Genomic DNA, 288,358 nt, shown 5'->3' with positions numbered 1-288,358 from the left:
TTATTTATGAATGTATGAAACTTTTAATTTTTTTTATGTTACACTGATTGTACATTTTTTCAAACATTTTAATGAAAATATAAATTAACAGTGACAGACCAGTGTTAAACTCCATCTAAATTTCACCATCTCACATCAATGATGACACTCAGTCATTATGAATCATCTTGCTGGAGGATGAATTTAACAGAAAATCCAAGGAAACAGTAGGTATGGAATAGAAGATAAAAGACCATGGGGAACTATGTAGTTGGGAAACAAGCATAGGTAAAAGTAAAGCATCTGGAACTATTAAATCACAGATTTACTTTAAAATATAGTAAATACACTTTGAATATGAATCCCTCTTTTTACTTTGAGCAATGTCATAATTATCTGTAGAGCTTTAAAAGAGAAAAAATGCAAGTTCTCAAAAGAAGGTATACTGGCATAGATACAAGTCAGAACTGATTCCAAGTCTTGCCTCATTTTTTGTCCTATTTTCTCTTTAATAGTCATTTTCCCACTTTATTCACATCACAAATCCTTTTTTTAGGGTCCCAACCACTTAGATCTGTTATCATTAATCGAGGAGTCATATGTAGGGAACACACAGTCATGACTATAGTGGATTCTCTTGTCCCAAACTACGCTCCCAGGGACAGGGAGGACTCCCCAGGGACAGGGTACACCTGTATTGAGTAACATGTGCAGAAATATCTCAAATGTTTCTTTCTTCCCCTACATTTCCAGAACTACTGATGGCCACAGCAAATATATGATCCAATATGAAATTATTTTAAAAGACTATTTTCAAGATCCAAAATGTCCAGTTGATTGCAAATACAATCTTTTACGACCTGCAGACATATGGGTTCATAGCTGTGAAATGTATTTCCCTATTCTGAAAGTTCTAGTTTACTGTTCCTACCAGAATGAAGGACCTGGTCATGCAGCAATGGCTCATCTAACAGGTCTTGACGAGTGACACACAACTGAAATCATTTGTAGCTTGCAATCCCACGAGGAGGAGGCTGGAAAGGCTTGTGACTGACTCACAAACATTACAGATGGCAATCCATTATGCATAGCTCATATATTACCTCTTCACTGTAATACTTTTTTGTTAAAACAGAAGCAGTGATGGAATTGGTACCATCAGGGTGTGTTCCCTGGGGAACATGTTAGTTGGTGCATTCCAGAAATGGCTAGCCTGGAGCAACATGGGCACATGTCAGAAACTAGGACTGGTGCCTCTAAAACGTGCACTTAATAAGATAAACCCAATAAAGGCCAGAAAACTGGTTACAACTGTGTCCAAAATGAGCTGATATTGCTTTGTTTGCAGTATGTCTAAAGATAAGAACCTCAACTGCCTAAGGAAGATTTAAGAGAATACAAACAAGGAGATAAAGATCTCAGTCAAGCAATATTTCTAGTTTATATTAGAATTAGAAAGAGTGAAATGGAACTGCCCTGAAGGCAGTAAAAAATGAGATCTTTAGATATCAACAGATGTTAGAACATGTAATGTTTTTTTTATGATGCATTCTTTAGCACACATTAAACACTTCTATATACCATTCAATTAAAAGAGTGGAAAGAAGAATATGCCAAAGCATGGGGTAATTACCCTGATGTATCTAAATGTCATTATTCTGCCTGTAATAACTTTGAAATCAGCACCGATTTAGGAAAAAGTTAGTCAAAATGTAGTTGAGGCCCTTTTTCCTTTAATAAAACCAAACAGTTTCAAACTCTATCTTTATTTCTCAACAGCTGACAACAAGAATTTGCAGCCTACCAATCTATGTCTAAAGCAAAAGTGATAGAGCCTAATAATAACCTGGGATGAAACAGTAATAGATAACAAGGGGATGTGTGATATGTAAATTACAAGGATGACTGGAATTAAGATGTGTTCTGCAACCAGCACTCAGATTTTGTTTGGAGAGATAGTGTAACAACATCTTTATGCATAACCAGAACAGAAATAGAAGCTATTTGGAAGTGATAAAGTAAATTCCTACAAATGAAAAAATAATATAGTAGTACAGGCAGTCTTTGGCCTAGATAAGACATAGGATGATACCTGTTTTAGGATTATAAAAGTGAGAAATAGAGATACTCCCAAAATATATTTCAGGTGGCAAGAAGAACACTGTATACATCATTAATACAACATCAGAAAAGATAGCTTGAACTAGAAGGCAACATCCACTTCTCTGCACACTTGTAATTAATCCTTTGTCAATCAGAGAGCAAAACCCACTAAAATGCTGCCAATCTGGGAGATGGCAAATATCTCCTCATTTTCTATTTTCTCCCTAACTCAGGTAACAAAGAATTCAGTAGCAGACATGAAATTAAAACCTGGGTGATCAAACAAAAACTAGTTTTGAGACACCAGTGCTATGTCATGAGCTATCTAGGAAAACGGATTTGCAATATGCCCTTAAAGAAAAAAAAGAAAAGGAACAAAAAGGGTTAAGGTAAGACATAATTCCTGAGGTTTTTATGGGTTTACTATTTTTTAGAGCTGTTATATATTCTCTGCTGGAAGAAGAGTTGACCAAAAACGCAAATGAAGAAAAGGACTAAAAGTTTGGTAGCAGCAAGAGGATGGGGAAAGGTTGAATGTTGCAAGCTGCTGACACAGGGTAGAAAAAAAGAGAAGCTTCGTAGACCTGAAGCGACTCACAAGATTCAAAAAATTATCTGTCACTGAAAAGGGCTTTCAGGGTTGAAATCCCCAGGATCATATCCATACAGTGCTCATCAGAACGTGTTCGTTATACAGCATTTTAACAGAGTTTTGTCTTTACGAGACTAAGTTACAAATGGCCCTTCAGTTCCACTACTTTTTGAGGAAAATCTGCATTGTTCCTGGAAAAGGAAGAATGTGAAGCTCTTAAAACTGAGATCCTCACAGTACAAAGATTTTTGCATCCACTAAATGACGTTGACTTGGTACTCTAAGGCATTTAAATGAGATATAAATATATTAAAAGGTTGGAGGGAATGTGATTGTTTCATGTAGATCTTGCACCAAAAAAAAGTCCTCATGGCTAAATATGTAGTGTTCTGAGCAGACAACAATTCCTTTCTGCTGCCCTGTATTCTGCAAAAAAATAGTAGCAATATTTACGTTTTCTATTAATATTTCTATTGCAATACAAATAACAGCATCTATTAAGTATGTTACATTGCATATTCCGCTATAGAAATAGACCCTGAACCCAGAAACTAAAGGAAATTTCAAAACTTCATGCCAGGATGCTATAATGTTAGTTTTTGCAGTATAGTCCTATTTAAAGGAAAATTCTTTTTTTTCCTGTAAAAATATTACAGGTGAATTATCTCTATATCTTTCCTGAAAAATCAGTCACAGAAGCCCTATTGGTCTATGAGATTTTTTTTTTGTTTTCTCTATTGCTAAGAGACTATGTCATCCTGATGTTAATTAATGATTGCTTTGTCATGACAGGAGTAACTCCTAATTTCTCAAATCGAAATAGGAACACTCAGCCAATATTTCAACTCTGAAATACCAGCTGGCCACAACTGGGTACCACTACTTCAGTTCTTTTTAGAGAAGCATCAAGTAAACCTGATAAACATTAAGTCAACACAACCTACTTCCCCTCTGGTCAGAAGTGAATGGGATAAGGTACTTTCTGTATAAGAATGGTTTAATACCAAAATCTTCATGCATCCATTGCATTTAATTTCCAGATGCATAATTTAATGTTTCTTGTTGATGATGATGTGAGTTCTATGTTTAAGAAGTGAACAGCCTCTTTTAGCTATCTGTACATGTCAATTGATTTTACTGTGCAACAGGTAAACCACAAGAGAAAGAAAAAGGACCTGATGATTACTTTAGAAAATGACAGAAACACTGAGCTGGGTGTGTTGTCATAGGAACAGCAAGAGACCTAAATCTCAGTCTGTGGTTCTGAATGGGTGAAATACAAATCTGTATTTTACACTAAGAGTAATAGCTAAAAAAAGCTTAACAAAATGTAGAGCTCAAAATTACCTTAGTTGAGAATTGTCAGAACTGATATTGACGGATTTCTTCAATTCATGTTTTTAAAACATTTCCAACTGTAGCCTGAAATCCTATTTTGCACACTTCCTATTTTTCTTCTGTCGTTCAGTGCTAGGAGCAGCAAAGTGTAGATATAATCAGTTGTGCATTCAGTTCTGGGTTTTGAAGGTAAATTTTCTGCAGCAATCAACAATGCTTCAACCTACCCCACAGTCTCCCACATGGCCCTTTGTCCTTGCTTTGTCCCTAGCATTTGCCCTCACACAGCATGTTTGCTTACCTCCTCCTAAAACCCCACCCTGAGTCTTCTCAGCTTTAGGTCTGGTCAGCTCTCAGCCTTGTACTGTTTTATACCACACTTCACCATTAATGCTCACTTATGTCCTCTTTTCCTTGCAATTTTTTTCTCCCTTTTACTCACAAATCCATCCATTAGTCCTTTATCACCTTTCCTACCACATCCGTCTTATTCTTCATGCTTGCTGGCTACCAATAGCAGTGGTAATGGTTAACAAAGCTCTTACCAAGCCTTTTCAGATCTTTTCCTCTCCAACTTAGATGTTAATAAGTTAGAGGAAGAACTAGAAGGAAAAAGCAGGATCAAAAAGGCCTGGAAATATCACAGTCCTATCAACACTTACAAAATCATATTTTCTTGTAATTTAGGTAAGTTATAGAAAGATCTCTGTATGGGTAACAAAAATATAATGTAATTTTTATAATGTGACTAAAAGCTGGGTAAATCACACTATTGCTAATAAAACCCTATTTATTTTTGAGTTGAAAAAAACTTTTAAAATGGAAATCTAAATTTAAAAGTGAACTATTTTTTTTTGAACTTGGATATAAGAACACTTTTCTCCTAACCTGCTCCTCAGAAATGTAATTTATTTTAATCTGAACTATTCCTTGAAATGTTCGCATATTTTAGAAATGTCTTCTTGAAAATGACTGCTTGAATTGATTAAACTGCAACAAAGTTGTAAGGCAATGAAAACAGATATCCATAGAGAGTATCAGAAAAATTCAGACATAGACTTATAAAAATTCATATACACCTTGATATATTAGAAATGGTCATATAACCAACAAATATCAACTTGGGAGTTATTTTCCTGTTATATTAGTTAGAAATATTATCAACAGCAAATAATAAAATTTGTCCAAAATTTTTGCATGTAAAGAATTTACTAAAACTGAGAGATTTTATCAGTCAAGACGAGAAAGAAAACAACTCTGTGGTACTTAAATGTTTTCTATATAAACTTTTAATGAAGGCAAAGCAACACTTGAGAATTTATTAAAAATGAAAAAGGTAGACTGCAATGGTATATTTCAAATCTGAGAAAAGTTCATCAATGAACTAAACTGACTGGCTCTTACACTGACAACAGAAAACTAGAAAATGCTCACATTGACTTAGATTGAGGCGGTAAAGTCTTACTGGATCTTAGTGTTTGGAGTTACATAGATGCTCTCTTATCTTTGCTATTCAAGACTGATAATTTTCCAATTGATTCTTTCTCTGGGTTTACTGCTGCATGTCTGTGTCTGCTCATCATTTTATTGGGTTCCTGTCCCCAGCTCCCACTCAGCCCTAGACTTTCATGTATTTGGGAAGAATAAAATAGGCTATGCTTAAATGGTTTGGAAGGGCAGATAATCCCCTGCTTTGACTGAGGGCCAGAGAACTTAATTTCTATGCCCACATATTTAGAGCTACCTGCTTCTGAGTGCAGCCTCCAGGGTAGGAAATTCAATCCTCTAAGCAGAGTTACCAGAGAATCCCATGCTCATTCCACCCCTCCCCACTAGAAGTGGAGCACTACTTGATGTCCCACATGCTGGAAGTAACCAGGCTATTACCACAAGCGTTGAAATTTTTCAGCAGTTTTGGAAAGATTAGAAGTGATAAGGAAAAGTCACGTAACAATGTAGCAATTTGGAAGGTAACACGTCTCACTTCAAACGACATAAATGATTACCAACACATGCACGTCATCTACTCTCTATTACGGTTCATTTAGCTAATGAAATGCTTTGGCAGCTAGTCACAGATTTGCAAGACAGAACATACTAACAGAATATATATTATGAAATAATGGGACATTTTAGCACATAACAGATCAGCTGCACGTTGCATTTAATCCACAGGGGTTTCTTTTTACAATAATCTTATCTTATTGAGTCACAGAGGGTTCTATAAATATCTAAATGTCATCACTGCTAATTCTTTTATTGACAGCCATTTCACTAAGAAACACCACAGGTATTTCTAAACTAATTTACAAAATAGCAAATGCCAGAGACACAATGTGGTATTCATAATGTACTGTTATGAAAGCAGAACAAATTTGATTTCTTTAGTAGATGAAAAGCTGGCAGTGATAAGCAACTTTTGAAAACAAGAACCCAAAAAATGCTAGTTTACGTCATGAAAGATTTAAGGAAATACAGCTCTATAAAATCTAGCCTTTCTGGTGAAGAAAACCATTAAACTATAAACAGATGCAATCACATGGAAAACAGAACTCCCTGTTCCATTCTCTATTGTTCTAAACCCTCACTGTACCTGTGAAAAGGAGCAAAGGAAGAGAGAGGGTTCTTCAGGAATCCAAAGTAGGATTAAATGAGAGGTATTCCACAAGAGTCTGGTAGCTGGCCTTCATATAAGGAATGAGTTACAGTCTGCTCCTGAACCTCTGCAGCAGTTCAACTCCCCTTTTAAAGTTTTACAGCCTTTTAGGTGGTGTTTACCAGATCTGAGAGTCCTGGAGTGAGGAGCTGTGTTGACAAGCTAATATAAAGCCTTCAGTCAGTCAGTGGAGGCAGCGGCTCTTGGGGGTAGGGTTATGGATCAAAAACTTAATATAGATGTTGTGAATCTCCCTATGGGTGAAACTACAGTTGCTCTAACCTGGGCCATTATCCTATATTTATATTTGCATCTGTCACCAGCAAGCCTCTACACCTTTTAAATGAAGATCTATGCTGATTTCTGAAGAGGTACATCATGAATTTAAATTTAAGACACTCTTAGCCCAGAAACTGAAGGTGTAGACGCATGTAGCCAAAGAAAGTATAATAAATACAATCCGCCTGTAAATATGCAATTAATTTCTTTATTATATACAAAATCACTGAAATACCTTCTCAATAAGGTATTTTGCCATCTAAGTAGAAATCAGCTATCTTGAAACTGTTTCTGTGTTGAATCTGTGCTACCTTGTAATGAGATCACAATCTCATATGGCCTGTAAAGAACATCCAAACTCCTCACATGGGAACTCAAAAAGATCTTGGAGGAAGTCCAGGTAAAGGCTAGTGAAATCTGCAGAGCATATTTTTGTTAAAGTTCAACTTTTCCAAGTGAAGTCCACACTTATTTTTTCCTTGTTTGGAGTCTAAATCCTTGTGGGAATAGAGGAGCTCTTATGACTCTAGGACAGATTAGAAAGTCTAATATTTCTATAAATTGAAAAAAAAAATCTATGGTAAAAAAAATATAAACCAAAGGCAGATGTATTTTGTTCACAGAGTGAACAAAAGTTCGTTTCACTTTTTTTCACAGAGTGAGCAAAAGTTTCACAGAGTGATACAATTCAGTGTAACTGTTCAAATGAATGAAGATACAATACTTAAATACAAATAATCAGAAAATCATGGGCCAATCTATGACCTAAGAACACACCATTGCCACTGTTGCCCATTAAAGTAGTTGTTACTGGGGAAATGTTACCACATTTTTGTTACAGTACATACAGTGGTATAAAGCCAACTTCTGGGGAAAAAGCTAACTAAAATCTATTGTTCTCATAGTCAATGTATGACTTTTAAAAAGAAATATCTTTTGCCACCTTTATTTAGGAATACCATGTTTATTTCACATATCAAAATCTGTTACATGCTAGTATTGTCATCTAAAATAAAAGCATTTCTATGATGTCTTCTTCTGCTACTTCATGTTTCATTTCACTTGAAAGGTAATTATTTATTATTTCAACTAAAATTTTTAGTTGAGTTTGTTTTGCTCCAGAGAAAGCAAAACTGGGTACTATTCATGCAATAATCTAGCTTTGAAACCTTGAAAGATCCCTGCATTCTCAAGTGAAATAAATTGATAGTTCTCTCTAAAGGTTGATGAGAAGAGAAAATTAAATCTAAGACCACATTTAGATTTCAAAATACTTTGACATTTAAAGAACTGGCTACCAATTTAAAATATTTTTTCCCATGCAATTCCAAGGAGTGAATAGAGCTGTATCCCTGCTCCCTGCTAAAATCATGGAAAAAATCATGAAAAGTGGGAGTGGTCCAGCCTTTCAAATAAATTCTGCAGTATTTGCAAGGCAACTCTATCATGCTACTGATTCTTACACCAAGTAGTAATAATATGATTTTGACATAGCATTTAAAATTTCAAAGGTTAAGAAAGATCAGAGAAACTTTGTTTTTCCTCCAGAAATGGATACATATCTGATTAAGCATAGGTTCCAGGAAGTGGGAGAAAACATCTAAGGAGCCCTATTAATATAGTAGCAGGAGTGTTTGAAGGACAGTGTGCCAATATGGAAATGGAGGATTTTTGGATGCCAGACACAAAGCTTGAAAATCTGTTCTGTGCTAGAAGCTGATCAAGAGATTGCATGTGAGGCAAAAATACATTAAAGGTAATTCTGCACATAAAGAGCTGTGTGAAAATCACTTCAGAGAAATAAAAGTCATCTGTTGGTAGAGAGGAAGACTTTGTACCTATATTCCTCACAGTGTCTTCTCTATCTCTTTCTTTAGCTAAAGAGTGTTCTACTATTTTAGGTCCCTACTGACATAGCTGTCTTCCAGTTCTAAGAAATTTTAAATTATTTGTTTTATACTGAAAGAAACAAGATACATTCCTGTTGTACTTTTGACTAAGTTAACAAGAGTTAACCAAATTTTGGCTGCCTTGGTGAACTATACTTCTTATGGACTTTGTTACGTGCTTGACCATTTGCTTAAGAAAGTTGATGTCAAAAGATTGGGGGTTTTTTTGGTTGGGTTGTTGTTTTTTTGGGGTTTTTTTGTCATAACAATATGATTCTGTCTTCATACATCAATAAATATTTTGTTTATTTTTTGGGATCTTGAAATCAGTTAGAGGGAAAATAAGATCTTAGGAAGCCAACACACCTTCTTCATACCTTAAAAATATCAAACAGGTTTTTCAAAATTCTTACTAAATTTGAGTTCTATTTTGTACATAGAAACATCAAAGAAATATAACAGTAGAATCTCTTATTATGTGGCTATGGCCTTGAGCATCCCAGCTTAGCTTTGAAGTTAGACGAGTTTGGACTAGATGATCCATACCATCTCTTTTCCCTCTTTGAACTCTTCCTGTGAATAGGAGCAGCAAAGAATATAACCACAGATGGAATAAAACTTTCAAATTTACAATATCTGAAGCAATTTTAATCTCAAAGTGTCATTTTTATTGCATGGGTGACTTAATAGAGTAAGGTTACTTTTCTCAGATGGTGCAAAATATTTGGTATTATTATTTTACAAATAAATGGAGATAGGTTTAGGGGTGATTAGGATGGTGTTAGGTATACAGCTGAGTTAGATAACTGTAGAGGTATCTTCTAACCTTGATAATTCGGTGATATATTAAAAGAAATTTAGAATTTTTTAAGTGGGTAACCCTGATCCTAACTGTCATAGGCTCTAAAGCTTTCAGTCATTTCCCTACAGGAAATAATGTTTGATTGTAAGGAATTTCTGTAAGCTTGCAGGGAGAACATACCCCAAAACCCAAGCAAAATTATGTATTTCACTGAGATACATATTGTCCTTGCATCTCATCTTAAAGCTAAAGACAAGCCCAAAGTAAATTCATTATGATATATTTAATTGAAATGAGAATTTAATGAAAAAATTCTAGGCTTCTGAGATTCTGAGTTATTTGAGAGTTTGCAGGGGGCAAAAATGTTTGCTTTCTTTTATATACCTAAGAAATGTCTTCATCTATCTCATGATTCCACACATACAAACATATTAACAGCTGCAGAAAACTCACTGGCAAGTGAAGTTTGTTCAATAGTACAGAATAGACAACTGGGGATAAAAACATCATATAGTCAGCCCAGGACAACATGCAATCTACGCTATTCCAAACATGCAAAATGTATTTCCCTCTTAACACAGTGTGTCATGACCTACATTCTCCCAAGACATTCCTCTTTCTGATGCTGAGCACTTCAGAATAGCTACAAGCCTTAAGCAGAGCAGTGACACTTCATTTTTGTGCACAAGCTTGTGAGTTTCTCATCTCCTTCAGACTTTTTATAGTTTAAACCATTAGACTTTGTACATTTTAAATCACTTCTAGCTTTTCTTGATTAGCATTGATCAGAAAGGAGCAATATGTCCAGTGTGATTAACCATTAATTTAAAAACCTAAAATTAGTTAGGCATGCTTGCCCTCTGGAAGTTTTCAAAGGCATTCAAGTCTATTAACTACTTGGGAAATTTCAGCATTATTTTGGATATAATATCAAATTTCACTGGATCCTTAAAGTTCATTATGACATATTTTTACTTGAGCTATGTAGACTAGAGTTCCATTATAAATGCCTGAATAATATTTTTTAAAAACTCTTCTTTATCCATTTGCTCTACAGGTGATAAAGAGGGATTAGCTCTGTAACCCTGTTTCCTTTAGGTTTGGCAGTGGGATTGTTCCATCATTATTTTCAGAGTGTTTGTAATCACGATCTCAGATCAATTGAGAAATAACCAGTGCCACCTCATAGATTGTCAATGGTAGGAGCAGAGTGTGGGATCCTTACTATTGTAAAAATGCAAGGCCTCAAAAATCAGTGGGAAAAATTTCAGCTATACTTTCTGAGACAGAGACTTGCTCAAGACAGTACTCAATGTCTGTGCAAGTACTCAAAAACATGTGCAGCTCCAAACAACTGCAAGCAAACCTCCCCCGAGGAATTACACTTCTTGAGATTCAAAACTGTGGGATTTAGTATGTTTTGTGAGCACTGCCTGCTGAACTTCACATTCTGATACTATGTCCTTCACATTTAACTCAAAGCAGTAAAAGCTTCCCATCTAAATACAATCATTTTATTCAGTGAATAAAAATTGAACAGGTGGCAAAATCCTTTGTGCAATATCAGCACAGATGAATAACACATCAGAATGCTTGGTTGTTAATGGCCACCAGATGTCCAGCCAAAGAAAAAAGACAAAAATTTTCAGCTCTGTGTTACTGAAGTTCTGTAAAAAAACCCTTACTGTTATATATAAAATAACATCAACCTTAAACAAAAACAAAAAAAAGAAGAAAAAAAAGTAGAAATCTAATATCTAACAAGATCATAACAGTTGTTCAGTCTCATCAATTTTTGAATTAGGGGTAAACAGAATTTTCCAATGCTGTAGGAAACAATCATGTATATGTTTCACTCATAATGACAAACAAGTAATTTGAAGTCAGTCAGATGGGTAAGGAACCATTGAAAGGTAGAGAATTCATCTTTATTTACTGTTCTTTCTAAACATCTGAGTGACATGTGTAACAATCAACAAAAATTGAGATTTAAAAAAGTTTAAAATGAGATTTTTAAAAGTACACCAGACAGAAATACTCTAAATCAACTGGTGATATTTATATTGAGCATCCACATTTCATGATAACATTCCAACAGGTTGTGTGTATAGGACACACTGAAATGATGTGACACAGAACATCATCCAGATGAAAGCTTTTCGTTTTCCCCACACAGATATACCAAAAAAAAAAAAAATAATGTCTAATATATTCATGGTTTTTTTCAGATGTCTAATTATCTAGCTCTTAATAACTAAAATGATCTCCAGAAACTGATACTCTGAAACTTAGAAATGGGTTTTATCTACAGAATTCCAAATTAAATAGATAGGAGGTTATAACAGGGATGTCATAATAGGCTGAAAACACTGATTTTTATTTACTGTTTTCTACTCACTTTTTCCTCAAGTAAAGATCTGAGAGCCTCTAGAGAATATCAAAACCCTGTGTGCTACTCTACTTGCTATAAAACATTAATACCTACACTTACATATAAATCAGATGGAGGCAGCACTTCAGTAGTCTCCTCTGAGGAGCTCCTCTACTTAACTATACTGTTGGCAACCACTGATGTGAAGCTGAGTAGGTTCAGCTGTGTGGACTTTCTGTATTTTCCCAAAAAAGACAGAGCTAGAGAATAGCGTCATTTGGCTCTCTGTAACAGAGTCTGTAAAACAGAGTTAGCTCTTTCTAGAAAACAATACAATATCATCTTAATTTCACTGGACACTTCCCCTGAACCAATATTTTAGTGGAACATCTTTACCAACAGATACCTCATATTCCTTCCTTTTTTTTTTTTTAATTTAATTTTAATATTTTGTGTTTGCTCAGGAATTCAGAATCAAAAAGCCAGTAGGTTTACAATTCTCCTTACTCTTCTCTCCTTCTGCAAGAAAACAGAAATTGAATGGAAATCTCATTTTGTTTCAGTAGCTCTCAGAGTTAAACTACAGGAGTGCATGAACTTTACATGAGAGGGATAACTCAAAAGATCCAAAATTTTAAATACAGTTTTTTCCTTTAATTAATAAATGTTTTTATATTCTGAAAGATTACAACAACTGCAAGCAATAGGAGAAAAATCCACTGTTAAAAATTACTTTGTAACAAGAAGCAATAAGTTTTCTTCCAGAGTTTTCTTCTTGATGCAGTTCAGTTCTCAATCATCAAAAAAAGTACTTTTATATCAATAAATAAATCCTTCGTATCCATAAAGTTAAATTACAAGTCTCCCATGAATTCAATAGCATTTATTCCACACTCAGTTTCAGTATATTTATACCATAATAGTAATCTAATATATACAAGTAATGCAAAAATGAAGTGTATTTTTAGGCTTTCTAACAAACATCTTCTTCTGATTTAGAATTACATGTATGGAAATTATTTTCAAAAAAGGTATTGCTGGATATGTGATTGGTGAGAGGTCACAATTTTAACTATAAAAGGTTGTTTTTGTTTTTTTAAATATACATCCAAGTAATATGGAAAGACTAGACTATGAGAAGGAAAAAAAAAATGCAGACCTTGCCTTCGTAGCAATGTTGCTGTGGTAATAAAGATATTTTAAACTCTTTGTTATGCTCAGATTTCTCTGCTGTCTGCAAGTTTAAATGATTATTTAAGCAAACTCTGCTTTTGAAAGTAAATGGTGTATCCTCTGTAGTGGATAAGTGCTGAAGCACCACAAGGCTGCTGTGGCTAAAGATTATGTCCTTAAGAACATAATTAAATTACATGTGAATAGAGCAGTTAAATAGCTAGATAAGCAATGAAGATAAATCAGGTAAAAATTAACAGATAAAACTCTGCCTTTCCTGAGACACTTAGCTGAAACCAAGGACCTGAGCATTCTGTGTTTTGAATTGTTCTTTACTGTCTTTTCTGCCTGACATTAGTGAAAAGAAAGACCTTCCTTTAAAGACATAATTTTAAAAATACCCAGTGGGAGTAAACAGACTGTCTAGAATAGAAAAATCACAATTACTGCAATGATATCTCATCTTTACAGAAGCCAAGTAAAGTGTCAACAACAGTGAGAAGGAGGAAAAAGGTGACACACAAAGACACCAGGATTTTTGTCTTCCCTGATCCAAGTCCAATCAAGCAAGTGTGGAGGGGAAAACTGAAAACGGAGAAAATAGACAGTCTAGAATTAAAGAAAAAAAAATCTATAGCAGTCAAAATATATCCAGCTTTATCCAAACCAGCACGGATTATACACAATAATGCCATTTTTCCTCTTGCCTTTGGAGGTTCACTTCAAAGAGAATCTGGACACAGCTAAAAGTACCAACTGGCTAAATTCAAGCAAGTTTGAAAAGAATTGACTTGTCTGTCTTCCTTCTCTGTCCTTTCATATCTAATTAAAAATCTTTCACGTAAGTACCTTTTCTTTGTGAACAGGTTGACTCTGACACTACAAGGATTTAATTTTTTGACTTCAAAGGACTTCACATGCTGACTTGTAATGTAAAGGCTAGTTTTATCCATAAAATACTAATATATCTTAGCCACTGAACTCTGAGGATTTATACTGCTCTGTCTTTTGTTATGCAAACGGCTGTTTTTGAAATGGAGCATGACCTGCTTTAGATTAATCTAATTGGGTACATTTTCAATTCTTGTAGACTAATTTAAAGGGATTTCAAGGGTCCAGTTTCTCAGGTGCTTAATATCAGAGAGTTTTCAATGGAAATATGCAAATTTTAAAGATCTGTGTCTTTATATATATATGTATAATAGAATTTGTTTTTCACAGCAGTAAGATTTTAAAGTAATCATTAATTATACAAATGTTTTTAAAATACACCACAGTCAAAATGAGTAAGATTTAAGTTGCAAAATATGTTATAAATTAGAAAGCATTTATCTCAACATTCATGTAGGTTTTTATATTTCAAACTTGAATAGCATTAGCTTGTTCTTCACTGTGTTTAAGGTTTAATTATTAGAACAAGCTTCACTGCAAATAAGGCTTATGTGAAAGTGCTATAAGTAGTATTACACACAGAAGTATTTCTTGTATGCAAACATAAAGTTGAAAAAATATATTTTCTATTGCTTTATTCTCATTTTCCTTATTATAGGTTTTTATGTATATGTTTACTTACCATTTTCCAAAATTCTGTAAAGAAGGAGGAATACAGCAATTAGTATGAATATCTATTTTTACTATATAATTAAGCAAAAGTGTAAAAAAAAAATACACAGAAGAGCTGTGCATTTTTTCTGATGGGTTTAAAGGGTAGGTTTATCTTTTTACCAGGATCACAGAACTACAGAACATCCTGAGCTGGAAGAGACCCACAAGGATAAGCATGTCTAACTTCTAACTTCAAAAAGGGTAACACAAAAGTTAAAACATATGTCTAAGAGCATTTCCCAATTGCTTCTTGAATGCTGACAGGCCTGGGGCCGTAACCACTCTCCAGGGGAATTTGTTCCAGTGTTTGGCCATCCTCTCAGTAAAGAATTTTCATGTAGTATCTAATCTAAACTTCCAACTGCAAATTTAAGTCATTCCACCAGACAGCAGAGATCGGCAGCAGGACCACCTCTGTCCCCATCATGAGGAACCTGTCAACAACATGGTCACCCCTCCATCCCCTCCAAACTGAGCAAACCCAGCACCTTCTCCTACCCATACCAAGTCATGCCCTCCACTCCTTTCACCATTGCTGCCTACCTGGGGTCATCACATTATATTTTTATATCCCACTCATCTTGTGGAGCCCAAAACTGTACAGAATACTCCAGCTGAGGCCACAGCAATGCTCTGGTTTAGCAGGACAACTGCTTCATTCAGCCCATTCTCTGTAATGTGGCTAAAGCACCCCAAGATACAGCTGGCCCTTTTTGGCTACCAGGGAACACTCACACTCATTGTGAACTTCCCATCCAGCAAAATCTCCAGATCACTTTCTGCAGGGCTGCATGTGCACCTCTTGTCCCTCAGTCTCTACTTATATACATATAAATATACTTACATCCATATAAGTATACTTACATACTTATATATTACTAGTATTACACTGTCCCAAGTGCAGAATCCAGCATTTGTCCTTGTTTCACGTGGTTATACCGTGAGGAAAAAAGCTAATGCTGCTTTTAATTAAGGAGAAACCCGAGAGAAAAGTATTTTCAATTACAGGTCATTCAAAGCTATTATTACAAAGCAATTGAAAGCAAATTCTTTGAGTTATTTCATGCACATGTCAATGTAAAATATTTCTCCACTGAAATCAAAGCTGAGGATTACATTATTTTGTCAGCCAGACAATTTCCTCTCCCAGATGAAAAATAAGTAGCAGATAAAAAATAGGTAGTAACACAGGATAGTTGGCTGCTTAGAGTGGGAAGCCTTCAGAAAATTTTAATCATTCCCCTTTTAATGCAATGAATAATTTGCTGTGCAACAAACCCTTGTTACTCCTGTGGATATGTTCCTAAACTTGGGGCATTCTCTAGCTGCAGTTAACCCATCCTACTTCCAGGCAACAAAATGGCAGCCAAAAGATATTTGCAGTACTCTTGAGAGATATTTTTTAAAGGAGCTAGTTAATGAACCGTGTTATGAAAAACAGTCTGAAAAGTGCTGTGAGTTAAAAATAAAATAAATAAAACCCTGACCAAACCAAACCAACCAAACAAGCAAAAAACCCCAAACATAAGAAGCTGAAAATTTCCTTGTGCTCTTGGCTAAAGCTGTTGCTTTCACAGTCCTTGTCAGGAAATTACTACAATTTAGACAGCACGTATGTCCGGAAACGTGATAGGGGTTACTGTTCAGAGGTATTAGTTAAGCATCTAAAGGAAATAAGGTCTATAGGGGCTTAACCCAAAATGAATCTTTAGACTACAGCATAAGCACTACAAAAACAATAACAGAAGAAGAGGAATTACTTTTTCACTGGGGTGAAACGGGGTTTTAGGTTTTACACCTTGCTACAAAACCCAGGTCCCTGAAGAAAGTAGCAAATGGTAACATTCTGGCTGCTGAAAACTGAAATGGCCCTTGGTCCCACACATGCACTTTCTGCCAGCATTGAAATCCAGATGAAGTAGGCCAGATATAAGTGAAGATAAACAAGTTACTGCTTGCATGTTCTTTAGGAATATCTCTTTCTAAAAATTCATTGTTTGATAAACTGAAAGAGTAATTTGAAGCAAAATGTAAGAGTTTGGAAGACCTCAAGATGTCAAATATGACAGAAAGCCCTCGACAGAATGTTATTTTCATTCCTTGTTCTATTTTGCTTTTTGTTAAAGACAGAAGAAGGCTCTTTTTTTACAAACGTAAGGCGAAATTCACAATTTGGGTTCTTATGCTGTGTGTAACTATTGAGTTCATCTGTAATTTTAGAAAAACTTATGCACCTCTGAGAAGATCAACCGGGCAGTAAATTTTTAAAAACAATGAAGAAACTGAAGTGACTTACATTTCTTCACTCTTTTAGGATGAACATTAGAGGGCTTCAGATACCACTTTAAAATTCATAAACACCTAGTAATTTTTTGCCTAAAATGTATTTTTTGGCAGACAACATGGGATTGTACCTTCATTTGTGAAGCAGTTGAGAGTTTGATGGAAATAGTGCAATACTTCACAAGGATTCTGCTGAGCAGAATCTCAGCTCAAAGGCACGCAGACCCATATTATCATCCTCTCCTGACTGTCCTAGACGATTCTGCTCAACTCTTCCATTCAAATTTCCCTGTACTAAAAAAAAAAAATAAAAATTGTATAAGGATAATTATTGTATCAGAGAAAAAGAACACAAGGGTACCAGTCTTTATATCTAGCCTGATTACACACAGGGCCAAGAACTAGATTCCCATAGAATACACAAATATTAGCATGTAGCGCTGCATCAGGATTATGGCTGTGAAGCAAAACCCTCCACTGACTCCCTTAGTGCGTGGCTTATCTCTGGAGTCATCCCTGGCACATGAGCTGGGTTCCTCTTGACTCACTTTAAAGATCTGCTCCTATTCCACTGTGCTGCTTGCTAATGAAGACATAGCCAAATGCAGCTCAAAAACCTGATTAAATATTTATTTGGAGAATAGCTTTAATTCCAGCCTTTTAGGGAGGAAATCCCCTTAGAGATGGAAGGTGTGTGTTTGAACTTCTCAAGATGAGGCAGTGCTTAACCTGAATTCCTTTACAGCCTTACTCACTCTTACAGTTCCCTTGTAAAAGGAAAGCAGCACTTCTTCAAAGGAAAGCAGTAGGGAATATTGTGTTTCAGTGAAATTTAACTCTGCTGGCTTGCCCTAGTATCATACTCCTCCCTCCACAACAGACACAGCAGAGCCAAAGACTGCCATACCAGGCCACATCAAAGGTCCTCACAGCCCAGCATCCTATTCCCAACAGAGGCCCATAGGAAATGCCTTGGGAAGGGTATAATTATAGGACAGAAAGTAGTTCTTTACTCACTTGAACCTATTTCATTCCTTTGATCATTATTACTGCCCTTTCCTGAACACTTTGAAGGTGTAATACTTTTCAGGAGATAAAAATACAAGAACAACACAGAGTTTAATAGATTTTAGTGATTTGAAATGAAGACATAGGGGTGTTTTTATCATTGATCTTTTCCTAATAATTTTCAATATCCTCTCTGCTTCCAGCTGCTACTGGACATGGAGTTTTTCAAAAACTATTACAGCTCTAAGATCAGATTCCCAAATGACTGGTTAAACTGCATCCCTGCACAGGTGAAGTCAGGTTTTGGGTTGGGAGTTCTCTTTACATCATTTCACACACATCTACATCGATTTTCTTTTGCCATTTTGTCCCCAGTTAACTCAGGCAGACCTTTCACTGGTTCTCACAGTCTTACTCTCACTTTGAATACTTTAGGTTGTTAGGACACCTTTTCACCTTACTTCCCATATTATTTCCCAAATAATAGCTGAATATTCTCAAAAGCATAGGCTCAGTGCAAATCTCTCTTGGAAAACATGAACATTTATTCCTATGCTTATGACTTTACAGGTTTGTTTGCTATTACTCACACAGATAAGAACCTTCACTTTCAATCCAAGAATCTCATGTTTGTAGCTGTTAGTAGCTCCCACCAAGACAACATTTCATTGCTTTACCTTCTTTCTTAAGAATAATCCATTCTTAAGCTTTGTGCATAGAAGCCAAATTTTGGGCATTTAATATACTCTCAGGACTGGCTGTAAACACAGCTGAAGTAACAAACTATGCTTGTCACCAGACCTAACTGACTTTTACTGAGGGAAAAAAACCTGGAAGCACAGCAGGTGCTGGCTGCCATCACAGGCTGCTGAGGGAGCAAGAGAACAGAACAGAAACTGTGTTGGGCTAGGAGCAGGTAGAATTGTCTCTCAGCAGCAGTAAAATTCATGCCAGGGACACAGTGCTCTGAGATTTCTTCTGATTCATCTCTTAGAGGTCCCACTAGCACCTGGACTAGATGATCCTTGTAGGTTTCTTCCAACTGAAACTATTCTATTCTATTCTATTCTATTCTATTCTATTCTATTCTATTCTATTCTATTCTATTCTATTCTATTCTATTTCAGTCTAGTCTACTCTATTCCATTCTTCCTTAGTGATTGCACCACACATTTTTGTGTCAATGCAGCAAAGCACCGAGGCCAAATTCTTTAGCAGTAAAATTTAATTTTACTCAATCTGCCTATGACTTTCAAGCCACTTCCACTTTTGACATTTGTACAAACCTGTCTGTCTAGACATCTGCCTTTGCAAAAGACTAACAGTGTCTCTCAGTTTATCTAGACAGCTCCGTATTATCAGCACAAACCCCATTTCCTACCTGTGCTTCTGAAATTTAATTTCCCTTGACTAGAAATCCTTTTTTGCAAGAATACACATCTGAAAATGAAAGGCATAGGAAAAGCCAGAATCTCTGGAGAATTCAGTTTGATTCAAACATCAAATAATACTTTGGATCTCAAGATGGTCTTAAACTAAAAACAATTTCTCATTTCTCCATGCAGAAAGAATTTTCTTTTTTATTTCAGAGAGAAATAGAGTTTTTTGTCACGTAATCTTCCAGAGCATCCAGACTCATCAGTAGTACAGTTTGTTAGTATCTAACTTGCCTGTCAGTCTGTATCATACTCATCGAGAGCATCTGCTACCACACTGCACAGAGAGAGCTCAAGATTTCATGAACAGGTGTTTATTCAATACTGAATTTATTTAAAAGGTGTTCTGTTATCAATTGATATGCTTCCAGCAACACCAAGATGTTTCAGGAATAAAAATATCAAGCCCTTGATGAGAATTCTGTCTACAACAGGTGAGAAGACTATGAAACAGGTCAAATTCACTCCTTGACAACACTGGCAAAAAAGTTTTCCTAGCAAATACCCAAACCCAAGGCAGAAAAAGTTGTATCTGCTAATAACAATAGCACTTCGTTGCACAGTATCTCAACGTATCTCATGCACTAAGAATGCCAGAGGAAAATCTGAAGCCTTTCAAGGGTGCAAGAGGACTACAGGAAGCCCAAACTATTATCATTAGCCTTTATGCAACACTCCTTATGACTGACAGTAGTGAATATGCAAGAGGCATATAATTGGATAAAATTTGCAGATTAAATGACTCAAAATAAAAAGAGAAAAAAAAATGGTACACATGAAATTTTGAGGCAGGTATCTTCAGAATCCCACATGCTTATGGCCCCCATTTTTAAGACAAGGTTTACTTTATATATCCCTCGACCTGATGAAATTATATCATGCATCTCACATAATACAATTACAAGAAAATGTGTATTTGTTGCCAAGATGATTAGAAGAGTGGGGTTTTTTTAGCACAGCAGGTCATATTTATATGAATGACATGCAAAATAAGTAGAATATTATTCCTTTTTTTACATATAGTGCAGAGCCCAAACCTAAACTATGAAATCTCCACCTTACATGGATCTCTGCAAAAATCTGCAATCAGAAGTGACAGCAGGTTCAGTAATCATGATGATTCACAAAGATCCTGAATTAAAGACAAGAGTAATAATCTTCAAATATTTAAATTTCCTTTGATGTAAAACAACAGCCTTTTTTTTCTGACAAAAGACTGATACCTGCGGCAATAAAAAAATACGAGGTTACTACAATTGAAAGAATCTCATGGAATTCTTGAGCAATTTTTTAATGAAAATATGGACACAAAGGTCTGTGTGTTAATTATAACTGTAATGAATATCCATTTAAAAAAATTTCCGTTGTGTCCTAATGTCCTCGTTTAAGGCAAATTTGGTACAAAACCTCCAAAGGGGGCCTCTCCAGAAAGCAAACCCACACAGTCCCTCCCCCCAACTGGTTTGGGAAGGATTCCTTGGAGAGAGGTGGAAAGAACCTGTTTATTTAACAGGTACAGCACCCCCCAGCACACACAATGAACAATACCGGATGACATCGCTCTTTCACTGCTCTGAAAAAGATGACAAATTCAGAAAGTCTCTCCTGGGGGTGGTCGCTCTGTTATCAGTCCCTCCGGTGCTGGGGCAGCTGCTGCAGCCTCAAGGTGCAAACTCTCTCTCGGGGTTTCCCAGGTCTCAGTCCGGAGCAGGCTCAACTGGTTCCAAGAAAGGGAAAGATAAAACAGTCCAGGAAAGAATCAAACTGCTTAGCTAAACTAACTAATGAGCAGAAGCAAAAAGCAAGAGCAAAGCAGGAGCAAAGCAGAGGCAAGAGCAAAGCGAAAGGCCAAGCAAAAAGCAAAAGCTTCACTATGTACTGCCCCGTCTCTCTGTCCCACCAGCCATGGGGGAGTGGCTGATAAGAAAACAAAACTTTGCTCTTCAGAGCCAGTCTTGAAGGCATAGAACATAATATCTAGCATAAACAGAATAGACGACTGGGGATACAAGCATCATAATGCCACCCTGGGACACCTAACAACATATTTGTTACAGAGAATAGGTAAGGAGGACAGCAAAGGCAAAAATCATTTTAATATGCCCACTTTTTACATCTTCCTCTTTTCCTAACAGTATTTCTTCTTCACTTTTTCTTTCCATCACATTCATTTCCTTATATAAGTTTTCTCCCTGCCAGCCCAGAAGATATGCAGTAGCTAGCTTCCTTGAAGCAGGAATATTGTTCATAATTTATAACCCATTGGCACTGAAAGGTACAGGGAGAAAGAGAAGAGGAATAGAAGAGAGAAGGAGAGAAAGAGAGAGAGCAGAAACACAGAAAAGTGAATGGTAGCCGGCAATAAAACCAGTCATTCTTCTCAAGCTAAGGGAGAAAACACAAGCCATGAAATAGTGATGGGTCTTGCAGCCCATTTGTTGACTTTATGAAATAGGATGTAGTAAGCACTAGCAGGATAATTTAAAATATTAACTGTAAATTGGGGCTTGAAGCAGAGGAGAGGATAGAGGATATAGAGGGGCTCAGGTGTGACTGGTGCTACTGACAACTGACATGGGGACTGAGAACTACCCAAGCCACATCAGTGCAGCCAACTCCGAAATGAAACTCCTGTCAACTTCATTTCAGCTCCACCAGTGTCAACACTGCACTCCCTCCATTATTGCAGCAGCCTTCTATCTCTTTTCTGATTGCTATTGCAGTTTATACCTCAGGGAATAATGCCACATTATTTTTCACTTTGTGGATAATCACCTGTCTCTTTAAATCAACATCAGGTGTCAGCTCAGGACCTTCACAAGTAAAAAAACCTCTTACTGAGTTGGTGGGAAAACTCATATCCTAGTGCCTAATCAGTTTTTTTAGCAGCTGCTTTATGAAAGCAGAAGAATCACATTTTCACCTGTTTTCATTGTCTTGACACCATTGTTTTGCTTGTGGAAGCATGCTCCTCTGGCTCAATTTGCTTTACTAGGACACACTGCACTGGGGATTTCACAGCTGCTCTTGATTTGCAAAACAAATACTTAAAATGACAGCAGTGCCATATTTCTGTGGGGTTTTCTTTCACCAAATGATGTATGGACAATTCTGGCTGGGATAATCCCAACATTTTATGGCTGAACTTGTCTAATCAGAAACCCAAAAAACCCAACAAAACCCAAAACCAGGTGAAAATCACATCACTCCATTTTAAAAAAGAATTTACACGGTTATGATTCCTTCTAAGAAGGAAAGTCTAGGAAGATGAAATATGACCATTGAGGAAATACAGAATGAAGCTCTGTAGATGCAGCTAGGGAATCAGAGGGCATACAAGACCCAAGTGCTGCTGGTTGGAAAGTGTAATGGTTTAAGCCAAAACCAGCATAGTTAGTCTTCGGGCATCGCCCCTGCCTGAGGCAACTCAGTGAGATCCAGGAACTGGCCACAGCTACAGAAGTTCATCAAGAAGACACATATTAATGTAAAATGACTAACCAAGGTCAAAATGTTAATTTTCTCCAGGAAGGCAGACAGTGGAACCTCCTCTAGAACTGTATTTTGCATCCTTTTTCCATCTGATGTTACTGGTTGACAAGTACTTTACATATTAAAATCCTTCTAGTCAACCTGGATAGGTAAGAAAGGTGTAAGTGTGTAATTTTTGCCTTTATTTCTTTAGAAATCCCAGAGATTCATTGGTACAAAGAGAAGGAGAAAGAAGAGGGAATGAGGAGCAAGACAAATTATTAAAAGCCGGTTCAGCAACCATTGTATCCTTTTTGAATGGCTCATGATGAGCTGCACCTGTCCCATTTTCAGCTAAGAAGTATTTGAGATGTCTGAGAAGATGAAAAGACTGATAATGAAGGTATTAAAAAAAAAAGAAAAAAAAAAAAGAGGGGCATCATTTCTGCAGATATAAGAAAGAGGAATTGGTGTCCGAGCCACAAAAGGAAGGAACAGAAAGATTGCATGTTGTAGAAAGATCAAGGGGTAGAAATCTACAGATAGAGAAGAGAATTGAGGATAAAAAACACATGAAGAAATGACAGAGGAAATAAACTAAGGGGCAAGAAATGAGAAAGGAGTAGCAAAATTGGAAGATTATGTCTCAACATGCCTTTGCTGGAGAGAAAAACATCTGTTGAGGTAACTGGAGCAGTTGTTGGCCACAGACACCCTCTTCTGTCAGGTGCTAGGATGGCTCCAAGGGGCCTGTGGTGACACAGAAGAGACTCATGAGGGTCAAAGTACAACTCTTAGAGAAAGCACACTAGATCATCTTCCACACAGGGACAGATAAAACTAAATAGAGAAATCAACTCAGCTTTTTGAATGGAGAAATTATTGGCATCTTTTGTGGCTTTTTTTTTCTTTGGGTCCTATCTTTTCTATAGTCTTTAGAAACAATAAAGGAAATTTACTTAATTTAATATACTTGCAGTTAGAACAAATTTTCGATGATTGATTTAGGTATTAAGAAAAAAACAGTGCAACTTAAACAATTAAAAAAATGCTTAGAGAAAAATCCTTTGTCTGCCTTCCCCATGCTATCTTCATTCCAATACCTCTTGTGGTATACAAAAACCCTCTGCTTTTCACAGTCAAATTTGAAATCAAGAAGCCTTTTATATTCCTACATAGACTGCTGTTAATTACAGGACTAAAATTGTTATCGATGAAAAGACTCATTAATTCCAACAACACAGACTAAATAGAATGTTTTGCTGTATATAAGCAATAAATATCTATTGTTGCAGACCATAACATACTTCTGTCCTATATTTAACCTGCCAATTAACTACAGTAATTGTGATTGATTTCAACACCCACCTTTCCTCTACAATTAAAATTAATCCTTCTACTTTATGCTCATTAGTGAATAACTTAGTGTGCTTGGAAATCATTTCCTTTTGCTTACCTGTGTCCATCTTGACAGACAAGAAGAGAATTCCTTGTAGCATTTTTTAAATATAAAACTATGCTTTTTGCCATATAGGTCGGTTTTGAAAGCGTTGATTTGGGAGATTAAGACATCATCATTAAATTCCTTTCGGCACAAACATCCTCAAAAACATTTTAGACCTTTTACCACTGCCTTTATTTCTCAGAGTTTTAGGACTGAGATAATGAGAAAATAGATGTTTTGGTAAGATAGATATAAGAAAAAGATGTCCAAACTACTGACTTTTCTTTATATGCTTACTAAATAATTGAAGAGAAAAAGGTAATACTAGACCTGCAAAAGCATATACTCTGAGAAGAAATTAGATAATTTTGGATGCTTAACAAGAGCATGAGAGCCATTAAAGGAAGAAAATGTTACCCAAGCAGGTGCCTTTATGTCAGTAGAAGTCCAGCTGCTGTGCTTTACAAATTTCATGTGAAATATTGAATTTCATTGAATTAGTTCAATTTCTTTCCCTTTACTTTTTGGTTTCCATAGGTGTTAACGTACAGCAAGAGAGGGCAAGGGTAAAAGGGAAGAGTGTGCAATTTTTAAATGCTGTGCAGTGCAGTTCAGTGCAATGTACGAGCTTGTTTGCTTATCCAGGAAAATAAGACATCTGAATAGTAGCTGAAAGGTAGAAAAGCAAACAAACAGACAAACAAGTAACAAAGCCACTCCCTGCTATTGTGGGGCCCTGCTAGCATTTGGAAAAAATAGATTTCTCTGTAAAAAATGTTGATGAGCTTCCTCAGAAACAGACACCTGAGCTGAGACGAAAGGGATTATACATAAACCAGAGCAAAGGAGGTGAAGAAGAAGGATTAGCAGAACGAAGCGTAACCGAAGCAATTTACCCCTTACTGAATTTACTTTGAGCTACTTAGGAGAGAAACGCTGTTGGGCTAACATTTGAGCCTTACAAGGACAAGGTGCTCTTTAAAGCTAAAGTACTGTACAGATGCACTTAAAGGCTGTTTGCCAGTCAACTGCTGTTCAATCAGTTTGTTCCCTACATCACACACCATGTAAAAGAACTGACATATTGCCACGAAAAGGGCAGCCAGGTATTCTCTGGATATAACCAACATAAAACATAACCTTGGCTATAGAAACATAATAGTATTGTCTATTGGTACATAGCTTCCACTATTAGTTGTTTTTTGGTATCAGAATCACTCCTTGATGCACTGTTTTGTAAAGGTGTATTTACCCACACACAGAACATATAGTTAAAAAAAATTCTTTAAAGTTTTATGATGTCCTGCTGACTAACAGTGCAAGTCATCCTTATTTGCTAAATGACCAGGTTAGCTGCTAAATAACCAGCTGATGGATTTAGTTATAATTTTGTTTTAAAAGCTGACATGCCACTGTTGCCCTGTAATTGTCTTACACAAATTGCAGATGTTTTAATTACAAATTTCATAACAGCTGTCCTTCACCTTAGCTGCCCTACACTTGCTTGAATACTTCAGCCACCAAGTAGTAAAATTCCTCATAGCCTCCTTTGAGTCCCTTACCATTTCCTCCAGTCCTCCAATTCTCTATTGACAGTCACTTTGACTACATTAAAATGAGTCCAGGTTCTGCATTTTCATATGTAACAACTTATTTATAATAACATGCCACCTTCTGCATGAGTTAAAGCCTTTCATTTCTACTTAGAGCATGATTAACAGAGCTAAACACATACTTTTCAGTGTTGATAAGCACGACCAAAAAGAAGACAAATTAGAAAGAGGGGAGGGTTTTTAAAGTGGTTTTTTATTTGTTTTTTTGGTAGGGAAGCACATTCTGTGCCACATGTTTATAACCAAGGCCTGATAAATAACAAAACTAAAAAAAGATAAAAACATCTCACACACATGTACACAGACAGACTCACGCCCAATTTTAATAACAGGTGCCTCTGCCCCCATACATTGCTCCTGGCTTTTTTTGAATGCCCAACATTGACTGTCATTCTTCATGAAGAAGAAATTACACAACTTCTTCTTATTTGTCATAGGCTTTCAGAGTCAGCAGTGCTATTTTCAGAGAGTATTTGTAAGTGTTTTCAGCTACAATCTAGGCTTTGATTCCTCATCCTTTTGGAAGTAGGGAAATTTCCAACTCTCTTCTCAGGCTTCATGAGCACGTGCATGCCTGGCTTTCACAGAGTATGATGTATTTTGGAAATTTCAACTGTTTAAAAAAAAGGTAACACTACACAAAAGAATATTGTTCTACATCTTTCCACTGAGATGGCTTTGGTCCACTATGGCCAATTCTGGAAAATTTTAAAATTACAGTATTACTTTCAATAGAACTTTTCTATTATTTGTTTTTCAGCTCAGATTTTCAGCTGAAGCACATTTCTTAGTAAGAAGAATTGGTGCAAGCACATTTATGATAAACACTGAAATCTAGATTTTCAAGTAGCTAATGCCTGTAGTTTAATATTATTCACTTGACAACAAAGAAACAGGTTTTCACAATTCTCCCTTAAAAATTTTCCCTCAAAGTTGCTCCAAGGCATATAGCCAACTATTTGGAACTCCACATGAGCTTGCAGAAATTTAAGCTCAAAAAATTTGTATGATATTACAACATACTATATCTCAGCACTATTTCTTCCTTCTATATCTTTACATACAAATATATGTATATATATATATATATATATATATATATATATATATATATATAAAAAATGGTGTAACATTGTCTTTAATCATGGTATGAATATCTTCTAAGAACATGTATTCACAAAAATACTTGTGTCCTGCAAAGAAGTCGTGGAACATAGACTTTTCACTCTTTATTATTTTTTCTTATGATTTGTCCAATAAATCATACAAATAGAATAACAAACATTCTTTACTTCTGTTCTCCACCTGCCTGTATTTTATTTAACAAGTTCTGTAAAGAACAGTTTACATATAACTTTCATAGGCACTTATTACCAAGAGACAAAAATTGCAAAAATCTCTTCTCTAGTGAATTATAATTAGCACATACTTTTATTTTGTATTGTTTTTTGGTTTTTCTTTTTTTTTTTTGAAGGCTACCTACATTGAGTGAGATGGCTTCTGCTGAAGCCTAATGTCTGAAAATATCATCATTGTTAAACCAAGCATACATATATCCCCAAAATTCAGTAACTGTCAAAGTTTTGCCTCATTACAAAGGACCATCCAGATGCCAAAGCACCGGAACAGTCTACTAGAGGCAGCATCTGGCACTTTGGCAAACTAGGCTGGCAGATGGCTTTACATTTGCTGTTGCTACTATTTTTTTTTTTTTTTTACTGGCATATCCTCTTTTATTTCTTGACAGAACTTCATTTTAGAAAACTAGCCACTGTTTGAGTAACCATTATATTCTATATAAATATTTCATTGCTTTCAAATAAGTACTAAAAACAAAAGAAAAACAGAATAAAATTAAAAATACTGTGGTTCTGCATCTGTATTGTAATTACAGTGAACTCACCCGTGTAGTATGAAGCATTTACTTGTGTGTAGCCATTGAATTCTGAATTGAGACATCATGTTAATTTTATAAACAGATGAGATATGTGTGTCTTTTTACAAACTACCTCACAATAAATTTGTATCTGAGAAACATTAATAAGGTTCAAAAATGGGGACATTTTATAAACTTCTGTTTCCATGACAATTATCCAAAATACCCAATACTATGTTGATTTTAAAAAATAAGCTCATTTATAGCTATGATGAACAACTCCACACCACTGAGTTTAAATATGTCCACTGTTTTAGAGTGAAAATACTACATACTTTTCTTATTCATTTTCCTGAACAAAAAGCTCAGGCCTTGCTACTGACTACAAAAAAAAAAAAAAAGGTCTGGATTTGAAATCCAAAGCTTCACAATTAATTTCTGCCTTTTCCAAGGAAGAAACAGCTAAGAAAGACTCTAGGGAGGTAGAAAGTCTGTTTAAGAGATTCCAGGTCTATGTCAATATCTGAGATTTGTAAGAATCTTTAATACCTACCAGTTACTAACAGTGTTTGGCATCTGCAGTGTGGTGTGACATTGTGACATTTGCTGGTGGACACTGGTTCATCAAAAGTCATTTCACGATGCCTAAATACACAACTTTACCACTCAAACAGTAGTTATGTGCTCTACCAGCTATGTCATTGAATGTGTGTGTCTCTACTGCCACCTACCAGTGCCAGGACATTTTAAAAAAGCTATAGAAACAATGAACGCAGCAATATAAGAAATGCCAGAGATCACCCAAAACTGCACAAAAAGACAATATTTTTTTTCTTTTTCCTGCCAGGAAAAAAGGATCTGAATCTAGTCATATTTTTGCCCAAAGGTAAAATTTTCTGCATTGGCATGCCCTAAGGCTTCAGTGGTTTCCATCTCAAGTCTTCATCTCATTTACTTCTCAGTCTTTCAGCAAAATCACAGAAGTATACAGTATATTAAAAAGATGAGTTACTTATACATAGAATCGATGCACTTATGAGTAAAAGGTGATCTTAAAAAACAATGTAAAACAAAAAATAAAAATCCTAAGTGCAATTAATGATGAATCAAGTTAAAGGTGTAGGCAATTCTTGTCCTTTTTTGAAAACAGAAAGCTTGAAAGAACATAGTGAACTATTACAGTAAGGGCAACATGGAGAAGGAAGCAACATGAGAAGGTAAAGTAAAATTCAAGACACAATGTGGCACATAAGTTGAGAAAACAAGTGAGGAAGCCCTCAAACTTAAGAGGAGTTAGTGCCCTGATAATGATAGGACTTGCATTCACTACAGGACTGATTCACTTTGACTCATAAAGTCATTGCCAAGAGACTGAGCACTGGAGCAGCGCAGTCTGAATTATGTGCTAAGGTCTACAAACACACGGTGGTCATTTGCCAAGGCCAACGTCAGTACATTATGTTTGCTCACTCTTTGCAGAATAGACATTTTGTTGCCTTCAGAATTTTAACTTTTTTTGTACTTTGATGAACTCTGGGTCCTGAAAAGCTGAATATGTGTGAGTTCTGCCACCACAGTCCAAACATGATGACTAATACACTGAGGCTTCTCTTGATATTTTTCTTGTAAATAGCAGACAGAAAATGTACAATTTCAAACTACAACAAGAACAACAGCTATAGTAGCTATTTTTTTTCTTTTACAAAGTGTCTTTTCATTTCAGTGGGGAACTAATTCAAGCACTGTACTAAAGAAGAAAGAAAATATGAATGAGAAACCATAAAAGGTCCTGAGAACATCGCAAGTGTCTGCACTTTTCTATGTATGTATGAGGCCCTACAGTCTTTACGCCATCAGATAGGTGCCACATTTGAAACAATATTCCAGTATTACTTAACATATTATAATTATGTAATTTACTTCCTAATGTACTTGCAACTGAGGTGTGAAAGACTCCTGGCAAATGCATGTATTTGTTTGTGAGAGCTAAAGTTACAATGCAGATTTTGTCTGAGAAGATCAATATGAGGAAGAGGAAGGAAACCTCTTGGTCTCACGCCTGGAACATGTTGACAGTGAATGCCAATAACACAGACAGAACTGTGAGTTTTTACTATCACAAATTATTGACTGGGACAAAAATGACCTCCACTAGCTGTGAGAGTGTCACTGCTTGGCAAGGACCACCAGACAGGCACTGTAAGGGGCATCAGAGAGCACTCCAGCCAACATGGACCTGAGACAGAGCCCTGCTGCTCACGGCAGAAACTTGCTGTCAGAAAGAGGGTGGATAATGCCTGTGTGGAACTGGGTGTCTGCCAGACATTATCTCCATGGACTATAGACAGCCAGCAGTTCAGCTGAGCTGGATGAAGAGAAATAAAAGCCGCCTTTCCAGGAGACATTCCCAGAGCAAAGCCAGAGCTACCCATCTCCATGGATGTACCGGGTTTTTGTGGCAAAGTTTCAGTAGTGGGGGTCGGGAGGGCTAAACAGGTGGCTTCTGTGGGAAACTGACAGAAGCTTCCCCCATGCCCAGTGGAAGCAATGCCAGCTGGCTCCAAGATGAGCCCACCATTTGGCAAGGCCAGTCAACATCAGCAGTAGTGTCCCTGGGATAACATAGATAAGGGGAAAAAAGATGTAGTGCAGCAATAGCTGGGGCCAGAGAAGAAAAGAACCAGGTTATGTGAGAGGAACAGCCCTGCAAACATTATAGTCAGTGAAGAAGAAGGGGTAGGAGCTGCTCCAGGCATCAGAGCAGAGATTCCCCTCCAGCCCACGGAGACCATGGTGAGGAAGCTGTGTCCCTACAGCCCATGGAGGACAACGGAGATGCAGAGATCCACCTGTAGCCCATGGATGATCCCACACCAGAGCAGGTAGATGTCAGGAGGCTGTAGCCCCATGGGAAGCCTGGACTGGAGAAGACTTCTGGTAAGACCTTGGCCTCTTGGAGAGAGGGAGCTATGCTGAAGCAGGTTTTGTGGCAGGGCTTGTGATCCCATGGAGAATCCATGCTGTTCCTGAAGGACTGCATGCCATGAAAGGGACCCACATCAGAGCAGCTCATGGAGGTAACTGTCTCATCGGAATGACCCCATGTTGGAGCAGAAGAGGAGTGTGAGGAGTCCTCCCTTAGGAGGGAGGAAGAGCAAAAGCAATGTGTGATGAACTGACCAGAACCCCCACTCCCTTTTCTTCTGAACCATTCAGATTTTCCAAGGTTACAGCTGTAGTGGCTTCAAACTCCCTAAGAGGTTTTGGAAGAGGTTGCAGAGGCAGGAACTGCAAAAGAAGGACATTACAGACCATTCAGGGCAATTAGAACCTCCACTGCCTCCAAAAGTCTGACAATGTGGATATTACCTCATATATTTAGAGATAAGTGTGGGACAGAGGTGGAAGCCACAAGATGTGCAGTTCAGTCAAGGTGGGGTGAACTGATTGCTGTGAGATCTTTGGGGACACAAGTGGATTTCTGTACAGTCAGGTGTCAGGTGGCCCCTTCTCTAGGCTGGACATGGTTAGGGTATTTAGGATGCTGCAGTTTGAACAAAAAAACAGTTTTCAGGATAAGCTTCTACTGAAAACGTTTGGAAAACACATGGTATAATAGGTGAGTAAGAGCAGCTAATTGTACAGAGGCATAGGGTAAACGAGTTATCTTATTGTCTTCTTCTTGGGGAAAAAAACCCTGAAAACATAAAAAGAAAACAACTATGCCTCCACTGGGTTTAAAAACTCTCATTTGAGATATGAAATACAGCATACAAATTCATAAAGGTTCATTTAGGATATGTATATTCCTCAAGGTATTTCTGTAGTGTTATTTTCTATACTCCTGGTTAGCCAAGTGTAAAAGTCAGACATGATATTTGTGATTCTTATTTGTGGGCTACACTGTGTGGAAATCCCAGCCTCCAAAAGCCTCATCCAAGACTTCCTGAGGGAAAGGTTTTTCTCTGTTCTCAGTCCCTCACCTCAGGAGGTACACCCTGGCACCAGCGGGATGCTGAAAACATGGCCACCTGGTGTGACTGAATGTTAGAATTCATCCCTAAGGGAAAAAGTCAAGTAACCCACAGTATCCTATGAGTTACATGCAATATGATATATATCTCTTAAAATCCATAATCTAAATGGTATACAAAAAGAATGTAAGATTTTTAGACAAGTGTAAAAGGCCTCACCTTTAATACCCTACTATTAAAGCAACATACTTTAGAATGTTGTGTGTCTCTAAAATAAAAAAATCACTTGAGTGTTCTGCAAGGTTTGAAAGTCCAGTTAGCTCTGACTTACAATTATTCTGTTAGGTGTGACTTAGCTTCCTCACCCCACTGAAGTATCTAGAAAAGACAGAATATGAAAGGATCTAACATTACTATTTCTGGATTCTATATGAAATACCATATCAGCTTAAACAATAGTTTTATTCAGTACAAATAAAAAGCTCTTGCTTACCACTACATTATATAGTCAATTGTCAGAAATTCCAAGCTGCAGAATCGATTAAGACTCCCACAAACCACAGTATCATAAAAACACCATCATTGTTAAAAACACCTAGGTTACATCAGCCATTTCAATTCCATTCTTAGCTATATCCCACCAAGGCATTCCCTTCACACCAAATGTGCGTAAATCCCAACACAGTGAGCACTGGGACCATTGTACTTTGAAAAACTCAACTAAACCTTGAATAACCATATGAGCAGATGTTCTTGTTTATCTCACAGTATTTTGCTGGTTTAAAGCTGCACAGGGTTAGAAATCTGTTGATTAAGGCCACTTTGAGTGCCCTCAGCACGGTGGGGGGGGGGGGGGAGAGATTCTTAACAGATGCAGCATAACTCATCTGACCTCCTAATTACAAGTGATCCATGGGCAATACTATGGGTATATTGGAGGATGGAAGCATGGACTTCAGGCTTTCTCTAGCTGATGAGCAGTGCCTTGCAGAAGCTGCCAGCTGGCATGAGCTATAGTAATTGGAACCTGAAATGTCCTAAACAACACTGCAGATCTTCCATCAGAACTGGAGAACCACAACAGACTCTAAAGACCTTCTTGTGGAATTTCTTTTAGACCTAATTCAATGTTTTAGGAATACAAATCCAAAACTTCTAGTACTTCTCTGAATCACTTCTTATTTTCCCCATCTGCAACAATTTGTTTGTACATTTGTCCTACATTTGGCCAATCATGCAATTTTTGGCTGAGAATGGCATGGCAGCTGTGGCTAAAAAGACAAACTCCACTACTAGCCTGTAGTATATAAAGTACACAGACATTATGGAGGAAAGAGTGATGTATTCTCACCTAACCCACTTTAATATAAGCCAATATGCAGCAAAAAGTTCCTACCTAGTGTCAAGAGGAATGTACTCCCACCTTGTTGAACAGCTAGATATATAAAGTTGTTACAGATGGTAGGCAAACATCTGTCATGATGCCTTACATGCCCATTGTCCCAGCTCAACCATTCTTTTCCTTTCTGTTCACATAGTAGCATTTGTCAGCAGGAGAAGATAAAGTGCACAGAAGAAAAGGATTGCAGAAGCAAATTTAATCTGCTCCTTCATCAGAGGAAAAGGAAATTTTAGGAGCAGAATTATAGCAGGGAAGTTTCCATAGTTAAAGCTTCCATAATTAAAAGTTTCCACAGTAAAAGCTGGATATTTATAAGCTGACCTTTAGAGGGTTCTGTCGGTTACAGAACACAGGAAGCCTTTTTGATCTTGACCAACAGCCTGGCTTATGTAAAAATAAGATCTACATTTTCTCATTATTGGGTAAGCTGAAAGATCAAGTCCCATGTGTTTACTAGGTGGCGTTGCTTTTCAAAATTTGCATATATTCTTGAAATGAAACCAGTTTATAGCACCACAAAATGAACACGTACAGATTGCAGTTGTGCACTGTGTGGTGTGTAAACCCCATTTCTCACAAACCACAAGAGAGAAGCCAATTCCAGAGCTCGCAGCTGGGTCCCCACTCCCTCAGGCAACCTTGTTAGCAGCCTCCCTGACAACTCAGTCCCACACTGCACACTCCCCAGTCCCTCTCCCTCTGTTAAATACCAGGTATCCTAATGAAACACGGATTGCCCGTCAGCAGGGAATGTGAAGCATTGCTTGTCTTCATTTTATGCTTTAAACACATCATTTGTTTCGTTGCTTTCCTTCCCCTTCCCAGTCATTACCTGCTGTCATGTCATCCTGTCTCAATTCTTCCCTGATGCTTTATGTTTCATTGCTTTTCTTTCACCTTCTCTCCATGCTCTGCTAAGCACCTTGGCTGCAGCCAGCTAGAGGAGATGCTCTCCCCTGTTTTGTAGCTTAACAATCACTGTGCCAAACCCTGTTCAGTTTCACTGGGTGCATTGGAATTAATAACCATTTGTTGTCTCCAGGCCTTTTTTTACTCTGTCACTGATTTAATGGAGGAAAAAAAAAAAATGCTTTTACTGGAAGAAAAAAATCTACAGCAAATTACATAATTTTGAGGTTTATCAAATCCACTTTACTCCATTAATTGAAAAATATAATTTCACTTTATTTCACATCTGTGCAAGGTGCTCAGTGTAAATGTGCCTTAAATTCTACATTGGTCTTAGGCTGAAATACCTAGAAAATCAGGGATGAAAATAATAAATTTTGGAAGCGTTTTGAGAGGATAGGAAATAGATTTTGCCTATATACATGGAGAGACAAAAAATGAGGAAACAACTTGTTTATCACCGTTTTTCCTTCCACCCTCACCTTCCCTTGGCATGACATTATACTCAAAGCAGGACATGCATAGGCTCAGTTTCTCTGCAATTGTAGATGATCTCCTGTTTGATGATTCAACACAGTTGCCAGTCTCAGTGGTATTTACATTCCAAAACATAGGACTCTTAATGTATGTCATGTCCATAAAATGGAAATATTCAGCGTGATGCTACACCCTATAATTCCTAATGCTTATAAGCTTGCCTGGGAAAGCTATATTAACTCCAGCTGTGCCTTTCTGGTGAAGCATGAAGGGCATTTTTGGCATGGATTGTTTGTGTGTTGAGAGTTCCCAGTGACTTAGATACCTGATCTTGACCTTAATAGTTTTTTGACCTAATTATATAGGTTTAAGTGGTAAAAAAATGTAAGCTACATGGGTTTTTTTTTCAGGTTTGCAGTAAAATGGTGTATATATTAAATACTTAGGTTATTTCAGGTTCTTTCTCCTAAAATTCAATTTAGAGTAAGGGATTAATCTTGAAAAAAATCATACAGGTTTGTGTGACTCATGAATTATTGTGATTGATAGGCCCTTAACTTGACTGAAATTATCTTTTCTCACTGGAGTGTGGGTTCAATGCATGGCATATGCAGTGTTTCCAGTTTGTGAATGAATAAGTTCGTATCATTTTTCCACAGCACGCTGAGAGGACGCAGCATGACATAGTCTGCTATATGAGGAATTGATAAGGAAAAATCATGCCTATTCAAGCAATCACAAACAATTGCTTCTGCAGTTGCAGTCAGGGGAAGAACCTAGAAAGCATTCATGGAAAGATATATACTTCATTCACCTCAGATTTTACCACGATGTGAAAGGGATAGCGAAAGCACAGAAAAAGAACAGCCCAGCTGACTGGGCAGGGGCCTTCAGAAATGAACTCAGCATTGTGCTCAGGAGTGAGCACAATGCTCACTAGTCCAAGATCACTGCATGATACATACAATACATACACATATGTTTATAGTGCGTGCATTTGCACTAAAATTACGGGACAGAGATGAGCTTTTAAAGCTTAACCTCTCAAATCTCCATTATGTGCTTTGCTTTATATTTCAAAGTCATCTCAAAACACATGGAGAGCATTTCTTTTGTGCAAGATGACCTGGAAAACCAGCTCCACCCATTCACACGTACTACTGAAGCACATATTCTTGGGATATTGGATTCTCAGCATCAACTGCTCAACTTTACCACTTCACTTGCATTTCCATGTGAGCATACTTTTAAGAACCAAGGGGAAAGTCAGTGGGCACAAAAAATGGTCTATATATACTGTACTCACTGAAGCTTTTACAAAAGTAGAGAGGCTAGCCTAGCTCATAGAAGGCAGCTCCGATTTCCTGATACTCAAGTACAGGTCTACCTGGAAAAGGAAGAATGTAAAGCATCAGTCATTTTATTCCTTGGGGTGTTTTTAAATTCAAAATTGCATAAACATGTTTCATGTAATTTTTTATCTTACTGTTATGTGTCTTCATTTGTCTCAATTAAATAGCATTTTTCCTGTACTGGACGACTGCAATTTTTATTAGCAAAGACATTGGAAAGATTCGAAGATGGACACACAGACATCTGGACTAAGTCTTAATGACAGGACATTCACAAACAAGTCCTTCTTAAAAACAGAGGGAATTAAAATTTGCCTGCACTGTCTTTTTTTTTCCTTCTTTCTGTATTTGTTTAAGGAAAATGGTTGCAAATGTTATTCAAGTGACTCAGACTCACTCATTCAAATAAACATTTGCAAATACTTCCTGCTCTCACTTGTTCTACGCATTTTATTAGCAAAAGCATTCAGATTATTCTGACTACTTGCCTGAACACAGAAAAAGTAAACATTTCTGAGGTAGTTTTTGATGGTTTTGTACATTCTATGCAGTGAAAGAGGTATATAAGTTTGCATATTCATATTTGAAATGAAACCTCTTATTTGTAACTCCTCGAGGGGGAGTATGGTTTTGTATTTATTATTTTTGTAAAGAAATCTCCTGTGCTCCTGTTTGGGTAAAAATAAGCAGACTCAGAAGAATGTTCAAATACATGCCATGGTGCTAAACACGTCCTGTAGACTCTCCAAAGCACAGAGCAGGCGCTACCAACAAAATGATCTTTATGAAGAGAGACTGTAACTATCTCCATAAGAATCCTGCCAGTAAAAAATTAAAGCTCTAAGTTTGAAAGAGAAGCTCTGCCGAAATCACAGAAATCCAGAGTACAATTATTTGCCCTCCTGAGTTTCATTTTGTTGCATCTCTTCATGTATATATGTTTATTTACCAAAATCCATTCAGAAATAAGTAATAGTGGGAACATTTTAGTAACAGCTATATACATCTAAATGCTTTCTCCTACTTTTTCTGGTTTTACTCATTACTACTATGTAAATTACAGAACTTACAGAGAATTTCTATAAATTATAAAGACCCTATCGTGTTTAAATGGAGTAAAGCTTTACACTGCAGTTTCATAACCAGGTTAATACAACATAAGCCAGCTCAATCATCAAAGATTCACCTCACCACCCCCTCATTCCTGGGTGATTATTTCTCCACCCATAACTGCAGGCACATGAAGTCATATGGCCTTGCAATGAACTACCTTGGGGAAGTCATCTGAGATAATTAACCTGGGGAAAAAAAGCCAACAGAAAAAAAACACCAACAACTATATTTAAACCTCCTTCTTCCAGCTGGGTGTTTTTTCAAAGAACCTTCTTTAGCTGCCTGGTGGTGTTGGGTTTTTTTTTATTTTTTTACAGTGCAAGGGACCATGCTTGGGCCAAGAAAACACTGCCAAGAATTTCAGGTAGTAGTGCCACCTTATGCAGACCTAAACTAACATGAAATGATGCCAACTTCATGCAGTCAATTCTATGCACTTCAAAGAGCTATTAGCTAAAACAAATACAATGCTACTTAAAATAAAATGAAAATAACTTGCTTAAAGAAAACCAATGAAATATGAAGTAAAAAGCATATCACATAGACTGCATGTCATGAAGAAACATGCAATGCCAGCATATATATCTATGGCTTAAAAAAATAAGCAGGAAATCTGTGAATTTTTCATATATTACAAAAAATCAAGTTTACCCAGCTTCAGTTTCCTGCATAAGTAAGAAAATGGACAGGTTTCTTGCATCATCAGAATTCACCTTAGCATATGTTATTTTTTCATGAAATGAAGGTGAATTTCAGAGTAGGTTAAAGTTCATAAAGTGAGATGCTGACAAATGCAGGCACCTACATGCAGAGTTCTGAGGACTTCTGCTTAGAGCCACTGTAATTCTGTATGTGCCCAGTTTGTTTCTTCAAACTTCGCAGTTTGCACATCCCACTCGTACTCTCTGAGCAGTGTGAGCAGCTGATTTGTACCAAAACCAGGTCAAGATCCACAAGTCTAACATTCCTTATCACACTTGGCACTGATAAAATTGATATTCCTATTAAATGCAGCTACTGTTTTCTTTCATGGGGGAGGAGATGATGTTATCTTTTGTATTCCACAGACTGTTGAATAGCTCATCCTCACAGGAGAGAGAAATAGCCTTAACTAGAAGAATGATGTATCACTTCATCCTAGGCTATTCTGTGCAACATATCCAACATATCTTTCACTTTTCAGTTTGAATCTCTGCTGCTGAACTGAGAGAAATGTACAGATCAGGAAATTTCTGAGATATAGAGAAGCGACAAGAATATCTGAGTAGCCGAATGTTTAAGGAACTAGCCTAGGAAGAGAGAATCTCTATTTTCCTGTCTGCACTACAAAATTATCTCCTGTTTTTGCTTCTCTTAGACACTTTATCAGTTAGTGGGTAAAATACAGATGTGGTGCTGAGAATGATATGCTCCCTCCACCTTAACATCAATACTGTAAAATCATACTGTAACTCAGCCTGAGTCACCTACAGCCCTCCATGGTTTGTTCTTCTGATCCATACTCCCTGCTGGATAGTTCCAGAGTGCTTTGGCATGGTGAGTTGCATGGGTTAATTTTGAGACAGGCAACTTCCTTTGTTCACTGGGTGGGAATTTATGATATTTATTGGTGTGTTTGGTTACATTTGGGGGATCTGATCACTAAAAATTCAGCAGTGAGGCAATTTGTCTATCTGGAAAGGGTCTGACATTTTCATGCTGGTTTCTGTAAATTATTTATACTGTAAATTGGGGGCCTAAAATGCAGGACCACAGTAATTAATATAAATGTTTACTAAATAATGAATAATATTATTCACTATTGACACAGCCATAACAATAGAAGTAGCAAATAATTCACAACTTAAAAGCCAAATTTATATTATTATAGAATAAAGCTATAAGGGAAGAGGAAACATGATTTATTTAAGAACTTCTGCCTTTCAAATAGATGACTTCTTCAACAGAAAATGGTTTTTAGCACAAGTATAAAATCAACTTCTTATTTTACCTCAAGTTCATTCTTTCAAAAGTTCTATTATATATTTTTGTTGCTTGAGACACATCTGCTCTCTCAGTATTTATTATGAGTAACACTGTGATATTTACTCTTCACAGGCACACCTTAAGGTTGAAAATTTATTTGAGGCAGAGATGCTAATATCTCGGTGCTAAAGCTCTACGTTATCCCAATTTTCCAGGGATTTTGTCAGTAATTAGTATTCTTCTGTGTCAATAAATCATTTATATTTTCATTCTCAAACATAATTTCAGCCCATAGAGAAACTGTAATAAATACTTATTATGCACATGATATATTACTAATGAAGAAGATGATAAATTGTTAATGGAAAAAAAAAAGTATTGTGAAAGCCTTGCTGAAATACAGGTAATAAATTACTACTAGAATACTTAGAATACAATTTTCAGGTGATCAAACATTCTTATTAGATTTCATATGCCCTTCATACACACAGTGCTCATCCAGAAAAATTCTACAGGTTTCTTCCTGCTCCACTGAATCCATCAGGACTTTGGACACTGATATCTGTAGGAGCCATGTCAAGCTGGGAATTAGTGAAGGAAGAAAGACATCTAACGTGATTTGATGCATCAGCAGGTCGTCCCATTGTCCCACATGATGTCAGGTCTGACATAAAAGAAAACTGTCCAAGGAATATTTAGCAAAATAAATCCTAGAAGAAAATGGGAAGATTCAAAATTCTGACTGGAGATCATCATGCTTTTCAAAAAGCTGCTCGATGGAGGAAGCTGAGAGCCAAGTGTGACAGTGTTGCCATCAGGGCAGGGACCTCACCACCATGGGAACTGCTCCCAAGGCTCCTGAGCAGGAAGGGCAGAGCAGGGCCTGAGCAGGTACACGGGGATGGGGAGGACCTGAAGCTAGGCTGGGGTGGTCGTCAGGGTCAGGAATGAAGAAGTGGGAGGCTCAGGGACACCTGCCACCCAGCTCAGGCAAGATCAAGGGCAAGAGCTGCAGCTTTAAACCAGGTCAGGGTGAAGACAGGGAGGACCTCGCCTCTCTCAGCAACTTGCACACAGCTCTGCTGCATGGCTGCATGGCTGCACCAGGCTGCACCCCAGCCCACAAGTAGCCCTACTAGTGGGTGGGTGGGTGAGGGAAGATTTGCATACAGGATGGCTTTGAAATGTTACGCTGTTCCTTCTTGGGGTTTTAATCACATAGTCATCAGCTACAGGATAACATTTCCAGGGTGAAAGACCAGATACCAAAGCAATTACAAGAGGTCAGACAAGTAGAATCATCTCTCTTATATATAAAATACAAATTCAAATTTCTTATAATCTCAGAAAGGAGAAATATTCCCCCTGAACATCTGTCAAGGAAAGAGTTTGATATTCAGTTCAATAATCTTGGATATAAATAACACAAAATGGAGAAAGACTCACATTTTAATGTAAAATCCTTAATCCAGTAAATTTAAAATCAAGGATTTGAACATTGAGAGATGTTAGGCAAAGTAAAAATTTGGAGTACAAGCTCCGCATTCCCAGAAAGCTCAAGCAGATTTCCTTAATACTAAATCAAATATATTCAATGCAAATCTTTACTCTTTTGAGAATATGTATATTCTACCAGACATTACAAAGTAGATGTCAAATTTTCTTGATTAAAAGAGGATATTTTAGCATCATTATATACTGATTTTAGACACTAGGAATGTCTACAACAGCACACCAATTATTTCCTTCCAAATACCTTACTTCAATGCTTTGATGAGGTTTAATTTTAAGGTTCTTCACATTCAAGCTCTAAATACTTCAATATTTTAGTTATCCCTCAAAATGTTTTTTTTGACAAAACCACACATTTTGTTCCTGCCCCCCAAGTAACTTAAACTATTGAATCAACACACAGGATGTTTTCTATTTGGAGAAAAATAACATTACTTACATTAGTAAGTACGTTACATTACCTCTTTTTCTGTTAGTATTACTTAAAGCAGACTTTCTGTCATAAAAAATGTCACTTGTGTATTATTCTATATTGTTTTTAAATGGAACCAAGTAGTTACTTTCTTCCAATCCAATATCACAAACTACATAGTAGTTTTCCTTCTTTTAATACCTGAGACATATGGTTTAGAATTAAAATGCTCATATTTCACTCTATTATCTTTCGGATATAGCGTTCACAGCTTATTAACTAGGGATTCATTAAGCCATATGGTGAGTAGTAGTTTCACATCAGGTACCACTCAGTCAAATAATTAAACAGTTGCTCTGTTCTAAATGCTCTTTCCAGTCCCAATGAGACAGGGGAAGATAATGCTTACCTAAACATTATTCTACTTAAGTGCACTTAAAATAGATTCATATCCTGATTTGTAGTAGCAACTCAAATCCAAATAGATGGGTGCCCAATGTCATTATCTTTTAATCAAACACAACATTGTGCCAAATAATGAAGCGGGGCTCAGACCTCTCATTAAGAGCTCCTTTTGTCTTTCCAAATAATAATAGGGGTTTATCAGCTGCAATTTACACTTTAATAGTTTCTGAAAAAACTGTTCTGCTCATATAAAAGCTTAGCAAAAGCATCTTAAAATTTGTAATCCAAATTGAGTTTGCCTCTTCAAGTTTATTTATTGATGCAAAATAGTCTAGCTGTGTTAAGTATAGTTGTCAAATTTTGTCTTTTACTCCTACCTGAGTCCTAAGATGATAAACAATTTGCACTGTATCCAACATGTATTGCTGAAAATTCCCATGTTCTTACCTCTGAAGTGCTTTAGAATTAAATGATAACAAAAAGTACACCCTCCTTTCCATTACCTGCTTTTATATTACAACAAAAAGATTTGATGTTTTTATTCCTATTTTCAGATGTTTGCTGATTCACACAAAGAAAACCCCAGATAATGTCACAATTTAAAATACTCTTTGCAATTTTAAATGGAGTTTAACTGGGAAATTATTCACTGTAGAGATGTCAAAGAATTAATTATGTTACAACTGAAAGTATAATCTTTTCCCTTTTTAAGATTTATATGCAAGAGATTTTAGATCCAGTATAATAATGCATGTTTGTTGGTACTTGAGAAAGGAAGATTAGTACCTTAGCCCTATTGTTGCTTATTTTTAAACACAAGACCAAATTGAGTAGAACTAAACTTTTTTAAGAAAACATAGTCAATAAATAATGAGCTTTAAAAGTTGCAGAAAAGTATCATCCACACATTCAGCTGTTTTACCTTACTCTTATTAGTACTATTAGCATTCATTTACTAGTACTCTTAGTATTTGTAGGTTTTTTACTGAAATTTAGGGAAAAAAAAAGGAAAAAAAAAGTTAAAGCTATTTAGCTGTTCTACATAACCAAAATAATACAAACGTAAGCTATTTAATACTTCCACCATTTGGCCTTGAAGAGAGATTCCCAAATAATTTCAAATTTGCTTGTTCTCCAGATATGGATCCTGTCTATTCAGAATACTTGTGTGTGCTAATTCTTCAGTCACGGCAGCAGCAGGCCCTGTGGAGCTTGGGGCATCTGTACATGACTGAGATTCTACTGCACTGACTGAAAGACTGAAGACTGCTGCTGTGAGGAAATTTTATCCACAATTAACATTTTTCTACCTAATTTTACTTATGCAGATGGAAATATATACATTTCAATAGGTATATTTTTAACTATAAAAACTATTTCATCTTTGAAGGTGGTACTTGGCACAAGTTTTTTGCAAATGCTTTCCTCTGTAAGCTTTCTAGAGCTCTGTTGGCAAAGATACAGAAGATAAAGATGACATTTACAAGCAACTCAAGTAATTTACATCTTTAGAAATTAAATTTTCTTGTAGGTAGCCACTTGCTAAAAAAGCAGCACACAGGACAAGCTTTGAAAGAAAGCAAATGAGATGAATGCATTTGGGACAGAAAGAGTTGAACCAGAAACTTCTGCTGAGTAAACAATGCCTTTTCTACACAATCTTTGTAAAGATTAATGTTTAGGAGCCTTCTCCCTCATTAATACATTCATTTCCCTCTAAAAATAAATAAGGAATATGATGCTATCTGGATGGCAATGTGTTAGTGGTCCAGACAAGGAGCCAGGAAATGTCAGGTAGTTTGCCTTCAGCTTTCTAGAGACACCCAAGAAAAACATTTAACAAAGGAGTAGGTGGAAAAAAATTATGTTATGGGGATTATGGACACCACTCAAAGCAATAGTTATATCCATCCCTCTGGGAATCAGCAGAACAAAGCTAAATCTTTCTTTTTGAGTACAACCAGCATCAAGTGCCTAGGAAATTTATATCAAGATGTAGTTTCCTATCTGATTCTTTGCTTACTGGAACTGAATAAGTCCTTTGCATCCAGAAATGCCCTTCCCAGACAGACAGAGAAAATTACTGTCTCCTCTGTAATGGGGAACAGAAAGCCAGCACCCTTCTGTCACAGATGGGAAAAAAGATTATACCATGGGAGAAACATAAGGAAAGTAAATGCTTTGGGATACTGATAACAAACTTAACTGTGTCCTAGATTTTGGGTCTGGCTTGGAACTGTACTTAAATTTGGTGTTAAAGATGAACATTAAAGTGTAGCTTAAATACAAATGATGAGAGCTATTTATAAATTTTGCAGATATATGTGTGTTATATTCATTCTCAGCACATCAAGGATTAGACCATTTAAAGGAATTTGGCCTGGAAATACCTAGCTTCTGGACCTTGACTTGGCTTAAGAGTAATGAGAAGTACACCGAGTTCAATGCAGACCTCACTGGCTCAAAAGTTGATACATATTGGGACATAAATCTCGGGCACCTCAAACTTTAAAAGAAGCAGCAAGGCTCCTGCAGCAAAATTAAGCAGTATCTATCACAAAAACTTCAGAATTGCAGTTTTGAGCATTCAGTCTCTAAATTTTGCCTTGCACGAAATAACCCTTCTATATCTTATTTTTGTCTGATCCAGGGTCTTCAAGTAAACTTCATACCTAGTTTTGCATGAGCATATGAATTTTCACTGCAAACTTTTTATAAACCAGGTCTCAATGAATCCTGTTTATCATTCCTTCTGCATTGATACTGTCCTTGGCAAACGGCCTCAGTCAGTGATGCAGAGAAGTGCACTTTAGTATTCAGCTAATGTACAGTTGGGACCCCTAATGACTCATGCTATTATAAAATTGACTGAGATCACCTAGAGGAAAGAAACAAGATCATTACAAAAACCTCAGTATTCTCCAAGTCTTGTAATGCTTGTGCTCTGAAGACAGAATTCCCTATTAGGTACTCTGAAATGTCTAATGAAGGCTGTTGCAGCAATTTTGATGATATTTGCAATTGAGGAGTCTCTAGCTATTCTAATTGTTCCACTTGTTTGGAAGAGGGATGAAGGGCAAAAAAAGGTCAAAATGAAATTAACAGATAAGCAAAAATTAGAGATAAAGATGCTACATTTAGCTCAGTCAGAATTATGGAGTATTTCTAGGTCAGGGTTAATAGCAAGTGTCTCAGCTCTCCACCCAGAAACTGCTGTAGATGATGGATTAGGTTTGCTGGAGTATTTAAAAAGATTGGAAAAGCAAGGATTCCTGGTAATATTTATCTCAAAGACCAGCATTTTCTTATTTCTACTTAATTTAAAGCTAAATTGACATATTGTCATAATTTTAATTAAATTTGAGGTTTGATATTCATAAAGTGGAATCAGAGGAACATGAATCACAGAACAGATTTTCTAAAAGGAAATGGTATAAAGTGGTGACATTTATTTACACTGTGAAGATTTTCCCTCCTTTACACATAACTCCTACTTTTCTAGATATTTGATTTTGCTGTTTTTTCCCACCAAATCATATGCAGCAGTGAATGCTCTTTATCCAAACCCTGCAGCAATGATCGAAAGCCTGCACTAAACATGTCTTATGGAGAAAACACCCATGCAATTTCAATATATGATGGGTAATGTACACACAAAAAGGTACCGGTTGCTCAAATAAATGAAGCCATCTACTGAACACCATCAACAGCAACTTTTCTCAAGAAAGAAGAAGAAAAAGTTCTGATTAGTTGAAAAGTTAGACAGGTGTGACCAGTTAGTTACAAAACATAATTTAAAATCCAAATTAATATGGTAGCAGACTTAATAATTTCTAGAAACAAGTAACAGAATAGTAATGAGGGCTCAGCTGTTCACATACACTGAATTTGATCCTTGGGTTGGGAACAGTTTCTGCTTTCAGCCCTGCATTAGTATCTTGTACTAAACTTCTATTCCAATGTTACTCAGAGTCAGAAAGTTACTACACACAAATAAGCGCAAAAGCACAGTATGTACCATACCTTGCAGTCCAAAGACAAAGAAAAATGAAGACCATATAAAGGTGAGGAAGAAATTCCTCTCATCTAAGGCATTGAAGGAAAGAAAGAGCAGGGATATCTATAAAGTGTTTGAATAGGATTTCCATCTACAAATAAAGACCTTTTCTTAGGTCTGCAAAAACACCTCTGGAAATGCAGCACGAAGGAATCAACTTTTGAAAAGTCAGATATAATGGAAGTATACAACAGGTGACATAAAACTGCTGTTTAAAAAATAAATAAAAACCTTGTTATCTTTTGCATTTTGAATATTTTCACATTTTCCTGGTCAGCATATTTAATTGCTTTATTTTTGTACAATTCATAGTATATATTCCAAAATATTTTTGCTTATTTTAACACTAAATAAAATTACTACAGTGTACTACCCTTAATTTAACCTTCTTGTCCAATACAATATATAAAATTTAATTTACCTCTATAACTAATGCTTGGTAGGAAATTTTGTCCATTGAGTTATACCTTTCAACATTTTTCTTGCAGGTAATGGAATATATAAAAATAAATCACATTTCACTCCAGTGTTTTATGGTATGCTGTCAGCAAATGTCCAAAGAAATACAAACCTAAAGCATTAAAAGTGAAACCATTAACTTGCCGATAAATCACAGAAACTTCTCATTTAAAAAATTATTTGTAAAGGTCTAATGAACTGTTAGGCATAAGAACTGAAAATTACCACATATTAGAATGGTAATTTTCCTCATCTCTAAAATAAATACAACCTAATTTCAGCTGGACACAAAAGTAAATTCCGCTAGTCCCATTTATACTTTTTTAGACCACAGAAAGGGTAACTATAACAATGCATGAGCAAACCCCTTCTTTCACGTTCATCGCCGAGGGAAAAATGTGAATATATTGCCCTCACTTAAATAAAATTCATGCCTGAACTGAGATTAAAATTAGAAATTTATTCCTGAACACATAAATATGACAGTACTGTATTTAATTTCTAACGACTATAACTGTCATGCTTGAGTTGGCTTTTCATTCTCTAAAATAGACTTCTTTATGTATCACACCACATTACTGAATACTATTAATCTTCAATATATTTAATACATTAGGCAAAAAAAATTAATTTCTTGTAGGTTTTGCTGCAAGAAAGTATATTTGAGACAGTCATTTTGGTCTGACTTTGCCAGTTGTGGGAAAAAAAAAACCCCACAAACAAACCAAGCCGCCACAAAACAAAACAGAAATTTTGTGGAAATTTAAACCATGTCTCCTGACAAAGGAACTACCTTATGAAACATAGGTTAGAGCCTTCCATTCATAAATTCTTAAGAAGAAGATAATTTAAATTCTGCTGGGTTTTGGGTTTCTTGTTGTTATTGGTTTGGGGGCTCTTTTTCTTTAGTCATCCGCATCTTGCCCACCCTCTCTGCCCCGCCAGTGAGTAAGAGACTGTACAATGGACTTTGATAAGATACTACGAGCGACCCTTTTTTAATATCATGCTGTATGAAACAATATCAATATAATTTATTCAGTATTAGAATAATTTTGAACCTAAAGGATTTCTGCCTTCCCCTATGGCTCTAGTTAGAATGAACTTACTCCATTTTTCAAAAGCAATGCGTATTCAGATTTATGGCAGGAAGACTGCAAGTTGAGGTTGCACATGCTTTCAACAACTCCAATTACCAAATCTTTGGAGCTTCTGAAATATGCAGTCAGGTTCCTTTTCAAAAATTAGGAACATCAGAGAAGTCATGCCACTACAGGGAAAAGGAATCTGAAATGTCATTTGAGAATTAGGTAGCTGTCATGTACTATTAACACTTAAAAAAAAATCACATTTTTTCTTAAGTAAATACTCTCAGTATCTTTTCTATCTCTTCCTCTGCCACCCAAAGGTTTGTTCATTTTGGCATTTCTATGGATTGAAAGTTTTACAGAGCAAAGGAAAAACTCATGCAACAAGTGGAAAAGTTTATTGAGAGAAAAGAGGATGCCTTCATTTTTCCTCTAACATCAAACTGAGTATTTCAGGTAAAGCAAGAAACTTATAGATTTCCCCTAACTTCAGATCTTATTCTGAAGCGTTGTTTTCAGACCCTGAGGAAAAGAACAGGAAATTTAACAGAAATTAAGTGGAGGGAAGATATAACAAACCAGTTTACTTGCAGAGATTTAGTCTTCCCGTTTGAAGCAGTATTACTGAAAATAAAAAAAAAAAAAAAAGAAAAGAAAACAATGGAATTTCAAGTGGTTTTAAAATTTTTATTTTTATTGTCAGTCAGGCAAAGAAATTCTCAGCACCTATCTAATGCAGACTATTGAAACTGTGTAAAAAAATCCAAGTCGCTGAGTTATGATCACTCTACTACAATATCCAGGCAAATCTTTCTTCTACCCTACTCAGAATTACTATGCAATTGATAGTGTTGGCATGTTCATAGCTACCATCTGACACCACACTTTATCAAAATCCTTATAGGGTTACTCAATCTCACCACATAGGGGTGTAAACTACAATGATACTACTGAAATACTACTGCTACATGGCTGAAGATTCTGCAGCACCAGCAAAATTACCTTACCACAAAACCCCACTAAGACTTGCTACTTAAAGTAATGGACTACTTTGCTAAAGACAAACAATGGAGGGATGGAAGGTATTGTCAGTAAATCCAAAATTCTTATGAGTAAATCTAAAATTCAGGGATAGTTTCATTACGGCAATGTATAATTTCAACTCCTAAAACACCTGGAGAGGGTTAGCACTGGAACAGTACCATCATCTGAAGAAGATGCAGTACATTCCATTCATCTTCTTAAAAAATTTCACCTGAGAGGACTGGATGTTGGAAGGAAGGATAACATCATACTTCCTTCTCTAAGTTCAGGTCTAGTGGCAGACTTCTCCTAGCTATACTCAATCAAAAAGGCACAGCTGTGGATTTAGAGCTTTTCCTAGTAACCTAAATGCATACAAGGTATGTGAGAAAATTTTTGAAATATGCTATATGAAAAACAGTCAGTTGTGATGGCCAATATATTGTATTGCTTATTCATTGAGTTTTTCTGACTTTCTAACATAACCTCTGTATTCTTGATACTAGGTCTGTAATACATCAAGAGTAGTAACACTAAAATTATTATTTAAAAAAGGAAAAAGGATAAAAAAAAGATGAAGTTAAACTCTTCAGCTGATTTGTAACGATTTAGTTGCTCTGCAATCTCCACAGCACTCAGTGTTACACTAGAGAGACAGAGTGCATGCAGAACTGACCTGAGCCACAGGAACGCTGGGGTTCAGGGGCCCAATGTCTGTTAGGTGAGACATAAGACACGTCTGCTGTCACCTCTGCGGCATCCCAAGGACAGCACATTTCATGCAGGGAGATAGATTTGCTATGAGTGCTGAAGCCTAGGGAGATCTGAGAAATGTGCATTGCAAAAAATCAAGAGAAGAGAGAGTGAAAGCACGTCATTTATAAAACAGCTTGACTGAGCAAGTAAGTCTGATTACCTGCCCCGCGCCACTATTGTCACTACGGCTCCACAGGGAGCACATTCATTTGTCATTTCCACCGTACTGTATCTCAAGACATACAAGTATTACATCGAATGCATCCCTCAGCAGTTGGCCCGCAGCCTGCTTTCTGGCACATCTCAAATCCATAGATAAATGCTCAGGAGCAGCATGCTGCTCTTCATCACCCTATTTCTAACCTCTTGTAAAGCATCTGCACACAGGCTTTATTTCACCGGCTTCAGGTTTTCTCAGGTTACTCTCCATTACAGATATCTGCGTTTGAAATAGGTGAGAGTGCTCCTTGTGGGACTCCAGGGCCTGCGGGACCCTGCCAGAGCCAGGGTACTGCCGGAGGGGCAGGAGCCGGAGCGAGACAGGGTGGCATAGGCAGAGGGGGAGGTGGAGCGGGGTAGGGTAGCGTAGCCAGAGCGGGACAAGCTGTAGGAGGAGCGGTTCAAGGAGCTGTAGGGGGGGCGTGTAAGTGTGCCGTAGGTGGCACGGGTCGAGGAGTAGCCCAAGCGCCCCTCGGGGCTCCACAATGACCGGGAGGTGGGAGCCCACGTGGAGCCAAAGCGAGTGGTGGTCTCATAGGAAGGGCCCCACTGAGAACCACACAATGAGCGAGAGCCAGAGGTGCCCACAAGCTGAGAGATAGAGCGAGAGGTGGGGGCACAGAGGGAGCGGGCTGTGGGACCTGCCGTGGGGCGCGGCGATGGGGAGCACGGCAGGCAGGCAGAAGCCGAGGAGTCCAAGACCTGAGCGGCAGGAGAGCTGGCAGGGCGGGCCCCCACGGCCACCAGCGAGGCGGAGGTGGGCGAGCACAGGGAGTGGGCCGCGGGGGGCCCGACGGGGCGGGGGGCTGGGGAGCACAGCGAGTGCGATGCCGGCGGTCCCACGGGACGCTGGGGCGCTGGGGAGCACAGCGAGTGGGATGCAGAGGCACTGCCCACCTGCAGCACTGAGGGGGTGCTGCTACGGTCGGCAGCACGGGGCGCTGGGGAGGCCACGGGGGAGCACATGCCGTGGGCTACGGCGGCATTCAGGGGCTGGGAGGACACGGTGGGCACTGGGCCGCACTGAGGCTGGGTGCTGGGAGAGGGTGTGGAGCTGCAAACGACGTGTGAGATGGAGGCACCCGGCACTGAAAGGGGAGTTGCAGGTTGCATGGGATTGCCAATGGTGTGGATTACGGGAGAGCACATGGAGTAGGATGGCGGAGCAGACATAGGGACTGCCTGGGTTGCCCCATTGGGACTGGGGCCACCCATGAAGTGGGTCAGCAGCGCACTCACCGCATTATTCGCGGGGACAGAGACAGAATAGGACATCGGCCCGCCTCCACTTCCAGAGGGGTGTGTGGGAGCAGGACCTGTCTCAAAAACCACGTGAGGCATGGGGGTGCAAACAGGGTTGGATGCCGGGGCTGGCATGGAGCTGTACATGGATGGAGCCATGGGAGCACACGTAGCCGGAGGTACAGTCTCACATATGACACGGAAGCCAGGATCGCCTCCCATCTCAAAACCAGGATTGATGCTTGGATTGAAGCCTTGGTTGCAGATGGAGTTGCATAAGGGATGGCCTGCAGGGAGGTACACAAAATCGTACACAGGCTGTCCCCCTGCGCTGCAGTTTGGGTTGCACACTGGGATACATATATATTCACACATGGAGTTGAAGGCAGGGTCTGCCACAGGGACAGCAGTTCCGGCTCCACCAGAGCAGTTCATGGGGACAGAGCCATTCTCACACACTGGGAGTGACCCATTCTGGCTGATGGGCAGGACACCATTCTGGCCTGCCGAGCAGCACACTTCAGCTTTGGCACATCCCTTGCAGTAGGCAAACTTGTGGCACCCAAGGTTGGCCAGGAGCCGGTGGCAGCCAAGCCTGTAAGGTGTAAACTCCACGATGGTCCGTGCCTGTTGATTGGATGCCAGTGTTCCCAAACTGGAGCAAGACAAAGAAAATAATTAGGACCCTAATCATTAGCACTAAGAGACCTAAGTGCTACAAGATGAGCGTACAAATTAAGTTTGATTTGCTATGACATATTTTAGAAACAAACTGTTATGACAATTTTGTTATTCTTGTCTTTTTCCAAAAAAACCATATTCTCTGTTGTAAAAAGCATGGTGAAAGCTTTTGTCCCAAGAGAAGATTTGGAAGACTCCCATGGCACTTCTGTAATTAGAATTGGAAAAATCATTTGTGGTACTGACTTGAATTCTTAAAAAATGCCGCACCCTTCTGCCTCAAAGGTGTATTTATTGCTTACCATTTCCAGCAGTTCAACAGGGCAGCTTTGTGGAATCCGGTTCATTACTATTCAGTGGGAACAATTCTTAATTTCTTGCCCTCAATACTAGTCATACTTTGTAAGTTCTCCTTGTCATGAAGAGAAGCAATGCATATTAATGAACAGCTACTTTTCCTAGAATGTTACAGCATCTTGGAAGCTTCCAGTTTCCTGTGATTAACCTGTTATGAGCTTAGAATGCATATTGCTATTTCTCACTGTTGTTCTCTAATTGCTCCTATATGTGGTTAGTGCCAGTTCATGAATATTTAGAGGAATTTTATTATAAACTCAATACGATTGTAAGGGATGGGGGACCCAGTTAGTACTTCTTGTAAAGAGAAGTGTGCAGGCAGATATTTGATGCACCCACTTAAATCTTGAGAAGAATGAAGCAGCAGCATTCCTTGCCAGCTTTAAATGATCAGTTTCAAGAGGAGTGAGGCTTTTAATGGAGTCTCAAACTATTAAGAGGCAAAATGTCCTGTTCATGTGCTAAACGCCAAAAATACCAGAACTATTTTCTCTCTCAAAACCTGTTCTTAACTTGCACACCTTAGTCAACCCCAATATTATCCCCATTTCAAGAACTGATTAACTTACTCAATGGTCATTGGCTCTTTGAATAAACCACAGCCTTCTAATGTCATTACACAATTCTTCATATCCTCCTGGAGAGGATTACAGAAGGAGATCTCTGCAGTACATGGTACTTTCAGTCTGGGCTGGCTCAGTAGCTAGTTAAAAAAGAAACAAACACATTTTATGTTTTTTAATTCTTACAAAATTGACAGTGAGGTAAATAAATGGAAGGGAAAAAATTTTAAAGGATTATTAATACTAATTTCTTTCTGATTTGTTTCTATAATCTGTATACATTACTAAGTCAACTGTTTTACTTTAAAAATCACACCAATCTCACTAAATTTTAAAACAAAAGCAATAAAATAAAAGAAAAATGTAAAATATTTCAAGTTTATTGGCATTGTACATAGGAAGTGGCCAATAAGAGTTCCCAGGTCTGTTCCTTAGATCCCAAAGTCCATAATTAAAGTTACTTACCTTTACAATAACAGGTGGTCTGTTGACCACGATATCCCTGCTCACCATCAGAATTTCTCCACACTCTGGGTCTGAGACAGCAACCACTTTCATAATGTTGTGATCACAGAGATAAGGTCCATATTGATTATATGATATACACACCGGAATTTTTTTCACTGTAAAACAAATTTTTTTCTTTTATTTTTCTGAATTTTTAATTAATATTCCTTTTTTCCTTCCTCCAAAAGTTTAACTCACACTTACAACAGCTTACTAAATACTAAGTTGTCATAGCATCTTTGAAAATAGACAAAATTTTTCCTGACTTAGGGTGATACATTGCTGTCTTCCACAATCAGTTTCACAGTTTTCAATTCATCTTTCAGTGAATTTGCAAGATTAATTGTTGATGATGATGATAATAATTATTAAGCAAAATTTGGAATCTTTCCTCCCAGTGTAATTCCTAAAACAATAATTCAAATATAGGCGAATTAAAGCCTCATAAAACAGAATTTTAATATCAGCCTGAAATTTTGTCTTATAATGGTCTGGTATATGAAAGAGATCTTGTTTCTTCCAGAAAAAGACATTAACTATGGAAACAGGCATTTATGTTCTTCTACACATTTCCACTTCCCAGCATATGGTATGCCTAGGTGCTCTGAGCAAGTGTTTTACACTGGCTGATATCTTCTGGCCAAAGAAAACATTGCTTTTCTGATAGACAACTGTGGCTTTATCTTTGTATTGAGTATAGAGTACAGAATTGAAATTTCAGTAAAACAATTTTTTAAACTATCATAAGAATCTCTAAATTGAGAAATTAAGGAAAGACTACAGTTTACCTGTCACCATACATGTAGTATTGACATGGTGCTGATTTTTGAGTGATCACCTTAAAGGGAATTTGGCTGTCGATATTTAACACTGTGCACATCTCACTTCCCACCACTATTAGGAAGTCTCCACAAATCCTAAAAACCAAGTAGCTCCTAAAAAGAGCAGAGTATTAGACACCCTCTTACCTTCCCTTGGACCCAATGTGACATTCACACTGTCTTTCCAAAACTGATCCATTGGGCAACCACTGTAGGTTATAATTTGTGCGCACAAATTAAACTTCAGGGTTTTGTTCTCATTACGCAAATTTTCAAGCAGCCAGTTCAGCTGGACATCTTCACCATACATTGGGCAGTTGGCCATCTTTAACCTCATGTTAATTCCAGAGTCACTCAGAAATGGGTTTTTCAGAGACGATAACTCTCTGTCAATATGACAGTTGGAAGCGTTGCAATACCCTGGGTGAATCCTTCTGTAAGCCCGGTAATAGGCTTCTTTGTTTTTCACAGAACCTGTTGAAGAAGATATATGATAATGAATCTGCTGGAGGCGCAAGAACCCTATTATTATTCTACCCAAATAATAAAGATAATTAAATTTTTTGCTTCTTCTTCCCGAAACCCAAAGTAGCAGGTTGTTGTAGAACAAATGCACCAGATAATGAAATATGAAATACAGCAGACTGAATGCACTGAAGAAAATGAACACCTCAGGGGAAAAAAAAAATAATAAACCTTATTTTACTTTAAGTAGTTAAATATAAAAAATGGTCATGTAAATCTCAAAATGTATGGTTAGTACAAAACTGAAAATTTAACTCTCTAAAAGGACAAGGGTGAATATGAGATGCTACCATTCTCTCAAAAGACAAAATATGCCGTTAAAATAAAGAAACTGTCAATTGTTTTCCAACCAATCAAAAATAAACAAAAATCCCCACAGAGCTTGCAAATGTGCAATCGGCTGTGATCTGCTGTTCATTCCTTTATGCAGTCTTGCTGGTTGAACTCCTGCCTACTGGAATATGAAAATCAGTAATCCATGGCCCAAAGTAATAACAGCAGCATATACTAATAATACATGAATTTAGTAAGTAGGGATATTTTCTTACAGACCTAGTACAAGAAGCAACAAGTAAGATGTTAACCCTAGGTTTAGAAGAATTTGTGGGGTTTTTTAGATTATCTTGAGTCTGCTAATCTTTTAAACTACTTTCAGGGTGAGACCAAAACTTATACATATAAACGGTGTTATTTAAAGGGCTGGAATGCACATCCTGTGAAGAGCAGGTAAAAACTTTGGCTTTGTCTTGTTTGGAGAAAAGGAGGCTGAGCAGTGACCTCATTATTCTTCTTTGCTTCCTGAGAAAAGGAAGTGAAAGGGGAGGTGCTGAGCTCTTTTTCCTGGTGTCCAGTGACAGGAAGCATGGGAATGGTTCAAAGCTGTGCCATGGAAGGTTTAGTCTAGACATTAGGAGCAATGTCTTTATTGTGAGGCTGGTCAAACAGTAGAACTGGCTTTCTAGAGAGGTGGTTGATGGGCCATGTTTGTCAGTGCCTTAAAAAGAGGTATTTAATAGTATGTTTCAACTTTCACTCAGTCCTGACACATAAGGCAGTTGGATGAGATGGTCATTGTAGGTTCTTCCAGCTGAAATTATCCTATCCTGTCCTATCCTGTCCTGTCCTGTCCTATCCTGTCCATTAGTATGTGCTTTGTTTGAATCATCTGAATATATTTAGAAGTTTTAAAATCAAGATCTCTGAAGAGAAAAGCATCTACCTCTTTCTCAAAAATGAAGAGACAATTTCAGATTGCACATTTAAACACAGAAGAGATTACTTTGATACTTTTATATGATTAGCCTGTAAAATTTCCTATAACCCATTTAATATGTTTCATCATACCTAGTTCATACTTGTAAGCTCCAGTGATATCTTCAAATTGCTCACTGCCAACACTTTTGGTGATTAGACGTTGTCCACATGGCCATGTGTCACAGAAAACTTTTGTTCTTTTGGCATTGTTTTGGGAAAGCCAGCCAACATAGTTTGAATTTACTCGAGAAAACATATGATGACCATCATAATCCAAGTCCAGTTCCCCTTCTCTGATGCTTCGAACCCATGTAGGACCACTGCAAGCTGAACCTAAACCAGAGAACAAAAATGTTATAATGCATTGTAAGCCGAATAGTAGGGAAACTCAGCAACATAATCTGAGGAAAATCATTCCAACTATAGTAAAATTACCTCTGCCTGTTTCCAGAGGTGTTGGATCCAGACACTGCCAGTCACCACAGCACTGATTTATATCTCTGCGAGCCATCCAAGATTCATTCCAGCAGTGGTATCGCCTGTAGAATGAAGGAATATACAATTAAAGATGTCTCTTGGATTACCAAATTTAACACCTATGACAGAGGAAAACCATGTCAGCGATACTTTTTTGATCAGCTGAAGATTTTGTATGTCTAAACACTGTTAATGGCGTTTTCGACAGGAGTGGTTTTGTTTGCTTTATATCTCTCAGGCTGGTTCCAGAACCCCAAAGACCTGATTGCAAAGCATGTTTCTTTTAGTAGATAACATGAGAACACAATTCTTTTGTCTTAGTTTAACAGGAATTGAAAGGTTTATATGAATTAAGCAATCCATTACGAGGAACATCAGGAGGCCAACATAGGTATCAACCAAGTGATTATGACTGAAGATAAAAGTCCAAATTAGAGATAAATTTTCCCTATCATTTAATGATTACTTTACACTTTTACAGCTTCTAAGCTTGATGGCCTTATTTTTTTCAGCTGAGAGGGATAAGCAGGCAGCATGGATTCTCACAAGAGGTTTTCCTTTTTTTCTTTTTTGAAACTTTACAATTAGTGGGCTGCCTCTTTAGTAATGTCATGGTTTTGAAATGCATTATTAGGAAACTGAAGAGCATTACCCAGATAAAGAAAGAGATACACCAAAGAGAGACACTGATCTGCTAAAATTATACTGGTTTTCCTATCATGTAATTTTTAAAAGGACAAAAGAGCTTTATATTTTTTTCTTATTTACCATAGTTTGTCTTTGCCACACAGGTTTTTACCAGTAGAGTCAAAAATCTCATTGATACCAAGGGGATTCTCAATTGAGCAAGGAAAACAGAAGCTTGTGACAACACGGCTTGGAATTCCCAAACACCTCATCACTGTAAGAAAAAAAATATGAATGAATAATTACAAATCACAATTAGTTAAGCAAATCCTTCATTATTTTATAAATAATTATCTTATATTCTAATTTGCAGTTCTAGGAATACAATGGATAGGAAGCAATATTTGGGATGCAGCATCTTCAAAATTCTTTTTACTTCTTGAAAAGCAGTTTGAAAAAATGCCTAGCAGAAAGGAATGTTTTTTACTTTTCCATCTTAAAATAAAAACCAAAAACATTCACAAAACCAATGGTTTAAGTTCAGAAATCATTAACCTGATTCTGCACTAATAAAACTATTTTTTTTTTTTTTTAGTAAATAATGTGGTTCATCTAGATTCACCTAGAGGACTTCAATTTAACTTTCTTCATTCAATGTAGAAGCAGGTTCAGTAGATAAATAGTATAAAGCTGGAACTCAGATCTTCTGTTCTGTAGAGCTTAGTGCACTATTGCCTAATCTTTTGCATTAAAAGGAGAATATAGCCTAATGCACTTGTGTTTTGGGGGAGACATTACTATAGATCTTCCTGTTCATAACTTAATGCTTTTTCTTATCATTCAAACATCAACCAAAGCATAAATTTTGGCTCCACAATGGGGTTGTGGTGGTTGTGTTGGTTCTTTCCAGCCCCAAATACTCTATTATTCAGTGATGCTGAACTTGCTCTGTGTTTTAATAAAAGTTTCAGTATTGATAACTGCATAACATAAAGGTCACAGAGAAGATGGAACTACTTTTCTTGGTCTTCAACCTGTATAGGAAAGCAAAAGGTTGATAATAAACACTATATCTGCAGCATGAGAAAAATATTCGATTTCTTTTCTAGTAAAATGCTTGCGAGTGAAATTATTCAAGTAGTTTTTATGGTCAGAAGGTTTTGATTCTTGTTTCCTTTCTTCTTTTCTCTATAAACTAGGTAAGGGACAACTGAAATATCTTACCTGTGCACATTACTGAAGCAAGAGATCCACAGTACCCATATCTGACTGGCCTGCATCTACCACTGTACCACTGCTGTAGAATAGGGACACTACCATTCCAGGAAAATGGCTTTGTTCCTTTCAGGTAATCATTGTTTTCTGGAATCTTCATGATACTGTTAGTGGTATGGCTGCTTATCTAGAAAGAGAGAAGAAAAACAACCTTTTCAAATGGCCAACCATGTCTTCACATTCTAAGCATGTCTCAAAATCATCAGAGATTAGCATTTAAAGTTTAATTTTCCTGTGAATCTGAGCACAGGAAGGATTTCCTCTGCTCGCCTGCTGTGTTAGATTACCGTGCAGTTTGTCCTTCTACAATATAATGAAGTGTGACCCGATCTATTCAGAGGTCTCACACCCCCGCAGATCTTACCATGTGATTCACCACCATGCTGACATGCACGGGGTCATTGCGCCAGCAGTGGTCACGATCAGAGCCGTGATGGTAACTCGCACCCATATCTAAGATCTTCAAGCAGATATCCAGAATCCCATCTTCAAACTAAGGAAAAAGACAATAACATAGGCATCATGGTATGCTGATATTGCTAAAGTACCTTTCTTATCAATATTCCAGTCCTTTTCAATTATATGAGTTGCCCTTTCACCTCTCCTGCCCTTTTTTTTCCTTTTGTTAAATCAAGCACAGCTCCTAATGGTTTGCATGGTATTGCTTATCTTCCTGAAGGAAAACCAAAGGCAAAATCATGTCATTTTTACTTATGTTTGACCAATGGAATAATTTTCCTTCTGAAGCACAGAGTTTGTTTCACCTGTTCCCAGAACATTGTGCAGTTTCCCTCATTTTACTAGATAAAACTTTGTTCCAGTTATTTGGGCTACAGTGAAATTCTCAGGCATTTTGGTTCATGTATGCATAGTCTGAACTGATCTTAAAAACCTTTGCACTACAAATAGAGCATATATTCCTGAAAAAATACAGACCCTTCATTTATCAGTATATGGATGTCATCTATTTCTGAACAAGTGTTAAAAAAATACCTGTCCAAAGTGCCATGGTCGAGAGGTTATGTGCTTGTGGACTCCTTCATACAGTATTCCATGTTCATTCAGAACATATTCTTCTCTATGGGCCTGACTGTCCAAATATACAGGGTCATCTGGAAAAGATGAAAGGCTTTCAATCAGACAAAATGTACCTTTCTAGTACTTCTGTATTTCTGCATCACTGAATCCCTCTTTCCTTTCCTACCTGTTTTTGATGTATACTTTTATGTTAAAGGTTGTGGGCTCTTTAAGCACTCACAGACAATTCATTCCTACTTACAGCTAGATAATATCTTTATTAAGTCTCTCCCTGCTGTAGAACACATTAATGGAAGAGTTTGCAATTTATCTTCACACTAAGCTGTTCTACAAGTCAAACACTCAGCAACATGGAGTTGTGTATCTGATTTAGATCATATCAGCACAGACAATGTGAATATTTGTCATGTAACGATTTTGGCGAGGTCCTACAGACTCCAGAATTGCTTGCTACCTGAGCCAGATCTACAGAATTTAATTTGTATTTTTAACTGTATTATTTTATGATGACAAAACAGTATCCACAGAATTACAAAATGGTTGAAGTTGGAAGGGGCCTCTGGAGGTGATCTGGTCCAGCCTCCAGCCAGTTTCCCAGGCCACATCCAAATGGCTTTTGAGAGTCTCCAAGGATGCAGACTCCACAACCCATCTGGGCAAACTGTGCTAGTGCTCAGTCACTCTCACAGCAAAAATGTGTTTCCTGATGAACAGAGGAAGATTCCCAATACTTTCTATCCTGTCAAGACACTGTAATAGTTGTGGGGAAAAATTTATACCTCCCCCCTACTACCGCTAAAAAAACAAACTGAAACAGTGGCTTGAGACAGTCTTGAACTTGTAGGAAAAAGATTAAAAAGAACAGAATTAAATCTCTCCTTGATTCTAATTGTTTCTGTTACTACATCCTTTATACGCCAGTTAAATAATAATCTTCAACAGTTTTACTCATCACTAGCTATTTTTCTTAAAACAATCTGATTGTCATTAGAGTTCTTACCTGCACACCAAGGGTTAAAAAGGACATAAAAATCTCCAAGACATCGCTGATATGTGTGACCACAAGATGTGATTTGCATATTGAGAATATAACGGCCAATGCAGACATTGGAAGGAGGAAACACGCTGATACTGATGCATTTTGGCTGATGAACTTTGTAGGAAGCACTCCAGCAGGTTTGATCCAGACATCTGCCCATTGGGAAGGTGCATTTTGTCTCATTTGATTCACAGGGTCTGAGGCCTTTTCAGGAAAATAAAAACCACTTCCATCAGACTACTAAACAAAGCACATGTAAAAGGCTAGTAATTTGCTTAGGCATCATTTGCAAGGCGAAGCTCCCAAGGGTGGATTTCTTTTTCACTTGTCACTTCTCTAGCAGAGTGAGAAAACTTTACATATTAGAAGAACTGTCTGATTTAGGGGAAGGTAGTCTCTTCACATGAAATATGAGTAGCTTATGGGAATATGAAGACTATGAAAGAAGTCTTCTGAAGTCTATGGGAAATATTATTAATCAGCAAAGGACTAGGAAAGTCTACAGAGTGTTTGGGAGTGACTACCTGTCTCCACGGTGAAAGCAGCCTGGTCCACGGAGTCATCCCATTCTCGATTTTGGAAGCGAGCATATAAGCTAAAGGCTTGCCCTCTCCTTATTATCTGTCTGTCAGTTCCGAAGAAATGGGTATTATGTATTTGACAGTTGGAAGGACAGTTCAAGTCGACTTCTCCCAGCTCAATAACTGCAGGACAGAGAAAGGAGCACAAAGAAAAAGCCTCATATAATTAAGTTCCCAGTTTTGACTGTGGTTAAGATTAGGTGAAAGAGGAGACAATGATGAAAGACAGAGATAATTCTTTCAAAATTCACTCAAGACTTTATTCAAAATTCAGCAAGACTGAAATTGAGGCATACATCCGTAAAAGATCCTTTGCAAGTTCACCACTTTCCTAGCTTGCAGATGGAAATTTGTCTAACTCTTTGATTTTTGTAGCTGTGCTACCAGTTTCACTTTTTTCATATAGTGCCTCATTGTAAATACCTGATGCTGAAGGCTAATGTTAGTATCTCTACTTAAAAATAGAGATACTAATCAGTATCTCTACTGACTTTGTCAGCATCTCTACTGACTTTGCATTGTAATATTCTCTCCACACATTACAACATGCTGTCTACAGACAGTTACAGTTTTGCACATGCTATCATTTGAGATGTTTGGGTTTGTTTTATAAAAGAAATAAAAAATTAAATAGAATAAGTAAAAAGCTTGATAATGTGTATGTATTTGAAAGCTTAAGTGGCACTCCAAATTATTTATGAAAAAAATAGATATGTATAAATATCTATCCAAGACTTAAAATAATGTTAAACATGCATGCAAATGTCTCGGTCTGCACTCACAAAGTCATAAAAAGGTTTTCAGATATCGTTGAGGAACTTAATGGAGAAGGAAATATTCACAAATTGTGACATTTTAAAATGCTGACAGTCTATCCCAAGTGCTGTGATTAGCTTGACAAAAATCTTGGCTGATTCCCCCTTAGGCGTCCTGCCTGCATATCAGTCATTTCATAGGAGTAATTATGACACTGGTGCCAGAAGGATGGGTGGCAACATTCATCTTTACTTATTTGCATACAACTTTTTATTTTCCAAAGTTCTGCATTCTAATTGAAGATGATGGGAGCCACAGATTCTCAGCAGTTTTGGAAATTGAGTTTACTGATGTACAAAGTCTTGTATATTATTATAATTTTAAAGGTTTAAGTTTGGTCCTGCTAAGCCTACAGAAAAATCTAACTATGCATCTTCTCTAACTACATGGGTACCTACAGAATTAGTATTTAAGGGAAAATAATTTTTCCCATCCAAACCAAGGGTGTATCCATTCAAGGGGAGACTCATAGCTAAGCCCTTAGGATCAGGAAATTTTTAACACAGACCAGTGGAGTTTCCCAGGATCACATCTTGAATTAAATAATAATTTAAATTAATTGAGGAGGGGGTGGGGGCAGGTGGAATAGGTAGGAAGAAGCAAAAAATAAAAAGGTATTTTTTCTGATTTGTTTTCCTTGAATAAAAATAATCTTGTTTCTCATCTAACTATTTAAACTTGGTCATGCATTGGTCATTCAGATTTTCAACAGAGATCAGCAACAAATGCAGAGCTGGGTGTTACCCATGATAAAAATATGCACACAATCAACAATAACCAAAAAAATACAGGAGTGCATTACATCATTATTGCTCATGAGCACAACATACCTGCTGACAAGAACGAGCAACAGAACTCAACTGAAAATCTTATATCTTAATGAGAGTTGTCAACCATAACACAAAGTATTCTGGTCAAACTGAAAGTACTTATAGCACACATGGCAAATTCCTGCGGTCAAGAGCACTGAAAGAACCTGATCCCTGCCTGGTCTCTGGAGGTGTTTATAAACCAAGACAACTACTCTTCATCTACTCAGTAATCCAGCTGAACTGGAACATCAGGGAGCTGAGGTATTACATTTCCCAGGGAAGCTCTCTAAAGTCAGCCCACAGCTTGCTTATCAGATTTAAGTATTGCAACTGGATCACAAACGAGCTAATGATTAATTTCTTAAGCAAAGACAGCTCAGAAAAAATACAAAAGGCAATTCAGTTTCACATTTCTTACTGGATTTCTGCCTCTGGTAGAAACCTGACCATCAATACCAGTCACAGGGTTTTCTCTATCAATTCATATTTTTCCTTCATTCAAGACAGAATACTTCAGGTATTCCTTGGATTATAATTGCTTCTAGCATGAGAATACTGAAAGCTGGAACTCTGTACTAATGCTAGCAATAAAGTTTATTCTTTTCCATGCTATTTCCTATTTTCAGAATTGGCTGTTGTTTCACTAAATCTTTTCCATAGCTTTTTCCTTAACAGTAGTTTTTTTCAAAAGTTGTTTTTTTCCAGTCTCACTAGCTCCACAAAGAACATCCAAACATACAAGTAATCCCTACACAAAAATATGTGCAATTATTTAGGTCTGTACACATGATCATTTAATTATTTCTATTTTCAGTCCTGGTTTAAGGGACATTAAAGTTTCAAGACACTTACCTTCCATTTTTTCTTCTACATGTACTGGAATCTGAAGCACAGTACTGGTGGATATTCCAGCTCCTCAGCAAGACGCCCTGCAAGGTCTGGCTGATCTCCTCTGCCAACCAACCTAATTTCCTCTCAGTAACACTTATATTCAGAACTAAGAGGCCGTCACACGTGTTGCATCAACAAAATACCAGTTTTAAAAGAGGCCCCACCCATGTGTCTACTGATGCTCATAAATGATTCATTTTAACTTCCAGCATTATTAGGGAGAGTCCTGCAGCTGAAGGGAGGGAAGAGATCTTGGTAACCTCACCTATAGCACAGTGCTCTCAGTGTCCCACAGCTTGCCCTGTCTCAAAAATACTTTAAAGCCCGGATGAATCTAAACACATTTCAGGGTAAGCCATTATTTGTAGCCATCCAAAGTTGCCATAAATACCAGCACCTACTGTTCCCTTCTGGCTAGACATCTTCAGACAGCTATGGAAAACAATAAGGAGCACTAGACTAAAGCTGAATTTACACTCTCAGAACATGACAAGCAGTGGACATTTTTAGCATAATGTAAGCAGAAAGCCCAGCTTTCAGACAGTTCTGACCTCCTCCCTCCAAGAGGAGGTCAGAAAAAAACAGTCAGTAACAAACTTTTCCAAATAAATTGTAAAATATGTCGAGAGCATTGAAGTTGACAATAAAATTTAACCTGAAAATTACATAAGTTGTTTATACTATGTATGTATTTATTCCCTAGCACACAGTTTTACAGTTTCTTAGCTTATTCCACCTCCCTTCCCCTGAAATTTTGAAAACCATTTCCAACACTGTCTGTGAACAAAAACCATGTTAATGCTTTAACACAAAATTGGTGCTATTTTATTTAGGTTTCAGGCATATTTAATAAAATAAAAGAAAACAACCACAACCCTGTTCTCTTTGTACTCTCAGTGATGAGTAGTTTAGCCTTCAAATAGGAGACATGGATTGAAATTTCTTCTGGCAAAACCAGAACGAACATGTGCTACTAGTTTCCTCCTATCCTTCTTATGCCTCTATGCCAAGCTTTACTCCATAAGCTATCTTTTGAATCCCTTAAAGTTATTCTTTGGACTGAAAAAACCTAACCCTAAAATAAAACAAAAAAGTACGACAAAGCAAGAAAAACTAAACACAAAAATCATTCATTGACATAGAAAGATTCAGACACAATGACTGAAGTTCAGTGATTTGCATAATTTCCTGGATTCTAGTCAGTGCTTTAAGAAATCATGAAATGAAAAAGCTTAACAAACAGTGAAATAACTTAGTAAGCACAACCTAACAGCTCAGGTATTGTGAAATAACTTTAGAGAAATTAAGGCAAAGAAAAAAAATCAGCACATCAACAGTGTGTTTGGAAGAGAGCAGTTCAAAAGTTTGTATGACTGATGCATATAAAAGTTAATGTAATTTTCAATGTGTTCATATTTTGAAAATTATCAGTTTGGCTTGTCAGTAGACAAACATAAAAAGTCTCAATCCTAAGTAGTTCATTCACCTCTCATGTATCGTAAAGATTTCTTTTTCTTAGTATTTGCCATTTGACTATTAAAATTCAACTCACTGAAAAAAGAAAAATTAAAACCACCACTTTTTCATAAGAACTAATTTAACAGCCATACACACATAACCAACTTCCAATCAGCCTGCAAAATGGAAATGGTTGTGGTCAAGCCAGCCACCAGAGACCTGCCTACAAGCAGATGCATGTACTTGCATCCAGATCATAGAACAGAAAAGTACCAAAGTTGTTAACAGTTTCCAAGAATATATTAAAATCCCCTCAAATACATCTAGTTCAGTCTTCTGACTGAAATATCTTGGTAAATGAAAGCCTGTGACAAATAAAAGAAAACAAATAGCAAGCATCAGTAAGTGGCTGCACCTGTGGGTTCAAAGAGACTTAATTAAGCATTTAAAATAATAAAGACCTGAATCAGGAGAAGAACACTTTCTGTATGGATATGAGTCACTGGCTTTAGTAAGTATGCTTGCTTAGATCCTTGAAGCTGCTTTGGTGCCTATCTGTCTCTGCAGGATCATTATATAGATGCCCAGCCCCAAAGCAAAACCTCCCAGATACCCGAGTTCCTGCCTATCGGTGTCTGCAGAGCTATCCAATTGCTGCTGCCAGCTCACAGCTATCAGACTGGTTGGTCCTCTCACTCAAGGCCAAGCCTCATGCACCTAAAGTAAGAATCTTTAACAAGGCAGAAAATCATAGCATTCTGGCTCTCTTGATGCACTCACTCTGTTCTTACTCCTTTTGCCTACTAAGCCCTCATATTCCTTGCATTTGGGTCATCCATGCAACCGGGCCACCACACAATAAAAGAGCCATGGGAAACTGAGAACAAACAGGAAACACAGATATGGTTCAAAGAAAGGTTTTGCCTCTTAGTTTATGGCCTCTCTGATGTATCTGGACTGCTGACTTCCAAGGCAGGTTGCTGACATCTATCCAAAGTGTCTCCTGGATAGAAACAGTTGCCCTCCCTGCCTGGCAGTGAGGTTGCCAAGCTGAGGCTGATGAGCCCTTGGTCCCAGCTGAGGGTGCTTTCCCCTCTGCCTCCATCTTTTTCACTCACACTTTACTCATCATTCACACAAGTTGTCCTCGAGGTTACTGCCGTATCTTACACATCCAAAATTCTCTGACATATACAAAGCAGATTATATGCCTGATGGAAGCCTGAAAATTCTGCAAGACAGCATAATTATGAAGATTTAGACACTTCCAGAATTTAAGCCATTTAGGTTGTTAAGTTTCTTTAGTGACCTTATAGCTGTTGGCTCTACAACAGTAAGACTACACTTAGATTTTAGAGCATCTTGGTCTTCTTTTTAAATATTAATTATGTTACAATAGACTGACACGTGATGAGCATTTACAAAGTCAAGTGGTGGGACTGCTAAGGGTCCAAAACCCCCATAGCTTTCAATTATCCTTTAAGCCACCAGGAGAGGGTGAGGATTGAACAACAGGGCATTGCAATCACAGGAAAAACACCTGTGAATGGCACTGATGCAGTGGAACTGCATCACTAATATATTTGTGAACAGTAGAGAGGCTGCAGTAATCAAGCATCCAAGAAAGGAATCCTTTCAAGAAAAAGGTACACAAAATGACCACTCAACAGGGGGAAAAGGAAGGAATCAGAAATTATGTGTATTGAGATTAAAGTGTTTTGGTGAAAGTGTCATCTACTGGAAAGCTGGGGTGATTGCAGTTGTTAAAAAACATTTTTCAACTTATGCATGTTTCAACAACCAGCCCTAAAGTTCATTTTTTGTACTTGGTCATATAGCTGTATTCCTTTGATCGCTGGACCTGGAGTTGATCTTATAGCAATGACTGACAGTGTAAGAAGATACCTGTCAAGATAGTGTATTTGAAATCATTAAGTGGCATCACCCTTTGCTCCTGAGAGTTCAGGAATATTCATGTCCAACAAGGAAAGGGGATGGAGAAGAAAAATCAGATGCCACAGGTTAACTTTAAAATAAGCACATGTGTTAGGAATCCACATCTGACATTTAGAACTTTCATATTACAAGGACTACAGGCTGGCAAACTAATATGAACTCTGTCACAAAACACACCCAGTTTCTTAAAATTCATAAATTAATTTGCAATGAAGTTGCCTTTCATTAAAGAGCCTGAAAGCACTGGCAGGTACTATGTTAAGTGTAAGCAAGCATTACAACATCATATTTACAGATGAATTAGGACAAAGAAATGCTTCAAGTGAAATCTTAAACAAGTCTGTGTGTTTTAAGAAGTACATGGCAGCTTTGTCTTTCTAGAAGCTGGAGGAAATTAGTAGCATTAAATAATTATAGGTGGTTTCTGACACAACAAAACCACCAGTCCTCATACAAAGAAACCAAAAACTCCTTCAAGGGAGATTCCATCCCATCCAAGCTGGACCATCACTTGGAGTTCTGGTGGAGCTACTCGCTCTCTTGTCTCAGCTTTCATACTGGGTTTCCATGAACTGTGTAAGCCATTATTTTGGTCCATGCAGTAGGATGTTTTTTCAGTATCTCTGGTGCAGATGAGGAACAGACACACACCTGTAATGTTGCAGTATATGCAGAATTCAGAAAGGTCAATTACAGGACGTGCACCTCATGACAACAGGCAACATTTGTGCTTAAGGCATATTGTCAACATATTTAGAATAAAACCCAGGTAAAGTGCTAATCCATGTACCTTAGTAACAACAGAAACCAGGTTAACTGAATAGAATATAACCATAAACATTACATAAGTTTCAATTAGTAGGTTATAATAAAAAGAAAAATTTTGTTTACAAAAAAAAAAAAAACAAAAACCACCAAAAACCAAACAAACCCAAAAAACCAAGGCCCCCGCCCTTTTTCACAAACTCATTTATAGCTGAGTAATTTGCCAGGTAACCTACTCTAAGTACTGTAAGTTCACTTTCAAATGAGCTTGTCCCCAACTGTATTTAAAAACGGAACTGGAATAAGCTAGCACTACTGTAAATTCAAACCTCAGCTCACTGAGCAGTAACTTTCTCACCCCAAGAAACCTATAAATCACCCAACCGGTGATTATAACCCACCAGTCTAACTGCCCCAACAAACCAGTAGATTCCATGGATCTGCTACCTGTTCAGACAATGCTAATTGGAAGAGATTCAGTCTGAGCAGTGGGAGTTGAAAGAATAAAATGAGGTGAGACATTTACAAGGTTGGATCATAGGAGATTTGAGGCTCTCTGGAAGAATGCAAATTGGCTCCTGCTCTGTTAATTTAAAGCTTTAATTTTTAATGAAGCTTGTTTGTTGTTTAAAAATACTCATTTTCTCCTCCAATGCTTTTTTAGTAGATGTTTGTTTAAAACTTAGTTATCCAGGAGTAGATATCAACATCTTGGGGCACAGGTTCAAAATACAGATCTACATCCCAGTAAAAAAGTGAGTCCCAAGTACTGTTACTTGTAATATAAAGAGCTCTTGATTTCAGCAGGGAACTACTTAATGTTAAAAACAGAGATGAGGAAATACTTTTATTCTAACAAACTGAGTTCAACACCTGACTGATGTAACTTTCTCAAGATTTCTAAAATTTTCCATTCACTGCTTATTTTGAACTTAAAAATATTTAGTTATCATCTGGTTTTATTTTAAGCAGTCAGGAGTAGAAGATAAAATAGAGTTAAAATTGAAAGGGACAGACTCTTAAAATTATTGTCCCTTCCAGATCTCTGCAGTAGATATCTTACACATATGCACAACATGGTTTATAAAGGAGACAGTAATGTGTATGAAGAGTAAGGAAGATGCCTTGTATCAGAAATGCAAACTCCAATTTTTATTGGTTTTTTGAACATGTACAGGCACACTTTCTACAATGAGAAACAGCATATTAACTCACTTGTAGGCTCTGGTGCCACTTTGGTGTTGCTTGCTTGGCTTGTTCAGGACTAATTAGACAGCAGGATGGGGCAGACAAGCCAACATTTGTTGGAATACCAATCAATGGCGTTGCTCTAATGGTATTAGCCTCAGTTTTCAGAGTCTTCCCAATAGTAGGGGATTAGCAATTGATCTTGGTGAAATGTGGAGCTCTGTTTTCAGCAGTATAAACACAGCACAAGACACAGAATAAAAAGTGTCAGAGGGTAAGGAGCTGGAAGTGCTGGTTTAGATGGAGATGGGCAGTAGCACAAACCAAAGCAATAGCTATTGTTCCCCCTTGATGCAAGCATTTTTATGTATTTTTTAACTGTGTTATAGGTTCCACTTCACTTCTGATTGCTCATCCAACTCAAACTCTACTCCTGCAACCGATTTTTACTTCTAGTTCATCACTTTGTCATAAGGGACAGACAGGTCATGTCAACCACTAATAGCAACGTATGAAAGGAGGTCAAAACATAAGTCAGGAGTGGCATGAACACAGCTGATGTCTCTCAATATAAAGCAACAAATACTTCCAGCTCCTGTAGAAGCTCCTGTACAAACATAGTCTTAGAATGATGCAGTAAATACTTCCAACTCTCTTACAAATCCAGCCACACAGACACAGATACAAAGACCAACGCCTTTCTTTGAAGGCCCTTTTCTCCCTTTACTAGAAGTTCCTGAGTCAGTAGGCTTTCTTTTACTGCAATAAATATTCTTGGCCTGCTTTGAGGTGTCTGCCTTTCGGCAAGAGGATCCCTGATGTCATATGTGGTGACACATGAGGTGTCATAAAGCACCTTAACATAGAGTGGCTACGATCAGATTTTTAACACAACCATTTCATAGTATTTTATCTTTTCTACACTAGTTTCTGATGCTCACCTAATTTTATATTAAATACATTTTACTAAGCAAAATTCTCATTAATATGTTCTATTAGACTACATGGGTGCTACCGTCTTCAAAATTGAAAGATACAAGAAGTCTAACAAGATTAAGAAAGGTTTAAGATTAAGAAACTACTTTAGCTTAATTTTAAGAAAGGTTTAAGATAAGAAACTACTTTAGCTTAATTTAGACTCAATATACAGATGTTATTCAGTAAGCTGTCATACTCACAGGGCAGGTGTTGTGGCAAAACTTAGTGTAGTTCTTCTGGATTCAGCATTAATTTATACCATCAAAAGACATTACAGAATTCACAAGAAGACAGCTATTTTGGTTTTTTGGTTAGAGATTTTTTAGCAAGATGCAGTATATAATGTCATTATGCTCACTGAACTGAATTTTAATTAAGTTAATAAACCGGGTTTAGACGAGTGTAAGGTGTTACTTACATCTTGCCATGCTTTGTTTTGTCCTGAAAATTGGCATGGACAAATTGTTTTCACAACTTTTAATGAAATTCCTTCACAATTTGAAAAACATAGCATAGGACTGAATATGCATTCTTTTATACCAAGATGATCAGTAACTCAGAAATTATTGGCTATGTGCTCTTTCCTCTGTACACAGGCAACTTCTCCTAATGCAGCTGAGCAAAATTTCATGATGATGAAAGTAGAGGAATGACAACTTAATTGCATCATAAAAATAAGCAAGGAGACACCTACACACCCAGATATCACATACTTCAAGCAGCACCTTCCAGTTTTTCTAGTCAGCTTTTAAATATGACTGCATTTTAAGGACGTACTAAAATGCTTTGGGCAAGTTTGCTACCTACAAGCATGGATTCTCTGCTTGCTGAAGTTACAGTAGCCATAACCTTGGTTTGCTGCATTTTGAACTAATACAGTTGCCTTCAATAATGCCTTGGTCTAATCATGAGCTTAATTATGTTTCAAAGCTTTTTTTTAACATCAAGTTTCTCAGTTTCTGTGCAAAGAAACTAAATACTTACAAGTTCTATGTCAAATAATTTTGCTACACTAAGAAATCAATAAGAATATCAGGTCTATTTTTTTGCTGGTTTCAAACACCACACATTAGAGAGTGCCATCCTACCAGCCCATACAATAATCTGAAATGAGTTCTTTTTCATAAGCACACATCCAGCTGAGCAGTAATTACAGTGAAATGTCCTGTCCTCTTTCCAAAGAATAGTAATTAGGGATATTAGCCTGGATGTCTTGTATGGTTATAGAAACATTTTTTCTTCCCAGCTAATGATCAGCCAAATAGTAAATCATTAAAAGGAAAATGACAAAGGGTGTGGGTAGTGACTGTCATCAACCTGGTTCACCAGCCTCAAACTTTGTCATCACTCTTCGGAAGAGAAAGCCTGATGATGCCAAAGTTTCAATTCTTTATGCTTCTTTGGAGAAGAAAACAAGTATAGCTAATTAATCTTGTTATTTTTTATTGGTAACAAGTCTATTCCTCTTTACTGATCTGGGAAGACATCTTTGTATTAGACAAACTATCCCTCTTATGAGGGGTGAAAGGAGTGAAAACCATCTCACAGAAAATGTAGCAGTGTATCTATTACTACTACTACAAAAATTTAAAACACCACCTAAGAGCTCAGGCATATACCTCTCTGAAACTAACTTAGAATAACCATCAACTTCCACTTTCTAGTCAGACCAATTTTTACTGCTCATGTATTGATTGCCAGAAGGAATGGAAAAGACCTCCTAGGCTGCCTCACTCCTTTTTTCTGAGAACAAGAATTGTTCCTGTTACATGCACAGATATCAAAGTACCTAATGGACATGAAATCTGGACCTGGTTTTGGTTTAATGTCATGGTGTCAAATAAATATTTAACAAAGCAACTATTACCAACTCTTAGAATTATGATTATTTTTATTATTATTATTTTTCAATTAACACTACCAATTGCAACTGGTACCTTTGCAGTTTTTTTAGTGATACACTCCAGTGTTATATGACCAACACACCAGTAACCGTAACATTATCTTGGGACTTAGGAGAACCAGACTCCAGATATACAGGAAAAGCTGCTTCACACAGTGTAGGTGTGACTTTAGCTCTTATCTTTCAAATTATGTATGACCTAATCCTAAAGCCCTTACAGCAAAGTTTTATCCTTTTCACAATTTCAGTGAAAAATCATATTGTTAATCAAATAAGCATCTTTTTTTTTTTTCTTTTTCTTTCTTATCTCATGTGTGGCAAATTTAGGTGAATTTCCCTTCAATGGGTGAACACATTCCAAATTTTTTTTAATTTACAGATAGTTTTGAACTTGTTCAGAATTGTGGGACCTTCAGGCCAGCTGTTGGCCACCACAATAATGATGTCGCTTTGATTTTGGAAGCAGGAATACGACAGTTCAGAAAAAGAATTTTTAGAACATAAGACACATCAGCACAGAAAGAAAACAAAAATTGTGAAGATGATGACAGCAAAGAAGGATTGAGAGATTGTTTAATAAAGAATGCTTCCCTCTTTTCTAAATACTCTGATCAATCTTCTATGGTTTTTTTCTCAAAAACGTAAATGTCATCAAACCGACTCAAAACTATTCCCCTTGCAAGTATTTGTTTTTCTTCTGCCGAGCAATAATGCATTTCAGGTTTTGCATTTCTTAAGCCAATATACTGCATACAAACCACAGGCATGTTAAGACACAAAGACACACATTGCATTTCACAACCTCACCGTGATGAAACCGGTTTGTACATATTCCTGGAGCATTTTATTGCTCACATTGAAGAAATTCCCAAAGTGCGATGGCTGCTATTCATACTCGTGATATAAAAAAATTTATAACTGATAACAGTCCACAACAATATAATTTAAACACTACCCCAGTAAAGTATGATAATAGATAGGACACAGGACAAGAACAATAATGGTTTAGGATATTATGCAAGATTTACAAACAATGTAGTTACAATCTGCATTAAGCACAACAAGCAAGCTAATAACACACAGCCCACAGTTTAATCCCAGCACAATAACCAGAGATATATATTTGTTCAGATGTTTGATGACACACAAAACTGTAATTATAGGGATATTCCCATTTAGCTGTGTGTAAGGACTGGCAAACAAGTTATAAAAGCCTCGTGCACAGAAGGAACAGGCCAGCAGCACCTCAAGAGCACGTCTATCTAACATTTTTCATTTACCACCGTCAACAAATCACTCTTGCAGAACAGGTTACACATTTGTACTGAAATTCCACTGCTTTCATTATGACATCAAAGAGCTTCCAATCTAGGAAAACATCAGGGCTGATCTGGATCTCCGAGCTTTGCCATTATGGCAGTATTTTTCTTTAACCATTTTTTTGTAATGGACATATATGTATTATAAATTGCATATTATATTAGGACACATATACAATTTACCAGTCTTTTCTAATCCATGTTGTTGATCAGTTTTCTCCCTTTTGTGTTAAAAATTCCAGTAGATTTTCCACACTGAGAAACAGATTTATTAGACCTTTTAAATAAGTAAATCCAATACATCCTTCAAAGTCTGCCTATACCTCAGACCAAAATATATTTTTCACATGGTTCTTCCCATACATATTCAATTAGTATTTATGACTTGATGGAAATCATGACAAAGTTATGAACCATTCTCATTTGTTTATAAGTCAGCGATACTTTATTTATAAAATCATTTATAATCTGCTGAAAATTAGATAATTCTTTCCTGCATTTCAGTGTTTATTGATATGAATTTATCTTGTTCATATATCAATCCTTGTTTATATAATGAAAAATCTGTATTAAAATCTCTGTCCTGCTACTGAACTGACCTTTCAAAAGTATCTGTTCTGACAATCCATCAGTATGATATGAAATTTACACAAGTTTGGCTATATCTGGCAAGTTAACTTTCTGAAACACTCAGCTTAGTCTTTCAGGTTCATTTAAAGATATATACAGAAATTCTTGGAGCAAAAAGAGCAGGTAAAAATGGCAGAAAAAATAGCATTATTCCTTACTAGACATTTTATTAACCTGAATGACTTTTCCTTGAGAAAAATTTAAATAGATTAAGAAGTTTATTTAAAAAAAAACATAAAAGCTCTTCCATAAAACAGAAAAGAATGCCTTTGTATTTTAAAAAATGAATGCTTGCTATACTCTAAGTTGGAATATAACTTCTCATATTTTATTAAGAATCACCATCAAACATAGCTTAAAAAGGAATCTAAACACAACTGGAATAAAAGGCCTTTTTAAAAAAATGTCATGATAAAATACAAACTATTTGTTATATCAGAAGTGCAAATATGTAGCCAAGTAAGGCATATATGGCACATTTTTGAATCATTTGATGACTTATTTGCCCACCATTAATTAGTTACTTAATTATTACGAAAGAAATAGGCAAAGTGTAATCATAGCTCAGTTAGTGCACTGCTCAGTTCCCTGGGGATTTCTTCTTTTTTTTTTCCTATTAGTGAAACAGGCTCAGAAAATAAGGATTAAAGTAGAAAATATTGGGGGTCACACGGAGAATAAATATTTTTATTGTCTTTCCAGGAGTTCCTACATAAAAATCATACAGAGGTTATGGTCAGATTGCCAAAGTAGCTAACATTTATGTATTATCAGCATGATGCAGACCTAAGACATGTTTATGAAGAACATGCAGGCACCTATGTGGATGAGGCTCTTGGCTTCCTTTAAAGTGGCATTCCATTCTTTTGGTGAAGAACTGCCTAAATATCTTACATATTGAGCTATTGGGTACTCAGAAAAAGAGCTCACACTCTATAGTGTTTTGAAGTATATTAAAAAAAAAAAAAAAAAAGTTGGTAGATGGCTCTAAAAGCTGTATTTTAGAAGAAAATATAGTGTAAGAGTTCCAGAAATTCAGCCCTGTGACAATTCCATAGTGCACCACATAGGAAATGTTTCTAGAATAGGACAGAGTATCTTCATATAAGAAATGCCTACATTCACATACTAAAGTTGAGTAGAATTTGTATGAGGAGAGAGATACTAAAATTAACAAACATCTAAATATAATCCATTTTATTTTGCTGCCTCTATCCCAAATACAGACTACTGAAGCGTATCCCAGCATGGAGAAAAATAGCATATTCATGGATGAGTCACAACAGTAAAACCAAATGCATGCTTTACAGTAGTCATGCTTCAGAAAAAAAAAAAATAGGGTTGAATTCAGTTTTTTCTTTTCTTTGGTTTGCAAATAGCATCATCATTGACATTTTGTAAGCCCACTTGGAACACCACAGCAAAATAATTTTCAAATTTTCACCATTTCAGGTGCATAACTTTTCTACAGAAAGGTATTATTTTGGATTACTCAAAAGGCAGTTGAAGTGGGTAATCAAAACATTTCTGAAAACTTGTTTATAAAAATCATGCAAACGATTTGCAGCAGATAATTTAGCTCTACAACTAATATTGCAACTGTGACTCAGTCATAACTTATACACATGGAACTATTTTAGAGCTGAATCAAACCTGTGATTCCTTGTAGCAATGTAGTCCCTTTTGAGAAGTAGGATTTTTAACTGACAATCATCCTTCTCTTAAATATATATGTTAGAATTTTAAACCAGTTGACCAGTTGACCAATTATATAAATTATTTAAACTGCTGACCAATTACTTTCAAACCATATAGCATTAAAAGCCACTTCTGGGTTTTATTGGTTGACTTTAACTAAAGAGTCACAAAGTGACTCTTCTGAGAGGTGGGGATCAGAATAAATGTCAGAACATTGAAAAGAGAAAACATTAAAGGAAATGACTTTAAAACATTATAATTTGAATTTTCTTTTTTTTCCCTTTGCTATGATTTTTTCCCCAGTTGAATTACTTCTAAATATTCAATTATATTGCAGTTGCCTTGAACTAGGAGGACTGGTTTAGACTCTTGATTATTAAGATCCCACATTAAGAACACACAGATTCAGAGACTTGGTATTTACTTATATTACCATGTTAACAGAGGGAAACAGCTAGAAGATTAGGGCTTGAAATCCCAATTAAATTCCATGGTCTGTTCTCACAAGCAATTGTCCTGTACTGTCTAAATTTTTGCTAAAAAATGTGCAGTGTTCACTACAGAGATGTTCCCATGGCATTCTAAAAGTATTTTTTTTGGAGAGGAGGGGTGGGGGATCTATATTTTCTCTATTAATCTCCCTAGTAACTGAATCATGTGCTGTTAGAAAATTGAATTATACAAATGACTGATGGTTATAATCTTTTGTGCTTTTTATTCATTAGTGTGATTTTTTTCCTGAATCTCAGAAGACTTAAAGGATAGATAATTAAACAATGCTTTAATATTGCCCTCATATATTAAACTGGAAAGACATAGATATTAATTTAAATAGGTATATTATAATTTTTACCTGTGTAACAGTAACACCTCTGATGTAGGTATAAAATTTTATTTTATTAATGATGAATTTACTTTGAAGATTTATATTTTGTCTCTCATTGGGATTTTCAGTTTTAAAGGCATTTCAATTGTTTCCATGTTTCCACTCTTCACATATAAAGACATTTCATAGCAGCAGTGAACATGGAGTCTATATAATTATAAATTTAGATTATTTACCATTATGCAGCAACTTACTCCAGAAAAGCATTAAGGTCCTGATTGTTAAATGGAATGCAAAAGCAATGAGAGTGAAGTATATTAGTTTAGAATTCTGTTTCAACCAGTAGTCTTTTAGAAAGTTGAAAAGGAGAGGTTATTTTGCTTTGAAGAATCTGTAGATAAACTTCTGTTTAGGTTACATATTACCTTAGTCTTTTATCTCCCAGGATCATGGTTCAAATATTTCAAGGATCCACAGTTTACCAGACCTCAATTACAGTGCTGCAGAACCAAGTTAATACCATTTTTTTCTGAGAGACTTGCGGCATGGCATGGCCTAAACAGCACCATAAAAAAATTGAACATTTCAGCTCATTGCAGTAGATACTTGAAATTACATTAACTAGCAGTCTGAATCCTAAGAGTTAATGAATACAGGCAAATTAATTTTTGTGATGTTTGGGGGTTGCATTCTACAAGACGGCGTTTGCTGAATCATTATTTTTCCTGTTGCATTTCTGAAGTTGCACAGAAATTTAGGGCTCGCACAACTAGAAGTTTGCTAACACAATACCACTGTCAAACAAGAAATTCACAAAAAAAAAAAAAAAGAAGAAAATTACCTTGCAAAAAGGTAATAATCTACAGTGGTAGAAGCATTTGAAAAACCCAGAGATCTTTTAGTTCTGTTCAAGCATAAACTATTTGGACTAATTGGGAATTATTCTTGTAAATACTACACAAGCACTGGTCATATTTCAAACAAGGGAAATGAGATCTTTTAATTCTGAGAACTATGCTTGTGTCTTATCAATTACATGGGACACAGTACTTTGTTTCTAAGGCAGTCTGCTTCTATCTATGCTAACAAAGAAGGGGAAGGAGTAAAAGGTCTCCATGAACACACCTTGGCTATTTGAGAATAAGAGCACCATTACAACAGCCTGGAAAAACAAAGAACATTAGTTCTACTCAGTTAAAATAGTTCCACCAAGAGAACATCAACTCTTCAACAGTAACCATTTTGTTTTCCACAGACACTGTGCCAGTGCATTAAAATTATTCCCTTCTAGATCACAACATCTTATTTCTTTAGATTTCACTCAAAACTATAAAAACAGGAGAAAAAGAGGAAAGAAAAGGCTCTGAAGAAAAAACTGAAAGCCCACATTGCTTTTTAAATCTGAAAAACATATGCTCTGCATACATATTCTAGTTAACAGGACATCAATTGCTGATAATAAGATTAACTGTATGAACATCAAGAGTAGCAGATAAGTTTGTACAATAATTGTGGAAATTAATAAATGCCTAGAGAGAAAGTAGCTTGTAAGACCATGTTTATCATCTGAGTTCAAGATAAAACTAATCAGCAAATGCTTGTATGTTTGAAGGGGAGCCTTAAATCCTACATTAAGTGCAGCAAAAATTCAAAAGGGGCAAATATAGAATTCTAGTTTTCTAAATATAGGAGTGAAATCTGGTAATTCCTAAGCAAAAAGTTCAAAGACAACATGTTTTCTGTACTGCATGCAAATCTGTTCAATCTCAAATCTGCAAGTTACCTGGAAAAAGTTTTAACCATATTTTAATAATAAAATAGCCCATTATTTTCAACTGAGCTGGTCAAAATTAATGAGCAATGCTAGAATATTGAGCATGTTGGACCACTAAGGAAACAAAATCCTTATGAAACAATGTGAGAGGTCACACATTGAGAGGCCTGAATGAAGATTTCTAATTATTTATTGTTACAGTGTTATCTGCTTTTTATGTATATTTATCCCTGCTATTATATAGGGAGGGAAATAATGAGGGATTAAAAAAAAAAAGAAAAAAAAGCTTGGGAAAAGGCAGGGGAAACAAGATGGTAAAAGAATAAGAATGTAAAATACAAAAGGAGACAAAGGAAATTAGAGCAATGGGAAAAAGAAGTTAAAGAAATCAGAATAATTTGCTAGATATAACAGGCAAGTGATCATCTGGTGGAAGAAAGTGGTCTTTTCAGTCATAAGGAAGGGTCAGCACACATCTCTGGCCACTGCTAGTTAAAGGTGCTTTTTGCTTTTCTGTCAAGTTACTAGGAGTATAAAAGAAATAACTTTTGGTACTGCCTCCTCTGCCTCTTCAAGGTTACAACCACATTGTTCTCATCTAACTTGGAAAGTGTTTCCAAAATAAAGCATTTCACACGTTTGAGATTTTCATTTGACCTTCTCTTGCAACAGTTCTTAAATCTATCCAGCTCATAAAGCTCTTAGATTCTCAGAAAATTATTACCAAAAAATTTTGCAATTGCTACATGCCAGATGGATCAGTCTGGAATTCTTTTAGTTGTTTTCTCTATACATTAAAAAAATTTTTCTTTTAAAATGCACGTCTGAAAATCCTGTTCCTTCTTATAATGTAGCTCCTGCTTCTCTTGGTTATTTTCCTAAGTAGTCATGCACAAATGAAACGTATTGCTGAGTCTGGACTCAGACTTCAGGCCTTTAAAGGTTTGAAATGCACATGGAGAGCTTTAAAGCAGAATTTGTCTACAAATGTATAACCTAGTGATTCATCTTATCCTTGTGACAGTGACTCCCCACAGTTATACTCTGTACATCCCACTCTTACCCAGTTACAAGGAGTGCAATGCATCCTTGCAAGATGCATTTTGTCTAACGTGACAAGGCTTCGGATTTCTCCTGTTCTATTTAAATTCTCTCCTAGAAAGGAGATGTTAAGAGACATTACAAATATTACTTCACCACTGGAAAGGGATCTTGGCATAGCAACTCATGGTTCCTTCATTGTAAGGGCATGACCAAATCACCTTTGATTTCTGGAGGGAGCAAGTAGAGGGCAAAATAAAAATCTAAGTCCCCATAGCCAGCTTGTCATGAAATACCATTAAAATGTTTCCTACTCTGCTGCTTCCTCCAAATTCTTGCTCTCTCATACACTGCCACAATATTCTGTCCAAGGAGTTGTATTCACCTGGATCCCTTCATTGCTCCACTTGCAGCACTGCTTTTCCAGTAGCTTGCCTGGCCATAATTTGAAGGACAGTCTACAATGGTATGAGGATAGAAACTCCTTAAGCCAGCACTGTCATTAAAGTTGCAGTATAATGAAACTATGGCCTAAGTAACTCACTTAAAACTGTACTTCATGTCAAAGGAAGGTGTCCAGAAACTGAACTTAATGCTCCATGGCATGTCTACACTCTAATTGAAACATGACAGGACAAATTCACTGCCCAAGGACCAACAGGCACAGACCAACCTCTGTCTGTGATCATGAACTTGCTGTCCCCAAAACAGAGTGGCCTTGTCCCAGCTTCAAACAAGCATGCATGGGCCTGAGCAGAGGAAATACCCCACAGGCTTTTGTGTCTGCTCACCTCTGCACCTCATGTATTCTTCCTTGCCTTATGATGCATCATCACAGCAATGCAATGATGACTTTTTGAAGTGTGTAAAGCGTCCTTTCCCCTGTGCCTTCAGAGGGCCATTAAAACATACAACTTGGGTGTCAAAGCTGGGGCTCCTTAAGTCTCTGCTACCACCACTTTTCTGGCTCCTGTTCAGTGTGGCCAACTCCTAATTCTTTCTAAAAACCATCATGAGACGACCCACATGTGTGTGGCACAGGCTACCAAAGCTGCAGCTCACCAGAGACTTGCTTTGTGCAGTCAAGATCCTGCTCCTGGGAAATGGTGTGAGAAAAGCAACTGGCTTGGAGATCAGCAGTGCTAATTCACACCCAGGGTCAGCACCGAGGTATTCCTTCTTCCAAAGGGAAGAAGTGAAAAGAACAGCCAGTGCTGTGGAAACTTCCCTTTTTCTTACCAACAAGGTGCATCCTATCCCGACACAACCGCAGGCTTATTAACACTCTTTGAAGATGACTGGCATGGTAGAGTAGCATTTCATTTGAACATGGATATTACAAGCTTCATTCTTTTATTAAGTGTTTACTTTACAACTCTTTCCTAGCCTCCACTGCAGCTAAACATGAGGAACAGTCTTTCTTCGAGATCACCATACCTTCAGCTCTTGTTGCAAATTTCATTCCCTAACGAGCCTTGCTGCACATTTCTAGCCAAGATCACACCTTTTAGATGTAGTGTGAAATCATGTCAGTATGAAAAATTCCTCCCACCTCATAAGCACCATTTGCAAAACCAAAAGAAGGCTTGCAACTTCTCGAGATTAAGTCACAGATAACCACTCTCCATTAGCTAACACACAATGCCTGAGTTGGATTAATTTTCCTCACATGGCTTGAGACTTTGCAACTCAAAGTATTATTTTTAGTGTATCTTAGCATTTAGATTTCTGACATCTGAAGCTGAGGCAGCTACAGCCCACAGAAAGAACCCTGTGCTTCTGAATTTTGCTTGAATTCCAGGTGCTCTCTTGAAACCAAAACCCAGCACAGATTCACATTAATGCACTGACAGCTTTCCTAAGACAGACCACTTAAATTATAACAACACAAATGCAATGTGTAAAAACAGAAATACACTATGTTCCAGATTCATATCTTCATTTAAACCCTGTTCTAGAAATCAAGAATTACTTACGCTTTCTATGCTAGAAATCCTTCTATTTTAAATCATGACAGTGTGATACAAGAAGCTCCCAGCTCCTAAAGATCCAAAAATATCTTGTCAGATTCTGGTATTTTAGTCTGTCAAAGGAACTGAGACAATTCTTCTGTTTACCTTTTAAAAATACTACCTCTTCTTCAACCTACTCCAAAACACTTTTGATTTTCTTACCTCACAGTAGTATCAGATAAATCTTAAGAAGTTAACACCACAATATATTGAACCACCTCTTGTAACCCACAGCATTTTTGGATGGAATGGAAGCATTTGGGGATTTCATAAATGAGCCATGAAGACTAAAAATATGTAATCTTTCTGCATTTGTTTTTAAAAAAGGCATTTTTAAAGGATGGGAATGGAAAGGGGTAGATATTTAGCATGACAATGCCATCTCAAGGTTTAGCTCAATTTTCAAGTGTTTATTTGCATAAAGCACAATTTTGCATGAAGGCACAGCATAATTTATAATTATTTTATCCACCAGGAGCCAGACACAGCTTTTACATGTTAAATCTGCTGACGGCAATTTATCTCTTCCTCCATCTTAGAAGCAACTAATGCATTGTCAAGGGCTTGTCTGGGCCAACAAGTATTTCTCCCATCTTCTGCAGGAAATACCCTTAAATTTAATTTTCCTAGTGACTGAAAAGAAGGAAGCCTTACCTTTCTTCCACTTTATGTAAAGAAGATCTCTTCTTTTCATAGTAGAATTTTATTCCTAGAAACTTTGTATTTCTATACAGACCATCTACACCCTTTGAGAGGCAGTCTACCATAGGAGCACCGTTTTGCTGAAGTATCTCCTGTTCTACCAGATGTTCTGTTCAGAAAGTTATTCTGATATTTGAAGATTCAACAGTTTGTTGACAAAATAATCTCCAAAAATGTCTTACAAAAACACTCTGATATTAGTGGTATCTGTACAGGGGTTTTATTTTATTTCAGCTTTAGTCTGCTTTCAGAAAATTTTACTGAGTAGATTATAATATTAACCTGAGGACAACAGGCTATGTTTAGTCAGTTGTCTGATCCTGCACTAAGAAGCACTAAGAAGAAGCAGCTCAACTGGCCCAACATGCTAAGTTAAGATCAAAACAGATGCATTTTACAAAAGCAAAGAGGAAATGAACAAAATTACCCAGTGGTCACCCAAATCACCAGTCTGCATTTCAATTTTTCAAGTACAGAATGCTGTCACAATACTCAAACAAATGCTTTCATAAAAGCATGCTAAGAAAAAAAAAGATTAACAGAAAAGTTAGTCAGTTCCAAGTGAAAATGACTCAATGATAAAAGAAAAAAAGAATTACTTTGGGAGGGGATTAAAAACTTAGGTACTGAAGTCATAAAGTCCTTTTGTTTTCTCTTAGGGTTGTGAGAAAGTTTTAACAGTCTATGAACAGCATATTGTCTATTTTAGATTGAGTCAACATTTGCTATTCAAGTAAAGAGAATAAAATTGCAGCCACTATTGCAATACATGTATTTTTTTTTTAATTAAGAAAAACCCAAGCCACTTCTTTAAGATGAAAATACACATCCTACATTATTGATTAGATCTTTAACTCCTGAAAGCATTAAGACTACTAGTTTCCACCTTAGCACAAATTTAAGTATGCTACAAAGTGTCATTCCTTTAAAGTAGAGGTGTAGCAACCCAAGACAAAAGAGTGCTGGGGTTTTGAACAAAGGATGACCATTAAAGTATCTTATTTTGAGTAACCTGTTGTTACATTTCTGTGGAGGAACGGCAAAAACTTCCACAAATAACCTTGATTAGTAGTAATGTTACTTATGGTATGGCAGGGAAGTTTAACAGCCAAAGACTCTCTGCACAGTAAGTAGAGAATAGAAGATTTCTTTTGGAAGGACTTACATGCATACCTTGTAGCTCATAGCACAAGACACTGGTATGAAAACCTATGGCCCTTCTCCATTCCTTCCTCCCATTCCTTCTCACTACACATTCTCATCCACTTCATGTGTAAGCTGTAGAGCTTAGCAAAGCTTCCATCTCCTAAGACAGCCTAAAACCACCCACTATTTTGGCCAGGACAGTCATCAAGCCAGATGAAATCTACGCCAATCTTGCAACTGAACTACAAAGCAATTCTATTCCTCTTACTAGTAATTCCCTTAGAGGTTTCCTTGCTTCTCTTCAAAGGTTTTATTGCTGAATATTATTATTGCCACAATTCTTCATTCAAAAATGCTTTATGTAAAATACTTTTAGTCTATGTATACTTGCTATTCCTGCATTTTTCTCTACTCAGTGTATAAGCAGAAGGAAGTTTGCTAGCAACAGGAGAGTTCACATCAGCTGCTAAATGGTGCTTTATGTCAGTAAACTGTATACAGGATAGTTGCAGTAATCCTTTAAAATGGTTAAAATTTCAGAAACCAGAGAATTGTTTCAGGAACATGTACACTGCCTAGGCAGCTTAGGAAAACCTCCCAGGAGCCCAACAAAGCATTCAGCATAATACTGTCAAAATTGTCTCTGTTGGTTCCAGCAATGCTAGGTGCCAGAGCTCAGTGTGATTCGATCTGTTAGAGATGTGCTCAGTGATGAGAACAAAACTGCAGAAAGTGGCTTTGCTCCCCGAGAAGATATGAGAGCCAGTACCAGTCTGTCACAGGATAATACAGCCTGAAACATCTGTAGTCTCAGGAGATTTCAACAGCTTAAGAGAAATACAGTCTGGTTTTGCACCCTTTTCACTGACTTGAGCTTTTGGCTGTCAACAGAACAATTCTCCACCCTCCCACTCCTCCAAATACAATTGCTTCTCCAAACATGCTGACAAAAGAGGAATAGAGTAAATTAGTTCTGGATCAAAACAGAGCAAGCTGAACCTTTTATTTAAATAGTTCATGAGAATTAAGCACTTTTGAGCCATCTTCATCACATCGGATGTCTGAGAGTACCATCCTCCCGTCCTTTAAGCAGTGAGCACCACAGTGTGGACAAGAGCTGTTAAAACAGCCCAGGCAAACAATGAAGCAGCATGAGACTGTGCACGTCCAAGTGCCAGGACTACTCAAGTGCTTCCAGAAGGAAATGGAAGCTAGGACAGGCTGACTCAGGTTCCCTTTGCTACAGAAACTCCTGTAGGTCTGGTCTTTTAACACCGCTTTTTCGGAAATTCATTTGTGTTATACTGCAAGAGTGCTCACTAAATCACAGACAAGCAAATATCAACTCCTACCTCTAGAGACTACTTTCAAAATCCTGCAGAATAACAGCTGCATTTCTGCACTGCAGGACTGGGGGCCTAAGGTACACTTATAACAAACATCCCAGGAAACAGCCTCCTACACAACATGCAACACCTAAGCTTCACACTGTAAATTAATCCAAAGGAAACAAGCTCTTTTAAATCATTTTTATTACAGAAAAACAAAAGGCTTACACTTGACCTAAAAAAGCAGCTTTGTTTTATGAATCCAAAGTTATTACAGTGAAGTTGCTTTAAGAAACCTCTAGAGACTGAAGAAAAGAAATAAAATGCCCGTCCTCAAACAGCATTCTAGATTACTTGAGTGACCACAGCAAACACCTGAATTTCACATCACTTCTGACACCCAGTACATGACTTGTTCCCCTTTTTTCTCCCCATGACTTGTACAATGTAGCTGGGGGAAGGATTTGATGAAAACAGCAGTACATTTCAAGTCTAATTTTCAGCATTCAGTACACATCTGATAGATATTAGCGTTCAGAAGTGACAGACATACAGGCTTTCCTCCTAACTCCACTATTAAGTGCTACAGTTTGAACAGATCCCAGCGTGATCCGTTTCTTCCACAGTATTTATCATTTTTCAGGTCCACATCTCAGAATACTTCCCAGCTAGTCAACTGGCTTCTACTGACTATAAACACAAACAAAAATAACCACAAAAAAAGAAGGCTTCACGTTGAAACAGTTCTTAGCAGTGCAGCAGAACTCAGGCAGTTTTTTTTCTTTTCATTACACTCCAGAGAAGGAACAGCATGGTTCCAGTGACCACTTCAGGTTTTTTTATTAAGTCAAACGCTGCAGGTTTCCAGCCTGAGCCAACATTAAATATGCACCTGATCTGTACTGAAATCTTAAGAAAACAGACAAAGAAAACATACTACTGCCGTAATAGCCCTACATTTTGACTATCAGCACTGAGTTGTGCAGAAGTTCAAAGAAATGTACAAGTTTTTCATTAAGTGATTTTAAAATTTTTTTTCAATAAACAGCTAAAGAGCTCAATACCATTAAAAAAAATACCCCTTTCTAAACACATTTTTAAGCACCTCTTCCTCATGTATATGCTAAACCTACCCCTCTTAAAGGTTCTACCAAAAAAATAAAACCTCAACAAAAAGCAAGAAAACTCAAGTCACTATGTATAACTGGCTATAATGAGAAAAACGAAAAAAGGCAATTCATAGAAAGAAAACAGAGAAAACATAAAAAGGGGGAAAAAACCGTATCAGATACCTGCTACTTACCGTTCTATGACCTCACTTATAATTTTTCCTTCAAAAAGGAAAAGGTTTGTATTCATAATCAGGCATGGAATTTTTTAAAAAAAATTTCCTAATCTCTTTATATGTTTATCACAGTTTATACTGTTTGATAACCAAAATCTTTCAAGTCAGAGATCTACTTAAAGTACTCTGCATGGCAACCTGAAGCCAGTTGTTACCAAGCTACTTCAACAGAAGAAACAAGTTTCTTTCCCACAGGGAAAAAGAATGCAATACATTTTCCCTGCTTATGATTCTACAGCATCATCAAATTTACTCAAACATAGAACTTGTCTATTTCAGCTTATTCATGGTTACTATTTAAAATTCCTTAATTTAGTGCTGTAGCACTAAATAGCAATTTCTTATGTGATCAAGCTGCCTTATAAGGAGGACATAATATTTTGTATTATACAGTAACATACCCTTAAAAAAAAAAGAGAAATAAAACTAAAAAACCCAGCATGAATAGTTTGAGGCAGAGTAATATAAGTTTTGTTTTTGTGGTACTTTTCAGGACATTGATGCCAAAGGCTGCTTTATAGCTTATCGTTGGAGAGTTTTAGCCCTGGACTCAAATAAGTCCTTTTTGCAGTCACAAGTTCATATTAAAAGTGGCTTTTATGATGAAACAGGTAACAAACATAATTTATACTGATCAATCTTTATCAATGTTAATATTAAGCTTCATTAACTCCCTCCTTCAGAGTAGGTAACAGTCTCAAACAAAAGTACCTATCTCAAAGAATATAACAACCTCAAGTAAACACTGTAAAATAAATATACACCAGTCAAAAAGCTTGTCATTAGAGAGTTACACAAATAGTCAGAAGGTGTTCATACTGACGTCTTCCTTTATAGAGCTGTGCTGTGGATTCAGAAATCTTACAGATCTTTTGCACTCTAAGTGTGCAAGCACTCACAGAAAGTAATTAACAGGCAATCATGTTCTAAAAGGTTTTTAACATAATTTTCCAATATTTTTAGCTGCTAAAGCACTAATAAACACTTAGCATATAATTCCCATATTCTGTATCTAGTAAACATTCTTGATTGCTAATAATTATATTATTACAGGGTAGAACGGTCCTCCAATCCCCAAAAATTTACATTTAATTTGAGGAAACAGAAAAGTTTGTTGTTTTGGTTTTGTTTTTCTTTTCCCATAATAATGCGTGACAGGTAGAACATGTGACTTCTTAGGAACTTTTAAGTTGTCCTCAGCTTTCAGGCTCTAAAACACTTTACAGCTCTCTTAACCTTTTCTTGTTTTCAGCTTTAATTTCACATGAATCAGTGCATAGCTGGCCTATATTAGTAGCAGTTCATGACATATAGTAAGGTTGAGTAACATTATCTGTGTTCTGGAAATGAACAATTCAAAACTCTTACAAAAATGGTATAGAACTGTACCTGAAAATTTCTTCAGTTTAAATTGCTCTTTGTTAATCTACTAAGGACAATTAAGAGAACATCCATTTTTTTTCTGTCCATTTCTGAGAAAATGTGAATACATGCAAGTCAAAACTACCATTATGCAGATAAAACAATCCTCTTTCATGAAGATAACCAATAAATGACAACCGCCAATAAATAAGTCTATTTGGAAATTTTAGAGAATTCTCTTGCTGATCAAGTTAGTCTTTTTTCTTTTCCATAATGTCTTTCTGTTTAAGCTCTCCATCTGAAAGTTCTGTGTATTTTCCATTCTTTTCCTCCTCTTGTTCTTCCTCACTGCCTTCATCTGTGAGCTCTCGATCACCACTTTCTCTTTTGGCTCCCTCATGCTCAAATACCTCTCCCTCTGTATCAGCTGTGCAGATTCCATAACACATGATGCTGATGACCCCCAAGGGTAACCCAAAGAGAAAGCATCCCAGCAGTGGTGAACTCTTGAACACAGACTGTTGAAATAGAAAGTAAAAACCACTTTCAGTGAACATAGAAAGTTACTGCACTACTTCTCTTACCACTCTCTGTATTTATTCAGAAAACATCCAAATTGAAAATCAGTGATTTTTAGAGGGATCACGGAATCAACTAGGTTGGAAAAGACCTTTCAGATCATTAAGTCCAACCTATGACATAACACCACCACCAAGAGCACAGCACTAAGTGCCACATCCAGTCTTTTATTCAAGACCTCCAGGGATGGTGAACCCCATCACATCCCTAGGCAGCCCATTCCAATGCCTAATCACCCTTTCTGTCAACAACCTCTTCCTTATGTCCAACCTAAACCTTCCCTGGCACAACTCAAAGACTGTGTCCTCTCGTCCTAATGGATGTGTTATTTTGATTTTTCTGCTTGTTTGGTTTGGGTTTTATTATCGCTGTTGCTTTGTGGGTTTTTTTAATAAGGTTCATCTGTTTGCTTTCTTCTGCAAAAATGGCAAGGAGTCCTCAACTTCAACAATTTCTACTGTAAGTTCATAAAAAATGACACAAGTTCAGTATTACAGTATTTCATTGGGATAGTTAATGTTTACATGCCAACTGCATATCCTGTGCACTCTTTGAAGTTTTAGAAACAATTGTTCTAAGAGCAAAAAAATCCACTTTGAAGAAAAAAGTTTCACCTCTTAATTGTGTCTTGTCAAAAATTAGTCTGCAGAAAAATTCTAGAGAGCTTCCTGTTGAGAAGTAGCTTAATGGCACAGGAAGAAGGATCAATGGTTTCAGAAACTGGTGGCTAAACACTTTACTTTCACAGAAGTTTGGAAGACACTCATTTAGAAGCAAGTGAATTTCAGCTTAAATTCACAGCATAGGTTTATTTGCTTGTGTAGGACAAGAGAAGAAATAGATTTGTGTACATCTTCTCAACAAAATTTTGTTAAGCATAATTAACTTATGAGAAAGATAGTAAAAATGTTTGTTTCAAAACTACACAGAGTGGTATTTAATCCCCTTATGCTCTAAGTAATTAAACAAAAATGCAACATTCATCAGAACAGTGAAATGGTACCAGTTTCAGGTAAGGATGTCAAAAGGGTCAAGGAAATGACCTTGAATTCTCTGTTCTATCCCTTAAAATACATGTCAGGCATACAGAAAAGCAGTGAAAAATGAAGAAACTAAGATATGTTGAATATTTATCACACATATTATTAAAAATTTAATCAAGAATTTCATTTGGCTTAAACCTATACATATAGCTATAATAGATACACAATATATACAGTATAAAACTACTAATATAAAAAATATTTTTTAAACCCTCTTAAAGTATTTGTATCCAGACTAAAAAGGGCACCATCTAATTCAATGAAAAATAAAACTTACCACTATAGTAGACTTGGCATCATAGATTATTCTCTTGATTCGTTGCAGAAGTCCATCACCACCCTGTGCCTGAAATTTCAAATGGAACCATGTCAAAACTGCTGACACTTTTCAGTTATGATTCCAAAAGTTCATTCTTCAGACCTTGCAATCTTAAGTCCCTTTAGAAGGAAATGAAAAGTAATTATTCTTACATCTCATGATGCCCAGACACTCCCACTTGCCAGGCTTGGATAAAGATTATTCAGTAGTCTCATGAAAAGGTCTCTCACAATTGTTTTAAACAATCAGTGCCAACTTAGACAATGGGTTGACACTCTTGTATGATAAAGAAACACTAACAAAACCTAGCAACTCTCCTGATGTAACAACGTTAAAACTGCAGAGTTCTTCTGAACTTTCCTGCAGTTGTTGAACATCCACTTGTGGATTACAACAGCAAAGTTAGAAACATCTAAGAACTAAGCAAAGAGAAGATATGAATGTGTAATAAATAAAACCTGTGTCAAGCAATGACAGGCTATACCTACGCTGCCCCCTAATTCAGCAGTGTTCAAAATAACTACATGAACCAGAAGGCAGTCTGTCTGCTGAAGAGGACCAGTTTTCACCTTCCTTGAGTAGCCAGAGAAACAAACTCATATTTGGAAGTCAACTCATCAGCATATGATCTGACCAAAAGCCCCTCAAACAGAAAAAGAAGTCGGCAAGGATGAGAGAGATTCACAAATGAGTCTTACAGAATAACAGTATCATCCAGGTGAATAATCCAACACTTCCCAAGGAAGAGAAGAGGGAAAGCCGACTTCTAAGAAACTTCTCTGTGGTTCAGAAAGTCTGCATCCTATTAGTTGTCTACCAGCATACTTTGAAGACTCTCATTCCTCAAGAGCTGCACAATTTCTTGGGCAGAGAATGCAGCCAAAGTAGTGCAATTTTATGTCTACAGACACCTTAAATATAGACAACTTAAATGAAGTCATATAGTATATTTTTGTATTGTACAGAGATGTGAATTTAGACTGACTTTTAATCACTCTAGCTGAGATATTGCAAACAAAAGACAGAAAGACCTAATTGACAGTATGGCAACAAACGTGAGGCATCACAAATGATTCTCCTCCAAATAAAAAAAAGCAGAGAGAAACCAATTACATTTGCTGTTTCAACCAGAAAGAGACATACAATTAGAGTCTAACTGATGTTGATAACTCAATGCACTGAAAAACCATTAAAAAAGCTAGAACTCAAGAACAAAGAACCACCAAATTACAGCAATACCCCTCACAATGCAATGGAAAGCATGGTCAGTAAAGTCCTGAACAGCACATAAATCCACCTCTATCATGTTCTACATCAATCAGGCAGATTAAATAAACCCCATATGACAAATATCTTCTGTATTATTTGCCATTACCAGCCAATGACCTAAAACTGCAGGCATAAAGTGGGATTCAGCTAACAGAGGAAGCCCTCAATGTACAGTCAGCTGGGGCTTGAACAAAAAAGAGGCTTCTCCCAGGAGGCAGCCAAATTATTAGCTATCAGCTCCCCTTCGTGGCAAAGCCTTCTTTCCCCAGAAGCACAAACGAAAGTTCTGCTCCATGATCTCTTTCCTCATCCACATAACATAGCTTTCTGTTCAACTTACAGTACACTGAGGGAATCATTACTCAAAAAACATCCAAGTCATCAATTCCAATTAACTTTGCCGTTTTAACAAAAGATAGCTCTTTTTTAGTTTTAGAGCAGAGAGGAGTAAGCTTGTGTCCATTTCTAACATTCAAAGTAAGTATAATACTGTTTTTTTTTCACTCTGAAGTTGTAATTCCTCCAGCTATTTGATTTATTAATTTTCCACCCAAAAGAAAGGGTGCAGTTCAATTATGCACTATCATTCATAATTTTAAAAAAATGCATTTAATGCAAACCAGGAGATGAATAAAAATCTCTCCCATTTACAACTGCACCAGCAAAAGGAATATCAAAAGAAGCTGCCTACTATTATGCTATAAACAAAAGAAAGCTTGCTTTGTACAACATGTAAGAGCATGACTCCAGAATTTACAATCACATATTCAGTGACAGCACCCAAGACAGTAAGACAGAATAGGAATATTAAACACACACATAACTATCAGGGTAACAAATTTTTTCCTTACTTTAGCATCTAAGGAAATAAACACTAACCAATATATTCCAAGCCACAATGAAGACTTACTTCAGCTGTACCATCCAGGATATTGTTAATAAATTGAACCATGTCTTCTGTGCTCTCAATGTGCCTATCTGGTAGAAAATATTGCTGATTGGAGGTATTCAATACAACAATAGTAGGGATTGTCAAGTCACTGGAAAAATAAAACAGACAGTTTATCTATTTAAAGAACTACTACATAAAATATTCCAATTCAAGTAATCCCTACATCATTTCAAAAGGGAATCTATTAATCACTTCATATGTGCTCTTCATAGTAATTCTTTAAAAACAAGAAAGCAAGAGAAAAGGTATGGCATGATATGGTATGAACATTAGTGGTATGGGCACATTTCTCAGTAATATATTAATATTGTTTTCCTTCACATCTCAGTGATGCTCCTGAAACTTACAGCATTTTACATACCCAAAGCAACTGCAAATCAGGTACCTTATGGCTTTCCAAATAGTAAGAGATCACAAATAACAGCCTTGTATACTTAAAATGCATTAAGTATTTAAGTTCACAAAGGCAGAAGTGTAAATCAAAAATTTAATCCCACACAACCATTGTCTAACTGATCACCTTTATCTGCTGGTCAAGTCAAAAGAACAAACCATGCCAAGCATAGCTTTTCTACAGCTCTTTTAGATATGGTTTAAGAGGAACAGAGTTTTTAAAGAATTATTACTCAGCAGTAAATCCTCATGTCCATGTGCACATACATTATAATTAGAAAGAAAAAAATGTTAGAAATTATCTCTGGACACAAACCAGTTAATTCTTCTGTTTGCTATAGCACTAAATTCATAATAAGATCAGGTTAAGAAATTTTAATACTGCAAAAGTACACTGTTTGAAAAGAAAGATTTAAATATATTAAACAAGTTTAAAATCTCCTGTAGTCTTTATCAATTTTCTACAATTCTGTCAGTAATGAATTCAAGTACTTCCTTCACACCAGAAGGAATGCAAACCTTGTTTTTCTACGTTTTCACCCTTGTCTAATGTGTCTCATCTGTGTACATCAGTAATACATGTAAAATTGATGATGAATTCAATTTTATCTGTGGCTATCAATTCATAGTAAATTACTTAATGAAAATACTGGTTATTTACTCAAGATGCCCATTTTTCTTTGGAGTCACTGAAATTATCCTAAATTTTCTCTCACATTTTAGGTGGGGCTTTTTGGTTTTGATTTAAATTCAAATGCAAACCTAAAGGTGAATAAGTTTAATAATATATGACAATTTTCTGAACTTCTAGAAAGCTGAATACTTAAAGATTTAAGGTGCAGACTCTCTTCCCAGTATTGAAGCTGAAAGCATGGTGACACCTCAAAAACTGTAAGGGCAATTACAGGGATAGCAAAATAATGCCATCCTTTAAACGGAACTTTAGAAAAAAAACTCAAATAACACAACTTTGTACAGCAAGGCAACCTGTAACATAAGACTCAATAAATACAATATTTCCCCTTGAAATTTTTATTCTGTTCTTACTAGGGACAAAGAAGAGATCTGAGTGGAAGGCAGTCAAACCAAGCATCTGGTAACAAGTTCCCAATTCCTGCCAAAATATGTCCTCCCAGCAAAACAGAACAAGTTTTACTAATTATATGCAGTGTTTCTGTTGCATTTAACAGTCTGATAACTGTTGTTCTTGGAGCTGGTTGTAGAGCAGCTGAAAGGTAACCTCCATGTATAGATTCTTTATGCTACACAAAAGTTCACAAAAGCACATTTGTGTTACTTTTGAGAGCAGAGGAGAGTTCTACATACACCTATAGCTGACATTGATATTATACACCTTAGCTTATAAAAAGCTGTATTTTTGCTTCCAGTAAAATACTGAAAAGCTTTATTAAGTAAAATTTTAGTTAAAATTATGTATTTTAATTAAAATACATAATATTCTGATTTCTTCTTTCATGCATGGTTTTAAATGTACCATTTCTAATCAAACAAAAGCATGTTCATATACTGCTGAAAAGACAGAAGAATTATAGTGTCTGCTAATGGAGTTACAGTCAAGTTCATAAATGTACTTTTGTCAAGGTTTTATTCTATCCCTAGAAATCATACAGCATTTTGTCCTTTGTAAAGAAAACAGAATTTGTTCCTATGTGCATCTAGCACAGTAAAAAGTGTTTTGTGATATATTTCTCATTATTCAGATTTTTTCTACTTCTACTTGCTGCCACCTGGTGACAAATTGAAGCAGTTGAATTACTTTTTTTTTTTAACTCAAATTATTCACATAGCCACATGAAGAGCCACTACTTTGAACATAATTTGTTGCAAATTGCAAACTTGCACATTCCTACTCATGCTTGAAAAGTATACACTGGGTTTAGAAAATAATTAAAAGCCAGTGAGTACTTGAACCAAAACTTTCCATATACTACAAATAACAAAATCAGGCATTTTGCAGATTCAGTTAAACAAACCAGCTGAACAGACCTTGCCACTACATCACTACCACTCCAAGTAGCAGTTCTATCTTCTTTCCCTTCATTTCATTCCTCCCAGGAATCTCATCTCCCTTCCCTACTTCTGTGTACATCTGTGCTGGTACTCAGCAAAGCAGAAGGGAATAACATTGTTGAATCAGCAAAATAACTTCCCTGCTTGCTCAGACAAAAAACCAGACACTTTTCTGACAGATAAACAGGATGAAAGAGCTCAGCAGACAGACATAAGAGCCTGCACAGGGGAAGCAATTAAGCAAGAGAGGAAAGTCTCACTTTTCAGCAATTATAAAGCACCAGCTCAATCAAATCACATAATTTTAATGGAGAGACAATTGTTTTTAAATCAGATGTAAATCCACAGACATTCTACAAAAATACAGACCTTGTGCTTTTGGGTCCATGTGAAGCTCCTAGAATCTTTACGAGGCATGAACACATACTTAATTAATGTTTTGATCCCTGAGAAATGGATTTGGAAAACTTACAGAACTATAATACTGACTCCTGGTTTTCCTTTCTTTCAGACCTCCAAAGGCCAGAGGAGAAGTAGGTAACTACAAATGCCAAACAACTCAACTCTCTAATTATGTATTTTGTAGAAAAGGATCACAGAAAGGGCAACTGTCAAGCATCTTGTTAAACCACTTCTGTATTTCAAAATATACCACGTACATATCAAGTGCAGACAGCATCTTCCATGCATTCTATGCTTCTCTGCTGAAGTGCATTTTTCTGCATGTTGTAAAAATACATCAAGAATGAAAGCCTCACAACTCTAAGAGTAATTTAACAAAGAAGACCTAAAAGATAAGCTTTGTCAATCAGCATTATCAGTAAGCCAAACATCTAACATTAAATTATTTATTTATACAGTTCCATTTAACGAGTAATTGATACTATGGTACAGGCTGAATTCTGATGACAGTGTTTTTTTCTTAAGTCACGAAAGCCAAGAACTTTTTGTGAGATTATTTTCAATTACATACATTTGGTAACAAATACAACCAAAGAAAGAATATTCAAATAAGAATTTACTTACTCCATTAGTAAACTATTAATGTAATCATTTCCATCCATATGGCCAAACTGGAAATCCCTGAAAGAGAAGTAGTTAAAAATAAAATGATGAAAAAGAAAACACAATAGTGGATTTCAGCAAAAGTTCTTCATTAAATATTTTTCCTATAACTGAAAATGAGAGCACACACTTAGAAATGTAATTCAAAAACGTGATGATCTAGAACACAGCATTATGAAACACAGTCAGTTAATGAAATGGTCCTATTAAATATCAGTATAAAAATATAAAAGCATGCACTGTAACATTTTTCACTTAGGGGAAAAAAGTGACTGCTGTCTTAGAAAGATTAATGCAGAAGTATTTAAAGATCAGAGTCCCACCTGTGAAAGTGGTCCCGATAATCCCTGGCAACTTCCTGAATAATAGACTTTAATCTGAAAGGAAAAAAAATTGGTATGGATCCAGGATAAACTCCTTCTAAATCCAAACAATAAACATTAAGATTTCCCTAGTACGCAGCTATTCGTACCTCATCAGCAACAAGGACTATCAAAAAACACCTTGTTCATCTTGCTTAGTTCCTAAAGGTTGAAAATAGCATACACAGTACTTGAACAGCATTTTTTTAGTCTGTATATGCAACCAGAAAGGGACAAGGGAAGGTCTTGTTCCTCGCAGCCTCCTTGGCAAACTCCAACCCCAGCAAAAACATCCCTTATTTAAAGTTACACAGACAACTAATATATAAAGCATCACTAGCTTAATTTTCAATGTGAGTGAACTTTAGTACAGTCATTTGTTTAAACTCACTGAGTTCATCTCAAAGTCATCTGAACTCAAGCACTTTTGTCTTTGTTTAAAAGGTGACACAACAGCTTTTAAAAGCTATGAGATCACCATTTGCTCCTGTGATCCCATTAAGGAATAACAAAAAAGTGATACAGGAACTCCCACCATCTCAGTGAACTCACACATGCTTCAAGCAAGCCATAAATTAAGTAAAGTTAGTACACTAAGTCAGAACATTTAGAAGTTAAACCCACTCATTTAGCCTATATTTCTCAATATTTAAGCAACTTCCAAACTTCCCTATGTCATACCAGCACATCTCTCCCATAGTGTCACCAATACTCAATTCTGTACCTGGTATGTTCCACTGAAGAGTTTTTATCATCAATGACTGCAATAGCCACAAGTTTTCCTAAAATAAGGAATAAAATTCTTGAAACCATTTAAAAAGAAACACACATTCTCCAATATGTCAACCTAGAAGATCAGGTACGCTCCAGGGAGACAGGAATTAGTTTTTAAGTATAAAGAAGCATCACAGCCAAAGAGCCTCTTTAAGCTAACCAAGCTGTGGTCTTAAAGCTACTGAAAATAAATTAAGATGGAGCTCAATGCCACACCACTAGTACTGCATGAAAAACCTATCTATAGAAAGAAGTTAAAAGGGAGAAAATGCAGATAAAAATAAATTTCCTACTTAAGCTGCATATTTACATATACCTAAATATGAGGCTATGGAGACCTGCATTATATAGCAGCAATTACAAACTGATTGTAAAATACTAAATCGCTATTGTATGGATTTAATAACACCTATTTTTCATACTGTTGTGAGCATTATGAAAAAAAAATTGGAAAATTTACTGGCAGAGCCCAGAATTCATGACATCAAAACCACAATTTCGTTCACAGACCTCTGTCAGAGAAGCTTAAAGGTCAACACCAGAATATACTGATCTCTTCAAGTTTTACTTAATCAGAAGTTTTTCTGAATAAAAGAAAAAAAACTCCAAACCCAAAGAATGCTATGGTCAATCAGATAAAAAGTATTTTTAAAAAGCTGGCCAAAGTTTCTCCAGATCAAGCCCTTGCAGTTAGGAAAGCAGATCTGTTAACAGTGCAGACAGTCATCAACCAGATTAACCCAAGGCTCCAGAGGGCTGATTTTTCAGTTCTCTCCAGATGCCACAATTCACTCAAAACCCTCCCCATCAAGACAATCAATTGCTCAGCTCCTATCTATCACCATGACACAGACAGCATTCCCTCAAAAATAAGAAGTCACTTTTGTTCAGGTAAGACTGAAGGGTTTTAAGGGCAAGGCTTAGGATTCATTCCCATACTTCCTTGTGAAATAGCAGTAGCTTCTCCCCATTCCACTTCTTCCATACATCAATTCTCAGTTTTTCCCCATTTCTTTCCACCCTAAGATGCTATCAAATAAATACACCAGTAAACAACCTTTTAGACTATACAAGATCATGTAAATAAATTGCAGGTACTACAATTAATACATAAAGCTCTTTAAAGTAAATTATGGCTTCTCCAGTGTATTAATAAAGTTTTGGGGTTTTTTTTTTTTTTTTTTTTGTTTTTTTTTTGTTTTTTTTTTGTGGAATTGTTAGTCAAAAATGTAGCAGGAAGCAATACACTATATTTAAACAACTCAAAACAGCATTTCTGTAAATAACCATTCAAAATGTAGGTGTAACAATATTATCTTCATAAACATGTAAGAACAGAGATGCTTCATATTCTTTAAAACCTGAAAAAACTCAGTGTGATTGAATGTAAGTATTTTGAAATGGAATATAGATGATAAGACGTCCTGGCCTAGAAAAGTCAACACTTACAGTATTTCTATTGGTACCTCAGCATGTGTATATACCTAAGAGCAGTACATGTGTCTTTTCCAGAAGTCACTTGGCTGCAAAATTTTCATTTGGACTGCAAACTTTTGCTAAAGAAAAGCTGCAGTTTTCTGGGACAAGTCCACTTCAATACATGCTCCTCTCCCTTTCTTGCCACATCTATTTCAAAGATATCTATATCCACTAGATATAAGATACCTGGACAATTCATATTTGATACTTCTAAATCTAGTTTTAAAATTCCCAGCATGTATTCCAAAAGGTAATATGCAACTTATGAAAATGTAAGGTGCTCTTAAATTAAAAGTCCTACTAATTTTTGTGATTAACACAGGATTAGACACACTAACTTTTATGTTGTGAGGAATGGACTAGTGTAGACTGTGCATGAAACCTCTAGTCACAGGTCAGTCCAACATCAACAAAATACTGCCACTATCAGCTCTAACCTGATACTGGTTAATTTCTAAAGTTTAAAAACATGTTCTTAGTACTCTTTTGACTTTTCTTACTGTTTAGTGCATAGTGTCAAATGGTTTAGCAGCAGCAGCATCTCACCTGTATCTCCAAGTTCATACAGAGTAAAGCCATCTACATGAAGGTAACCTTGAAATCTTTCTCTATTTATCCAGGATGACAAATCACCATCTTCATATTCTGACATTAAAAAAAAAAAAAAGAAAAGGATTACATACATTTTTTAAGAGGTGGGCCATCAGATTTACTATTTCAGTACTATTGAGGCAACCACTAATTTTTCTTCCTTTTTCCTTCTATCTTGTTACATCAATTATCACACTTTTATGGGCATTTTAAGTTTTAAAACTTCTAAAGCTATTTTCAATTGTTGAACAAAAAAGTATATTATAGAAAAGCATGAAAAGTTGATTTGATGATTTAATTTTCCAAATCAAGAATAAACTATACTATATTAGAAGCTAACTGTGACCCAGTGCAGAAAGAAACAGGTGCAAACCTTGATTTTAAAGGGGTGTGTGTACATTACTTGTCAAGTTTCAAACAAAGTAGAGATACAAAAATACAGAAAGCAGTATTTGTGAGAGTACTTAAATGAAACAGAAAGATCAAGAAAAAGCAGATGCATTAAACAGCATTGTGAATGTAAATGAAAAAATAATCATGTATGATTGACAACCTACTGAAGGCTAGTTTAAGATCCTAGATGTTTTAACCTTATAAGAATTAAATTCTAATACATACCATCAATTAGACCTAAACCACAAGTAAAAAGTAAAACTTATATACATACATGCTGCATTTTATGCAAACAAATGCACAATAAATTTTGTGTCTTAAATCTATTGTATAGACTGAGGTATCAATAATTTCAGCCTTACAACTGTCTGCTGTAAGGTAGTAGCAAGCACTTCCAAGCATAGATGCAGATCCAGGGGATGCATTTATTTCCCCTACTACAGAGAAGGAAAAAAACCCAAACCAAAACAAGACAAAGGGCAGAGCACTTAAGTGCATTTTGCTGTAACTTTTTCCCTATAGCAAGCTCTTCATATTTCTGCCAGTCATAACACTTGCACTTAAAACTTCATTCAGTCTCTTAAACTGTGTCTTCAGGATTTGTTTGACTTCCAATAATGTTTCTGGTACATTATGGAAAAGTAGAACTTTTACGAAGTAAATTAAAAGCCTGAATTATTACAGTTTTTGCATTTGTTTTAGAAGGTGTGGAAAAAGCAATCAGGCCACACAGTAAAAGAAGTGTTTCTCTGACAAGCTTTCCTTCTCTGGAATTGCTAAAAGAGATCAAAAAAAAATTAAATGAAAATCACAGAGGCTGTGGAGTGAATTTTTATCTGAAGGCAACAAACTGAAGAGGAAGACAAGTACATCCAATCTACGAGGTTACACAGCATACCCTTGGCGACCAACCTGAAATAATTTGCTGTAGTATTACTTATCCTAAGAAATTAAACCTGCAGAATAATCTTCTGAGTGATATGTTTCCAACTTAAAGTGAAAACTTGCATTTGAATCTAAATCAAAAGTAGATGCTCTTGCAAATGATTGGTGTGCTTACAAGCCCAGGCTATGCAATGTAACTATGAGTACGTGCTTCTAACATGCCTTATGGTACAGTCTGAGCACAATATAAAACTTCTATATGGATGTGCACACATTTATACAGATATACACTTTTACAGCAGTGGCAGGTGTACTGGCCTTATGTACTGCACTGCAGAAAGAGCAGTGCTATAAAACACTACTAGCTTCAGGTGGCCTTTCTACAGCTTACACACTGAACAAACCAGGTAAAGTAGTCTATCTATATGATGAATTTGTACAGTAGGGGAAGCAGTAACTTTTCTAAGTATGTTAATGCAGGCAAAACTGTAATATTGGAAGCAACATCTTACTAAAATATAAAGCAAACATCATCACTTCAACTTCAGTATTGCTTGCATTGCAAAATGCAAAATTCCTTGTGATGCAAAATTACTTGCATTTTGTTATGGAAGAACTAGTAATTTTTTTTCTCTTTTCCTTCATGAAAGAGCTGCTATTTATCCTAAAACAGGGGAATTTCCAAGCATCCCTATATATGCTTCAAAAAAATCCCAACTCCTCCAGTTTCTCCATATACGCTTTAAATATCTTGTCTTGAGGCAATGTCCACTTTTACTTACCATCATAAACAAAGTAAGTTCCATCTTTGAAGACCATAACAGCAGGTAATTCAGGCAATGTCACATACTGAAAGAGTTAGGTTTTAATCAATCCATGGAAGATTAAAAGATTTTTAAACCAAAAAAAAAAAAAATCTGAAAACATGTAAATGTAGTTCATGGGAAAAATCTCTAAGTATACCTAAATATTTTCTGTCTATATGTACTAAGATAAATTTATCAGCTTCTGTATATTAAATATATTGCAACATAAATATATTTTTGAGAGGTGGATCTCACAAAGCATAAAAGAAACGTGATTTTTATTGGTATCTGCAATAGCATGAAGAACAGTTTATGGATTGGACATGGACTCTAGATAGGAAACTGTAAATTGAGGGTTTTATCAATCATGCTCTCAGTTCCCAATTTGTGCTGTTGTCAGCATACCTGTCATACTGCTGCTTCTACTAAATGGACACTCAATTTTGTGGAGTAAAATAGTACCACCAGTAACATGTACCACTAAATCTGGGCTATTTCCTGTGCTTCAGACTGATGGGAATATAAAGAAAAAAAAGCCTCAGCACACAGGGCTGCAAACAGACTAATTTAGAAAAATAACAAAAGCCCAAATTGCCATGTTAAACATGATATTTAAGATGGCCAGCAACATATTAAAACACAAGCCATAGAACCTCTCTTCTTAGAACTCAAAATAATTTTACTCAGCTCATGATTTTAGTGAACTGCCATAGAAAAAACACTGCATCTACTTCTTACAGCTTGCTAGCATTCTAAGCTGAAATTTTAACAGCATTTGTGGCTAAGAACTGCATCATAAGGTTACTTTCGATCGTGTAATCTGAATTGTTTGATTTACTGATGTTTTGGAAAGGTAAAGGACAGCATCACTTCCAAACGACATGATTTCTCTCATTCTGCATTAACTTTCTTGTAAAAGCAGTAATTTATAACACAATAGCTGATATGAACAATCAAGAAGGTAGTCCCAGATGATGCTTTGTTCTCTCACTTGCCCAAAACCTAATTTAACATCGCTGAAGGACAAATCAATCTGTGTATAGCTTAAAGCTTGCAAAAGATGCTTAAAGCTTGGAATAATATGATATGTTTTCAACTAAGGTGATGAAACAAAGTCTAACAGTGAACACTATAATGCAAAGGCTCATTACATCTCACAACCACAAATTCCTGAAGAGTTTTGTTTCTCTCCATAGAATGCTGACCACCATCACTACTTCAGCTTAAACGACACTGGTGGGAAATTACTTTCTGCGGGGAAAAAATAAAGCTCACTGCTTACGTCAGTGTGATCACAGAACCTCAAAGAATTCCAGCCTTTTTTACTCTTTCCACTGCACAACTGAACAGTACTTTTCTTGCTCAGCTGGAGATGAAGTGCAAATACCAACATTTAAATTAAGGTAGCTTTTGATACAAGGCTTCTGGAGAACTAACAATACACTATTTGTAATGAGGCCAGTTCTATTTATGGTGCTGTAAAATGCAGCTGCCTAAAAAAACCCCCACAAAATAACGAACCAAATTATGCTAGTTCTCACCCTATTAATCACCAACTAACTTCAAAGGCACAGGTTAGTGGGTATAGGGCAGACTTAGGTCTCACTTGGAGATAAATGAAAAAGTCTTTTAATTTTGCTACAATAAGTAAGCAACAATGGTTAGATTCATTACAGTAACATCAATTTTTTCCACCCTTGTGGTGAACTGTAAGCAATTTCCTTATCACAGAAGCCTTAAAAAAAACACAACAGAATTCTGCAGCCAGTGGACTAGATTGGCTGATCCCTGGGGCAGATTAATGTGTTGATCAGCTGTACTATACAAGATGAAAATAACTTACACCTCTTCACTTCTGATTACTAAGGTACCAGCAGTAATTCACGCTCCAAACCTCCTAATTAGCTGTAAATGAGTTTGGTGAAAAGACTGCTGGGAGCAACAAGAGTTTTGCACTGGCTATAAAGCCAAGTATCTACTTTCCTGAGCAAGTTCTGCAGCCCACATTGAGTTCTGCTCATCCTCTGATTAATTTTATTAATATGACTGAACTAGTATTTTGGCCAAAACAAAGCAATGACAGACTGGAATTTGGGTGTTATTCTTTCTCCATATATAGTCAAGAATTACATATTTCAGTGTAATTACTTAGATATCTACCAAAGCCAAACATACTGTAAGAAGCCACCTCTGCGCCATCAAAACAGCAGAATTGCATAGATGAGGAGAAAAATGCCATTTCTGGGGAAGCAGTAGGAATGGAAACAGCTTACCTCAGGCAGCACATCTTCTGAGGCAGAAAAAAAGTATGTATAAACTATTAGTTCTGAAGCAACCTCAATGTATTTTTCCTGAAAAAATACAAACAATGTTTTTTTAATTTCTGAACTTTTAGTATGTGTCAAACAAAAGCTTTGTCACATACCTTATCTTCATAGAGCAATTTGAAAATATGTTTATGGCAAAAGATTGTAAAAGCACTTCAATAAACATAAAAAACCCCAAGTTTGTTACAAGCATGCACTACAGTCTTTTGAAAGGTTTTTAAAATTGCTCCCTAAATAGCCAAAAGAAATAACTTTATTTAATCGAGCTTCAAACCTTTAAAGGAGATTCACCACCAACATACACAAAAAGTACACGATGTCTCTTTTGCACATGCTCAAACATATGTTGGCTAGGAAGTGGCCTGATGAGAGGTCTGGAAAGGGAAACAAAGACATAGAAAAATCTCAGTTTGTGCAACCTGCAAAACCCAAACAAATAAAAATTCACAAGAAAATGTCATACAGTTTTTTTTCAAAAAATTAATTTCAAAATGCAAATTAATGTAGTTTTTCCACTTATTATTCTATTTTATACTAAAAGAAAAAGAGAACAGTCCCACCCCCTAAAAAATAACATGCCATGTTCATCAAATAGCACACTTAAGTATGAAATTCAGATCTTACTATAAAATGCTGCTACGATGTAAACATGCATGCCTTTTACTGGTCACAGAATCACAGACTGGAAGGGACCTTAAAGATATCTGGTTCAACCCTGCCATCATGAGGAGGGACAGTTTTCAGCAGACCAGGTTCCTCAGAGCCCCACCCAAACTGGCCTTGAACACTTGCAGAGGTGGGCCATCAAAAACTTCTTCTGGGCAATCGGTTCCAGTGTCTTGCCACCCCCACAGTAGAGAATTTCTTCCTAATATTTTTTCTAAATCTATCCTCTTTCTGTTGAAAACCATTTCCCCTTATCCTGTCAGTATAGACCTTGATAAAAAACTCTCTGTCTTTCTTAGGAGATGCCTTTATACAGTGGAAGGCCACAGTAAGGTCTCCACCATTTGAGAGAGAAAATTCAGAATGTAAGCACAACACCCAGGAAATGTGGCCTTAGAAATAAATAACCTTAAATTAGCACCAGTCTCCCGTGCAGCCACACACATAGTACATATAGTTTTTTACTTCAGTATCTTGCTCTTTTCAAATAAGTCTTGGCCCATCTCAAAGTCCCACATAAGTTTGAAGTCACCAAAACCAGTCTCTGAGAAGAGAATACTTACCCTGCCACTCTATTAGCAAATTCAATTATATCATCTTTGGTTCTAGGTCCTCTGTAGTTGTATGCCAAGTCACCTTTCAAGCTAGACAAATAGACAAAAAAAAGAATAGAAAACCAATCATCTAAACTACATTCGTACATATAAGATTTTTTTTCTCAACCTTCATGTTTACAGTCACCCTTTAGCAAGTGATAAGCCAAAGAAGTGGTCAATAAAATATAAAACTCAATAATGCAATACAATGGAATTATGGAATAAAAGCTTATTTACACAGTATCTGATTTACTGACTTGTTGAAATACTTAAAATCCTTTTACAATTCTTTCTTCTAGTGCACAGTGGTAATTTACTTTGTAAGCATACAGATAATTTAGAACACTTGTTTATGACCATATTAAAAAGCTAAAATGACGAAACACGCCACACACAAACCAAACCCAACACATTCAACATTTATACTACTCAGGGATTAGTCCTTGTAAAAGGAAAGCATATAAACTTCTTTAATGTTTTTTTATAATTGAAATGTCTCAAATAATCTGCAAAACCTTTCAAATTTATGCATTATGCTTCAGTGAAGTGTTGGTCAGCTTACAGTATTCTGCTGAGAAGGGATGTAGCACACTTGCATTAGCAAAGTATTCAAGTAAGTTTTACTAATTCTGACAGGCTTTCTTTAAATCCATAGTGGTATAAGAAATTCAGGGGAATTTTCAATACCTCTATATAGCATGAAAATTTTCATCTTTAAAGATTACCAAGCTGAACATCTCTGCTTCCTTTTTTGAGAAAACTAACTTGACCAGATTTATTATCATTGTTAGGGATTTTGCTTAAACAATAACCTGCTAAAATCCCCAGTATGTTCACAGTAAAAAGCACTCAGAACCACTGAGTCTTTATTTAATGTGACATTGTACTGGACTATACATTACACGGGTTTGAGACTTCTAAATGGAGAGGGTTATTTTTAATTTTTTGTCATGAAATCATTGATAGAACGATCAACTTACAGTTTAATTGTTGGATAGCCTCGCACTCCAAATTCAGATGCAATACCTGAAAGAAATGAGTTCATGCCAAAGTGAACCAAGACTTTTTTTTTCTGTCCTACCTTAATCTTTAAACATGTTTTACTATTCAAGCCACATGAAAAAATGAAAAAAATACCACTTAGCTCAATATGGATTACTTTACTTGCTTACAAGGAAAATCTTGCGGTTATTAAGCTACATCATTAAATTTTGGACTTCTTTCAGAGGTGTTGCAGGGTGCCAGGATAGCCTCCCAGTTCATGTGCCACAGCTCAAATGTCATGAGAATCCTCTGGACAGACATGCTTTGTCAGCTTTCAATAAAAATAGCATGCATTGAATATGCACATACAATTGACAGAAAATATAAGAGGCAAAAATTAAGCACTGAGGATGAAGAACTGTAAATACTAATGCTTGAAAGAAACAGTAGACAATTAACTACTCAAGTGCTAGAGCAGTGGCTAACGAGAAGCGCAGTATCATACTGCAGTTATTACAAAAAAGTTTTTAAATCATATTCCACACAAGTAAATGTCTACTATCATGAACCTTACCAGAAGCAGGCACTTTCTAAGCAGACACTCACCTGCTGCTTACTGAAGTGATTAAAAGTAAGACAACTGCAGAACTTTTTCCCTTACCTCAGATCGTTTTAAAAACTTCTATCTTGCTTCCACCAATTGGAGGAGTATATTTTGAAACCACCCTTCCACTTGTGAACATAGCAACAGTCACCTTAAACTAAACTTTCCAGCAAATTCAGTTTTTTCTAAAAATTTAACTACACAGTCTCAAAAAAAGATTAAGTCTTAAATAATTATAGACTTATAGTGTGGCAATACTTGTACAATTCCCTGTTGAGTAACAACCTCTGCACTCAGAAAGCACCTAGAGTCAATGCCTGTTACAAAACCATTCTGAAGCTACCAACAACGTGCCACAGCAAGCAGATGTTGGATGTCTTGTGTGCAAAGAGTTTAGAAATTGACCCTAAAGTTGTTCACCTGGATCAGGTGAAAGTACTTTACTGCACAGCACTACAAATAAAACTGTCAGCTCACCTACAGGCATCTAATCAAAGACAACTGTTCAAAGAAATGCACATATGAGGATCAATTTGATTCTGATCCTTTTCTCTTACAGCTCGACTACACAGAACTACAACGCATTAAAATGTGTATTAGAACATTCAATCACAAGATCTGTCAACAGTTTATTTCTCCTTGTACAGCTCTTGTGCATGCTTAGGAGAGTGAGAAGAGACAATTCTTAATACTTTTTCTAAACATTCCAGCCATGGGGATTACAAAAATTCTCTCATCTTCATGGAAATTACTTACTTACACCATCACCTCTATTTCTTGATATGAAGAACACAGTACAGGCAAACAGCAATTGTGCCAGCCTTAGATGTGATGTATTTCTACTCTGCTCACACACTGTGGACTCCTGAGGCTAAACGCCTTGAAAATTAAACTGATACCACAGCAGGTGACTGCCCTGTTGATGCAAGAGCTCATTCCACAGAGCTACCAGAGGTAACACATACTGGATGATTTATATGTTCACCTGTGATATCAGCTCTCTAACAACAAGCTTCCCCAAGTTCATCTCTTTCACACTACCTTCATATTCCTATTATAAACAAAAACCATGCAGAGCAAACCACTCATGTTCCTTCCTAGTGACACGTACACATTACAGCTGCATCTCCTTGTGATATTTTCAAGACTGAACAACTTTAATTTCAGAGAATCTTTAGATTGCAATAGTATTAAGCAGAGTTGACTCGAGTTTTCATATTCAGATGTAAAATTTCCCCTTTCAAAAAGAGAGTATAAAACTATTTTAAAAGATTTATCAGACACTATGAAACCGGTAGCAAATCTGAGAAGAAAATATTTTCCAGGGCACAAAGGAACCCTTGCAGCTTTTAGTGATTTTTATAGAAGTAAAAATTAATTATATAACAAAACCATAACACCAATTCTGTTCTAGGTAAAAAGCACAAGATTTCAGTAACAGGATGACAAATATTTCAGGATAAAACTTTATACAGTTTATATGATTTAGAATTTTATATACATGACTGGAAAGTTAGAGAACCATGAAATGTATTCCCAGTTTTGAAGCTACCTGGTTGCATGAACTTGAAACTCCTAATTCTCCACACTTACTTTTCTATAGAAAATAAGTATCTTTAAGATGAAACATGAACTCATATTTATTTGGTTCTATAGAAAAAGATATATACAATAAATTGATCTTTGAGAAAAAATAATTTTAATCTCAAAAGACCAAACTCTCCTATATCTAAGCACAGGAAAAACTGGAATACCACTGAGAAAAGTATTCTGTATAACATTTTAGGCAAATACAACAATAACCAGAATAATCAGATTTAATGGATATTGACTAAAAAAACTACATGTATTTACAAAAGTTTATCACATGTGGATCTCACTTGGGCCCCACTCCTCCCTACACCTCATCTTTTAAATATCCTCCTGGTTCAACAGAGATTTAAGCGAATTGACAATAAAGAAGCACACAAACACAAAGGAAGTAGTGTTGAGCATTCAACAATCCTCTCACGTCTACCCAAACCACTTCTCTGAGTGACGAAGGTTTGGGGTTTTCTCTGAAAAAGTCGATACTTATGAAAAGCATCAGCAAACAAAAAAGCACTGAAACCACTGAATTTGGGTTTTTGAGAAGACATTTACAGAGAAACATGGGAAGAAATTGACTGAGCAGTGATCACTGATGCAATGAATTCGGTTATTTCAGCAGGCTTTGTGTAACAATTTCAGGCCCGATTACCTGACAAGAGCAAGAACACGGGAACTCCTCCAGCAGTAATAGAAGGAACCTAAAACTGGATGCTCTCCAGAGACACACCACATAAAAATGCTTATATAACAGTTTTCTAAGAGGCATATCAAAAGCAGATCTTTGAGATGCTTTTACCTTCCACTTGTCAGGAAGAATTCTCTACTCAAGCAGAAACAAATGTGATAAAAAGTACATAGTACAGAAAGTTGTCACTTTTAGAAAGAATGATAATCAGGAATTTTTTTTTACAATTACTGTTTGCATATTTGTGCCATGACACAGAAGAACAACTACAAGAAAAAAAAAAAGTTTAAAAACAGAGGCTGTGATGAAATTACCCCTAAACAAACCATACTTACTAGAAAAGGAAGTTGCATCCATCTTCCCAACTTTTACTGGAGAACCCATGTTTCTCATTTCTATGCCCACTTCATTCCACACAGGCTCCAGTTTCTTACAGTGGCCACACCAAGGTGCATAAAACTGAGAAGTAAATACATTTCACAAAAAAAAAAAAAAAAAAAATTAGCAGGAATTGATCTACAATTAACCATCAAATTATTAGCAAGATTTATTTACCAGTCATGGTACTCCTTACATCTTAATAAAATTGCAAGTTAGTTACAAGGTTAGCATGACATGGAGCATTTATGATTTAGTCCTACTTTTAATATGAAAGCACAAGTTGGAAAAGAATACATTAAATTGCTGCACTATTATATGATTTCTTATTTAGGAGAACACTGCATGGTAACATCTTTTTTTGAAAGTAAAAAGATCATATAAACAATCTATCCAGAAATATGAATTTGTCAACAGGCAGAAGATATCAATGTTTTGGTATAACAAGATAAGGTCACAATTTAAAAAAAGTTGGATTTTGTTTTTCTATACACTCCTGATAACTCCAAAGTAGCACATATAGTTTTCCCCACTCAAAAATCAGTAATCTGAGTAATACAATTTTGAGAATTACAGTACATATTTGGGTGAGAAAAGGATTGTTACCTCATTCACAAGCAAACTCAATCTTTTTAAAAACTCTGTCCCTGAAATAAGGGACACTGTATCTTTCCAAATAATTTAGAAAAGTAACAGGGGTCTCATATATTTGGTCTTTTAGTGCTAACAGAAGTCTAGAACACAAATCAGCTGATAAAATTAATGAAAGGAACTATAAAAATTCTCAACAGAGGTTATAACCTCCTGATGTGTTAGGTAATCTGCTTTCCTTTTTAAAGGACTGCAAAACATAGACTGAAGCCTATTCAGCAGGCTATTCAGCAGTCTATTCAGTCTATTCCTGGCTCACCCTGAACAGCAGATTGCTTATCTCTCCTGTCAGAATTACTGTCAGGAAGGTTTTCTGCATCATGTACAAACAATTTTCCAAGCAATGAAGCAGCCTGACTACACAGTGTAGCACTGTGCATTCTGTCTTTTGATTTCCACCAGCGGATCTTCCCGGTTTTCTTATATACTCACATCTACAAGCCAAATATCATCTTTACGGTTTTCTTTAAACCTGGAAAGGGAAAAAATGAAAGCAATAAGTTATGTATCTGAAAATAAAATAGTGAAATGCATGTGTGAAAAGAAAAAGTCTACAATAAGGTTAATATAAAGCTATAGATACAAGATTTCTGGCTTGTTTCCTTCTTTGAGGGTAGAGAAACAGGAGATGCTTATTTTTTAGCATAATATTGCCCCTGTACATGACAGCTACACACACAGCCAATTAGGTTTCTCTAACTATTTCCTATGACAAAAATAAAACTCCAACAAAACAGAAAAACAGCAAGAAATAAGAATACACACCAAAACACACAGAAGATATTTGACTAACATGCGGAATTAAGGGGGAAGAAGCATTTTTCAGTTGTCTTAGTTATATTAAATATACTTGTTGTTGTATTTTTACACCAACAAATATATTTAACATAACTTATTATATAATATATTATATATTAATATAACTTTATTATACCAACTAATACAGACTCATTGAGCCTTGGTTTAAACTGTTAATCTTAGCTTTACTAAATGCAAACGAACTAAATTATCTTTAATATTAACATGCAAAGCAATTTTAGTTCAAACTCCTTTAACATTCCACTACAGGTGTGTCAGTTTAAAGTTCTATTAAAGTTGCATACAACCAAGAAACCAACTTAATGGAATAAAAATGATCAAGTTATTGATAAAACCCAGAGATAAACAGGCACTACTGAATTTTCTTAATGCTAGACAAATGACCTTTAAATTAACTGACTGGTTTTATTAACTGGAAATCTGTCGCTGAATTCTAAAATCTCCAATACAAAACGAAGCTTGATAAATCAAAGTTCTTTGGTATCTCCCAAAATGCTGCTTACACGTTTCACTGTTGTCATACAAGATCATATAAATTACTGCCTTAGTAAACTAGCTCTGTGTGGAGAATTAAATTAGCTAGAACTTTAACCTAAGGTGTATTTTTGTACAAGACAGACTTTGTAAGTCACTAGGACTGGGACTGAAGTCATACACAATAGCATACATGATACAACATTTCTACTGCACCAATCTTCTTGCAAAATGAGATATTTACATATAATTATGCAGTAAGTGTGGATCTACACTCTAAGATCCAATTAATACAAGTTATAGCCTAACTTGTCAGTTCCAATATGCAGCATGCCTATAAATGGCCCATAAGCAGTAGGCAGAATTTATTGCACTTCATTTAAAGATGAATCTGTAATAGTCCATAATGGTCTTGAAGAAATACTAATGCTGATATTGGCTTACTGTTTGACAGAAATAATTCAGAGATCATGAATACAATCTAATTAAGTGTTGAGTGTTTGAAGCTCAGAATTGCAACATTTCACAGGTAAATTCAGCCTATTTTACTGATGGCATACCAAGGCTGCAACGCCTGTACAGCAACAGGAAAGGTATTTGCAGAGACTATGCTATGGAATTGCTATAGGAAAGCAGACTTTTTAAGTCACAAAATTGCTTAGTTGACAACCACACTAAAAATTTACTTCACCACCCTAAGCACTATAGAGCTAATGAAAGAACCAGCCAGAGGCCAGCATCTCCTGAGAACTTTTAACAGAGCCACGGCTAACTTCCAATTACAATGCCAAATAATTGGCTATGATGCAAGAGGCAGAAAGCAGTTACTGAATCATGAGATCATAGGCTGTGCTTCAATTGAGCATATCACTTTTTCTTTGTATAAGAAGAATTTACAATTAGATGTTCTTCCTCTGCCACAGTACAACTGTTATGGCAAATTGTAAAGAGCATCAAAGTACTGAGAAAAGTAGACTGCAACCTTGCCAGCACACAGAAAGAAAGAGAGAAAGAATTAAACACCTGGAGACTGAGCTTCCAACAGAACTTAATACTTTTGACTTAAGATTGTATAAAAAAATACTGTAGTTTTTATAGTAATAAATTTCAATGTACCTCCTATCTACAAGCACCTGTTTCATCAACTTCCACAGAAACTAAAATCTGAAGTGTAACAAAACCCTGACTATCAAAACTCACTCTAGTTTTGCTAACGTCAATGATAAATCCACTAGAAAATATTAAGGAAGTTCACTTTCACACTGCTGAAGAAAAACAGAAATCTCTCTTCAAATGAGCAGTCAAGCATTTTCTGAAGATGATGTTTCTTGGCCCTATAAATATGTTTTCCAGGCACAAAATTTCACTGCCTCTTCTGAATTGTTCTGTGCAAGCCTCTGTCAGCTGACAGAAACACACTCACACTGATGGGAAAATGGCATAAGTGTTACACATCCTTGAATCAAAATTATTTGTCTCAAACCCATACATCTTCCCAGCTACATGATCGAATGTTCTCTCAGCCCCCACTTAAACCAAGCACCACACTTAATCATGAGCAGTTAAAGGAAACCAGCATGAAGCAAAACTGAACACCAAGGTCACAATTCCAAGGGCCTTAAAACAACCCAGTTACTGGTATCCCTTCCTTGCTTCCCCCTTGCTCCATTTCTGATACTTCTGATCCTGGTTTGAGCCACCCCACCCACAGAAAAAACTTCTGAAAAAGAAAAAACTTTTGAAGTCAGGTTACTTATCTGTTTCATTATCACACTAGAACAAGTCCACACCCATCACAGTATGAGTACTGACCTGAGGCAGCAGATCTGCTATCAGAGCAGCACAAGCCAAGAGGAACCACAGCTCATTTTATGACCCCTCCCGCAGCCCAGCTGGGCACTTCTGTCAGCTCTGCTCTGCTACTTGTTTTCCTACATCCTGAAAGCTTAGGAAAGGGACCTGCACTGCATCTTGTACCAGTCCACATTGTTTACAGCTACTCAAATTCCAAGAGAACACAAAGCTTTCGGCAACAGCAGAAAATCCATCATGTTTAGGCATCTATAAAATGGAAAACTTGAAACCTCAGCAGTCACTGCTCTCTGGTTTGGAGCAAAATTAAACTAAACTGTTTATAATAAATTTTAATTTCAATTAAATTTAAATTGCTTTCCTGACCTCTCTCACCACTTGCCAACTAGCTACAAAAAATTTTAAAAATCCCCCACAAAACCTGCCTGAACAATTCTTCAACTCTTATTCTCAGTTGCAAATACATGCATCTGTATAGCTCTGTAATAGAAAAATTCAAGTGTTTTTAAATAAGATTTCCCTTTATCAGTTACTTTAAAAAGTTATGTAAAACAGAATCATGATTTTTCATTCCAAAACAGCAAATATATTTAAATACACATTTGTGGAAACATGATACAGGACCATGATGTAGGAGCACAGATAGGCTGTGAATGCATCTTCAGTCTGTGAATATATGAGCATGCTTTAAAAATAAGCTTTGAAAATCAAGTCCAAACAGTTCCCATGGTTCAGTTGTTTTCTCACACCACCAGAGACACTGCTTTGTCTCTCCTGAGAACTACTTCCATATGTTCCCATCCCCTCACCCATAAAATCACTATGCCTCATCTGATCTTACGATTCACGAGCAATATTGCAAAAATGTGAGTGGTTTCCTGACAGTTTAGCTCTTTGATGCACTTTATTGTGGAGTGAGCCCTCATGAAAACATCACCTTTAACTGGCTGAATTTATCCCAAAGCAGTCATCTAATGCCAGCTTCCTCTCCTCTACAGTCAAACCTTCTCTTTCAATTCCAATAATCATGCTGCTTTGTAGCACTTGATCGCAACCTGCTAATCTGACCAAAAAAAAAAAAAACCCAAAAAACATTTGGGTAATTTTCATGGAAACAGCAACTATGTAGCTACCAAACTGCTACAGTAAACTAGTACACCGACACTAGACAACCAAGCTCATGGCTGAACTAGCCACTTCAACTCCGGCACAGTCTTGCGACTAATTCTGTCATAAAGGCACATTTTTACACAAATATTACTGGCACTTCAAGCAGCCATGAACTAGTCCTGCAGCCTCTTTCTCTCTTCCGTTTCTGGCCATGCATGAATGCACTTAGACTCATTTTCCCAACCCCTCATGGCAGCCACGCTGCAAACTCCAATGAAGAACTTGGTTATATGCAATCAGCTTTTACTTAGGGCAAGCACCAACACACCAATGTATTTACCCTACCAAAAAGGAAGAACGAGCAAGGAAGCCTAACAACATTTCTGGCAACACCACCACAGTAACAGCTATAAGGAAGCTGAAAAATTAAAATGCTCCTCAACTTCATTAATTGAACCTCCTCAGCTTCATTAACTGAACCTCCTCAATAGGTGAGACTGAGGACAGACCTCATGGGAGTCTACAACTTCCTCAAGAGAGGAAGCAGAGTTACAGTAACTGATCTCTCTGGTGGCCAGTGGCATGACCCAAGGGAACAGCAAGAAGCTGTGCTGGTGAGGTTTAGGATGGATATCAGGGAAATATTTTACACCCAGACGGTGCTTAGGCTCTGGTATAGGCTCCCCAGGGAAATGGTCACAGCACCAAGCCCGACAGAGCTCAAGAAGGGTTTGGACAACACTCTCAAGCAATGATGTGATTTTCTAGGAGTCCTATGCAGGAAAAGGAATTGTACTCCAGTGATTCCTTTGGGTCCCTTCCAACAGAGAATATTCTATGATATTTCAGGCCACAACCTTTCTGTTCTTCCTGCTACAAAAATCACAATCTTTTCCAGTGTAGCTTTCTCGACAAGCACACTACGCACAAAGTCGGGGGTCATGTTCCCCACAAGAACACAAACCATATCTTGGCAATTAGGCAAGACACCCCAATACTTACGACTCATCTAGATCCTCCACAAAACCCGCACCTGACGCCACCACATGTGCAACCACTGCGAGGGAAAGGAAAAGCGTTCCGTGAGCGATGCCCGAAGCAACCCGGGGTGCTCACCCACGCCAGCTGCCAGCCTCCCTTCTCTCCTGGCCCCTCGCGCCCCCAGCACTTCCCGACACTCCTGCTTGCCCCAGCGCTGCCCGCCTCCCAACCCCACCGCTTTTCCCCCTGTGCCCCGCAGCCCAGCCCGGCGGAGCCGGCACCGCCCGCCCGTCACCTGCCGCCCAGAGGAGGCAGCGCGGCCGCCCGCCCGGCGCCGCTGCCATGTTGACAGAGCCGCGGCAGGGCCGGAAGGGGAAGCGCGGAGCTCTGGGCACGGCGCAGGCGCGGAGCCGCAGGCGGCGGGGCGGGCTCCGGGCGCAGCGGAGGCCGCGGCGGCGGCAGGTGCGGGGTGCTCGGCCTGCCGAAGGGCGCCCAGGGAGGCGAGCGTGGCACCGCGGCACGGTGACGAAACGCGGGGTGCATAGACTCTGCCAACTCCCCAGCGGGGAGACTCTCGTTCAGTTGAATCAGTGTTCTGCTTCTTTGGAAGAACACGCCTCGTCCTCCCTCCAGCAGGAACTCGTGTGCCGCCTGTCATGTTGCCGGCTCTGCCCTAGGTAGAGCTCATCCCTTGCCTTGCTGCTGTGTCAGCAGCCTTTCTTCAGCACGGGCGTGGAACTTGCTCGCTTTAATGTCGGTGTCCTTCCCTCGTTCGTTCAAACCTGTTTCAGTCTTTCCTGTCTTCAGCTATGGTGGTTTTTTCTGTCGATGCAGATCTGAAGGTTTAAAAACTTCAATTAAAGCAGGTCTGGGATTGTTCAGCCTGGAAAAGACAAGGCTTAGGGGAGCCTTGTTAATGTGTGTAAATACCTGAAAGGGGCTGCAAATAGATCAAGGTTGGGCTCTTGCCTGTGGTGCCCAGTGACAGGACAAAAGGGAAAGGCCATGAAGTGAAACTCTGGAGATTCTCTCAGAATTTGAGAAAACACTTCTCCACTGTGAGGCTGACTTGAGTGCTGGCCACCAGTCTCCCACCTCAGACATAAGCCACCTGGACATGGTCCTGAACAACCATCTCTAAATGGTCCTGCCTGAGCAGAGAGTTTGACCAAAGGACTTCCCAACCTCAACTACTCTGTGGTTCTGTGATCTATACCATTTCAGTTTTGATTCCTGTACTGTAAACTCTTATCCTTTTTCCCTATACTAGAATTACTTTTTTCTGCTGTACATGCAGATGTTGAGATCCAGGGACCATCCAGTTCCTCTGATATAAGTGTTTAAGTCTTTTTGTCTAATTATAGGATCTGTTATCTCTTTGAATAATGTCTACAAGCTGCAGACACTGAAGTTGCTTCATTTTTGGGCTGCTCTGTGTGTGTGCACATGTGCTTGTACTTACATGGATGTAGATACACGTTCTCTTGGCTACTCATTGCCTTCCACACCGGGCCATACCTGGTGTGGTGAAGATGTATTGTTCACTTAATGCTTTGTGGGTATACCCTGTTGGATTCATCAAATAACCCCCAGAGTTGTCTAGCCCTTTTCCAAAAACCATCATCTACATCATAGGCTGAGAAACAAGCTAAGGCATATACTCTCAAGGCCTGGGAGTATATGCCTTAGCTCACATTAGAATTCTAAAATATCTGACTCTGGGCTATGGTAGATGCTTTTTTTTCCTTCTCACATTCTAGTGAAGGATTTTGCAATATTGAGACTATTTAATTTTTTTCCCCCCTCACCCCTCAAGCTCCAATGACGGGAGAACTAACAAGTTCCAGACATCTGTATTGAATAAACAGTGACAATTATTCACCGAATGCAGAAAATTTCTTTTCCACAGCATTTCATCCTCTGTACACCCCAGTTAGCTAAGTGGTGTCTGTATGCCTGACAGACATATGACCAAATGAGAAATGGCATCTTTTTGATCCTAATCTTACTACTGTCTAGACTGAGACAATGAAAACAATTTACTCCATCAATCCATTAGTAGAAAATCCATATGGGAGGAAATGGGCATAGCCAAGTAACTGTTAAATTAGTATAATCCTGTTCTCTTACTCAGACGGTTCATGACTGGCTTTAAAAAACTTCTAAGGGGAAATAAACATTTTATATAGCTTTGTAGAGATTTGAATGAAGCTTTTTGTACACCTCTAGGTCCCATTTTCCAGCTTTTATTCTTTTTGCAGGTAATGGAATATGATTGTTCTAACTTTTGTATTTAGTGAGCCAAACTTGTCTCCTGAAAAAAACAGCCTGTACACTATTCTTGAGCTATTTTATCTTGAAATTGAAGGAGTTGCTGTATATTTACTTCTTAAACTAAATGTATAACTAAATTTATGCTCACACAGACAACTCTGCTATATTTATTTATACAGTTTTTGGTGAAGCTTTGCTGCATGATATCAGTGTAAAAGATGGTTCTTGCATTGCAGCCAAGTAAAAGTTTCATGAGAAAAACATGTAACATGTGAACCAAATGAGCTGAAAAATGATAGATGGCATCCAGGGAAATGTCAAGGGGGTTTTGTGGTCTCATTATTTCTACTGTGGACATTTTGTTTGAAAAAAAAATGCAGGATTATTGTGTTATTGTCTATTAATAGATTATTACATTCAGTGGAGAATTTAGTGTAGAAAGGGGATGATTTGGTATATGAACTGTACAGGAGATATGAAAAGAAAAAAAGCACAGTGAAGGGTAAGAAGCAAAAAGCTCAGAGAATAGTGTTGAAATCCTGGGAGATACTGCAGGGAAAAGTGGGAATTATGGGGAAATTAGCAAACAATGAAATATTGGAAATTGAACATGCAGTGGTTCAAAGACTCCTTCCAATCCGTATTGGGTAGGATGATTTAATGGTCCTGCTGTCCCATTTTTTTTGAATCTCATAGCGGGGAGTTACAACAAAGACAAGAGCCAGGCTTTGCCTTGTGGCCTTGCCTTGAAGGGGGATTTGCAGAGGAATCTTACTGATTTTCAATCTGTTCATGCAGGTTGTGCACTCTTCTTGCTCTGTATGAAGTGCATGGAAAAGGATTTATATGTAACTCTGTCTAAATTATACAATGTGGACTTCGTTTTACTGGAATGCATTAACTTTCATTTTAAGAGAATTAATATTTTTCAAATAATTTCCCATCTAACTTTCATTAACATTTGTAAACAGAATATCCAGGTTGATTTCAATACACATTTGCATAAATAAAATACTTAGAAATTTTAAATTCTTTATGCACATATTTATTATTTTACAGGGGATAACATATCCATGAAACCATATTCAAGGAGACTTTCCTGTGGGAAGGGGCCAGGAAAACCAAAGGCAGTGCAATAAAAAGGGTAACTTAAAATTAAGCATGAAGGAAGCCTATCTTGACACTACCACTGTCCTTGTACTAACAGTGCTAAACTTATGGCCTGTGAGCTTGGTATGACTCACCAGCACAGTTATAGAATCACAGAATGGTTTGGGTTGGAAGGGACCTTCAACATTATCTAGTTCCAACCCCCCTGCTCTGGGCAGGGACAGCTTTCATCAGACTCGGTTCCTCACAAGCCCCATCCAACCTGGCCTTGAGCACTGCTGGGGATGGAGCATGCACAACTTCTCTGGGCAACCTGTTCCGTTGTCTCACTGCTGCCACAGTAATGAATTTCTTCCCAATATCTAATCTAAACCTGCCCTCTTTCAGTTTAAAGCCACCCCACCTTGTCCTGTCACTACCTGCCCCTGTAAAAAGTCCCTCTCCAGCTCTCTCGTAGGTCCCCTTCAGGTACTGGGAGGTGCTATAAGGTCCCACTGGAGCCTTCTCTATGCTGAACAACCCCAGCTCCCTCAGCCTGTCTCCATAGGAGAAGTGCTCCAGGCCATTAATCATCTTTGCAGCCCAAAGGTTATTTTATAACTTGCTTCTGATGCCTTCCTTCATTCCTGAGAACCATGAAAGCAGCTAGTGGCTAAATCTAGTAAATTATTTGTTAGTGTCACTATGCTCCCAGCCACCTTCTTGCTATGGCAAGTCAGGAGCAACTTCAGGCAACTTCAGGACATGTGTGTACTTTTTGCTGTGTATTAAGCCTGTTAGTCCTAGGAGTCTGATCCAAGTTTGTGAGCATCATCCATTTTTTTGTCATCTCAGGCATATTCATTTCCTCCTTTGCCTTGGGAAAATGTGCTGTTTCTATTTGGTCAGAAAATTTGTGCATCTATTTTATATGCTGTCCCTCAGAATTAAAAGAGCAAAAGCTGAGGTGCTTGACTGTAGAGAACCTAAAATAAGATAACTCTAACAATCCCACACATGACTGAGGACTGTCTTAGTGTAAGTATTATATAAATGAATAATATCTTCTGTCCTACCTGTGTCATGCACACCAGCCAGTAGACTGAGCTTATTTACTAGCACCGAAAGAACCAATGAGTCTTAATTTTAGCATTTTTTGATGGTAAATAGCAGCAAGTCACACTGATGATAAAGAGATGAAGACAGCAAAGAAAGTTAAGAGAACTCACAAAAATTACTAAACTTCACATTACAGATTTCCTTATTTTTGATCTTCTAGTAACTCAACTAGTTTTTTTCATCAGTTCACTGAAGGAGTCAGACTAGATGATCCTTCTGCATCCCTTCCAACTGAGATGATTCTGTGACCTGTACCGTGGCACCAACCCTCATGTCCCACCATCAATCCCCTGCATGGCTGCTGTGTTCCGGGACCCAGGGGCCAGAGATGGCAGCTCTGCCTGTGACTCACCAGGCTCACACCCTGCTGTCCCATGGCAGCCCTGGAGGCTCTAACTGAGCCCTCCCCACTGCACAGCTTGGCCACAGCTGCCCCAAGGCCGGGGCACCTCGCTGCCCCTTCCGATGTCCCCATTCTCGAGCCAGGGCCTCAGTGGTTCTGGAAGGGAAGGCAGTAGCATGCCCAAGCCTCCCTCCTGGTGGCCCAGTGCTGTTTCCCTTGCATTGGCAGGCAGTGTTCAGGAGTTGTTACAGTGCTCAGGAGTGAGGGCAAAAACAAGCCCTTTGGCAGAGGTGAGTAATGAAGCCTCCACCCTGGGCACACCTGTGCTGGCTCTGCCCATCCTATTGTCTCCTGTGGCTGCCCTAGCTCAGGCCTCCAGGAGCCTGGGAAGGAGCAGCCACAGCTCATCCTCTCCAATCTGCTGGCAAGACAAGTCAAGGCAAGGCAAGGCAAGGTGTTTTTTCCCCATGTTCCTGCTGACTGACAGAGTTTTGTTGAAATGATATCCTGTTGTGATACAGGCAGAGGGGAGGCAAGAGCATAAGGCCCATACAGGCTATAGAACATAGAATTACTTTATTGTGGGTAACCCCAGGAGTGACCCTGACCTTCAGCACTGTGTCTGAGTGTCACAGGACATTCACCATTAACTACTCAAGAGTCTATCAACAGAGAGGAGGTGAGAAACACAAGATAGGAAGGAAGGCAAGGGCATAATGACAAGGTGAAGAACAAAGCGAATCACTGACAATTTTGCTCTTCTCATTTTTTTTGCCACCAGATTTTTTGTGTAAGCTGAGAGATCATGAAAGTAAGGAAGGAGAAACAGTCTGGCTGTGATTTCCCAGCCTACAGTATTTTAGGGAGGATGAGAGATGTATTGAAGCCGAGTGCAGGAGAAGAGGATGCACAGATGTTAATCCTAGCAAGTGACATCTAACTGAGGACCGACAGGGCTGTGGGAGTTCAGATTATGTACAAGTGTGTGTGTATGTGGGAAGGGGGAATGTAATGTGGGGAAGAATTATCCGCACACAATGTCTTCTCAAAGAAACAGTAGCTTGTCCCTTCGCTGTATCAGAACTTCTGTTACCTCTCAGCTCCTGCGTATCCTTTAATTTACATAGGAACCTAATCCACCTCTAGCATTGCTGCTTCTTACATCCTGAAAGACTGAATTTTGTCTTTTGGTGCAACTCAAAGTTCAGTCCAATCTGTCACATATCAGAAAGGGAGACATGTCAGAGACTTACATGGGACTTGTATGAGGATTTTTGAAAATCATATTCTTATAACCCTTGGAGACTTGATGCAGTGGACCTTCTTTCCTCGCCTGCAGCACTTGGTACCTGTTCCTTTGTTTTCACTCATGACCCTTTTGCCAAAAATTTTCTTTAAGAAGAAGGGAGAGAAAAGAAATGTCAGGGTTTTCTCTAGTGAATTCCTGTGACTCTGTCCTTCAGGTAAGGAGACTGCAGAGTAGAAGGTTGTGTTCCTTACCTGCTAACATTTTGTAGAGCAGGGAGGAGGTTTTAATATCTTTTTTCACATTGATTTGGGAAGTTGCTAATGAGTAAGGAAACAGTTCAGTCACACAGCATGTCACACACACTGAGTCAGCATTTGACTTCTTCTTGGTGGGGTTTTTTTTTGGTTTGGTTTGGTTTGGTTTGGTTTGGTTTGGTTTGGTTTGGTTTGGTTTGCCTGCACAACTGTTTTCTTTCAATGCCTAGGGAAAAAATTCAGTTTCAGTAGGTTCTGGACCCAGTCCTATCATTTCAAGCACTTGCTAATAATACACTGTTTATTTATCTGTTTCAGATGCTGACACTATATACTACACAGATTTTGAAAAGAGATAGCCTCCTTCAGCTTGTGATAAATCCTGTTTGGAAACAATGCATAGATAGCTACAAAGGGAAGCTTGAAGAATGGGAAAAGGCAGGCACCCCTCTAGAGCCTGTACAGCTCAAGAGAGGAAGCTGTGACCACTTGCAGCACCAGAACAAAGAACACCATGCAGACATGATTGTGGGCCTGCAAGGGCTCAGCTGAAGTATGCACAGGTCTCAGAAAAATATGCTTGAGGAGTTACACCCTGCCAGCGTGCTGCAGAGCACAATACAGACACTGGAATGCATCAGCTGTGTCAGATGTGAGCTCTGTGGATGCGAGGTGCCCTGCACAGCTCATCAGTGTGTCAGCACATCATCCTATGCCTCTGCTGTCAGGATTTTTCCACAACCCTGAGCACCTGAACTCCATATTTCAACTACAACATGACAGCATCCCTGTTCTTGTAATTTGCATCTCTTGCCAGCGTGTGGCACAAGAGACTGAAATGGATTGCCTTCCTAAAAAGTCTGTGCAGCTTCTGCCAAGTCCATGCCTCAACACCATCAGGATTGTATTCTATAAAAGAGGGAAGGTTCTCCAGATTTCTTATGGCACAGTAGTGATGTTTCTTTACACACACACACACAGAATGATTGCATATGGATTTGACTGTGTCTGGGTAATAGGTGCAAGGAAAAGTGTACTGAAATGCCACTTTTGCAAGCAACAGAGTGATAGAGGAACTCGTGCTCGTGTCAAAAAGAGTAATTGTCAAAAATCAGAACCTCATGCACAGAAATAGCAGCTTTCCTGTGGTTAAACAGGAACAGTTGGTGCCCTATTTAATAAGGACTCATAAATGCATAAATACATCGATACAGTTGGGCATGCAACTGTGAGAGAATGAAGGAGATTGCTGGCTGGAAATATTTTGCATGCATGTGTGTGAAGGGAAGGGGCAAGATGGGCCTTGCTCTGGTGAGGCAATGCCCTGCCCCACATACCCCATGACCTTGGGCCTTATCCCAGCCTGGCAGTGGCCACCAATCCCTGGCACGCTGAAGGCTCCCCACCTGCCTCTGGAGTCCCTGTCCAGGCCTAGAGTGGCCAAGTCAAGGGAAAAGGAGGAAAGAAAGCAAAATGAGAGCTTGAGCAGGAAAAAGAGGCATAGAGGAAGATGTAAGAGTGTTCTGATATGGACAAAGTTTTGGAGGTAGATTTGCTGGTTAGTTGGTAACGCAGCCCACGCCACGAACTTGCGAGGAGGAAGAGAAGTCATGCAAAGCCAAGAAGTTGAGATGCTGTCTAATGAAGAAGGCAAACCAAGGAAATTGCACACTTTCTAATATTGCATCCAGTAGTATCCCTCCATGATGCTACTATTTTTTGGTTGTATTTTAATATTTGTTTTATATACATTTTGTTGTATATTTTCACTTAATTGTTTATTTGCTAAATATATTAGCTATTATATGAAATGTGTAAATATCAAAATGAAGTTTACAAAATGCTATTTCTGAACATTTACACAAAGCTTTTATACAAAAATTTTCCAGCTATTCATGGGTTTTTTGCTGTTATATGAAATCTTTCATATGTTATATAAAAGTATATAAAATATGTTTCAATTTTAGTAATAATCTAATAAATAATTTAGTAATTTCTAAATTAAAATATATTCTGAAATTATAGAAAAATATATTTTTTTCCCTTTAATTAGGTAGAGGTATTCTGTACTTTTAGAATATTCACCTCCTTAGTATTTACCTGGTATCAAAGGGTTAAGATTACAATGCTCACAATTAAGAACTGTTGAGAAAGACATGTTAAACAGAACAATAATCTAAATAAATATTACTGAAAAAGGCTTTCACATGTATCAGACTGCAGCAACAAAGGGGAAAGGAAGATATGTACTTTAATTTGAAAGTGGTAAGTGCACATTTGTGAACAAATATTTCATGTTGTTATATTTTTATGCAGTTTTATAACTACGTGCCACCTACAGAAGTGTTTGCCTTCATGTTTAATGCCAATACTGTCACAAACAAGGTTATCAGTAATCGCATCATTCGGTATTGAATATTTTGATAGAAATATGCAAATTTGTGCTGCTATAAGTGTTTATATCAGTAATTTTTTTTCACTACAAGAATAATCTATACTGATATGTAGTATCTTCTCCTAATGACTTTACCTTTGATAATGGGTTTGTACAATTTTATCAGTACCTAAGTCTGTGCCATAAAATGAACTAACCAGTGACACATTTGTCATAAATCATAATTAAATTCAAAACAATGATAAACTTGTAGTGAGATAAATTCCTGTCTAATTAGAAGAACAGATAATTACACGCTATCTGGTACACTTTGGGGATTTTTTTTATGTGCTGTGCATAAGATTCCTTTCAGTTTTTGCAAGGCACATCATAAAGTACAATCTGAATTAAAAGCATAATTTTGAAGACATTAATACTGATGACACTGGCAGTAGGGTTTGCCTGGTTTTGCATTAATACTTCACATTTCCATATAGCCCCAGTTTTTAAAACAGTTTGGACTGATCACTAAAGGTTTTTCTTTTTTTTGTGATGTTTTTTTGGGGGTTGTTTTGTTTTTTTCTGGTTTTTGTTTTTGTTTTTTGCTTTGGTTTGTGGGTGCGTAAATGTTGAAGATTGAATTCCTTTTAAAACTTGTTTTTTAAGCATTCTTTTTTCATGTATTTCTTCATGCATTCCTTTTATTACAGAGACACCTGGTGGTCTTTGGGTGGTATTTACAAAAATAGTGTTTTCCTTTTTTATTGCTGGATTTGTTTTTAAGTTTGCTTTATCATTTATTATATATCACTTGTTTAGATTCCCCTACATTATGTTATGGGACTATATAAATTGAAAATTAGACTGAGAGCACTTACACATTATCCAGCATGCAATAGGTGTTGATTCTCATGGCTAATCATGGGTTTCTCTCTTGAATCTTTCCTATCAGGGCTATAAGGGAAATTTGAGCATATTGTTTGCCAATATTTCTTCCAAAATTTATTTTTAGAATAATGGGTGTTTGGGTTTCATGCTTTGAGCATTCAGTTTGTGTTTTGTTTCTGATTTGTCTGTTCTGAGAGATTGAAACGATGACCAAAACTATATGTCAGAATAAGTCTAATGTCCCAATCAGCGTGTTAGTACATTAAGGAAAAGCTTTCTACACTAGAAACACTGGCAAGAACAGGATTATTCTGCTGTAGAAAAATTGTAATAATACTTCTTGCATACAGCATTTTCTAAGTAATAGGCAATTACAGGTAATTACACAGTATAATAGGTAATTACACGGGATGCTGATGTTAGATCTCTTCTCACCCCACTCCCAGACTGTCAGGCAGACAGTGTTGATCGGGTCCTGGGGCAACGCCTCTGGTGTAAGAGCTGCTTTTCCCACTTTCCATGACTGTAGCTGCCCTGTCACAGCAGTCCTGACACCCACCCCAGCAGGGCCCTGCTTGCACAGCTCCAGCAGATTCATGACCTCCTTGTAATGCAGCTGGGCACGGCCACAAGCAGCTGCACTGAGGTGGACATGTGCTGTGGTCCAGCCATGGCATTCCTAACAAGCAGCTAGGTTTAGATTTTAGGTAAAAATAACCCCTTCCATTCCCTCTTTCCTCATAGGCATGTTCTGCAAAGTTTCAAATGCTAGGTATCTCTAGTCATTGTGGTGTTCATGGGAGTCAAACTGATTTTCAGCTGCTAAAACAAATAACTATTAATATCAAGGAATACAAATAATATAGGAACATTCTTATCCAAGTGTAGAATGTGCTTTTACAGCTTTTACATTAGTGAAACAAAATTGCTGTTGTAGTTTTGTTGGTAATTATCCTTGTGGGGTATTTTGTTTGGCTTTCAACAGTTATCAGGCCTGTGCCCATGATGTCATTTAATTAATGCAGTTTTTCTTTTTTTTTTTTTTAAGAAAAGTTTACAGACACTTTGAAGTCATTTTTTGCAATGCTTACATTTACACTTCAATTGAGAAGTGGTTTTCACATCTGAATTTCTGTTATGCTTACTGCAGTGTTTTTCAGTATGTTGCCACACTGTTTTGTTATAATTTGAAACTCTGAGAGAATAATTAATGCAAAAGAAATGTATGAAACTCTAGGGAGCTGTCCTCTGCAAGATTTGTATTTAGCAGTACTGTACTTTAATTTTCACCCTTCTGCTGCCTGCCAGAATGCTTTCCTATCACTGTGAGAACCAGAACATATTCATTGTAATTTTGGGAGATACAGAGGAAATATAAAGATTTATTCAACAGTGTTTTCTTCCTAACTTGGCCACATATTTTTATAGCAAAAAATATTCAGCGTATAGGAGGCAAGAACAAGAAAGCAAAAGAAAATATGCTTTATGTTAGTTAACATAGCTGCTGGTGTAATTTAAGTCAAAGCACATTAGTAATAGTGTGATCAGATAAAATTAGAAGTATCCTTGGTGTGCAGAAGATGTTACCCGGCAAACAAAACCTTGCAGCTTGAGTCAGTAGACAAAACTTTAAATTGCACATGGGACAAAGTAATTAGTGAGTTCCTGAGGACCTGAGTGATTTAAACAAAGATTACTTGTACATCTTGATGATTTTTAGGCCTGGCCTAGAAAACTGAATGCATGTATTTGGAAGTATTGTTTTTTTTGACAGATAAAGATGATTGCAGATAAAGAAATATTCCTTTTGGAATTCATGTCAAATTGAATGTCAAGTTCTTCTTTCTTAATGTAACTGCACAGAATCCAGGGCCTGAGCAAGCTTCTGTTATTGTCACTCACTTAATAAGGGAATGTCTCCCCATGCTAAGAAATTAATGACTTACATGCCTCATACACTCTGAACCCACACTGAATGTAAAGTTAAACTTTCTCATTAGGTTTTTTCAGTTTTAAAAAACTGTTTAATTGTTTCTTAGCACTGGAAGAGTTATCTTTCCCCTTTCAGGCTTTCCCGTTATATCTGTCTTTGACTTTATAGTGTTCCTAGAGCAAAGGTTCCCTGCTGATAACAATGTCACACAGTTTTTCTCTGATATCCTGATGAATGTCTGGTTGGGTGATGTCAGGTAAATGATGGCACTTGTGTGTCAGAAAGTTGGAAATCTATAAGTGGAGCAGGAGCCACCCTCTGAGTGCTGGAAGTAACCAGATTCCAGCCTCTGTCTTCATGGGAGGCTCCATTTTCACGCCTGATAAGCACACAGTCTACCTGCATCCCCTTTGCTACTGTTAGGTAGCTGGAGGTGGAGATGATCCAGGTGTTATGGGATGTTATAAATGACCATCATGTCTATCAGCTCCTGGCACAAGGGCTTCTTCTGCCTGGCTGCCAAGGAGCATCCCAGTGTGCCAAGACAGACAAGATTCTCTGTCCCAAGTTGGTTGCCTCCATTGACCCTTTCAGTGGCCAGATTTGTGTCTCTGTGGGCTCTTGTTTATGGTTTCCCCTTTTACTCATTATTGAGTAAAGAATTACCAATGTATTGAAAAGGTTTTTGATCAGATTATTATCTTAGTGAAAAGACACTCTCTCTTTTCACATGGCCTTACACCAAACTATTTCTCATTATCTCTGATGCTGCACAGTCTGGTGACCTCCTCCTGCAGACACTTTGCTTGGTCACAAGAGCAGGCAGGCAAGGAGCCCAACTCACCCTGGCCCAGTCTCAGCCAGAAGCCCCAGGCATCTCTGGAGCCAAATTCCTGCAGAGCTGGAGCTCACTCTGGGTCAAGGCCTCTGCTGTACAGGATCAGTTCCTCCAGTAGAGTTTGGGAACTATGCCCTGTGGGATGTCACCACCACTGCTGAACACAGGAAGGCTCTTCTCAGCAGAGCATCTGTCCCCTCCTTTCAGTGCACCCTTCTGTGCCAACTAGTGCCTCCCCAGGCAGTGTCCTGTGTCTGATGGTGCTGCTCACCAGTCACACCAGAGCAGATGTGTCACAGCTGAGGCCAAGAAGCAAATACACTGCTTAGGGCACACTGCAGGATACATAAGAACTCCAGTCATGGCCTAGGGACAAATGAGTTTGGAGGAGAGGGACTAGTGCCTCTCAAGGGACTGAGATGGCCATCAAAGGCTTCTGGGAGAAATCATGTTCTAGTCAGCTGACGTATGGTAATGCAGTCAGAAAGAGGAACTTTTGAGGTATAGCCTGTACAGAACAGGAATTCTCTCTGTACAAATGGTCTGAACATGCTGAAGACCGTATTTCTTTGTTTTAAGACTTCCATATAAGATTTTCTTTAATAAAAACAGAGCTGCTCTCTGATAATGAAGTTTATGTGTTTACCCAATTCTGTAATTGCAGGGAATATTTCAGATTTTCAAGTCTCTTGCTTTCATCCCTGTTCCCATAAAGGTAGCATATGGTATGTAGATCCCATAAAGAAAAACTCATAGAAAATCTTAAAACATTTTTCTGATTTGGAGATGGGAAGTCTGAGGCACGTAAGAAAAACAATTGGTTGTCTATGCACTATAGCTTTGAGATAACCCAGAGCCCTGGAAGAAAACCATGTCAAAAGCCAGAACTAGCACCTGGGGTACAAAATCACTAAGTGTAAGAAGCAACCATTTGCCTCTGTCTTTGGAAAATACACTGCATTGGTAGTAGGAGCCCGGGGTATCTTATAGGGAAGACACAATCTTTCTACAAAATCTACAAAAAATAAACCAAATCTACAAAAATTATACCAAAGGCTTTTTCTTCTGTGATGACTACACTGCCTTCAAAATAGTCACAGCATATGTTTAGAGCTTATCTATATTCTACCTCAAAATTAGTGACAAACATGTTCCAAGTATGAAAACTATATTTTCTAGTTTGAAATGCTGTATTTTGCTATATATGACTTCATTCTTATTGCACTGATGCTGGGACATGGACATTTTGCTTGTGGAGAGTCCAGCTAATAATAATAATATTGTTATTTTATATAATTTTGAGTTGAAAAATATATTTGCTTATGCCTGCTGAATCAAGCAGACAGCTTTAGTTCCTATAAAGCTAGTAGATGCTTGTTATTAATTTAATAAATATTGCATTAATTAAGGGTGAATAATGAGATATCTTAATAGATTTCCATGTTAATCAATTTGCTTAAAATATACCTTTCAAAATTTTGAAGTATTTTATGTGCTCAGTTTAATTTCATAATTAGTCTCCAGTAAGCAAATCTACATAAATGTCTGAGCTATTGACATAAAATGTAATATACAAGCACTTGTATTAGAACCTGGGTTTTAATTTTATTTGATCCTACCAGCCAAAGGAGTCAGTTACTATTCAAAATTAACTGCATGCTCAGAATGTAAACTAGAGAGTGCATGGATACAATTTTCCAGTTATGTAAAGGATAAATGGACTGAAGGAAACAACTGTAAGTAAAAGCAAAGGAAAAAAGGGCCAATTTTCTTTTATTTAAATAATTTGCTATTTGCTGTTATCCTGATATTGTGAAAAATGTTATTTTTTCCCTCACATATGCAGAAAATATTGTCGATGAGACACTATGCAACACCTGCAGGAAGAATTAGGACAAAATCTAATTACAGTTGTTCTGTAGCTTCCTTAGTCTTTTTTTGGCAACTCCACAGTTAAAATTTTCTATGATTAAAATGGAAAATAATTTTGCAGTTTCAGGGTAAGGTGCCTCATCAGATTAAATGTGAGTAAAAATAACTTCATAATACTGACCACTGTAATTTTAGTTCCTATAGATCTCATCAACCACACAAGAATAAAGCCACTTAGTTCATGCAAGTTTATGTGTTACTATGCATATGATGACTACCACCCTTCTTGAATTGAATAGGTTAATTTGTGACTCTAGGTCTGCACCAAATACCTGTGTGGTTTCTTTCTCCTTTTGATGGAGAGGGTTAATATGCATACTGTAGCATGGGCAGTAATATGCTTGCGTGGCAAAGAACAGAAAGAAAAGAAAAATAATTTTTTGTTTTAATAAAAACAATATTGTATTGTTTTAGATGGACATCCAAGCACATTTTTATTTCTTTGCAACGGTTCTGACATTTTTGCTTCTTCAAGGGCCCTTCGACAAAGAGGGTGATTAATTCCCAGGGTTCTTTTTGTCTTTTGTGAAATAGTTTCTAAATTGTGGATAATGGCAAACATCTGCAGAGCTCTATTTGTAGAGCCAACAGGATGCAAGTAGATTGTGGGGTGCTAATGTAATAACTGTGATAAAAAACAGACACTGTATTAAAGAAAACCAGCCTCTTGGGCTGGTAACTATTATGATTTTCTGTATTATATCTCTCTGTATACTTTCCTCTTGAGAAGGGCTGTCCTCTTTTAAAAGAGAGTCACTGCATTATGTTATACAGAGCTTAAACCGTGTCCTATTCACCATCTTACCTGCAGGACATCCTTCCCTGGTTGCAGATGGGCTGGAGAGCTGAACAATGTGCTGCCAGGACATCCAGCAACAGCCTGAGCCTCTGAGACTGTGAAACACCAAGGGAGAGACCCTCATGCCACTGTGAGGGCTGGTGGCCCTGGGGGCTGGTAGAGCAGGGGGAGCTCCTTGAAGGGGTCTGTCAGGGCAGGGCATGTCAGCCAGTGCCTGTCCCACTGCCCCAGCACTGGGCACCTCCTTGGAGCCACGGGTGGGCTGAGCAGGGCAGTGGGAGGTGAGGAGCAACCCTGCTGCTGCAAGTGGGATTGTTCTGTGTGAATAGAAGAATGTAACAGAACCAACAGAATCCCTTCTCTGTATTTGAAACATCCAACAAAACATGGATTTTCTGTCATTAAACATCTAGCACTGTGATGGCCTTTGCTCTGTCCTAGCTTTGTCATCTTCTGTTGGCCTGAGATTGGAGGCTTAGAATTAGGGTTTATGTTTTCCCATGGTTCAAAAAGTAAGATTTGTTTTTCTTGATGTAACCTGAAGGTATTAACATGTAATCTATCCCTTTGGGGGTTTGAGACACAATTAAACATGCAAAAATTCAGCATTTGCTAGACAAGAGTTTCAACAGCAAGCTAGAGAGATTTTTAGGCTTCCAACCTCATGATTTGACAAAAAACAATGACAGAAGAATTTTCTAAATGCTGTCTCAAATTACCAACATTTCAAAAGTAACATACTCATCAGAAAAACACCTGCACAAGATACAGAATTAGATCATAGAAATGAATATTACTGGTTTACATATCTGGTAGTGCACAAAAATGACACGGAGCTGGACACTAGGCGGAGGCCCCTAAGAAAAATCTTTCTCAGCCTTTTTTTTATAGCCTGTGTAGAAAACAGCCCTGTTGCCAGATGTTTTGTTGAGGTTAGATCTGTGATATCCCCTCCAGAATGATGGCCAGCATCTTTGTAATGAACAGCGTAGCTTATGCCTTAACTTTCCAGCATCCCACTGATTTTCACAGAACTCCATGTCCTCCTTCCAAGCTTTGAAGCTGCAAAAGAAAGTAATGTTTTGTTGGCTGGTGAACGAGTCTGTCAACATCTTGGGACTGTAAATTACAGCATGCTTTCTATGGTTTGCTTGGATTGGCAGAAACTAGTTGTACACATGTCAGCATCCTGTGATTATTAGCAGCAGCAGAAACTGGAAGAGCTAATATAACATGGGAGTAAAGGAGATAGCTGCTAAAAATATTTTTGAGGGTTGCTGTTATCCTGTTCTGATTCTTCTGTTCATGTGAGAAATTATTCTGCTTATATTGACCTAAAAACATTATGTTCTGGCAGGCAATCATACAGTCTTGATTGAATTTAACGAATAAAAAGACCCTCCCAACATTTTTACTGTAGTCTTTCAAATTTATTTGCTTGTTTTGGCACTCTCTTTTCTTCTATATCTGAGATTTGGGTTTCTCCACATTTTTAAAAGATTCTAATCTGACAGCGTCCAGGAGTCTGAATTCCATATCATCTGTCATTTACTTCATGTGTGACATAGATTATATGCATTTACTTCATCTGCAAAGCTACAAAAAATATTATTTAAAAAATATTATCATAAGGTTGTTATGGGGTCTAATATTTATGAAGGCTGCTCTAATCCCTTCCACTGAGAAATCTCACAAGAGAAAACTTATGCTATTCAGAACATTAGTTCTGAAGAATATGATCATATGTGGCAAACATCTAATTAAAAATGGCACTATGAGAAGATTTAAATTGGCTTTGAGTTAAATAAAGCAGTAGTATATATGATCTATAGATACTTTGTGCATTAGACCAATATCAATCTGGAAAACAGTATTAAGGAGTTTAAGTATTTACATAGTTAAAGGGGAATCTGGAAAATTTGATGCATTACATGAAAAAAAAAATTTTGTCATTTCCGTCATTCTTTTATCCCAGATATTATATTTTCCTCAATACCACTATTTATAAAGTACAGTTTGACTTTGGGTTTTTTTTGTATTTTTAATAACATCTATCTTTATAAGTATAGTTTTATCATTAAACCTCATAATATGGATGAATTTGAAATATTCATGAACATCAATGAAAATGTGAGAGATGGGTGCCCCACAGAAAATCTGGAGTAGGATTTAAAGGACAGACTTTAATAACCTGCTATGCCAGAAACTTTCCATGTGAGAAGTCACATTTGTCTTATGGTCTTAGTTTCAAGGGAGGGAAACAGTGCACTAACATTAATTTGCAAGAATTTAGATACTCTGAGAATCTTATGTTTCTACCTACCTGCTGGAATTTCTTAACAGGATTGATTCAGAATGGTATGAATCACTTCATGGTGATTTAGATATACTTTTATGCTTACATGGACAACATAGGTGCCAGTAACTGAAAATTAGTTTCTGTGTGGATTCTTCCATAGTGTTGTTAGGTGGCTTTTAAAAACTTCATTGTTCTATGGATAGCATGCCTTAGTTGTCTTTATTTTGTAGAATACCCACACCAAATCCAAGTAAATCAAAATGTGTTTCCGCAAAATTTTTTTTCACTGAGAATGCATGCCAGCAACAGAACTATTGATGCAAAATTTTGTCTTCAATTAATATGTCATGGGTGCAGAGAAAAGGGGGCTTAAATTCTAAAAATTATATTACCTTGAATACTTATAAAATATCTTAACTTTTTCAGTCACCAACTTAGAATTTTGAGATGGCTACAAAAAGACATTAAGTGCTCTCATATTATCCTTTCTAAATTACTGCTCAATATTTTTACATTTGATTGTTACGAATTTCCAGAATTGTTAGATTGTTAGAAATTTCCAGAATTTCTAATATTTCTAATGTTCAATTAGAAATTGCTCTTTAGTTTAATTTCTCACAGGACAGGAAAAAATTTTGCTAGCTGAACAAGAGGCACAGCATTCTTTCTTTCTTAGATACTGTAAAACTCTCTTTCATCACGTCAGTTGGGCAGCTTTCCCTCTGAGACTCCAGCAAGATACAGCTGAGGGGTATGAAGGGTTTTTTTGTTGGAGAATACATGTGACAGCAGGCTAGGAGTAGTAAGCTATTAGGTTAGGTGTTTGCAACTTCTCTGCTAACAGCTGAGTCCTCTTGGACCAGATAAACTGTTTTTTGGGGAAGGGCCAAGCTCCTTCAAATGGGCTGACCTGTCCTGCTGCTGCTTCTGTTGCTGCTGCTGGGTTATTGTCTTCCAATTCCCTGGAGCTGGCAGGAAGGGAAGGCTTTACTTCCCTTTTTTTAACTTCTCTTACTTTACTTTACAGTTTTACTCAGTCCTTTAGAGTCCTGGAGCTGTTAGCTGTTGCTGGTCCAAGAGTTGCACTTCCATCTGTTTTTACTTTCCATATCTTGCTTGTTTTAGCTCGCCTGCTTTCTCACACCTCAACAAGAATTTTCTCAGTGAACCAGAGCCAAGGTCAGGCAGAAGGGCTGTACAAACCAGGGACAGCTGAACTCTGCAGCAGAGAGTCACACAGCTACTAATAAGAAAAGTTACTGTGAGAAAAATACTGGTATAGAAGGCAAGAAGGCAGTGAAACAAAAAAATCAAAGTCAGAAAGGGGGGTAAAAAAAGGGCAAAATAACACAGTATAAATTTTTAAGACACTGCATTCATCATAAGAGTATAATCTATTCAAAGTCTAGCTTGGAATTTCATGTCCCTGAATGCAGATATGAAGTCATGACCAAGAATCAAGGTGTGATAAATGAAAGGTAATTGTCAAAAGGTAATAAAGACCAAGAATATATTTTCAAATTCCTGTATACAAGTAAGTTGACTTTGTAATACAATTTTGGTTTATATTAATTTGCTTTAAAATATCTAATATTAACTGAATTGGAAAAAAATAAAATATTGTCCCAGTCTCATGGCAGGTTCAGGCTGGGTGTAATTCTGCAAACAACTTGGTTAATCTTCACACTTCAATGTCTGCTCATAGTGTTTATTTCTGGAAATGAACTAGGCAATATTTGTGGCTTGTTATATTATATTTGATTTTTAAGCTTATTTTGACAGCACAAATGTTTTATATGATGATACAGTAACAGTGAGTTTCAATACCTTTGTCTGACTCACAGTGTACAACATGTACCACCGAAAAGAAAAACATTGTTTGTGACTAATTTTTAAGTCTGGTAAATGTAATTATGGATAAATAATTTATCAAGTTACTTAACTCTTTATCAAAATTTCCTTGATATCCTCCATTTAAAACAGGTTATTCTTAAGCTAAAGTTCCTGTACCATTGTCTCAGCTTCACTGGTCAGCTCCAATCAGGACTCTCTAAACTTAACCATAAAAATTGTTGATATAACCGATATAAGAGCTGATTGAATCTTTTCCCATGCAGGAGCCACATACAGTCAATTTGAAACACAATTTGTTTCTAACTACATGGAAACACCCATGAACATCTCTCCCAGAATGTAGCTATATAATTGAGCAACAAACATCTGAAAACACAAGTATGTTCAAGTCCAGCCTTCAAAAGGCGACAGATGTTTTTCACATGCCTAGAAACGTAGGCGCATTCCTGATTTGTCACAGAACATTTTTTTCTGCTGAGTCAGCTTACTGAGAAATAAAAATATTTCCATTTACAGCATTTTCTCTTTGTATTTTGCCATGGTGACAAAAGCTATCATTTTAGTGTAACTACAAGCAAGACTTCTTCGTCAGAATCAGAAACTGTGGTTTGATATCTTATGGGAATAAAAGAAAAATATTTCAGCAGCACAGTTATTGTTTCAGAAGCAAGTATTTAATAGAGAATGTTTGATCACATCAGAATAAAATAAAAAGATAAATGGATAGGAAAATACTTATTTAAAATATTCAATAAATAATATAAAAATATTGTCAAAAATTCAAGTTTTTTCTATAAACGCAGTTCAGTTTCACAAGCTTGTGAATATTGGTGTCATAGTATATATGGAAGATTTTATTGAAGCAAAGATTGTCTTGATTTCGGCAAAATTTTATATAGATAACATAAGTACCTGTTAAATCACTTTATTAGCTATGCCTATTAAAATTCTCCATTACTTCTTTTTTTAGAATATTAATAATATTAGCAGAAACAAATTTGAGCTAACTGTGATTATGTGCTCACAGGAGAAAAAAAAGAAATACCAGAAAATATTTTAACCTTGGTTGTAGTCCACTTCAGGAAACAAAGAAAGCCTGCTTGCAATCTTACCCTGCTTGATATTAAGATAACTGATTCTCCTTCTTCCCTGTATTCTGTTTACTTTTATGACTCTGAATTAGTTTGCTATGTTAGAATGGCAACTGACACATCATATATATAGTAAGAGATTTATAAAATCCATAAATGCATAAATTTTGAGTAAGAAAATATTTGTACAGGTAGTTAATATTTTGTAATAGACATTTTTATATTATTGGAAAAAATAGTAATCTTACTGGGCAAGTTTTTGAAGATATGTTGCCTCTCCTAAAGATCTTCTTTTATGTATTTAAATGATAATACATTTAACAAGGCTTTGATGAGCACTTGAGCAGGACTTCTAACCAGAATATGTATTAGAAATGCAAAATTGTTCAGTGTCTTCAAACATTATAGAAACTATACTTAGGTAAAGTAGGAGCAGGCTACTATAACTTTTTTTCTAGTTGCTGTTCCTGGCACTGGTTGACAGAAATTCCTTTGTAGCATAAAACATTAGCATGATCATAATACTTTATGCCTTTTAGCCTCAGCTAGGAGTTAAAAGGTTTCTCTCTGATTTAGTTTAATCTAGTCTTCCTCTGGCACAAAAAATATTTTATTTTAGTCAAACAGAACTGATTAAATGGTACATGCTAGTGAAACACACTAGTACAAATTAACTGTATGCTCAGCTCTTTATGAAAAAAACATGGAACAAACTCTAAGAGTGGAATTTTTTTTATTTATCTCCTTGGTTTCATCTAAACATTGCACAAGTCAGAGAGAAAAAAGGGGATGTTTCAAGTGACTGGAAGAGTATTGGAATAAAGTAAATTTCCATCCTTGTAGAGAATTCTAGAGCTCTAGTGCAAGGCACTCGTGCCAGGCACCTTTGGCATTTTTTCTCTGACAGAAAGGACCTTCAATTGGCTTAGTGTCCTCACAGCTGCCCAGAGAGACCCGCAGCATGAAATGAAGTAAAAGCTAATGCTAACACAGGTGTTCTCACTCAACATGACAATCAGACCTCCACAGCACTGTAATCTGCTGAAAGCAGTTTTTCCCAGTTTCTCTATCCTACTTGCGAATTAAACTTGTATTTTCACATATTGCTTAGAATTTCAAGCTGTGGAAGATAATAATCTTTTAGATCAGATAAAATTAGAATTTATAAAGTTGGAAAACACCCCTAAGATCATTGAATCCAACCAATAACCTGACACCACTGTGTTCACCTCTAAACCATATCTCCAGGTGCAGCATAGAGTGACAGAATATCCTGAGTTGGAAGGAACCCACAAGGGTTATTGATACATCGACATATCTGTACACCCTTGGAACATCCAGGGGTGGTGATTGCACCACTTTCTTGGCAGCCTGTCCCAGTGCCTGACCACCCTTTCAGGGAAGAAATTTTTTCTTAATACCCAATCTAAACCTCCCCTGGTGCAACCTGAGGTCATTTCCTCAGGTTCTGTCTCTTTTTTTATTGTGAGAAGCAACAAACCCCCACCTCCTTTAAGGCAATTGCAGAGAGGAATAAGGTCTCCCGAGTCTCCTTTTCTACAACAAACAACATCAGCTCCCTCAGCCACACCTCATAGGACTTATTTACCCTTCACAAACTTCATTGCCCTTCTTGCTCTAATTATATATGATGTTGAAACTGGAAAAATCAATAACTAAAAGACAATATTAATTAGTAACAATTTCATTTAGAATTTATTTTTTAGCCAGATCTCAGTTTACATAAAAAACAGTTTAAAGCCAAAAGCATTTAAGGGATTTTAAATGACCTAAGGTCATGTGTCTCCTCTTGGGATCTAGCACTTGCTAAAGCCAATAAGGAAGAAAAAAAATCACATCAAAAATGAGGTGATTTTGTTATTTCCTGAGTGCTTTCTTGACTATGAAAGCCTATTAGTTTCAGGTTTATGAATATTTTTTATTCATTTTTGTTATCTCTGCCTTAAAATCCTATAAGTACTCCTTTTATTTATACACACAACTTTCAGGAATGGTAATCAGCAGGCAGTAGGTTTCATCTCATTTTTCAGTGAATATCACCTTGCTGTCTAATTTATATTTTCATATAAATTGAAATACTTTGTAGCTGGACTATAACAACAATTTCAACAAAAATATGCCCAAAGTCATAAACATGAGTGTGGAGGTTTTTTTCCTACAGTGAAGAGATAATTTTTTTCTCAAAATACATAATAGAACACTGCATTTAATTGTGAATAAAGACCAAATCAAAACCACACATAAGTTAACAAGTTTAACTTCTTCATGCTGACCTCAGTGGTTCGAATCAACCACAGATTCAAAAATGAAAAAAAGTAAACCTAGAAAACATGTGCACATAAAAAAATGGGAAAAGAAATGCTTTATTTCTTAAATCTGGTCTTTTAGTCATGGGACTGTTGACAACTGCATCACTCACAATCAGAGTTGCCAACAGATATACTTAGCCAAAGGAAAAATTTTAGCACTTACATTCTTTATTGACAGAGGAATAACAGCAAATACTGACAAATTTAACAGAAAGCAGCATTGAGTTTTTCCATACAAAAAATGTTATTATATCTGGTCTTCTGAAAGCAGAATTATAATTGCTTTTCTAAACACTATAAACATTAGAAAAAATGATCACTTACTTAGAAAGTTTGTTTTGCTTATTTGAAAAGTCAAAAGATGATTCCCATCTCATTTAGTCTTGCTGTTCCTTCACAATGCTGTCTACATTTCCATTTTTCTGCTTTTGCAAAAAAGAGATAAATAAGATCAATTGTCACTGAATCTTTTAATTGTAGTAAACTAAATTGTTACAATATGCCATTATCTTTTCTCAAAAGTTCCATACTTTGGTGATTTCTCATGGGCAGCTCCTCACAGCACTGACTACTACTTCTTCTTCAAAGAACAGCCAACAAACTCCAATTTAACCAGCTAACCCACTCTTTTGTAGCACTCTTCTTACTGGACACAGCTGTGTCCTGTTTAGGGCAGGCCTGTTCCTAATCTTTGGGGATTAGTAGAGCTGCAACTCCTCAGGTGTGAGACTACCTTCTGTACTGTCTTTATTTTCTTACATTCTCTCCCTCCACAACAATACAATAATATATCAAAATACCAGAAAAACATCATGTTGGGAGTTTTTGGTTTAAAAATTGCTTGTGTTTTCATTTTTTGCCACCTTTCTGTGGCAAAAGCTGTCCTGGAGGGTGAGCAGATAGAAGAAAAACAAACACTTGAGCAGGAAAGTGCAATATGGAAGCTGTATATTGAATATTTTTTAGTCTCTAAAGATATATCACAAGCAACCATTTTATACAGATCCTTTTATCTTTCTAGATAAAAATCTCTAGCTTTACAGATATGATTACAAATCTCCTTAAACATTTCTGTAAGACTTTTTGTAATTAATTTTAATTACTAACATTTTTCAAGACTACATTACCTGGAAAACTTTACCTGTAACTTAAACTTCTAACGCAAGACAAAGTGCTACTTGGTTAAGACCATCACTCACAATGATGTTGGCCTTAGCTTTCAGTCCCTGTTTGTAGAACAGTAGAACTCAAGACTCTAGGAGATTCAAGGCTTATTACTGTGATAGGCTGATAGTAGGCACCACCCATATATAAAACTAAATTTATCAGTAATCTAAGTACACTCGAGTTAATATTATATTAGTTTATAGACAGTTTCTGTTTCTAATTTGATATCTAAATTGGCCTGCATATTTCTTCTTGCAAATCCATATTTTCAAGCATGTTTTTCATTAACAACAACACAGTTTTTAGTGATTATTAAAACTGAGTCCTCACAGCTAAATTAAAAGGGTAGAGAACAGAACTCCTTTCCTTTTAGGAAATGTTGTCTCTCAAATCTAGGCAATGGATGGAGAGGAGGTTTAACAGAACAAGGAATGGAAAAACCTCACCTAAGAACAGCTTCTGACTGGATGTTTGCACTGTAAGACAAAACTATTTTCTTAGATTAATGTAAAGATGCTGCTGTAAGAGTGAAGGGATCCTTACTCAGAGATATTTTCATACATAAATGTGGTTGATTTGCTTTAGTTTTCCCTCCCACACACAAAATTTCCGTATATTATTCCCATCTTCATTAAACTGTCACTGATATTTGAGTGAGGAATTAAGTTACTAATAATTTATATTTTTAAAATGAGCCTTGTAGCTGCTCACATTGTCTGTCTGAATTGCATTAATGAATGAAGTTTCTGCAGAATGGTTTTATTCTGTGTCTATTTTTCTCTGCCCTTTTATTCTGATTCAAAAGAAATGCTAGCCATCAACTTAGGTCAAGTTAAACAGTACAGAATGTATTTCTTTGGCTTATCTGTGACAGGATCTTGGATACTGGGAAAGTTCATCCTTTCGTTTCTGCTGGGCATTCCTGTTCTTAACTATGATGGAAAGTCACTAAGAATGGAAAAAGAGAATTAGATTAAGCAGAATACATTAGAGAGAGGATAATCTGAAGCAGTACAAAATTGTGCTGAGCGGTTTCCTAAATTGTTGAAAAATGTGAAGAAGTTAAACTTTAAAAGAAAGTATTAAGAGAGCGAGTAAATATATTTTAATGTGTAGACATCAGCCTTAGTATTTCTCTAGAAATGATGCAGACACTTAAGTCCCTGAGCACAGGTAATAAGCAGTGTCCTATTCTATTTCTGTAAAAAATGTTGTACAACAACATGGCCATAGCTTTAGTCACAATATGAAAAGCAAAGTTTAAACTGGACTAAGGTTTGTCATTGATTTGTTCCCATTGAACATAGCCATTCAAAATAAAATTCAGTCAATTCAGTAGTAATCTTTCCTGTGAGATGGATATGCTTTTCAGGCTAACCCAGGGCAGTTCCTTGCATATGTTAACTTTAGGGCTGTCAAGGGTAGAGTTAGAATAGCTTCATTGACCAATGGGCTCCTCATTACTGAGGAATTATGTGGAAAAGTTTTTTAGAATAGTTGTATTACAAGAAGTGTGGGTTATCTTAGGGGTGTGACATTTGTGACAGTCTTGATTCTCAGATGTGTCCTTTATCTTCATGGGCCCTCATCTGTTTAGATCATTGCTGACAGGTAAACTTTGAAATATTAATATATTTAAGTATGGCTTAAAGACTGTACAGAAAAATTGTGCATTGTACTTTTAATAAGAAGGTATTTTAAATCATAAAAATAAAATGGGGTCTTTAGATGAATAACAGCTCTCTTTTACAACCTCTCCTAGTTCATTCAGCCTATTTGTGACATGCGAGTACATCCACAAATACTGTTCCTGCTGTCATAACTGGAAGTGATTTGCACCACAACTTTAATTCAAGACATCTGCCTGACACTCTGCCCAGACCAATGGTTTTTTTTTTTCTCCCCCCAATGCTCTTCAGTAATACTGTTGGAAGTAGATAGGTATCTCTTTTTTGTACTCTCTTAAGTTGTATATTATAGTCTTAGGCAATTAATAGTGTTTGTTTTGAAGCTGTGATTAATTTTTCTTACAATAAAGTGTAGGATAACAAAAAATAGAGTAAAAGTTTGCAAGAAGATTCTTGCAAACCAAACCAACCAAAATTACACTGATCCTATCCAAAACGAATAAAACAGGCAGATGCTTGACTTTCTACACATAAATGTTTTCTGGGTTCCAATTTACATTTAATCCTGGGTAAGGACAACTGTCCTAATCAAGATACTCACAGGAATGTATAGAAAAATCTTAAATATGTTCTTGCTTTTTATGGCCTCTTTAACTGCTGTTGACCTATAAGTAGCACTAAGACACTAATTTTCAGCATCTGTATGCTGCTGATGTTCATCTTCATTTTGGACTACAGGAAAAAATCAGAAACACATCTTTCTTCAGATGTTATTTATAATCTGATGATTCTAAGACCTAATTATTATAGCTTCCTTCTGAAATAGATACAGATGAAGTCCAGATATTTAAACTTAATTAAAAACATTCTTTTTATTAATAACTTAGATGCTTCCATCTTGCCAAATTTTGGCACTTAAGTGCTGAAGATACAATATGTTTTCGTTATTGAGAATGGCAGCCCTAAAGACAGAGAAATAGTGTTTAATATAAAAGTAAGTAAACCACTACTTTTGAACTCAGTAACTGTTTTTAGAGTGATTAAGGTTTTTGTGGCAGTCTGTTTGAATATTGAGTGCCAGCAGTAATGGTATCCTAGAAAAAGGAATAACTACTTTTAGATCAGAAAGGAAAATTATAAATGCTCATTTACTGTGAATAACTGGTTTTGGGTTTTTTGGGGTTTTGTTGTTGTTGTTGTTTGTTTGGGGGTTTTTTGGTGGTTTTGTTTTTTTTCCCCCAGAGTGGAATAGGCAGTGTTTGTAGTACTAATCTTTCTTGCTTCAGGTATGGTCAGATGACACAATAGTTATAATACGCTGCTGTGGCAATCCCTTCTGTAGAGCAGGGGGATTCTTGTGGAAGAAGTTATTCTTAGAATAGAGAAGAGGAGGGAAAGAAAAGGTTGTTTCTAACGCTGTACTTATTAATATTACTCACATTCTGAGAACACAAAGCAGCGTCTCATCCTGCAGTCTTGCCAACAAGATACTGGAAGATACGTATGCTTCTTGTACACCTCACTGCAGTATTTGTCAACTTCTTCTGAACAAAAACCCATTTGTCTTCTAATTATATCTGAGGAGGGAAATTTGCAAAACCTGGGCATATGAAAGATTCATCAAGAAATATATTTCCCCTAAAACTATAAGTCTTCATAATTTTTATTTGTGTGTTGGACCTTTTGTATTTTTCATCAGAAATAGATGTAGAAATTACTTGATTTCTTTTATAGGAATATGTTGATTAGTATGATTTATTAAAAGTAATATTTTGGGGTTTGAAAGTGGTGAACTGAAAAATCATGCTGTGCAAATTGCTGCCAGTCGTCTGTGCTTTCTTTGTAGCCACCTATGCAAGTCTTTCTAATCAGTGCATTTGTGGGCAAATCTAGACACCACAGCAGCATCACACCTCTATGCAGTTAATAAAAGATTTGGCAGGACCTCTCCTAATACTCAGGTTACACTGAAGAGCAGCATCTCTTTTCCATTTAATTCCTTTTAGTTTTCCATATTGAAATATCAGACTAGAAGCAATTTTTTTTCTTTCATTAAAAAAGGAAAATTCTAAATTTATTCTTAATTTAATTTCTTTTTAAATTCTTCTAAATTATGTTGCTGATATTTCAACATTACATTACTCCAACATTAAATTGTAGCCATAAATATAAATTTTGAACTTTTTCCATCAGATGTACCAGAAATTTGTAATGATATTTTTTATTGAGACTTTACTTGGAAACTATTTTGCTGAGTTATTTATAAAGTAGTAAAGGGTAAACATTATATAGGCATTCAGTAGAAAATAATGTGTATATCACAAAAGGAGATCAATTGTTCTTGCCTTTTTACTTCTGTTGCTCATCTTGAAACTGCTAGAGTGTCGTACTCTTGCAAGTTCCATAACTTCTTTTAAAAGACAGAATAGTTTGTGTTGGAAGGGACATTTAAAGGCCGTCTAGGTCTAACCTCATAATGAGAAGGGTTGTCTTCAACTGGATCAGTTGCCTCAGAGCCCCATCCAAGCTGAGATTCAGCATTTCCAATGAGAAGTCATCCACTACTTCTCCAGGCACTCTATTCCAGTGTTTCATCACTCTCAATGTAAAAAAAAAAAAAAAAAACAAAAAAAAACAAAAACCTTTTTCTTATATCTCATCTAAATTGATTTTCCTTTGGTTTCAAACCATTACCCCTTGCCCTATCCCTACATGCCCTTGTAACAACAACCATCAGTTGGTCCGGAGACACCCAGAATAAAATCAGGACCAGACAAAATAACTGAAGTGACTAGTTCTATTTTTTTTTTCTTAACCAGAAAACAATGAAATTCTGGGATCATGTGGAAATAACTTCCAATGAAGAAGAATCTTCAAATTTAGAGCTTATTTTGATAACCTGCTCTACTAATATTTCTTGTTGAGAATCAGTAGTAGTTATGCTAAGCTGAGGCTTTTTGAAGTATACTTATGTATGATAAGCAATCTATTTTCAGGTGCTATATATTAATTTTCACTAAAGAATGTAATGAGCAACAGAAAGTGAAGCTTATGAGAATCTTTAAGCATGTAAGTTATTTTACCGCAACTTTGCTTACCACAAATTTGCTACCACAAAATGTGCTGAAAAGTATTAATAGGCCAACACATCAAATGAAATACATAGTTATTTCCTGTTTCACTTCCTATAAGCAAAGTTCAATCAGCAGCATAGATCTTTACAAGATAAATCATCTACATTTATCTGCTATCACTGTTTGCACTTGTGGATCAAATTAACTTGCACAGGCGAAGTCAGAACTGAAAACTAACAAGCTGAGTTAAGTATTAGCCCTAGATAAGTTTCTTCCTGTTATGTTTTATCACTGTGCGGGAATAAAACTAAGATCTTTTTTTTTTTTAAGTTGTTGCTGTTTGATGTCGCTTTTAAGTTTTATGATCTGTTTTGAAGTTACTTAGGAGTGAGGTGTTACATACATGGATAGTTTTATTGATGAAATCTAGCCTGCATGTTGCCTGTTCAGGTGGATTGACTCTGGCAGGACACTAGGTGCCAACCAAAGCCAATGTATCACTTCTGTCCCCGGTCCAGTTGAAAAGGAAGATACAATGAAAGGTTCATGAGTTAAGGATGGGGAGACATCGTGCAGCAATTGCCATCAAGGTAAAAGAGTCTCAGGAAAGTTATTTTAGTTCCTTACCAACCAAATCAGAATAGAGTAATAAGAAGTGAAACTAAATTTTTAAAACACCTTCTCCCCTACCCCTCCCTTCTTCTCAGGATTAACTTTATTCTTGAATTCTTCCCCCAGGTAGTGCAGGGAGACATGAAATGGGGGCTGTCATCTGTTCATCATGTGTTGTCCCTGCTGCTCCTTTCTTCTGAGGACGAGGACTCCTCACATTCTTCTCTATTTCCAATATGGGGTCCCCCCCATGGGAGACGGACCCCATGAAATTCTCAAAGATGAGTCTTTCCCATACCTGCAGTTCTTGACAAATTGCTCCAGTGTCAGTCCTTTCTCCAGAGTGCAGTCCTTCAGGAACAGGCTGCTCCAGTGTGGCTCCCCTAGGGGGTCACAAGTCCTACCAGCAAACCTGGTCCAGCATGGGCTCATCTCTCCGCAGGGCCACAGAAACCTGCTCCAGTTCAGGCTTTCCACAGTGCCCCAACCCCCTTTGCACATCCACCCACTCAAGTATTGGGTCCTCCACAGTCTAGAGATGGATCTCTGGTCTGCCATGGACCTTGGTGAGCCGCCGGGGCACAGCCTTCTCACCATGGTCTGCACCACAGGCTTTGCGGGAGACTAATTTAGCGAATGGAGCACCTCCCCTCCCTCCTTCTACTGACCTTGGTGTCTGCAGGGCTGTTTTTCTCACATATTCTCACTCCTCTCTTCATTGCAATTGCAGTTGTACAGGGTGGGATTTTTTCCTTCAACCACATTATCCCAAAAGCGCTACCACCATCACAGATGGTGTGATGGCTGAGGCTCAGATGGCTAAAGCTCAGCCTTAGCCAGCATTGGCTCCATCTTGGCTCTGGGTGAAGCTTCTGGCAGCTTCTAACAGAAGCCATCCCTGTAGGGCCCCCTTCTACGCATACACTACCTAAACCTTGTGAAAGCAAAGCTTTGCTAAGATCACATGTTTAGAATGTGTTAGAACATAGAAAATGGGAGGAGAATGTTGTCACTTTCTTGCATTTCTAATTTTAGAGAGATATTCTAGGAAATAATTACCCTCTGCCTTTTTCCTAGACTGTTTATCAAATGGAACCACGGTGTGTTTTCCCACGCTGAGTACTCTGTACATGAAATTTGGTGGAGTCTCAATTTTGGTCATTTTGTTTAATTGATTCATCTCTTCTGTAACTGTATTTTCACAGGTTTGCCTTTTTTTGTTATAAAAGTTTGGGGTTTGCTAATGCTGCTGTAGAGATGGGATTCAAAATTATATGACTTTTTTGCCTCTGTTTTCTCCTTCTTCAAGCCTTGAAGGTACCTTCTATATTAAGTTATCTTCTCTGTGTCTCCATCACCTAAGGGAGCATGTCTCGGTTGAGGTACAGTAAAGGATGATCTCCTATTCTCATATATTCAAATTAAATGTGATGTTTATTGTATCAATTGTATGAAATTGTGTGGAATAGTATGAAATAGTAAGATTAAAAATTACTTCTATCAATAAAAAGAAACTGGCATATGTTTGTGTTTTTTTAGAATATTGAGGAAGCCCAATTTCAAACGATTATAATTTTAGTGCTTCATACCCCTCTCTATTTTCCAATTTCAATAGAAGGAATGTTCTGTTTTATTGCAATGTGTATTTGAAGTGCTTTATTGTTTTTGGCTTGAATGATAATTTCTTATATCTGCTAAGGAAATTGCATCAATACAGTAAATATTGTAAACTTCCATGTTTTGAGAAAGACTTGGTCTAACTTTCCTCTGAGACAAATTATTTAATCTTCTTCATTGGCTCAGTGATCCTGAAAAGGATCAGGTCTCTTCCTTTGTGACCCCCCAAAGGGATGAGTCTTGGCATTAAAAAATTCAAAATTTGGCTTTCATGTTCTTTTAATGTTTCTCTATGGATCTTGGAAAAAGCAGGTCAGGCATACTGCCAAAGCTCAAATGTACTCAAAGTGAGGGGAGTGTATCCCACTCCAATCAAGCACAATTGACAACTAAGGCCATACATTATTACATATGTTCTAGATTATTGATGCGGTCTATAGACTCTATCTGATTTTGTCAGTACAATTTTCTTACAAAAATAACAACCAGAGTTTCTTGTCATTCTCTTGATGAACGTATATGAATGTTCTTAGTATGAACTAAGATTTGTTTACATACATGGAGACTTCTAGGAAGACAATTCAGCTTCACATGTAAAGGTCATGTGTTAGCAAACTTGCATGTTGGCAACATCTGTTCAGCAGTTAATGCAGTGACATAGCATCAAGGTAAATGGTCAAATAAGACTAAAACCAAGAATATATTTGCAAATAAAGATACAAAAATACCACTGCAACTTCCCAATTTTACTGTAATTTTTTAATTTCAATTCAGATGCATTTTTAACAATGGCATAAAATCGAGATTCCTCCAAGAATTGCTGATTGCAACAGAATGCAACAGAATAGAAGCTGAGGGTTTTTTCAATAGCTTTACTATTTACTCTTGGTCTATTATATATATTTCTTTTTTGTGCTTTTTTTCTTGAAAAGTACAGTTTTCATTCCCAAAAGATGCTGAGTGACACTTCCAGGATTACTAGTTCCTTCACATGCTGTAATGACACTTTTTTCCTTTGTGTTTATTTCTTATTGAATGATAAATTCTCTGTTACAAATCTTCACTTGGGAAGACATTTTCAGTTGTGACCAAAGTTACTTCCCTTCCTTTCCTGCAAAATAAACGTGCATCAATTTCTTTAGAAAAAACATATTTGTTTAAATATGGGCAATGAAACAGCCTTCTTGGATGTGCTCAGAGATTGTAGCAAGTGAAGAATTGTGGAAAATGAATGGGAAATCTCATGAATGGGTTGAAATGCGAGTAGTTAGAAGCTTAAATTATGATGTGTATATAACTTGATTCTTTTTAAATGTGAAGCAATTTCCCTCAGTAGGGGTAATGGAATGTAGCCAGAGACTATTCTAGTGGGAGATGGGATCTCTTTAGTTGCTAAAGAAGCCATGCAAGATGCATAAAGTAGCTGTTGCCTTATTTTATTGTTTGGATTTGGGTTTTGTTGGGCTGGGGTTTTTTTTGTGTGTGTGTGCTTGTTTCTAATTTGATGCAGACTTGTGGTTTTATTTTGTTGTGATGTTAGGTTTGGTTTGGGATTTTTTGCTTCAGTTTGGGGTTGTTTTGTGTGTACTCATATTTTTTGCCTTGGATGTTGGGGTTTTTTTTCCTTTGGTTTGCGTCTCTGTTTGGTTTGGTTTGGGTTTTTAACAGAACTGTAGAGACAGACTTTTTTTCACCTATTTTACTTATGTCTTTTGGAAGACAATGCCCTTTTTCTCCTGACAGTAGAATAGACTTTTTGAGTCATGGAAGAGTTGGGATCATTTGCTAGTTTATTTCCCTAAAAAAAACCAATAAATTTGAAAGTCCTAGTGTCAAACAAGAGAAGAGTCATGCAGCTATAACTACTATTCATGATGGAACGACTACCTGCTACAGTGCTACTAAAAGTTTTGGGATATTAGTAGGGAAGTAGAGATATGTCCCTTAAAGCTAAAGGAAATCTGCCTTCTCAGTCTGAGGTCGTGACACAGGAATTGTCAGTATTCTGTACATTATGAGGGACTTTTTAAAATGTGAAATACTTGGCTTTTTATAGCCATGGCAAATCACCCCATCTGTGTGTAACTGTATCAGTTTTATGCCTTGAGGACCTGCCAGTTAGGAAGCCTGTGCTATCAGGCTTGAGACAGTGGTGTCATGCTTTGTCATGTTGGTTACAAAAATGTTGGAGGTTGTGTTCCAGAAAGAAATAATTCTTACCTTAAATTGTAATATGTAACTGTAAATTTTAATGCAAAAAGAGCTTTTCAAAGTTTTGGGTGTTTTTTCCTAACTTTCTTGCCTTGGTCTTTCCACCTCTCTGATAATCTAGAATACTGCCGTTTTTCATAATAACTTCCAAGAGCCCCTGGCTAATTGCAGAGCTAATTATGAAAGTACATGTATTTTCAAGGTTATATCATCCAGCTGAGTGAAAAACTAGTCTTATTTTAGGCTATTTAAAACTCAGGAGGGATAGCAGGAGCAAGTAGAGGCATGAGAATCCAACCAATTTGGTTGAATACTAGACCTGTGCTTAAGTACTGTGATTCAAATAACTAATTTAATCTTATACAAAATATCTGGAGGACTAGGGTCTTCAGTTTAGAAAGGGAAGGAGAAATAAAAAACTGAGCAAATAATGCTTAGTGAAGAACAATATGACAAAAAGTTTTGTCTTGTATAAATGACTTGTACTAAAAAGAAAAATGTGGTTTTAGTTTTGATAATGCCTGACCAATGAGATTCTTTTTCAAGTTACTGTGGAGTGGCCTTAATGCTGTAAATAATCCAATTGGCCAAGTCCCAGTACAGTGCAGATGAGAAAAGGATGCAGGAAATTCTGTTGTTTACACATGTGTCTCTTACACTGAGAAGCAAGAAGAGCCCAGCAAACTCAGAAGGTAAGGGGTCTTAAGCTTCTGAGTTTAATGTTTAATTTCTATAAATCTCTTCAGGGACAAAGTATGAGTTACTATCATGCTGATGGTAAGGAGGAAAACAGTCTGAACTGGCCAGCAAAAGTACTGAAGATCAGAAAACAGTATTTGAAAAATGTGACTAAGTTATATCTAGCTGGATTCTTCTCTTCTAAGATTTTTGCTACTATCATGTAGCATTACTTCTAACATGGCATTAAACATAACTTGTTTTTCAAGTATAGCAAAATGCTTGCTTACTATAACCAGGTAAGTTTTTAAAATTTTGTAAGTGACAGTTTGTTGAAGTTATTTCTTAATTTTTATTAGAAATTAGTATAAAGGCAGAAGTTTCACAGATTTTGCAGTTTTACTACTGAAAACCTTTTTAAAATTACTTTGTGAAATGCATTTGTAATGTCATAAACTGGTAAAACTTTGCTACCTTTTAATGGGGGTGGTATTATGTACATAAGGGTCATGAAATTATTGTTATGAGTTTGCAGAAGTTTGTACTGCTTTTTTTTTTTTTTTTTGTTGGAAAGCAGTGTTTTCACAGTGCTTCTATTTTCATAAGTTATGCAACTCAATAATGAGTTGTATAATCCTAACTTCCTTCAGGAAATAACTGAAGTTGGGATAAGAAAAATGCGTTCTTAGCTGTATGCCGTTATTCTAATGCAATTAAATTTTTTTTTTTTGATACTGTGATTTGTTGATGCTGGACAAATATATTCAGTCTGTCATTATTTTAAAGGCAAGTATCAGAGATGGTGTGAGACACTGTGGATGATCCTTCAGCAATGAGAACCAAGGGTCAAATTCCAAAAGCAATGTTCTTAAGTTCAATAGGCAGATATAGCAAATAGTACTAATGGGTTTCCTACTGACTATCCAGATAGCTGCATTTTGTTTGTATTAGTTCTTACTGATTCTTTCAAACATTTTATGAAGCAGACTCTGCTATAAATAATCCTATAGCTAGAGTCCTAGTTTTTAGTTTAGAATTCCTGTGCTGTTAGAAAAGTTACTTTTGTGTTTCCGAATGCAGTTCTTTGCATAAAATAATGAAGATAAATGAATTTCCAAAAGATATTAGGTATCAGTAATAGAACTAGTCATATCACTTCCAGAGACATCTACAAAAAATTGAAATTGAAAAATGTGAAATTAGATGTCTGGGGGTGTTTTTTGTGTATTTGCTTGCAGCCAGCTTTGAATTGAGGCCACTCTTTCACCTTAAGTATAAAATACTAATGGTAACCTCAGGTAAGCCTGAAAAATAAATCACTTGAAAATGAATGCGTGAAAGGAGCTGTTAATTAATAGACTTAATTTACTGTTGTTTACTTCAGCATAGATAGATAGATAGATAGATAGATAGATAGATAGATAGATAGATAGATAGATAGATATTGGACAGACAGGTAGATATTGGAACCATTTGAAGTGTACGAATTTGATACTCATGGAATCATAGATTCATAGAAAGGTTTGGGTTGGAAGGGACCTTAAAGATCTCTAGTCCCCATCTCCCCCAAGTATAGCAGGTTGCTTAGGACCCCATCCAATCTGGCTGAACACTTCTGGAGATGGGACATCCATGACTTCTTGGAGAAGCCTGTTTCAGTGACTCACCTAATCTGTTCACTCCTATTCTCTTTCTAGTCCATACAGTGATCTTTAATTTACTGGTTTATTATGAAAATGATCCTTCTTGAACACCTTGATTCTCTGCTCATGCTAGTTAAGTAATCTAGGTCTGATTTACACTGGGTTAAATAAGACTAGGTTTTTTACCAAACCCATTCTTATTTAATGTCAATAACTTTACTGGAGGAATACCGGGGGCAATTTTCATGGAAGCTCCTATTGTTTTGAATATTTTTTATATGTATTTTCAGTTGACTTGGATGTTTCTCCATAACTTTTGTAGGTGTCCATTTTTGCAAAAGGGTGCCATCTTCCCTTCTGCCATGCTGAGTAGTCACCAATTACTCAAATAATTTATTCTCTTTTAGTGGGACTACATATTAGCCTAGAGCAAGTGGGCACTAAGAGATGCTTCTCTATGCGTTTAAGTGACATCTAGGATACAACAGATGATAGTTAGTGGTTTATTTTATTTGACCGCTCTAGTCACTGTGGAATCCAGGTAAAAGTCACAATGGGGATTATTCCTTTGTTCATTTCCCTCAAGGTTGATTTAGTGGAGCTGGGATCATCATGGGATAATATCTTACAGCATTAAATTACACAAAATCAAAGTCCTTGAGCTATTGAAAGGCATGAGATGGTGTTAAAATATTAGACTGGTTAGGGAAAAATAAGAATAATTACATATAAATGTCCAAGTAGCAATCTTTTTGTAAGGAATCTTTTTAAAAGAATTAATTATCCAAGATATGGCTTTTAAAACTGTTCCGATAAAACCAAAAACATCTCCACACAAGAGAGTTGTCAATTCTGATGCAACTATATCAGAGTGGTTGAACCAGCCAAAGGGATATGCTCTGACCCAGAGAAAACAAAATATTTATGAGTGTTCTTGTCTGCTTATGTGGGTGGGAAAATCACTTGTTTCTAGACTCTGAGTAGTGTTTTGAAGAAAAATTATTTTGTGTCCTAATAAGCATTGGGATGTTTTATGTCTTGCTCTGAAACAAATCATCAGATATTTGTGATTAATTTTCCCTATTCCCAGTGTTATGAAATTTCCTTTAAAAGTAGGTCATGTTTTGAATAGGAAAGCAGCATAAATGATTTCAACTCTAACAAGGCAACTCTTGATCTCTCATATCATAAACCATATGGTTTTAGGATACTGTTAAGGGTTTTAAAACTCTGAAGAATTTCTCAGAGTATAAGCAGGGATTAGAAACATAACTTTTTCAGGGATATTCCATTACATCTTCACGCTTCATTAAAAATAAAATAAAAGAAAGAAAAGAAAAAACAAAAATGCCACACCAGAAAAACCCCCAAAAGAAAACACGACCCCCTCAACTCAGTGGGATAAAAAAAGCCTGTAAATGAAAGTGAAGCTATCCAGTTCAAGGTCACTTTCTAAATGAGTAACATAGAAGATTATAGAATTGAGGTACAGACTCTAGAAAATAAATTTGTGATGGTTTTGTCTAAACAATGAAGCTTCTCTATACATTTAAGAGATCTCTGCTGTTTGGATGAACATGTTTTAGCATTGCATCTGACCTAATTCTTGCTCAGTAAAGTGCTTTTCAGTACGGTTAGTCTGTCTTCAGTTTCTTTTTTTTTCTTTTTGAGGCTGAAAGAAACCTAGCTGACCTGACCTGTAGCCTAATCTGAAATGTGCTAAAAATCCCACAGAGCTATGAAATCCTGAGTTGTGTTTGGGAGTAGTTGAGCCTCCTCAATTATATTCAATAAGAAGCTACAGTGACTCTCACAAGGAAGTGGATATGGCTTTTGGACATAAGCAAATGAAACATGAAATAGTAGAATGCTAATACTAACAATAGTTGGGAAAGCAATTTAACCCTTGAGAATTCAACATGATACAATGGTCTTTTGTTTTAATGGTGTGCTATAAGCTTATTTGTAGCTTATTTGCAATTTTTTATATTTCACACAGCCTAAATTGTTTAACTAATACCCTGAATGAAAATCCCCAGCTGAATGAGATGTTTTTGGTTTTCTTGTCTTTTTTGACTTTTAACTTACAGCTGGCTTTAATGCTTGTAAAGACTTCTAAGACCAGTTATGACTTACATACTCAAAGGCAGATCTAAGCTTGTGGATGATGTATACCTTGGGTATTATCTCCCTACATTTCTCTAGTCTTCCCTCTTTCTGAGAAGTTCAGAGGAAATCTGTGCAAGATACTCTTCTGTGCTGTGTTAAAGGGCTGCCTGTCAGTATAAGCAAGACAGTGCATGTGTGCACTGGCTGAGCTGATATCCAGTGTGCAATAATACACTGACAACACAGATTGAGCTGAGTCTTTTGAGATTCTCTATTGTGAATAGTCCTTTCTATTGTGACTGACTACTGGCTCTTTTGTAACTAAGCTGAGTGGTGTTAGAAGTCAGCTGTTTATCCTACTTGTTCCCAGTAAAGTGAATGACCCTGTTAACATTGCAACTCATTTCAGTGTAGGTTGAAAAATGTTTGTCACACTAAACACTCACTGAAACTTACTCTGCTTTCTGGGTAAACAGAGGAGGAAGACTCATGCACTCGGTTATTTTTAGTCTTAGCTGTGGAACTGCTGAAAAACAAACCAAACAAAAAACCCCAAAAAACAAGATACCATTTTAATGTGATTAGAGCAAATTTCATTGTGCCTGCAGAACAAGATGCCTATGGGTGTTTCTGTAAATCACAGGAAGAGTTCACTTGTAGCTTTAGCTATAAGCATTAAAAAAAAAGATAGCGTTTCAGTACAGTGAACTAGTATTAACTAATGTGAACTTCTTCTGAAGCAATTACTTTTTTCAAGTTTGAACAACAGATTACTATTGTTCTAAAGAAATCTCTCTATGCTATTCAGAAGATATCTATTAGACCAGATGTTTAACTGATATGAACTATTTTGTATAAATTAACTGTCGCCTTATTTTAAATACACTCTGAATCTGTTCTCAATTGAAGTTATTGTTAATATGCTGATTCATAATCTGTTTTTCCTAATAATCATTCAGACAATGTATTCCATGGATTATACCGATCTTCACATAGAATCACTGAGATTGGATTAGAATTTAGGGGACTTGGCTACTTGTTTAACTCAGCAGTTTACTCTAGGCTTTGTAAACCTCTTTGCAAGTCATTCACTATGAAAGGATCTAAAACTTTGAGAGTTCAAACTTACCCTAACTACCTAGGAAGTTTATTTTGACTCTATTTTTCATTAATTATATCCTAGTAAAACGTGATAATCAAATCTCAAAGGGGAGCTAGCCAAGCAAACTGTCTCAAATGCCACAGCTACCAAATTTAGTTGGGTTATGATTGGTTTAGCTTCTACTTAGCTCTTTTTAGATTGTCTGGGAAAGTTGGGTGTCACATACACTCCCCTCCCTCCCTACATAATCTGATTATACAATATGTTTTTTCAACTGTGGTGGCTGAGAATCAATACTACAGACTTGAATGTACAAAAGATATGGGTGAAATGTTATGAAAGTGTGTAACCAAACAAAACATTCTTGGGGAAATGAAGTTACTGTAAATTATACTTAAAGTAGTACTTCAGAGCTTCTTTTGGCCTTATGGGTAGTAAATTACAACATCTCTATGTACAAATATTTATGTTACCCATGTTTAACCCTAAGGATTTGAATAAAACTTCAAAGATGTGAAGAAAGATCTGCTTGTTGCTGTAAAAGACTTTGAAAGATATTGCAATGATATGTAACCACTTGTATTATCCAGTAGACCTAGATCAGAGTATATAATTTTGGTTCTCCTCTGAAGAAATAGTATCCAAACTGTTTAAAGTTTATTAAAATTGGCAGCCAAAAGAAAAATAAAAAAAGAAAGAGTAATATTTGTTTAGTCTTTACATTTATTGTAATCTGTGACTACCTTCCAAGCTGTCTTTTTATGAATGCATGTGTTTATAGTATGTCTATATAGTATGTACACTATGTATATAATCTGTATAATATTAAACAAGATATATTTTATGCATGTCTTCAAAAGAACAATTAAAATGCTGAATGGGATTTTATTTAAAATGGATATTTAGATATGGGGAGAAAATGATAAAAGGAAAAAAAGGAAAAAAACATGCATAGGACCACAGTGAAGTGGACTATGTCCTTTTTTTGGTGGATTTTTCTGAGAGAATTACAGCATTTCACTTTGAGCAAGCTTTAAGAACACCCACACCCTCCCTCCCCCCACCAGCAACAATAATGGGATGTATGGTGTGTAAGAAATCTTGTCCTAAATGACTGCTTTTAATTATTGACACTTTTTATATTAGTGCAACTTAACAGAACAAATTCACTTTACCTAGGGGTGTTTTATTCTGTGGAAAGAGGTAACCACTCAGTTTTTAAAAGCCTCAAGCCATGTCAGCTATACTAGTCCTGTGGTCAAATTTTCCCATTGGCATGGAAATTTTCACTATGTTTACAGAAGCAATTCACACATTGAGAGAAATATATAATACCTCATGGTTAGATGAAACATGGTATAGGCAATCATTTCAATAAAAGCATCAGTCCAAATATAAAATTTTGTGAAACTTCATGAAGAAGTAAATGTTTCCTGCAAGACACTAATTGTTGCTGTTACTGGCTTGTTTATTCTGGATTGTTTCCCCCGGTGCTTAGAACTGACCTTCAGCCTGGGAAGTATCTGGGAGTGCTTGATTATCTTGTTCACCCCCTTCCTTCATACACATATTCTCATATTTGCAGTTTTTGTTGGCAGAATAGATCTGGGGGATAAAGCCTATTTTCTTCTTTTCTGTGTTCCTTACATCTGGTTCCTGACAAGAGTGCAGAATTGCTGCTTTTAAGGCAGTTTAGTGTTGTCACAAAAGGGGCTTATTTCCTGTGGCTCTTCCGTACTTACATGGTGTTTTGCAACCCATTTGGCTAATAGTTGCTTATTTTGAGATTTGCAATTTGTGATCTTATTTTTTTTCCTATTTCCTGGATGTCATGGCAACATTGTTAAAACTGGGAGAAACAGGCTACTAGAGCTCCTCAGAAATCACACTGCTTGGAGAATCATGTTAGGGGGGACTTCTGAGATCGTCCCCCTTACTCTGAGTATCATATTTAGGATTTCTACATGGCATGCCTTTGTTTCACAAGAATTTCTGTCACACTGTAGATTTAATTTTCTCTAAAATGAGTGGGACAACTTACACCTGGAATTGTAAATCTTATTTCAAAGGATTGAAACAGGTTGTGGAAAAGGATAGCAAATGAGGACAAACTGGTGACATGACTGGCATGGCCAGCCTGAGGGCCACTTAGGGCTACTTCATGTTTTGGGGTTTTTTTGAAGATATAAATTATATATATGCAATTTTGCCCTACATGCCTTCAAGTGAATTATTAAAACCTTCAGGAGAAGCAAACTACTATTAATAATAGAAAGGATTCCTCCTCTGGAGTCAGAGAACTTTGGTTATCACAATGGATACTGTAATATTATGAAGCATTGTACTTAATCCTATTACATACTGTGAAATGCTTTTTTCAGCATTATGGTGATCACTATGTTTTCCTTTGGATTCTGGATAGTCTACTAAAATAGAAAACACATTAAGCCATTTCTGAGTCCTCCTTTCACTTACTGCTTCCTCTTAAGGTTTAAGTGGTTTATTGTCTTTCAGTCACTCTCTTTTCTGCCCATCCTTTACCTCTTCTCCCAGGAATTTAGCTATACATGGACAACTAATATAATGATGCACTTCCTGGGGGTACTTCAGAAACGCTTTGTCTGTCACAATGTCTTTTATCATAGTAAAATTGCACAAAAAAAGCACATAACAGCAACAACAACCCCTCACTGAAACAAAAAACCTGACAAACCCCAAAACACTTCTCTTTGTGGAGTTAAAACCAAACTTTATACTTTGTCATTTTCATAGCATAACTGTTTTTAGTTACTGGACATGAGAAGGAAATAAAACAGGTTTTGGAAATGAATTAGATCTTTATTGACATTTTTATGTTAAGAGGAAAATAGAGAAAAATTATCACGTAACTCCTAATAGGAAGTAAACAATTGGCATTATTTGTCTCTTAAGGCCATTTTTTGGCTGGTTTTAAGTTATGACAAATATAAGGAATTCAGTGTTTGGAAACAACAGAGCTTAAAAATTTACCATATGGTTTAATATTGTTAATATATTTTTTTTATAGCTGTGGGGAAAAAAAATAAACAGAATCATCTTTGGCTGTACATTAAAAAGTCCTGAAAGCACTATCTTTTAATTTTCATGAAGTAGGACAATCTGTATATTATGTCATGGTCTGTTTGGATCTTTCAAATTTACGTCACAGGGTACTTTGTAAATTAAACTTTATTTTATGAGCTTATGAGCTCATTTAAAAAAAACCATTTTAAAAAAGTCCTCTGTCTCAAACAACACCACCAAAACCTAAAGACATCAAACAATGGTGGAATCATCTTTGTACAGACTAGTCCAACACATGAACTCACTAATTCAATATTTCCCTAATTCATAAGCTCTCTTATTTACAAGTTCTTTAAATTTTATTTTTCCCATGAACAAACTAGTTACCAAGCTTTCAATGCCAGTGCTCATTTTTTTTCCTCTGTTGAGGAATAAATGTCTCCACACCACACTTGAAAGCACAAAGGCCTCATCAGTCAGCCTGCTGCTGGATCTGCTACAAAAACATTGGGGATAAGCTTAGGCATTTACACTTTCCAGCTCAGAAGTTTGGTCTGTAGCACTCCCATTTGAAGATGCAGAAGTTGTTGGCTGCAGGTAATATCTACCCTTATCTCTTCCTATCCACTGAGTTATATGTACAGTCTGCTCTCCCTTTGACCACTCATATTGGCACTGCTCTCAGCATATGTCAGACTTTAGGATCAGCTGTATGTTCATTATTGTCATGTTTTTGCTTTTCTTTCCTCTTAAGAGTTTTCCAAGTCATTTTGGTTGTCCTAGCTTCAGTGTCTTGTAATATCAAGAAATTTATTTGGTAATATTTTAGTATCAATTTAATTCAGTTCATATACCAGTTTCACCCAACAGATTTTGAATAACATCTCTAACCTCCATGTTCTTTTGGTCAATGACTTTGTAGCCACCATCATAGAGATGGTCACTGTAATCAGTACAGGTTTCATTCCTTGTAGGAGTGTATACGTTGTTTACGTTCAATGTATCTTCATTGCAATTAATTTTGCAGCCATAATCACAGGTTCTTGTATGTAATGGAACTGCATTAAGTGAAGGGCACTTAAGTAAGAAGTGGACTGGATTGTTTTTTAAGATACACAGCCATGAGCAATGGTAGCTTTATTTTGTCCATTTACCTTGATTTGCACAGTGACTATCAGGAGCGTGTATGAAATAATTGCTGTGTATTTTCTCATTGTGTACATATGCTGTAAGTATTCTGGGCCACTAGTACATGATTAGTTTCCTTACATGCCTGCAGTACCCCTCTCACCCTGTTGTTGTCACAACCATGTGAAGCTTCATATCCAGTGCTAACTACATGTAGGTAATTTCAGGTTAACTTAGTGGTTATCTAACATTATCACTCACTGTCAAAACGTGTCCTTGTGATGTTGCAGATAGTATTCCTTCTGTATCTAGTTTAAAGGTTGGTTTATTATGGATCTTCAATACCTGAGTTGTTTCGAAATGCAGGATCTGTTATACATAAGTTCTGGGTATATGTTCCATATATCAGCGTTACCATGGTGATGCAGGAGGGTCACACTTTCTGCAAGAGAAAACACTCGGGTCTTGGACATAATCCAAACCTCAGTTGTTTTTAACTTTTTCTCTTTTTCATTGTAAAAGGAGAGGCACATGGATAAACCCTGGGTTGTATGTTTAACTGCAACCTCATTATATGGACTTCAAAGGGTTTTATTTCTATTTTAACAGGATTTGGGGCAGCTACTGATATGAATTCCTTATCCGTGGCTCTTCTTGTGGGAGTTTGTCACTTGTGTAGCCAACTTACAAGTTCTCACAGACATGATTCCCACGCAGTACTGATAGATCCATTCTTGTTTATTTGCTGGTTTAGCAGTTTATTCCATCGATCTACTGTCCCGCTATTTTGAGGCTGATGCAGTAGCTGGATAATCCATTGTACAAGATTCAACCTAAACCAAGCTTGTCCTATTTTAGTCTTAAAATGTTTTCGATGCTAAGATTATATTTCTCCAAATAAGGGAGAAGTACCAAACCACTGGCTTAAGGCGGTTGTGAGACCGGTGAGAGCTCAGGCAGGGAAAATGTTTTGAGCACCACTATCTCTCCTCCTGTAAGGATTTCTTTCCACCCTGCAGGTGTTTGTTGTAACACACATGAGAAGTTTCCCAGATTAGTTTACCTTCCATGAAGGTGGTAGAATGTTGGTGATGTGCTGTACCATTGTTTAAAAAAAATTACTCAAATATTCAATTTGTTTCGCCAGAATTTTCACCAGTCCTCTTTTGTGACATCCTCTCTTATTGTCTGTTGAAATAAATCCTATGCTCCTGTGTGTCTAAGCTACCCCCGTAATCAGGTACTGCCTCAAAGTTTTGGCTACATTTTTTCCAAACAAATTATCAACCTCCTGGCTGCATGTTGCCAGGATGATTAAGAGTTTGGAAACTAGATGCAATTTTTTGTGGATATGTTTTTAGACTGAGCTATATCATTAATTGCTGTCCAGTGTGATGTTTTTTTTCACCATACATTTAAATCATTTAATTGGCAATATTTTTTCATCTAGCCACTGGGTGGGACCCCTAAGGGTTAGTAATTAAAACCAACTTTACAACAGGAACAGGCACACAAAATTTGATCTCCTTTTTTTTAAGTTCATAGCTTGATAGTTAGCAACCCTTAGTAAACAGCCAAGTTTTCAGGGAGTGAGTTAAATTACTTCCTATATTCTTCCCATAATGATCACATCACCCCCACCCATTTTCTTAAAGCCTTCTCTCTTTGTCAGGGTCTGTTGTTGGGTGAACTGCAGCAATACCATGGAAAGTTCTGGCTTTCCAATAGCACTTACAAAGAAAATGTTCAGTTCTATGATTCATTTTGTCCTATTTAATTTATAGATTAGACAAAAGAAAATTAACTGGTTTAATCTAAAGCAGACATTTTCTCTAAAGACAGAATACTTTAAAAAAGTTTGGCTGAGGTCTTAAGAACTAAGAGACATGTAACTAAAGATTAAGTCTTGCAGATAGAAAAAGGATGTTGAAATTGTATCCTCAAGCACTGCCCTAGCTACTGAACTGACTGAAAAATCTGAGTTCAGTGTGCAGGTATTAACATGAGGAAAGTTCAATAATTCTTTTCTCTCCGGGTGATTTTGTTTAACGGTGCCACCAAGGGTGAATTTACTGCTGTTTACCTAAAACAATAGGTGGCAAAAATAAATCAAGAGCTCTTCTCTTTCTTACTGGTGTTCAGGATCATTAAGTAAATAGGAAAGGTTGCAGTATAATTAAATATCTTTCAGACCTATGTTCTTTGTCATGTTCACCAAATGTTTTTTTTTTCTCTGAGAACTGTCATCACTCTGTTCTCACTCTATCATCACACCTCACTCACATGACACAATGAATGTTGCTCCATATATTTGTTCATGCTTATTTTAAATAATTCCATTAAGAAAAACAGCTTTAAAGGGATGTTGTGTTCCTCCTTATCACTCAGCTGTTAAAAGTGGAATGATCAGAAGGCTTCATTGATCAGAAAATCCCCCTTTTTCACCAATTCTCTAAGTTTATTTTATCTTTCCGTCCAATTTTTTATCTATTAATTATGTACACTGAATTCCATATGCTGTGCTAGCTAGTCTATTGCTGAAAACTCAAGTAGTGACTTTAAAACTAGCTCCACACAGTATTGTTTTGTCAATTTTAAACTTGTGATATTTCTGATGTTAAGAGATTGTGTCTAACATCAGCATGGCCCTTTCTTCTTTGAATTATCTTTAACAGACAAGTTAAAAATTATTCTTGTTCCCCCTGGAATATATATGTTATGTATAATACATACAATATTTTATAGATGAGAGTTTTCAGAGATCAATGTACATATATGATGTTTTCTATGAGGTGGTCATATACCAGAGAAAAGAATTATTATTTTTTAAATACCATTATAACTATAGAGATGATTAAAGATTTAATATCAACAGATTCAATATTAAAACAGTCTTCATTTGGACTGTTGGACTTGTTTTTATTGTAATTTCATCAGTGCAGTATTTTTGAGAACATGAAAGAGTAGATTGATATGAACTACAGATAAGATAAAATAAGTCCATCCTAATCATCCGTCTGGAACTGTGAGATTTTTGTCAGTTTCAGAACTTTTACAATAATCAACACATTTTTCTAATTTTAAAATCTTTGCTTCCTTTCAAGCTATTAGTTTAGTCCACTTCTTTAAAAAAAGATACAAGCACAAATCTTCATAATTCATACTTTTAATAAAATTCCTGTTACCTATTTCACTTATCCAGCAATATTTCTATTGTTTTTTGGTTTTATCCTGAGTCAGCCATCCACTGAAATGGGTTGTGTAGAGATCTGTCTCTTTTAATGAAAAAATGATATTTTATTCTACCTCTTGCAATTTTAAAGAGGGTATCTAAAAAATCTGTTTTGATTAGATTTTCTGAAAAGAAGATAGGGAAGTTAATACAAATAAAAGCATATTTTCTTTACCAGCTTGGAGTGAGACAGCACTTCTATTTCCCACAGGAGGAAAGACTACTTTTATTTCATAATTTTTTTAATTTTAGGTACAGAGTTGGGATCATCTATCCATGCTGAAGAGTGCAGGCAGAGTTCAGCCTACCATAAAATGATTAGAAGCCCAAGAGACCACCAGCTTACTGTACAAGCCTACTTCAATTGTTACAGCTGTAAGTGTTATCTGACTGGCAGTGTCCCAGCCTCAAGAACACTTGAGCCATCACAATGGAGGGGAGCAAGAATTCACGACCAATGTTTCCTTTTTAGTCTCCTGTGATCTGTGATCTTAACATCTCTCCAGCTTTGGAAACATTACTGAATGTCAAATGACAAAATCACCTCAAACCTGTAATGAAGCATCAGCAACAGGCTATTCTGATTCATAAATAGCTCTCAGGTCTTTCAAATTTTCAGTAAAAGAAAAATATTACCATTCTTATTTCTCCATCTTTTAAGATTTTTAAACTATGCATTCCCAAAATTCTCCCTTCTTTTAATGAATATGCAAAGAAGCTAGCAAAATCCACTGAAAAAAACTACTGATTATGAAAGGTGTAATAAATACTTCTGTAGATATATACTAGTTTGGGGCAGGCACAAAAAAAAGTAAGAAAATTTGTTGTATTTTTTTTAAATCAAAAAGTTTCAATTATTTCATTATGTATTTATTACATTATGTAATATGTTGTCTATATGTTATTATGTATCTAAATTTTACTGTGGTTTCATTTGTTTTTTTTTTTTTAATTGAAGCTTTTGGAAACAAAGGAATTACTACAACCCAGAAATTAAATTAACAACTGACAGCAAGAGTTTAATATTTAGTTACTTTGGCTCTACTGGGCCTCATAAAAGTTTGTGGGTGGCAATATCTTTGTATTTTGGATAAGGCTTATTCAAATTAAATTGCTGGAAGTAGATCAAATAAACAAGAAAGGCTCAACCTTGATGAAGCTTTGGCAGCAGCCCTGCTGCATCTGTGTAGTGTTGTTGTGGGGCTCGATGGTACTACACCAGACAGTGATAATGAAGGGAACTGGGAGTCCTTCATTGTCCTTTTCCTCCTCTCATATCCGTGCTCCACTACAACAGCTCTCCATAAGCTTCTAACAAATGGCAAATAAATGTCCTGAAAATCATGGAAAAGTTGAAAACAGCTGGAAAACTGGAACAAAACATGCAAAAGCTTCTATTCAGTTGAAATGAGACACAACTGAATCATACTGCCAAAACTATCTACTCTTCAGTGTTTTGTTTGCAGCATTGGCCTTCTGCATTTCAAATGCAGGTGTTAGCACTAATTGCTGTAACATAAACATTTTTTTTACAAATTGATATCACAATATAAAAGCAATTGCTTTATTACTTTGAACAACTTATTCTTCTATTGAAGTAGCAAGATTTTTAAGTTTGTTTATTTGTCTGAATTTTATTTGTTTGGTTGCTCTGGTTTACGTAACCAAGGTGAAAAAAAAAAAAAAAAGGAGATATAAGTGGCTAGTCTCAACTGATTGTCCACATCAGCATTTTCTCAGCACTGGGGTAGGGAAGCAATTTCTGAGAAACTGTTTTTCTTCTAGGCCAAATAAGTAATAAATAATCAAAACATAAATAATGAAAAAAGAATGCAACAAGATTTACTAGCTGAGTCATACCACTACGAGGTAGGCTCTACGGTACAGTAATAAGGATAGTGCTACACTTTCAAGAATAATATAATAATATACCACCTGGAAATCTTCTGGAATGCAGACAGCAAAATGAAGTCCCCGTATAAAAAATACTTGAATTTTCTCTTGCAAAAAAGGAAATACAAAGGTCACAGGGGTTTTTATTTTTTTTTTCCTTAGGAATGCAAATTATAAGGCAAGTTTTGCCTAGTGTGAAGTTCCACAGTTTGGGAAAGAAGGTAAGTAATTTGTGATTTTAGTTCAAGACAAATAACTTCCTCTTACTAGATATTTAAAATATATATTGATTCAATTTGATCTTTTCTTGAAGGAAGAAAGCTTTTGTCTGTTTTCTTTAGACTCAAACATTTTTGAGAGCACTATGATTATTTAATGACTCTTCCTTTGCAAGAAAATCCTAGCCAAATAATAGGTATGTCTGTTTATGCTGTACTCAAAAGGTATTAAATAAAAGATATTTGAATAGCTATTTCTTATTGATAAAGCACATTTCTAAAACATGAGCAGCATCATTAACTCACTATTACAGCAGTAAAAACGCCAACTGTTGAAGGTTATTTTTACGGTATAATTAATTAAAAGCTAAATTATTGTCTGTCTTTGTCTTTTTTAGGAGTGAAATTAGATGATGAATCAAAACGTGAATTTAGACTCCATTCAGAAACAAATGGAAGAGATAGAGGTTTTTGGGAATCAACCAGCACAACCTGATAAATTAGATAGATGTTGGCAACCAGGTGGCCATCTGTTTCATTCAAATTGTCCATCTCAAAGTTTCTGCCCAAATTCACCTCATTATGCACATATGCATACAAGTTTCAGCAGTGATTGGGAAATTTTTGAAGCAGTAAAAATTCAGGAACTGGAGGAAGTCAAAGCCAGAGCTGCCCAAATGGAGAAGACCATGCGCTGGTGGTCAGATTGCACTGCTAATTGGAGGGAGAAATGGAGCAAAGTGAGAGGAGAAAGAAATAAAGCACGAGAGGAAGCAAGACAATTGAGAATCAAATTAGACAGTGTCATAAAAGAGCTAAGTGTGCTTAAAAAAATAAATCAGGATTTAGTAAGTGAGAAGGAAAACTTAGACAATGGAACTGCTTGGAAAACGGAATGCCATTGCTCAGAAATATCCTATATTAAAAAAGACCAAAGCCTATCAATGTTTCTGGAACCAGAACCTCCAAAAGACCTAAGCAAAATCATCAAAATTCCTGGGGCAGAAGACACAAAGAAGGTAAAGAATGGGAAGTATTTTTTGTGCTTCACGAAGAAGTGACAAAGAATGGACGTATATGTAGAAATGGGATTTTTCAAGAATTTTGACCAAAATGCGGCCTGATCCATTCACTAGCAAAACCCTTGGGCCCCCTGACACCCCCCCATCTAAATATTTCTAATCCAAAAAAATACAGAAAACAATTCATATCTTTGCACTATGACTAGACATTTAAGGAACAGAGGCAGACTGTTATATCCAATAATTTTCATATTGTTTTGATTCTCTCTCATGTTTTACAGTAACAGGTTACCTCTCTCATCTGAATTAATCATATTTTGTATACTTACATTCTTTCTCCCCTCCAAAAAAGCATCTTGGCTTCTAAAGAACCTAAAGTCTAAAATTATTTAATTCTCTCTGAACTTCAAAAGTTTGGGAAGAGGTAGGCAATTCTTTTGCAAATTTGCAAGACTTTTTATTTGATAAGGAGTGAAATTATATCATTATATAGAATTTAAAAATCAAGTATCAGCATTGTATCAAACAGCTCCTAGCTCTACACAAAAGATCCAGTTACATTCATCAAAAATTGAAGTATTTGTTCATGTTTAACTACCTTTAGTTCTGTGCCTTGGAATGCACTGTATAGTCTTCATAGACAGCACCATGTAAAAACTTTACTTGTTTTCTGATAGATGTCTTTGTAGATATAGGTAATTTTTTTCACACATTGCAGGAAAATGTTTTTTTCCCTGCATTGTTGAAAGTAGGAAAGTTTTTACTTCTATTCAAGGGAAATTGCCAAGATCTTAGATCTGTGTGTATTCTGTTTGGAGATTTTACTCTCTAATGCATATTAATGATATTATATTCCTGTGAAATCTGAAAAAAAACCCAAAAAATGGTAATGTTAGTAGCAAGAATAAATTTTGTCAAAAAAGCATGCCTTTCATATTTTCAGGCAGACAAATGAGCCTGAAGGAAATGCCACAAAATATACTTTAACTATTTTTCCTTAGTATAAAATTTTTTCTACTTAAAAAATGAAACTTTATATGTGAATAGGAAACATTTTTATTTTTTCAGTGGTTTCTAGTTGTTTCTATTTTCTGATGTAAATTTTGAGCATTCTTCTAAAAACTCGAACAGAGTGATGTGAAAGAGGATTGTCAGTAAACTGCTAAAATGAGATTAGCTTTTAAACAAATTCTTCAGCTATGCTAAAGCAAATGCATTTCTAAGGCAAACTTGTTTATAAGAGACGTTCAGTCTTCCTCAGAAATGTGTATTTTACTTTTAACTTTTTTTCTGAGTTTGATATTAGTTTTTCTTATGTTTTGTATGCAAAGCATGTATCTTCAAAATAGATATCTATATACTTTGTTCCTTATGAAAAACTTGTATAGGCCTTCTTCAATACACTTTACATAAAAAGTTTGAGTTCATAATGTAAAGTTTCTCAATGCATTTTTTTAATGGATAGATTGCATTGCTGGTTTTATTAGTTCTAAGATTCTGTCTTGACCAGAGGTATAGCCAACAAAAGAGAAATTGAATATATTTCCTTAGTAAAGACACATTTGAAATATTTTGGATATGAAGCTTGTCATAACAGAAGCTATGAGATATCACAAAATTACAGTTATTCAAATATACTGACATTTTTGCACCTTCTACCCATATATTGTCCAGCTGTCTAAGATGTTACCTATTTCCTTTTTTTCTCCTGTGTTCCTTAAATGTCTAGAAGAGCCTTGGTAGGCCCTGCTGGAGCTATGTTTGACTTTTTTCCTTCACTTATGCTTTTCTCAGGTGTCATATTTTTGTTTCCTCAGGATGTAAACAAAGACCAAAGCAATGACAATAAAAAAATCACCCCAAAGCCTCCCGATTTCGTCCCCAATGGAATTCCCAGCATCTGTTTGGAGGAACCTAAAATAAGTTTGGGCACTACAGCTAAGACAACAGAGAATGATTTAATAAATGTATCAGTCTTAAATTTGCATTTGGCTGAGATGAGGAAAATCCTACAGAAGGAAAGAGAGTAAGTGCAAAATATATCCTACTTTTGGAATTCTCATAGAAGGATTGAAGACAGTTTCTAAAATAGATATGGTGATGTTTGCATTTAGAGCTCATATGTTCTGAACTTTATTCATTGCTATTTGCAAGGCTTTAATAAGAATTTAGAGAAACAGCTCAGCAAAGTGTGATTATTGTTTCCTTTGGCTTGTCTGTCATTTAAATAACAGGTGTTCCATACAAATATGTAATTTGGTATCAATGCAGTGATGTCTAAGGTATGTTATACCCAGTTATTGGAGTGCTTTGTGCATAATAACAAATTTTCATACCCTCTACCAGAAGATATTGAAAGAGTCCAACTGCAGAATGACAAAGGCTGGTTTTGAATTCAAAATATATGAATCAGCTGCAAAATGCCGTTAACCTCTTCACTTGTAGCAAACTCTGTGTTAAAAGCCTGTAACAAGGAGGGAGTTACATATTTATTGTACACTTATGTAGCCTATCAAATTTGCATGACATAAATACTAAATGTATATTTTGGTGGCCTAAAAGGAGTTTTTGGTATAAATGGTGAAAATTGAGAAAGGCTTTCCAAGGAAACATGCAGCATGTGAGGATGATGATGCAGTAGCAGACTTCAATCTGTAATTACAGGTGACGGTAATATCAAAATCAGCCAAAGTTAATGAGAAGATTAAAAAGAAGAAAATTCCCTGTCTGTTGCAAACATTCAACACTTTCAGTTCAGAGAGTCTCCAATGGTAAACTGTTCTGAAAAATTTCCTTCCTGTCAGTTTATTTCACATTTCCTCCCTGTCAGTTTATTTCACATTTCCTCCCTGTCAGTTTATTTCATAACTGCCATGTACATAGCACAAGTCTGAGGTAAAACGTCCTTTCAATTCTTAACTGATATTTAATGTGCTTTGTTATACGAATTAGATAGTTGTAGAAAGCATACAAGAATTCTCTAGTTGAATCATATAGCAGAAGATGGCTGTGCTCTCTCTCCTTGAAAGGTATTTCATTTTCCTGTGAAAGCAATTATATGTGTGAGTTAGGAGACTGATGCCTCACATACCCATTTTCCTGGGGTTGAAATATTTAGGGGCCTAGGTACTTCATCAGCAATCAAGTACACATACATATATAATAACTTTCATTTAGAAAATGAAAAATTTTTCAACTCTACTTTTAGTCACTTCTCAGGAAAAACTTTAAGAGGTTTTGGTTTGTCTGTTTGTTCACATGCGTCTCTAACCAATTTTTAGCTGTACTTCACAGAGACAGATTTTTTCATTTATTCATTTTTTTCATGTATTTATTTTTTTCTTTTTTTTATTTATGAATAATTTCACATTCATTTATTTTATACTGTGATAAAAGACAATAAATTTACTGGCACAGAGTAAGAACTGGGGCATGTCTATAACATGCAACATGTGGTAATGCCAACCTCAGGCAGTAAAAATGCTCACCGAGCAGTGATTTCCACATAGCAGCAGGGATTGGTATAACAACATTTCCTGCATGAAGATATGTTATGTAAGAAGAATATATGCAACTTCTAAGTATGAAGCCACTATATTTGGCAATGCAGATAGTAAATAGCTAGGAATAATGTTACTAGGATAAGTATTATAATAGTCACCAGTCTCTTGAGATAGCTGATGAATCTCTGTTGAGCAGGCTGTTACCTGCTATCTAGGAAAGGGTTAGTCTCCACCACTTAGTAGAATTGGCTGATTTTGTCATATTCTCAACTTCAGATTTCCAGTTTTCTCTCTTAGGTTTTATTCTTGCTCATGTCAGTATTTTTACTCCTGTGTTCTGGAGTTGCTAGTAATGACTATCTCAACAATCTCACCCCGTTTGCATTTTTACTCCCCTTATCTTGTGTGGCTCTAGCTTAAGTATTTTCTCACAGCTTCTTTCTCACAACTTAGCAATTTTCTCAGTGAACTCGAGCCAAGAACACACAGCTGTGTTGCATCAAAAGCAAACAGATAATAGACAGTTTGAACCCCAAGGCCAGAGGTTACTTTAGCAGTCAGTATGATCTTACTCATACAGCAGAGGACTTCTCAGCAGTTTCCTGGTTTACATGCAGCACCCTGAACTCTGACTGTATTTTTCTAGAGTCAAGTTAGCTTATACAAACCCAGTGTTTGAGTTTCCCCCTAACTAAGTTACCTAACTAGTAACCTTCTTGGTATCCTAACTCTCTCCATAAGATATTTTGCTTTTTCACCCTGAGAAGACTTCTGCTTTTTGCATTCTGCTTAGAGCTATCATCAGTAATGTCGACATAACCTTATGCACACAGATCAGGCTTTGCAAAGGACAAAACAAAAGAAGGTCTAAAAGAAATGATTGAAGTAAAGAGATGAAAATTTTCCTTCTGACATTCAAAAAGAGTCTTGGCTTGGGTTTACAGTATAAAATTATGTATCAACATCCTCTACTAGATACTAATGGCTCACATCAATTACACATTTGAGGTCCATTAGCATGAATGGAAATTACAAACCTTATGAGTGGGTCAGCATTTTGCATAATCAATCGCTTAAAATAGCTATCTTTTGTCATCTTTTGGATGTGTTCTCATCTGTCTTCTAGCTTTAAAATACTAATTTGTTCTGTTTTGAACTTAAAAGTGTTTAATTCCTCTAAAACCAAAAGCCCACAAACTAGTTGACTGCTAGTTGATTATATCAAAGAGGAGCTTCTTAAGATTGGCTGGGTAACACAGACAATGGATACAAAAGGCTCTGATGGAGCAACAAAAAATCCTTTTATTTCCTGCAAGGATCACTGAACACCAGCACCGGTTTCCCAGGAAGGTCGCTGAGTCTGCATCCTTGGAGACATTCGAAAGGCATCTGGACATGGTCCTGAGCAATCAGTTCTAGGCAACCCTGCTTGAGCAGGGGGTTTGCACCAGATGGCCTCCTTGGGGTCACTCTCAACCTCAACTATTTTCTGTAATTCTGTGATTTAATTAGATGATGAGTTAAAATTTCTCGTTACAACATCCATGAAAAATGCTCTGAACTTGATTCTAGTAATTAAGTTGCTTCTGATGTCTGCTATATTCTTTCTTGTACTCTTTGATTTCTTTATTTAAATAGTAAACTTCATGTAATCAGGATAATTTCTTTCAGATAGTGGTATCAGAGGGAGCTGATCTCACTTAAGTACTGTAATACAAAACAAGACTAGTGTCTTCTAAATAAGCAAAACATACTGTACCTTCCTCTTTTACTTTTCAGAACAGACCCATTTCTGAGGACTTTCACTGCATTCAGTGCAGACAATGGACAATTATTCAAAGTATTAGAATGCCATCTTTCATGCTTTCACTTTCTACTGTATTAAATGTCCCACTAAGAATTCTCTTAGTACCCCAATGAAGTCATTATATTATTCCAAAGAAATATCCCATTACTTTGAAAGCAAAACGGTTGAGTTGAAGTGCATGAAATATATATTGCTCCATTTGGCTCTGTGAATAATGGTGTTTATTTTATTATTGTAATGTTATGGCATTTCTAGGTCTTTGCAAAGATAAGCTGTGCTATATACTAAATCTAGGCAGAAAATGGAGATCCCTGATTCAAGAGCATTAAGTTTGGGTATAAAAGAAGAGAGAAGAAGATATTTCACTATAGTGGATTGCTTCATTAAAGCAGCTGACATTGCTTCCAGGACCTGAGTCAGCCCAGTCAGTGGCAACTCTTGTTATCTCTGTGCAAGCCTGCAGTCTGCTGCATAGAAATGCCCCAGACAAATTCCATCAATACTCTTTGCTCTAATATGTGAATATTTAAACCAAATATTTTCAAAATATAGTTCTAGTAAGCCCAACAATAACATCTTTGTTAAAAAGGTTGAAAAGTTCTGTTGGCCTCCATTAGAGGACTACTGTGGCACACAACAGTTTCTTGAATGTCCAAGTATTAGAATTTTCTTTTCAACTATTTCATATTTTTCTCATTGTACAGGCATAGTACTTCTACACTAAATAATACATTTTCCTTAAATGCTTCTAGCATTTCCTTCCAGGAGCAATTATTTTTTGCAACATGAAGTATACATCTTTTAATAATGTTTTTTAACATTTAACATCAATCATCTTTGGTTACTGGTCTTTATAGTGCATATTTCCCCCTGTACACATGTGTTTAATCTGCTGTTTGTACTAAATACAAGTGATGTAATATGTTTTCTTTGAGGATCTTCACTAATGTGAAGAAACTTGGGATAAATTAGGTGGCCTGAACCACTAACTGAAGTTAAATTTTCTTCAGTTTATCCCAAAATTTCATTTCATTTAAAGTTTCAATTCTGTGCTACTGGATTTCTGTTTTCTCTTTAAATATTTTTTTTTGATGAATCTTTGGGACTAATTATAGCAATGATAATAAAGGTTTTTAGAAAAGTCAAGATATAACATTGACAAATGCAGCATAACTCAAGCTACGAGAAGGAAATTCAAAGTAATTTTTGTTCTGTCAGCTTCAAAATCGTACAATGTTAATTTTAAAATACTTTTTTAGAATGAATATATTTCTGGAGAAAGAAATGGAAAAGATGGAAAATGAATTATTTCTTTGGAAATGGAAATATGAAGAACTGAGACAATCCATGCTGGAAAGCCTGAAACAGGTATGTTAGCAGTACATTGTTATCACATGGAGTAAGAAAGAAAATTGATTAGACTTCTGCTTTCCTGTGTTGTAGGTAAGAGTAAAATTGTGTCCAGGTTTTATGACTGTGATAAATACATCCTTTATCAATGATTATTCTGTGGAACCAGGTGGGAGGGACCTGGTGCGGGTGTGTGGATGCTGCCATAGCAGCACTGATGCTAGGGAGCTGTGAGAGTGGCACTGGGATGGCTCCACAGGCTTCCAGGAAGGGACCAGCCAGAGGAGGCAGGTTCTGGTGCCCCATCCCCACGTGTGGTGAGGCTGGTGGTCCTGACTTACAGCAGTGCGTGGTCAGGGTCCAGTGGGGCTTGTGTTCAGGGAGAAAGGGCTCCCTGTGGGGTAAGGGGATGTTCAGGAAAGCCTTCCCATCCTTCCTGTGAGGCTGGAGAAATAGAGCAGTAGGGGTGCAGAAATTGCCTGAAAAAATGTGTTGTCCCCATCTACCTGGACAAGGAAGTAAGGCTGGGCAGGATCAGAGAAGGCAAAGAGGAGATTACCGGGATCTTCACAGGGACCCAGAGATAAAAAAGTCTGAACCACATGGGAGGGGCAGCCAGAGGCTGTGAGTTTCACAATGAATAGAGTCCCACAGTAGGAGGGCTGAAAAAGTATGTTACCCAGCAATTGGGGGATGGCTCTTTCTCCAGATCTGCAATTCAAAGGGTTCAAACAGCTGGTAGTGAAGTAAGAGAAGAAAGCGATAACTTGTGAGGCATCAGAGCCAGCTTTAGCACACACCATGCATTAAGATCAGGAGGAAGCAGCAAGTGGCAGTAGTAGGAGGCTTGCTCCTGTGAGGACAGAAACCCCAGTGTTCCCCACTGGCTTTTTTGAGGGTTATGTGGCTTGCTGTGCACTAGGATCCATAAAATTGCAGAGAGATTGCTAAGGTCTGTCCAGTCCTTAGACTGCTATGCTACTATTCATCCCCATGGGCACAGCTAGGGGCATCTTGGGAATGATCACATAGCTCTGGGATTGAGGTCATGGGGACCCGAACTAGGAAAGGAAGCAATGAGAGATTACAGAGCACCGTGAAATGAAGAAGAGGTGGTCAGCTGGAAAAGTCAGGGCATAGGTTGATAGGAGCATGAAAGACTTCAAGAATGATAAAACAATGTGAAGGGACACCTGCCTCAAATATTGGTAAAGAAATGCACACATCCTAGGAAATAAGCAGGGAGAATTAGAGCTGTGTGTGGTTACAGAACTACAATATTGTTGGAACAATTCAAATACTGTGCCAAGTACATGCGACTGGAGTACTGTGGAGGACTTCTAGAAACACTGGCAAGGAAGGGCTGAGGGGATGGAAGTTGCCCTGAGATCTAAAAGCAGCTCAGTTCTTTTGAGGTCTCCAGAAGGATGGGGGATAATCAGACCTGTGAATTTAGGATCAGAGGAAAGGCCCGTGAGGGTGTCATTGTGGTAGGAGTTCGTTACAGACCACCTAATGAGGAAAAAAAAAAGTGTTTAAGAACTCAGATCTCAGAGTTGTAAATCCCAGTTCTTGTGGGTGATTACAGCTGCTAGAAAGTAAGAATAGCTGCTGCAGTCACAGAGATTTCAGTGGGGTTTCAGGAATGAATTCTTGCTGAAGGCCAACACGTGGTGATGAATAGATGGATCTGCTGTTGACTAAAATAAAGGAAACTAGCTGGGTATGTGATGATGAATAATTTCCTCATCTCTGATAGCTTTAAAATAGCAGTGTTGGTCACCCTGAAAGAAGAAAGGCAAGAGGCAGAGTACAGACCCTGAGCCTAAGGAGACCAGGATATTGGCTTAGTCAGAAAACTCTTGGGAAAGCTCCCATGGGAGGCAGCTCTGATAGGTAAACAAAAGAGTCAACCAAACATATCAGGCCTTGGAGTACAACCAAGTTTTGTCCTAATACTCAGGAGAACAGGTAGATGTGCCAGGAGACCGATTTAGCTCAGCAGGGAGCTCATGGCGGAGGTCTGATGCCAGAAAGCAATGTCCTTTTACAAAGACCTGCCTTGAAGGAGTAATTTAAGAACATTGCCTGGTTGTGTGAATTGGTGTTAGGAAATACATGTTCATTTCAATCTGTGTTCATGACTAGAAGAATAATATTTTTATTGCAGTTTACGGGTTTTAACTTTCAGGACAATGGATAGAGGACCTCTTTGATCCAACAAAACTCAAAATGTGTATTTATATAACTAAACATAGATAGTGAATTAAGAATGTCTTCTGAATTTAACATCTCAGATTTGGAATAATGGAGATAATTTAATTAGTTTTCTTTCGTGTTCTGGGAAGAATTGCAAGCAGTCTATTAAATCTCAAGTTCTAGTTAATAGGTGATGCATATGCAAAGCAGCAGCAAACTAATATCTATCTTTCATATTTGAGTTCCTTCAGATTTTAGTTCTTTATTTTCTGCTTGCTCGTTAAGTAGAATTTTAGCTTGTTATACTTGTGCAAAACAGAGGAAGTCCAGGTTTAGTTAAGAGTTTTGCTTAAGAAATTTAATCATCATGAAATGCTTTATGGCACTGTCATCAGGAGCAGAAGAACAGGAAGTAAAAATTTTCTGAGAATTCATTGGAGGCACATAATATTTATGCATTTGCTTGTCTACATATATGTGTTGCTGCTTTTTTCTTGGGAACACGCTCAGTTGCTTTAATTGCTAACAGGCGGGAGGAGGTGATATTTTCAACATTCTTTTCAGATTCTGACTTTCTTGACATAAATATAATTTTTAAATTGCAGAAAAACACTGATCTGGATGAATCTGATTAATTTGAATGAAATTATTTATATCAGTGGAGGGGGTTTGTGTAAGTAGAACCTCTACTGAAATAAACCAAACCTTGTGTGTTGACAGCACAGATGTGAATATTACTCACTCTATATGACTGTTGAGAAATGGATGCTGAAACAACAGGCAAGAGTTTTTTGACAGTGAAAAATTTGAAAGTGAAATAATGGAAAGTGCTGACATCTACTAGGCTAAGCATGGAATCTGATTCTAATATAAATTTCCAATATTAAATCACAAAGGAATTTCTAGATTAAAAGCAGATCAATCATTACATCTGGATTATTTTCATGTCCTTGACTAAATTAATCTGCTATTTCCTTTGGTAGATTGCCTAACAGTCCCACTGTGAATGTGAAATAAAAGTGCTTGGTTTGCAAGTGACAGTGCCACTGCAAATTAAACCATTTTTAGGAATGGATAGCTCTTTTAGCCTTTTGGAAGTTGGAGAGATTTTGGGGAATGTGAGGAACTTCACAGCTGCTGAGACTTGATTATTAGTGCTCCCAGTACCTAATCACTTTCTTTAGTTACTTTCATTAAAAGACAAGTATTTACTCAGCTTGGAATAAACTAAATAAGGGAAGTCTTGGTGATCTTGATAATCATTGATTTAACATATTATCTATTCAGAATCAATTTGGAAGTTGTAAAGAAGTTTTCAACATATTGAGTTAATTTTAAAAAGTAGTAAATTAGACAATTTATGATCATAGTAACCATGAGAATTATAGGCAGCTTTGTGTGACACAAGCATTGATGTTGACTTGTTTGGGGTCAAAAATTAGACCATTTTAACAAGTACAACAGAAAGTCGCATTTGGTGTTTTAACTGATAATTTATTTTTTTGTTCTAAGAATTCTGCTCACCCATTAAAAGACGTAAAACACTTTGTTATTTTAAAAACAGGAATAAATTACTCAGTATAAAATTACATTAATTGTTCTATTTTCGGTAGTATCTACAGAAAAGCAAAAATTGTTTGTAAGGCTGCTTAGTAAATAATGAGTATTGACATTAGATATACTTGGGTTTAAAGTAAACTTTGTTGGAAAGTGGAGGAATCTTTAAATTCTCTGAAGAACATGAAAATTTTTACATCTATAATTTTGCTTGTTGAATGTCCCCAGGAATCAAACATCCAATTTTTTCAGTTACAGTTAAGTTTACAACTCAATTAACCATCAGTCTGAGAAACACAAATTATTAGTTTGGTCTTTGGACTCTGGAAAACAAAGCAAATCCTTGGTGTGTTGCTGTGATGTTTGTAAACAGAGAACTAGACAGAGCAAGACTGTTGAAGTTTTAGGTTATGAATGATCATTTTATCTTATGTACAATATAATATTCTTGTTTATACTTGTTTCAAATCTTCCTCAAAATTTTATATCCTTAAGGATGTGCTTTTCTGGTCATTTAAGAGTTAAATAAGATGGAATATTTACAAAATTATCCTGAAAAAAGTGGAAAAATGCATATACTACTATAGTCCACTGGTGTGCACTGTAGACTTACAAATGCCACTATAGGCAGTGCAAGTCTGTGTTGTTTAAAGGAATTTTCAGCCAGCTGAAGTACAGAATATATTCTTCGTCTGCATTATTTAGTGCTTTGGTAGTTAATGAGGGAAATTCCTATTCCAGTTTGTGGGATATGAGCCAAAAAGTACACTAATTGGTAGCTAAATCATTTTGGAACATCAGTGATAAAAAAGTATATCTAGATAAAAAGGAACACAAGCTAAATGAGCATTTTGTATTTGTCAGAGACATTTCTGTTCTTCCTCCTTTTCATTTACAATTGTAAGTAAGTCACCAGCTGTTGATGTTGCCATAGAGCCAAAAAAACCATCTTTAAACATTTTTTAAAACAAGTATTTTCTGTTCTGTCTCTCTGCATATATATGTTTTACACTATATTGCAACAATCTATGTATTGTTACTTAGGAGCATTACTTTCTTTAAGAGATTGTGACTGGTTTCCTACCTGTTGCTCCCAGGTGAAGGAAGCTCCACTGATGTGAGTGAAGCTTCTGGATAAATCAAATCTTCTTCTATCACTGTAAACATTTAAATGCTCTTTAAAGTGGAACAGCCTATTTGGAGGCTCAGGTTGTCAACAGGTAGATCTTGTTAAAGACTCTGGATGATTTCTACCTTCTCCAGAAGTCTTTATTCTGAAGTTATCTTTTAGTGTGAAGGTGCTACACGGCTGTTTACCTGAGATTGCTTCTGTCATTCACTTAGTACAGATATGAAACAGAAAAGTGATACTCCTACAACTTACAGAAAATTTAGATACATATAGTAAGATCATCCATTCTGTCACATGCTCTTCACCTGACTCAAAAAATGCCTTCTGACTGCTCCCTGAATCCTGCAGAAAGCATAATTATCAGACATAAACCTGAATGGCTGTACTGGCTGCTGTGAATTCCTTTGTTTAATTTCTTACCTAAGATGCCCAGAGATGTTGAGTACTTTGTGTGGCTATCATAGGAACAAAATTCTGTACAAAAAACTTTTATAGTGTTTTTCTAGAGAATAGGCAGTAGTCTACTTTAGTGTGCTAAATGAGTTTTTATACAGTTTGATATCAGAAGCCTCAAGGCTGAGATTTAAAATATCATTAGGCAATTTTCTGTAAACAACATCTGAATTATTTGAGAATGCAAATGACTTTATAGAATGGAATGTTGGTGCAGTTAATTTTCCTGTAATAAAATCTCATTATGTTTAGAATAAGTCTAGAATTTTGAGTGTTCCTGTGTAAATTACAATAACTGACAAGTGGTCAGAGAGGAAAGAATTTGGTACTGTTGCTTCAGCAGCAATTCTTGCAAAGAGTTAACTATTCTTTCCACTCTTTTCATATATCAGGTCTCCGTTCATATTTAGTTTTATCTCTGGAAATGACGTACTTAATGTTCTTAGTGTCCAGCATAATTTGTCAGGCTGCATAAAATTAAGGTTCCATTTGATGTTTATTTTCCCACAAATCTAATTTGGAAAGTGCAGGATAAGCCTACAGTTTCATTGACTTTTTTGCTCATACTGGCTTCTGACAAGATATTTAAACTCTATTGAATCATACTTGCCAATATTTTCTCTGTCTTCATTACACAATTTGCATTGAAAGCACCAAGCAAGACAAGGATTATTTATTGGTTATTTTTTATTATGGACAAGTGAGACATGAAAAGTTATTTCTATGAGACAGCATGTTCATAAGAAACATGTGTGTGCATACTGAAATGTATTTCTGCACACAGATTTTCTGTGAAAAAAATACCATGCCTAAATGGCACCATTTGAGGAGGTTTGTTTAGCCTGTTCTGCCGCTGGCAGGAAGTATAACTTGGTGGTGAAATTAAAAAGATGAGGGAGGAACATGCAAATACACACACTCATAGATGTGTGTGTATGTGTGTGTTTGTGTACATGAAAAAATCTTGGTCCTTAGGGATTAGTCAAGGTGCTCCTTCCCAGCGCAAGGGGGCTGGATCTAGATGGTCTTCGAGGTTCCTTCCAAATCAGGTCATTGTATAATTCTATGATTGCATCTTTAATTAAAAGAATTTTTCATAGTTCAGATTGAAAGGCCCAAAATTATGACAAAGTTTCTTCTTAATAATGCATTAATATGGTCAGTTCACCATATGGCTCTCTATATCAGGAATTAATTCTTTGCAGTGTATAGTTTAAACAAAAAAGGCTTTTTAATATCTAATTCTTAACATATGTTTAACTGTCCTGAATTTACCTTTTGGTATTATATTTTAGCATTCATTTAGTCTTTAAAGTAAATATTTCTGCTAGTGGACTTACTTGTCATTCATCCACATAAAATCAACTTGGGATGAATTTACTTGAAAACAGTAACAAACCACTGAAGAATTAAATGGAATGACAGGTAGAATGTTGAACATGGATGACATTAAAGGTATTTAATTAAAGATATAAGCATTTTGCTCTTAGTGATTCAGTTCTTTCTTTTTCTACTCTTACATAGATAAGGATAGCAATGTGCCACTTAAAAATTAACAATCTAATTTGGGAGGAGGTTTGGGAAAACAGCCTTAGATAATTTTCTTCTAATTGGCAAACTACTGCATATTTCTTCAAGTAACAGCATGAGTGATACCTTGAAGTCAATGAGAAATCTGCTGGTGTCAATGAACCTTTGATCAGTTCCTAAATTGTGTAGTAACAGGTGATTAGGAATTGTCACAAATGATTCTTCAGGGACACTTGAAACTTCAGAATATCAATATGATGTTCTATTGTGGGCATGGCTCAGATAAAACAGAAGACATGTAAACTGTAAGCAACAGAACCATTGCTACAGGCGCTTTCCACCAGACCACTGCTCTACAGAAATTGTTTTATGTAATTGCTTATCTAGATCAAACAACTAAAGCTGTATATTTCAGGTTCTTACTCTGAAAGAGAGTTATATGGAGAAATGTCCTATACTATATTTATCTGAACTGTAAGCAGCACAACACTTTTAAATTTCCTTGAACAATTCATCTCTATTTCTTGAATCTGCTTGAACTTACAGATCAGAAGGGAAAACAAGCTTGAATATTGGTTTAATCTAACCTTTTTAGCATAGGTTGCTAATGTTTAAGGAAAAAGCTCACTCTGTGAGAGTGAGAACATAGCAACTTTTGGAATCTGGGTTATTTTAGTGCAGTTTATCTCTGCTTTAAGTAACATTGGTATCATAACTGGTACTCATCAAGGAACCTTGATGTCATTTTGTTTTTCTTGAATATTTCACATTATGTCAAATCAGACTTGCAAATTTTAATTAAATATGTTGGAATGGATGCTTTTCCTACAGGAAAGTAATGATTGCAAATTCTAGTGTGGTTTCACACTATTTAGTATTCCAGTAATCTGACACGTATTTATTTGTAGAGACCTACAGTTACAGAAAACATCCAATTCCCAGCATCCCTTGACCATTAATCTGAAAAGTCAACACTCCTTATCTGTAAGATAAGTGAACTAAGTTAAATGTAGAGGCTTTGACTGCTGCTGTTATTTTGATGTATTTTTTGTTATGATTCATTAGCAGTTACATTAAAAAATGTACTGTAAGTTTAGTTAGTATCTTATTTTCCAATCCATCAATTAGCATTCCTATTATATCTTTAATATTATTAATTTGATAGTTTTGTATTATCAATTAAAATTGGGTTGAACAGAGCTCTGATCTGCAACATGTAATACCCATTCAGCTTAGGAACTTCTTGAGACTGAGCACAATTTGAACTTGTTTTGAATGTTTCCTAATCGTGCTTACCATTATTGATTTATGTGTTTCCTTACAGTTCTTTATTTAGCTATATGTTTTTCTGAATTCAACAATAAAAAGTGAGAATGGAAAGTTGGCTAAGAAATTGGTTGTAAGCAAAAGAGGTATTGACCTTCTGTACAGCAAATAAGACTTCACAAACAAACAAATAAATATATTACCCATTGCACTATTTACTCTTTTTTCCCAGATGATTTTCTAAATGTCTGCATTCATCTTCTTATGACCAGTCCCTGTATTTTTTGAGGAAAGGTTGTCATCTTCCTTTTACAGTACTTATTAAAATGGCTTATTGCATATTCTAGTTCCTAAATTAATTGCTAATAATAACTACATAAACACACAGCAGTAGATAACTATTTGAAGTAACAGAAGGCAAGCTTTTATACAAAAATTATTTTCTGTAAATGATATATAAATTGCTATTGCTTGGAAAGTTAAGAATGAAAATTTAATTGGTCTGGTCATTTCTTTCCATAGAATAGGTGCTCATTTTTGCTTCCATTAAGGTCTGTACTCACAGGCATACAAATCTATTTTTTATCTTGTTATTAAAAACAGGTTTTGCATTAGTCAGTCTCAGGTCTCCCAGGGCTTAGTCTGTGTTCCTTATTTTGGGAAGAAGCTTGTTGTATTAGGTTTGGCTAGGAAAAACAACAAAAAATCCACATACATTCATGGTCCCCTCCCCCTGATAAGGACACTAGTAACAGAAGTAAGCTGAATGCAGATCATAAGGACTCTTCAACCAGGAAACTTCAGTCTGGCAACAATACTTGGATGAAAAGGGAAGTAAGCAGAGTTTAATAAGAAATTTCAAGTGTCATAAAAAAAAAAAAAAATAGATTCTCAGCAGTGGCCTATTCCACCTTCTTTTAAAATATAAACCAGAATGTCTGGAATTGAACTTTTCAGCACAGAGTGAGGAGCCCTTCCCCCCTTCTCTCCCTCTCATGAAGGTAAGATGTCAGTGAGGAAAATTAAGAGGTAAAAGTTCTTGCTTTGCTTCATATTGTTTTGGGCTTAAGAATGCCAAAAATCATCTGACTTTTGAGATTTCAAATTACATTAGGAAAAATATTAATGCAATCCTATGCCTAAAACAATCTTTGCCATTTACTTAGAATGTTTAATGTAGTTTGTTTATTCTATTACTACTGCCACACTTTATGTGTTGTGTCATAATCAAATCACCTATAAGAAAAGCAGTCTACTGCTTGTAAAGTAAACAAATCTAGCCCTTCATTGTAAATATCAAAAGCTCAAGTTTTACTTTGTTTGTTAGTGAAACATAAATATTAAAATGTGGTTTTATTCTTTCACTTTTAATTTATTTTTAATTGACTTGATCTACAGTTATTAGATCAGTTGATAATTAATTAATATGGGAATTTTTGCTTGTTTATTCCCTGGATTAAAAATTTGACCTCACCGTGCATAGCAGCAAAAGGAAATAGTCATTTGTTCATACATTGGAATTCTCACTCTTCACATGAATGATGGCTTGTCAGGCTTTGGGAGTTTTGGTTGGCATGTGTCCCTTATACATTTCAAGCAGTTTTCTCCATGGGATTAGCTGAAATTTGAATTATTTCCTTGAATGAGATTAGAGAACATTTTAACTTCACCTAAACCACTGTATAATGTTTGTATAGATTAATCTTGGTTAGAACTCTAGTTACTATGTTCATTTCTAGTCAAAAAAGGAAAAGGAGTTTGATAATTTAGTTGTGTTAGTCCCAACTCAAATATAATTTCCATTTAGAAATATAGGAAACAGCATCTTGTACATGCCATTTCTATGAAAGGTCATGATTATCTAAGCACCGATATTTTGCTATACACAACAAAAACAACAAGATAATTTGAAGAGCCTGCAGTAGAAGATATGCTGCAAAAAGATGAGCGGCGCATTCAAATGACTTTAGATTCAGTCTCTGCTTCTAATTATGGGAAGTACAGGAACGACTTGAATCTGGCTGGTTTTTTCATTATTAAAAAAAAAATAGCTTTCAAGTCAAAGGCTACTTAAAGGATGCCTAGCATTAAAGTTATGGGTAAATAGTAATTAAATTATGTTGGAACCAATGCTTCAACTTTTGTTTCTGCAGTCAGGAATTACTCTGAAAACCGCTCTCGTCAGATTTGAACAGGAAAGAGTGAAAATTGTTTGACTTATAGGCAATTTCCAGAAACTGAGGAAACTTTTAGAAGTGGTTAGTATGAAGTAGGCAAGAAAGGAGCCCAAATAAAAAACTGATACTGGATAGTCTGAAAGACCATAATGAAAGAGGACATTTAGTAAATTTGTAGAGTCAAATTACTGAAGTAAACTAGTGAAGAATCTTTTTGGTGCAGCTGAGTAAGTTACATTTGATGTAGGTGTTGGTACATTTTATACTGTGAGCATTACCTTTGAAATACAGCAAGCCATAGAAATAGGAGGGGAATATAGCTGAACAGCAGCTAAAATGAGAAATACAGAGCAGAAATTGTAAGTGATGGCTGTGAGTGATACTGACAGAATTTCTGGAGGTGAGGTTCTTTGCTCCAGACAGAGACAAAAGTTTCTCTTAGGGTTGAGTAAAAGAGAATGCTTAGAGGTGCTGTTGGAATGGGACTAGAATTGGGGTGCCCGGGGCATCCAAGTGCTCTGTACTGAGGGTCTTTGTGGTGTGAGCTAGAGGTGAGGGTCTTAGTCCCAGACAGAGATGGAAAATAAAGTCCCTCCACTGTTGCCCATATTATAATACAGGTATAAGGTCTGCATGACATTATGACTTGGGTATATAGAAAATAAGACAACATGAGTATTTGTTTCTATACAACAGTAAAGGTTTTAAAGGAAGAATGATTTGATGGGAAATTTATTATTGGTAATTTAATTGTAATTAATTTTTCTTTGGTGAGTAAACAGCTCCCACCACATTCATCCTATGGAGAAGAGAATTTCAGGGAAATTCTGGAAAATTCCCAGTATCTTGATCGATAGGATATTTGTAACTGAGAGATAATCTTAAACCAGCTGTAGACCAAAAAAAAAAAAAAAAAAAAAGCACTTATAAAAGCAAAGTTATTATGGGAAATTTTTCAAAATTTTGGATGGAGCAGATTATAGATTTCCTATCTTTTTTCCTAATTTAGAAATGCAGGTTTTCATTTTTCTTGCAGGGGAATTTTTTTCTGTCTAAGATGCAGCAAAAAAGCTTCTGTTGTTGAAGGGGTGGTTACTTCAATGGCTCCTTATGCAGCAGCAGCAGATACCCACAAGTATCTGAGAGGGCTCCCATGAGCTCCTCAATGATGTCTGAGAGGATGCCGGGAAAGTCAGGATGAGACTTAAACCAGAGCACTTTCAACTTCAACCTGGAGAATGTACTCACAGGGATTTTATCTAGGCTATTTAGAAATTCAGTCAATATCAATATAATTGACAAAATTGAGGAATGGTTCTTACACAAATATTTTATTTTGAGGTAGGCAAATATATGACCTGCTATCTTTTGCACAATATGAGGGCTTCCCAACCAAAAAATGGTGGTAAAATATTGATATATTTATATTAGCAAATATGAGAGAAAGCTGCATCAATAATAAACACTGAGATGAGGCTTATATTCTGTTTTAATTTGAAAGGTAGGTGAAGATTTTGATGTTTAGTTTTTATTATTTTTACTGTTTTCACAAATAAAATTTGCATATAGAAGGTGCATTACTTTTCATCAAGTACATCAAGTGTACATTTTCCAGTGAAAAATGAAGGAATTTTTTTTTCCTGTGTTTCTCTCAGCTGAAACACACTTTACTCATAGCAAAACTAACAGGTATTTGTATGAACTGGTGTGATAGGGGATATGTATGGAGGTTTGCATTTTGAACTACAGATTGTTCAATTCGGCTCTGCAAGATAATAAAGTACATGGTTCATTTTTCATGTGCATTAGTGATTTGGCTGATCAGGACAAGTGGATATGTTTGATATATTGCCTGGCTTTAAAAAAAAAAGCAGCACTTTTTTATTTGCTGGGTGAAAGTCCCTTGGTTTCCAAAACAGCCTACAAATGGTTTAACATTTGGTTTATATATCAGCACAGCACTGAGAATAGAACAGCACAAAATGTATCAGAAAAAAAAATCACACTAATTTTTGCTTTTAAATACTCATACAAATATTCATGCTTTTCTGGGAAGCCTACAAGAATGTCTACTTGACAAAATTGTCCTTACATCTTATAAATACCACATTCTTTATTTATAGCACGTGTTTTTATATCTTCATTATAACAGTCCATTCTAGTTTTAAATTTTTTCCTATATAATTTTCAAAGTTGTTTTTGACGCATGAAAATGTTGGCTAAATAAGCAGCATTGTAATCTTGGTAGACACTGATTGTTTGGACATTGCTCTAGTCTCATTCTTGTTATGAATTGGGATTACAATGAGGAAGGTTAACATACCCTGCTTGAGCAGGGATATTGGCCCAGATAGCCCACTCTGGTCTTTGCTACCTTATCCATTTTGTGATACTGAAAGAAGCTTCCAGTATTCGTTTTGTCATCTTGTTTAGTTTCTCCACATGAAAAATGTATTTCTTGTTTTAAATGAGATCAAAATGCAAAAACCCTTCATAATTTTAAAGTAGAAATGAGTACCTGATGTGTTGGTATTCTCTTCACTGATCTCAAATGTTTAGATAGGTAAAGCTAGTTCCTCGGAAGTTTTCAATTATTTACAAATATTTGGTGAAAGTAGAACTTTAGATAGACATATAATTTTCTATGATAGACGTTGATAGAAAATTTGTTTTCTTTGAAAGTATAGTAGATCTTCTCGAACAGGAGGTGTTAACTTTAATGTAATGCATAGTCCATTTGAAATTGAACTCACAAGAAACTGATGAAAGCAGTGCCAGATTCAGAAAGAAAGATCTGTAAGATCAAAGGTAATTTTCTCCACCTGACCATGTTCCTGTTCTTGAACTTATTTACGCCTCTCTTCATAATATATTTCTGATTGTTGTAAAGTTTCATGCTTAAAGCTTTTTATATATCTATGGACAACCTCTGTTCCTGCATAAATCACTTCTTCTAAACTAGTCATACACACAAAAGAGTTTTCTCTCTGTGCAGACAAGGGGAGAGGAAAAAAAATACTGGTAAATCAGCAACTTTCCATTTAATGTCAGCATAGTGGAATGATATCAGCTTGCAGCAGACTTAAGCATTTGAGTTGAACCAGGAGAAAGAAATATTTGATTACTAAATATGCTGCTGCTAGGCATTGCTATGAATATAAGCAGTCAGTAAAAAGTTCCATTTCTTGCAGGGCTTGGTGTCTCAAGATATTGTGAGGGACAATAAAATTTATCAAGCTTTCAGTATAGTGGCTGATGGACTAAATGGTGTTCTTGGCAAACTTGCATACTATAGGGAAAAAAAGAGTAAATTTTTTTTACTGTGTTGAAGCATTTGTCAAATAAAATGGTAGCTAACATTTGTCTTCCCTTTCCTGTGGAAGGAGTGCTATGGATTCTGGTAGTCTTTGATTGTACCTTTTAGGTGAAAAAAGGAAAGAATTCTAGAAAATGTCAGACATATTGGAAATAATCATTGCAAAACTGCCCAGTGTCACACATGCTAAGTAATTTTGTGAATTTTTGCTTGCCAGCAAACATCACACCTGCATACAGCAGTCCTGATCTTGGAAGCAGGAAACTTGATGAGTTTTCTTTAAGATCTTAGGAGCTTTGGCAATTTTCCTCATGTTCTTACAGACTTCTATCTGTAGAAATCTCAAAAAAAACAAAAAAAGAAAATAATTTTGAAAACCAAAAAAAAGCCAGACTCCCTCCCTTATAGTCCCCCAAAAATAGGGGTTACTTTGCAAGTAACAAAGATTCTTGGAATTGTTTTCTATCCAGTTGCACATGGTTGTCTGGCTTTGTGAACTCCATCTTCCTCTTACACCTTTCTAAAAGAGAGGTGAGCAGTGGAGTAGAACCATGCTGTATCTTCCAAGTTCTGTAGATATAGCTGAACTAAAACTGGAAGAGATTTATGACAACCAGATTCATCAACATAACTATTTCCTTCTCTTGTGTGTCCCTTTGAAGATGCTTCTGCCTTTATGAGTTTTTTTCCTGATCCTACAACACAGAAGATTTTTCTCCCAATTGTGCTGAGACACTCTCTTTAAGCATTTGATGCCATTACTTTTAAGCCACTGATAAAATATCTTCAGACCCTGTACAACTATGTTACAAATTGTAATGATGTTTCACAATGAATTCAGAGAAGGAATATGATACTTTTGCTTGATGTTTGCTTGATCTTTAAGCAGAGCTTGCTTTCAACTCATTTGATCCAATCTACCTAGATGCCATATTTAAGGAAGCTGCATGTTTGCCATTCCTTCCAGCAGCTGAAGCACATTCCATACTTTGGAAGTTGATGACATCTCATAAATTACCACTGTGAAAGGGCAGATTCTCTGTCCTTGCATTTCTTATCGATGTGCAATAATTTGAAAGATGGTTGGTAAAACGGCACAACTTTTGAGTCCTTGGCTCTGAAAAGACTGTTGGATATGACATTTTTTGAGAGACAGTACTCGTGTCTGAGATACAGAAAAGAACAATTTGCTTCTCGTGTTGGGTTTTCTGAGTAACTATGGGGAAGAAATCAAATTCACTTGTGACTTTATGAAGATTTATGGTTATTTAATAGGTTTTCTTTATTAGGATGGTGTCATGGTCCTTAATTTATAATCAACATGTGGCTTTTTAAATTTCCAGTGTAATATACCTCATTCTTAAATTCTGTAGAATAATTTGTAGCATAGATGAATGAAAATTATCTCCATGCACAATACAGTGAGGACTTCAAGAATCCTGAAAATACATGTTCATTTATCTTGCTTTGCAACATGAAAAAAGCCCTGCACTGTCATTTTAAGGACAAAAAAGCATATTGATTTTAAATTTTAATTTTTGATCTGCACAAACTGAAGCAGATGTTTTACATTTTTACTTGAGTGAGGCTGCCTGAGGTCACTATTTTAAACAGGAATTCTTCCCTCTCTGGGTCACAAGTCTGTAGGCCTCATTCAGCTTGCCTGTAGGCTATGAGTATAAACACAGCATTAGAAGCTAATGATTTTCTGTGGTTGTGTAAGATTCAGATTGGAAATTCTTCTATTCTCAGTCAAATCAGCTTTTATTTGAGATATGTAGATAATCTTTCACAGAACATACTTTTGGTAAAGAAAATGACAGTTTTGAACTGGAAAAATTGTACAGGGAGAATTTCTGGTTGGAATGGCAGTTTTTTATTTCTGACATCAATGTCAAGTCAGATCAGATCAAAACTACAGGGTTTTTTTTAGCATAAGGCTTGTGTTCTGTCCAACTCTGTTTTAAAAACTTCTTTTAAAAAGCTGAAGATCATAGTTCTCTAAATACACTTTCTGACCCTTTCCAAGTTTTATAGAAAGCTAACAAATCTTTGCACTAAAAAAACCAGGAAAGCTGAAGGGTGCATGGGAATTTCTTCTGTTTACCATCTGAAATCATGTTGACTGCTAGATTTCATCTTCTTCATCTTTCTTTTTGCATTCATTGCACCTTAATTGTTGCGCTTCATCCTACTCTATCTTTCCTTAACCAAGGGGAAGGAGAAAAAACTTGTTTTAATAAAACTTTTGGAACTTCAACCACTGTTATATTGCCTTAAACTAAGTAAGAGTATTAAGATTTTCTTGCTAATGAACTGTACAAGGTGGAGTTCCTTTTTCAGTGTCTCTTTTTCTCAGGGTTCTGCCTTTCATAAAATGGTGTAGGTTAGCTCTAAGATGTAATTATCCAGTTTCAAAAGGTCAGTACACTGGACTTCATTTCCACCATTCACCTTAGCAATTATCCACTTCATTGACACTACCTTGACCTCATTCTATGCTTCCACCATTATTCTGTCTTCCTATTAAAAAGTAAAATTCAGTGTAAGTCTGCACTGATATTTTATAGAGAGAAAATATTCACATTTTAAGGAAAAATTAAAGATGTCAAGGTTTTTTTACATGTTGCAAATTTTTTTCTTAAGCTTTCTTTATAGATCAGAATTTGGAGTTTCACATAAGAGCATTGTATAGAATGGAATATGAATATCCCTGTGGCTGCTTTGGGTTAGCTGTCCACTCCCAGCTTCTTGGGCAGCCTGAGCCTCCTTGCTCGCAGGGCAGTATAAGAAACTGAAAACGCCTTGACTTTGTGTAAGCACTGCTCAAAAACAATGAAAATTTCCCTCTGTTATCAACGTTATTCTCATACTAAATTCAGAACATAGCACTCTACCAGCTACTAGGAAGAAAATGAACTCCTATCCCACCTGAAATCAGGACTGTTAGATATGTAAATTTATCATAATTACATCTTGGTGGAAATGAGTTGAAATTTTACAGACATAGGTAAATAAATTTATCTTTGACATCAGATCTTCGTGTGGTAGTCATCTTCTGCTTAATTTCTTGATGAAATTTAACCTTGGATGGTTTTGTGATTTCTCTCTATTTGATGTCTGACAAAAATGAATTTGTATTGATTAGTGTCAACACTGTGAAAAGGTGAACTTTCAGGCTTAGAATTTCAGCTGTGTATTTTGACAGGTGCTTTGCAAGAAGACAGGGTTTCTCATGTTCTGGAACTTTCATGGATACTTGTAATAATAAATATGCCTGCACATTCATTTAGGAAAAAATATGGGGCTTGTGATTGTAGTCCGGTAGAAAGAATTCAAAGAACTTGCATAACTTTGGTGGGGAAGAAATAATATTTGCTGCTAAATAGGGGTATGGATTCCTTAATTTCCAACTGTTGTACAGAAATTCAGTGGATAGATTGTAAAGATCTAATTGAGAACATGTGAGCATCAAACATTTACTTGTGAGTTGGAGTTAGTTACTTGTAGTCTACCACTCTGGACCCACTCTTATACTTTGATGACCTGGCCCAAAACTGCACCGGGCTCTAGGTGAGCCAACACCAATACAGAGCAGAGTGGAACAATCACTTTTACTGTCCTTTGGTGATCTGAATGAGCTTCTTAAACTTTATTTGGTTTCTAATTGTTTTTATTTACTCAGAAATAAGGTGGGGAACGGAAAAGTTTGCAATTTGGTTTAGCTAGAGAATGACGTTACTATTCACAGGATCAGAAATATGTTTCTTTTATGCTGTAACAGCTCATTCTCTTTGCTCTACATTCAGAACCTTTTCATTATTTGCCAGAAATTTATTTTAGAATAAAAGCAACCAGTAGAACTGAAAAAGCACACCTCTATGGCTCTCTCTAAAGCCTTGTTGGCACAGATATCCTGTTTCTTCAATGAAGAAGTGTCTCGCAATATTTTCAGTCACCATTTTTATCAAACCATCAATTTGAGTTCTCACAGAACTGAAAATTGTAAAAATTTGGACATTTTTTTAATATATTAGGAATTCTCTTCTTTTTTTCACCTCAATTAAAAGAACTGGAACCTTTTATTTTCACAATTTTTAATCTATGCTAATCTCTTTTAATCTGTTAAAAACCAGTTAATAATATCTTGTTCACAGTAAGTACTTGTTGATAATAATCTTCTGATAAATTTCTATTAGTACCTGATAAGTACCTGGTTTCTGTTATAAACATAAATTCACTTTACAATTTTTACATTTGAAGTCTGAGAAGTATTTAATGCAGCCTGGACAAAAACACCTATGTAGTTGTTTCTAAAGAATAAATCAGTTCTTTGATAATTACTCTATGTGACTTATTAATGTGTCTTTTTGTTGATATATTTAATTTGTCCTATATAAGGATTTGATGAAAAAGTTCATTAAGTTATCCTAAAAACAGGTTACAGCATTGGCCATAAAAGATAATATTTCACTTAAGACTATTAACCATGACCACAAGAAAGAGATTAACATGAAAACTTAAAAATCTTTCTTCTGATTATGAGAATAATTGTATGTAGCACTGAAGGTATACTTTAGAACTTCTTCAGTTTAATAAACATTTATTGCAATCCTTCTAAATTGTAAACAGAATAAAAACATGCTGATTTTTGTCTTTTGCAGAATAAAAAGGTAACTTTGACACTGTCAAGCCAAAATCAGTCTCAGTTTTATTTAAAACATAATTTTATTTTAATACTATTTTTTCCAGGAATAGCAGGAAAACAATAGGATTTTGTTACCAGTTACTGTATAAAAAAATGATCTATGCTTTACTTTTTCGAAGGTACATTTGATGAAAAATTGACTGTCTAGGTTATCTTCAAATATTTAACTTTGACACATGGAAAACTTTCACCTTGGGCTGATTTCTAAGGTGCCAACCTTACTCTGAGGTGAAGTTATTAGCCTCACCCAGTGAAAACCAGGGAGTTTTATTCAGATTATTCTTCTTCCTTTTTCTTTCTTTTTTGGTTATTCCTTCTTCTACCCTCAACCTTCCCAGATGGAAAGAATGCAGTGTGAGAATGCCTCTGAATGGGGAAAGAGAGAGCGACTAGAAGCAGAAAAACATAGTTTGGAAGAAGAGACCAGAAAACTCAAAATGAAGGTAAAAGAAATTCAGGAACTTCTGGAGATGAAAAAAAAAAAGAAAAGCAACACTAACCAAATGAGTTGTGATCACACAAAATGCACAAAGTAGGCTTTTGTTTAAAAATCAGCTTATTTTTACTTAGTTTAGTAGTATTACTTAGTTGGATTATTTGAGGAGCATTCACACCCAAAATTATTATTTCAAAAAATGTCCATAAAGCAAAGATTATATAAGACAAAGCAGCCCTTACTGCATCCCAGACTTGAGCAATTGGACCTCAGTGGCTTAGAATTTCTTTAGGGTACAGAAACAGAAAATATTTTCTGTTCATTTTTAAAATGTGCAGGGAGAAATGACAAGTACAACAAGACTAGGAAGAAAAAGTGAAGACTAAGAGGAACAGAAGAGGGTAAGCTTTGCAAGATACAGAGTCCTGATGAAGGTCAAAGCAAGAAAATAACTGTGAGACAAATCATTTCCCTGTCTTGTTGAACATCAAATCTCTTCTTAGGAGAGGGAAAACTGAAAGAAGCTCCATTCCTTATATTTTTCTGCCTTCAAAGATCTGGTCATTTATTGTCCTGCTGAAAATGACTTGATAATTTATTTAAAGAACTTTAGCTGAGCATATTTCCTTTATTTTGTGGTTGTCTATGCTGATAACTAAACAGTAATCCAGAAAGCTCCCACTTTCATTGAGACCCTGAAAGTTCAAAAAAGAGAAAGCAAAAAGGCCCCCAAACCCACCAATCAATCACTAAATGTACATATCCGATGCTAGGAGGTGTGTAGGGAGAAACAGTAACTTTTTTTTTATTTGCCTAAATAACAAATAATTTCATCTAATTTATGTGCATTTGCTGTTGAATAATGACATTCTAAGTAACTAGATTTAGGGCTTAGTAACTAGGTAATATCTCTTGGGAAAGACTGGGAAAGAGGTTTTATACCTGATGTCTGCTGTTAAATATAATCATAAGATTTTTCTGTTTCCATCATGACTGAGTAATAGCAAATGGAAGTTCATGCATATAAACCTACCTTTCCAATATATTTTACATAATATACAATGGGTTTTAACTTTTCTTTACTACTATTTATTTTATGATAACATATACATATCACATCTGTATTTTCTTGATTTTTTTGTAATGCAAGTAACTTGAGGTAGGAGATATGGCCAGAAAGAGGCTCATCTTCTTAGGCATATTACTGTATTTCAAATCCCTTTTGCTTATATGTCTGTGCTGGCTTGTTTATGTGCTTGGTTTTCTTTTAAAAAACAGTTAGTTGCATAGACTATTAGATACATGTGATCAGCTCTCTCTGTTAGTATCAGCTCTCTCCATTAGTAAAGCACCCTTATATTTGATTTACAATAACTGCCAAACATGGAATCACAGGGCAAGTCAGACTGGAATGGACCTCATGAGATCTTCAGTCCTACCTTCTGCTCAAAGCAAGACCAGCTCCGAAGCCAGACTGAGTTATTCAAGGTTTTGTCTAGTGAGGTCTTAAAAACATCCAGGTCTGCATGACCTGCTCTGAGCAGTGGGTTTGTGATGGTTTGACCCTAGCTGGCAGTAAGGCTCCCACTCAGCCTCATTCACTCTCCAGCAGTGGCTTGAGGGACAGAATTGGAGGAGAAAAATTGAGAAAAATAACTTGCAAATTGAGATAAAGACTGATTAATAACTGGGAAGGGGGGAAAGGGAAAAGAAGAAAAAAAAAAAAAACAAGTGATGAAGAAGGGACCAACACCACCAGCAGACTGATTGCTTAGCCAGTCTCTAAGCAACAGCTGCTTTGGAAGAAGACATCACCATGTCATTGCAATGGACTCATCCTTCCCAGGTGTAGGACTTTGTCACTGCTAAATTCCCCAAGGTCCTTGTTGGTCCCTTCCTTCAGCTTAACAACAGAACTTGATCCCACCTACAGGCAAGGATATTGCCCCTGCCTGCCCCAGCCTCAGAGGGACACAGCAAGACCTTAATGGGAGCATTTTCCCTCCAGAGCTGTGAATTGAGCATGTGATGTGTTTCTCTATTTAGGCTGGGAACCATGCCCTGCATCATCCCCAAGGCTGAGGTCTCTTGCAGTCTTCAGCAGCATTTCCAGCCAGATCTCCTTGCCAGGGTCTGCCACAGTATCCTAAGCATTCTTCTCACTGTGTCCAGGGCTCTCTGGCTGCAGAGAGCAAGTGGTACCTCCAAAAATGGTCTTCTGTGACACCAAACACCCATTGACAACATGAGTAAAATTAAAGAGCAACAGGATTAAAGTGGCAAACCCTTAATGAGAAAATTAACCTTGCTACTGCTATTAAATGCAAAACAGGTGTTAAGAAAGGAGAGTTCCTTTTTCAAGCACTCCAGCCTGACTCAATTTAGATGGAACCTGTCTATTCCTTTGTAGACACATCCTAATGTCGCTGTTGAACCTTGCTATATTCTGAGACTGTTTCTGATTTTCCCTAATGCTATAAATAACCTGAAAACTATTGCTTTGACTTCTGGTTCAAGACCCTTTTATTTCTGGGATAGAAGCTTCAAGTTCAAATAAAATAACATTATAAGCAGGGTTAGAGTAGTAAAAAGAATGACTGCTGTAATGTGGGTGATGGTTAGATGTCTAGGTCAGCAAAAATTGAAACTACAGCTATTTAAAGGTCTTTGTGCATCTCTATGTGTATGATTATGGCTTTATTTAGCAAGTAGACACCAGACATACAGCTAATTTTTTTTTAGAGTGAATCTCAAAGCAAACACAATTGCCTAGTATCTACTTTTTTTCTAAAACCTCTATTTGTGAGATTATTTGGATTTTCCATTGCAGTAGTTTAAAACAATATTCAGTGTTATTAATTGATATACGGCTGATTTGTACTTGTAAAGGATATAAGAAAACAATGGCAATTATTTAGTAATGGTTTTAGCAGTATTAAAAACATGGTATCAATACACAGAAATTAAATCCTTACATCCTTATCGAAACGGTTTCATGCTGACAGTTATCTTGCTCTTTAATAGGTATCCATACATCCACAGGACATAGAATTTGTGCAATCTCTTGCCACTCATAGTAGTAAGCCACACAGACTGAAGTTCTGAATATAAAATATAATATTAATTACGTCTTTCAAAAAGTGTGAGTCTTCAATATTATTCTTAGCTGGCAGTATGTTGGTTTAAAATGTTTCCCCATGCAGTTTCTGAAAGGTTAAGTTCTGTTGTAGAAGATGAGCAGAATTGATGAAACAGTTGGGATCAAACATTGTTGCTGTGCAGTTTTATGGATTGTAGTTCCTGAAATGGAAAGTATCATTTAAATGAATGGATGCATTATTTGACTGATATCATGATAAAAATATTAAGTGGGTCTAACTGGTTCATCTAGGAAGGGATAGCATGAAAAAAACACACCTTGTTGATGGTATAAATCAATACCCAAAACATTATGTTTATGGAAAAATATCTTCTCTTTCGTCTGTTAATATGACCTTGAAACAAACTTATAAAGTAATTTTGAGAAATATTCACTATTCTTTTGTATTTTCTCTAATGATTATGGTAAACAGCAATAGCTGGCTGTGAAATATTAAATTAATGGAATTATGTTTTGCAGTGGACCTGGATATTGAACTGTGAAGCTTGTGGATGCGTGAAATAATTTTTATTTTAAGTTTGATTTCTGTCTGTAGTATAAGGTTATCATGCTGTTTGCAAAAAAATCTGTATAGCCATGGGCTTTGTGAGACGAGCTTAGGAGCTCCCCCAGACACAAGCAGCTCCAAGTGGCTCCAAAGGAAACTCACTGGCCAAAGATGAGCCAATGTGAAAGTGAAAGCCCTGTGGACACTAAGGTCATTGAAGGAGGAAGGGGAGGAGGTGCTCTGGGAGCTAGAGGATGGATTCCCCTGCAGCCCATGGTGCAGACCAAGGTGAGGCAGCTGTGCCCCTGCAGCCCCTGGAGGTCCATGGTGGAGGAAATGGCCATCCTACTGCCCATGCATGACCTCTGCTGGACCCTATGCTCTGAAGGAAAGTGCAGCCTGTGAGAGCACAGGCAGGAGTAGGCTCCTGGCAGGAACATCAGACCCTAGGGGACCCACTCTGGAACAGTCTTTCCTAAAAGTCTTACTGCATGGAAAGCTCCCATCCTCAACCAGTCCTTGAAGAACTGGTTGAGCAGTTTGTAAAGCCATGCTTGAGCAGTTTGTGAAGGATTGTATCCCATGGGAGTGACACCCCTCACTCTGATACAGGGGAACACATGAGGAGGAAGGAGAAGCAGAGAGAAGCCGTATCCTGACATTCCTCTTCTGTGCATAGACAGAGGAGGTACTGGAGAAAATGAGTAAGGAAGTGATGTTGAACCTGAGAGTAAGGGTGAGAAGGAAGGAAGATGATTTTAGTTTTTTCTTTGTTTTTAACCATTCTACTCTATTTTAATGGGTAATATATTTAATTTTCCCCTAGTCAAGTCTATTTTTTGTGAGGTAAATTTATCTCAGTCCATGAAACCTTCTCTCTTCCTTTCCACTCCTGTCCTGTAGAGGTGTGAGAGAGCAGCTGGGTGGGCATCTGGAATTCAGCCAAGGTCATCCCATCATAGTGTCAGACGTGGGTGTGTTCCCTCACATTTCACAGGCAAAATTTATTTTTAATGATGCAACTTCAATGAGGTTGGTTTTTCTTATATTTTTAAAATATTAAACATAATCCACTATCTCCTTTCCCTTAGACCCTTTCTTTCCTCCCTTAGAAGTGAAAGGGGTATTTCTTCTTCCTAATTATATGAGGTATTTAATGATGGTTTTCTTATATGCAGAAAATAATTCATCAGCTGCAGCCATAAAGTCTTCCTAACAGTACCACTGTATAAACTCTAATTTTTATGGATACAAAGTTTTGGTGTGGGAATGGGTACAATGTGAACAACCTTACTTGCTTTAACTAAAAAAAAACTAAACAAAACTAGTAAAGGCTATAAGACTAAATTGCTGCTCCCTAAATCTATTTTTTTAATTGAGTAAGAAATCAAATTTCAAACATTCCCTTTTTTTTAACATCTAGGAAAATCAAATTAACAAAAATTCCAAAATGAAAATCCTCTGTCTCTGCACATCTCTAAAGAAGATTTTATAGCACAACTGTACTCACTTCCAGATTTATTTTTTAATAAAGGCTAGACCCCTACAGTAGCACACTTTTGATGAGAGACAGCCTTATTACTTTGAGCTGCACAGAATTGTATCACAAGTTATTAATTAAAACAGTTTTTGTAAGTACAGTTGAAAAATCAAATTTTAGAAGTAGTCAAGAAAAATAAATGGAGCAAGATAAGACGAAAACTGCTGCAGCTGCATAAGCATACCTTTATATTTTGGTTAAAAGACACAATGTGACTTTAAGGCAAATTCTTTCATCATCCCTGCTTGAATTGGTATTGCTTTAATTTGGAGTGATTTTGTGCACATTAATTCATTCTAAAGGAAACCATATGGGAAGTTCTGCTTCAGATATTGACAATCCTTGCTCTAAGCCCTGAGAGAGTGGATGTGGCTGGAGCATTGACAGTTTTTGGGATGGCCAAATGCCACATGGGGGTTAAGGGCCACAGGAGCAGGAAAAATCTTGACTCCTGTGTTTGTTTTGTCATGTTTATGTTAACTTTTGCTGCTCTGCTCTGTTTGCCTACTTCTGCTGTGCTGAATTAAGGGTGTGAGTAGGGCCAAATGCAAAAGGAGTTGCAAACTGCTTCCTTGCCAACAGTGAGCCCATTCAGAGAGTGTGTAGATGTGATTTGTCTGCATGCCCTCTGAATGCCTGGGGAGTGCCAGATGCATTTTGAGGAGGCACCACAGTACAGAGGAGGAGTTTTATGATTTGCCCACATGATAAGAGAGGAATTTAAATACTTAGGGGATGTATTAATTGCCACATGTTTCATTCCTGGGTTTGTGTCACGGATCTCTTAGACTGAGTTCTATTTATTTACTCTTCATCAGAACAAAACTCAAGAAGAGATGTAATTATGGTAATATTGTTAAACCCTTTGATATTCATCTAGCACTGTTCATCCAGTGGAGAAATAGATTTGTTTCAACAAAAACCACTGGGGCTGGTTGTTGCAATGATAAAACAGTACAGGCTGCACAATGTGCTCCCTTAATGGATTTCTAAAACACAATATATTTTGTCAGAATTACAACATGGAGTACTGTTGTTATTATATGTTTGTTTTCTAATTACTTTCTGGTGAAATGTTCATTTCAATTCCTTAGAAAATTGTCTAAATTGTAGAGCTAAAACTAATAAAAATAGAGCTTTACAGATATCTTTCCTCTAGCAAAATTTGCTGATATTTAATAAAGACAGGAGAAAAATTACTGGATTACAAACTGCTAAGAATCAACACTCAGAACTGTACTTTTCTCTCCAATTTGTTTCCAGTTTCAAAGATATTAAATTCAGAATTCCTGACAAGAAAAGCTCAAAGTTCAAGAACAGATTTAAAAATTAATCTCTCATTTGCATCTGACTAGTGGTATAACTTTAAGAGCATTAATATGCTTCAAATTTTTCATTTAATTTTATTATTTTATCACCCATATTCTAACTTCTTGAATGGCCCTGTAAATTGTAATGATAAATTTTTCAGAGCTCTTATAAATGTTTTTTAATTACACATTAAAAAGCTATTACACAGAAAAGCTCTAAGTTTTTTTGATGTATGTCTATAGTTAGCTATTCTATATTTATTCTTTCTTTTTAGGACAATATTTTTACTTCACTTAAGAACACATATTTAGTATTGTTCTGTAGTTTCCCAACTCTATTGCACCACCTCCCTCCCTGTTTTTTCCAGTCAGCAGGGAAAGCTTGCTTTAGAAAAGTCAGTTACCTTTTTTATTTTTGCATAGTAGCGTGAGAGTATTTGCATGCCATCAGAATAAAAGTTCACCCAACCCTATATCCCATTTGTAACATGGACCAAAAATGGGTATGTATGGAATACTTCCTAAGAGCAGCAGAGGAATATTGTCTCAGAGAACTGTCATGGGCTCTTAGCAGCTCATGTCTTAGAAGTTTCCAGAATGAGATCAGTGTTTTTCAACTCTAATGCTTCCTACTGAACATTTTTTTGGTAATTTTTATAAATTATTTTGGAGCACATGTTAATTTTTAACATCCACTATGCCCTGCCATGAAAAATTATAAATTTAGCTGCACATTAGTAAAACATTTACACTGTTTTCTTTTCATCTACTTTTACATTTCCATGATACTGAAACAGAAAATTAATTCAGTTCCCTCCTTCATGCCATCCCTGATAGGATCTTCCAACACCATGGAAACTGCTCCATTTTTCTTCTTTTCTTTCCCTTCTCACTTACTTTTTTCCTAATTTAGTAACTAGGTATTCCTGTATGTAAGGACCTCTTTTTTTTATGTCAGCTAAATTTCTCTAAGAATCATTGTAGAAGATCCTTATTAAATGACATTTGAAAGCCTGCCTAGACCTCTGTTCTAGCAGAATCAGGGGATTGACTCATTCAGAAAACTGGCATAAGTTAGTAAGACCTAAGATTTTTTGAATAAAAATTGTTTTGTTTCTTCCTCAATAAATAATATTTGCCCATGCCTCATCTTATTTGTAATTAAAAATGTCATTATCAGTTCCTTCTGGGTTTTTAATATCCTCTTGAAACATTTTAAAAATTGTCCTTGTGTTAGCTGTTTCTTAGGCTTTTTGAATTCTTTAATGTCTGATATCTCAACCCAGGACTTTTTAGCTACCCATTTTGTCTCCTTGATTTATGACAATGTTCAGTTTGAGATGGATCCTCTGATGTAACCCATATAATTATTTAAAATATGGGCACAAAATTATTTATTTCCATGCTTCTCCCATGTGAATTCAGAGGAAACTCAAGTAGTTTTCTTGTTTCCTTAATTTTTGATGCTGTTTATGTAATTATCAATAGACTTTGAGGTTTCTTGCTGTTGATTTGTTAGAAAAAAGGATTAATAATAGTTTTTCTAATTTCTGCAAGTTGTTCCTCCTATCCTTTCTCACTTCTCCTAGTTATCTTTATAAAAGTACTGCCAGATTTTAAGATCTATTTTCCCCCCTTGTAAAAAGATAATTACTCTATTCATGTGATATTATGTTTTGTATACTTCCCTTATGAAATCACCACAATAAACCCTTCCTCCAAATATGTCTGTGAAATTGATTTAACTTTCTCCTGCTCTATTGTCAGACTTGAATGTTTTTAAATTGTTCCCAAAATCTGTAATAAGATAAAATTCCGATCTTTAATTCTATTCCCCCCCCCCATTTTATTAATACTTCAAATATTTTCTTAACATTATTGCTGTTGATAGAAGGTCAGGAATTTTACTTTTTTTTTTTTCTTTTGTCTCATGATTAAGTTGTCATTTGGTAAAGGGGTAAATGTGCATCTAAGTATGCCAACGCTCTCTTCAAGTTTCATTCCTTTGAATCCAGCCTGTCAAATCTGATTAATCAGTGATTAATCTTTTCAGTTATATAGAAATTTTGGCCCTGTGTGAAATATCTGAAAGCTTGTCTCAGTTGGCAAGGTACTTGCTACAGTTACTGAATATTTTAAAATACTTCTTCTGATTAAATTCCATCTTCTTTGAAGTAGCAGACTTTCAAATTCACTTGTTACAGGAAAAGGACTGATCTTTTTGAGGGCCTTCTAATTCAGGATATTCTGTGATTCAAATTACTTTTTAAAAAAAATTTAAAAAAAATAAAAAGTAAGGAGAGCCTAATTCAGCCTTCAATTTGGGATGTCTTTTAATAGTCTTGGAAAAAGAACAAAAGGAATTGTTCCTCAGCAGTATCTCTCTCAAAAATGCATGCTCATGGATTTGAAAATTTTTGACATTTCAGTTTCAGGAAATTTCAGGAAATTTCAGTTCTTTAAACAGTCAGCAGTAGATGTTTGGAATATCTTGTGATTTGCCTTGCTGTACTATGCATAGCCCATTGCTTTCAGAACAGCTATCTTGGGTTATTGTGTTCATTGAAGAGAGCATGGCTCAGCTGTCCCTGACCTGCTCCCACTTCCTATCCCTTTTAGCCAAGTTTGTGTAATAATGTCCCTATGTAAACCTTCATAATGTTTCTTATTCCTTCTTTCTTTCCTTTTCCTTCTTCCCTCCCTCCTTCTCCTCCTCCCTTTCTCTCTTACTTATTTATCCCTTCCTCCCTTCCTCTTTTACTTATTCATCCCAGTATATCCAGCTCAAGAAGTGGGACAATGCAAATCTCATGAGATTTAACAAAACCAAGTGCAAGGGGCTGTGCTTGGGTCAGGGCCACCCCCAGTATCAACACAGGCTGTGGGATGAACAGATTGAGACCAGACCTGGGGGAAGGCCTTGGGGCTGCTGCTGGGTGAGAAGCTGGACATGACCCAGCCATGTGCTCTTGCATCCCAGAAACCCAAATGTGCCCTGGGTAACATCTAAAGCAGCTTGGGCAGCAGAGCAAGGGAGAGGTCCCTGCCCCTCAGCTGTGCTCTGCTCTGGTGAGACCCCTCTGGAATGCTGCATCCAGCTCTGGGGTCCTCAATACCAGAAAGACATTGAGCTGTTGGAGCCAGTCCAGGCCACCAAGATGATCAGAGGGATGGAGCTCCTCTTCTATGAGGCATGGCTGAGAGACCAGAATTTGTTCAGAGTTGGAAAAGAGTGGGCTCAGGGGTGCCTACTTGCAGCCTTCCAGTATCTAAGGTGGGCCCACAAGGAAGACAGAAAGGGACTTTCTACAAGGATGTGTAGTGACAGACAAAAGTGGAATGGCTTCAAACGGGAAGAGAGTAGGTTTGGATTAGATATTAGGAAGCAATTCTTTATTATGAGGGTGGTAAGGCATGGATCAGGTTGCCCAGAGAAATTGTGGTTGCACCATCCCCAGAAATGTTCAAAGGCAGGTTGGGTGGGGCTCTGAGCCTCCAGGTCTAGTGAAGGATATCTCTGTCTATAGCAGGGGTTTGGAATCACATGATGTTTAAGGTTCCTTCCAACATAAACCATTCTATGATTCTGCGACTATAGGGAAAGAGTAATCTAAATCTAATTGGAAATAGTGGAAATAATCTAGTATTTCTTCATCAGACCTTATTTTAAAAAAAATCACAATACTTTGAGGCTTAAGAATTTCATAAAAATTCAGTCCTGTGCCAAAGAGGAGAACAGAAAAACAGTTTTTATTTTGTTATTATTTAAGGTAATTTTGTCAAGATTCAATGAGGCAGGTAGTCCTCTGACAGCATAAATACTTACCTATGGATCTGAGCACCTCTAGTCTGACCTCATCTCTTCCCATATACTTTGCTTTTCTCAGTTTAGGAATATTGATGTCTTTGCCTTTCTCTGTTCCAGAAAATTTGTGATGGAGGAAAATAATAGTTCATATAAGATTACCAAAGTTATTTCTCTACCTAAAGGCAAATTCCTTTTTTTTTCTGTTTTTTGTTCTTTTTCTTTGTTTTTAAGATGCTTTGACCAGAATTTTATTTGTACTTGATGATGCTAAAGATGTTATTTTGCTATAGTCTAAAACTGCACTTATTATTGCAAAAACATTGTGAAAGAATTTTTTTTTTTTGTAAGGGAATAACATCTAATATTTCTAATATTTCTAGTATCATTGTTTAATTAGAGTTGGGAAATGAATATGTTAAAAAAACAATTTCAAGGCATTCTCAAGCTATGTTAACACATAACAACATAACATAATTATGTTGTTATGTGTTAACATAACAAACATTGTTATAAATTATATATGTTATGTTAACTATTGTTATAAATAGTCTCCAACATTATTTTACCTATTATCTACAAGCAGAAATATAAATCATGAAGTCAGTTAGCAGGAATTCTTAGATAACATAATAAATCCTTACTCTCAGCCATACATCCTAAATAAATAAATAAAGATATTTATTTTCACATTATCAAATGGGTAATACAAATGAGTTGCAACCATGTTGGAAGATGCAATCTTTTTAGGTCCAGATAGTATACTACATTTAGTAGACTGTTTTAAACCTTGCTTAAGCAGGTCGTAGAAACCCTTACACATGTTGTCCTAGAAAACATTTTTCTGTCCTAGAGTTTGCAAGAGGTCCTTGTAATTTTCCAAGTGATTTGTCTGTGGAGACTGCTTTTTGTGCCAGTGTTGTAATGACTGTAAGTATTTAGAATCCAGAATTCCTCTTCTGTTGCCCTACTGTAATTTCGGTGTCAGCATCAAGGCCAGTATGTTAACCTCTCTTCCAATATGTCAGAGGGCCACCCATTCCCTGAGGGAAACAAGGCCAGGAGCTGAGCAGCACTTACTTTTGGTTTGCAGCAGAGCATTTTGTCCAAGCTTTATTTAAGGTCCTTTCTAAAAAGGGAGCAGGAGCATGCCCTCAGCTATACTGTCTCTAAATTGGCCCAAAGCCCAGGAAGCCCATCCTCTGCCCTTAGAGCCCCCATGTCCATCACTTAGTATCAAATGTCTGTATCTGAATTAGAACTTGGCTAAGAAGCTATAAAACTGCTGAACAGCGATAGTTTCAGCCCAGCCTAATTCACCAAAATAATGTTTATTCTGTTCAGATTGATTAAATGTGAGCTTGGTTTTTTGTTTTTGTTTTTATGAGTTTTTTTGTTTTGTGGGTTTATTTGTGGATGGGGTTTTTTGTTTGATTTGTTTTGGTGGCTTGTTTTTGGTTGGTTTTTTTTGTATGTTTTGGTTTTTTGTTATTGTTTTGTGGTTGTTCGTTGTTCTGGTAAATTGATCAATTAATAAGTTTGATGTCATGTTGAAGGTCAACACTGGTGATGGCTGACCTTCAAATGGAAATTACTGTAATGGGCTCCTGTATAGTTGAGTGGAAATACCTTTTACCAAGTCTAATGGCCTAGAACTGATAAGTTTAAATCAATTACTCTACATTCACACTCTCGTGGTTTTATGATTACTGGGTGTAAAGGTATCTGCAATTCTGAATTGTCTTAGACATTTACAACTCATCACATGACGCACCATGATTGAAGAAGGTGCTTTTTCGTAAGTAATATTTCCAGCTAACTAAGTGGAAGTGAATGCTTTTGGCAGTTCTGCATCCCTGGCTCCCATGGTATAAGGCAGATCAATTTACATGAAGAATATTGTTGGTAAAATCTGAAAGGTCATGGTACTCAGACATACATAATAGTCTGCCTTCTGAAAAATCAATCTGTCTGCATTGATTAGGCAAAGAAAGCTATTGATGTTTCTGTTTGTTTCAGAAGCTGATGGTTGTGCTGAGACTAAACTTTATTTCCATTGACCTTACTGGGACTTCTTAAGTCTAATAAATAAAATATTTTATTTTATACACAAGAATAATCTTCATGATTTAGAAAATATTGACTCCATAAATTCAAAAATTTTAGGAAAATGTCCTATAAAGGGAAAGAACATAAGGTCCTAGAGAAAAATAATGAGATATTTTAATATTTTTTATTTCCCAGCAAAGCTAGATTTGACTCTACTCTTTTCTGTTTTCAAAATGCTCCACAAAAATCTTGTAGTTTTTAAACTGTTCCATTTGTTTCCATCAGGATGTAATAAAAGGTTCAATAATGTAAAAAAAATTGTGGTGTTCATACTAAAAGATGAAGGATAGTGAAGATAATAAAAAGCCTTGAATGCTTATGGGATTTTTTTGATGAATGTATACATCCCTTGAAATAGGAATAGAGAACTGTTAAAGAAATTATATGCCCTGACACCATTGTGACTACAATTTAGTATTCTGTTACTAAGTGACTAGGGTTAGAAAATATATATTTTATGAATTTCTAATAATTTTCCCAGTATATTAGTTAGTTCTTATCCAAGAAAAAATTATTTTCTTCCATGTGCTTATTTTTCTGAAATGTTTCAAATAATGCAATTAGCCTCCAATTTTTTTTATAAAGAATTTATTACTAGTAACCTAAATACATGATGACAAATCACAAGAGGTTTTCCAAGACCTTTTCAAGTGTGTGGTGCTTACTAGCTTCTAAAGGCAGATAAGTTAATTTCACTGAAGAGTGGATGCAACTCACACAGAAATGTTAAATCAAATGCTTCAGCACGAGCCTATATTCAATTTCATAAGAACCAATCAGGATCATGTGCATGAAGCAGAAGTTTTACACTTTGGAATGCTGAAGGTCATACGCCAATCAAGGAGAAGTTGTGAAAACTGGAGTTTATGAGGAGAAATGTCTAGAAATAGTTTCAAATTCTTCTTATTCCTCATATGGAATAAAATCCCCCTGTTCTTCTTTGTAAAGAAAACAAGATTTTTCTCTAAATACTGGGCGTGATTCCCTAACTTGCATACATTACTTTGGAATAATAAAATATGTTCTATATAATTTTTTTTAAATTATTTTCTGAATAGGTATATTTCTACTATGCATTTGTGTTTTGTCCATTATAAACATGCGTTCACATACTGAAAAAATAAAATAGAATCAATTTATGAAAAAAAAACCCCAAAATATCTTTAATTAAAACAATGTAATATTTTAAATGGAGTTTTTAAAAAATATTGGTGTTCAATCTTGTAAGCCAAGACTTCACTCATTCTTTGTATTCTCTAAATTATAAATGTTTAAATACATAAATGGTCATACAAAACTAGACACAGTAAAATTTTTTACTTATCTGGTGCTTCTTGTTTTGAACCAAGAAGATGAAAATGGAATTATGCTCTAAAATCATACAGCCTTAAAAATGATTGCAAACATTTTTGGATTGAAAGCACATTCCACTTTAGGCTGTTTTATGAAAATGAAATAGTTATTAGCTGCTTTGTAGTAAATGTACGTTGTATTTTAAATAAACTTTGGGGTTAGAATTGTTCCTGCATAGAGGGTAAAAATAAGTTTTCTGAGGAGAGGTTAGACAAAGAGGGAACAAAATTTAGGATTTTTTTAACCTAGAACATTGATATGAAGAACAAAGCAATTTAAAAATATATAGCTTTGTTACACATTCCCAAGTAGCATTTATGGAATAATAGAATCAGAGAATCGTAGGATGGTTTACTGTGGAAGGGACCTTAAAGACAATTTAATTCCAACCCCACTACCGTGTGCAGGGACAATTTCCAATAGACCAGTTTGTTTTGTTTGTTTGTTTAGTGCTCCAGCCATCCTGGCTTTGAACAGTTCCAAGGGATGTGACCTCCACAACTTTTCTGGGAAACCTGTGCCAGTGCCTCATCACTGCCACAGTAAAGAATTTCTTCATAATATCTAATCTAAACCTGCCCTCTTTCACCCTGAAGGCATTCCCTCCTGTCCTGTGACTACACATCCTTACAGAAAGTCCGTCTCCATCTTTCTTGTAGGCTCCCTTTGGGTACTGGAAGGTTACAATTAGGTTAGACCAAAGCCTTCTCTTTCCCAGGTTAAACAAACACAATTCTCTCAGCCATGCCTCATAGGAGAGGAACTCCATCCTCTAATCAACTTGATTGCCTCCTCTGGACTCACTCCAGCAGGTCAGTGTCTTTCTCATATTAAGGACTCCAGAGCTGGATGCAGCATTCCAGAGGGGTCTCACCCAAGCAGAGCACAGCTGAGGGGCAGAATCCCCTCCCTCACCCTGCTGCCCACACTGCTTTGGATGCAGTCCAAGACACGTTTGGTTTTCTGGGATGCAAGAGCACATGGCTGGGTCATGTCCAGCCTCTCACCCAGCAGCAGCCCCAAGGCCTTCTCTCAGGGCTGGTCTCAATCTGTTCATCCCACAGCCTGTGTTGATGTTGGGGGTGGCCCTGACCCAAGCACAGCCCCTTGCACTTGGTTTTGTTAAATCTCATGAGATTTGCATTGTCCCACTTTTTGAGCTGTACATGCCCCTCTGGATGGCATCTCATCCTTCATTGCACTGCTCAACTTGGTGTCATCTGCAAATTTGCTGAGGGTGAACTCAATTCTTTCATCTATGTCATTGGTGAAGATATTCAATGATTCCAGTCCCAGTAGAGACCAGTACAGGAAAATATTGTTTGGTTTTATAAATACTAATGGTAGAAATAGAAAAAAGGATATTTTGTAGTGGTGGAAAATCATAGGAAAATTGTGAACCATCCAGTTTATGGCATGTTCCAAAACCCAGGCACATTGATGTGAATTCAACTTTCTTACATCTTCAAGCAGTAAATCAACAACAATAGAATCAGAAGTCTTTACAGATGCTATTTATGAACACTAAAATGGATACTATGCAATTGTCTGCCTGTTGTGATCTCTTACCTACCGGATGTATTTTTCCTTTAACACAATTACTATTATATATTAAGATATTCAATATCTCAAATTAAATGAGTGGTCTGTGTATAAATTACTGAGCTGTGGATTTGGACTAGTAAAAGCAGGCTGATAGAGTCCAGCATGTAGGCTGCAGTATTTCCTATCTACCTTTGAACTGTGGACAAAAGATTTGAATTTGTGTTTTTCTTATTTTTAAACAGTGCTGCTGGGCTAAGGAAATTGCACTGTAGTATTTGTTGAGTTTGGCTCCAGAGAAAGAGGAGCTGTTTCATAAGATCAGCTAAATTGATATTTAGAAATGTCACCGTGATATGGTGGCCTTTTCTAATATATCCCAAGGTAAATATAACCTTTCACTCAAAAATTTTTGTTGTTGAGATTATGCAGTTGTATAGTCTATTTCTTATTTGGAGTCCTTAATATTCAAATGATTTTACAAAAAAAAAAACCAAAACAAAAAAAAAACCAAACCACATATTTTTAAGCAGATCTACCTCTTTTTTCTGCCTCTCAACATCATTGATTTATTGATTTATATTTGTATATATGGTAGAAAGCATGTCATTAGCATGGTAGGAAATGGTTGAGCAGAATATGAATGTTTGATTGAACAATTCCTACTGAGAGGGGGGAAAACCAGGCCTTATTAGATTGGGCAAAAAGGAATTTTTGGTGTGAGAAACATATGGGAAAGGGTGGAAAGCATGCATACTAAATAAAAAATCTATGATATGATGCTATCTTTCTATGCATTGTCCTCACAAGACAAGAGGAATACTGTAATAGTTTAATCTTTAAACTTTTTTACTTTTCCTCTGTATTGTGTCCTCTTACCTTTTGCCTCAGCCTACTGCAAAACCAGGGATAACTCCCCTGATGACACCAACAAATGTTGACAGGAAAATTATGCTGCTTTAGAATAGTCCTCAGGTAAATTGCTCAGGAGACCTGTCAAAAAATGCCTTACAGTTCTCATAGCAGAGATATTAAAGTTACCTTCTGGGTGATCTGAGGAAAGAATAGTGCTATGTATTTTCTTTTCAAGATCAAAAATAGAAATATTACCCTGGCTTTGAATATGCCCTGTAAATTGCTTATTGTGAATTTCCACCACACTGTACTAACTCAATTGCTTCTAGGAATATATAAAAGTTATACCATTTTGAGGTGGTTTTTTGACCCTTTGTGCCAGGTAACATTTCCATGTGGTTACTGCAAAGATTTATTGTTCACAAAAAAACTCCAATGATCAGCGAGACAGAAAATTTTAACATGTAAAAAAAAAATTAATAAGCCTGAATATATTAATATGTTGTGCTAATATAATGGGCTAACGTGTATTTAGGACAACTGCATGAAATTGCTTACACAAACCAATAAGATAATCTGGATGGGAATGTCACTTTTTACTTTTCCATATGTATTAAATATACAGCAGCTGTGTGGAATTGGTAAACTGAGCTGGATTAATGTATGCATTAGATATATATGATGACATATGAAGGACTGTAACTGTAACTGGCAAAACTAATGGTTTTGTCAGTGTGATAGCACCCATCTCAAGATGTAGTAAAAGGCTGCAATAAAAAACAGGCAAGCAAAAAACATAGTGATGTTTTATGTTAAGGTGTTCATATCTCTTCTCTCCCCCACCCACAGAAATTGTATTCAAGTGACATTCAGAGGTCTTGTTAATAGATGTTTGGTAGTGGTCTTGTTCAAAATACAAATCTTGAATTGATTACAAAATTTCCTAACTGAAAACCTGAGGATCCAGGACAGGTCCATTATGCACATCAGCTTCATAGGACTTGTGCAGTCGTGCCCTGGTTTTGGGAAAAGCAGAAATTGTTCTGCAGTACTCTGCATTGTTGGTTTGACCACACACAGTAAATCTGACATGAGAAAAATGTATTGCCCGTCCTGAATGTGCTCCTATCATCTGTGCACATCATACTCAATAGAGCTGACTTGGAAATTTTGATTTGCTGTACTCATTTGCTAAGTAGGACATGCTGCTGAACACTAGGGCAATATGTCCACCTGAGAAAGGTAAATAGTGAAAAAAACAGATTTTTGCTATGTAGTTTTCCTACTCTGAATGGTCTCCCTCCCTTCTTCCTCCAGCTTTATGTGCTGAGCATGACATGGTATGGGATATCTCTTTGTCCCGTTGGGTTCAGCTGTCCCAGCTGTGTTCCCTCATAGCCTCTTGCCCATCCCCAGTCCCCTCGCTGTCAAGGCAACAGGAGAAGCAGAAAAGGCTGGGCTTTTGTGCAGGTACTTCTCTGCAATAGCTGAAGCAGCTAATGTCACAACTCTGTTTTGTAATTCAAAATACAGCATCGTAGGAGCTGCTATAGAGACAAACAACTCTGTCCCAACAAAATAAGTAAAACTATGAAAGATTCCCTCAGGTTACATTGATCTCTTTTTTCAGGATGATTTAATGCAGTGTTACTTTGCTTAAAACGAGATATCACTTGTCTGTCAATAGCATCTCTTTCAATAGTTTATTTTACTTCTTTATATTGATAAAATGTGGGCAATAAACAGAAAGAGTGAGTGAAACTAAACTATGTCAATGATATATACTTATTTAATTATGTTTATAGAGAAACTATCATTATGCATTTCTAATTGGACATTTGCTTCTAATAGTTTTGTCAGATATAGATTCACAGCCTTTAGAATAGCAGCTTTTAGCTGTAATCTGGAGGTGGACCAGGATTCCTGCACCCACCTTTATTAAAAAAAATAAACGTTCCATCTGCTCTTTTTTACTTTGTACATAACATATGGTGACAATAACAAAGTAATAATACCTAGGGGGAAAATACTATCTCTCTGTATAGCTAAGGATGGCTGCATGATACTGTGAGATTCTGTTACTGTCATTTCATTACAATGTGCTACAGAAGCAAAAAATATATATTACTGGTCTGTATCTATGATGTCTGTGGAAATATTATGATCATATTGTAGTAACATGAGAAGTTTTGTGATTTGAACAGGATTGCATTAGAAAATGGCTAGTATAATAATTCCAGTTGATTCAGTTTTAGTAAGGGCAAGCTAAAGGAAACAGAGACCAGTAAATTAATATATTGCTATTTAAATAGAAAGAATGCATATTTATTTTAATCTAATTTGAAGAGTGATTCTGTCATGGGGCTCTTGATTCACCCAAAAACCCTTTTCTACCACATCAAAAATTCCATGCTCCTAATAAATAATTATATAGGGCATCTCCATTGTCATTTCAGTATTTTGTGTTCAGAATATATCACAATAAAAGTTGAAAATACTAATCAAATGAGGGTGATGCTGAGGGTGGGGGAGGGAAGGGGAGCTGAAATTTTACTTTAATATCAGTAAAAATTACATATTTTTGGTTTCTGTCTAAATTTTGTATTTTGAATGTCTAACAAACTTGAGAGTGGCAAAGACAGAATTTACAATAAAAGTTAAAATGAGCTTCTTGGCTTGCCCTTAATTGGCTTCTTTCCCATCTAGCAATTTCTCTGTGATTAAATTTTGTCCTTTTTAAATTATTGTTGTCTCTAATTTCTTGACCATATTTGAGGATTCACTTTTTCAACATAATTCCTTCTTTGTTTGTCATAGTTCTGTCTTAGTTGCAATGTCACGCACCTACATCTAGAAGTGAAATTGTTTCTTCTGTTGTCAGGATTAAAAAGGAAAAAAAAGCATTCTCTCAATTATTTTCCTTTTGTGGTATTTTAGATTGTTCTTTAAAATATTTTTATTCTTTGCCTGTCTACCATCGACCTAAACAGATTCCATTAAATACCAGTTGAGTTTAGCTCTGTTATTTCAGTTGCTACTTCACTGTGTATCAAGAGCATTCAGAACACTTAATGGACTTTTTTTATTTCTTAACTGAGCTCTGGAAAAGCCTTAAATCCCATCTCTTCCCATTTTCTGAGGGACATGCAGCTATTAAGCTATGCACTTTTTCTGTAATTGTGCAAAATTCTTTTTCACATCTCAAAGTCAGAAGACTGGAATAAAGCAGAAAATATCTGGTTAGGTTGGCAGTGTCTGTCAGTTTGCCAAATTATTTGCTTAATAATAGAATATCCATCAAAAGTAAAGAAAGAAAAAATGTTGGGGGTTTTTGCACCGTAGATGGGTACTTATGTTAAACCCAGTGAGGACATTGAGGACGTCTCAAACATTCTTTACTTCTTGAGCCACAGCAAGGAATGCTTCATTTGAATTTTTCTGGGTTCTCTGATTTTCCTTTTCATCTAAGAGGGATTAGAAGCAGAATAAAAAATAAAGTAGTCTCTTCACAAACCCGATCTATCTTGGTTTTGTTTTACTCTCATAGTAATAGACAGTAGAGAGGAAATCATTAGTTAAATGCTGTTTAATCATGTTCTTCATTGAAAATTAACTGTCACCCTGTTTAAGATTTGGACTTCACTACTCTGAGTAAACCATAGTTTGTTGGCAGTGTTTCAAGCATAGTAAACTTTGAAGTAGTTCCTGATTTGTTGCTTTTTCTTTTTGAGTGATTGATGAATGTTGTGGAGTGGTTGCAGCATAAGACTAAGACAAAGAAAGAAAACAGAAAATAAATAAAGGAGTTCATAATGAGTATATCTTGAAATTAGGAGGATCACATGAAATTGGTACGAATTCAGGAAGCCCATTCACACTTTGGATTGTGTCATAAAGTTAGTCTGAATAAAATCTAATTGTGTAATCCAAATAGGTAGTTACTATCTCAGTTACAATGACACTCATATCTACAGACTGAAATATCTAGGTAATAAAGACAAGCTTTCAATAGAAATACAATTAAATTTGTGGTATGTAAATGACTCAATTTTTCCACTTCTCTGATGTCTTTTTAATCTTTCTGCTGTCAGCCTAGTATTTTAGGTTGGTATACATCCTCAGGAGGGATGGAGTCAGGATGAGGATTACAGGAAGTTATTGGTCCTGATTTTTTTAAATGCAGAATTTTATGGTTGATGGTGACTATTTCTTTCTTCTCAGATTTGAGTCTGTCATGGGATTTTTTTTTTATGTTTTCAAACATACTGCCATCGTTTGACTTCTGTTCATTGGCTGCTGCCTAAACTGAGTTTGCCCCTTTGTGAAGGCAGTTTGCAATTATTAGTTTACATTCTGTGAAAGCCTTCTCCAACCCCAGTGTCACCTACAGGGGTAATGTTTGCTACCTATCAGCTTTATAGATTTGTCAGACCTTTGCCATAAATCATATTCACATTGCTAAACTCAGTTCTGGTCAAGACAAGACATGAGATGTTGCACTGCCGAGTTAATAGAAATTCTGTGGCCTTCCATGAGTAAGGTCAAATTGCTCCATGGACTGGCATCACCACCACACTCTCAGCGTAAACTTTGAGACATATTCCATGTAGACACCCTTTACCATGTGGATTTTTAAATTTGGGGTTGGATCTCTTGTTTGGATTAGGGTTTTTTCATGTGGTTTTGCAGGGTGGGTTGTTCAGCTTCTAAGGCTAATAAATGAAATTAGTTGGAAAGCTACTTGTTGATAGGTAGCTATAGCAAAGGTTCACTATAATTTTATTGTATTTAGCTGGGTTGGTTTCTATGATATTAAAGGTCTCTTCCAACCTAGTGATTCTGTGAAATTGTGAGATGTTCCAAATCAAGTTGCATCAGACATCAGATTTGCTGTTAATATTTTAAAAATATTTAGGAGAAAAAGACTAACAAAAATTTAATGTTTGAACAATTGAAAGTGAAATGTAACTCAATATGGAGTACCAGAAGGAACACTATGAGCTTATCCATACTCCTGTTCTTTAGAATAGTCAAGGTTTGACGTTCTACAACCTTACTCAATGACCATTTTTCCTTTTTTAACTTTTCATTGAAGGAGACAGATGGACAGTGATGTCTTCAGAGATATATTATGAAACTAAACAGCTTCAGTGGAACAGCTTGCCTTTCTCGCATTTTGCTTTTCCAGCTCCTACCTAATAATAAAGCAAATAAAAAATTATCTCTCCCTTTGGTCTAAAATGCTTTTTTTCAGAGTGTGATAACATTTAGTTGTTTTTATGTACCTTGTCCTACACTCCTGTTTCTCAAAATTCTACTGCCTGAGGAACATGGAGTCTTAAACAAAAAAAATGTTACAGTGCTGTAAATCTCTATAATCGAATGGCCCAATGTCCATGGATTCTTTTGAAGGCAGCTTGTTTAAACCCATACGTCACTATTTATAATACATCCCAGCAGATCCTGATCTCATAGTGACCAATAAAAGCTGTGAAGTGGTTCAGCTGATACACATAAGAGAAAGTCATTGACTTGGGAGTACAAGCAAAGGTTCATCTGGCCACAGATAACTCATTTTCTAAGATATTGCAAAGATACTGCTTGGAAAGAAATTTGCTGTGACTTAGGTTGGGGAAATAAAGTCACAAGGACAAGTTTGTCTTGAAAGTTAAAAAGTGCTCATTGAAAAATGTGGAAAACAAAGAAAAAATTTTAGGAAGAAGACTTATCTACTGATTTGGGCTCTATTCCTATGGATTTGAATGGATTTAAACCTTTGAGCAATATTTACTGTTTTTAAGAGAAAATATGAAAAAATAAGAAAAAAAGGATGTAATTTAAGAGTATATGCACTATTAGGTGTAAAATTTATCTTTGAATTGCTTTTTCGCACTATTTCTGTACAGAACAGATGTAGAAATTGCAATTCCTTTCCCCAGTTTCTCTTTCCAATTCATTAAAATTCAAAAAATTTTTGATTCAATAAATTGACAGGTATTTATGTCCTCTGAACAGAGAGGATAATAAATCTTTTACCTTAAAAATCTTGGTGCTTGATGCATCCAAATGCTGTGGGTAGAAAAACTAAGGTGATGCTGTGACTTAGGTCAAATATGGTGGATTCTTCCTGTTCAAATTTGCAGGTGTGTACAGCAAAAAATGTCTGTACTGCAATCTTATAAACTTACATCAATTGTGGAATTTTATTTTCTATTTCTGTGTATCAGAGGATTGTAAAAGAATTTTTGTTGCTTCTTCCTCTGACAATTGTTGCAGCAGACCTGAAAAAAATGAAACATAATTGTCAGTTCTGTAGCATCTAAAAAGAAAAAGGACTCATAATTTTACAATATTTGCATCAGAAAATGTGGTAGAAGTGTAAGGCTATCATCAAGTATACTTCAGGCATGCTATGCTGAATTTCTTATTTGGCATTTTAAATCTGTGGAGACCTGCCCTTGTTTAATAAAAGTCACATGTAAAGCCAGGAATATCTTGGCTTGAATTCAATCCCCATGTAGATGTATTTGCTAAAATAAAAGTAATACAGGCAACAGCCTTTTGACCCAGATTAAAGGTGTGTGGATCTGCTCAGTGATTTTATTTTATGCAAAGAAGGGTGGTAACATCCATTTCTAACACTCCTTTGTGGATTGACAATCATACTGAGTAATCTTCCTGCTTACTGATTTTTGTTGGTCTTTTTGATATATCTGTTAATGATGTTGAAAACACCTCTGGGAACTAAGAGAAGTAGTTATTAAAATTGATTAGTAATACCTGTAAGAAAATTAAAGAAAATTTTCAGAGCCTTAAGAGCAGTGAATTATATGATGATAAGGGATTTTTATTTACTGCATTTAGTAAACTTACAGTCAATAAGGATGGAAGGTTTGGATGTACGCTGTATTTCATGCCTTTTATACCTGCCCTGGAGAATTTTCAATCTTTGTGAGTGGAATGCACGAAAGTTACATCAATAAATAGACTATGTGCAGTGCTTTTATTTTTTTTAGATTTTGTTATTATGGTACTCTAAAAATTCACTATTGCTTTTTTGCTCCTGACCAAGCATGAAAACAATGATGGTCCTAAACAGGGGGCATTGAAAGGAGGCCACAATAGTATTTGCCACAAGTGTCTGCATGGCATAAATGTGACACAATATATTGTGTATAATTTTGAAAGATATAATCATTTTGCAGAGATGTTTCCAAACTTCTGGAACTATGAGAAGTTAAAGAGGAGAACTGCTAGGTGAGGTCTGTCATGGTACATCTCCTTTGCCTCCCCTGTGTAATAATCTTATTGCAGGATGTGCTCCTGAAAGCTTCTTCCTTTTGAATATCATTCCATGCCAATTGCTAATGACATGGTCATTTGGGAAAAAAGTGCTGGATTAAACCTAAACAACATGTGGGTCCTTATTACGTATCTTTCTGTGAGAGTTCATTAATAGCCTGAAGGATCAGTGCAGACCACTTGCTCTATCTCTAGCACAGCATTCATTCAGCACAACTTTGCATTTTGTGCTACCTCAAATTTTGGTGATTGCATATTTTTATCTCATAAAATTAACCGCAAAGTCAAAAATGTCAATCTTCCAAAATTTGTATATGAATGCAATATACCTAAGAGAAACATATAGAAGATAAAATATTTGGTTAATTGTTACTCAGTAGTTGATCTTAATCAGTAATTACTAACAGCCAGCATTAGTATATTAGGTGAGTAGTGCTAAATAATTTAAACAAGGTGTTTCCTGCATCTACTGTAACTCCATGATATAATATATGAATAAAGATTTAAAACAATATCTGTACAAATAAAGCTTAGCTTTGAGATTACACTTAGTTCTCTGTGCTTTAGGGAGATTAATATTGGGATGTTAATATTGATTTATATTTACACAATCTGTCAACTGTAGCTGAGAAATCATTCCAAGGTAAAAAAATTATAAAGAAGAGATGACTATGAATGAAAAATGAATAAAAATGAAAGAAAGATTTTTTTCTGGCTTGCTTTGGTATTGATATACTGTACTGCCAGTAACTGCAATAATCAGCAGGTCTCTGCAAGGTAGTGATTTTTTAAGCATTAAACTTCTGCATGAGTAGATAGTTTTAGGTGCTGCTACAATTGCTTTACTGATGGGGAAATTTTTTAATCTTCATGTTTATTTTGTGAGTGCTGCTGCAAAAACTCAAAGACAAATAGGAAAAAAGAACAGAGGATTTTTTGTGTAGCTGCCATATGTATGTGTATATTTATGTTCTACGAAAGTGAAAAAGGAAGATTTTTTGCTTTAAAACTTTATTCATGCTGGTTATATTCAGTAAAACTTAAATTTAGCTTGCTGTATTTTAATAGAGGAAACTTACATTTTCTAGACTTTTAAATGACATTTTTTTTCTTAAGAAATCAAAATCTTCCTGAATAATATTATATTAAGAATTAGCAGGAAATCCTCCACTATCTGAATAGAATAGGTTCTGAAATTAATATGTTTTGGTCTTGCCTAGCTAGCTTCCAGTGATAGTTCTCCTAGGCAGAGAGGCAATTTTTAATATCTTGATTGTTAAAGTAATCTTATTTGCAAAAAATGTCTCCTTATTTTCATTGTTTTGATTTGAAAACAATCTTTACATCAAGTGAGTTATAAAAATAATTGAAGTATTGATAAAGCGGCAAACCTGTAGGTTTTAAATTGTAAAAAATACACAGTTCATTTGGTTTCTGCATATTGATCATGCTGAGAATATAAAAGCCTTTATAAAGTGGCAATGATTGCAATTTAAACAAAAGGAAATGAAGCTGAAAAATTAAAGTCTTTGAATTAACATCAGTAAATGAATTTTTCCACATTCTGAATATTTGAGATTTTTTCATATAAACTGTGAAATACCATAGTTGGAAGCTAATCTAATCTATTGTGGCTATTAAAGATATATTGTTCATATTTTAGAATATTACAGACCAGAGTACAGCTGCTAAAATCAAAGAACATGGAGAATCTATCAGTTTCAATTTAACAAAAATTTAAAAAGAATTGTGGAGAGAGTAGTGACATCATCTTCCTGTGGTATTCAGCTTGAATACAGTTCAGAAATTGCAGACATTTTCAGGAGCCCTTCAAAGCAGTCCTACAACAAACTGTTGATTAGAAAAATGAAAGACGAAATTGTGAGAGTTGTGGAAATTTGAAGTATTTCCCTGCTAACAGGTGTCTCAGGCAGCTTGGTCACAACTACATTTCTTATTGACAAATAGCAGCAGGGCTACTCCTGATTAGCTAACAGTGGCTATCCTGAAGGAAGATAAATGGTTCCATGCTGCTCTACCACCACCATTTCCACGATTACCACAGAAGCAATAAAATATGAGACACTGCTGACAAAACTGCAAACTGCAGCAGCAATCATTAACTTCAGAAAGGCTGAGCTTTGCACTTGATCAACCTCAAACTCAACAGTGGGTATTTTTCCTTATATTTGGTGGTCTATCCTTTTTCAATGGGGTAAGCAGGAGCTAATAAAAGGCTTGAAGGGTGGATTGTTGGATATTCGGGCTCTGGCTATTGGTTTGCATTTTGCTCTTTTCTACATGTGCATTTATGTTTGCACATGGTCAGGTTTACTTGGCAGAAGCTCAATGGAATATATGGTGCAATATTTTTTATGTGAGAAGAAATGAAAATGAGATTTCACCGTGGTTCTCATGATTGATGAGATTTGTAAAAGAAGAGGGAGTCCAATTACTAAACGGTATTTCAGGCAAAAAGATCACTGAGTTTCTCAGTCACTCCTGACTGCTAATCAATTTGTTGAGTGATGATTAAAATGTTTTGCTTTGACCTAAAATGACTTAGCAGTTTGAGTCCTAGCTAAATGGTTCTCTTTGATAAGGAACTGCATTCTTATTCTATATATAAGTTGCAGTTCCCTGTTTTAAAATGAAAAATTGTGGGTAGCTCTTTCAGGATTTTATAATTCCCTCCATTTTTTACTTATTCAATCCAGGAATTTGTCGTCTTCACAACACCCAAGTAACTTTCTGTTTCTGAAGGTTGGAAAAGAGGATGAAATATGTCAGAGATGAAGAAGTTATTAGTGTTTTCAGAATGTTTTATTTTTTTCAAGATATTCCTCCTTAACGTTTTGCACAATTCATTTTCTTTTTGTGAAAGAGTTTTCAGACAAGGGTGCCAAAAATATATTTGTAAATCATGTTTTATTCCAGATAGTAAACCCATCTTTCTAGGATAAGTGAAAAAAAAATTAAAAATCACTAAATTGTGATACAAAATATTTTCAATTTTTTTTCTGGAAGAAAGATTTTATGCAAGTGTGCCAGCATATTTATGGGGTTTTGCCTGCATTTCTGAAGTTTTATCAAAAAATATATGGCTGTATGTCGATTGTATTGTTGTGTTACTAATAAAGAACTTAAAAAAAAAAAAAAAGAAAATTCTGATAGACTGTATCCCATCTACAGTTAGACCAAATTTCATTGCAAGCTCTCCAGATGCATAAGGGGGATGCTTGGGTAAAATCCAGATACAATTTTGTAGAATGGAGCCAACATTGCTAATAGCTTTGGTAATTCTTTTGCAAGATTTGTCCAACAGTCAGATAAGAACATAAAAAAATTTTCATTTGTTTGGTCTGGGGGAAAAAAAAATGCTGGTACATCAAAATGTCAAAGTAACTGATAATATCAGAGTAAGTAAATCTTTTCCTCATAGTAACATATGAAACTCCTGAACCCATCATTTTCCAAAGTAGATTTATGATATAAAAGCTTTGTGCAAACGTCAGGTATGACTCAAACACACAATTCTGGTTAAAATCCCAGATTAGATACTGTACCATAAATTTGTTTCTAGCCTTAAATCCAGACTTCTTATAAGTGTCTGTAAAGTTTGTGAAGTGATTCAAAACCAGAGAGGTCTTAATACTCTTAAGCAGTTTTATTTAGGCAAAAGTCAAATATGCTTTAATTTTTGTTTCTCCTAGCTTAAACAAGCTAGGATATATGCTAATTAGAGAATTAATATATGCTATCTTAGAGAGTTGCAATGTCTTTGGAGAGCTCTAAACAAACTTCTGTAATTTTTTACTTATTTGTATTTAGCTATTAAAATTGCAGAGAATACAATTGTAAATTTGTAGAATTGTGTTTGAGTTGATTTTCTTTTCTGTTGATCATATTTAAGAGGCTGAGTACTCTAGTTCAGGGCATATGGAAATCTATGAGTGTAACTTTTGTATATTAAGAGGAAAAAGTCATATTCCTCATGTAGGGTTGTTTTGGTTCACTCTTTCTGAATTTAACTGAATTCTTTGTGTGCCATAAGAAAATACAGAAAGCCAAATGCAGAAAACAGTATCCTGTCTTTATTTGTATAGGAAGATCTGTAAGAGCACAACATATAATACACAGACTTTCTTGAAAAGTGCGAAAGTGGGGGCAAAGCTGAATTAGCTTATCCACTGCCTAGCAGCAGAGTCAAGCTGTTCTTTGGAATACTTTGCTTTGCCCCCAGGCACAAGTAGTGGCAGTATTCCCTCTCCACATTTACTCTAGATAGCAGAGCTTTTTGGGAAACCACTCCAAGCAATGCTAAGTAGGAAGTTGGAAATGCAGAGCAAGCAGACTCTTTGCTTGTGGGGAAAAGACAATCTGTCTGTGCTCAGAGGAGTAACATCTCACTTTAGCAAGATTTATTACAGCTTCAAGCTGAAACCAGTTTCTTAATATATATAGAAAAAGAGGATGTGGTTGTCTTGATCAAAGCACTGTCCTAAAGATTAATTGATCTGTGCTGTATGTTCAGTTTTGTACAGACTTGAAGAAGACAGGTAGTAGTACCCTGCTTCAAATTTCTCATCAATCAAAGGAGATGATACTTTCCTTCTTTTTTAGCTTGTTATGAGTGAAAGATAATTCCTTATAAGGGCTCTAGAGTATTGTGGGCCCAAAGTTGTGGAGAGAAACTTAAAATACTAATATTCAGTACCTCTATGTACTTTCACACTAATATTTTTCACTGTGTTGTGACCTCTGCCAAGAGGTTGTGCCCCAATTTGTTTGAATTTAGAGCAATTCGCCTGCGTCACATAATTGGCTGTGGGTACCTTTGTCTCTCATCTCTATGTGCATACCTGGAAATGAAGTTTTCAGGTTGATTTTAGCCATAAATCATTCATATATGTAATTATATGAAAGCTGATACCTTTTTGACACTTCAAGTTATTTTTTAAAAAATCAGAAAAATGTATATAGATCTAGCTGACAACAGATAAATAATTAATAAACTTTAGGAATATTTCTGTATTTCTGTATATATGGTCATCTGAAGTACATAAATATTCTTTACATTCACTACATGATAAGGCATGTCTCCCTCTGTGTAGTACCAAATATTTATAATGTTACAATTTTCCATGCTAACCTTTTTTCAGAGAAGTGCTGTGGCTTCAGTATCTGGAGAAAAAACCCAGGTAATCTACCAGCACAGAAGAATTTCTTTAATGAATAAGCCCTTTAATTATGTTCTCGTTCTGCTATATGCTCAAGATTGTAAAATTGCTGGAGAGAAGAGTAAGTAATTGAATAGCAATTTAAGTGTGAATTTATTAAATCAATTAGATTTACAAAAGTAATTTGAGACACAGTGCTGCTATGTTGGGTGCACCAAGTATATAAAAATTTTAAATAGATGCTTGTAAGTGCAGCATAGTTTCTAATGGGAATTTGTCTTGGTTATAATAGTAAAAATGATTGATTCTACGTGTCTTGTAAAGCATATTCTGAAAGTTATTCTTATCCTAATAGCACCTCAGAGGTAGGCCATTTCATTTCAGATTGCTGGGGAATCTCTAGGCATAATAAAAGATTTAATAAACTGATGAAAATTTATAACAGTGATGGAAATATTTCTGTGCTTTTATTTTCCTCTAAAACAAACCTATCTTCTGTATTAACTAGTTTGATAAGGCCATTAATTTCTCTGCACTTGGAACTTTCATGAACATTATGATAAACTTTTATGTGTAATGTACTATGTAATATTTTATGTTGTACTTTAGGAAACTAAAGGAAAGCTAATTTGTGCAATCTGATGGGTGTGTGTAACGTAATTCGCCAAACATAAGGACAGAAAATGGTTACAAAGGCTTTTGTGATCAATTGCTACATTAGCAAACATCTTCCTAAGGACCTGACCTCATACCATGGTGTCAGGTGCAAGGCATCAGAGTGTGAGAGAAGTTACTGTGTATCAAAAACCAGAAAGAATCTTACATGAGCAGTGTGACTGCTACTCGTTTCTTACCTTTCCTGCTTTCCAAAGGATATGCCTGTTCAAGCTTTCCTTAGTGTGATAAAATAGATTTAATAGATGCAGAATTTATTGTCTCTAATGGAAGTAAGATCTCATGATGCAATTTCATTGTCCCTCCAGTTTAGTGACTGCCTTTTTCCTCTTCTGCCTCCCATAAAATATCTGTGCTCCTTCAGATGATTACATTTCCCATCCCATGAGACTCTGTTTCCCTGTTTGCTATCCAGAGGTACATGGTGCCATGAAACACAGCTTTATTCTTCTCCAATTTCAAATTTCCTTTGACGTCTAATATTTGGAACTACAGTCACTGTTTTCATGTTTCTTTTTCTTCTTACTTCAACTCCACCAAGTTATTTGGATATTCAAGATCTTCTCTTTCTCCTCTTATCAATCAATATTTTAGTTTCCAGAGTCTGTGTATTAATTTTTCACTATTTAATAACTATTTTATAACTTTATTGAAGTTTCTGTATGTATTGAATTTATAACCATAAGGAACAGTGAAATGTGAAGTATGGAAAACTTCTAATTAAAAACTTCTCAATATCTAATTGGTTGCCGAAACAGCAAATAGGAAAGCTGATTGGGCACTTTCTCTTGCACAGATAACAGAATCTCAGAATGGGTGAGGTTGGAAGGGGGCACAGTTGCATCATCCCATCAAATCTTCCGAGTCAGAGTCATCCTAGAGCACATGGCACAGAATTGGATCCAGATGTGTCTTGAATATCTCCAGTGAGGGAGACTCCACAACCTCTCTGGACAGTCTGTTCCAGTGCTTGACCACCAGTCAAGTTCTTCCTTTTGTTCAGGTGGAACTTCCTGTTCATCAGATTTTTATGTTCAGCCTTCAGTGGTTGGCTGGGTAATACTTTCCATACATGGAAACATTAGCAGCAGTGACACTTAGAAAATTCAGCAATACCTGGCTCTTTGCCAGCTTGGGACTTCAAGAGGCAGAGATATGTCTCCAAGATACACAGTCCCTACTCTCTGCTATCACATTACCCATGAGAGTGAAATGAGTTATATTCCAAATGCCACAGGACCTCCTAGGCCAGGCCTCACTATCTTAAGCTAGCAATTAGTTGCCCCATCTTGCACTGCCTCCTACCCCAGCCCCTGCCCCTCACTAATTATTTGATAGAGCCATTGCCCAGCAAACTTAGCAGGGCATATGAGCCCTTCAGATCATCCACAGGGCACTGATGCCTTCAGTACACACTGCTGCAGATTCTTTCCCTAGGGAGTCTTGTTTAAGGATTCAGAAGTATTTGCTCCACCGTGAAGTAGACAAGTACCATGCTAGTCACTTCAGAGCCATTTTGTTGACTCTCTTAAAGAATTTGCCAGTTAGTGGATATAAAGTAAGTGATGTCTTCCAGAAAACTTTCTGGAAACAAACTAGTGATATTGGTTATCAGGAAAAACTAAAAAAAATTTTATGTTCTTGACAGAAAAGGCCTTAAAATTTTGTTCTGTTTCTAAAGAGTTAACTTTCTTTTTCACTTTTTTTTCATCTGCAGTGGCAATGCACCAAAATCTGGCAGCATTGTAACTCAAGAAGACAGTAAATTTGATGGAGAATATAGCCATTCTTTTTCATCTGCATATAAAATGGTCACAGATGAAAGAAATGTTTTCTTCTGGTGCAATCTGACTGAACATGTGACCTATAGTTTACTAACTAATGCATTTTAGGTGCATTAGTTAAAAGCTGCTACTTTAGGCAGAAGAAGTATGAATCCTAAGGCTAGTTGGTACTGGATTTGAACTGACATTCTTGTGAGGGCAGATTGTATTCTCTACACGCAAGATATTTAACAGCAGTCTTTTAAATTAACATCACCCTGATGGCATGCTTGAGGTCAGGCAAGGTATGATGTGATAGTATTGATGCAATAAAAACTGTGTCACTCTTGAGGCTGGTCTAGTTGGGAGTTCCAGAAACAAAGCTGAGATATTGCACATTTCTTAAGGGACTGACAAGTAAGACCTTCCTTTCAATTGACCTCAACAATCATGGCTAAAATTCTGCTGAGAGCAGTGCTGGGCCACAGCAAATGTGGAAAACATCACAGGGATCCTGAGAAAAATGTGTGAAAATCACACTAATGTGCTATGAAAATGTGCCAGCAAACCATTCCAAGTGGACTATCTTTTTATTTTTCCTATTACCAGACTTCTTGAGGTCTTCCAAATAGTTATGGAATATGGCCAAAGAAAAATTGTTACACTCATGGTCAGATGTCACTTGAAGAAAATGTCTTAGTGAATATTCTGACCATTGTAAAGGTCAGACAGAGACAGAGACAGACCGCTGGATCTCAACTGTGACAGGGATGGTGGATGCTATATAGTATTAGGAAGTGTGCCCATGTTCTTCAGTGAAACTCTGTTACCTCAATATCCCAGGGCCCTTATCGGTAGTACAAGTGGCCTGAGAGAAATTAGCACTTTTGCCTCAGTACATTAAGCTCACAAACTAGCATAAAAATTGAAATTCTCACTAACTTCATTAACAATTATATTTTAGAGTCAAACGTCTGTCCTCAAATTCTGTCATAGGGTAAAATTCAGAAGATGGGAAAGTCAGGAGTAGTAGAAGCCTTTTCAAACATTATGTCTAACTAAATCAGAGCTGAACTATTGATCCTAATTTTTAACATGTTTTAATTATTGATTTCTATTTCAGTAGAGCGTATCTGCGAACAGATTTGTATTTACAAGAATTGCAGAGTTCAAAATGAAATTACAATATTCTGGTGTGTGAATTCTGTAATACAGGCCATGCTGGCTTACTCCCACCTAGCTCCTGCTCTTGCTCAGTGTGTGGACACACACTCATACACACAAACAAATCTTTGCATTCATGCCTTCCCAGACAGAATTCTTCGTGATCCTGAGCTGTGCCATGAAGAGTTTTGACAGAGATAAGTGCAAATGGCAGTCAAATTTTTTTGCTGCTGTCCTGTCCTGTTTTGTTTTTTTTTTTTGTTTTGTTTTTTTTTTTTGTTTTCAGGGTTTTTTTTTCAAGCAAATATTTGTTTCCTCTAAGGTTTTAGATTCTTTACATATTGGCACTAAGCATTTCACGACTTATCTATTGTCAGATTCCTTTTGTGCTGGCTCCTCTGGTAGGAAAAAAGGGTAAAATTCTTAGTATTTCTCACTGGTTTAATACTCTACGTAAAAAGACAGCTTGCTTTGACAGAAAGTTCTTAGAAATGTTAAGACACAATAGATCTTAGGCTATCATGATGGCTCATTATCACAATCTAGATTGATGTAATTGAATCCCACACCTGTGAAACAAAAGAATGCAGTAGAAGAATGTTTCTCCAGTTACTTGGTGGGTCTTGACCGTGCAGTACACTTGGCATTGCACGAAAACTTGGCAAAACTTGTGGCATTGAACAGATCAAAGGTGTTTTACTGTAATTTTTGACTGAAAGTTAGACACATGTTAAGAAATAATTTCTCTTTCCTCCTTTGGCTCTAACTTTTAAGATTAGTTTGCCATGTGTTTGTAGGACTGAAACACAAGTGTGGATAAATGGTGTCACTTCATGCCAAAATTAAATTTGCCTATTCTTCATTTACCACCTTGACTTACAAGGAAGAGGCCACCATCATAAAAATACATTTTTATTCAGTCACTCCAAAAGGAAACACTATGTTCCAGATAATAAGGAAAGTCTTCTTTGACTCTGGCACATATTTTTCTGCTTTTCTGAGAATCAGTGATCTCCTGGGATTGATATTTTGGTCATTCCCGGTGACCCTTGCAGGCCTCATGGCATTCAAAGCATCTATGTAACATTAATTTCTAGGTTCCCCTGTAAATAAAGACAGCTATCCTCATCTAGATAATATTCTTGCATCAATTGCTGTGGAATGCAGAACTGATAAATAGTTACAGACATAATAATGTATGTGAAGAAATTTGCAGCACATAAAATATAGACACGTAAGGGAATTAAAAAACAATTTTTGAAATCATGTTTTAGCATCCAGAATTCACGGACTGAAACTTTGTATACTAGCTTTTTGTTTAATCAATTTTTAGTCATTGGTTTTAGTAAATCATAACTTTTTACAGACTCTGTTATCTCCAAAGTGCTCTGGTTCTGTCAGAGAATCAGATGTAAGTATTTTCAAGTATTTCGAGGAAATCTTGTCAGCTTTGAGAGTCATAGATTCAGTAACCTATTTTAAAGTTCTTAGAGTATTCTAAGCCACTTCTCTAGACAAGATTGTCTCTATATATTGTCATGGTTTGAGTCTGGTGCAATGCCAGTGCCCCCATGAGAATACCTCTTTTCCTGGTATCTACTGTGAGATGTGATCAGAGACAGAGCAGAGCAGGCTCCAACTTAAGATTGAAAGAAAAAAAAATTTATTAACCTAAAACTACAAGAAAAAAAAAACAGAAAACAGCGTGAAAACCTTCCAAATTTCCTCCTCCTCCCCCTACGAAATTTCCAATCCCGTTACCACCCCTTAGATCACCCACTCTCAGTCCATCAACACCCTTTAGTTAATCAATTCTCAATTCCTCGAGAAGAGAGGAGTCCCTCTTGCACTACAGACTTCACCCAGGAAACAGTCGAAACTTCTCGTGTTTCCGTGTCACGGGTGGCACCGCCCGGAGAACATTTTGCCATCGTGACCTCTTCCTTCCATGTCCAGTGCTCTCACCACTGCACATGGACCAGAGCTGCTTCTAGGGTTTTTCCCTTTAAGGGTGCTTTGTCCAGTTCCAAAAAGAGCACAGTCCCTCTCCTTTTGGGACACCTGTCCCCCCCATGTTTCACCCCCTGGGGCTGAGGGGTCTCTCGAACAGAGATCATCTTCCTCTTCTTCTTCTTCGAAGACGGAGGGCACCACCACCACCCTCCTCACCAGTCGTCTCTGTTCACACACCTTCACATCACTGCACTCTCCTGGCTTTGAGCCATTGCCTCCCCCTAGAATGCAGTCTCTGTGTCACAGGAACTCAAGGGTTCTGTCCATAGCTATCCAAGAAAAGTCCAGCCAAAAGCCACTCCATCATCTCCTCCCACCTAGGATTCTTCTCAACTTCTCTCAGTGTCTTTCACTTGCCCATTTCCTGCTATCTCACTCTATCTCATCAACTCCAGGAGGAATCAGCATTTGCAAGGTTTCCATCATCCCAAGAAGGGTTAAAAGTCCCAGGCTCTGCCGGTTTGGCTCATGAACTCTCACGGCTGGCTGCCCTGCTGGGCACCCCTCCCTTCTCCTTCACGCCGGCCGCACTATCACAGGCACTCTCTCTCTCCCTCCGGGGGGGGGAATGGGGGATGGCTGCCCGAAGCCCTTGCAGTGCTCCTCTACCTTTGGCCCAGGCCTGGCCTACCTCCCTCTGGCCACATGGCTCCCCTCCCCGCCCAGCTCGGATCTGGGCAGAGGAAGGTCTGCTCTCTTCCAAGACCGGAACCCAAAAGGAATTTCCAGTGGGAGTTCACAGCTTTTAACCCCCTGTGTTCTCAGAGGCGTATCCACGACCTCAGCGGACAAACCAGGTGCCAATATTAAAATCTGAACACTGATTGGCGTGATCACACCATCCCAAAAAAACACATTTCCTCTCAAACCACAACAGTATTTATTTGTGTGAGGGAAGGGACTGAATTAAGCACTCTTAATACTAAATTACAGAAGAATTCTAACTTATGTTTGTAAATAATTGATATTACTGATAGGGGTCTGGTCTCTAAAAGAGGGTGAATATTTTTACCGTAGCTGAAAGGGAATGGGTTGTGTAATCTTGGTCTTCTGGATGTGAGCTGCTAACAACAATTAGCTGAAAAACAAATTGTATTTTAAAAAGCCGTTTACTATGCAATATCTGTTTACTATAATGGTAGTATTTCTCAGTAAATTTTAATTGAATAGAAACATCAATTTTGTCTTTCTTTCAGTCTCCAACTTTCCTGCCTGCATGGATGCAGCTCAGACTTCAAATGTAACTTTGGATACAAATAATGAAAATCATTTAACTTAATTTAGTAGAATGGGCTATTCTAAGATACAGCTCATTTCATCCTAAAGTGGATGTCTTTAACAGAAAATTTCTGTTATCTAACAAGTCACACAGGCAACATCTATACAGTGGATGAGGTATGAGTGTTCAAGGTCTAGAAATTATTAGTTCACTACTTAGAAGCTCAAAACAAATTTTATTCAGTTCAGTCATTACAAATGTCATTCTGACGTATTGTTGACCATTTGTGAACTACAGGAGCTGAAAATTACAGTAATAGATGGAGGATATGGGAAATATGGACCATTTCTTTCACATAATCACTAATGTGCCTTTCTTTCAGTACCATGACAAATTAACACTATGGTAGTTAATAACAGTTGTTCAACTTGGCACCTGATGAGGCAGGTTTCTTCAGATTTTGCCTTCAACCAAGTTCTATTTTATTTATGTTCTATGTTGTTTAAGATGGCATTTGCTTTTTCTGTTTACTCTCATCAGAGTGTAATGGTACTGCATGTTTTTAGTCTAATGGTACCAAGCACCAATGTGCTTAAAAACACAGAGCTTGTTCTTAAGTCACTTTCACACATTTATAGGCTACATTGCCTTTTTTTTTTTTTTAATAATTTTAGAAGCTGGTTCCATTATCTGCCTCTACAAACTAAAAGCAAAGAATTAACCATACTGTCCTTTTTCCATATACAATAAAATAATTATTTCTGACCAAGTGCCAACAACTATCACTAGGGAAGGATGGGATTGTCTCAATGTAAATATATCACATTAGTGCTCAGGAGGAAATACCATATTGTGCAAGATTGGTAAGACAGCACAAGATAATAGTGATAGTGTCACAGTGGGATTATTTTAAATTTCTTTTTCTTTTTTTTTGTTCAAACAGCCTCTGTTATTGCTTACATTTCAAATAAAAAATATAGTTGTGAATATAAATTTATTTTATTAGCATAAATAAAGCAGGAATGTTTTTTGTAATTCTTTAAAAAGTATGTATCTCTGAATGTCTTACCTTAGATATAGGAAATGTGGACAAATATGGATCAAAAAGAATAACAACCACCAATGTATCATTATACAATGTCTTTGTCCCTACATACTGGAAATATTATAATGCTTTTTTTCCCAGCAGTAGCCAGATTCTTTGACGTAACTCTAGGTAAGATCTTGTAGTTCCAGTTGTGGCTTTTTTTCTGTTCTTAGTTAAAAGTAGCTCCGAAATCTTCAGCATGCTTACACCAAGCTGAAAGTAGAGAATCAAGAAAAAACTAGGAAAACTGATATATGCAAAAAAAGTAATAGAATGGCTTGAAACTAAAGCTAAACTACTGATAATTCTCAGGAAATCTTAGGGAGTTAGGTTTTCAAAAGCTGAGGTACCTCAAAGTAGAAGTTACTAGTAATATATTATTTTATCAGAAGCACCTGGCTGGCAAGGTTTGGAAAATTTATGTATTTCTTGGAAATTAATTAAGGTTTATATTTGAGTTTAGACAAGGATCAGACTAATCCTTTGCTGATACTCTTCTTTCTGTATCTTTCCTCTATATATATATATTTGCTTTTCTGCCTCTGTGTGTGTGTATATATAAAATTTAAAACGTCTGTATTTGTATAAGTCATTGAGACCATGACAGGCTAATCTGTAAAACACAGCATGGTTTAAAGGTAAAATCTTAATGCTTTTAAAAATATATTTAAGTTTCAGCAGTCGTATTTGTATAAATGAAAAGAAGCTGATTTCTTCTCAAATCTCAGGATTATTTCAGGAGAACTGAAGGAGTTATAAATTGAAATAGTTATCAAGAAGGGAATAAAACTACAGTTAGTTATCTAGAAAATGGTATTGGGAAGAAGCAAGGCACTTTTGTTAATTAAATTTAATTGAAACTAATTATTTAGCAGGTTTTTTTTAAATACAGGTAAAAGATCCTCATGAATATTTTATTTTATACTTCCCTCAATTGAAAAATTATGTGAAAGAAATCAGTCTTTACCTTTAAATCCGTATGTGCGAGGTATTCATTCTTCTGCATCTGTCCTCTTTCTGAAAATAATCTGGCCTAATAAATGCTCTTGCACCACTCTCAGAGTAAAAGTTTCTTGTTGTTGCTGTTGTTGTGCTTAAGTGTCCTTAGCAAGACCATGAAAGCAGCTGCCTTTCATTCTCTGGAAAATGGCTGGACTTTCATTATTGCACTTCATTTTAAGGATCACTCTTCATCTATAAGTGTGTGCAAGTTCTGTGTTTGCTCTCCCCTGAATTCATGGAAAGGGACTGGGAGAGGTGAATCACAAGCTTTATTTTGAAGCCTATAATAGTCCTTTGTGTAATCATAGTCATGATACAGTGCAAAGAAGACCTTTCCCTACTGATAAACTTGAGTTGTTCTTTCTTGTGTAGAAGTGTGTAGGAATAAACATTTTATTATCAAACAATATGACCCTTGTAAAAGAACACAATGCATAAAAAAATCAGGTGGAGGTGAAGTAAAATAAAGCTGTTCTTCCCTTATCCTGAAAAATGTGTCATTTTTCCTTGAGCTTTTGTTAGGTTTTTCATTTCCTGTGTTTGAATTTCTGACATTCAAATCCACACAAAGACCAGACCCAAGCAAAGAGATTTCAAAGAAAAGATAGGAGATAGTAGGAATAGCAGGAAAATATGAGATGGTGGGCAGTGAAAGGAATTTTAGGCTCATTTTGAGTATTTTGGATTTGGGTGTTTTTTTTTTCTTTTAGTTTGGCTTTTTGTTTTTCTGTTTTAAGATCAAATCCTTGCTCTCTATATTCCTGTGTAAAGCCTTCTATTGTCTCATTTAAGCTGGAAGAACTAAACTTGCCTCATTGCTTGGTTTTTCATGATCTTCCTGAGCCTTAATATGAACCTCACCACGACTTCAAGAGGTGAGCCAGCAGACTTCTTGCAGTTTAGGTACACAGATGCAACTGCTCATGGCTTTAGCTGTCACAGGTTCCAAGTCCTTTAAAACTTTGAGTAGCAGAAGAAGGATCACTGCATTCAGTAGGGATATCTTTCTGGGGAAAAGACTCCAATTGCAGAATGCATTAGGAACCCTGGCATTATACTTTTATTTATTCTTTATTATAGTGTCTGCACAGCATCAATAAAGAATGTAGAACGTTTATGAATGAATACACATATATTTGGCATGCCTGCTCAAATATATTTTAATGATAAAGGAACCTGATCAAAAGGGTTTGGAGACCTCTGTACTAGACCTTCTCCAGAGGTACCTTCCAACCTCAGCACTTCTATGACTTTTTGATTCTGAAATTAATTGACACATTTCCTTCAAGTGTCAGGAAAGGGTTTATATAAGGAATAACTACAAAATAATTTAGCTTCCTTTTCTAAAATATGTATCTTGTCATACTGTAAGTGGTTTTTTAAATAAAACTACCCCTTATTTGGAACCTTTCTTATAGTGTGAAAATACAGGCTTCAAGTTTATAATATTATTTACCTATTGAATTCCCTGATCCTCAGCAAAAAGCTCCTCTCTGATCTTTCTGGAGTATTAAGTAAAAACTCAGAAAAAATGCTTACAGTACTGGAAGAATATATTTTCCTATATTGCTTAAAAAAACCTCCAGTATATGAGGAGAGAGAACTTGTAGTTATTAAGTATCACATTTATTCACTTATCAGTGATTTAGCCAAAAGCATGAAGATCCTGTTTTCACTATATCTGAGTGGTAGGAATAAAGGGATAAGACTAATGTTAATGTAATTTTCTTTAGATAGCCCTTAACCACAATGTATTTGCAGTTAATATACATTGCACAGAAGAATTGTACTTAGTGGTACAAGCAGTATGTCTTTAACACACCACAAAAGTGGTTGTTTTCTGTTTACTGTTTTCTGTTTTGTCTGTTGTTTTCTCTGTTTCATTGTCAGGAAATTATCTTGTGTATTCAGATGAAATGTGCAATGTGATTATTTGTATTCTGAGACTCATAGGAAAATGAAAAGTTCTTAGTTTTTCTGACTCTGCTATTTTTTTACTATATGATACATATTAATTTTCACTGCTCCTCTCAGGAATACATTTATATAGCCATACCCTAACCTAGCAGCTTTTGAAGGAATATTTGACATGCAGTTAATATTCAATTTGATTTATGCAGATTAATGCAACAATGTGATGTGCTGTCAGATTTTCTCATTATTTTGTGCACTGCTTAGGACACGCATCATTAAAGTGATCAAGGCAGGTAAGTGTGATTCCAAACACTATTGGCAGTGAGTTTATAGTAAAGTCTACCATTTCAAGGATAAAGAGGTTCATTTTTTCTTTAGATTTGCTATTCTCAAGTCCAATAAATTTTACAATGCACGTTAAAAATATGTAGCACTTAAGTTTTGTATGTGAAATTACGTTTAGGTACAGCTGTAGATATTGTTGCAAAGAGTAATATTACCTTGTTTCCAATGAGGTAATAGCTCACTATTACAGTATATTCCTGTACAATGGAGTGGTTTTTTTTTTTTTTTTCCTATGGCTGTAAATGTTTAAATCCTATCATGTGGTTTTAGACGAAATTCTTTATGGTGAGTTTGGAAAATGAAATTTTTCTCACAAGAGACAATAAAAAGATGCTCTTTTAAAGATTTACATCCAAACCTCTTTGCTGTATAAAAACACATACAACTGGAGCATGCATGATGAATAAGGTGTAAGCAATATCAGTTATTTATAAACAAAGAGCAGGTTTTCTGCCCAAAACACCATAATGTTGATTGTAAGATGGCTAGAAACAAAGAGAATTTTGATGCATAATTTTTTTCTCAATAAATAAAATCAGAAATATCTGTATTTTTTAACTCTGTTAGGGCATTATGGGATACTGCTTCATTAACTTATTTCTTTTGTGAGCACGAATTTTCATTTAGGCTCTACTCTATGAGGTGTCTTGTAGTCTGTTTTCTGAATGAGTAAATAATTGGGGTATTTTACTCATGTAGTCACTTTAGAACTGTATTTAGTTTTCCAAAACTCCTTGTGTTACCAGGTTGTGTGTTCACTTTAACCAAAAAAAAATCCAACCAAACACAAAAAAAAATTTAAGAATGAAAGTGTTAAGAGTGATGTTAAGCCTATCTCCTGTACTTTCTGACAGTAATCTGCGTTTACAGATACAGTGAGATTTGTGCTTCGCAGAAGTAGTTGAATATTAAAGTCTTTCAAGTAGTGGAAATATACTTAATTATCATCTTTACTGTATTTAATCCTAGTGGAAAATGAGACTCTATACTTGAAAACTCGTGGTTGGAATGGTAGGGAATAGAGAAGAAAGGAGTACTCTATGAATTGAGAAGCAACAGAACAGGAGCATTAAATCCATGGATGGAAAAGGAGATTGGCTAATCTTGCTCTGGGGATACTAGGTGAACAAGTGAACAATGACTTCTACATCCATTAGAACCAGTCTCCCATTGGCAGATCCTGGTCCTTACAGGAACTTCAATCACCCAAAAATCTGCTGGTTAATTAATATTCAGTGATTTTCTCTGACCTCTAGAGTGGTCCACCTATTGAGCAGGAAATTGAGTAAAAATCCTAGGAGGGCTGCATGGGTGAACAAGGAGCTCCTGGTAACACTCAAATGCAAAAAGGAATTCTACAGAGGGTGGAAGTAAAGACAGGTAATTTGGGAGGGATACAGAGACATTACCTCAGCATGAGGAGATACAGCTAGGAAAGCCAAGAACCAAGAGTAATTTAATCAGGCCAGGGATGACAAGAGCAGAAAGAAGGGCTTCTGTAAGTACATAGCAGGCAAAACAAAAACTAAGCAGAATTTGAGTGGGATGGGGGCCCCAGTGACAAAGGATATGGAAAAGGCCATGGTCTTGAATGGTGTCTTCACCTCAGGCTTTACTAGCAAGATCAGCTTTTAAGAATTCCAGGGCAAAAGTCTGGCCCAACAAAAATGTACACTTGCTGGAAACAGATTAGGTCAGGGAATTCATAAGGAAGCTGGACATACGTAAGAAAACTGGGCATGCGTAAGAAAAATGGACATACGTAAGAAAACTGGACATGCATGAGCCTCTGGGCTCTGATGGCATGCACCCACAAGTGCTGAGGGAGCCGGTTGTTGTCAGTGCCAAGGCTACTTAATTATCTTAGAAAAGCAGTAGTGGATGAGAAAGTCCAGTCAGTCCTCAAGCATCCATCTCCTATCCTCAGGAAGGGTGAGAAAGAGGACACAGAGAATTACAGGCCAGTCAGACTCATCTTGATCCCTGGAAATGTGACAGAGCAAATAGCTTCCAGGTAAGGACAAGATGTGGGTGTAGTCAGCATGGACTCTAAGAGAGAAACACCTGCTTGGCTAGCAGGGAGAACCTGTTGAACCTATTGGGTTAATTTTGTGAATACTAGGATCTGAACTGGGGAGGTACTCAATGCATATGCACATACAAGTGAAGTGATCTTCATAATAAAAAAAAATTGCAAAAAAGCAGTGGATTGCATGAGATATATTTATTCATAGACCTTCTTTCATTCAGGAATTTTTTTGATGGTTTTGCACTACAGGTTTTTTTTCTGGGAGGTCATTCAAGGTGAAGCCGTGAAGCTTCCAATTGCAAATGAGATAATGAAACTCCTATTAGGCAGAGTCAAGACTCATAATTTTCAGATTTTGGTCTTGATTGCAGTTTGGTTCCTAGATTTTGTGGCTCCAAATGAGCAAAAGACATAGTAAAGATTAATCATTTTGGCCTGCATCATGTAGAGAGGAAAAATGCAGATGGCTAATTAACTGATTAATCACTGGGAAAAAAATGCAGTTTTTCATAGCTATTAAGTAAGAAAATCTATGAAAGGAATAAAATTAAATAATTTAAATTTTAAAAATTAAAATATTATATAAAACCAAAAATATTTAAATATTAAATTCATTTCTTTATTCATTTTTATTAAGAACACGGACTGCACTAGTATACCATGCAAATGTGTGAAAATTGTCCCAAACTATTGCATAGTTTCAACCCATCAGATTCATAAGACTGTGAGCTGTTCTGATGAAGAACAGACATGATGACAGCTCCATGTCTTTTGAAATGATCGCTAGCACAGAAATTGTTGGGAAAGCTGATGAATTCTGAGGGAAAAGTTGAAAGTACAGTGTCATGCTAGCATTTATTTGAAAGGAAACAAAGTTCTCAGCCCAACAGGTCTGAATTTTATTCTGTAAGGTTCCAGGTGACAGAGTCTTCATAACAAGTTTAGGAGGGACTTGCTCTGCACATATATGATTTTAATAGAGTGAAAATAATTTAAAACATCATATCTAAACATAAGAAATGATTGAGTGATCCTAGACATTACTAAGAGGATTATTTTTATAAATAATTCTGGTAACTAAATATCTGGCCCTTCACAAAGCTCTAAAGATCAATATTGTTCTTGCAAATTAAGAAAAAAATAAAGGATGTCTATACCTGGAATAGTACTGATAAATTGTCTGTGTCTAGAGTGATATAATGTCTCCCAAATTTAGATCAACATTGTTTGAATAAGCCTACTAGGATCAAACAGCAGAATTCTTACAGATTTATATTTTTATCTTTCCCTGACTTGAAGGCCATTACAACTTTATACCCTGTACATTTTAAGACAAATATTAGCCAAAAAAAGGCTCAATGTATTTATTTTCTGTTCAACATTGCCCTAAGGTAGATAGTCTGAAGGTATGGTCCATGTGGCATACAGTTTATCAAGCTTCTTCTTTATTTCAGCAACAAACAATATGCAGATGTGTATAATAATAGTGCACTGTTCTACATACACAATTTAGGTTATGTTTTTATGGTAAGGAGAATGCAGATTTAAAACAAAGCTGTTTTATGGATAAAGCAAGGCCATCCTTCTTGTAAAATTCCTTCCCATAAAAAGGGCCACTTTTGTCTGTGCAGAATTAAAATTTATTGTCCTACTCTTGGACCATCAGTCCTTCAAAACAGTATGAATTCACTTGAGAGATTAATAGACAAATAATTTAAGAGGGAAAAGAAACTTTAGAGAGATATTCAAATTGAGATTATTCAAATATTTTATTAAATTTTGTTTTAGATAAATGTTGTAAAAACTTCTAAGAGATATTTGAGGTCATGGAGGTCACTGTCATGTAACAGATTATGAACCACTGAATTAAGACTCAGAAACATTGAATTCTCATTCTAGTTCTGCCATTGAGGCATCATGATGTCAAGAGAGTCACTTGTCTCTACTTCAAACTGACAGCCTTGAAAATTGAGATAATTGCATGTCTCTAATCAGATCTCTTCTGATATACTCATGTTTTGCAATGTACTATTTCAACTGACTACAAACCATGGGACAAAACCAACTTAGAAATAACAGGTTACTTTTCTTTCAGAATTTTAATTCTTCAAATATCTATTACCAGTATAAAATATAGTCCATTTCAGATGTGATACCAGCTTCTACTCTCCATCTCCAGCCTGACAGGTCATGCTTTAAGTAATTTCGGTGGTAATTCAAGATTCTTACTGTTTAGAAGACTGGGATGATTTCTATGAGAGTCAGTTGTTTATAGATAATCTATTGAATGTCTAATCCTCCAAAAGAGGCACAGGGCCAAGGTACCAACCACTTGCAGTGATTATTTCCCATGGCTCAAAGGGTTTAATTGGTGTTGAGCCAAACTCTGCCCGTTGGTTTTACTGAGATGGTATGACTGCAACAGATGGCAGAATTTGTCTTGTGTTTCTCTGGCCTCCTTTCAAATTGGGTAATTACATTCGACATAACTGCAGTTGTGTAGAGTTTCAGTTCAGTTCAGTATTTTTCCTCCTCTTCATTGCTAAGCAGTTTTCATATTTGAGGAACGTGTTTGAGCTTTTTATGGGTTCGCAGATGATACTTTTCTATAGTTAAACCAGTATTTTTTATTTATAGCAAAGCAGCCTGCTAAGAATCTCTCTACACAGAAAAACACAATACAGGTTTTGAGAACCTTAGAGTCCATTTAGATTGTTACAGTTCTAATATATTAAAGTATGCCTGGCAACTGTGTTTATATAATGTGAAATGTATTGCCAGTGTAAGAGTCACCACTTCCAGTCCTGCAAGCAAAATGAATTAAGGATGGTGTGCTTTGTGAAATATAAATAAATCATTTTGCCATCAGAAAACATTTATTTCATGTGATTCCCCCAAACAAAACAACCAAACAAATGAAACAAAGCAAAAGAAAACAAAACAAGACAAAACTCTTTTTATTGCAAAGTACTATTATGTTCCAAAATGCATTGCTAATGACTTGCTTCACTCTTTTCATAATTGTGGTTAAGAACGACAGATGCGAAACAAGAAAATTCTGCTGCAAGTTCTAGCCTAAAGATAGGAAAACAATAACCTGAAAAAATAAGGTACAGAAAATTAATATCTCTGTGTGAGGAAAAAATTTATGCATGTAAGCATAGGCTAGTGAAGTACTTTCAAAAGTAGTTACAATGATTTGAAATATTACTAGAACTAATTCTAGATTTAGTGAGAGCCTTGGTCTCATACCTGTTTATGTTATGTTTGAAATATCCTTTTCAGAGTCCTTGAAGATTTCCCATTCCTCACTATCAAAAATGAACTTTTACTTAAAAGTGCTGATTTGTGCCAATATTGGGTTAATTGTTCAGTTTTGAGGTGTTTACAGTTTAGATTTCACTATTCAACTGTGGACATAGCCTTAGTTTTTTAGTTGAATTCAGCAAAAGTCAGATTCCTGTATTCTCATCCTTCCGTGTTCATATAAAAAGATACTGACATTTTTGGATTTAAATGCTTATAGCTCCAATAAACATTTCAAGTGATTTGAAATCTGTTAATTTGGAATACCTATCAGCTTTTCTAGTTTCTTTGTATTTAGATGCTTGTTTATTTCTTAGCCTCTTAATATCATCCATCATTGCAAATGGCAAAGTATTTACCCACCAAAAGTCCTCTGGTTTAGCATTTACATTTAGTTGAAGCAAACAATATAAATTTGTGGGGTTTGACATACCGTCTCATGGAGATATTAAGAATGACTACATTTCTTTCCTTCCAGGTGAGGATTCACTACAGTAAGGAATTAAGGTATATGTTGCATTCACATTGAACCCATTTATCTGAAACTGCTCAGAAATTCATAGGATATCTTCAGGGATTCCAGAGGTCATGATTAGGAAAGACAGTTACATATCTGTAGTTTTCTTAATTACTTCTCTTTTAGAGAGTTTTATTCTCTTGACTCCATTACTGTGACTAAAGCATCTGGCTGGGGCATGTTTTGTTATTTCTTAGGGACTATGCTAACACAGCTCATTTTGTGGCTTTTGTTCACAATGAGCCAAGTGTAATGATAGTTAGATCCTCCCAGATAAGTTCGTGATGTTCTCCTGGTGTGAATTGAACTTGCAGTAAATGAATCAGGCATCCTTTGGATGACATAAGCTATTTGGTCTATTTTGTATAAAATGAAACTCCTTGTGTGCATTATGTGTAGGAGGAACTTTCTTGTACGCTGCAAACTCACGGAGAAGACAATGTTTGGTTTCTCCCTCCACCAGCATGGTAGCCAATGTCACTAGAGGCACCACTTATTGCCAGAAACATTAATGCATGCTTGGAGAGGCAGGTAAATCACACTACTTGTTGGGAATTAATTTAACAAATAAAGAGCATTTGGGCTTTTAAACTGAAAACTTGTCCATTACATCTAGACAAAAAGTTGGAGGCCATCAAAGACTTTACACTGAGTTTGTTTCCTGCTTCCTCCATTTCCAGTTGGGTGAATACCATACTGTGACAACCGATGACTTCCCTAACTGAGTGAATGGTTCTTTAAAAAGCATTTAATTTCTTTTTAAGTCTAGGTGGCCCATCCTTACTTAATTTGCTTTCCTTTTAAATAAAAAAGTTTCACTCTTCTAAGAAAACTGTAAAATAGCACAAACGTTTCCTTTCTCTTTCCCATTCAGAACTTGCCTGTTTATTGGTTTTGACTCTTGAGAACAAGAAATATTATTTTATTATTGTTGTTATCAGTGAGCATCATCAGTTTTCTTGTTTCTTGTGGAAAATTGCTTTCTTTACACAGTTACTGAGATGGCTGTCACTGTCAATTCTGTTAAATTCTGACAATTAATTATATTATCAAAATTTAGTTCCCTTGTGAAAACAATGAGTAACACATTAGCTCTAGGATACATACAAGTGATGCAACAAAAAAAAAGTTATTAATACTTGTGTACAGACACAATCCATCTAATTATTGCATAGTCATGATGTTTTTAATTTTGTACTCTGTTTCCAGGGACTTTTTCATGTCTCGTCAAAACATAAAAATGAGGCTGGTTTTACTTGGAAATGAAGCCATGTAAACCTGCTACCTCCAGTGGAAAAATTAATGAGTTCTCTGTGCCTCTATTTGTAGATAAAATAGTTTAAAAAGATCATCCAAATGCATATTTTATTTTTACCTCATGCTCCAAGTTGGCTGAAGAGGTAGTATACCTTATAGTGAGATATAGATATATATAGATATACAGAGATAGATAGATAGATAGATAGATAGATAGATAGATAGATAGATAGATAGATAGATATGAAGCAAAGCTGTAATTCTCTTTCGCTGTGCAGTTTTGAGTGGTCTGGTAAATTCAGGCAAAGTCGTTGACCTGTCAGTCTGGTAGAATATTTTGTCCTTTTTTTCAAGGTAATCAAGCAACAATAGCTGTACCACAGCAGTTTCTTCCATGACTGATAACAGTCAGAAATAAAATACAGTCAAAGAAAAAATAAAAAATGTGTCATGTTTGTACAGAGCCATAAGAATAAAAGAATAGATCTGGAAGCACTAAAGAACAACTTGCCCAATAGCTTTTTTTTATATTTTCATTGTTTCAGTTAAATTACTTTATACAAATTATTCTTTTTAGCAATTCTAGTGGAATTAAAGTTGAACAGAAAGTTTAGGAATTCTAGTGGAATGAAAGTTGAACAGAAATGTAAGTGGTTTTTTTAATATTTGTGTTTCAAGTCACATTTTCAATATGAGACATTGTGCATATCTGAATCATATTTCCTGTGATGTGAATTTGTCTTATATAATGCAGAGTAATACATATAGTCTGATTAATGAGAATACACTAAATTAGGATTGAGTACCATTCCATAAAATCAATATTTTTAAATCTAATTTATTATATGTGTCTTCATGACAGTTTAAAAAACAAAACTTATTTTTTTTAATTTTATTTTGTTATATCAAACCTTTTAGTTTCAATTTCAGTAGGACATGTTTTCAAGAGTTGTAGTTTATGGCATCATATGTAGTATGGCAAATTATGAAAGGCTTTTGAACTATCTTGGAAGAAATGACATATTAACCAACAAAAAATATTTCAGTATGCCAATCACCATCTTCTTCTAGTGCCTAGAAAAGAACCAAAATACTTTAAAAGAAGCTCAGTACTATTTGAAAAGTCTCCTTTTCAGAATGGCTTTTGAGCCATAATATCAACCCTCTCATTAACAGATTTTTCTCTATTTTATTAGCTGTTGTCACTATATGTATGTATACACATGAATATACTCAGAATTATTTTCACAAGTATAAATGCAAGATTTTGGCCCACCAGGTTATGCCTTTGAGAAACTTGACACACTATAGTCACTTCTTCTTCAAGATTCATTTTTGTTCTTGCGACTAAAACTACCTACCTCAGTCCATCAGCTGTGTCTGAAAGTACAGAAGGCCATGGAGCTTGGGAGCTTGGATAGCAGCTTGTGCTCAGTTAGAAGTTTTTCATTACTCCTTAAAAAAAAAAAAAGGCTATACATGGATTGTTAATGTATCAAAACAAACAAACAAACAAAAAGGACAAAATCAAACAATCAAACAAACAAAAAATTCATCCATTACCAGTTTTGCTTGCAGAGGTGTCATAGGGTTCAAATTACAGTCCTGCAGTGAAAGCTATGTGTGACTTATTTCTTAATTATCTCTGCACTATATTACATTTCTAGTCTTGTGAATGTTTTGTTGTCAGTGGCACAGGAACAGGGAAAATACATTAAGATAAAGAAATATCCTTGTCTGTCATTAAAAGGAAAAATGTGTGTAATGCCCTGTTGTCCATAAACTGTCATATAACATTTTAATGGAAGGATTTCAAGGTAGCTAAGACATGTATAGCCTAGAATATACTGTACAATGATATGTAATAAAACATGTCATAAGATCTGACAACTTTTATTTCAAGCATGAGAAGCAGAATACTACTCTTTGAAATTAAAAACTTTTAAAAGTGAAATGTACATATATACAGAACAGTTTCAAATATTTTTGGATGTTACTTTGCACTATAATCAGCTTCAAAGTAAAAAATGTGCTTAGGATATTTGAAAATCAGTCTATTCATTTTGAGGTTAGTGTTTTGCTAAATTAGATTCAAAAGCTACAGCACTGCCTGGCTTAAACAGAAAGAAGCAAAAGAAAACCTGCAATTTCAGTCTAAGCATTTGAAAAGTATTTAGATGACATTAACAGTTGGGTCTCAATGGTGATGTTCAAATGGATAAATTAAGGGAAGATGCACTATATTTTGATTTGCTTTCAGAACATTGATTTGCAGTTTGCAACAACAGGATGATTTTTTTTTTTTTCAATTTCTATGTTTCAAATCTAAAATGTTGGGTTTAAGGTCAGATGGATGTGGCAACGTTCAGACAAAATACAGGCAAGCAGTGTCACTTCTGAAAGGAAAAAAATCTCATGCCCCTGCAGAAGGACTTTCATGAGGGACAGTTAATTTTGCATATTCATATTGTGCCTATATATTCTGTTCCTAATTATTTTTGTAGAAAGAAAGAGATAGTTAGCAATGTGTTAGATACAAAAGATTTAACATTTTCTCCATTTCTAAATATCCTTTCAGTTACTTGACCCACATTTGACCCAAAATGAAACAGCAGATCAGCTGGCTATCTAAGGTTTTTTTAATGTCAGCTCTGCCAGCTGCATTACAAAAAGTGGTTACCACAAGTAAGCAGTTAAGCTCTTAATTGCAATATTCTTCTGGCCTTTGTGGTTCTACCTTCTCAGGATAGATGAAAGCTTATGTATTTAATAAACCAAGAAAGTGTTAATTAATTTACTAAAATTGGCGGACAATTAGTGGGGTCTGAGTGTACTTTTGAAAGAATCTACAGATATTGGAAAAGCTCCAAATCACATAGGAGACCTCTATATTCATGTCAGCAGATGGGATTTTGTTTGAAAATGCAGGGTTGCAATAAAAATTTGGGCTACTGCTGGAGGTGTTCAGTTCTCTGAGCTTTTAATGACCAGCTGTTTCCTGTATCCATGGTTACCCTGAATGTTAAAATATCCTTTTCAAAAAAACTATTTCTATGTTGCTCTTTATGTTATACTGCTACATGTAACTATGGGACAGTATTAAACAAAGGTCTCTAATAATATAATTATACAGTACTGGTTTTGCCTAAGAAAACACACCTAGGTAAAATAGCCTAGATGCTTCTAAATGAAAAAAGAGTCATTTCTTTATATTTATTTTCTTTTAGTAATCAATAGTCATAAAGAAATACATTACTGTATGGACTAATAAAAATCTTACATGAAAACAAATGTGATCATAGAAGAGAAAGTCACCATTTCAAGAAAAGGAATGTGTACAAATATCACAGATTGAGCTGTCTTGGCATTTTTGTTAAAGTGCTGATGTCAGTTTGCATAAGGTATAAATTATAGAGTTATGAAGTCCCAATAGACAGTAATTAACATTTATGGGATTGTCACAGAAAATTATGCAGCTAGTAAGATACAGAGACTTTTGTCTATGACTATACTGTCTATGACTCTGGTCTATGATTGCCTTGGTCTTCGTGCACAGCTTCAACGTTTATCACTTCATCAAAACGAAAGGTCTTTTTTAATCTAAAAAAGTATTTTTGCAGGAAAAAATATGCAAAATAATTATAAGATATGAATTATGCTCTATGATGCACTTAAATAGAATTATTGCAGCTAAGCACTGTGTTTAACACCTGCCTGCATCTTCCTGTACAGTCAATTTTTTAAAATGAATTCCTACACTCCCAACCAGTCCAAGATATTTTCCACAGTTTTCCTACTGAAAATGTCCTATGGCTGTCCTGCAGTCAAGTCAAAGTTACTTAGCATCTTAAATTAATAGTGAGAAGAAGATAATTTATCAGGAAGTAATCCAGATACCTAAGTAAGTATGATAGTATTCTTCAGAAAAGTGAATATCATGCATAATCTGCTTCTCTCTCAGTCTTAAGAGCAGCCAAGTGAACTACCTTCATGAATTTTCAGAAGCAGAATCTTCACACCTTCAGAAAACTATTTTATGACAAGATAAATAATTTTTTGTCTTTTGATAATGGTTCTACCTAATATCATAAAGGTGCTTTACAGTATGAAAGAAATACAGGTACTATTTAGATTAAATGTCATTATTCATTTTTTATGCAAATCAAAATCCTTTGTATACATTACTTCAGAGATATTTCAAACTTTGGCTGATATTTTTTAAATTTTTTTGTAATTTATGTTTAAAATAAAAGAATATTTTTGAAAAAAAAATCTTTTATGCCCAGTAGATTTAGTAAAATAATAACTTTATTTCAAGGGACTAGATTGTGAGGGACAAAGTTGACACACAACTATTCCTGCATATTGCCCTTAACTAGGCTAAGGTGATAGTTTTAAGTAAATGTTCACTGATTTAATTTGGAGGAATTTTCAATTTCAATTGAAGTCAGTTTTTATTGGCACAAGGTGTTAACATTTTAGCCTTTCCACAGTCAGAATCTTGGCTGTGTAATTGTCTAATTTAGTGTCTGTCAATATTTTAAGATTGGTTTGCTCTTTTGTGTTACCCTGAAAAAGAAATTTTTGTTCCCAGTAAAAATGTGAACCAGCATACCTCTGATAAATTCGAGGTTTGATATCAAAATGATGACACATTCATGTTGGGAGCAGTACTGAAGAGTTTCTGAACTCAAAAAAATCTGCATAAAACTAAAAAAGCCTCCCTTAGATCTGCTGCAACTTTTAGGCAAAGGCAGGTCCCAGCTAAATAGCTCTGAAAGATTCAGATAAAATGTAGTGATGTCAAAAAGAAAAAGAAAAGAATCTACGTGTGAAACAAGCCTTTAATATTCTTTCTCACTGTGTGTAATTCTAGTGAATAAGATACCTTCATTATGTTATGAAAGCACCATTAACTGTTGGTGACAGGGATGCTGCTGCTCTGGGTTATCAGCTGTCTGATTAGACAAGGATTTGGGACATGCTGTTCTCTGGTGGTGACTCTGCAGTAGATCTTGGATCAATCACTTCTCTGGTGATTCTCACTTCTTGAAGCAATCACTTCTTCCCTTTTTTGCATCCTCTCTTTGTCTCTTAATTTTAATTTCTTGTCTTTTTAGACTGTGAAATGCTCCCTATTATGCACTTCTCTAACATCTAGAACAGTTGGGATCTAATATCCACTGTAATTTTAGCACTTCAGCATATAAATATTCTTGAAGGACTTTTAAAATCACAGAGGTTGTGATAATTAAAATTATATGAAGTGTTTAGGATAAAATAACTTTCCTGAGTCAATGTTGTAAAAATTTACCCTGCTGAGTTCTGAAATATTTAGAGTGAAGTTTGTCTCAGAACATCTCTTCATTTCATTGTTGGAGGATGCTGAAGTCTGCTTTTCTTATTTGTGATCTTGGGGAGTAAAAAAAAATATTGCAGCCAACTACTTTTTCAACCTCTTTCTTTCTCTCTCCCCTTGTCCCCCACTGTTAACCCTGTCTTGGTTCTCTTTTTTTTTTTTTTTTTTTTTTTTCAAATGCAAATTTCTATTTGAGAGGAGAAAGAATATTGTTACACTTCTCTCTGTTTTGCATAGTAGCTTACAGATTCCTCTACTTCTTTACTGCTGGTGTTTTGGCAGCAAGTATTAATCTCTTATTCTCTTTCAGTCTCATTTTTTGGTAGTCTTGTTTTGTGGGGTTTGTTGTTGTTATTTTTTATTTTTAAGACAGACAGGAAGCCATGAGATGTCTTTTGGTAGCAATGCAATTGCTCAATGGAACTTTCACTTTGCTGTTAGTTAGATAATGTAAAATTGATGTTTTCTTGAGTACAGATTACCACAATCTCTATTCAGGTACCAGGTTTTGAATAGCTGTGCCAGTGTGTACAACAAATGAAGCGCTAAAATGCATAAAACCAAGCTCCATCAAGTGTTGTTGCCAGTTTTATGAGTTCCAGATCCATCAACTAGGAACAGAATGCAAACAAAATATCCATATATTTTACTCTGCACTTGTTTAGACATGGTGGAAATGAGAATCTGTCTCACACTCAGCTAACAATGTGCAGTGATAGTGTACTCCGAGAAGGAAGCCACTTCATTATTGATTTGGAGTAGTGTTAAGCATAAAGAAAGGTCCTGGTTCTTGGGCATTGATGTTTTATGTAAACTAGAATGTTGATATTTAAATGCAAACTACAAAAGTCAGTTAGAAATTCCTCAAACAAAAAAAGCAACCCACACACACAACTCCCAAAAACTAGTAAAATTTTAAGTATTTTGTGCAAGTCTTGCTATGGTTCTTAGTGGTTGCAGTATTACAGCACAATAGCTCTTATATATTCAATCTTCGTGGCAGTCAGAAATTATACTTTTAGTAAGATGTCTTATGCTTATTTTATGTTAGTATCTTAATTTCAATTTTGTGATGCAATCTAATCTGGCTACATGTAAGTACATAGGGTACCAAAGATCAAAAATATTTTGACTTATTCATTTCAGCGTGAGTTGTATTTGTCTGTAACAAATAGCAACTTTGCTGTAGCAAAGAGTCCCAACCTTGCACTATAGAATAAATTCTAACAATAATTATTAACTGTTAATATACTTGCAAAATAAAATTCAAGAATAGTACTATATTTTGTTAGCAAATTCAGAATGAGTCTAGGAAGGACAGGTGAGCTAGATGATATTGAAAATTGATCATGGCTCAGTTTCTCTGTGGATAAATTTTCTGTGTGTACTTTCTTTGCTATATCTCTATTCCTTAGAATAAAAGTTAAAGAAATAAATATGTTTAAAGTTTACCTTTTTTTCCCCTGACTTGATGTCTTCTCTGCAATACTGACTCACATATGAATTACATCCATCAATAATACTCAATACATTGTGGTTTTGCTAACTCTACTAAGCACTTTACTAACAGGGTAAGATAATAATCTAGAAACTATGTTTCTACTAAATAAAGTCAAATAAATCACAAATATGTTATGTGTGTCCTTAGAGAATGGGCTTTGTGGTTCTGCTGTTCATATGACATATCACAGCAAGGTCAGGGAGCAGACTGAGCATCTCTCCAGGCATTTTATCTCATTTTAGAAAGGATGCTGATAGTAAATCATCCAGAAACACTTTTATTCCCATTTTCTCATTATGGCACTGTGGTTCTTTTTTTTAATAGCCAACCATTTATTTATTTTTACATGTGTGCTAAAATATTTTCCCTCCTTGAGCTCAGGGTCAGAGTCCATGAAAATGTATCTGTGAACACTGGCTAAGCTGCTCCCTCTGTGATAATTCTGAACTTCAATATAATTTAATGTTGGCATTTGGTGTACTCTGACTCTCAGTAGCTTGTTGCTCCTATATCTTCATATATTTTGAGTTTGACTTTTGAAATCCTGCCATTACAGCCATTTGAACTGTGTAATATTTTTTAGGCAAATCATACAAAAAATGGTTCAGCTTGCCATATTTCACATTCACTTATGTGTAATAAATGTTGGGACCAAGTTTATTTTTCTTTTTACAAAAGTGGCAGCTGTGACTTGGAGTCAGATTTTGAAAATAGTGTTCAAATCTTCATGGACAAAAATTTTCATAGGTTGAGGAATTATAATTACAGGGGTTTTTTTTAAAGTTGCTCAATGTATATGACAAACTTCTGATGTTTCCAGACTGTCTTGTAGTGGAGCCAGTTAAGATGGAGCTGTTCTTATGCTGGCCTTTAATGTACAAAATTGCTTTTAAATAATTTTATAGAAAATATGTAATAATGCATACAGAAACTGCCAAAATAACTCTTTTTCTAGTTAAAAATTAAATTTAACGGATTTCTCCATGAAAATATTAAATGTCTCAGTGCAAAGCACCATGTTTTACTTCAAATTAATTATTTTTCCCTTTATCTCAGAGTATCTTATTTTTCCCATTATTCTAAGAAGCATCTGCTTGATAACATTTATGCAGCATTTGAAGCCAAAGGAAAAAATAGCTGACACACAACACAGTAGGTATTGTATTTCAGTAAACATGATTGCTTATTGGAATACACTGAACAGAATTCTACTACTACAGACCACTAATATGTGTTGTAGTATAAGAAAGGTACTAGTGTTCCTGTTTTCTTTAGCTTCTGTGCTCCATCTGGACATTATTCTCAGGTAAAACTTTAGGAAAGAAATTTTTACATGCCATTCGAACTTATTCTAACAGAAAAAAGTTTTTACATTTACTATAAGTTTTGTAAAATGTTGTCCTTAGAATCTAGAACAGCTGTCCCTTTGTAATTAAAGTTCTGGTGAAAGGGACATGCTGCTCTGCATTGGTGACATTACAATGAAGAATCATAGACACAGTGAGATTTTTCATAAATAAGTCAGATAATGGAGAACTGGAGTACAATAATAAGAAGCAAAATATTCTGAAAATTAATCAAATAAATTTCTCTCTGAACACTCAGTAGGCTGTTATGAATCTGTGGATGGTGATTTAAAGTGAGGACAGAGTAAGGAATATTTCATCTTTCAAAGCTCTTTGGGATTAATACTTGTAAAAATTAGAGAAGATTTTCACTGAATATGCTTGATCTTCAAAATGTATGGCTGGGTGGAGTGGATGAGCATAGATTTAGAAGTCTGCATGGGAGCTCTGTTTAGTGTTTGCTACAAATCTTTACCTCCAGACTAAGATTTACTAGTAACAAAGGCTTTGAAACACCATTAGCAGAAATTGCAAGAAAGAAACTTTTCTATCACTTTGTAATTTTGTTAAAGATGAGGTTTTCTTTTTTGTTTCCTTTTTTTTTTTTTTTTAAATAAACATTTTTCCTGGCTTTATTGCATGAATTGGCTGAGAAGAGTGCAGAAAGAAAAACCCCATGCTCTACTGGCTAAATTCTTTGTGACACAAAGGAATCAAAATTAAATCAAACCTAATCAAGCCTCATGAATGAATAATCAGGTTGTACATTAATGCTTAATTGCTTTTTCTAAAATATAACAAAGATATTTGAAATCATTTTTGCAGTGAGGCAGTGCTTACATTAGCACTTCTCAGTCTGATAAAGTTTCATGTTCCCTAATATGGGTAATGAGCTGCCTTCTTAATTCCTTTCAATATTTTACTGTCTTTCATGTATCAAAATGTTTACATTTCTTTTTAAAATTACACGGAGAAAAAAGAATTTATGACCTTATGGATTTAGGGTCTCTGATACATTTCCATGAACTCTACAATGACACAATGGTTGAGCGGAATTATCTCAGTAATTTTTTAATTTATATTCACTGTTCTTCTACATTTGAAGTAATTTATTTTGTCTCATCCTGCAAATGATGCATCTTCTTTGCAGTTGATCAAAAAGCATTTAGCAGCATACTTCTAATGAGGTATGGAGATTTCTGAGGTGTTCTGCCTTGAAAAACTAAATTTACATATGATTTTCTAGAAAGTCCTCCAATTTACAATTGATTTTGTGAAATTTAAGGAAAAACTGAAAGATCATTTCTGCCCTGTAAGCAGAACACATGGATAATGAAAGAAAATAATTGATGTGGTGCTTTTAAATGACAGAAAATGCCAGTTAAAAGCATATACATGAAATAATATAAATGTTTGAAAACAGAAGTTCAGGATTATTTGTGGCAATTAATGTGTATTTCATATTCCTAATACTTACTGCTTCCTGAAGTGACACCTTCTTTGGCACAAAAGGATAATATTGAGTTGTACAGTGTATTCAGAATAATTCAGAGTGGTTTTAAATTCTACTTCCTGTCCTTAGGATGAAGAATTCTGTAGACCTCAGTAACCATTGTTATTTCTTGACATTGTGCATTTACCACATAATCTCATACAATTAGTGCAATAATGGGGGGTGTTGGGGGGGGTGGTTTCCTCTTTTTTATGGTGATTCCTGCTTTAGGATTACTAGGTTTGTTTGTTTTCTATCACATCCCTCATAAAGCATTAAATGCTGTGGCTTTGGTTGCCAAGACTCAGCTGTTGTTCACACCATCTGAGATTTCCAACCTCACTTTTTGTAGATCATTAGTTTCATGTAAATCTGCTCATTGCATATAAAACCAATGTTGCTTTTCAGGTTATGGCATAGCAATTGAAACATAATTTATTCAAACTGCTGCAAGTTCACACACCTCTTATTTTTGTGTGCAAGACTTCCACACTCAATATTTGCTCTGGACAGTCCAGCTTGATTATTCATGTTTTCTTCTTGTCTTGGTCATATGACAGTGTTCCCAAGGAATGGATTTTAGTCTCACTGCTCTAACACATCAATTTGTTACTTCCCTGACAGATTTCTTTTGCTGTTCATATCTATAGGGAAGATAAAATGCTTATAAACACTAAGTGCTTCAAGAACCTTGTCTATTCCAACACAATTTTGAGTCTGCAAGTTCAAATTTTGGCAATATGAACCTGTATATCCAAGGCTTGACTTTGTTATTAAAATTTTTAATTGTTTCTCTTTCATAGAATATCTGTATTTTGCTATCATATAAAATAGCATTGGTTATTGATACTAATAATTTTTTTACTGTGAGCCTAATTCATCACTTCAAAACACACTTGTTTTATAGTCAAATTGAACCCAGTCCACTTCCAGGAATTCCAGCCTGGAACAAAATCAGAAAATCCTTTTTAGGGTTCAGTTTCAAGGTTAGGCTGGTATATGAAATCACTGATAGGACAAACCTACTCCTTATCAATGTTTGTGCTATCTTGCATCCTTTATGTATGCCACTCCCTCCAGAAATGAGCAAAATTCCCTGTGCCTGTGTTTATTCCCATTATTTCATAGTTAGTGAAAATACAGAACTACAATTCCTGTATTAATTTCATTTGAGTTTACTATTTTCTATTAGCATTTTTTAACCTTATTTGTATTACAGGAAACAAGAGGGACTCTATTGTAGCAAAGACAACACCAGAAAATGTTTACATTGTAATGTAAAATGTATAGAATTGGAATAGGAATTGTTTATTTTATGGGGGTGGTGGTGGTGTTGGGTTTTGTTGGAGTTTTTGGTAATTCCATCAGTGAACCTGGGGCTAATGCTCTTAGCAGAACATTTAACATATCGAGAAATGGCAGCAGAGGAATTTTGAGAAAATACTCTTAATACTGCCATTATATAGATAGGGGGAGGATATTAAATGCACTTCTATTCTGAAAGGGGTAATTAAAATGGTACGCTCTCAGATACTGTATCTATTGCTGTTCTGGGAAGAATCCTACTTGTTGGATGACATCTTTTTATATGAGTAGTCCCTGAGTCATCCACTGATCAGATGAGTCATCAGTGTTTCCTAATTTTTATTTTGTTAGCAAATGTCAAAAGACTTTTTAATTTATTAATTTAGCTAATTAGTTGCAGATTTTTCTCTTTCTTCAGATTTTTTTCCTTATTGAACTGAAAGTGTTTAGGTAAAAATGAGCATGTTTAGTATTTCAAGCTGTACTTGTGAGAAGGTTTCACTGCTCTCTGATTCTCCAGAAATTCTATGGAATTTTATGCCTGCAGTAGAAATTGAAGCACATTGTGTCTTATTACTCTTTTTTGTTGTTACTCCCAAAAATGACCAAAGTCTGCAAGATTTCTTGCCAAAAATAAAAATTTTTCCTTTTAAAGAATGCAGTTTTTTGAACCCATTTCTCTAAAAAGGGCAAGTAAGTGTTGCATAAAAGTAAATTTAGTTCAGAATATTCAGAAGAAGATACTAAGAAATCTACAACAATTCCAGTCTAAGTTTTGAGAAGGGAAAAAAGAAAAAATCCTTTTTTTTATAGCATGCCTTTATACTTTAAATTGCTTTACATATTTTTTTTCTTTTATTTTAAAGATCTGTTTATATTGCCACTTTTCCTTAATATGAATTAAAGATACTATAAATTTTATAGCATGTAATTTGATACATAAAATAATTTATTTACAGTTAGTACAACAGAAGATATGACTATTCTTAGTAAATTATGCTTCTTACCTAAGCAAATCCATATTCATGCCTTGTGTCTTTGGAAATTTAGATCCTCACTCTTTCAGAAACTAGCAGAGATTATTGACTTTCTGGAACTCACATAGATTTTAGAGAATGTGTTTTCAGGAATTTTCAAACCAAATTATTGCAACTGATACAAATATAAGTTTAAAACTGATAGTGTTTGATCTTCAATCTACAAATATTGTACTTAAGCTTTAGCTTAAGTCTTTAGCAATATCTGAGTTGTAAAACTGTAATAGTCTACATTTATTCTATCTTATTATCAATCCAATTTATTTCTTTAAATCAAGCTAATTGATGTATTCTACTTGCACTTTTTATGCTTAATAACACTCTGGAAAATAGTCAATGACCTAATAGTCAATATACTATTTGCACTTTTTATGCTTAATAACACTCTGGAAAATAGTCAATGTAACTAATTGTTCATAAGTGTCTCTGTTGTAGAATCCAGCATCATCTCTTAATTCTAATTAAAATATTTGGTAAGGAAAATCAAACAACATGCTGTGTTTTTGAAACTTTTCAAAGTCCTTAACAACCATTACATTATCATCAGAAGGAAAAGTGAAAAATTCAGTTTTACATTTTAGTCAGACATAAATATTTCAGTTTCAGTAGAACTTTGGAATAAAAATAATTTCGGTTGGAAAGGTCCTAAGAAAAGGAAGCGATCCAGCCCAACCCTATGCTCAAAGGTCAACTTTGAGGATAAATGTGGTTGCTCAGAGCCATTCAATGCTTTGGATTTTTCCAGCAGCAGAGATGCCACAATTTCCTCAGAAAACCTCTTTATCTGGAGCTTTAACTGCATGCATTCAACAAGAGTCACCATCCTAAACACAATATATGATATTACTACTGATTAATAAATGATTAGTAAATATTGTCTGAGGAAACAAGCACAGTGGGCTTCTGAGACACCATCTATCTGTATATTTGCAATAGTTCTATGGCAATAAAGCAAAGTTTTTGAGAGGATTCTCAAAGATTGGAAGAATATTAAAAAAAGGGGTAAATTCATATCTATTTTATAATGCCACTGGTTTAGTCAAAGCAATACTTTTTTATCTCAGCCTAGGAGCTTTAAATCTTGTCAGTTGTAATTTCACACTAAGTTTATTTTTTATTTTATGTTCTGTGTGTTTTCATCTACTTATTTCTTCATTTAATATTACTTTTTCTTATTTATTCAAGACCTCAACTCTTATATAAAAATTTTGATTTTTTTTTTTTTTACACTGGTTTCAAGTTGGTTATGACAACTGTTGTACTTTAAATGTACCAAAATTATGAACCATTGTAAGGCTTCCAAGCCCAGTGTTGTAAAATAAGAAGAAAAATCTTTGAAAAAGTGATAGAGATGCTTCCATTATTTCCACAAGATGTAAGAGTGAAATATAAGTTCCCTTTGTTTTATAAGAAACTCTCAAACTTAGAAACTAATATCTGATCCCACATAATGGGATTAGGGCTAACACTGTTTCTGTTACAGTCAGGAAGAAGGATATTTGTCTCCAGCATTGAAGGAAAGGGCAAGATTATTTGTCCCTATCAGGACTAGGGCTGGAACAAGAGGCTGGATAGACAATGTCTCCATTTAGACTTTTCTATGGTCAGTATACATTCTCAGTGCCAAAGTGAATTTGTCTCTCAAGAGAACAAAAAAATAAAATTCTGAAGTTTGTGTTCTGAACAAAGCAATTACCTTGCAGTCAAAATAAATAGACAACATTTCTGCAGCTGTCTGAATCATGGATGCTTACTGTATCATTTTTCCCTGTGGTCCAAGAATAATGTTCCATCCGCAAAATGATTAAATGGATTTCATAGGTAAACTCATTTACGATTCCATTTTAATGGAGTTACCCTTCATTAGAGGCTGTCATTCAAAATTAGTATGAGGAGCTATTATTGAGATACCAAAAGTGAAGAGCTGAATGTCATAGTACTCATTTTTCATAAGTATGGATGCTCTTGAAGTGAGAATTGAGCACTGAGAGCAGATTGATCAAATAAATATTTGGTGTAGTACTTAGTTACATTTTTATGTCAATTGCTTCTGTCAGTCAAAGCATGGCAAACTAAAGGAGAAAATACAACAGAACAAATATTCAAAGCAACAAGCACAAACAAAATAATGTCCTTCCCTTGTCCTTTCTGCTTATATCACTTCCACAAGCATGGAGGAAGGGTCTGGGTTTATTTTTTGTTGGGTTTTGTGTTGGTTTGTTTTGTTGTTTTTTGGTTTTTTTAAATTTTAATAATAACTGAAATTACTGACTATCCAATAAATTCATATTTCAAAAGAAACAACTGGGAACTGAGCCAGTACAAGTTTAGTGAGCTAGAAGACAATTTGTATATCACCACTGGACTTATATTTTTACCTAGAAATTTACCTGACAATGGAAAGAAAAAAAAAAGAGTAAAGGAGAAACATCCAGTAAATTTGTATTTTCAGTAAATACAGTGTGCAAAATATCTCTGTTGGCCTTTCTGATTTATTTGAGGAATAATATATATTGCCAGGATGATGTGATCTTATATACTTCTTAATGTAATTCATACAATTTTCTGCTCTTGTTTCCTAATAGATATCTATATTTCTGTTCTCTTTAATAAAAGTCTGTATTGTCCTTCATATGTAATCATAAATTTTAGAGTAGGACAATACGTATTCATAATTGGTGTGGGTCTTTTTTCAAGGTAAGCTGTGGGAAATGGATTTGTAGAGAGTTCTCAGGGCCTGAGAACAGAGGGCCCACACGGTATGCATCCATATGCAAACTTTGAAATAAGAAATACTGACTTAGAAATGCCGTGGAATTGGACAGATATTGTTGAGAGAGAAATGGAGCTAGAAAAGTTTCAAAGCATGGCCTTGTAAATAAGACTGGATACTTTGGAGAACTAAAACTATGAAGGATGCACTGGACCAATCCGGGGTAGTTTTAGATGATTGGCTTTAAGGCATCTACAGCATGGTGTGGCAAAAAGCTAATCGGCCAAGAAATGCTTATAGTGTGTTGTAATTAGGAAATAGTTGGCTTCTGATTGTGATGCTGTGAATTATAGCATCTGCATTGTCTCACCCTTCTCATGAGACTGAAAATGGAATAAAAGTTTTTAAAATGCCTCTCAATTGCCCCATCTCTGGGGCAGGAGAAGGGTATTGTCCGACAGTATGCATTTTTGAGTCCTTTTAAAACACATAGCATCTTTAGTCAAGGGGAGGAAATATTTCTTTGCAGCTATTCCATCACCTCAGTTTATATTTTGTTGATAGTAATGTGTAACGAGGGGGGAGTGGGTCAGAGACAGAGACAACACACATCCCAGGATCCCCATGCAACAGCGGATTGTTTTATTGTTGGCATCCTCCTTAAATAGGAGGATTTGAATCTCCCGGTCCAGACAGCTCATTAGGTCTGGCCTAAACACTGCCCAGCTCCTGCGGCAGTGAGATGTCTGCAGCTCAGGGTGGAACATGATTGGGTCAAATCCCTGTGTGTGTCCAAATCCATCCTGTCACAGCTCAACCCAGGGGCTGGTTTATGGAACTGGGCTGGGCTTCTTATTTGTACCCAAATTATTTGTTCAGCCACAGACCAGCTGTGACAGTAATGCTATTAAAATTTACATGTAATAATTAGTATTGTTTAGTTTGATTAGAGCATGCATCTGCTCCTGAAAATTATGATGCTTCAATTTTTATTTTACTGTTTGCTCTTATTACAATGGCAAACCATTGTCAGTAATTAGACCATTGTTTACTTCAAGAAAGTGGAGCAGTCATCTGCCTTCAGCAGCATCTGTGTGCAGCTTCCATCTGTTCTTCTCAGGAGGTCATGAAGTACTGACTGTAAATTTTCTTCCTTTCAGCCTGTGAATAGAGTCTAAAATTTCTTAATATTTGTGGCTAAGCAAAAAGAACTTTTTGTGTATTAAGTTAATAAGACGTGGTATAATATTTTAAAATATAGAATACATTATGTCTCAGGAAATATCTTCAACTTTCAGAAGATGAAGGTCCACAGAGACTTTACAGCAGTCATCCAGTACCTAAAGAGTGCCTGCTGGACAGGGATTTTTTACAAATGCCATGTAGTGATAGGACAAGGAGGAATGTCTTCAAACTGGAAGAGGATGGATTTCAATTAGATATTAGCAGGAAATCCTTTACTGCAAGAATTGCTAGGCACTGGAAAAGGTTGCCCAGATAACTTGTGCATGCCCCATCCCTGGGAATGTTCAAGGTCAGGCTGGATGCAGCACTGAGCAACCTGTTCTTACTGGAAGGTGTCTCTGCCCTATGCAGTGAGGTTGGAACTAGATGATCTTTAAGGTTCTTTCCAACTCAAACCACCCTATGTTTCTGTATACATTATCATCTGCTAATCTGCAAAGACTATGATTCTATGATGTGAAATCCAGTTTTCACTATTGTTTTAGCATTTTTTAATAATTTTCACAGGAAAATGTGCTGTTAAAGTGAGATGGCAATAAATGAAAGCCTTCTATAAGCTTAGAACTGATTTCATTATCAGTAAAATTTAGGAAATTTTCCCATCATGATAATCTGTTGTTAGGTTTAGAAGGTTACGTTCAGACTTCTGATGATTAAGTCAATGTATGTTTTCTCTTGAGGAAGTTAAGAATTAAAATAAGGCCAGTTTACCATGTGCATCTCATTTATATTTTACAAAAGTCCCATATATATACATATATATATGCTTAGAGAAATTGTACTAATCCTGGCACATGGTTAATAGGCACTGTAGAGAGGAATGAGCCTGATTTGAACCTTAAAATTATTTGATTACAGAATTGTTTTCAAAATATCTTTAAAACAATAGTAAGTTGGATCTTATTAGTGTTGAATTTATCGCTAGCATCACAAATTATGCAGGGCAGAATTCTGTACAACTTCTGTACTGCAGTTTAGGATGTACTCCGTGATTCTGACATCAATAGTGATAAGGTTATGGATGGAAGGCTTTATAAACCTGCATTTGTGGCCAACCTCTTGAACAAAATAACATTTGAACTGGCAATATTTTTTCATTTTATATCTGTTTTCTATAACAAAATGTTCTCATTTTTTGTGTCATTGCTTGTCAACAAGTAGGTATAGACATGCTTGTTGAAAATGTAGAATAGGGAAAATAATTTTAAAAAAGGGGGGAAAAAAGGAGAAAAAGAAGAGTAATATAACTAAAACTATTGAATTAAAATTTGAAGACTTCTTTCCTGAAATTAAAGTAAGAATACAAAGGCAGATACTTGATATACTTATTATCTGTGGTTTGTATTTGTCTTAATCCTTTTCATCCCTCCACCACCAGATTCTCAATATTAAAATGAAAATATAAAGAATATAGGATTATAGACAGGGAAAAGTTTGGTTCAACCAGACATGAAATCATCATCAACTATTCACAGGTAATCTGCATTTCTTAATCTAAATGCAAGGTTAGTGGTGTGACAAATTCTGGGCAAAGGGATATGGCTATGGTGGTCAGTCTTTTCTGGTTAGTCTTAATGTATTATCAGTGTTTTCTTTCCACTACTTTTTTTTTTTTTTAATACACATATGTAAAAACCTGTGTAAAAAAAAAAAAACAAAACTTAAGGTATGAGAAAAGGAAACACACTGCAGTATTTTCATCAAATTTTTAATATGCATTATCAGAGTGCTGGTATTTCCAAATTCTTGACAATATTAATCAGAATAAGTGAAGATTGATCAAGTGGTCAATGTAGGTTTGTTTCAGGAAACTGGAAAGATGAAAAATGCCCACTTAATACACGCACTGAAGTGTTAATTATAACCAGGTTCTGCTGATTTCATAAAGCTGAAGTCACATTTTCACATCAGCATTCGATGAACATAAATAACTAATGAGTAAAAATGTTATTTCTAATAAAGGTTCTTAATAAACCATAAAGAGTAGGTTGGAAAAATGATGGTTGTTCAATTTTAGCATAAATAAAGGAAAAGCATGAGAAAATTAATCTAATAATCTTTATAGTGACAAATCAATTTTTAAAAATAAATTTGTAGGACAAAAAGCCAGTATTTTGCTGATAAGCAGCAATTTTCTGCTTAATAATTATCTTTTAGAGAGCAGTCACATTTTATTAAAATGACTAATTAACTCACTGTACTGCTGTGCTAATAGTGAAGGAAGCACAATAAATGAATATTGATAGCATGATTTTTTAATAGGAAAAGAATTAAATAACAATGTGTTCCCCATATTTCATAGCAGCAATTTAAATGCAAATGTACAATAAAAAAATTACCCCCAATCTCCCCCTACGCAGAAGGAATATGCATTCTGGTAAAGGACATTCTTATTCAGGAAGAGGCCTGAGAAAAGAGATGAGCTAATAGGGAGATATCAGTTGTTAAAATGCAGTTGATCTGTTCAGCAGAGGGAGATTAAAAGCAGGGTTACCCCTTCTTGAACTATTTCAAAAGCTGTAACCTCCAACAATCTAATTTCGTTTGTTTTATGCTTCTCAGCAATTGCAAAACCAACTTGTCATTTGGAACAAAACTGGGAGTACAGATTTTTGGAGAACAAAAAATCTTTTCTCTAGGAACATGATAGATGGATATGGTATAGGACTAATCAAGGTCTCATTGCTACCAATTGCACTTCTCTCACATAATATTCAGAATTTTTTCTTTGCTTAACAGGAAATACATCTTGCTCAAGGGGGCTACATAGAACATAAGGTAATGGCAGGAAACTTGAGCTGATGGAAATTTTTGCTGAGAAAGAGAACATGAAATAAATAGTAATGTAAAAGCAATTTGGAGATTTTAATCAGTCAGTATTTTTCCACATCTAGTCAAATTTGGGTCAATCATGTACATAGACCAATAGGAATTTTGTAGCTAAAGAAGCTCATATTAAACAGGAAGATTAGAGTGATGTGGTGATTCAAGGCATATGTTAATGACAAATTAGAACTGGTTTATACATTGTTTCAAGATAGCAATATGCTGTTTTGGAACAGTCCTTACCTTCTATAGAGAGACCTGGCATCCAAATTTTATATCCAGCCAGATATTTGAACACTACTATCATATTTATAGCTTGATAACCTTACTTTGCTTTGGCATTTCTTATTTATAACTATGCAGTCCTCTAAATAATTCATACTGAATATTTGCACTTGCAAAGTGGAGAAAATTGGAAGACTATGAAAGAAAAACTTTCTTCTAGTACCTTCCAACTATGCTTCCAGAGTGATGAAGGGAAAAACAGATACCAAACTGACATTTGGACACGTTAGTAGGCACAGTGCTACGTCGTGTGTCAAAAAGAGGTTTAATCCCACAGTGTTAGTTGTGTCATTGCAAACGCTGCTAACAAATAGCTTCCTACTATGGAAATCTAATATGGAAGCACTTGCATCAGAAGGTGAGCAAAATACAAGTAAATATTGCCTAGAGAATTCTTCAGATGATGCTATAAGTTTATATTATTATTATTGTTATTACTATTATTATTATTACTACTACTACTACTACTACTACTTCTACTACTACTATTTTCATTTTCACATAATATCATCTCTGTAGTTGAGCGGAACTTTTTTTCATTTCTTTTGTATCTAGTTGTATTTCTCTTGCCCTTGTTTGTCTCTGATTAGAGTAGCCACAAATGTGAAAACTGTGGTTTTTTATGTGAATTGAAGCAAGAATTGGTGAAGGGACTTTCAGCCTGAATTTATAATGGCTGAATAATAACAACCATTTTCTTCACAATGTTGCATTTTCCTTCAGTAGTTATAGTTAAAAGTACTGAGAAATTATTCATGTCAAAATTAGAATTAAAAATGAAGCTTAAAACTGCAGAAAGGAAAGAAAGCAAGAATTAGGTTTTCAAAAACAACTGTAACCCAAGGCTAGGCTCTTTAGAAACATGGGAGCTGATAAGGGTGGAAATTAATAATGGAACTCAAAAAATGTTATGAATAGCTCCCAGGGCTAGAAGTAAATAAGATGTCATGCAACATTTCCGAAAAATAACACTGACAATCAAATGTAATCTTTTAATAACAGCCTCAGACAGGATCATACTAAACACTGTGCTAGTATATACTGTATTCCTGCCATTCAGCTCCACATCATTAGTTAACTGAGATTTATGTCTTTATAAAAAGATCTGTAAAGGAGCTTTTAACTGGAATTTAAATTTTGGTTGCACCCAGTTAGAAACTACCCATGTTCCTAAGCAGTACCTGTGCCACTAAAATGTAATGAACTCTGGAATTTCCTGTGTTCCTATCACCTTGTAATAGCTCAGTAATGAGAATCTCCATCAGGAAATGGTGGATTGGGTTCCTGCTTTGCTCTACTCAGATTAACAATTTGTTTTTCCAGCTGTAAAACTCAGAAATAACCCCCACATACCTGAGCTCCTACTTCAGTGCATTTCTCCAGTCTCAGTATGTAACATTTTCTGCCTGTCAAATAACATTTTGAATGAGTATTCAGGTACAGAAAATCACCTAATTTGCAATTGTAATAATTATCAGGTATATAAAAGGCTCACTTCTACAGCCATTGGTCATATTTTTTCAATCACAAACCAGTACACGTGTATTTTGAATTTATCTCTTCTGAAATGGAGTTACTTGCCAGCAAATTAATTGTATAAATAGAGACTTTTTCATATACTGGTGCTCCATGACAAGCATTGATCAGAAATTTGGCTGTAGTTCATAATTTAACTAGCAGCTTTAACTAGAAACATGTTGAAGAGGTGTTGTGGTGATAAAGAGGAAAACAGAAATACACATTATGCCAGTCTGCAGCCATTCTTCAGTTAAAGATTAAGTACTTGTGTCTCTTTTGGTTTTACACTTACTGCAGGTCATCTTCAAACCTCCTTCTTTTTAGCCTTTAGAAAAATACTGATGAAGAGACTCATTTGAGACAAAATAATAGCTTATATGTGAAAATACTCACTATCCATATCAAATGCTTTCAAGCAATGTAAATGGTCAAATCTATCCACATTCTTCACACTGTCTTTTCTTTTGATGGGACCAATTCCTCTGAGGGTTTTAGAGCTGAGTTAGTGTTTGGAAAAACAATTTGAGTGTTTTCTATTGTATCATCAAATAAAGTTATGAAGGAAATCAGACTTGTATAAGACTTTCCTACTTACTCCAGCCAAAGTATAGCATGGTCTCCATAGCCTGCCTGAGCTGTGCCCAAAAGACTGTTTAGAAAATGTGAAATTTTCACATCATTGAAAGACTATGTGTCCTTACTGACTACAGACCTTCTTTTCACAAGCTGATATCTTTGTCAACAAATTTTTATGTAGCACTTGTCATATGTTCTGAAATTTGACACAGTTTGAGGTTGAAATTTTTCATTTGTAAAGGAATTATCTACAACATCCGTTAACTTTCTCATAATTTCAATTCCCTTTCGAAAGCTAAAGACCTTTCTTAAACACAGCACTAGAAGGATGTTAATCTACAGCTCTGTTTTAGATGATTTTGTTCTTGTTTTACATAAGAGGTATGTGGGAATCTCATCTCAATATAGGAATGTTTTTTTCTAGTGGTTTTGAGACATTCTCATGTGTAATATGTAGGCAACTGTTTGGACACATTAAGAAAAAAAATCAATGTCAATATTTCATAAAGGTATACCTTCCTGTGTGAATAGTCAAAATTATAGCTCTCTTGGATTGTGATACTTTGTTGGCTTGCTAAATACTCTCAGATAGTGAGCAATAGGCAGCCTTATGTGGCTTGCAAAATCACTTATGCTTCTTGAGTTTTCGGTTAGCATTGGCCTAAATCCTTGATAAGCTCCAGAGTGATATTCTTTTATATGCTGGAGCTCATCATTAAACCCGAGTGCTGGGAAAAAAATTAAAAATTAAAAAAGATATGCAAAGTTACTTTTTAAATTAAGCATTTGATGACTTGGAATATAGCGTACATGAGTTATTTAAAACTAATATGAGCTGAAATTCTTCCAATAAACGATGGTTAAAATGACTGAAAACTATTGTTGCTGGGTTGGCTTTTTTGTAATTCCTAAATGTCAACTGAACACAGACTGATGGGCTGCATGTAGCAGAGCACTCTATAATTACTGTCAGGAGTGACACCACTCAGCCTGCTGAGTGAGAAGGCTGCGCTTTGGGTTGTCGTTTTTTTCTTTCTTCTTGTATAATATCCATGCTTATCTATTAAAGTGCTGGACTGTCTGGCTAAGTTTTTATTGTTGAGATAGCTTTCTTCAGAGCCAAATGGTTTTTTGGGTGAAGGCTTTTGTTTTCTTGGGTTTTTTTTTTTTTAGTGTTGTTAGTTTTGTCTGTAACACCAAAAACAACAAACCTCCAGCTCCCTTCTGAGGGACTTCTGAGGTTATGGAAGTATACTTAAATCCCACCATGAGGAAAGTTTTTTTGAATTTGTTGTATTTTTTAATCTTAAAAAAATATGTGAGAAAATATTGCAGGCTGCTTGACTAACTTCCACTATTGCCATCCTCTAGTGACTCCTTGCAGTCCCCAAAAGTTTCAAATTTCTTACTTAAATTTTCAATATGACATGACTTCTGAAAAATGTTCTTGGAACAAAGATTAAACCTAGATATAGACCCTTTAAAGTCAGAGACATTGAAGAAAGATTTTATTTAAGGTTATGTAGAAATACAAAGGAAATCTCTTAAAAAGCTCATCATATTCAGGATTTCTAATGTTTTGTATAAACTTCATTGTAACACACAGAGAAAATATAGTGAAACAAAAAGCATAAAAAATGGTCAAAACCATGCTACAAAAGAAAGAAATATTACAATTAAGTGACCTGTGTGGTTAATTACAGAAAGAGTTATTTAAAAGGTTTAGGTGGATGTTGCTTTTTAGACTACATCCACCACTCACCCTGCATCACCAAACTTGTTGCTTTGTTGTAGCAGGACATCGGATTTGACAAGCACCATTTGCCCTTAGTGAACCTTCTGCCTTTTCCCAATCCCCTGCTTCATCTGACTTTTGAGAGCCTCCAGGAGCACCCATTCCATAACTGTCCCTGGGATGAAGTAAGCCTGATGGGCCTGTAATTTCCTGGATCCTTCTTCAAGACATTCTTGTTGATGGGGGTGACATTAGCTTCCTTCTATTCTTCAAGGACATCCCTTGACCTCCATGGCCTCTCCAAGATCATGGAGAGTGGCCAGGCAATTGTGTCAGCCAGCTCCCTTAACACCCCTGGGTAGATAATGTTGGGCTCATGGGTTTTTAGGGGTCATGCTCATGTAATCGTTCACACACAACCCTTCCTTCACTGACAGCAGCTCTGTGTTTTCATCAGCCTGGATTTTTGCTCCCAAGGCCAGGAAGCCAGCAGGCAGAGGTAAAGAGTCTGTTGAGGACCCCTACCTTTTAACATCAGGCTAATATTTTCCTTCTGATTTTGATTGTTATTTACATACCTGAAGAACCCTTCTCGTATTTTTTAACCTCTCTGGCCAATTTGAATTTGAGCTGAGCTTTTTCATTTCTAACTCCATCTCTGCATACCCTGGCAATGCCCTTGTAGTTCTCAATGTGTGTTTGTGCACTTTTCCATTTCTGGCACGATTCTTTTTTTTGCATTTGAGCAGACTCAGATACTTGCAGTTAAACCAAGGGAGTCTCTTGCTTTGCCTGCTTTCTCTTACCTTAAGGAGGATGAACTGTTTTTGGGCTTCCAGAAAAATGCACCTAGAAAGCTTCTAGTATTCAGTAACTTCTTTATCCTCCACGGAAGCTTCCTGCACAATCTTTCCCAACCAAGCTCTGTGCAAGCTGAAGCTTCCTCTTCCAAACCCAGAAACTTTTGTCTTAGAAATAACCTTCAGTGTGCTCAGCAGGATCCCAGAGTCCACAGTCTTGTGATCACTGCAGCCAAAGCTGTCAATAACAGAGATTATACAAAGCAGTGATTCTTGGTTTGTGATCAAATTTTGATTGAACTCCTAAGACTTATTGGCTGTAATCTATTTTCATAAAAACAGCACGTGAAGAATAATAAAAACAAAATTATTTATCCATAATGTCTGGTCCTTGGGTTTTTTTGGTTTTTTTTTTTAATAAAACATAGTTTTGTATATAGAGCAATTAGTGGCACAACTATAGGATATTAAATTTATTTTTAAAAAATAATTTTAAAAAGGCTTACTATTTCATGTTTATTAGTCAGTCACAGTGTAGTTGCTTAAAGTGCATTTCTTAGTAGTTCAAAAATTGATTTAAGAGAACAGTCCATTTTCTGAAATATGAGGGCAAACTGGGGTTGAAATTTCACAATTATACAAAAACCTAGCACATGATGGCCACATTGGATTGTGAAATGGCACTCAAAGTCTTCTTAAACTAATATTCCACAAGTTTCCTAAAACTAATATGTCTTCTGTGTCCTTATATAAATAATATTCAGTGGTAGACAAGAAGTGATTTGAATATACAAGGAACTGATATATGTATATGACCATGAAGAGAAGATATTCACAAAAACCAATATACATCAATGTCAGCACCATCCCTAACCCTCCTTGATGTAAACCAAGTGGTCAGGAGAGAACAGAATGTTGTCACCTTGGTGTAATACTTTTTTTCTCTCATTTTATTTTTAAGTGATTCCCTTTGACCAAGCTTGTCAGGCTGGAATAAAGGTATAATCTGTCAGTAAATCTCAGCTCCCTGAGCAATCTGGTCTTGCATGAAGGTGTATCTGCCCACCTTCAGCTTCAACACCAGGGAAGTTGAAGCTCGTTGATCTTTAAGATTCCTCCCACCTTCTGTGATTCTATAGTGTATTTTTTTTTTCTCTCTGTGTTTTAAAGGAGATCCTTTCCTTAGATAAGGACTGGTTTAGTGCACTTTATTGCTAGAGACGGGAAACCGTCTTTCAGGTATTTAGGAAATTTGAAGGTCTTTAGCAAAGCAGTTTAAGATAATAAAACCCTTGACAAACTTATAAAAACTATTTGGTCTTTAACCTGACATCTGTCTTCTAACATATTTTCTAGGAACATTTTGGTGACAATATCTTGTACAGAAAGAATTTGTTTAATTGATCAGTGTAGATCATCTAGAGTCATGTAGAAACAAGTATTTACCTACATACACTTACAAATACTTTTAGTTTGAAAAATTAAGTATAGTAGTGATGCAGTAGGTTTCACACCAGCCATACAAATTCAGAACAGAGCTACTATGGCTGAACAATTAGAGGAAATTTTCTTTTTCACTGTGTCCTGAAAGTAGAAAAATGCCAGTTCAGCCAGATCAAGGCAAGAATGCAAAAATAGAGGGCTGCTAAGACAGAAGATTTATTAGCTCATTCCTATCTCTCAAACTCTCCTTCTCTCAAGTTCTCTTCCCTCCCATCACTCTCCTCCCCTCACTGACTCTATCTGTCTCTTCCACACTCTGTCTTTCCCTGTTTTCATTTTTAATTTTTTTAATACCATGGATTACCAGCTTCAGTATGGTTGTTTTTCAGCTATGGTGGCAACAGGGAAATCAGATTGTAGACCAGTGAGTACCTAATTCAGTTGAGTTAGCCTTGTCTATGTAAAGCTTTTGCAGACCTCAGTACAGTGACTCATGCTGTCTGGTTCAAATGGCTGGTCATTTAAATGTGTTACACCTTGCCTGGGCCCTATAGGTGTCATGTGTCTTGCCTAGGAAAGCCAGAAGATGCATATTTTTTGTTAAGAAGAAATGCAAAAGGAACACATTTCATGTTATTTAATCCTTGAAAATCCAGTGAGGCTTTCAAATATAAATTTGAGATCCATTAGGTGAAGATTTAGTTCTACGCTGTGAACATGAATAAGACATCTATTTAGAAAACATTCTGTGTAAAAATAATGATTTTGACTTTGGTATATAAGACTAGATTGGAAGGAGTGATTTTTAAGAAAAACTTATTAAAAAGTATACAAAAATATTTGACATTATGAATGACATAAGTTAGAAATTTGAAAGAATCTTAAAATGTTAAGATGGAAGAATTTGTAGGAATAAGATTTTCCTTTCTGGAGGAAATAATTTAAACAGGTTATTCCCTTATTAGTAATGCTTTTTAAAGTCTGAATAATATCCAAAGCTACTAGTATTATTTCTACCAGAAATTGTCAAGATGTGTTAACTAAAACTTATTTTCTTTACAACGTAATGGTATTTGTAAAAAAAAAAAAATATGGGGTTTGCAATTAAGAGCTCTTTCATTCCAGCATCTAGAAAGATTTCCTAAAGATGTTATAAGTAAATTCCATCATCCAAATCCTGTGTATGTTTTTTGCATAAAGTATTCTTAGCCAAAATTTCTAGAGGCTCATGACCTATAACAATTGCATAAACATGGAAAATAATCCAAATAATAGCATGTAGCACTTATGCCTATCTTATCTATTTAGATCTTGCCCCTTGTAATACTGCATGAGATCTGGAATTGTCTCAGGAGCTAATGAAGGGCAAAATACTTTGGCAGGAATGTGTCTGTATGACAAGTACTGCTTATTTTTGCTACAAAGCATTGAAGTACCATTTTTATTTCTTGCCTGCAGTATTTTCCACAGCACTGTTGACTACTCCTGATTATCCTAGATTGTCTGACTGAAATGAGATATTTATTTGCTTGTTGGCTCAGAACCTTCAGTAGTATTTTGCATCTCTAAAATTGGCATTAACATTGCCCATTGGCTTTGATAATTAAATTGTACACCTGTTCAAAAATAAGCACCAGATTGTTAATGGGTCTTGGCCATCACACTGCCGGTTGTTTTCCAACAATATTTCTCTTCAAATTATCAGAACATTTTTGTATTCCTCTAATTGTGACATTAACTATTCCAAGTCTTTCATGGCAATGCCTGGGTAAAACCATAACACCAGTATTTTAAATCAATAGCACTCTAGCTGAAGTGGGGAACCTGATGAAATGAGGGTCATTATTATTAAGGGTTTCTTTAATTAATCACTTCATAATTTCTCTTAATAAGACATTTCATTTTAGTTATTTCTACAAAGATATAACAACTCCACATATAACTAAATCACTGAAGGTTAAGTAGTTTAAGTAAATTTAAATCCATCATATAAAATTCTCTGGAAAAAATTGCTTATTATATTTAAAAGTACATGTTACTGAGTAATTAAGAGGAGAATAACAGAGGCAGAGAATATTGAAGAATAAAGCATCCCACCTATAAATTTTATTGGTTGATATCTTTTTTAAGTAATAGATGTGATGAAACACTATCACTGTTAGAGTTTTATTAATAATCCTTTCTTGCAAATTCCTTTCCTCCATATGTCATTAGAAGATTTATGAGCTTTGTGTTTCATATAGAACCTTTTGACCAGGACAAGGCTTCATTTCACCAAGTGATTGTTGAAGAACAAAGTACAAAAGGGACTAATAGAGTGTATTACAGCCTTTCCTTACTATATTATTATAGTCTGATTCATACATTTCTAGACACCAGAAGGGTAGAAAGAAGAATCATTGGATACTTCTTGAGTACCAAAACAAAAAAGAGTGTTGTCTTTTGCTGTCATTCACTGCCTGCAAATCTGAATTCCTTCTACAGTTGAAGTTTAGCTTCTCAAGGACTGCTTTTTTATTCTTTTGTTTTAATGTCATAAAATAGAATTAATCTTTGCTTACTTGTAAACACAATTCCAAATTTCCTTCACAAGTGATTTTTGACCTGATTACTTGTGGTCTGTACAACCACTAGGACATGAACTATTTTGCTCTCCATAGCATCTCATCCTGCTCAGTTGGGTCTCAGCTGCTGAGCTTCCCAGACCTAGAAGCAAAGATACAGCATCAGTGTCTGTTCCAAAGTGCCATCTGTGTGGTGCTCTGAAGTTGGTTTACTGCATCTGGCAGCACTTCTGCTTTTCCTGGGCTATGCCTTATTCTCACCTTGTAGAGCTGGAATCTCAGTAGCTGGCTCTGCAGAGAGATGAACATTACATTCAGAAGGGTCATCTCACTGATATGTTTTAACAGCTACTGCTCAGATTGCACATCTGCTGAATGGCCAAAGGCACACCGATGAAACTGTCCATGCAAAGCATCACAACCAGTAACTCCTTCCCCATCTCCTCTCCCCTTCTGATACGCACTGGCTGACTCCTGCCGTTATGCAGAGTACCAAGGAGCATTGGCCCTTTCCAGGGGTGGTCTTACTGATTTCTTCAAAGGTTAAAGCCCCTGATTTTTTCTCTTTTGTTCTGGTTCTCTTTGCATTACCTTTTTCAAGGTTCTGTAAGCTTCAAACAAATATAAATGAAGAAAAGAAAATATTATTTAGGCCATATGTATCATTAGAATGTATTCATGTTTGTAGTGAAGAGATTTACACCATAACTGGCAGATAACTGAGGCATCTCTTTCTAATGGTCCCAGAGGTCAGTGTTCCAAAGGATGGTTGTATGCTGCACCAATCCAAACCTTGTACTGTCTAAACTTTCTTCTTGGTTTGGGAATATATCTTTAAAAGCATTCTGAGATGGCCTCACAGTATTTCTTATATGCTTTGTTGATTTTTCTTTCATCTTTGTTTTGACTTCCCCTAGAGTGACTCTAAGTTTCATGTCCCACTGTGTAATACCATAATTAATTTTGTTTATAAAACCAAATAGGTTCCATTTTTTTTGACAAAATCAGTTTGAAAAGACTTGTGAATACAACTAGTATTTAAGAAAAGCTTTCTCACATCTCCTCCAATATTTTCCCTTCTGTAGAGTGGGATCCTCTTGTCTTTATTTAACCTACAGGCAGATTGGTGTCATTTGTGATAGCAAAATAATATCCACATCATCTCTATAGATTTAGCCTGAAGAAAAACTGAGAGAATAGTCCTTCCTTCCTCCCATTAGAGGCAAAAGAAAAGAAACTGTATAAGGGAAAATGAATTTTCCTAATCTTGTAATCGAAAAGGCAAGCTCAAAGAAATATCAAAATATTAGTTCAATGTAGTGAGGCCATAGAAAAAATTTCTGAAACACATTATATATATAAAAACAATTTAAACCTGTATTTTCAAATTGTGTTCAACCTGTATTCTCTAATGGTGCTGTGTTATTTTAATGACCTTTGGTAGCAGTTTTAGAAGATACGATATTTCTGTCAAGAAAAAAAGAAATAAAAAATTGAGGCTTGTTACTATATGGAATTCTATCAACCTATGTGATATCTGTTGTCATTTACAGCACAGCAGCCATGAATAACAGTAGTCCAGAGCTGTTGCTGTATCTGCATTATAAGAACTGCCAGAAGCAGCTGGAGAAATATGATGGACTGGCTGCACATTTCAACATGTGTCTGCTTAACAGAGGATAAAATTAATGAGAAGAAAATAGTGTCACCAAGAACATGGAGAATCTCAAAAAAACAGCACCAGTATTAGGAATTGAGTTCCTAGCATCTTTATCCCAACTCACCTCTGTTGTAAGTCATTAGGAAGTGCCTTTCAAGCCAGTGGCACCACTGATACTGATGAGTACAATTTCAAATGCATTTGCAAGACTAAAAAGGGATTGGAATATCACATGGATAAAAATGTATGCAGACAGAGTCAGCAGACACTAATAGTGGGAAGGTTGTATAAAATACTTAAATCCAGGATTAAGGCAATAGGTAAATATCTTTCATTAAACAAGTAGGTGATTCAATTGTTTCCAACCAGATTTAGTAGAATTCATATATATATATATATATATATATATATATATAAAATGGCTGCTACTCTCTGAGATTTGTGAAGAATCTTCACACTGAAATTATGCTGAGTTGATCAACACAGACATCTGGTATACCTATTATCCTATTATAGTGTCTGAGACAGCCGCATTTTCAAACACAAAAACATTTTGGAGGAAAACAAGTGACATGGCTACATCTCCTTTTTTTGACAAGATACTGATATTGCAGCTCCTTTTGTTTACACTAAGTAATATACTAAGTAATGAAAAATTGGAATAAAAATAAGAGGTGTTTCACAAAGTCTGTAAAATACTCATTCTGGTTTGGATTTTACAGGAATTCAATTAAGGTTTTTGAAATTTTTTAAAAAATACCTTTATCGAAAGAAAACCTTTTCAGGTATTTCAGTCATACCTACATTTATAACAAAAACCTGAAGTAACAAAGGAGGTGATATTTTTAAGTTCATTTAGTCTTCACATAACTTAAAGCTTTTATTTGAATTCTTGAAAAGGAGAATTTATTCAGTGCATTTACTTTTGGTTCATTTTTAACTCAGTGTTGTTTCTAATGTTTTAGCTGATGAATATCCCACTTTTCCCTCCCTCCTTGCCACCCTGAGGGTTCCTGAACTCTGTCACAGGATCCTGCCTGTGCTATCATGTGCCTCTTCTTTCTGTGTGCAGTAGGGACAGAATTAGAACCAGTGCATTCAGCTCAAAAAGGAATTAAGTCTGGGAAAGAGTCAGCAGGTTGTAGAGTTAATGGTGGTGGTGGACCCCACTGATCCTGGTACTAAAGGCTCTGGTCCTTTAATTGATTGAAATTTAACTCTGGATAGATCAACTGAAACACAGTAAAATCTGTACCATTTAATAATTCCTTCTACAGAAATGGTGCTGGTCTTTAACCTGAGAAAGGGAATTTATATATAGGGGTTATGTTAATCTTTTTAATATATATAAGGGTAATGGGAAAATATCTAATACAATAGGGAACATAATTTTAGAAAAATATAAAATGCTACAAATTTTAGGCAAATTTTAAAAAAATTGCAATTGTATAATGAACCTCAAAATATTGGAAGAATAACCCATGTAGTTTTTCTGGAAAAAACATTCATGTACCTACAGATTTTTTATATTTTCTTCTAGTCAGTTCTCTAGCTTGAGAGATTATGCTGTTATCTACTTTATGAATTTTGTTAATTAAAGTTGCTACAAAATCATAATTACCAGGAAATAAGACTTAGTGAAAAGCGAAACTCAAAAATACATGCTACACCTTTTCTCCTACATCATTTGTGCCATCCTTTTGCTGTTCCTCAAATTCATGATGCCATTTTTAATGAGATAGTTTTGATTTGAAGCAGGAGTACAGCAGGGAGTTGACAAATTAATACTACAGAGCTGTATGTGCACATTTTTCAGCCCCATCTGATTTAGACTTCAAATTCTTTACTCATTTATCCTTTGAAATTCCTTTAGTTAAGCTATTCATCTACTGTATTTCCCATTTACTTAAAGACAATGACAAAAAAAGGTTGAAAAAAATAAACAGCAGCAAAATATTTCCAAATTAATTGGAGTGGAAACCAATGGTGCATTATGATATAATTTAAAATACAGATTATTTTTCTTTTTAATATTATATTTTAGAATATGGTATAATATACATTTGCTCTTAGAACTTGCTCTAAAAGAAAATTCTGACCTTTAACCTTCAAAATCAATTAATCTCTTTTGAAATACATGAACCAACATTTCTACTGTCTCAATTCTTCCCACTGTAATTTTAACAGTGTAACAAATAGGTGTGGATTTTTGCACATTTGAAAGAATGTGATAGCTTCATGTCCTGAACTGTGGCTTACTCTGGAAGGATGACAAGATTTCAGCTCCTATATTCACCTTAGTCTTTAAGCCAGAGGAGGACTTGGTGGCTATTAAGAAACATGCAACTCTCTGAAATTAATGAAAAATGCAGCTTTGCAATGAATACAATTTTACTTCTTTGTTTAGAAGGTTAGAAAGAAACTATGGACATCTGTAAACCAGCACCCATAAATGTTGAAAAGTTCTGCTCTAGCACAGTAGAATTCCTGCACAGCTTGTAAACAACAGGAGACACCAATCTTGATGTTCATAATAATGCATGGATCAGAATCTCATAGAGTCTTCTATTTGCACAGTCTCCTATAGTTGCTCATTGTTGCAGTAATAAGCAGGCAGGACTCAGTTACTTCATGCAGGAAAAGCTAATTCTTTATTCACAAAACTCATTTTTATACAGTTTCCACAGACCTCATGTCCAACTCCAACTGGCTAGTAGTTTTCTCACCACTCAATTCATTGATTAAAAGGTGTTTTTGTGTGTACATGCTGAGACTCTCTATTCTTAAATTGTTTATACATCTTCTTCACTGATCCTCATGGGATAGATTTATTGTATTTGCAGATGTGAACAGTTCTGTTACCAGAATAGTTTGTTGTGCTAACTGCTTACATTCTTATGATTTTTTACTTGGGGAGTTACAAGCTGACTGCTAGCTGAGCTAGAGTATCAGGGCCTAAACCATATTTTATAAGGCTTTTCTTTTATAATATCTTTACCTGTATGCAACAGCTCATGTACCAAAAAAAAAAAAAAAAAAAAAAAAGTCTTATATGGCTTTGTTTAAAAACAGCTTATGTTTATAGCAACCTTTTTACCTGGATATGATGAGGATGATGATGATGACGACGATGGTGATGATGATGATGGTGATGATAATAGCAACTAAAAAACTTCATCCCATTATATTGTACATTTGAAAAACTTCCATGGCAGAGCATTACACTGTCTGGAAAGGCCTGAAGCTGTGTGTGTATGGGTCTCTGTGAGTGTACATTGCTATATAAATACCCTATAAGGAATTGCAGCCTCCATGGAAACACAAATATTTGCTTACTTTAAAATAATGCCTGAGTTTAAACTTTTTGACTCACAGTGCTTTAGAGCACAGACTTTAAATCAGGTAAATTGATTGTTCTGCTGTCAGATACATGCCTTTTGCCTTCCCTGTTAAAACATAGAATATTCTGATGAAGCTGGCAGAAATCAATTTCCTGCACTGAAGACTTATTGAGAGTTTTAAAGCAAAATGCTTCATAGCTTCTCAGTCTACCTGTTGTACATCAATCCTGAATCATGAGGTAATATAATATTTGCTAGTACTCCTTCTTCCAGCTGCAGAGACCCTGTGGAATCTGCAGTGTTTGAGGCAGGTTCTGTTCTGTGTGTGCAGCTGACATTGCCCTCTGACATCCGTGCTGAGATGGGCAAAGGTCAGCAGGACTGGGCTTGACGTGAGGCACAGTGGAGGAACTGGGGGCAGAGGTAAAATAGGAATGGCAAACACAGGAATATCAGATAGTAGGGGAAGGGACAGAAGGAGATTAGGAGAAGAAAGGGTGATTAACAGGGCAGATGTCAATAGGGATGCAATTCCCAATCATGCATTTAAGACTATATTTTAAATAAAATCTGGGTCCAAAAAAAAGTTGTGAGTGTCAGTTCTTCAACATTTAGCTTATGAGGTGTTTCATTTTTGCAACCATAAACTCATATGGATTTTGTAGCAAGAGGCAAAAGGAGAGCCTACCCATGAGTCTTACCTTTCCATCATACAATTCCTCCACAATTTGGAATTTTTTCATTTTTTCCCTGTCCTCAGTGGAGAATAAATTCTGAAGTTCTCTACCACTTCTATCCACCCCAAATGGCTGTCTTTCTGCCAGTAACAATATGTTTTCCAAGAGTAAGGGAGGAGGAAAAAGCAGACTTAATGTTTCAGAATGATGGATCTTACCAAACTGATCAATATCTCTACTGAATAATTTTTTTTTTTTTCTTTATATAGGATTGAAAGAAATAGAGTAAGTGGTTTTTCTGTGTCAAGGGACTTCCAAACCTCCAGTCTGTGATCTTAAGAGGCAGCTATCCAGTATAACTCAGTTCTTTCTGAAAGTATAAGTTATCATCTCCATGGAAGAACAGTTTGAAAAGAATATATAAAATTTTATTTCTTAAAATGAAATTTGACATCTGGGAATAAGGTTCCAGGTTTCAGACTATATGAAAAATGAATTATTCAGATGCTTACAGGGGCAGTATTCTTATTTGATGTAGTTTAACCTTCTTTCACTGAAAACTTGCCTTCCTGAATAACCATCAAATATTCAGCCAATATTCAGACACTAATTACTCTGGTTTTTTTATCCTTTTTCTTTTGTGTGTGTGTTTAATGCATAAAAGCTTTTGATGAGGGTTAGATCCTATTTAGATACACGCAGAGGAATTTTTAAAAAGTTTAATTAAAAGTTATATAATTTATTAACTCACCAACAGCATTAAGCAACAAACCTTTAGAATAAAAATTGTAGTAATCATTTCAATAATGCGTTCTTCTAAAAATAAAAATGTATTAAGCGGATTCAGAGAGTGAAAAAATGTCAGGGTTCCAATTACATACAGCTAGATGCATGGGACTTGGACAGGCAAACCTGAAAGATGTAAAATATGATTGGTGCTCATGCTACAGTATTGTATCCTTCAGGGATACAATACTGTAGCATGAACACCAATGTGTTCAACACAGTACTGTTACACAGCCACACACTGCTGGCTACAATGTATTCATTTGTAGCCATAATTTACTGTTCAACACAGTAAATTATGGCTACAAATGAATACATTGTAGCATCAGCAACATTGCTCAACCTTTATGCTTGTATCAAATTCAAAGTAGAAATTTTATTTGAAAGTTGTGTCTCAAAAAGGACTTTTTCCCCTTAGCAAGAGTGTGAAAAACTGCTTTGGATGCTGTTGCCTCTGCAGTGGAGATATTAAGTACCTTGAAAGGAGATAAAGTTTGTTGGGTTTTTGGTGTTTTTTTTTTTTTTTAATTGGCTTTTTAATGGGTATACCCATTTTTCATAGTGGAGTTGGCAGTTCAAAGAGCTCTGAACCAGTGGGTCTTGGGAAAAGAGTCATTTCATGAGGATTGATTCATTCCAAACTTCTAGCACCCTAGCAAACCTTTCTCTAATCTAGACCTTAAATTATTCACATTTTTGCTGTACCAAAGTGACACCCAGGAATCACGAGAATACTATTTCAGTGAATGTGAGCTATTCCATTGTCTTGTGAAAAACGAATGTGGGAAAAGAATATCAAGTGACATGTACAAGTTTTGTAAAGACAAGATTTTGCACACTTCTTCTACCAGTTTAAATGTTCCAGGCAAAGGGCAAAGTGTAGCCCTCCTGATACTATCAGCTTCTGCAAAGAAATAAAACATTAGTATTGTTTCTCTATAGCTTTAGAAACAGTGTTCCAGATAATTCAAACCCATAACTGCATATATTTTCTATGTCCTTCATTCTCAAATTGAATGCGTTTTCTAAACTGACATCAGGGATGAATTTATCTTATGACATACTTATTAAGACCTTGAATGACTTGTTTTCATTCATAAAGTCATTTTTTGTCAGATACAGATGGGAAAACCTGTTTTCCCAGGTCTTTAATTCAATTAAGAAGTCAACTAAGGAAATTAAATTGCAATTTTTTATTATTTTAAAACTATTTTATATTTTTAATATTTTATATTTCTTTATTCTATATTTTTAATTTAATTTAATCAGCTAAGTTGCTGATCTTTTGGATGCTTTCACCTATAGGTTTTTCAAACCGAGAAATACATTTGTGAAAAATGTTTTTGTTTGATATTTCTAAAATTTAAAAATGCAGGCTGGTTTTGAGTGGACATTTAATAAGATACCACTGTGTTGTTTTCGTGCCTATGTCTCTAAAAAATTCTCCTTATCACTAAGTTTTATTTTTCTGATGATCAATAGAATTTATACAGAAGCAAATGTAAGGAGATGGTAAAAGGTGAATATTTATGAACATTTAAGGGAACATAACAGGAGGTGATTTACCATGTTGTTTGAGTTGTTTACTACAGTGCAATTGTGTTTGTCCTCTCTCTTAAATTGGGAATCCAAACAAGAGCCTTTGATCAATGACCTGCTGAAACTACAGCCTGCTTCTCTGCATTTAGCCCCTCTCTTAGGAAGTTTTGACTTAATGCGTAAAAAGTTGCTAAACTCTTTTTGGTAGTGATTTAATGTCAATACAGAAGTAAATTTCAGTGCTAGAAAGAAATATTCAGTAATCCAATAATTCAGGTACTTTTGTTTTTTCATTGTGATTGACAATGTTGTAATGTCCACAGCATCAACCACGTTGCTTCTTATAGGTCTGCAAAAGTTCAGTGTGTGAAGATATTTTTATGCTATGCTGATTATCTGCAATATCAGCAGCATATATATTATTATCTATTTATCTGAAAGGTTCTTTTCCTTACATTAAACTCCTTTGGATTTTGTGTCTGAACTAAATATCCACCCATGTGAGAAACAGCATTTTGATGTGATTCTATAAATGTTCCAAAAGGGAAAACGGGACATATCATCTCATGGGCAAGATGAACCCATTCTATTCAATTTATTATTTAGAGATTATTGGGTCACTAGTGGACTAAGAGTCTGACTAAATCACTAACAGTTTTTAAGGCAACAAAAAATTAGATTTCAATATGTGAAATATTCAATCTTTTTTTCTAAATCTTCTTTATGATTGTCATAACATATATTCTTTCAATAGCATTGAAATCATATGTACAGTAGAGATAACTACTGTATGAGTCTGAAACCTAACCTGAAGTACTGGATGATTTTCTTAAATATAGACTGTCACCATGAATGTTCTTCAAATGAGTTGTTGATCTTTCCCAAAATCTTTCTGTCACTAAGCAGAAATACCATTTGTGGAATGATTATTAAGATTATTAACTTGTAATTAAACAGCAAAATGCTGTACTTGAGATGAGATAGTAATTATCATGGTCTTGAAATGTGCAAGATGGTGATTTTACAGAAGTTTTTTAAAGAACCATACAAGTCACAAAACATTTATACAAGAAACACACTTTTTACACACCATTTAAAGTTTCAACTTTTCTGAATGCATGACTTTATTCTGAAGAGTAAAAATGTGTATCATGACCGAGATTAGCCAATGGTCTTCAGCAGAATTTGAAAACGTTTTCTGTAGTCAACTGTGCATTTTCTGGTTCTGAAAGATTGCTCAAAAGATAATTTGTCATGACAGTTTCTGTGTCATCAGCTCTTTTCTTTATTCCTGAGAGCTTTAATTAAATCTTTTAGCTGTGTTTATCACTTCTTAGAAGATATTTCAGTTATGTTTTATTCTGGGGACCAGAAGAATCACTTTCTTCTAGTTTTCACATAGCAATGTGAAGAATTTTTTATTATATAGCTTCTTCCAACAACATTTCCAAAAAAGTTAAAACTTACATTGCATACACTTCTTTTTGGGGTAGCATGTTTGTGGTCCACCAGTTCCACACTTGAAAGCCTCCTGCTGTGCTTTGCATTTACTGTCACTTGCAAAAAAACCTACTGTATGTTACCCACTTTTCTTCAAACAAGTTCCTGAGATGCTTTTAAGGAATGGATTTTGTCTGCTTGCCCACACTGGAGGTGTGTTTAAAGACACAGAAGCAAACAAAAGACATGGATGATTTTCAAAGCATCAATACAGATCTGCAGTGACCACCACTAAAATTTTATGATAAGTGTCACACAACACAACCTACAATTTTTGAGAAAATTCCCCAGGGAGCAGCATCATTCCATCACAGCACTAGATGCACTGAAGTTACTTTTTAGTAAAACTTCTTTATTTGTAATCACTACACTAAACATGAGCAAATCATGCAATCAATATTTAGAATTTAGGACGTAAAGATTTTCAATATTTAAGCAAAACTATTTACTTGACACGTAGAGATCAGTTTTTATTATATGGTATTTCATTTCAGAAACCAATTCATAAGTATACATATTGCACTGCAGTTTTAAGTAGACAAAGCTTTAAGTCTTCAGAAGCACTAAAACTTTTCTGGTTTGATATCTAAAGGAAAAGTTAATGCTTCTACCCAGAACTGGTCTACCAAAAAGCTTGCAATTTGCAGCAAAATGTATGACTTCAGAAAAATTTAAAAATTAACTTGTATATTCAAAACAAATAGATGCAATTAAAAAAAGAGAATGTGGAAATGAGTATAAAAGAGGAACATTAATTAGAAAGTGATGTATGACCAAGTGGTGGGATTTATAAGCAATTACGCACTTTGCAGAAGGTCCTGGAAACCTATCATTGGGATGATTAATTTTTTTCATAAGTGTTTCAAAGATTTACTTCCATATTCTAGAGTCATGTCTCTAAGGAGGCCAGCTAAAGCTGGTTTCATGAGATATGAAATATCTTTGGATGGGATGATGGGAAAGTGTGGAGTGAGAGAAGCAATATTGCAAAATGGGTGTCAAATAGGCTAAGTTGTGTGAAACTGGAGCATACAGCAAAAATTACAAGACTTGTGATGCTTCCAGTTTTATATATTTTAATAAGGCAGAGTTTTGTTGGAGTCCAATGCTACACTAATCAATTTTAATTCTCAAGTGACAATTATGAAGATGTTATTTCAACATTTTTAAGGTCATTCTTGATCTCAAAAAAAGAAAGAAAATACGCTACAATTATCTGAATTACTTAAATCCATCAATATTAACATGAAATTTAGCATTGATTGCAATGAAGTATAAGGTTGATAATAGTCCAGAGTCTTCCAAAGGAGAAACTGTAATTTCACCTTATACTTGAAATCATAAGGCAAAGTTCTTCTGGGTTTTACTGGAAAGAGAAAAATCCCAATCTGAAATCAAAAAGAGGCTGAACTTTATGTTTTCTTATGCTGCATTTTGCTGCAATGGTAGCTGTTTAAAGTAAAAGAGAAACCCACCCTTATAAATCGGAATGCTTCTTCCTGGTCAGGGAGGATATTTGTCTTAAATTCAGCTGGATGAAGAAAAAACCCAGAAGCAAAAAGTCCTCCAAGTTCTAGCAGACTTCATTTCACATTTACAATTCTTCAGATGCCACCTCATACCCAGATGGTTTCAGATGTTGTTCTGAATGCTCAACAATGCCTAATGAGTGCCACAGAATAACATCACACAAAATTCCATCAAAACTGGTGTCCTCTTTCTGGGATGGAAAAAAGTAGGTCTATGAAAGACTTTAAGAACAAAGCAGGCATCCCCGAGATACCATGCCAGATTCCAGGAAAATCGAAATCAAGGGCTCCACAGTCAAAGGTGATAACTTTTATGCCTTTTCCTGTACTAAACTGTTCTATTGCTTTCTGCTCCCCTGTAAAGCTTTTATAATAGCTTACTACAAGAGGTCTTTGGACTCATGTTCTGTTAAAATTTATTCAGTATTGATAGAGATTGTGACCTGTTCCTATTCACTTCATCATATGCATCCTGAAGTTTGTTTAGTCACCTCTGCTGGTCAAGCCAGACTGTATATGTGTAAACATGTCTGTGTGGTTCTGCAGACCTTTTCTTGGCATGATTTCTTGGCAGGTACAGTAAATATTGTATTCAGTATTCATCGTATTTATTGGAACAACATAATAGCATAAATATTGTTCGCTCCACTTATTTTCTAGCAGTTCACATCTTTTTTTTTGGTACTTTATTGTTCCAGACCATTGCTACAGTATCTTATCACTTTCCAAATTCTGCATGTTGATCAACCTGTTTCTTTAAAGAAGAGAGCAACACGTTCTCACTGAAAAAGCAAAGAGAGAACTAAAAAAAGCTATTAGTTTTGTAAGTGGAATATTTCAGAAGTTTTCAACTTCAACTCCTGCTTATCAAGATTATTTATAATCTACTTGTCTATAACTAATCTGAAGATCAGAAGTTAGTAATTTCCATATGACTTTTTTCTTCTTTTTTGAATGCTGACAGTCTGATGATTCTTTCACTTCACTGAACTCAAACTATCATCTTTAGAAATCCTGAATGATGATGTGCAAAATTGTTTCTTGAGCCTATAACTCCAAATACTGCACTTTTATCTTTTTAGGCAGAGAAATAGTAATGTATTTTTCTGTATCCATTATGGGGTCTCTTACCAAAAAAAAAAAAAAAAAAAAAAAAAGGACATTATTTTGCTACCAAAATTAACAGTAGCAAGCAAGGATGGTCTGTCACATGGGTCTGTCAGCATTTGTGGTTCTCATAGGCTTGTGCTTCTTTACCATATTACCTGTAAAATTACCTGGCACTTAGTTTTTCATTTGTGTAATCATGCTTCAGCTGTGTTCCAAAATTTAGAAAATTAATAGAGAAAAGCATAGCCAGTGTTCTAATGTTATTACAGTTTTAGATTTTTTCTCCCAGACATAAGATTTTTAAAGTAAAATAGCATCTCACACTCGGAGAATGCAAATGTATTCCTCTTAGAGGCACTTTAAGTGCTTCCTTCTGCAGATGACACTGCCACTAAAGAGCTTCTTTCCCCTCCCAGTACAGTTGCACTTGTCATCAAAAATTTCCAAGTGATAGTTGAAGACTGCAAAGTTAAATTTGAGCTAAGATTATTCATATTCTTTGTATGTCATTTTTAAATTTCTAGGTTATAAGGAGGGGAGGCTTTAAGAAATCTTAAAAATTCTTACTAACAGCAACGAGTTGTTCCACAGAAATTATTTGTGTGTGCTCACGACTTGTATTACTTTTGTGAATATGGTTCTATAAATTTTAGAGATACATCAACGTTGAGCTCTCAGTGGTGTTTCTTTCACAATTTTCAGGGGAAAAATATACTTCTCCCATCAGGTTTAAGAATAACTAAATTCTGTGTTCACACCTCTTCTTATTCAGAGGTAAATTAACTCATACACACACATGTTTTTGTAACAAACATGTCTCTATTTCCATGTATGATTGGATTATGCTCAATTTTATGTCTAATATAACATGAAATGGATGAGCTACTTTACCAAAATGTCAAGGCCAATCACTATTGCAATCTCACAGTGAATAATTCTAATACTCTTTGTGCATCAGTTTATGCAGTTAATGTAACTATAGGGGTAAAAACCCCAGTGTAACTATAGTGGTACAAATTGAGCACATACATGAACAGAATTCAGAACCACATGATGAAACAACCAGCTTGCTTGGTTTAACTTTTTGTGGTCTTTAAATTTAGCATAGCTCATGTATGTGTCTCTGAATTCTGCATTCTGTGGATCTTCTGTATCTTCTATAAAGTGCTGTAAAAATTCCTAAAATCTAAGAAAATCTACCAAGAAGACAATATTCTCAACCTGTTTCTGATATTTCTGAACCCAGTAAAATGATGCTCACTCTAAGTCCCCTGCTGTGATTCATAATTTTCAGGAAATAAAGAGAATACATTAAATCAGGTACGCCTGTTTAAAAACATAACAGGAAGCTGAATTCTGTTTCTAGTCAGAGAAGAGGTTCACAGCATTTCAGTCCAATATTCTATTGATTTTAATGCCATAAATACAACTATAACTTTTTATTTATTTATTTTTTATATATATATATATATATATATATATATATATATATATATATATATATATATTTGAAAAGTAGCAATTTACAGGCATCTAAAGAATTGTTTGAAAATTTTAATCTGGAAGTAGCAAAAAATTTAGAGATCTGAAAAAACAAGGAACTGCAAAGCAACAGACAGAAAATTGTAACAGTAAAAAAATTAATCTATCAAAAAAAAGGAAAAAATTACAAGATTTCTGTGTTCCTATTGAAAGAAAGAATGTTCAAAATATAAGACCCTTTCTATCATTAGAAGTTATATGAAAATTGTAGAGGATGTGAAATTAGACTCAATTACACACAATTGGAGCTACCAATATTCCATCTTAATGTATATCCGTTTAGGGGGTTTATTTTAACTTTAAATCATAACTGTGCAATGAACCAACAGCAGTGCGTGCTCCAGCTGCTGAATGGGTTAAGTGAGGACATTGGATGCTTTGCAAGGAAAGAGTCTTGGATTGTTCCACTCATAGACAGGGAGCTGAGAGGGTGTGAATGAGATTTACAGAATTATGAAGGCAGGAGATGAGCTGAGCATGGCACTGTTGTTGGCCAAATATGAGAAATAGGGGTCACTGGAGCCTGGGTGAGGGCAAGGATAACAAGGCAGCAGTTTGCACAGCCTTTTGCACAGAAAGGTACAGAAAGGGGAAGATGGGAAACTGGGGCCACAGCTCTCTTCACAGAGAACAGCAGGCACAAGTTTCCCAAGGATTTCTCCTAGGGAAAGGCAGTGAGAAGCTCAGAGAAGAAGAGAAAGCAATTCTTAGTTCTACTTGCCGCACCTGCTGTTTTGCACATGTGGAATGCGTTATGGAGATTGTTTACCCAAAGTGACTTGTTACTTGGACACCAGTAAAGGTTGTTTTGATTCCTTGACAAATTGGATACACGTGTGTTGTGACTGTCTGGAGACAGTCATGGGGTTTTCTTTACTATTCTTTAGTATAATATTCCTTTAGTATGTAATTTGGTATAGTATTAGAGTAATATAATATGGCTTAATAAAGAAATTGTTCAACCTTCTGAATCATGGAGTCAGAGCACGTTATTCCCTGGCTGGGGGATCACCTGTTTCTCCAATAGGAAACCACAGGACAGTCAGTCTCACCTCAACCCCTAAAAAGGTAACAGCTAAACCTGGAAACCATTTCCAAGTGTACTGAAGACAATAAGTGCATTGTCTGGATCCACAATTGGTTATCTGAGTTACTGGGCAACAGGACAGTAAGGGAATCCTGAAAGTACGAAGCAGGAACATATCCTCAGACGTTCCTGATGCAATGGTTCTGCATGCTGAGAACTACCAGAAAAATAGGTGGTAGAAATGCAGTCATTTCATTATTAATTTTGTCCCAGCAATGTCATAATCCAGAGACACTAAAACTGGACGTTTCAAAGGAGTGTGTGGGTAATAGGTCAATTTATCCTGAAATGCATTGTGAATTATATGTATTAATAATGTAATTGAGATTTGGAAATTTTCAGGCAACTTTACTTACCAAAAAAATAAAAAAGCAACCAAACTTAGAAAAGCAGTATTGTTAGTTTTTACCAGATCTATGAATAGTATTTGGCAAATACCAATTTGTTTTTCTAACACATTGGTAAATAGATAAAACAATGTTGTGAAAAATTGACAAGAGAAAAAAAAATAAGCATGAGGTATATCTTATCTACTTTGTTTTACCTAATCTTTAAGTGCTTTAGTCTTTCACTGTTTTCGTCTTTGTCAGCTTTACTGCCATTTTGGCATCAGAGGCTTTCCCCCTGCTGTTTGCATACATAAGATAATTTTACTGGTCCTGAGAGCCCTTGTATGTTTTTTATCAGACATGGTAGGTCCTAAGATAACAAAACCTTCATGTCACCAGATTACCATCACCATTTGTTGCTTTTCACTTCAGCTCCCACATGATTTCAGCAGTCAAAACCTTACTAGCCACAGAACTGGAGATTAGTGCTTTGTGATACTTGAAAGCTGAGGTTCCAACTTCCAGTTGTATGATTTTCTTGTTGCATGCTATCTTTAACAGCTGGTGAGATAGTAGCTGCTATCATGTCAGAATTTGAAGCTGTGAGGAATGGAAGGAAGCAGAATGACTAATTGTAATGCACACATTCCCTTTCTATCTCTAGCTTTGCAAGTTTCAAAAGAAATGCTTTCACTGTTGCAAAGCTCATAATCACAGCACAGCAGTTGTGCACTGTATTTGTTCCTACTCCAGCCGGTTCAAGAGATACCAGAATTTAATTCTGTCAGAGATGAGCAGTGTTTTGGGCAATGATCCAAGGCAGAACATGGTCTATAGCATAACTCTCTAGTGCTTCCCAGAACTCTCATATAATTTTCATTCAATGACTATATCTAGGAGGCGTAATATTGAATAAAAGCACAATATACCCAGCAAATTTTTCAGGAGTTAAATTATTTATTTTCTTGAGTGTACATGGATTTTTCTTTTCCTTTTTTTGAGGAGAACTTGATTTTCAATCTAATTCTTAGAACGCTGTAGTGTTTTCATTGTGAAAAGTACAAAGAACCTCTCCAACATAATTCTGAAAATACCTAATTTAGTTTCATGACAGATTTGGATGGGAAATAGCAAGTGAATAAGGGACATTGGGAGGAAAGTTAATGTCTGCTTCATAGTGGTGTATCTTTCATACCTGGAAAAAGTAAGAGGAAAGCAATGAAGATGCACACTGAGCAACTGTTAAAAGTTGAGAATTCTGAAAGGGAAAAAGAAAGGAAATTGAAGCTGGCAGCCATGTAATTGCTAGGAAGGAAAATTATCATGATTTTTATTGGCGTGGAGACTATGTAGGTGAAGATATTATTGTGGCAAGTGAATCTTAATATATTAAAGAATGAATGAGAAAAGGGCTTGTGCCAAGTGCACTTTCTTAGCCTTTCTTCAATTCTATACAAATCACACTTCTTAAACAGAAAGGAATGTATATATTATTTATACCTTCTTTGTAGGACTAGAAGAAGGCTATTCTTATGTTCAAAATCAGGAGGCATTTTAAAAAAGAAAGAAATATTAAAGCATGTTATACAAGTGAGACTTCTTGTGTCTACTTACAAGTCCTAAAACAGCCACCTGTACTATCTGCATCTGTCAATATTCCTGAAATCTCTTTTCAATTTTCACTTTCAAATGTACTTAAATTTTGAGTGCTTGCAATATGAATGTAAAGCTTTGGATAATGAGAAAGTGCTTTGAATAATGAGAAAAATGCTAAAATCAGTTTGTATTTAGCCTAAATGTATGCTTAGCAAGAGCAAAAATGCTGAGGCATGCTTTCTTTTTAAACATAAGGAAATTTTCTGATCTCTTATTGCAATATGCAAGGAATTAAATATTTATTGGCAAAATTAAATGAGTGATGAATGGAGATGTACATAAGAGGAAAAAAACATTTTCAGACAAGTTTTGAAAAATGTATTTTATTCTGAATACTTTCACTGTAAAAGCAGATGATGTTGGTATTCTGGTTCTTTCCAGGAGGTTCAAAGTATTCTAGAAACCAAAGATAGAAAAGCCATTACTCCCCTATTACTATCATTCCCCAAAAGGTGAAAATTTTACTTCTTGTGTTCATTTTCCTGGGGAGAATGGATTGAATTTTTCTTCTATCATGTAGTTGAAAGGGAAAGTTGTCTTATTTGGACATCCCATAACCTGCCATGGTCAAATTCTAAAATGTTATAAATGAAGAAAAATGTTATTATGCAAAGCTATTATGAGAAAAGTATCTGAAGGTCTGAGAATAAACAACTTAAGAAAAGGAGAGCTTTTATTTTAAAGGTCATTTTAATTCTTATTGTTTGTCAGAATGATATGTCAGAAGAGTGAAATAATTATTTTATAAATGGGAATGATTCCTTTGGAAAACCACAGTTAACAAAGTTTATGAAAGAGTGTTCAAAGGAGTCTTTCCTAATAAGTATCCACTGAGTCGTATTTATCCTCTACCATTCTAAAAGTTCTTACAGTGAGTAACTTATTCAAAATTTCAGCACAGTTACTGTGATACAGAATCAAATGGTCTTGCTTAGTAGAAAAAGTTTGATGAAAATAATAATTTTGTCATCTTCTATTTCAGGGAAAATATTACATGTAATTGTGTAGTGAATTTCATCGGTATCTATTGTAATACACTGTACCCAGAAATCTACTTGGGAAATTTATTCTGACATAAATTTTGAAGTTTAAAGGGGTTATAATTATATAGGAAAACCCAAACTTTTTCTTTTAAAGAAAATAAAAGGGTAATTTTTCATGAGTTCAATAAGTAAAAATAATTTAATGAGAAATATAGAAAAAGATGGCTTGTGCTCTTGTGGTTCTCAAAGGAAACACAACTTTGACATTTAAAGAAAAAGTCATGCTGTTTGAGGGCACATGTAGCATTTTCAGAGATTGGAATGGCATAGTGGGTGAGTTTACAGTGAGTTGGAGTAATTTCTGCAGTGTAAAATATGAAACCTAATTCAATATCCATATGTTCACTCATGATCTTTCACAGTCCCCTAATGCTAAATGGCAAATACATTTTAATTAAAGCAGAAGCTGACATAAATCCATGTTCTATAATTTGGGCATTAGCTTGTAATTTCACTCAGAATATTAATTTTATTCATAAATAAATGTCTAAAATTATGGTTTAGTTTATACCAGTAGATGCTAGCTCAAGCTTATGGTGATTTCCTTTCTGAACTCTGATTTGGTTTCATACCAGAGAACCCTTCCTTCTATATCCACCAATGAAAATAGCTTATCATAGCACCATTGTTTGGACAGTAAATGGCAAATTGAAGTGGTTCTGAACTGAAATTTATTATTGATTATTGCTAAGTGAATTCTCATCTTTTATATTTAAAAATTACATATCCAGGATATTAATTATTTGGTCTAAATTATTTGATCAAAATGTTTCTGATGCAAGTATTTGAGATTTTAGTGGTAAGGGCTCATTTTCATTCTTATTTCATTTTCTATATCAAGCTCATGATACAGTATATGCCTTTTAGAAAAGCATATGACTATGACATAATTAAGAGTATTCCTTTGAGAAGAGAACTTCTTTTTAGTCTCCACAGGAGTCCTAAATTTAAATAGGAACCTTGATAGGATTGAGCTAGTGTGACAAAATTCAGCTCATCTAAGAGGTCCACAGAATCTATAAATACCAAAAAGAGAGATAACGTGTTTTACAAATAACTATCAATGTGTTTTTGGAAATCCATAAATTCCTTAAACTTTAGTTTTTCAAGAACTAATGTCCTTAAAGGGGAGAAGTATTTCATACATCTTCATTTCCCTTTCTTCTCCACACGTACAGATGGATATTTATCAGAATATAGTCTCCCTATATTTCTTGCTGTATTTTCTTTCACACTGCTACACTAATCCCTTATGATTTTGCCTCTAATCTGTGCTCCTGAGAAATGCACACATCTGTCCTTGGGAAGTCATCCTTGATTAAAACAAACAACAACCTTGTAATGTCTCTCTGTAGAATACTTACAACAAATTGTGTGACGATTAAATAAGATGACAATAATAATTTAAGTATCATGTGTAGCTACCTTAAAAAAGTTCTATCTAGCTCTTCCATCTAATTAAGGTTTGGAAAGAATCCTACCTTCCATTGGTACTTACTGTGCACTTTCACTAAAAAAGAGATTATTTGAAACAGCAGTGAATTTTTTTTAAATATTCTGTGGAGAAATGCATGCACAAATTATATTAATTGAGCTCTAAAACAGTGAAGCTAAACAACAAAAGCAAGGAAATGCACAGCGAAGCAGGAAATGTACCATATGTTATTGTATACCTGGGTACAATGGGGACACAATCTTAATGGCTTTCTTAATATTTCTGTTCTACCAGATATTGGTGGACATATGGTATGCTGCCTTTTTATATGCTTGTGTCTTTTCACAATTTTGTTAGCTGACTTTGATAGCATTTTATATTTGTCTGCTGTTAGGAAAAGGGCTTTAAAATGTTTTGCTTATTTATCTGGAGTTTGAAACCCATGCACCTTGTTTTGCTTATTAATTTATACCTCATTTTTAATATTTTCTTCATAGCAGTTGCATATTACTTTTATTTTTAAACTTTCTATAGTCTCAGTCCCTGTCTGGAAGAAATTTGAAACACAGTTGAGTATTTCATGTGCAGATGGGTTTCGTCTGACTGTCAGTGCTGGCCAAACAGATGGCTAAAGCAACAGCAACAGCTGCAGAGCTCACCAGGCTTTGCACAACCAGGATGGTACCACCATAGAATCATAGAATTATAGAATCCTTTAGGTTGGAAAAGAACTTCATGATCATTAAGTTCACCAGTTAACCCAGCATCACTAAATCATGTCCCTAAGCATCATGTGCACACATCTTTTGAACACTTCCAGGTATGATGACACAACTACTTCCCTGGGAAGCTGGTTTCAGAGCTTGACAACTTTTTAATAAAAAAATTTTTCCTAATATCCAATCTAAACCTCTGCTGGCACAACTTGAGGTCATTTTCTCTTGTCTTTTTTCTTGTTACTTGAGCAATCATGCAACTGGCTTCTTCCCTGTCCGCTCCAAGGAACCTCAGCTAGCTCCAGCTGGCGGCAAAGTTTCCCATTTCACTCGGCTCCTAGTGCCCTTCCAGCTGAGAAACAAAATACAACTTCGTCTGACATCATTTCCTGGACACCAGGTGTTTTCAGCCACCACGTGGCTGATACAGAATACCAAAGGGAAAGATTTCCCTAGTATTTTTATGGCCCAATCTTCATAAACGTTCATTGCTTCCATCACAGGGAATACACACATTGATGTCACGGAAGTCCAGAAGTAGTCGGAGGAAATATGTAGCAGAGAAGAGCAACTGGGCCAAATCCTTTTGACATACATGTGACTTACTCCAGTTATTTCCTGGCAAAAATTCCCTTCATTAAAGCAGTGATCTCAGGGTTTCTTACTGGAGGTGATTGAAGACTGTTTAAACCAATGTGGAAATAAAAGGACATTGTTATATATTAGCTGGTCAATAGCCATTCTTAAGTCTTATAAGAAATTACAGATATGGGCTAGTCTTTTAACTAAGATTTAGTCTTTTCTGGCAAGTGAGTACTTTTGTCTGAACATTTAAAGCTTACCATTCTAATATTCACAGAGCAGTTCTGCTAGCAGCTCATTATATGTGTAGCTGCATTAGTTTAAATATGAAATAGAAGGTATAAGGAAAGTCTACTAACTTTTTATAATGTCAATAAACTTACATGATATATAGAAATGCCAGACTAATTGTTTCTAAAATGTTTAAATAAGAAATATTTTTTTACAAAATAACTTGATTTGTCCTGAATACCTACCACATATATTCCAAGGAAATCAAGTAATTTAAGACCATAGCTATCAATAGCTAATAATTTTTCATATATTTTAGGGGTTTTTTCTTTAAATTTAATTTAAAACTTTTTAGGGTGCCAGTTTTAGGAATCTTATTTTTAATTTAAAATAATATATCTTTGATTAGCATATGAAGAGGAAAGGATAGAGCTGAGTAATTTTGCACAGGTATTTTAATAAGCAGTTGTTCATATAACTTATCTGGAGTTTTTTATAAGGCAAAGTCATTATTGGAAATCATTAAATGAAAGTAATTAAAAAGGAAACAGCCTTTCAAAAAAGATTCCAGTAAAATTCAGTAACAGCAGCCAAGTGGCTGGACAGCCTAGTCTTGTGTATCCAGAAGGGTGAAGAACTTGCCAGCTTATTGATTTTTACTGATGTAGGGCTTGGCAATCAGTCTGTATCTGGAATAATTAGTGGGGATGTTAAGCAGTGGACAGGAGCATCATGGGGTCCCTGACACTGTAAAGAATTACACTGCTATGCCAGCTCAAAGGCTTTTATACTTTGGCAGCTTAAATGCTTTTGACATGTGACGCTGTTTTTTCTAGGAACGTTGTTGTTTTATAAATAGTAGGCAGATTAGATTAGATGTGTGTGCACAGTGGCATGACTGACCTGTCCACACTGCCAGGGAATGGATTTACAAATGGATTACAATTGCAAAGAATTAACTGGGTACTATTACAGGGGTAAAAAGTCTCCACATTTTGGTAAAAAGTCTCATGTTTCTTGACATTTTATTCAGACTTTGTTCACAAGACTATTGGGTCCCAGGATCGAGAGTAATCCAATGCATTTGTGAATTCCCTTTTCTGAAAACCTGATCAAAACACATGAAGGGACAAGTAACACAGTAATTGCACCATGGCTTTTGGTAGGATTTGAATGAAAAGGCAAAATGACATGGAGGGAATTGTAGATGTATGCCCCTAAGCTTAAAGCACAATTAATTAATCATGGATGAGATAAAAACTAGAAACAGTTTAGATCTCATCCATGATTTCTTCACTCTCACATGAAGTCTTCTCGAGTCAGCTTGTAGTATCACTACTTTGGGTGTACTTAAGATCCTAAATTTTGATAAATGTCTGCTGTTCCTGCAAGGCTACTGTCTGTTCACTGTGCTCTAAATTCCCCAGAGTGTAATGGCCAGTTTCTGGCACCCAGTTTGAGTGGATGTTCTTGGTTTGCTGCATATTGTTATTAGGGATGCAACTTATCAACTCAAAAATTATAAAAACTGACATACTGTTACCATAGTTGTGTTGCAATTATAAATTTTATAGTGCTTATACTATTTCCTTATTGTTATTAATTTAGTATGAAGACGTTATGCCAAACTAGTGAGTAGAATTCTGTCAAATGAGGAGTTTGAGACATGTTTGATCTTTTACACTATTTCCCACTTTCCCTTCTTGCCAAAAAGACTTATGAGTTGAAAGTAAGTGCTTTAAATGTTTCTTGAATAGCAATAGGACTGAAGTACAGAACTGCCAATCAATAAATAATGGCTCCTAGTCATCAAAAGTGTAGCTTGCTACTCACTGTGAAAGACAATTCCATGTAATTGCCCTAAAACCTTATGCTTCTTCATGTCTTCTAAGGAATCAGCTGAAAAAGTATCCAATGTGTACAATACAGACAGATTTTCTCATCTAAATTCTAATGTCTCCTGTTGAAATCTTTTTCTTGGAAGAAATTTGAGCTGCAACTGTTTAAACTTGAACTGACTTTTCTGTTTCGTGTTGTGGTCACACCGTTTTAAAAATTCCATTTCAGAATAAAGAGGCGGAAGGAAGTGAAGACAGGATTTGGGACCAGGCAAAGTTCCTTGTCTGTTGTTGGAGACTGTGCCATGACAGTGAGTGAAGATATGGGAGATCACCACAAAGCCCTGCAGCAACAAGTCTAACAGCAAAGAGGAGAGGCCAACATTGCTCATAAAGACATACAAGAAAGTGTCATTGAAGAAGTGCATGCCAGAGATATACAGGAATACTGTATGCATTGTTTCTATGTATTCCTGATTTTTTTATAAGAACCAAGGAATACATGCTAGAGTCAGCGTGCATATTTCTAGAAGTTATTTTGGCCATTGTCATTCCTTTCCAGTTGTTCTAGCTGTTCTCTTCTAAAGCAAAAGGTGGACTTTAATTAAAATGTTTTATATTTTACCTTTGGGAAAAAGGACTTTAAAATGTGCATGGTCTATTAGAGAGATTCATATTCTGCCCTGGGAAGGAGTTGAGTCTGAAATGGAAGTCAGTGGCTTGTTTCTTGCTTTGCTTGTGTGTTTTACTTTCATAAAATGGTGGGAAAAATACCTGTATCACAGGACTCCCAGTTCTACACTTTTCTTTCATTAGGAAAAAAAAAAGAAAAAAAAAAAATTAAATACTCAAAAATTATCACATACACATTTAGATTAAAGAAATATCCTACACATTTAGATTAAAGAAATATCCTTTTCTTATGTGTTTCTTATACCCATAGCAAAATTAATGCATTTCAAATTTAACATATTGTCTGCATATCACATTTTTATTTAAATTTTACTTTATTTATTGTCCATGAAAAAGAATTGTAAATGTAACGTAGGAAGTAACATAAATTAGATAAACTGGAAAAGCAAATTTTGAGAATTTTAGAAAATTCACAATTTATAAAAACATCAGCAACTTTCAGCCATCAAGGGAGACATAAAATATAATTTTGTTTGCCATGTGCAATTGATAATGAGTACATGCAGATTCTATTTTCCAAGGATTGCTGTAATTGCTCAGCAATATGTTTGTTTCATTCTTTATATCCCTATAAACTGAAAACATATCTTAGGGCTCTAGTAGTATTTAAAGCTGTGTCCTATCTAAGAGGGGGTTGTTAGATCTCTTGATTTCTTTTGTAACCTGGGACCATACAAAAAGTGAAAAACATCAAATATTATTGAATACACAGGAATCACATTTTTCCCAGGAATTCTCTGAGCTGCAGATGCTTGGAAGCTGGGAACAAAATGTTCTTATTACCCTCTCAGAGCTTCAGGCTGCTGGCAGAAGTTTCTGTGTTTTGACTACATTTATACATTCTTAACCCTTTTTCATGTTTGTAATGCTGAACTAATTTCAGCCACTACCCCTCAGTACATACTAAGGGATATACAGTCAGAGAATTCTGTCTTTGTTTCCAGTAGCTGATTCACAACTTCATCAACAAGGCACAGAGATACTGTGAGAAAATTTATTTTTAAATGGAGTTTAAACATGTAATACTTACAAGAATTGACAATAAAAAAAGATTTATAATTTTTTTTCTAATTCAAACTTCCTCCCTTTATTAGCTCAGTGGTACAAGGTTTTATATTAGACAAAAGATCTCTGGTCTTGTTCCAAACATTGTGAAATGGCACACTGACTTTCTCTAAAACTCCATCTGCTTTTCTCGTGCCAGTGTCTTCACGATGCCACAGTGTGTGAAATGGATGCATTGAAAATGTTGATGTGAACAATAGAAATGGAAAGTGCATAATTATTGATTTTTAAGTGCTGTAGCAGCCAAATGTGCTTCTATGGTTACACTGAAGCACTTGAAAAAATGGCAAAGCAACAGCTTACTGACAAAAGCTTGTATCATTTAGATAAACTTTAGAGATAAGACCTCTCTCTATTTTTCCCTCCGACAAGCCATTAGAAATATAACTCTTTTAGAGATAAAGTATGGTTTCAGCACTGACCAGAAAACCTATAAGCTCCAGAGTATTTTTTTTTTTAAGCCCACGGTAGTAACTGTGCAAAAATCAAGTCAAATGATATTAGGAATTACTGGGGATATTGGGATTCTGTCTTTTCTGTCTCTATTTCTAAATCTGTAGGAAAAACAAATAATGCTTAATTGGTGATGGAGAACGTTTCTGTGCTAACAGCTTGGTAGTGTAACATGGATAGTGAGGAAAATCAAACCAGAAGCTAGTTTCTGCTGCTCTTTCTAACTCTACTGTAAACCCTTTCATATGTGTTCACTGTATTATACTACCCAGCAGGTGGGATACACCTGGCTGGTCAAAAAGTCATGGTGACAATAAAATATCACCACATGATGGTAGTTTTAAAATTTATATTTCAGAATGTCAGTGCAGTATCTTTTCTTTCTCATGAGAAATTTTTAGTTTCTTTTGGGGTAGTTAATATTGATATTTTTCCCACACATATCTTTCTGATCACTTATTGATCATATTTTATTTTCAGGCACCTTCTGAATAGCACTTTTTAAGTTTTCTTTCTTGCCTCTTATAGGTCACATAAGATGCCTTAATTTTTCATGATTTCTCCCTATTGCCTGAGACAGAGAAAACTCAGCCACTTCCATTATAGAAATAAAATGTTTATCTCATCTTTATATACACAGAGAACTTCAGAGGCCTCTCTGAAGAAGTAAACCCATTATTTAGTCACTTGAAAGTGAGTCAAAATAAGATGATGTATGATTACCCTGGCTAGAGCTGAGAATGTGTGAGAATGCTAATTTATGATCTTTTCATAATAATAGTAGAATGTTTCCTGATCTTAAATATAAATCTATGATATTTGCTATATACCAATGTTTCCTCCTCACATTTTCCATGTGGGAAGAGAAGATGTACACATTTGTGCAGGAATAATTTACTCAAGGTCACCAAGCATAATTATGGGAAAGCCAAGAAAACTAACCTTAAATCTGGTAGCAAATAATTGAGCTGTTCATCTTTTGAGATGAATGGTGCCTAAAAGAGTGGAAAAAATAGTCTTTCCTATTTTCCTTTGTAAGATAACAAATAGCATGAATCTTTTATGTGGATCAATTTAGCAAACTGATTATAAACACTGTGATAGAATGACATGGAAATAATTTTCACAATGCTCAATTAAACCTTGTTTAATACCACAAATGTGTGTACTATTTAATATTGCTACATGTGCAGAAAGATGGGAAAGAATGATTTCCATACTAGTTGATATGGAAACAGTGAGTAGCACTGTGTTTGGAATAAAATAAACAAAAATAGGTCAGCTGGAAGAGACCTACAATGACCATCTACTCCAACTGCCTGACCACTTCAGAGCTGACCAAAAGCTAAAGCATTTGTTAATGATATTGTCTAAATGCCTCTTAAACACTGACAACTTTGGGACACTGATCTCTAGGAAGTCTTTTCCAGTCTTTGACCACACTCTCTGCAAAGAAATGCTTCCTAACGCCCAGTCTAAACCTTCCTTGCCCAACTTTGAACCACTGCTATGCATGCTGTTACTGGACACTGGGGAGAAGGGTTCAGCAATTCCCTCTCCACTTTTCCTCCTCAGGAAGCTGCAGAGGGTGATGAGGCTGCCCCTCAACCTCTTTTTCTCCAGGCTACACAAGACTAAAATCCCTAGCTGCTCCTCCAAGGACATTGCCTCCAGCCCTTTCACCTGCTTTTTTGTCCTTCTCTGGATTCATTCAAGGACCTTTATACCCTTCTTAAATTGTGGGGTGCAGAATTGCACAAAGCTCTCAAGGTGAGGCCACAGCAACACTGAATAG

The 288,358-nt window shown here is 35.9% G+C and overlaps 3 protein-coding genes across 6 annotated transcripts; 1 reads left to right on the top strand and 2 right to left on the bottom strand.

Annotated features, from left to right (window-relative positions):
• Positions 1-47,716: 47,716 nt before the first annotated feature.
• Positions 47,717-62,835, bottom strand: LOC132332847 (protein-glutamine gamma-glutamyltransferase 5-like). Its single transcript, XM_059857503.1, has 13 exons — positions 62,509-62,835; positions 59,972-60,151; positions 59,409-59,651; positions 58,364-58,482; positions 57,735-57,863; positions 57,320-57,497; positions 56,237-56,369; positions 55,427-55,530; positions 55,082-55,324; positions 53,360-53,686; positions 52,350-52,507; positions 51,891-52,024; positions 47,717-50,938 (listed from the first exon to the last, which is right to left on the bottom strand). Exons 1-13 carry the CDS (start codon positions 62,513-62,515, stop codon positions 49,252-49,254), a joined length of 3,642 nt encoding a protein of 1,213 aa, XP_059713486.1. The 5' UTR covers positions 62,516-62,835; the 3' UTR covers positions 47,717-49,251.
• A 20,623-nt stretch (positions 62,836-83,458) lies between these two features.
• On the bottom strand, positions 83,459-117,553 carry TMX3 (thioredoxin related transmembrane protein 3). Its single transcript, XM_059843350.1, has 17 exons — positions 117,431-117,553; positions 112,892-113,144; positions 112,618-112,672; positions 107,833-107,872; positions 106,707-106,830; positions 103,489-103,534; positions 102,476-102,556; positions 101,521-101,620; positions 101,193-101,270; positions 98,896-98,962; positions 96,791-96,889; positions 94,716-94,773; positions 93,953-94,006; positions 93,591-93,647; positions 90,099-90,228; positions 87,878-87,946; positions 83,459-86,496 (listed from the first exon to the last, which is right to left on the bottom strand). The coding sequence occupies exons 1-17, from the start codon at positions 117,551-117,553 to the stop codon at positions 86,230-86,232; spliced, it is 1,701 nt and encodes a 566-aa protein (XP_059699333.1). The 3' UTR covers positions 83,459-86,229.
• Positions 117,554-146,174: 28,621 nt separating this feature from the next.
• CCDC102B (coiled-coil domain containing 102B) lies at positions 146,175-287,723 on the top strand. Of its 4 annotated transcripts, XM_059857482.1 has the most exons (9): positions 146,175-146,263; positions 158,758-158,880; positions 160,561-160,619; positions 161,015-161,635; positions 163,456-163,664; positions 168,208-168,316; positions 186,975-187,079; positions 187,411-187,473; positions 284,582-287,723. In XM_059857482.1, exons 4-8 carry the CDS (start codon positions 161,027-161,029, stop codon positions 187,456-187,458), a joined length of 1,080 nt encoding a protein of 359 aa, XP_059713465.1. In that variant the 5' UTR covers positions 146,175-146,263; positions 158,758-158,880; positions 160,561-160,619; positions 161,015-161,026; the 3' UTR covers positions 187,459-187,473; positions 284,582-287,723. The 4 variants fall into 4 exon arrangements, with proteins under 4 accessions (XP_059713465.1, XP_059713447.1, XP_059713474.1 ...); XM_059857464.1 differs by lacking the exon at positions 187,411-187,473; XM_059857491.1 differs by lacking the exons at positions 186,975-187,079; positions 187,411-187,473.
• The last annotated feature ends 635 nt before the right edge of the window (positions 287,724-288,358 follow it).

The sequence above is a fragment of the Haemorhous mexicanus genome, chromosome 1 (assembly GCF_027477595.1).
Source record: "Haemorhous mexicanus isolate bHaeMex1 chromosome 1, bHaeMex1.pri, whole genome shotgun sequence".
NCBI classification, from domain to species: domain Eukaryota; kingdom Metazoa; phylum Chordata; class Aves; order Passeriformes; family Fringillidae; genus Haemorhous; species Haemorhous mexicanus.
The sequence above is the reverse complement of the archived record's forward strand: the minus strand, read 5'-3'. Positions and strand labels throughout refer to the sequence as shown.

Bases quoted from the DNA above. Each gene is read 5' to 3' on its own strand.
- LOC132332847 (XM_059857503.1), bottom strand. The intron at 59,652-59,971 runs GTAGTCACTCCC...TTTCCTGAAAAG, and splicing joins TGCTTTCACCGTGGAGACAG to GCCTCAGACCCTGTGAATCA. The intron at 58,483-59,408 runs GTAAGAACTCTA...CATCTTTTCCAG, and splicing joins TTTTAACCCTTGGTGTGCAG to ATGACCCTGTATATTTGGAC.
- TMX3 (XM_059843350.1), bottom strand. From the start codon at position 117,553: ATGGGGACATCGGAAGGGGCAGCGAGGTGCCCCGGCCTTGGGGCAGCT. The intron at 102,557-103,488 runs GTAAGTTGATCG...CTATTTGTCTAG, and splicing joins GGCTATCCAACAATTAAACT to CTTGAAAGGTGACTTGGCAT. The intron at 86,497-87,877 runs GTAAGTTTTATT...CTATTTCAACAG, and splicing joins ATGCCAAGTCTACTATAGTG to TCTGTGTTCAAGAGTTCACC.
- CCDC102B (XM_059857464.1), top strand. From the start codon at position 161,027: ATGATGAATCAAAACGTGAATTTAGACTCCATTCAGAAACAAATGGAA. The intron at 168,317-186,974 runs GTATGTTAGCAG...CAACCTTCCCAG, and splicing joins TGCTGGAAAGCCTGAAACAG to ATGGAAAGAATGCAGTGTGA. The intron at 187,080-284,581 runs GTAAAAGAAATT...ATTCCATTTCAG, and splicing joins CCAGAAAACTCAAAATGAAG to AATAAAGAGGCGGAAGGAAG.